Below are 222,646 nucleotides of genomic sequence, written 5' to 3'. Positions count from 1 at the left end.
CAAACTCTCGTTCCGTCTGTCTCTGTCTCTTTCTGATGGTAGAAAAATGTACTTTGACATCAACTGTAGCAGGAGCTTCCTGAAGGTCCTGTGCTGATATTTTAGGATTGTTGGAGACTTCTTTAAGCATCTTGTGGTCTGATGTTGGGCTGAACTTGCCAGGACGGGCTGACCTGGTCATGTTGGCAGTTGTTTTCAATGTTCTCCACTTGTAAATTAGCAGATCTCAGCCCGATAGAGCACCTTTGGGATGTGGTGGAACGGGAGATTCACATCATGGATGTGCAGCCGACAAATCTGCAGCAACTGTGTGATACTATCATGTCACTATAGACCAAAACCTCTGAGGAGTGTTTCCAGCACCTTGTTGAATCTATGCCACAAAGAATTAAGGCAGTTCTGAAGGCAAAAGGGGTCCAACCCAGTACTAGCAAGGTGTATCTAATAAAGTGGCTGGTGAGTGTATATGACATGTGTATATGACATATATATATATATATATATATATATATATATATATATAAAATGTTTGCTTATGTTATGTGTCTTTATCATTAGTTCATCATCAGTTTATACTAGATTGTTTTTTAAATCATCTCATATATATTTTCTATGTCAGTTACTCTTTGTTGCCACCAGAGGGGGACTCTCTCAGGAAAAGGACAATCAGTATAATGTGACATCAGATTTTGGTCGTATCTTAATTATGGGGTCACAACACCAGTCCTCCCTCTGACTGTGAGGAATCTTACAGAGCAGATCAGTGTGTGTATGAGAGTGTTGGGTAACATAACTTTAGTAACCAAACTGCAAAATATCAACATATACATCCAACAACTTTTTGGCTTGTGATGCCATGAAACAAAGCAGTGTCAACTTGTGACCCATCATTACATGTTATGCTCTATGAAGGTGACCAGTTCAACCAAAGACTACTCAGGTGATTCTATTGTAATATTTTTTAGGAATGTGGCAACTATGTGTATTTCACAGGAAAAAAAAAAGTCTCAGAGTTTATCAAGGTCGAGTCAACACCTTCCTCTTATGACCATGAGCTTCACAAATGTGTTGCAGTTGTGGTATAGCTTGCATTATAACTTTTTTTTTTAAACAGGTCAGTAAATCAAAACCCAGGCACTGTTACTTCTCTTGTGGGTAAGTCACAAAACAGCTCAGTGAGGAAACACTTGATGAAGAGGAAGGAAGATGAATCCTGAATAACAGGATATCCGGCTGTAACCTGAGGAGACCTTAGAGTCACAGTCACAACAGATGGAAACAGCTTTTATGTATAGAAATGAAAAATTTCTCAATTTAGTGCCTGCAATTTTCACTAGGGTCCAAATAGTTTGATTTTTATGCAAATAAAAATGTATGCATTCAGAATCATTTTAAAGATGTTCAATAATCTTAAAATTCACTTAAGATATCTGGAATAATAAAAAGAAATAACACAAAAACAATTAAAATCTTTATTCTTCTACAAAGAAATTACTCTCAAATAGTTTACAAATGGTGCTCAGAGGCCACCGCTCTCCTTAAGGCTAAACATAGTATTGACTTCTCAAATTCAAAGACATCGTCATTTCTGTCTCTCTCTCTCTCTCTCTCTGTGTCAGCTGGGACGCCAAAGACATGCTGCAACGTAAACAGCAGCTTCCTGTGTGCTGAGACAGCTCAGCAGTGATATGGGGCTCGTGACTAAACAAGACTACATATGTTGTAACTGGTAAATAAGAGAAGGCACATGAAGTTCTGTAAGACTCACATTGGGGTGCAGTAACGATGCATCTGGCTTGTTTCGCAGTATAGTCCATATTAACCTGTACTTACAATTGCTTGGCTATTAAAATATATATAAAATATATTTAGCAATTCACCATTGGTCGAGTATATTTTATATAAATAATTAGATTCAAGTATTGCAGGTTTAAAGCTATAAAGCATGACCCTAACTGAGTCGACTGAGAACTAGTGCACTACTTTGCCATAAATCAGACCAACTTATATACTGAGAAACATCTTAATTCTTACAGCTGCATTAATCAGTATTTTTACATAGACAGTGAATAGAATGGCCGGGTGCAATGCAAAAAGGTCGTGCTGTACTCGTGAAGCTACAGATCATCATCACCAGCTCTACAGACCATTCAACCATTTTTCCATTGTTTTGGTTTTCTGTGCAACAAACTCTGCTCTCAACCCTGTTTCCAGCCACAACGGGCAGCTGTTTTCTGACAAAAAGCTCTGATAGACTCACTGTGCACCACCTGCCTGGTGTCTAACAGCAGACAGAGTTGGCTATTATCTGGTGAACACACCGGAGCATCTTACAGCTAAAGGGTCAGATATATTTCTTAGGGGTTGGTGAAGAGAAAAACAGAGCTCAAAGGAAAGTGAATGTGGGACGTCTATTGTTAAGATTGCAAGAAACTACAACTACAAATGAATGCTAATGTTGATCTGTGACTTCTGGGTGTGTAAATAAGCAACTGCTTGCTCCACTTTTGCAAAAAAAAAAAAAACAAAAAACAAAAACAAAATTCTAGTGCAGTAATTTATCAATGTTATGTTTTCAGCTTGTTCCACTGTCTGCAAAGTGGCCACAATAATGCTACTACTCCGAATAATAATTTTAATCTTAATTAATGCAGCTTTAAATGAAATTTTAAAAAATGGTTGTCCTGGAGCTGGGCTTCAATAATCCAAAGCAAAAGGCACTACAGCTAACTTTACAATACCTCTATAAGACAAAAGCAGGAGACTGTCATATCAGTGTGGCTCATCCTAAAACAATTAATTTCTGTTATGACAGTTTAATATCTCCAGTCAAAAAGCTGAGACTCTTAAAAATTAACTGAAGCTATTAACCAACATCTGCCTAGGCACAATAAAAGTTCCTAATATTGCTTAGCTGAAATACAGAAACTCCAGTGATGGTTTAAGACGACCGATTGGTGGCCAGAAGCATCTATCAACACTGCCTGAACATTGCTGTCATTCTACCTCCGATATGCTCGGGCAGTGTAACCACACATCTGCTTCCACTGAGATGAAACATTATGCATAGTTTACTGCTTCTCTTACGCCAACTGCATCCCGTCTCTCTGAACTAAGGCATCTCTTTCACATACAACTTTAACATACAAAAAAAATACACATCATGAAGCCATGAATCAGACATAAAATTTGAAGTTTGTTGGCAGAGAAGCGAAAAATCATATTTGCTAGCAGAATTGTGGATATGTAGAGAAGACAGTTGCACATTAAAGGAAGCAAGACACTGTCTGATAGGTCTGTGCCTGGTTCCTTTAGCGCTCAGTGAAAATCCTCCCGCTGTCCACAGGTTGGCAGAAGTTCTCATGTCGTTCAGTCGTCACTTTCACTGCCTGATTCACTAAGCTGGAGGTCACTCTCTGCAACACAAGTAGATGGCAAAATAAACAGACTGGTTTTATAAAATGTATGAGTCCTTTTTTTAAAAAAATTTATTTTTTAATTTTTTTATTAATACATATAAACATTTCAACAACTTCAACAAACCCAAGAAGGGTTTATTGATTACCTCACCCACAATAATTGAAATAATGTTCTAATTGTTAATATAATAATAAGAGTTGTATTAAATTGTTCTCTACCACATCATGTCTCTCTGAACTAAGGTATCTTGATTTATTTTATTTAAACCTAAAATGGTCATGAAGAAATACTGTGACAACTTTAAAGTCTGTTGGTGTAAAGGGCAAGAACCTTCAAATCTATTGTCACATTAACCTCTGTTTAATATTTTTAAAACAAGTTTTGTAGAGTGTTTAGCTAAGAGTGAAAAGTGATAGTTGTGCTGACACTGTCAAAGTCCTGGCTCATATTTAACTTGGGAGCAACTGGCTGGCATCAACTTTATGTAAAGATAAGAAAATATGGAGAATAATGGAGAAAAGCGCTCTTATATACTCAGATGGAGGTAAGAGGGCTACTCACTGAGTGTGTTCATGAGTCCTCCACTCTCCTGGTGGCGGCTGCTGGTGTTGATAACAGGCATGCTGTGGTTGCCCGGGGCTGTTGGTGGTGGCGCAGAAGTCCGTTCATCTTCTGAGTCGCTGCTGCTGGAGCTGTCATCACTGCTGGAGGACGAGGAGCTGTTGGAGTCCGAAGAGCTGTCGCCGCTGCTCAGCTGGTCCATGATCTGCGCCTCTGCCATCAGTTCTGTACACGGTGGCATAAGCACATACAAAGATGAAGAAATGTGCCATAATTATCCTCATTTATGGAAAAGAGGACACATTAAATAAACACCAAGCAATCAAACATGAATACTGACCGAAGCTGCCTAACAATTTCATCCTGATGCTAAAACACTCAACACAAATTAAGTCAATTAATAGTCAGTACAGTTGATGACATTGTGCCTGACACCATGTTACCTCTCTCAATGTCATCCATGGGTGATGCCGGGGACGTCTTCTCTTTAGGAGGAGAACTCTTGGAACTGGCTGAGGTCTTGTTACTGCTGCTGCTGCTGCTGTTGTTGTTGTTGTTACTCCTCATCTGCTGGCTGAGGCGACTGGTCTGTTGCTCCAGGCGAGAATGGATCTTGCTGCTGCCCTCAGCCCTAGGAATAGTAGAAGTAGATGGCTTCTGTTAAAATGGTGCAAGTTTAAAACAAATTTCGGCAAAATAAAATGTGAACCATTGCATGTTTCTGTCAGCTCATGACCCTCAGCCAAGCTTAAAAACAAGCTTGCGAAACAAACTGCAAAGTTTCTTTTCTAAACATGTGAATAAAAACATGTAAACACACACTCCACACAAAACCAACAATGGTAAAATTTGTTGAAGGAATATGGAATTTAAAATAACATAGGTAGTAACATAAATTGTAAGCAGTTTTTCAACCCACCTGGTCTTCTTCACAGCTATGTTGCTGTTGAGTTTTTCCAGTCTGTACTCTCCTGTGTCATGGTTCACAATGAGGATGCACTCTTTCATGTATGGCCTCTTGGATCCCTTGAAGACTGTTACTGGAGCACTTGAACCCTGAACATTTCAAACACAGGCAGGGCTGTAGCCTTTCCTCAGAAATAATTGACCAGCCAACAAACATTAAGCCTGAAAACAGTTTTTTTTCTTAATTCTAATTTATTTTGTCATATTTGTCATTTTACTTATTACTATTATTATGCCATCCCTTCTCCATCTGCCCATCCCCTCTCCTTCTCATTTATTCGTTTGTTTATATTATTTCTTCTTTGGACTCGTGTGGCTTCACACGAGTTGAGGGAATGGCTGCCAGGGAACACTGGCTCTTTTAGGTTTGGATTTTGCTCTTGGGACAGTTGCTTGTCTGGGCACTGACCTTTGCTTGCTAATGTGTTTGAAAAATACTGTACGAGTCAATTTTTTTTATGTGACTTTGAACCTACCTGTCCCAAAAGTAGTAGAATTTAAATATATATATTTTTTTAAAAAAGGAACAAATAATATTGGAATCTGTCCATAAACATACGTGATTGATTATTCATTATTCATTCAATGTATAAAATGTCAGAAAATAGTGAAAAATGCCCATTATTATTCTAAGGTCCAAGTTAACATAATTAAATTTGTCTGACCAATAGTCAAAAACCCAAATATGTTGAGTTTATTGTCAGAGAACGCTGGGAGACTAGCAAATAATCAGATTTAAGAAACTGATGCCAGCTATCTTTTTTTTGTTGTTGTTGGCATTTTTTGCTTAGAAAAAACCTTTGTTACAATTATTCAATTATCAAAATTGTTGCCTTTGATTTTCTGTCAATTAGCTAATCATTGCAGCTCTAGAGTGCTGCTTGGTTGCCATGTAAAGTGGAGGCCAAATTTAAAAAATGGGGCATTGAGGGAGGTTAATACAGACATACCCAACATCCACACATATTTCTGGTTGAGAAAAGCCTTGGGATATCAAACACTAACCTCTAGATTGGGTAAAGTAATAGTGACTTGTTCTCCTTTGCCCACTTCAAGCTCCCCTTCACATGTTGTATCAATGGAGGCTGGTTTGAAGTCATCTGCGGGAAAAAAGCAAGACAATGAAACACAAACTATACACACACACACACACACACACACACACACATATATATATATAAACATATATGATCAATATTAACCACAGTATTGCCAAAATATTTGTAAATATACAAACACAGCGGCGGTTGGTGCCTTAGTGCTGCAATTACCTACCGGTACCACTAGATGGCGGAACTGTACAGATTGACACGATGCTAGCATTAGCTAACGTTTTGACAGCTGGGGTATCGATGTGTTGTGATAATTGAGAGTTAACTAACTTAAGAAGACAACAAAAAACACAGAGAATTGTCATCTTACTAAAAGGGGCCAACAGCAGGCGGATACAAAAGGACTGACGACGCGGCTACACAGCTGCCTTCGGATATTTAGCTAGGAAGCTAACTAGCATGCTACCATTAGCTTCTGTAAAAGCCAGACAACCAACTGATTCAAAATCCCACTTACATCGTACTGTATGGTAGGCACTTTTGGAGTGTTTCTCAAATGTCTCTCCCAGTTTCAGGACATGTTCTTGATTGTCAAAGTTGGAGTAAGCTGTCCCATTCATTCTGAGACTTTCATGAGCTTTAAACTTTCTGCTGTTCTGTTTTATCCGATAACCATGTACGGCAGAGCACTGACCACCTCATTGGTACCATGAAGTTCCGCCTCCCCTTCCTTATGATTGGTCAAACTGACTGGTTCTTTGTCTAATTGGCTCAGCGCCTGTCAATCAATATTTTGTAATGACAGGGCAGCTTCAGGGCAAATGTCACATGGTTTCTTGGTACTTTTTTTTTGTCTTTTTTTTTCATTGTTATCACCACTCATTCATTGTTTTAAATAAAATTTTATTTAAAAAAAAACATACACATATATGATCTGTGGTAAATTCACTTGACTGGACATGATTTGGAAAGGCACACACCTGTCTATATAAAGTCTCACAGCTAACAAAACCAAGAGGTGGAAAGCACTGTCTGCACGGCTCAGAAACAGGATCCTGTTTAGGCACAGATCTGTAGAAGGCTACAGAAACATTTCTGCTATATTGCCATTCTGCTATAAAGCACAGATTGATGGATGCAGTCTTTATTTATTTCATTTATTTTACAGGGATTCTTATTTGAAGTGCAACCACATCAGTCAAACCCAAAACATGAAGAAGTTTGACTTGCTCTGACTCTTCTGTCAGTGTATTAGGAGAGTCTTGTGTCTTTGTGTGTAGAAACTCAGTGTGTGCAAAATTTAATTGATTTTTTTTTTTTTTTTTTTCACAGAAACTCATGCAAAAGTCTATTCTTGACAATGTTGTTTAAATCAGCCAGTAAAACCAGGAAGAACCCTGGCAATAGGGAGAGGTAATTGTGCTGTTTGCTTTTGTTTTTAGATTTTTGTTTGAAAAATGCCAATACATGTTTTACTGTGGCATTATTTAGCTATTGCTGGATTTATACTATTCTGTCTTGTGTGTGATATTTGAGACTATGCTGTTTTGTACATTTTACCCTGTGAAACCTATTGTTAGAGTCCCTGTATATCTGACCAGATTACAATGAGCCTTAGACTAATTAATTCACATTTCTTTCTTTCTTTCTTTCTTTCTTTCTTTCTTTCTTTCTTTCTTTCTTTCTTTTATTGGTGTTTGTATTATTATTTTTCTGCCAGTCATTGAACATATTACTTTGTAAATAGACTAAACAACTAAAAGGAACAAATCAAAAATGAATATCAGTGTCAATATCAGAGCAAATATTAGTATCTAAACCCACGGGCCCCAACAATGACAAACTACCTTATACACTAAATTAGCGGCATCACTGGGCTGAGCTGTGAATCTAATTACTGAATTAGCTGGAGCAGCTCAGATACACTGTGGATCTGGCAATGAGAAACTAATGAACTGCTGCAGTAACACTTACTAAATGCAGTTTCAAGCTCCACAGGCTGCAGGGGCTCTGAGCTGCATGAGCCTTGTGGCAGTGACGTTAATCTCTTTTCCTTTCTTTAAACTGTTAATGATTCCTAAGCCTTAAATTCCTGCCCTGTCCGCACTTTACTGAGGCCATATGCTCTGCTGCCTTCAAACATTAAAGGATCAACATCTGAAACAAGTGGGATGGTGAGATTACACTAGCATATAATCACCAGTTTCACAACATGGTGCTCCTGCCTCCAGCACCACATGAGGTGATGGTGGGCATGTGCAGGTGGACAGGTATGGGAGAAAAGTGATTTGGGAGATGTTAGGAATAATCTGAAATAGAAAAGAACAACAGAGACTAATCATAGGGCTCTTAATTAGCCAGCTCTGTAACTTTTGACCTCTATCTTATAGGGTAAGAATCAGAGTAAAGTTCATCAGCTACAGAAAATTAGGAGTGTAAAGATTTATGGATGGTTAATAATTTATCAATAGACTATTCTGGGCATTATTTCTGACTTCAATTCCTTGTTTTATAATAAAATGCCAGTGCCATGTTTGAAAAATGACCAAGGTGTGTCACAAAAGGACACGAATCCTGTTTCACTGTGTATATATCCCATATGAAAAGAAACCAGCAGGGGTCTGTTTCCATGGATGGAGATAAACACTGGCTGTCCTCCTGTGATATCAGTGACTGTGGGGGTTGCCCTTGGTTTGTGGGAGGTAAGGTTTATTGTTTCCAAGCAACTATCCACAAATTCACAATCTGTTTTCACGCCACAACAGAAAGTCCCCAGGTTGTGAGCCAGGAGCAGCTCAGAGATGACAGCACCAGTGTGCAGGGGGAAAGTTGACTACGCAGCTTGAAAGGGTTGTAGCGGGCCAGTTTACACACCTATAACATTACAGACTCCAGAGTGGTCTATATATCATACTGCATAGTCTGTATTTGATTATTGTGACCTGCTTTCAGGAACGCATGTAGTTACAGGAGTTTTGTCAAGAATAAAATTGGGGCAAAAAAACAAAATTTGACATTGTCTAAGATAACTACTGTCTGTGACTTCAAGTCAATTTTAGGTAGGCGTATTCACAATTTTGTAAGTCTGACTTGAAACAGGGTGGCACAGTGGTGCGGTGGTTAGCACTGTCACCTCACAGCAAGAAGGCTCTGGGTTCAAACCAGGGGCCTGGGTTTGCATGTTCTCCCTGTGTTGTGTCCCTGTGTCGTTTCAATAGACTTCAGAGGTGGTGCTGTAGACGTGAGAGATGCACTGAAGTCAGATTTGAGTCACAAAAATGAGAACTTGAATTACTTGAGCCTTGACAGTAAAAACATTCAAGTCTCAAATTCTTACATAGTTAATTACAAAATAATAGACTAAGGAAAACCGTTGTTCAGCAACTATAATGACTCAGGATGTCATTTGATTTTGTTTTTGTCCATTTTATATTTGACCTGAAAGACTTGAAAAACAGCTGACTGTAGGGTTATTGTATTACCTTCCACTAAATCACATAGAAAATATGTGATATGGTATCAAATGTAGGTGTGAATGTGAGCATGAATGGTTATTTATATATCTGCCCTGTGATGGACTGGCGTCCTGTCGCCCAGTGTCAGCTGGGATTGGCTCCAGCCCCCTGTGTGTGGGTGTGAGTGTGGACGCAGCCAGCGTTTTTCATCTGGACCAATCAGGAGCGGAGTGAGAGCGCTGGTCCTATGGCTAGGCTATCTTCACTTGCTGTCGGAAATATCAAAATCACAATATGAAGGTCCCATGAACGACACACCAAGGGCTAAAAATGTACAGATCCCTACCGGTCACTCCCCCTCCCAACTTTACCTATCACTACAAACATACCAGTAATACCCATTCTTTATGTGCAGAAAATTAGACACCTAATGGACCTAAGCATTTTACTTTTACGAACAATAAGGTGATATTAGGCTATGCTGCAAATGCATTTAAACAAAATCCTTTATGATCTATTATCATAAAGGATGCATACAGTCAAAATATTATGTAACCTTCAGAGATGTTGCAGATATAGATATATAGATATAGATAGATAGACGTATAAGTGCATCTTGTTTGGCATTTGGTAAAACAATATTTTTTTATATGCATTACGTTTTGCTTCTATAACATCAGTCAGTCACATTGCCTTCTTTAGAAATCTTTACAGTGGCTCTGAGCCTTTTGATTTACATAACCCCATCCCTCAGTTTATTCATGTCAAGGTTTGTCACAGGAAATTTTTAACAACCTGGGTAAGACGTTTCAAATCTTGTTTTCAGGGAAAGGTGGACGCCTATTTTTTGTTTTGTTGATCAACTGCTTTGCTGATCCAAAGTAAACTAATTATTAATGAATGGCAAAACAAAGCTTTCCATCTATATTCATGTCTGTTTATTTCTCACCATTTAAACCACACCTATGCCACATCATTATCAGACTACAAGGTGAAGAACGACGGTGTGCTCCGCTTGACGAGTAGCACTTGAATGCATCACAGCTCCCAAGGAGAAACCCGCAAAAGAACGAGGTCGTGTATCCGGGATCCACCGGTAAAATCCCCGAAAACAGCATGAGGGGAGGGCGGAGGGTAAATCAGTGACCGGCCGCTGCGTGATTTCATGGCAGTGCCGTGACCGTGCAGCCCGCACGGATCCCGGTCAGTTCCTCAATCCAGACCCCTCACTGAGGGGCTGCCCGGGTTCAACCTGCGATCTTGATCTGGATCCAGAGAGGAGGGGGACTTGTTCTCTTTAACGTGATGGAGGCGCCCTGAATGTGACCCTGAGTAAGTGGCCGACCCAAGAATGAATGGCACAATTTATATTTTACTGTGAAATCAAAAGGCGGGTAACTGATGGATGCCTGGTGGATGGAGGCGCGCCGGTATTTCTGCTTCACCAATCGCTGCTGCAGTTCACCTGAAGTGTTTCTGTGGTCCTCGGCTGTGATTTGACACGGACTCTTACATGCTTTATGTTTCCCTCCCTGACTTTTCTTTCATATTTCCACAGCTTTGACGATATATTTGTATGTTGTCACTCTACAGCCTATCATAGTTTTACTTTACGTTTTTGATCCTGATGTTTGAATAACTGAAAAGAAGCTGGAAACTTGTGTGGTCTCAGTTAGACCTGCAAATATCCTTTTTAATCATTATGTAATTTATTTATAATTCCTATGTAGATTGAATCTCTGTTGAATCATTTAATCTACCAGAAAGACAGAAATGCTCATCACAACAGGCGTCTTCAAAGCTCTCATGTTGTCAGTAACTGAGGTCTACTGGTCATGGAAGATCAAATATTGCATAGCTATTTTCCACTATTATATGTTAAATAATAAAATAATGAATATTGTATAGACTAACCTCATCAACAACTGGTTTTGAAGCTCAGAAATGAACTTTCAGTCTCGTCTTTTAAGCCAACACAGACAATGAGTGCTGAGAAAAATGAAAATGTGAATATTTACAGTTCCACACTCCACCTACTGAGAAATCCTGTGATGTAACTGAAAGCTCTGAACAGCAGGAGGAGGTAGTGTAGGATTATTCTGTCAACCTCAAAGATAAATAAATAAATTCACAGTGATATGAAATGGGGAAAAGCTAATTGTCTTTGAGAATCTTTGGCCAGCAAATATTTGGTATTTTAGTCTTTATAAAGGACCTAAAATTATCCAAATCCATATTAAATTTATTTTTGATGAACTAATCAAGTAATTGACTAATGCAGGTAAGAACTGGCTTTCATAGTTTTAATTTCTGTCGTGCAAAGCTCAGGCTGCACCACAAATGATGACTCAAGACTCCCACCCTAAGGAACTGAACGTCATTACCTGAATCAAAGGAAGGAAACAGCTGCCAGGCTGAACTCCCCTCACCTCGGGGAATAGCCCCGACAGCCTGAACAATGTCCTCAGCCTCAGACAATCCTATAGACTCACATGGAGGACTATAACTGCGGCGTGTGTTGGTTTCTTAATCTTCAGCAATCGCAAACAGATGTAAGGATCTTTTGAGTGAAACCCAGCTGAGGGGATTTCTGTCGGTACATAGCATTTATACCCGAGACGGGAGAGTGTGAAATCATGCAGCATTAGAAAGATGACTGTATTTGTCTTCATTTTCTGTTCCCTCTGTGTGATGCCATTTAGTAAATGAAATAGTAAGGCAGTGCAGTTATTCCTTATTTCCCTGGGGGAGCCCCTGGAGTCTCGTGGATGCTCCTGGGAGTCCTTCAGTGCAACGTTTTGGGGATGACTGGCCTCAGAAAGCAGGTGCATCCAAGCCATGACTGGAAATGCCTCTAGGGCTGATGGGAAAGCTGGCTGGTTTCCAGACTGCAATCCGATAATGTTAATGAATAGAGTAAAACTGTGTGATTTGCAGTAGCAGCAATCTCTTTGTTTTTGTAGGGATGGAAAATACTGTATCATGGACGTCAGGTTTGCTGCACATAAATAGTTGATGAAAACTGAATTGGTTGGAGTGTTTTTTTTTTTTCTAAGACGACTGATGAGTCACGTGACTGGAAAACCATTTAAATTGTCATGGGTGCTCTCATGAAGGCACGGGACATGTTTTAAACAGAAATGATTGGCTCACTAAGACGAATCAAATTCTTGAGTCATGGATTAGTTTGCTAGGAAATACTAATTGTGAGTGTCTTTTTCCATTTTCTTCTCAATCGTGCGTGGAGGAGTTTAACCACGGCCTGTTCTTGTGTCCTGGTTTGTTTAAATGAATGTTGGAATTCAATGGATCAGGGATATTTGGACATTGCTAACATTGCTATTTGGGAATTTTAGTTTTAACCTGGATGGGCTGCATCAGCTGTTCGTAAATCCCTGACTCAGTTTGTGTGAGTAAATTCCTCTGAGCTCTGGGTTGCACTGAAAAATGCTGTCACTCTAAATGAGTCTCAAGTCCTTTTTCTTTTTCAGTGAGCGTGACAGACTAATGTTGAACTGAGTGAGAGACCCCACACTGCAGAGCCTCATAGATTCCCCTCAGCACAGTGTTGCTTTGTCGTTCCTTACCTGAGCTCTACATAGATTTAATCAGTGAGGTGATGTGATAAGAGGTCAAGCTAGTGGACCTGCAGACTCTTAAAGCTTCATGCAAGCAGCGCACACACACACACACACACACAAACACACACACACACACACACACACACACACACACACACACAGACAGCTGAACAAGAGTCAATAAGACTTGATTTAATGAGACAGGTCGATCTGTCAGGCTAAGCCAGCAGAAATGCATGGGAGGTACATTAAGGGCCTGGGGCCCTGCTAATGCTAATGTATACACTTGAGACAGGCACTGCAATGTACTGGTTTTGTTTTGGAGCAAGATCAGCTTGGCTGGACAGAGTATAATTACCTTCCATTAACTTATTGGCAGAGTTCAGGTGTTTTTTTTGAGTCCATTGACTTTCAATTACTTAGATCCTCAGTAGTAGTCATCACTGTGGCCACTAAAGGATTAATGATATATGTTATGAGCTGCTTTTTGACACAATGTACACATTTCTAGAAATTTCTATAGACATGGTGTGTAGATTTGAAAATGATTACAGTTGTATGGATTTGTTTGAATGCTTGTTCTCGTTGACATTAATAATGTAACGTCAGGATTTTAGCATATGTGCTTAGCACTTAGCACTTTCCAACAAAACGGATAATAATAATAATAATAATAATAATAATAATAATAATAATAATAGTGATAATAACAATGATGGTTTTCGTGCATTTTGTGCAGTTTCTTTACGCTGATAAATCAAAGCAAGTGTAATATATTGTGATGATCATATCTCCAAATGAGTGATTTCATGCAGTTAACATGATTAGTGTTTAACAGTGGGGCATAGGTCATTGTATTAAAGATCAATCTGATTATGCCACATGATTTTAAATACATTTGCCATTTTCTTATTTATTCAAGACTTTACCTTTATTTGGAGCTTTCAGCTGCATCTCACAGTCTTGTTGTCACTACATGTATGGAACTGTGGTCACGTAATGATAACTGTGTTAGCTGTGTCTGGAGAAAACCACTGATATTGTTTCAAACCGTGATGGTGGCGCAGTGGTTACCTCTGAGTGAATCTGAGTGTGAATGTCTGTCTGCGTCAGCCCGATGATAGAGGTCCCATGACCTTCCACAGGATAAGCAGCTATACTGTAGATAATGGATGGATGATTTCAACCATATCACCCAGCAACTTTTGTTGACTTGAGTCTTCTGATGGTGCAAATCTCATCTTGGCTTGAATCAGTTCTGTAGCAGATTTTTTTTTTATATACATGCAGGAAAATGAACGTTCTTAGAATAGGCAAAAGCAGAATAGAGTCTAGGCAGCTGTAGCCTCTTCTGTGCTGTTGACTTCAGCCACAAGACACTCAGCCTTGATGAGAGGAATGCCACCTTGATTCAAGAGCGCAGTGATTACACTTTGATAAAAAAATAAAATAAAATTAAAAAAAACCTCAGGAAAATTTCAAAAAATCTGGCCCAGATCTCTGATGTCAAGGTTGATGGTGGTGGAGATTTATACTTAGGAATTTGAGGCAAAAACAGTAAATGACGATGACAATGGGAGTGTGTTTCAGACAGCCAAACATCGTCAAAGCTCATACACTGAACCCTGCTGTCCCCTGAGAACCTCCTTTGTTCTCGTGTCCTGCCTGCAGGATAAACTGTAACTCATCCCCTCGTGTCCCGTTAGAACATCAGTCACAGCTGCATGCACAGCCACATGAAGGCAGCATGCCTGACGGTGTGTGTGTGTGTGTGTGTGTGTGTCACCCATCCTCCCCCTTTTACCAGAAAACACAATCAACAAAGGGCATTGTGGGTGGATGACAGTCTAGAGTCACTATCCCAGCCATGGACAACCACTAATTACCAGTGGAGTAATTAAGAACCAGGCAGCTGTGGCAACATTAAACTGCTTCAGAGAGGCCATCGAGAAATGCTGCTGCTGGAGGTGAAACAGTTAATTATACCCTACTGCATGTGCACGCCATCAAAATATGGCCGCACAGTCTTGGAGGCTCAGTTAATATTGTTGAAAGTGAGAGAGCTCTATCCCAGCTGGACAGTTTTGAGAGATGCGGTGCAGTTTAGGTCACAGCAGAGCTACTTACTGTATCATCACTGAGGGAGAGTGAAGGCTGGGGAGAAAAAGAAAACAGTTTTTATGAGACAGACTGGAGAGCAGGAAGGTCACTTGATAAAATGCTAATACAAGCATTTAGCATCCATGCTCTGTCAGTTTGATGAGGCTGCCTGGGCTGGCTCTGTAAATAAACACACACACACACACACACACACACACACACACACACACACATGCAGCAGCTTAAAAAACACGAGTGCTGTCAAGGACACTGATAGTGTCTCAGACTCTGATTCTAACCATCTCAACCTTGGGGGTGATATGCAGACAGAGTGAGCAGAGATGTGGTTGATATAATGAGTTTGGAATTTCATGTTTCTGTGAGAATAAATGCTCCACTCTCAGCAACCCCAGACTGTGCTTATTAGAATTAAACAATACCACTGGCGTCGAGCCTGCTTGGTTAAGTTTTGGTTCAAGGCCGTGCTCAGTGGAGGAAAGAAACTAAGAACATTTTTGGTACGTATACTTAAGCACTCCCCCTGCCTGCTACTTTATATCTCGACTGTATAGAGCTCTAGAGCTATAGTGAATAATTAGGGTTTTACAGACAAAATTTAAATTTTGTCTGTAAAACTACTAAACATTATGTTAAGTAGGTAAAATTAGCTCCTCCTTGAAATACCGCTTAGGCATTAATTAAAATAATCTAACTCTGAAGTGCGTTATGATTTAATGCATTTACCTACAAGAGATTTTGTCGCAACAGTGGCATGATCCCTCTCTGGCTTCCCACCAGTGCAATTCACGACAGTATATTTTACGTTTTATTGTATTGCACTCACAGAAAATGTGAATTTATCCCACATGACACACATTTCACGTGTTTAATCACGTGGTTCACCCTTTCATGTGATACATTCACATGTTGCAACATGTGACAAACAGCATTTCACCGGTGATGAAGCCACACACCAGCACAGATAATTCACATATAAAATAAATAATATAAAATGTCTAATTTCACATATGAAAGCATGAATTTCACAGCCTCTTTGTAATGGGATCAAACAAAACAGTGACCTTAAACATCCATAATCACAGCAAATTAATATACATACTTATAATCGAGGTCACAGGCTGTGAAAATGCTGAGAACCTGATTGAAACTCGTGTACTGTCCTGTAGAAGTTGTTTGCTGCGTCGTGTGCAGCATTTGTTTGTCCAGAACCTAATAGATTCAATCATTTACATGAGAAACGTGTCATTTGTGGTGTTTTGCTTGCTGTTCATTCTAATGTCTGTGTGAGAGATGTCTGCATGTCCTTTCTCTAATGCAGCCTTCATCCCATAATAATATTATCTGGATTAGCCTGCATAATCTATGAAGGTTTATTAGTCTGGTAGTATTATACTGTAGTACGAAACCTGCATCTGTGGTTCATAAGCAGTGATGCAGTGGTAAATAGAAAAGCCAGTTTAAAGTACAGTGTAAGCTCAAGTGTTTTACACAAATAAAACATGTAAATGTTATGGAAATGCATCATGGTTCTGTTTCATGAATGGACACCCGACCTCCTCTCCTTTCCTTCACTAACAGCCATTTGTAACCTTGCTCTCATTTTCCACACCTCTTTTCCCCTTTTCTGTCTCTACGCTACATGCTCTAATGTTCCTGTCGGTTCCACTCTGTCCAAAGTTTCATTTACCCTAGTTCTGCTCGTTGCTTCCTTCTTCTTCCCTCCTGAACAGGGAACGAGGCTCAGCTGGAGATAAGGTGAGCAGACTCCCCATTACCACCTGTGTTAAATTTAATATATTCTATTTTTTTCCACCTCGAGTGGTTTTTTAGCTACAGCTGTAGAGACCAGGATTCAGAGGCTGTCTCCTGCTTGACTGTATATTGGTCATCATAATGGTAGGAAGCCAGAGAGGGATCATGCTGCTGTTGTGTTGCTGCTGGAGATAGGTGGGGAACTGGAGGAGGTGGCTTGAAGTGAACTGCTTCACACAAGGGTTGGGTAAGAGAACAGAAATGTGTAAAGATGTTACTGTAAAACTTAACTGCTTTAACATTTCTATCTGCATTAGAGAATGTTTTTGTACAGTAAGCAGAACTGCTTCGTGGCAATAACGAATTTAGATTTTTTTTATATCAGTGTGATGAAGTACGTTGATTTGTCAGGTATTAATTCACTGGATTTGTCAAAATTCTTAAAATTAGTTCTTATGTCTTTTATAGATAGAAAGATAGACTTTATTGATCCCAAATTGGGAAATTCCTCTGTTGCAGAGGAATAAAGAATATATATAGTACATTGTAACATGAGCATTTTCTGGTTCTGTCTTTACAATTTCAAATCTGTTTTACAGCAAAAATATAAACAGCTCAAGTCATTTCAATATTAAGATTCAGTACTTTTGCACCATTTCAATGTAGTTGGTGGAATTTGCTCAGATGAACAAATTTGCTCAGATTAAGACAAGATTTAAGATTCAGGTCTCACCAGGACAGTGGTTTTATTAGAATATCGGATATATTGTATACAGCATTAAACATGTCACAGTGTGACTGGATCAGTGGAAGTTTTACCCAGCTATCACCTGATCTGGTCCTATCTCTGTCTCACCGCTCTCAGCTATGAAACTGTAACAGATTCAGACTGTAATGATTTTTTTTTTTTAATCTCCTCTGACATGAGTCACTCACCAAATCCCAGTGGCTATACCCCTGCAGTAATTAACCATTAGTTTCTGTTCCACAATATGAAAAAGCAAAAATAGCATTGTGACTGAGTGGATTTTAGCCCGTGAGCATTTCTCTTAAAGTACGCTCCACAGAGTGAGGTATTGTTCTCTCAGAGTTTCCATCCGTACAGTGAAGACACCGGCAAAATATATGTCTCTCAGAGGAGATGTGTGCTCGCGTGTGTGTTTGTGTGTGTGATGTGAAGCCAGATGCAGAATGTTAATGAGACTGAAACCTCTGTGCCGCTCTACCTGACAGCTTGATGACGGCTTCTGCTCGTGTGCTTGTGTGTGTGTTCTGCATTTGTTTGCCTGCACAACCTTCCAGTGGACTATTAGGATTCAGGTCAGAGTACATTTTTACCAGGAGGAAGGATTATCCTGACAGTGACAGGGTCGGCCTGCGTGTGTTCACTAAAGAGGTCGGTTAGTTGATCAGAAGGGTCCTGAAGGAAACTGACTGGTTCAAGAGTCTGGAGACCCAGCGCTGTATCTGCTTTGCCTTTAGCAGTTTGGTTAAAAACTGGATTAAACTGCTGGTCTGCACATCCTCCCTCCTCTTCCTGTCTCTCCCTCTGTCCCTCTCCCCCATGAAGTGCTGAAGTAGAAATAATGCTGCTCCATTACCAGAAGATGTTGTGCGGTTTTCCTTGTACAAATCAAAGGTCTAAAGATGTAAGGATGAATCATATGTAGAGTGCTGTCAAGGTCTGTCTCAAAAGCGTAATTTCAGGCTTCAAAAAACTGGACATGACTGGAAGGGTCCTCTTGATCCTCTCATAATCTGCGATCAACATTTTCTTGCAGCAGGAACCAGAGCTGTTTAAATCCAGATGAAAAGATTTTTTATTGATCGTGTCTTGTTAAAAACCAGCTGAGATCCAGCTGCTGGGATTATTCAGCACTACAACCTCGTATCCTCGACTCGACCTGACTTGACTCAGCAGCTGGTGATTGGCTGATACCAGCTGCCATACACACTCACTGCCATGACCAGTGATGCCAGGACGGACTGTAAAAAGTAGTTTAAAGTAGTAGAATACTATGAAAAAATTCATTTGGAGAGACTGTGATCGTTTGGGTTACTTTTTGTACCGTTGGGATGGTTTCCACCAGCACAAAGTCAGGATATATTCCAGGAAATTGGCAAACCCTTTTCTCATCCATGTTTTACTATTGAGATTCAGCTCGACATGCAATGAATGATAACTGATGGCTGACTAAAGCAAATGTTGTTTATGTTGAAACTGTTTTCCTATTTCAATTATTATATAGACTAATAAAATCAGTTCACATGAGCGAGAATTTTTAACATTTCATCGAAAGCATTATTTAAAAGACTTTATTTCATTTCCATTTGTATTTAGTTCTATCATATAAATGTTTCATATTTACCATTTCCTAAATGAAACGTAAAATGAAACAACAACTTAGCCTCTAGGTTCTGATTGGGCTGTTTCAGATCAGCAAAACTGGCCATGACACTTTGCTCCTTCAATGCAAAGCTGTTATCTGTAGGCTAAAATTACCATTAGGGAGTTTCAGGTCTCACCAGATTTGTTCATGTATGAGAGTCAGACAGTAGACTGAATGCTATGACACACTATGTTATTCTAAATGTGCCTGAGAATGAATTAGAGTTAGTTCATTTGAAAACAATAATCATCCTCACCAGTTCATGTCTTATCCCGGTTGCTGTCATGATACAGCATTCATGTGTCGTCAGATTTGTCTTTCTGCACTGGAAAAATGATACATCAGTAGAAGCAACACAGTTGTTACAGCAAGTCAATAAAAACATTCATAATTCCGTACATCATCAGTTTTATGTAGATAATAGCTTCATATTTTGGAAGCATAATGAAGCACAACTTGCTGTACGTCCGTGTGTGACATCATGTTAGATTGCCATGCAACCATGTGCATGTTTGACTGACTGTGGGGGGTTGTTGCTACAGTTGCTAGTGAGGGGATATGAAATACAATCTAGGAGGACCAGTTTGAGTAATAGATCCACGATTTTGAAGGGTTACACTTAAACACTGCACAGCGGTTTTTAATATTACAAGACACGATTTACAGCTCTGACACACACTCATTACGCAGCCTGCCTGGCAGAATATTTCCTACAGTTTAAACTCCTTGCTTAAAAAAAAGCTTCTTTTTTAATATCTGCACTTTTTGTATTCTTACATAAACAACAGCTTTTCCCTGAGTGTCTTCACTTCTTTCTGTGTTTAACATTAGAAGCTCCTTTTTTATGGCAGCTACTTCACTGGTGGGTGTGCCTTTCTTTTTGATCCAGAGATAGCCCAAGGTCTCCTCTAATGGCTTTCCTACGTGCCGTTATCCAAAGGGCAGCGACCTTGCGTGGCTTCCCGCTCTTTCCTTGGACCCTTGGTTATGTCAGCGTCATTGCATAATATCGCACTCTTCTGCACAACTGTGTTTGATGCAGACATGGACCTCGTCCTCATGCACAATAATTGCCTCCAACAGTTCACAGCCATCGCTTGTTACCTTCATTCTGCCCAAGCACAGTGTCATTGAGATTCAAAAAGCCTCGCCCACCGTCTGAATGTTCTGCATTATAATACGACTCAGCCAGCCCTCTCTATTGATGTGTAAATGCCACATTTTCTGCAGTACGCCCAAGCTTCCTACTATTACTATGAAGATTGCCGCGGTTGAATTTTGATGGCTAATGTTGTTTTTATTTCCGCCTCCCACGCACGAGTCTTTATCAGCTGTTGCCTCTTGGGAAAAGAGAAATAACATTGATCTCTGTGTTTCAGAGGATAATCTTCCCTTCACTGAAGATGATCCAGCCTGCATTGCTCCAAGTTTCCTTTCTGTTCTGGGTATTCAATACATTCAGTCCACTGCACCATCTGCAGATGTGTTGCACACAGACACCAATGTGTCAACCATCCTGCGTTTATTGTACCTACTGAGGTGATTAATTTAGGTTAAATATTAAGAGAGTTTTTCATTTGATAAAGAAACTTGGTCACGTTTCTGTGCCGCAGCTTGCCAATTTCCCATTTGGCTGATACTTCAGATTCAGATGCATGCTGGTGCCTCTTGGCAGGAAAATGCACCATCACGTGAAGAAGAACTGTTTAACATTTTGAAGAAAGTACCTCTTTCTCCTTCTCCTGTGGTGCTGTTTCGGGCGGGGAGCCGGTTTAGTGCATAATCGTGTCGGAAATGACGATGAAAACAACATAACCCCACATTACATCAATCCCGCTAACCAGATCTGTGGTATCATCTGGAGGAGACCAATCAAGGCAGGCTGATGAGAGATGAGAGGCATGTGGAGGGCGTACTCAGAGATCCAGCTTTGAGCGGGACAGTATGGTACACCGTAGAGACGGATAGATTGACAGGAAAATTGGATTTCAAGGCTTCCCATCAGGAGGGCCAGGCTTCATTCAGTGTGCTGTGCGGCTGCAGACGTGCTGATTATGATAGCAGGCTCCCCTCTACACATGGGGATTTAAATCAGCCAATGCAGGGCTCAGGAGGGAGCATGTGTACACACACACACACACACACATGCACCCTGAATGCTGACATATTCATTCACAGGCACATCTGAGAATACAGGTCATTGAGTTCTCTTTACGTAACATCTGACATGTAAATGCCAGTTTAATGGAGTTGTGCTCCAGCCCCCTCTTTCCTATCAGACCCACTGAGAGCGGATGGAAAATTAAATAATGAATGTGGTTAATGGGTCATGATGGTTATGTGTGGCCCTGCTTTCCATTTATTTCCCCTTTTCCAGGCAGGTCACCTGTTCCTAGCCTGGTCCAATCAATAAAGACAAACACACACACACAGACACACACACACACACACACTAGCACCAGCATGTTTGGCTGTTGCTGAGCAGAGCTGATCATCCCACTAAGCCTGCACCACACAGCTCCCAATTACAAAACACTGCAATGTTTTTGAACTGATTGAAGGACCCATGGTGGGAAGCACTGGACCTGGTACGGGTATTGGTATTTCTGTCAGCAGTGCACAAAACCAGCTGTGTTAATCACAGAGAACTAGCAGGTTTGGTGAATAACTAGTTGTTAAAATCAATTCATCAGCCATTCTGTGGTTCCAGCTTCTCAAGTGTGAAGATTTGCTGCTTTTCTCTCGTTTTAAATCACTGTAAAGTGAAGATCTTTGGGCTTCGACTGCTGTTTGGAAAAACAAAGACATCACCGCGGCATCTGGGAAAATGTAGAGAGCAAAGTGGATTTTATTGTATATGACATTTTCCAAATTAAACCACTAAATGAAAACACAATTGGTAGATTAACTGGTAACAAAAACGAACCATCAGTTGTAACGGTAGATGATAGTATTGACAGACTGTATTCCCAGGGATGTAGGTTGTACAGACACACATATACACACCCACACACATACACACACACACACACACACAGACATACACACACGACATCTGTGAATGAAGCAGCAGTTTTTGCTGAGGAATGTGGGCCACTTCCCCTGCTGCCTCCCTGTCTCTTTAGTACTTTTGGTCAAAATATGTTTGTTCACATTTTTATCCTACTGTAACAACAGATTAGAGGAGCTTATCACAAAACAACCAGAGTCCACAGCCATTCGTCTAACAGCTGTCAAGTCCTTTCACACAAAACCACAAATTTCAACCTCATATTTGTGCTCGAGGAATCACCAAAGTCATTAAGATTCATCGTCTGGGATCAATGAATGTCAGTACAGAATTTCATGACAGTCCATTTAATAGCTGCTAAGATAATTGTCTGAACGACAAACAAAGTGGTGGACGGACCGATCAACATCCCTTGAGTCATGTTGTCAGTGTGGTTATAAAACAGAATGTAAAAAGTAACAGATATTCATTAGTCATCTTAATATCAGTTAATAGAATTGATTGAGGACTTCCTCTCTTTGTCTGCAACCATCTAAACCTTGTTTAGTTCTGGTGGGTGTTTGCCATGTGTCTTTAGATATATCTTCAATGTAAGTAGTATTTTCTGTCTTCTTTCTTTCTCAGTTGGGATTTGAAGTTGATTGATATAATTTAACCAATTAGTTTTATTTGTTAGAAGAGGAATATATTGATTTAATATTATGATTTAAAGGCCAGATTGTCGTGAAGTTGTTGGGCAAATATTGTAATTCCTTTTTCCTCTGTCTAGAACCATGGCAAGCATCCCGAGAATCCACACACCGATTGAATAAACACAATTAATGGAATAAACCGCAGAGCATTTGTAACCCTTGTTTCCTGGTGGTTTGTGGCTCCAGTTGGAACCCCAAGTATCCTGGCACAGTAACATAAAAAAATGAAATAAAAACTGGAATGCAGTCAAATGTTTAAACAACCACTGGAAACTAAGGTCATATTATAATTACACCCTCTCCCATTATAAAATAAAAGGAGGCAAACTTGACAGAATTGCACTGCACTTTTTGAATTCCTCCATAAATTCCCCCTTTTACATCACATCATTGTTTTAACTCTTCTAAACATTCAGATCCTTTTAAAATTGTTTAAATTAGTCTTTCTAAAGGGGACCATGTTTTAGTTGCTGTTTGGTTGTAATTGATTTGGTGTTGATGTTGAAAAACGAAAAATTGATGTGTTTGCATGAGTCAACACCAGAGGTGATGTCGAGAAAAAGTAACTGATTAGTACAGAGTGTAGATCTCATTCCGATTTACCAAATTTACCCAGGTTTATCTTTATGTGAGACCCAGTTGATGGTTAAAATGTAGTTCAGTGTGTCAAGCCTGTGGCTCCTTTCCTGTATGTGTGTCACTGTGTTCCTTTGTGCATTGTACCCTCCATCAACCTCCACCCAGTCACCCATCACTCTATCGATTGTCAGGCATCAAAGGACTGCACTGTGCCCCACAATGCCCCTGTGGTGGCCAAGCAATGAAGCACCAGATAAACACACTGGCAAAGGGACATTTTTTTTGCAGTGCCCTGTATTAACACCCCCCCCCCCCCCCCCCGACCTCCTCGATATGCAAACATTTCCATATCGCCTGGGGGGTCAACAACAATGCATTGTTCCTCTCTAGGAAAGCTAACAGTATCAGCTATTGTGCAGCACAGAGGTGTGCACTGTGTGAACACTCTGCCTGCACACACTCTATTAGGCTTCCTCTTTGTGTGTGTGTGTGTAATAATGTGGACAAGTGACATGAGTGAAGCCTGTCTTGTCTTTACTCCCTGTTGTGTGTACTGGTTCAGGAAAACCCTCTGCTTCAGTCGGCTGCTTCGGATGCTTTCGGGCTCCCACGGTTACTTACTCATCACTAACAGCTGGCTCGCCCTCCTTCATCTCCTTGTGCGGCTCCTCCCCTGAGTCATGGAGACTGCGCTAAATTTAGCAGGCCTCAGAAAGTAATGGTGTGGCAAGTTCTTATTGAGTTTGCACCCCGCAAATGTCTCCCCCTCTCCCACTCTCTCTCTTTCTTGGTGTTACTCCCTCTCCTTCCTTCCTCAGTAAAAGGCTTGTCCGTGACTCAGAGCTAGGGCCCTATGAATTATTGAACCAATGGTGAAGCCCTCATGAATTATCTAGCTGTGTGTCGCAGAGTGGAGCAGGGCAGCTCAGTGGATACATCTCATCTCGACCCCTGGTGTCAGTACCACCCCTGTATGGGTCTGATAAGAGGAGAGGGCCAACACTAACACACACACACTTATTGTGGCTTCTTCTTTTTGGCTTCTACACAAACATGTCTGGGCTTTCACCCCAGAAATGACAAAGTGCATCATCTCTGCAAGGTAGAGCAAAGCCAGAGCACATTACTTCAAGGCAGCCTACTTTAAATAGTCTACATACAGTAGACTGACTCAACTGTGGATCCAACAGCGGTGTCACTCATGGTAACCGTTTCTGCAACTCTGTGGAGCTTTTTAGCTCCTTTCAGCTCATTGTTTTGGCTGTACAGTGCGTAAATACTGCTCTCAGCAGCACGCTGTCTGTCTGTCTGTCTGTCTGTCTGCCAGCACACACAGTTACACAGACAGATAGAAAATGGATCATTTAGCAGCTAAAAAGCCAGATATTTGAGTTGGTGAGAGGAGAGTGAATACTGGACCTACATTCATGCGGTAGACTCAAACATGACCGCGTTGGGATGATGATGATGATGTTGTTGCACTGTGTTTGCTGGATGTGTAAATAGGCAGCAGTTTGCTAATATGTTCGCTGCAACAAATCTATAAAGTGATAATGTGTTTTTCAGGCTGTTGTGGAGTTCTTCTTTCCCCAAGCAGTTAAAATAAATCTCTGACTGCAGCTTTAGTGTCATGTAAAGTGACTTCCTGGAGCCTGTGCTGGTTGCTTGGTAGCTTCATGGTGACAACAAGTCAAGAGCAGCAGCCTCCAGTCATTTTGCCACCGTGTGCAGTCGTTGTAGAATTCAAGTGAACAGCATTGATTGTTAAAGTGGATTTCAACATGGCCTGTTTGGCAATGATTACACACTGTATATCACTGTATATTCATATACGTAATAAACATTAACACACAGACGCACCTCCATCCTCTGATTAATGCAGTCCTGTGGTCGCCATATTGATTTTCTGATGTGTGATGGAGCTGTTAAGCACCGAATGAACACTTAAAGAGCCTTGGACGTTTTTAGTGTGTTTCTGTTGATGGCAGGAAATCCTTGTGATGCAGAACAGCAGGTGCTTAGTGGACACACCCCCTGCTGCGAGTGGGCTGCATTGACCGCTGTCAATGGCTTCACCAATGCCTTATATCTCTCTGTTCTCTTTCTCTGTCACTCGCTCTGGACGTCACGGTAAAATAAGCAAAGTGAAGAAAGTGGTGTTTTAGAGGGTGTGCATGTGGGGAAGACAGAAAGAGGGTGTTGGCTTCGGCGTAGTTTTGGCAATAAGGCATCTGTGGCTCTGTTTGTGCTCTGTTTCATGGACACAAACATGCCAAGAGCCGTCTGGTGCATGATGCCTGCATGCTGCCTTTCGTGGCTGTTATTCCCACAGGAAGTTGTGGTTGTGGGAATGCCCCTGTCGTCTCTATACATATGGCCAGTGAATGGCAAACGCATACACCGACACACTGTTATTAGAACACAGTGAAGCACTGGACCTGTTTCATAATTACTCAGTGTTTATGTTCAGTGTTCATGTGTGATGTTTGTCAAAACTGCCCATCCTTACGACACATGCTGCTCTGACAGAGCAGATGATCCCATTAGATTTAGAGCATCCTGTTATGTAAATAAATGTGCATATTAATGAGGAAGATTGGATTTTATTGAGATGCAGATTCATATTAAAACCACCCTGGTGGTATGTGAAGAGGAGCGCTGTATGGTGATACAGAAATATCCACTAATCCATTCTAATCCATTCATTTTCTACTAATTCAATCATTTTCATGATTCGTATTGATTGGTGTCAGTCATTTTCTTCTTCTTCTAATGAGAGTCCACTGCTGCCCTTCACAGTCAATAACACTCATATCTGCTCATGATATTAACAACTTGTCATCCACATTAAAGAACAAAATTCATGCTCTCTTTGCTCTGCACGTCAGCTTTTAGACATGACATAGTGTTTTATGATGTGACAGCACTATGGCTGAGGTTTGATTGATGGTTAGAATGAGGAATATCATAGTTTGGGTTAAAGTAAGTACTTTGTTAAGGTTAAGGGGCCTTTGTTAATAACCACTTGGTCAAATTTAGAGAACGGCTGGTGATGGTCAAAAGAAACCAACATTGATGTTGGGAAGGGGAAATGAACAGTGGTCTTCCATGTTGGGTTCAGTGTGTTGTTTGTTGCCTCATTCATCCTCCAGACCTCCTCCCTGTGGCTGGAAAACACTTCCTCCTTTGCTTCCTTCAGCCACTAGAGGTCTTTGTCGCAGACATAAGCTTGTTGTTTTTGGACGTTTTCTCAAATTACTTTTCCTTTTGAGGGTTTGTTATAACTTCACGACATGCCAACTGTAGTCATTTTAAACACAATAAACAAGCATCTGCTGGCAGTTAGCATGAAAGTTTTTTTTTTTTTTTTTTTCATCATGTCTGCTCATAATAAGAAATAAAAAACTAGTGTTGTATATCCATGGCCAGAACATAAAAAAGACAGCTGTAGAAAACACAGGGAACTGATGCTCATAAAAAGATCCATGATACAAGTGTCTTCGTCAGGTTTACAGTGTAATTACGTCGGCATATCCGCATACTTTCTCCTTCACTATTTCTACTTTATTTTGCACCAGTGTGCTACCCAGTGAATTATAAATCAGGACAGGCCTTTCTGAAAGATCCAGAGTTATGTTACATGCTTCGTTACATCCAATAGGACTCAACTACAACAGTGGTACCAATTAAAAGTAAATATTCTTCCATGAAAAACTTCTCACTGGGGCTCCCCGGAGGCTGAGGATAAGGCGGTGTCTGAGCCGTAACATCCCTACGGTCGCACTGAGTACTAGAGTGCTGTGTTGCATGTCATTCCCCAACTCCCTCTCCCAGTATTTCCTGTCATCTCTCTGCTGTTGACTTAGTAATGAAAGCACAAAATGTCCTCATCAGGAAAGAGCTGAGGTCTCTCACCGTCACTCATTCATTTAGACACAATATCACCGGGAGAGCTTTGTTGTGATGTGGACAGCTCCACTGGATCCGTTATTATTTGTTACCTTAAGGGTTTTTACTGTGAACTCCGGACTGTGGTTGGTTACTTTTATCCAGGACACTGTGTGAACTTCTGTGTGTGATCCAGGTCATCGGCTGAGAGAGCAGCTGTCATTTCACTCTGACTGAAGGGAACAAAATGAAGGAGAATTAAGGTTTAATCAAGTGTCCAAACGTGGCCAGGATGATGACAGAGCAGCAGCACCTGCCTGCACTTTGCTGTGTGTGTGTGTGTGTTTGTGTGTGGATAACAGAAAGCCCCCACAACTCAAACACAACAGCCGCTTCCCGGTTTCCATGCCAACCACAAGGGCTGTTCATGTTGGAGCATGCTCAGTTTGGCTCCCTTCCCTGTAACAATAGCCAGTGAGAGGGCTCCCACTCACATACACTCTCTCTCTCTCTCTCTCTCTCTCTCTCTCTCTCTCTCTCTCTCTCTCTCTCTCTCTCTCTCTCTGTCGCCCTCTCTCACACACACACACTCTACTCCAGCTCGCAGTGGGAGCGAGACGGAGAGGAGAGGCTGCCTGCTGCGCTGCAGAGCTCGCAACACACAGCGACCACCGAATATACGCTCGCTCAAAACAAAGGTGAGTACACAAACCTGCGAATATTCCTCTGAATTTGCTGCCGTTTCCTCTCCTGTGATGAGGAGTTTGTGGCATCGGGAGCTTTGCCTCTCTGCAGGACAGAGCTGCAGAGTGGAGGCAGTTGTTGCCGGTGGAAAAACTAGAGCTGAAGAGGAAGCATGTGCTCTGCTTTGTGAGTGACAGGACTGCATGTTTTCTCTTATATATCGTGTTTCCTTGTGTAACAGCATCATTATACTCAGATTACTCCCTGTTCCGGGTTGGGAACAACCTTTTGCATGCATGGATCTTGTCATTTCATGAATGGTGTAAACAGGTTGAATATTTATTCTGCTCAATCGCAGGTGTAGTAGTTGACAAAGCAGCGATTGCTCAATAATTCATGTAGCCTTGTATGGAGGGAAGTCAGGGGATGACAGCAGGTGTAATGTGAGGCTTTGCATAGACACAGATAGCTCTTTTAGGCTCTTTTGACAGTGCAGCTCAGTTTTACAGCCTTCTGTGCTGTTTGCTTATTCAGATCACCATGCTGTATATCAAGCATGTTAAAGCATGGTCTTTGTGAGCTGACTTGACCCTTAGATATAACTCCAAAGGTGAAAGTCTCACCGTTAAGAAAGGGAGGATGAACAGATCCAGCCACCTCTGATAATGTTACCGGATCTGATCTGCAGGTCGAGGGAATGTGAGGAGCTTCTGCTCGTGCCTGGCTGACCCTCTGAAATCCTGTGTGTCTGTATGTGTATGTGGTGTGTCTGTCTGGCTGTGTGCGGGTGTGTATCAGGGGCGGTCAGCACAAATGACATCTTCAATATTATCTTGTAGTCTCGCCTCATTTCTCTCTCAGAGGCACATTTTGAGACTCACACACACGCACACACACACACACACACACACACACAGACTACCGGCCTCCCACAAGATTAATTGTTGTGGCTGATAAATTCCTGGTTGGTCGATAGTATATTCCTCTGCAGCCGGCCGGCCCCTTGTGCTTGTGCTTGTGTGTGTTGTCGGCTGTTCACAGAGCAGCATGAATATCAACCGCCCAGGTCTGTGGTCTCATGTGTAAACTAGAGGTGCAGCCAGGGAGGGCTGATATGGTTGGGATCAATATTATGATGATATTGACAGAGTCTTGTCAATATTAATGTATATGAGTAGCAAATGAATAAAAAATCAATTAGATGTTCCATTAAGGACAAAACAAACCTATTACTCATTTATTTGTTTTTAATTTGAACAGAATTTAAAACAGGTAATACTATAAGCAGAATATAAACATTTAATGAATGGTTTATAACACACTATAAGGAGTTGTAAACAGCTATAAAGACATTTGAAACTGTTTGTCAGTGAACAGTGTTTGTCAACATTTATCACTTCTTCAATAAAGACATTTCATATTTTACTGTATTGTCGTTATCTGTTTATACAGCAACTTCCACTCATGGGCACCTCACAGGAAGAGTTATGGTTGTTGACAAATAAACAATAAAAGCTGCTTTTGAATGGTCTTGTACATCTCATAATATACAGATTGTCATGATAATATTGGCACAAACTGTTCTGTCAAAAAGACGACAAACAATAATTCTGTAATGCACCTAACGGTCATTTACCATTATTTTATATCAATAAGTTTAGTTTAGAAATGTAAGAAAATAATTTTTAAAAAAATGTTCATCCACAAATCATGAAAATCCAAGGTAATGCCTTCAAGCTTCCACAACCCAAAACTCCAAAGAATTAATTTACAATGATATTAATAAACATAACTAATCCTGGAGCTGAATGGTTAGGGGGCCCGGAGTCCCTGCTTCGACTCTCGTCCGGCTGGACTCTTTGCTGCATGTCATTCCCCTACTCTCTGTCCCATTTCCTGTCACTCTCTTCTGTCCAAAATGTGCAAAAGAAAATAACAATAATGAAAAAAATCTCTCATATGAGAAGCTGGCACCTGAGAATATTTGATATTTTTGCTGAATGACTTTGAACTCAGGGGAAGACTCACACCACAACAACCTGAAGAACACACAGCCACTGTCCCTTTACGTACTTAAAGTTAAAGTTAAAGTTTGGCTAATGTGAAGAACCTGATGAACGCTCACTCTTCCTTTTAGTCTCCTCCACCTCCTGAGAAGAAGCTCTGGCTTTTTAGCACTTCAGTGCTTTACTGTGTTCACCAGCAACTTGCTAACATTGTCTGCTTACTGTATGGTTTTGCATAGATGGTGTATAACGGGTTTATCTGAGCTTTCTTGCTGAATACAGATGTCTACGGCTGATTAAAATGAGGTAATGTCATGCACCAAAACTAAGAGCTAAAAGTGGCTGAAAGGCCTGTAGTGCTCCAGAGTTGGTTCTAACTCTCTGTGGGTTCAAGAGCGCCACCGTCAACATGCTTTAAAGCTTCATCACTTCTGTTTGAATTATCGTCTGCTTCATTTTCTCTCAGTCCTCTGTTCGATGATTTGACTATTTGTTTCAGAACCTATATAAACAGTTTCCTCCCGTCTGCTCTTTGTAGATCGACATGTGGAGGAGGACAACACACCACATTAGCACTGAAATTTCAGCAGACAGGAAAACAGACAAACAAGGGAGGAGAGGAGGGGACACATGGGGGGGGGGATAGGGACAGAGAATAGAGAGTTGTAGAGTGATGGATGGCAGACAGGGAACGAGAGTGAGAGGCACTCTTTCACCCTGTGGGAAATTGGAAAATAAATTGAGTTGACACAGGCAGGTTTGCATAGAGGCATTGATGCTGGGGAGTGGGAGGGGAGAGGTTCGGGCTCGGGGCTTAGGAGGTTCACGTGAGGCTAATCATCTCTGTACCCACCGGTTAGACGAGCAAAAAGCTTCCTGGGGTTAGTAATTAGGAATTTCCATCTGCCATTGATAAAAAGATACAGTTGAGTGTGGCTGGTGGTTTTCTTTGTGTCTGATTAAATGGCTCTTCAGTTTGTCCTTTGGAATATCTCAGTCAAAATGAGGGACGGGAAACCTGATTCCTCTAGCAACAATTGTTTGGCGTCCACTTGCAGAAACATTTCAGCTGATACTGGAGCTTCCTGTGGGAGCCTCCACTGTTTTGTGGCGGGTAGAATATAAAGTGGTACCCGGTGTGGGATGTCGAGTTTGATTTTCAGAGCTGAGAGTCTTTCGATGGCTCAGAGCAAACAGACAGCGTGTGAGTAATGTGATATGAGGGAAAGCATCTCCTCCTAATCTTCTTCTTCATGTTTTCTCTGTCATCATTTTTGTCTTCTTCTGTGGTGGCGAGAGTTTCGAGACAAACGGGTTTCTATTTGTGGTTTCAAACCTGCCACAGATGGAGATCAGAAAGATCCAAAACCTCAACACCAGCATGTGCTTGCACCACTGAGCATCAAAAACTATAAAGTGTTGAAAACCTGTCAGATTAGTTTGTTCTTTGCTTATTTTGTAGTAGTTACATTTAGACATTTTACACTTTGGCTTCTGTTGTTGAAGGAAACCACAACCCTGGCACTAAAGCAGATGCACACCATTGCTAGCCAGAGTATATTACTCTCGCTCACACTCACATACATTACAGAGTAACCTTTGTGTTGATGCTTGTTAGTCAGGTCTCTGTAAACTGTGGCGACACTCGATCGATGGCTCTCCATCTCTCCTCACTGCCAAACCCAGTGCCCACCCATCCCCTCTCCTTTCTCCCACTTTCCCCCCTCTCTCCGTCTTCCGCCATGCTGCTAATCATCACATCCCTGCAGCTCTACCCTTTCATCACCCTCATCCCTTCCTCTCCCATCCCCTGCTCTCCCTGCCCCCTTTTCCCTTCGCTGTCATCTGAAAATCTCTCCTCCCATACAGTGTAAGCCAATTACAAGCTTGTCCTTGGCTACTGGAGGAGACAGAAGAGGGTCTGCTCCTGCTTTCCTCGCCCTGCTTTTATTTCACTCCTTCCTCCTCTTTCTCTCCCTCTGTTGTTAGAAGGTGTGAGTCATACAATGACATCCAGAATGGCCTCAGCTCAGATACAGATCCTTGTAGGCGTCTTCAGGAGCCAGTCAGTCGATAACCGGGCCATGATGCATCGCTGATGGATCCTTGTTAAAGCAGACAATGAGCTGACAAGAAAGGCTTCTGGAAAACATTGACACCCCCTCAGCAAGGTCAAGGGGCAGCATTGATCCAGAGAGAGGAGGCGACTGTGAGAACAAGTGGCTGAATTTCAAAGCAGTCTGCTTTGAATTGTGGCCATTTTTATTTTATTCTTTTCATATTAAATTTGTATTTTTAAAATTTTTTTTTTTGGAAGGAGGGAGGTGTCAACTTTAAAATCAGTTTTTTTTAAGGGTAGAGTCTTATTTTGAAAAGAGGCTCCACAATTGCAAGCAGCAAGGCATCAATTAAACATTTTATTGTTTAATTCACTTATCAATTAATTACATAATTAAACCCATTAAAATCAGGATCACATGTGCTAGTGTTTCCTGACCTTTTAGGTTTGTCACCACTTCAACATTATGCAGTAATGCATCTACCTACAACCCCCACACACAGTTTATGACTTTCGAGTGAAAAGGATTTGGGAGCAGTTTCAGCCAATTGATGAATTTTCTCACTTATGATTTGAAGAGAACAACTTCTATAAAGGTTTTCTAATCTGACCTCCCTGTGACCCGGACGACGTTGTTCATCAGTGCCCTCTAGAACCATAACACATGTTATATAAAAAAGTTATTGGATTCTGTTTGAATCAAAAGTTGTGGGGCTCGTATCTCCAGCTCTGTCAGTCACATCCGATCAAACCACATCCACAATCTCCTGCTGAAATGGGTTAGTTAGAAGTTTTTTTGAGTATTAAACTCATAAAGAATGATGACTTTTTTCCAAAGAAACTTTGCCTTTTTAGTCTTGAATATTTAATGTGGAGAAGATGTGAACCAGGTTTTCATGGGCTAAAAGCTTTTTACTGGTCTTTGGTTTTGGAACCTGTCTGAGGTTTTTGCCTGAAAACCTGTGTTGGGTGAAAATGTCACAAAGAAAACCTTAAGGGACCTTTTTTTTTTTCAGCATGTGGACTCACACAGATTTCACTTATCTCTTTGAGATTTTGTGGATCTGCATGTGACTGTTCAGTTCACTCTCAAGTCAAGCTGAGGTCTCTTACTTTGAAAACAGACTCTTCAGTTTCTAGGAAGAGCGAAGCATCCATGAAACATTTTCCTCTTTTATTCAATTTTTTTGTCTGACGGGGAGGATATGTCCCGAGCAGCTGCTTGTGACCCAGCAGCTAAATAAAACAGCAGAATCTATTTCTTCTTTTCTGTAGTGCCAGGCTGGCTAAGGAGAGGGAGAAGTGCTTTGATGGGCTACATGAATGATTTTTCTCTTTCTCTCTCTGCCTCCATCGTCAGGCTCCATTTCTCTTTTCTCCGTCCACCCTCACCCTCTCTTATCTCCCTGTCTCCCTTCATTCCTGGTTGTGCGAGAGACTCATGTAGCCATCTGCCGCCCAGCAAATCCTCTCCTGCCTTATTAGCCTCCTTTTGTTTATTAACGCCACTCCTGGGACGACAATGATACCTCTATCTACCCTGTCTACCTCTTTCTCTGCTTATCCCTCTCTCCAATCACCTAAAACTTTCCCCCTCTGTCCCGTCAGGCCTTCATCACATATTCCTCTTACACTCCCTCTCTCCTCCTCGGCTGGATTCATCTCGGCACACGCTGCTTCCCTTCATTGCACCTGATATCATTTTTTCCTCTCTTCCTTTTTCTCCCAGGAGACAGATTGTAGGAATGAGGTCAGACTGTGTGTGTGTGTATGTGTGTGTGTGTGTGTGTGTGTGTGTGTGTGTGAGCATATGGATATGAATGTGAGCAGACTGTTGATGTTTTGTTGATGTAGGTGTTGCTGTTTCTGATGTCATTATGATCCCCTGCAGAAATGACAACAGGAAAACACCCTGGGGGGCGTGTGTGTGTGTGTGTGTGTGTGTGTGTGTGTGTGTGTGTGTGTGTGTGTGTGTGTGTGTGTAGGTTACACCAAACTGAAAGAGACATGAGTTCAGATAACTGAGTGCTTTAGTTCTTGCAGACCTTTTGCTGAACCTGAATACTGTCGTATTGCATCTTCATGGTGACTGTATCTGCCAGTATAGTTGTTGCTGTTGTGGGTTTTTGCTTTACACTGTGGCTTTAGCACAAACACTGGCCTCGGGTAGTAAGTAGTACGCAATTAGAGTAATTAGAGCCAGGCTAGAGCTAGTCTGGTTCTAGTCTGGCTCTAGTCTGGCTGGCTGTGTTGTGCAACCTGGTAACTGAGTGTATAAAAGCCAAAAGAAGACATCACTATACATGTACCTGCATAATTTCAAACAGGGTTAATAATAGAAAAGACAAATTCCAGTGTCCAAGGGGCAATTTGACAGTGGAAATTATATTTATATTAAATTATATTTATTATTACTATTTATTTATTATTTATTATTTCTGAGAATGCACCAAAATAGAGTAGTGAAGTAGGAGCAGTTGTTTAGGGCAGTGGTTCTCAAAGTCCCTGAATGGTGAAAACTAGAATGGTTAGCTTTCCTGCGTGTCATTCCCTCTCTCTGTCCCCACATGTTCTCTAAACTGTCCTATCAAATCAATAATGCCCCAAAAAACAACTTAATATTAAACATCCAATCACAGAGTGTAATGGGTCAGTTTAGGCTGCAGTTGGGATCCACAGTGTCATGTTGTGTCCTAGTTTGAAGGATAATTCAGATATGTGCGTCTGACTGTAGTATTTAGTCTTTCCACATGACAAATAAACAGAAAAAGATGATTTCTCAGAAATGAAGTTGAAAGGATTGAGGTTAATGAGCATAACATAAACATGCATCATCACTGAATTCTCCTGGAGACTCCTGTGTGGGTTTAATGATCTTTAAAAGGAAACAAAACAGGATTTTAGAGTGTGGATAGAAACTTCTGACTCCCTCTATTTTACAAAAAAACTACATTGATCAAAACTAAACAGGATGATGATTGAACAATTAATGTCAAAAGTGGAGGGTTAAAAAAACAGAGGGACAGTCTGTGATGTGTCTCAGTTTTGTGTTGTGGATCTGAGAGTATTTCCAAAGCTTTAAGAGACCGAGAATATGGAGGATGTTCTTTTGATTTGAAACGGTGCATCAGAGCGCTCAGCCTCAGGCGAGTGGCCTCATGCTGAAAACACTAACTTGTTATTTCTCTGTGTCAGTTAAATGCCAGCAGTGTGCCTCAGCTTTCCTCCCAGCGTTACACAAAGCTAAATGTAGAGCTTACTCATTATATCACATTCTGTCTGTATATGTCACCCTCTATTTCTCTTCCTCTGGGATGAGTCTCTCTTTCGTTCATTCATCATGCGGCACAGATGAGCGGTGATGATGATGATGATGATGATGATGATGATGGGAGCGCTTCATTTCTACTCCTCAGAGGGAGCAAGAAGTCGGAGCTTCTCCGACCTCTTATTCACCAAACATCCCGTTTGAAGATCAAGAACTTTAACCTGTCACATGAAATCGTTATCACCACAGTGCAGCGCGGATAGAGGCAGTTAAAAGAGATGTAGTCTGATCTGGTATCTGCGGTGTGTGTGTGTGTGGAGCCTGTATCTACCTGTCGCTCTAAAGGTTAGCTCTATGTAACGGTTGTTATAAATGCAGCCACCGAGCTGAGTGAGATCCATAACCCTCCACCAGTCAATAGGAGAGGCTGGCTGTGGCGTGACAGAAAGCCATTGTGCTGATTGGGTGAAAAACACACAAACATACACACTCATAGACGCAATATTGAAATTATTCCTATTTTTTATCAAGGCTTGTTTTCCTCTGCGATCACTGGGTAATTACATGGCTTGCTGCTTCATCAATTAAACATGAGCCACTGACATGCAGACTTCGATTGTGTCTAATATTGACCACAGGTCGTGTGTGTGTGTGTGTGTGTGTGTGTGTGTGTGTTTGTATGTGTGTGTGTGTGTGTGTTTGTATGTGTGTGTGCGCATCTTTCTTAACTTGACTTTCACATACATGTAACTAGACCTGAGTATCATCTCAAGTGTTAGCTCCAGTTCTAAAAAATATGACTGCAACTAGATCATTGTTATTATCCATTAATCTGCTGATTATTTTCTCGTTAATCAATGAAACGTTTGGTTTATATAGTGTCAGATTTTCTTGTAAAGCCCACAGTGACATCTAGAATTTGCCTGTTTTGTTTGCATGACAGTATGAAACCCAAAGATATTCAGTCTTCCAAGCAAGAGGAAGCAAATCCTCACAACTGAGAAGGTGAAACTAGGGAACGTCTGGTATTTTTTCTTGAAACATGACTGAAAAGATTAATCAAAATAGTTGCCGACTATTTTCCATCAGACAAGTGATCAAGTAATGTCATAAAATCATTTTATCTCTACTAAGAAGATGTTTAAACATGGTTTTCTACAGAGAAGTCATTTGTTGGGTTAGATTTTTTATTAGGCCTTACTTCTCAAATCATCATGGCCTTTGCATAAAGAGCTGCACAAGAACATTGTTTAAATGAAATACTGTATACAGTGAACACAATTATAATTTAAATGTAGAAACGTCTGATTAAGTATTAGATAAACAAGACATTTGGAGAGGACAATCAATATCTGGTGTTTAAACACAGGCACGCTGCATTGCACTGCGATAAATAAAAATGTATTCTATTTTTCCTTCTTCTTTTTCAGTGAGGCAGGTCAGGATAAAAGCATATTCTCAGTCACGATGATACTGTGGCAAAAAAGGCAAAATGCTCCTAGTTGGAAAAAGGAGGTCAAGACCAAACCTCAATAAGATCAATGAATAATACCTGAGGAAAATTTAAAATAACAACCTGATCAAGCACAATCACCCATATTTCTCAGAGGAGTATCAGACCCTCCCAGTATAACTTCAAAGCGCCAGTTTTTCCACAGCACTTTATCTTCATTACAAGGCCTCATATTACATGATAGCTCCCGTCATCATTTGCATGAATTGCCTCCTTTTGAACCGTCTCTCCTCCGCGGAGAAGACTCCCTCTTTTGTCCTCTTCAAACGTGCGCAGATCTGCTGCGCCGCTCATGGAAAACCTCATGCAAAAGAAGCAAGGTGTTTGCTCCCAGGTCATCCGCTGCCTGTATAATTCATCGGCAACATTTCTGGCTCCCAACACATGAAATATGAATGAGGCCGAGATGACCTGGAACCATAGAGGAAGAACGACACAACAGAGCAGGTTGATTTGTAGGTGCCTTTTCCTTCCACACGGTTGTTTTTAACCTTCACAGTAACTTCACAGTGCAGTGATGTAACTTCATACAGTTACTGTTGAGCAGACTTTGAGTATTTGCTGGTTTGTATCTCCTCAGAAATGTGACTACACATTAGGATGACAGTTATGAGGAGACACCTCGTTTCCGTGGCGATAGCTGATGAAGTTTAAAGGCGGCTTGTGAACTAATTTTCCGTTGCATTCAGTGTTACTCACCCAAAGGCATTGTGTTTATACTTGACATCTAACAAACATATTGAATCCTGATTCCAGGAAGTTCAGTTTTTACTTGTACATCCATGAGTCAGAGGTTTACTGTGAGATCTTACTGCGAGACAGGACTTAACAACTCTGGAAAGGCGTGGCAACAATCATCAAGTAAACCAAACTGAGCCTTTTGAGTCACTGTGCCACTGCTGACGAGGAGGATGCATTTTTTTATTCGACCAGTGCTTTTTTTTCTTGCCTGAATTCGTCCTTTAAAACTGCCTCAACAATAAGTCCACTTTATTTTTAACAGTGTGTCTCAAAATAACCAGCTCCAGATCCCTGCAGAGCCCGGCTCTCAGCTGCTGTAGTAAACCCTCTCTGCTGTACAACTCTGTTCATCTCCCCGGAGACTTGTAGTTTGTACACGTACTACACTCATTCTGTATAATTAACTGCTCTCTTCCACGCTTGCACCTTTGATGTTGCCCATGCACAGTGTCTCGCAGATCCCCACCCACTCCCTCGTCTCCCCTCCCTCTGATGAGACTGGTAGTGAAGGTGTTGCTGACAGTGCCCCCGGGTGGTGCCTCATTAACCCACATTTCAGTGGCTGATGGGAAACATTGAGATGTGGGTGGGAGGGTGTGTTTGTGTGTGTCTGTCTGTGTGTGTGTGTGTGCATGTGGGAATGTGTCTTGGAGGGAAAAAATGGAAATGTTGAACGTTGCCTTTGAAGAAACTCTTCAGCGTCTGTTTGCAGGGAGGGCAGAAACCGGAGGCTGTGTTTTTTTTTTTTTTTCATTTTACAACCTTTTCTCCTAATTCAGAATTTAAATCACCCAGGCCCCCGTGCATTCCTGTACATCAGTGGTAATTTAGGGTTGGAAGTGGCTTTTAAAAATGGTAAAGACTTGTTTCATTTAATCATGCAGATTAGGATGTCCTCATTTTTTTGTTTATTTGTTCTTATCTTAATCCAACAGGATGTCCCAGATACATTTTTCCTCTCTGCTTTAGATCTTAAAACGGCGAGTTCTCCATGTATCACACTTCTTGTCAGTGAAATGGAATTAAAGGAGTTTTGCGTTGCACTTCTACAACGTTACCATGACGATCATGATGGTCAGTTTTAAAAAGAAAAGGAACAAAATCAGAGTAGCATGCTTTCTCATTGCCTGTCAAAACCTGATGTCTACAATACCCACAATGCAACTCGTCACTTTATTTTATGTTAGTACACATTTTTCCTGGCAAATGGGACCTTGAGTCTCCCACCAGATGGCAACAGCTGGAGTGAGGAGTGAGGGGGTGGGTGGGCTCATTACAGACCTGAGTTGCCTTTTTGGTTATGGATCAGCTGTACAGGTCTGGAGTTGTTCCTGGTGATGTTGCTGTCCTGGTTCACCGCCCGAGTCAGTTTGTTTCTGTGCCTGAGTGAGAGGTTCCCACTCCAGGAAACGATGTAAAAGGTGAGGACACCTGCGTTAGCCGCAGCTCACCTGTGTTTAACTCCACAGCTTTCTAGTCTTGAGGCCCAACCCGACTATAGCCAGCTCAATGAACTCCACACAGCTCGATCTCAAGCCACAAAAGGCTTTTTTCACACATGCAGTCGTACTCCCCAAGACCCTTAAACAGACTTTGACGTGAGTTGAGTTCCCCAGGATGTTAAAGATACAGGTCGCTTGTGTCTTTACACTCATGTACTTGATTTGAATGTTTTTTGTGGTGAAAATGTTTAGTTTTATAAGACATTCAGAGCAACAGAGGAAGCCTCACACTTAACACAGTTAATTCAAAGACTACTACATATCACGTCCACCTTCAGCTGACTCTTTTTCCAGCGGAAGCATCACTGTTTCTTGATGTAAAAGCTCCTCATAACCAAATCCATGCATGTGTTCATGATGCTGGTGAATCTCCAGCCCACAAGTTTTCTGTGAAGCTGCACCATGAGCAAAAATCCTCAGCTCCCATAGCTGCCCCACCCAGTTATCTCTCTTTCCCTGCTTAGCCCTCTCCGATTTCCTCCTCATCCCTCCTCACCTCCTTAATTTGCATCCTATCTCAGGCATTTAGTAAACTAATCCCTCTAGTAGCAGTTAATGTTCAGCCTCCGCTGATCCTCCAGTGCTCTAACCTCTCCCCTCGCTTCCGTCCGTCCTCCTCCTGACAGGAGATGGAGTGGCACTTCACTTCATTAGGATTCTAGTTTCTTATTACCTGTTTGGCCCTCCCCTCCCTGTGTGTGTGCGTTTGTGTCACAGCAACAGAGACTCACAAGCCTCAGATGCAGAGTGATTCAACTGGATGAGCTGTTCCTCCTGATTCAAACTGAGACGGCAACTGGATTATTTTCATTACCAGCTGCGACAGTGGGGCTGGTGTTGTTTTCACCTTGTGAGTCTGTGTATGTGTGTGTGTGTGTGTGTGTGTGTGTGTGTGTGTGTCATCATGGTAAAATGTGGTCCTGAAGACACCTGCTTGCAACAACTACCACAGAGGTAGTTTTGAGGACAGGTGTTTATATGTTCATCTGTCTGTGGACAGATTTTGTCACTGTAATAGCATCACAACCATGATGACACACACACACACACACACACACACACACACACACACACACACACACACACACAGACTCACAAGGTGAAAACAGTCCTAGCAGGCTGGTGACTAATAAAAGCATGTGAAACTGTAACCACCACAACTATTTTTACATCATAAAGAGCTTAAACAATTCGTTCATTACAATTAATTGTGATTTATTTTCAGTTGATCAACTCAATTGCAAGTTGAAAATACTGTGTTTTGATCATAACTGTGCATGAAATATTCGTTCAGAACACGAATAATGTTACTTTTCCAGAAGAAATTCCTTCCTGCCCTGAATCTGTAATGATAATGTCGATCAGGTCTTCTTATGTAAGACGCTGCAGATAAGCGTCTGGATCAATAGCCCAACGCTGAGCTCAGATGAAGCTCTGAGGACTGGGGCTTCGAGTGGATAGACTCTCACAGGCAGAAAGATGCAAACAGCTGGATTAACAGATGACTGACACGCAGAGAGGCAGGCGAGCAGGTAAACCCACAGACAGACAGGTTATTTATGTAAAACTGCAGGAGACGTGTCAAATATTCGAGATTCATATGAGGTGTGTTTGGTTTAATCCGCACTGGGGTTGATGTTTTCTGTTATGAGGCTGTTTTTCCAGCCCCTCCCTGAAAGACTCTGATGCATCTAAATATATTTTTTGTCCAAATCTGACATGTAGGACGTCAGAGGAGAGGCCATTAGAGTTTTGGAGGATATGCTCAGCTTGAATTCATGTCAGTTATGTTTTAGATGGAGATGACTAATTTTTGCAGCAGAAGAAAAAAAAAAAAACTTCCAAACGTCTGTTAGAATGACTCAGACGTTGCTCCTTGACTGAAGAGACTGCAAAGCTTCAAAAAAGCTAAATCACTGCACAGTTTTTACAAAGCATCTAAAAATTCACTCGCTTGCTTCAGTGTGGTTTTGATCTAATGACTGTTCACTCTGTGGTTTGTCCACCTCGTCTGTGTCCTCTCTTTCCTGTCTCCCCCTGCTGAAGCCCTTTGTAACTGTAGTTGTGTTTACACACTCACACACTCACTCAATCAACTATTCCTGCAACAGCACTTCTTGACCGTCCATCAGCCCGATATGGACTAATTTACCAAAATATGTCTAGATACACCTCTTCTGTCTCCAGCCTCTGAAGCTCTGCCGCTGTCAGTGTGTTTACCTTTCTGCCAAAACTGCCATCAGTTGAAAAATACTGGACGTCCATCCAAACTGGATGTTTGGATGGAGTTTCCCTTGAACCAGGAGTGAACTGTTGTGTGTGTGGACAAGCGCGAGCATGTCACAGCATTAGCTAAATGTGATTCAAATGGAGCAGTGTGATATTTGAATACAGGCAGCGATAGTGCCAGTTTTACATTTGACATCGACTATGACTTAATGACTTGTGAGCTGTGCTGTCAGCTGTCTTCGTCTTACCCTCTCTGCTCCCTCGGCCACACTGGAAGTCATTGTTGTTGCAGGCAGCTGTTCTTGAGGCTTCGGGGGCTCATAAAAAAACAGAAAGCAGTCGGCTGTAGTTTAGTGTTCGCCGGCGTCCACAGAACCGCTGCTGTGCACGGTGAAATATCTCAGCAGCTGGTGGTGTTGGAGCCGTGTTGGAGGCCAGACTGCATGCCAGCGCACAGTGTGTGGACCGCAGCCTGCCATTTCCTGCCGCGCGCTGAGCGGCAAACGCAGCATGTCTGTGCACTCAAGCACGCGCACACACCCGCACGTCTGTAGTACGACCACGAGGCGTCCCTTTGAGTTGACATAAGACACACTGAAATAAACACATTATTGTTGCTTTTTGGTGAAACAACAGCTTTGCACCGTCTGAGTCAGTGGCACAACTGCTTTAAAATGCAGTGTAGAAACTGAGGACAACAACAAACACGTACAGATCAAACTGCTTGTAGAAGCCGTCTTCTTCGCTTCACTGCCACACAGCACCCAGCCACGACTGAGCAGGTCTATGTCACTGTTTTCCAAGAGCTCCTCGTTCTCACACTGAAGTGCAAAGCTGGTGTTTTCGGATTTAGCCACTCCAGAGACTGTTTTTAAAAAAAGGTTTGAGTCTGAAAACCACAGCTTGTCTGACCGTGCGTCCTCTCCTGTCTTGGCCTCACTGTGAGGTCTGGCAGGCCCGTCTCACTCCAGCTGTTCCCTCCAGCTGTGCTAACGTTAGCTTGCATTTCATTCTCGCAGCACAGAGCTTCAGATTCGGTCACCTGCTGAGCCACGGTTTCATGCCGCGCTGGCTTTGCAGGTGTTTAAGTGTCGTTAACCTGCTGAGGCCTTTTACAGACTGCCGACACCTCGCTTGTTTTCTGTGAGTTTTCTTATTTTGCAGTGACTTCTACAGCATGCTTGTAAAAACCTTCAGTGTTCAGTTTTCGGTGACAGCGACAGAGGGGTGCTGATTCTGTCCTCTTGAGTTTTGAAGGCTGTGTTGTGTGTGTTGATGACATATCGGACTGTGTTATATACCGTGTCTGTAATGCTTTGTCCACTCACGCATAAAGCAGAACTATTACAGTGACTACCAGAAAAACACTGCACAACACAGTGCAGTCTTATACACTTATACACACAGATTTGATGAAGTTTGAACTTTATTCACCTTGTGGCTGCAGCTTGCAAGAAACCAAGGAGCTGATACTACTGGTAGCTGAGTCCCTTGAATTATACACCTCTCCACCAGCAGTATTTAGGCTATAAACTAAAATGCTTTGGAGCAGAGTTTGGTTATCTGGTTTGGCAAATAGACGATGTATGTATTAGTTAGTGAAACTTGCCACAGCCTGTTAGTTGGGCCACATCATTTTCTTGACTTTCAGCTACAACCTGCTCTGTTTGGCTACATGATTAAATTAGAGTGGGTGGATCCTGGCGACCTGTAGCGTGATGGTGCAGGCTGCAGTGTACATGTGCGGCTAACACACTGGCAACACATTTCTTTGGTATATTCACATTTGGTATATTCTTATATTTACATGTTACTGTTCTGCAGTGACTCTTCTAATGCCTCAGTAGATCTATATCTTATAGAGTCATATGTTTTACACACAGGCTGTGGATTTAAAACTGCTAGTTGTGTTAATGTCATTGTTTATTTGTCAGAGCTCTGAGTTCTTAAATCTGATTTGTTGACTGTAAAACAACAATGGAATCACACACAGTTTGGATCAGGGAGGTCATTTTTACCGCTTTTTACAATTTCACATACATGTGTTTTCCAGCAGATTTTCAATGAATCTGCAATTTCTGCTGCATTTTTACCCCTTTTCAAAGCAAGAAATACATTTGTATAAATACATATACATATACAATACAAATACATATACAAATACATGTATGGGTAGAATGGCATAGGAATACTCTCAATTTAACACCTTTATTCTTATAATTATGCTGTTTTAGTGGTGGATATTGTATGTTTTTCACAGCCGGATCCTGTTGTTTTTAGCAGCTGCAACAACCCTGCTTTCCTGTGAGGATAAGAATGTTTGTGGATGATTCTCCTGACAGAAGGCAGAATATGTTTACTTCTTCAAAGATATCTGTTAATATGGAACCACAGTCTGATAGGAGATACATTTATGTCAATGAAATGATGACATTTTCAGGAGATAAGAGTATTGAGGTATGTGAGGCAGAGAGATTGCCAGACAGACTTACACACACACACACACACACACACACACACACACACACACACAAACACTCCCAGAACAGCTGGACCAGCCAGATGGAGGCGTGACTCTGCATGTCTGTAAGGAGCACTATAGGTGTCAAAAACCATGGAGCACATTATTATCACCTAGTCAAGTCCAAAAGATATTCAGTCTGCAGCACACACACACACACACGCACAGTAATAAGACATACCTACAGAGTCTGCTCAGAAGCACTTCTGCATAGTTTTGGAGGCTCTGAAGCGTCCATGAAGAGAGGATGAATGAAACGGGCCAGAACGGCAGGGGATTGGCTCAGTGATTTAAACGCTTGCTGGATAAAAAGGGAAAAAAATAAAATAAATAAATGGGTCACTTCAGTCAGTGCCGATAGCCAATTCCTCATTCCCTCCCTGAAAAGCCTATCAGCTTCAGTGGGATTGTCACAGCGAGGTTACTCAGAGAGAGAGGCAGAGTGTGCCAGTGTTCAAAGTCGAGCTGGAGATACAGATCCGAGCTAAATAAAATCTCTTTTAAATCAACAGATCTGGGGACAAACTAAATGTGAATGAAGTAAGTTGGATCATTTTTGCAGAGGACAGGCAGGAGCCTGATGGGGAAAAGAGGGCGGATCCACTGGAGACCCTGTCAGTCACCCAGCACTCCTGGGATGGAGGCGGGTGGCGGCGGAGGGGTTCATCTCTCAGTGACAGCCACTTGTCAAAGCTTTGGATGATGCAGCCACAGCACTCTCCATCCCAGCATCCCATGGGGGGAGGGGAGGGGAGATGGGGGTGTTAACGTCAGAAATCATGTGACCTGAGCTCTGAATGACAACATGTGGTTGCTTTTCCCATCGTGTGGTTTGAAGATGTAGAAGTGGCGGATGCAGACGAGGTGGGGATGGTTCCTTTTGTTTCTTTGTGAACTGATTATTCGTCATTCTTGCAGAGCAGTGTTTCCCTGTCTGAGCTATGGCTTTGATTTGAGCTGTTGCTGTAATGCACAGTTCAGTGTCTATTGTTTTAGGCCTGCTGGCCTACATTACATTCATGTCTGCTGTGTAAATATGCCTGGAATTTGTGTCATTTATCCCATTATGCTCTTATTCTGTGCTTTCTTGTTCTCGGAACGAATTTAAATCTACATTCTGAAATGCAGCTTGCCATTAACTTCTCATATCTTGTCTATTTTTTTTCTTCTTATTTTTTTTTATTTTGAAGAAAATATTGGAAATGTATTATAACTGTGCATATGTGATGTTACTGCTGCTGCTCTTTGTTTCTTTGTTAGATCCAGATTATTTACTATGTCTGGTGTATGTTGATAGTGGCCTTGGCAGAGGTCTGCTCTCTCTGAGTGCCCTTCTAGTTTGTTTGTGTGTTTGTCAGCAGGATTACACAAAAGTACTGAACTGATTTCTACCAAACTTGGTGGAGGGATGGGACAAGTACCAGGGAAGAATCCATTCAATTTAGGTGCAGATCTGGTGAAAGGGGTGGATCCAGGATTTTTTTTAAATCACTTTCTTTAACACTGCGAAATAGGGCAGTTTCTCAGGAAATAATGTAAGGATCTTGATGTAAAAAAATCTGACATATTTATGATCTTGAGATCTATGAGTTTGTGTAATTTGGTCCAGAGCCAGATAATATTCTGGATCTGGTAGAAGAAAATGTTTGGTCCTTCTGCATAAATGTTTCATTTTTAATTTCTTTCTCTAAATTGTGTACCAGAGAGAGCAATACATTTATTTCATATGAATTTGTTTTCAACTTAAATTAAATAATTAAATCTTATTGTTGAAACAAATGTTTAATTTTATTTTTCAATTATATACTTATGTTTTGTTGTTGTTATTATTGTTTTGGACATGTACACATTTTTAATTTTATTTGATTAAATTTGATGAATTAATAATTGATTAAATTAAAAAATGTTATTTTTTGGGCTAGTTATTTTATTGGTTAGGGACAATTTTAAACATTTTATTCAATTAAGTGTTTATTTTACGATGATGAATGTTTAATTTTTTTTTTTTTACATATAGCTTAATTTTATGTTATGTTATTATTCAGTATTATTTATTGTTTATTTGACAAGGACAAATGTTAATTTAATTTAATGTAATTTAATTTAATTTATACAGTTTAAAACTATTTTTCCTCTGTGGTCACTGAGTGGGCACATTTATTTTCTTTCTTACCCAGAACTTTTGATTAACCATAATAATTGGGTTGTTAATGGAATCTATGTTTAGAAATATAACATTCAATAATTATCCTCAGGCTGTTTTCCAGGAGCTCAACCTATGACTGATTCAACACACACACACAAACCATATACAAACTCTTGGCTTGATGCGTGTAATCTGCTGCTCTCTCCTGACAGAGAAACACTAATTATGTAATTGACTCAACATCTAATTCAATCTGTGAAAGGAGGACACGGTTTGTTTTACAGTATTACGATACATCTGCTTTCAAGCCTCAAGTCCCTGTTGCTCTCTGTCTGGAGGAGTTAAAAGCAGCAGCACTTGGCAGAGCGATCTTCTCCACCATGGTAGTTTGTTATGATGTTTCGAAAATGCAGCTCATTGATTGATATGCTTTTTCCTTCTTTTTCTCTCTTTACTTGTAGCTCAGGGCTACGTCTGTCTGGCTCGGTGGAAGCTCCAGACAGATCGCTGTACTGAGGGGAGACTGAGAAGAGGAGGCCGGGCACTTTGGGATCTGAGCCAATGACCTGTAGGAAGAGAGAAGCAGAGTAAAGGCTTGATTAAAATGGGGTAAGTTTAGAAGATGAGACAGCGCGCTGCCAGCAGCTGCAGGAACTGCTGGCTGCAACAGGAGGATTTGTTTCCAAACCTGATCCCTGCAACACGATGCTCACTGTTAGGTAACCTCTGCCCAGTCAGAGAGGAGGGGAGCTGCGCCGACAGCAAAACACAGATACTGACTCACATATAACATCAGGTACAGTCATTCTCTTTAACAACCATACAACAAAATCAAAAATCATGAATTTTTTTTTAAGGTTTTCTTGTTGCAGCGACGCTGTTATTGTGAGACTTCATCCAATGTGCTAAGAGACTGAGATCTCAGACACTACACTGAAGTTAAGGCAGAATAACAAAAGATTAAATTATTAAGATGCCTCATAATGAACAATGCAACATCTTCAAAATCACTTTGTTTTTTCTTCTCTTCCTTTTGACCTTTTGACCCCTGAAATGAATTTTTTGGGGATGTGAGTTGTAAGTAGTTTGATCAATTATTGATTTTTGTCCTTCTCCTGTTGTAGGTGTAAGTACTGACAATCTCATCTGTATTGATTACCTATTGCAAAATTTCATCATGTCGGTCCTAAAAGGAAGTACTAAGACTTAATCGGTTTAGTGTGGTACTCCTGAATGTCTCTGGACAAAACTAAAATAACCTCAGGTCTCATAAGCACTGTAGAATGAGAGCAAGGTCAATTGATAGTGTTTTAAAGTGACTGACACATAATCATCTAACTCTGAGTGGATTTTGTCTTAGGTTACTCTTTAAAGAGGCGTTGAAAAATGTAGTAATGAGCAATTTATCTGGATTATGAAGCTGTGAATCTTACACCACTGGTACCCTTTTATTTGTTGTAAAAATGTAGATATCTGAGCAAAATGTGTGGATGCCCAGAGTTTTTTTTTTCCAAAACTATGGGCATTAATCCACCAGATTTTGTAACCTGGCTACAGGGATTTGCTCCTATTCCAGCGCATTAGTGAGGCCCAACACTGATGTTGGCTGATAAGACCTGGCTCCCGGTCAGCGTTCCAGTTCATCCCACATGTGTTGAGTGGAGTTGAGGTCAGGGCCCTGTGCAGGCGAACCAAAATGTGAAAACCATGTCTTTATGGATCTGGTTTTGTGCACAGGGACATTAAAAGCACAGCATTGCCTCAGATGTTATTGTATGCTGTAGCATTCACATTTCCTGTCATTAAAACTTAAGGCCCTAGTCCAAAACCAGTAAAAGCTGGCCTAGAGTACACAAAACAAAGGCGTCCACACATATTTGCTTCTGTAATTGAAAATTTAAGGGCTCAATAATACACAAAATGACTTGTTAAGATGGAGATTTTGTCAGTGTGTTTAATAATGCGGACACTGACAGTGAATCCCATCATATAAATGATTTATTCCCTCATTTTGATGCTGCCCTCTTTACACACACAGCGATCATATTTGGAAAAACCTTCCCCTGTGCATGCTGGGAAGTGGTGGCTGATTTACTGTCCTGCTGGTAGGGATGAGTTATTCCTCGGTTAGCTCCAGTGACAGAGAGAGCAGGGAGAGCGCGGACCTCCGGTGAGCCTTTATACTGGCAGTAATTCAACCAGAGAAAGGCAGAGAGAGGCAGAGAGAGAGAGGCCTGCTGAGCAGCATGCTGCATGCTATTCAAACACACATGCTCATGCTAATTAAGCCCAAATTCCACATGTCAGCACTTTTTGTCCAATCTAAACTATGCACACACACACAAATTTGTATCTTGCAAAAAGACTAACAGGGAAACCCATAAAAGAAATGAAACTGGAAACATTTATGCAGAACAAAGAGAAAAGGCAAATTAAAAGCCATTATTTAGTCAGAAATAATAATAATACTCTGAGCAGTTTTTACCTTTCAGGGTCTTCATCAGCACATAGATAACAGAAAAAAAGGGGACAAGTGATTAGATGATAAATAAGATGATGTACTTTTGTCAAGCATCAGATATTTTTCCTCACAGTTTCTGCCCTTGTGGTCATTCCTTTTGTGTAGGATGATTGTGTAAGATAAATGTTGCAACTTAGTGAGCAGCACTGCTCTGTTGCAGTATTGGCTTTGTTGCCATGTTAGTGATGTTGCTCTCTGGATGACAATGACAGTTGTTTTGTGCAGACTTTCATCCCCAGAGGACAAATGTCACCGACCTTGGTGATCCCCTGACTTCTCATCTAGTGCCACAGGGACTCTCACGTTTGTGTTTTTTTCCAGTGAAATTCTGCCACAGTTATTGAATGGATTGTCATGCGATTTGTCATCATTCACGTCCCGCTCAGGATAAATTTCAGTAAATTTGGTGAACCCCAGATTTGTCATGAAGTGGCATCATTGGCCAAACAGGGGGAAACAAATCATTGGTTGCAAACTATTTTCAGCAGAGTCATTCACATATGGTGCTGTGGTGAGCTCACCCAGCAGCAGGACTGTGTGTGTGTGATTGACTAATAAACTACAATATGTGTGTTCATTCTAATGAAGGAACAGTGCTCCAGTGGTGCAATGGTGTATCTTATTGATGCATAGTATTTGGACAACAATGGAGCATAGTTATTGGAATCAGTTTATTGTTGGTTTTGGTCTTTTCATGAGTTTTGTGGACAGTGACAAAAGTATGAAATATCTCCAGCTTTGTCCTCGAATACTATTGTTGATGAAAATAATAAAAACAGTGTTTTTTATGATGAATTTCCACTGACAACCCGTGGGTTTCAGTCGTGGTTGCTGAAAGGATTCATTTTAGAGCGACAGATTAATGTCCTTGGGTTTTTGTTTTGGAGCACTATTCATTTAATAAACAGCCAACAAATGAGATTAGAGGGAAACCGCCTGTGCTTGTTATGATGGGGGTTACTGACTAACTGTGATCGCAGCCTTGCTTACCTCCAGCATGTGAGGAATGGAGATTCATTTATTACTGCAAAGCTGCAGAGAAGAGCGGCGGCCTGTTCGTGCTCTGGCATTAGGGAGCGTTTGAGTCTAAAGATGATTTGGGCTTTATTATTCACCTAATGCATCAGGGATGAGCCCTCTGAGTCCCTGTTTCATAATCATAGTCATAATCACAGCTGTAGCACTGATGCAGACAAAATATAAGATATGGATGATGGGCGTTTGGGTTGGGCGGCCGACATGTTATTTGTACTCATTATAGTGAGAGAGAGAGAGCTGCAGTACACCTTGTGCCGTCTTGCCAGCTCTCTCGGCTCCTGGCTAATCTACAGCTGCCGTCTGATTAGTCACAAGGAAAGAGCAGAGCTGGCCGCCAGCGGACAGCCGAGCAGTTATCTTCATTACTGTCGCCTCAGCTTTACCGCCTTCTCTTAACGTCACACTCATTTCCTCTTTCTCTGTCTCATCTTTGTCTCTTTCACCAGCTCTCTCTCTCTCTCTCTCTCTCCTTTTTTCTTCTGTCTGCACTGTCTGTCTCTGTATCTGTCTCTCAATCTCATGTTTTAATAGCCTGACAAGCAGGGCAATAATCCTTCTATTATTATTCTTGCAGCGGAAAAAGAAAAAAGAAGAGGCCTGAGGGGGAAGACAGGGAGCCATTTATATAAAATGAATGTGATTATTCTGGTGAAGGAACCAGGCTTCAGAGACAATGTCTCTGAGTCCAGAGCTGGAGCTAGCCAGTATCCCAATATGTGCTGTCGTCCTCATGGCTGAAGACCTGACAAATATCTGTCACATGGCCTCAGCCACTGTCTGAACTGTGGATTTGGAGATGCAAGATCTGAGCTGTATTATCAGGTTTAAGTTGAACACTGACCATTATAGAGTCTGCCAGAAGAAAACAACAGAAGGGGACGATAGTATCACAGTATTAGCAAAAAAATCTTCGATCTATATCCCGATATTACACCCGAAATGATCATGATGTAACTTTCAACCCATGGAATAAACCAAGTTGTGCAGTTAAACTTTGTTCAGAGCCACAGAAGAAAGTTTAAAATTCAGTGATATATCAGAGATATGTTTCCAAAGGTGCCCAACATATATCTGTGAATCTGTTTGAATTTTGTGCCTCAAATGATGCACAAATAAAGTTTCTAATTGATCAGATTGTGCAGCCACTGAAACATGATTTTCAGTGTCAGTTGGTTTATGGAGTCATGGCGTCCATCTCACTCAACATCTTTGATACAAGACTTTGATACAACAGTGTAACAATGACTACAATTAATGCAGAACTGATATTTGTGGATGATGGATTTCATGGCTCAACAAGCAGGTTTTCACAGTCCACTATTCATTTCCATACCAAACAGAAATGAATGTAAAATATGGATGGATCTCTGGATATTGGGAAAACACATGAAACTTAGTTTCCTCAGATGTAAAGAGGTTTGTAGTAAATTGGCTAAAATTTGCAAAATCTGTTGTATGGTCCTTTCAGGGTGAAATCAAGGCTTTGAGATATTTAAAAGTTAATATTACATTGTGTTATTGGTGCAAACATAATTACAGCTTGCGTTGTTTTCTTTCCACACAAAAGGACCACAATCACAGACTCAGCTGTTGTATACATAAATGTCTGTGTCATCTTCGTATGTCTGATCTTATCTTCACATATTCTGTCTTTGCCCCTGCAGGCTGCAGATCTTCGTACCTGCCGACTGTGTGTCCGTGTGCCGCTCGCCCAGCCCCCAGCCATGCCAGACGTAAAGCCTCCACCACCATGTGACTACCCCTCCACCTCCTCTGACGTAGCCTCCGCCGGCTCTCCTGCTGGCTGCACCCCTCCCCTTGACCTTGTCATAGACATGGAGCCCTGCATCGCCAACTTCCCCCTGTCCCCCGACCCATTGTCCTCCTTCCCCCGACACAGACCCAGCATTCCTCACTACCCGGGCCTCCATGGGCCTCACTTCCCTCTCATGGCCAGGTGTAACAGCAGCACCCTGCTCACTAACCTGGGACTGAGGTACTGCTCCAACAGGCAGGGCCCTCTGGAGGTGGGTCAGGGTCAGGGGATGGCCCCGGGCTCCTGCGTCCAAACAGGAAGCAACGGGAGCAGGCCTTACAGGAGCATGGAGAACCTGAACTGGAACACTGTGGCAGATTCTGGCCTGTGTGCATTCAGTGCTGCCCCCTACAGGAGTGTGGACAGTGAGTTTATTTTACACTACACATCCACTAGCCATTGGTATGACGGGCCCCCAGATGGATCTGCGGTGGGGGCCCATGGACTGCTACCCAACCCAGAGAGCCTGGCATTTTACCCTCGACATGGGCTGCCCAGGAAGGACCTATCGCTCCTACCCCAGTTGCTATTTCCAGGTGGCGTCGACGAATGGGATGCAAGGAAAGGCCTGAGGGAGAAACTTCGTCTCCAGAGTGCGAGGTCAGCAGTTGAGGCTGTGAAACCCCTCCCAGTGCGGCCTCAGGTGACCCCACACGTGGAAAGGGAGGGTGTGCGTCACATGAATTCAACAGCTGCTGGTTCCAGGTCACTGTGCACAATGCGCATCACCAGTCCCGAGGAGATCAAGCAGGAGGTCCTGAGGCGCTTACAGCTGCGGCGGCAGAACAGCAGCCCCAACCTCACTCTCCACAGTTCCCCATCCACCCCGAAAATGGTTAAAACATCATGCACAACCGACAACATTGCAGGTAACAGAAATGGATCAGATGCATCTGAGTGCCGCAGACCTCCTGTGGGACGCCTATATATCCCCACATTCGAGGAGTTTAAGAGGATGAGGCAGAGGGAGGGGGAGCAGAGCAAAGAGTCCACAGCAGGTTCTGTGGTTTCTGGAAATCCTGAGTTGCAGGATGCAGGAGGATTAGAGAGGGAGGTACCTCCCTCTGATCAGAGAGTCCCTCAGTCAGGGTCTCGTGGAGGACACACAGAGCAGAGGGCAGGTCCTGAGGAGGGAGACAAGAGCACAGCTGTAAGGACAGGCACCAGTGATGAAGGCCTGCAGACCATCACCTCAGAGAAACTCCCTTCAAATGCCGTGAACAATAATAACACTGAAGATCCCACCTCCTGCTCCACCTCCGTCTCTAGCACATACTCTCCCATCCGCACAGGCCCATCTCCACGCTCACCCCTGCAGCCCCTGGCCAGCTCAGCCCAGGAGAAAGCCCCCGCTGCAGGGGGAGATGATGGGAGCAGCAGGCGAAGGAGGAGCAGTCTGGAACCAGCTGGGTCGGTTCCTTTCCCACCCATCAGGGAGAACTGGGAACGGCCCTCCAGCTGCTGCCCAGCGTTGCTTCTGGAGGGGACGGACCTGTCCAGCTACGGAGCCAAGATTTATAAGATGAAGGATGGCCTCATTGGCTCCGCACTGGACCTCATCAAGAAAAGGTTAGTCTGGGACCAGGGCAGGAGGACAGGGTGGAGTGGGGTTTATGTGTTTATTATTGTCAGAAGTATTCAGTACTTTTTACTTGTAACTATTGCTGCTAATACTCATGCAAAGAATCTGAATACTTCTGCCACCACTGCCAAGATCAAAGTGGATTAAAGTTGTTTGAACAAAAACCAGCTCCATAGAGAAATGAAAACAGAATCTTTGTTTTCTTTACTTAGAATGAGACCTGAGTATTTTACCAATAGACATATTGTTTTTAAATCTTATTGATGGTGAAATTATATCTCATAGTACTCATGATCTGAGCCCTATAGCAGCAGAGAAGCGTATGCAAGTACACTTCCGTGTGTTTGTGTGATGCCGTGCCATAGCATTGTATTGGTGTGTGCGAGTCCATCTGTTTAAGCCTTCGTGTGTTGTTGTGTTATCGATTTATCTCAGTTATTGTGATAACAGCTGTCGGAGCTAACAGGGTTGGCTCTGCAGACACGGCTGTGGGCGGGAGGCTGGCATGAAGCATGACAGACAGGAAGACTAGCACCGTCCCCACAGACTCACTGTTTCCCTGTCTGTCCTCTCTCTGTCTGTGTCAGCTGTTGGCTAAATAAATGCAGGCTTCACTCCACTGGGGTTCATTCTGATCAAGGGCAAACAAGAGGAGGGTGTGTTTTTTTTTTTTACAGCACTGTGGTGTCATTTGGGTCCATGCTTCTATGTGATGTACATATTAGAGCCTGAATACAGAGGAGACACTTGATAAGGCCCATTGAAGAATATAAGCTCCACCCCCTGCAGGCTGCAGGCCGTGATAGATGGGAGATAGATGGTGTCTTTCCCTGCCTGTCAGGACTCTCCACTGACTGTTGTTCCTTTGTTTGCATTGCTACAAGGGATGATGGATGTCTGAAGCTCCTCTGCATGAAGCCAGCAGAAAAATAACTGCTGTGTGTGATTTTGTGTATATACAGTACACGTTCAATATGTGTGAGTGCAGAGCTGCAGTCTTTAGCTGCAGCTAAAGGGTTTTTTTTTTGTTTTTGTTTTTTTTTACAGTTTATCCATAGAATTTGTCAGACAGGGGAGGATGCTCTTAGTCATGTCTTCAAATGATTTATAACCATATCAACACTGAGACTATGAGTCTGCAGCTACACGAGCAGCTCTGTGAGGCTGTTCTTGGACACAGCCTTGAGCTAAATGCTAATGTCAGCTGCTAACATGCGCTTCACATGCTGATGCTAAGCAGATATAATATTTATCATGGTCACAAGGTTAGCATGCTAATATTTGCAAATCTGAATGACACAAAAGGATGGGAAAGCTCATAAACGGAAGTACTGGACAAAACTTTAACTTGCAGCAAATTTCATAATAATCCATCAAAAACATTTCACTAAAAACCACAAATGTGAACCTCACTGTGGCACCAAAGTCATTAGGATTCATCCTCCGGAGAACATGAATGTCTGTTCAACATTTCATGGCAATCCACCGAATAGCTGCTGAGATATTTCATTCTGGACCAAAGTGGTTGGTCAACCAGCCTAGCATGGTTAAACATTTTAACATTTTCACTTTGCAATGAAATAAAACAGGGAGAAGCAGCACATTTTCACACCAGAGAGGGTTTGAAACTGATTAATCTCTTAAACAGTTAATTGATGATCAAAATTGTTGATTAATTGTCTCCCAGTCAAATCAGCACGACTGCGGCCCTCTCACAGCCTCACAGCTCCAGCAGCTCACGTTCAACATTGTTTATCCCAAGTGGATTCATCTTTTATGTTCAAAAAGCACCCACGATGCAACACGCTGTGCGCTCCCCTTGTGATTTAAATTCAACCTAAGGCTCTGTGAATGTTAATACTAGAATATTTATTAATTAAACATGACAATATTCTGTGTGATCTCTGCACCCTGAGGTATTTGACTTCCACCAATAAGTCTCTTTGTTTAAGTGTGCCATGCAGCCAGACTTGAAGCTCTCGCTGCATTATCACAGTAATATTCATATTATTACACCTGGGAGGGTTTTAATAGACCAGAAATAGAGTGAAGCATTAAAGCTGCACCACTGAGTTAATTGTACACTGCAGTAAGGGTACACCAGTCATGTGAAGCATTTAAGGGAAGTGTGTATCCACTGTATTTACTGTGGTATTTTCTATTTGTCTCCATTAGATGCAGACACTCGAGGAGAAATATATTGAATTCAGTGGAGTGATACATGCATCAGTGAAAATGACAGACGGGCTAATTTAAGTGTCACGTTGCACCGTTTTGAGCAGTGATCTATCACATACAGTGGTCTCCTGATAAATTAAGCTGTAGGTTATTTCTTCCCATGCATCATCTGAAGGGTGACAGCTAATACTGTGAGGGAGAGGCCTTTAATGACAGTTTGTCCAAGTGAAAACCGATTGGACACTTTGGAGATGAATCCTCAAAACTGTATTAATTACATCTGTCTCCCCGCCACGCTGGCGCCTGTTTAATTTGAGCGTTTGAACACCTTTGATCTGCTGTGTCGGCTTTGTTGATTACATGTGTGGCCTAATGCAAAATAAAACAGGTTGCTAGGGTTTGCTGTAGTTTTAGTATAAAATGTGTGGGTGTGTGCTGACGTGTCACAGAGCATCAGAGGGATGCTGAGAAATTATTTTTACGAAAGAGAAAGAGCTCAGTATTTTAACTGGGTTGGGAGGGACAGAGCTCAGAATGGACAGAGTTATGTAAGAACCATTAGAATAATGAAAGCTCGGCACAGGGATATGTGAGGATTCACAACAGGCCAAAGTGAACTACATACAGTATCATAGGGGAGGTTAGAATTAGTGGTGGTGCATTAAATTTCTTAGTGGATTGACATAAATTAGTTACTTGTTTAAGTCATTTTACAAGCAAATATGCAAACATTTGCCAGTTGCAGCATCTTTGTGAGGATTTACTGATTTTCTCAGTTATACATCAGAGTAAATTTAATATCTTTTGGTATGGGACTGTTGGCTGGAAAACAAACACCTTGGTCATAGATTTTTTTCAATAATTACTGACATTTCTTACACTTACCAGTTTATCAGTTGATCAAAATAGTAGTTGGCAGATTAAGGTTAATAATGGAAGTAATATCCAGTTAGCTGTAGATTAAACAAACCAAATGCCAAACAGGGATAAAGAAAGAAAATGCAAACATGCATGTTGCCAGTCGCAACACAGTGACAGCAGCAGTTTAAGTGATGATAACAAGGTAGCGTGCTGTATGGACATGATGGGAAACATCAGAAAGAAGAGAAAAGATGAGATAATATGACACATTAGACTCCAGCATTATATTCAAGCACAGGAGCCAATATCAGTAAATGTCAAATGTATGTGTAGCTGCTGTCGTAACATTGCCATGATGAAAACCCGACCTGCTCCTGAGACGAACCATCCCCCTCTGTTAGCTGCATACACCACTTTGTTTAAAAAAAAAAAAAAAAGTCAATATTTCAGGAATGTACAGCCAAGACATTGCTGAGACTCTCTTATGGGTTTTGACCCTTGGGCCTATTAAACCTGCTCAGCCAATGAAAAACCACAAATGCCTTTAATTCTAATAAAAATGTAATAATGTCCAAAACTGCCATTACAGGTTTTTTTTTTTTTGTTTTTTTTTTTTGCAGTTATAGCAGTGATATTATATTTTGCACTCATGCCTGTTGGACCGTGAAACTCACCAGTGAAAAACAAAATCAATATACTGTATGCACTGCTGGTAGTTCCTGTTGTTAATAATGTGTGCATTATTTTAAAGCTTGACTAATCAATACGACTAGATGTAATGTGAAAAGGGTCACTCACAGTGAGGAACCCACAGGGAATTATTTACATTTTCAGCCTCTTTTCGCTCATAGTTTTGGTTTCATGGCACATTTATTGCTTTGTTCAGCCTCAGTGTTTTCAGAAGCAACAGGCAGCTCACTGTGCACCAAATACCACATTGATGAAGTTAGTGAAGAAAGAAAAGCTTTTTATGTCAGAAGTGTGGGTTTTGTAACTTGTGGTGTTCTTTTGCCCTCAAGTGGCCAAAAACTCAAAATTCAAAAGGAGGGGAGACAGAGGTAAGGGATGAAATGTAACAAAGGTCCCCAGCCAGACATACAGTAAGTCAGGCACATTATGGTTCATGGGGGGTGTCTTAACCCCTAGGCCACCAGGACGCCCCTGTTACTTAGACCTCTTGTCTCTGAAGTGTGTGTCTGTTATGTGCTCCCACAAATGCATGTATAAGTCCCCATAGGCTTGCATTTGTGGTTTGTGCGTATATTTCACTGTGGTGTAATTTGAGTGTGTGTGTGTGTCTGCTTTTGTGGGGTTTCTCAGATCACATGTTGGCTGTGTGCTGCGAGAGTGGATCCCCAGTTACCAGACAAAGGAATGAAGGAAAAGTACAATGTCTGGATGTGTTTGTGCGCTGTTGTGTGCAGGCAGTGTCCCTGTGGTCCAGGGGTTCAGGTGTTAATGTCCACTGATGTGTCTAATTACTGTCCTCCTGAAGAGGGTTTGAGGGTGGGTGGGGTGCAGGAAGAGGAGAGGCATTGATTTGGGTGTTTTTGGGGGTAGAAGGATGATGGAAGAGGCGGGGGGTGGGTGGAGAGGATAGAAGAAGACACAGCAGGAAGCAGAGAGGCGTGTGAGCTGGAGAGGGATGGCTAGGTGGAATGAATGGCAGGGGTGCTGAAGGAGAAGTGAGCTCTGGTAGAATTATAATTTCAACCCTCCTCACCCTCCTCTGACTTTCCCTCTTTCTTCATTTTACTCCCTTTCTCCCACACCCTGCTCCTCCTCCCTCCTCTTTCCCCTCTCCTCCTTCTCTGCCTCCCATCCTTCCGCTCTCCCTCTCCTTGCCTTCTCTTCTTCCCCTTGTCCTTCCCTTTCATCCCCTCCCTTCTCTCCATCCATCCACCTCTCTCTCTCTCTCTCTCTCTCTCTCTCTCTCTCTCTCTCTCTCTCCCCCTCCGTACCTCCCGTCTTCTCCTCTCTTTACCAGCTGCAGTGCAGAGATCTCCGCCGAGGCCCCCGTCAGGCTGTCAGGTGACCAGCACGGAGGCTGTGACATCACCGCCCCCTCGACCGACTGTCAGCCCTCCGCCGTTGCCATGGCAACGTCGGCAACGGCCTGCGGAGCTGAGGCTGGCGACGAGACGCCTGCAGGAGGAGGAGGAAGAGAGGAAGCAGGAGAATGCGTAAGGATTCTTTTTCATTTTCTTTCTTCTTCTCTATGTCTTAAATGTGTCGTCTGTGCGTGTGTCTTCGCTCGCCGCTTTGCGTTGTTGCTTCGTAATGTGCAGAAACACACAGATCTATTGGTATTCAAGGATGACAGGGACAAGCAAGGGGACTGCGACACACACACACACACACACACACACACATGCACATCACTCACACATACTGATGCAGAGGTATTTGTTGAGACAAGAACGAGCATGCAGCACTCTGTTTTCCAGCAACAGCTCGACGTCTGAGGGTGCAGTAAAAAAGAGGATTAAGCCCCCCTCCAGCTGCGGGCTGCTGGTAACTCAGCATTTCATTCCTGCTCTCTGCAGCTTGACACCAGCCTCAGCTGCAGCTAGCATTGTGCTCCTCTCTGTGCATCTGCAGAACAGAAGAGCCGGACTGACATGGAGTCGCATCTTGCTTGCTTGCATGCTACAAGGCTGGAGGTAGTTTAGAGAACAGATGTCGAGGTGTGTTGGATTCTTGCCGTTCTTCGTTTTTGGCTTTGAATCCACAATAGATCCTGCCTCTGCATTCCTAAAGTAAGGGCTGCTGTTGGATAATTCAGCGGAACATGAATTATTCTCCTGTTTTTTTATGACTGCTGCAAGCTGTATATCATGTTGCCTTCTGGTGGAGGGAGATGGAAACCTTCCTCCGCCTTTCAGTCATGTGTAGCTGTTAGTTGTCAGAGAATTGTCAACATTCAGGGAGGTAATCATTGCAAAGCCAATATCATCAAATACAATGGATGCGAGTGATTCCTTTAGGGTGAGGAGCTGCATGTCAAAGTGGTGACCTTTGAACTTTCAACCTCAGGTCAGCTCTCAGGGGCTTGATAGACCCTAAAAGGATTTTAAAAGCCACATGTCGAGTGTTTGTCCACGCAGACTGCAGCAGCGTGTCGGGGAATTCCTCGCTTCACCTCAAAAAAAAAAGCCAGGAGATGCTTTGAATTGTCACTTGGGGGACGTCTCTCATCTTCAAGGCTGGTTGGTTTCAAGTTGTGATGAGAGCAGATTTTTGGATGTGTGGCCTTGTTGTGTTTAGACTCTATTACAAGACTTGGCAGATGTCTAGCGCTGTATCTCGGTATGAAATTTGGATTCTTGTCAGTTCTACAAGCTGGGATCAGAGAGATAACCAAGACTTGTTATGTAATGATGTCATGACAGTGAACATGTTGACATCGTACATGAAAACTTCTCCCACAGACACAAACAGACACACGGGCTGTGATTTCTCTCTCATGATCGCTCTCCCCTTATCTCCTCAGAAGACTCTTGCCCTTTTTCATCTGTTGCTATAGAAACGTGACAGTTTGATTGACGCACGTGTCCTTCCACCTGGCAGCACACCGGTCTGGGCTGCAGGCGCTCCAGCTCGGACGCAGCCTATGAGCTGGCTGAGACGGTGAGGGCACAGCGCGAGTGCCGTCTCCGGCCCCACTACAGCGACCCCATGCCAGCCGACGCCTCCAAGCGCAAACAGCTGGAGATGAAGATCGCTGCTGCCGCCAGACTCCACGGCCACCGCCGAGACCGTGACAGAGACAGGGACAGTGGTGAGTACATGGCACGTGTGATAACTGTGTCCCTCAGACTGTTTGACATGCTTTCTGTATGTGATCCTTTAAATTTGTAATTACAGTTGGGCAACTTTGGAGAGATGACAAAACTGAAGCTGTAATATTATAAAACTAGTATTCAGTATGCACATTATCCAAGGGATGTAATTCAAGACCCCACAATCAAAGTCAAATTTGTCATTTGAAAAAAACAAAACGTTTAATCTGCATCTGGATTCACATCAGCATCAAAAACTAACATAGAGACTGACAGTTATGCTGACTGGCTGATCGGTGACTTCTACAAAATTTTACGTCATTGTAACTAAAGCATCACATGTTGATGACATGTCATCAAATTTTGCAGGATGGTATGTGCACGTGTTTATACTCACAAGTATATGTCAAGTAGACACCAAAAGGAACGTAAAAAAGAAACAAAAAACTCACCCCTAATGTTTTATGCACCAGATCTGATGAAGGAAGTGTAAGGGGAAAAAAAAAAATTCAAGATAAAAACACTTTGGCAGACAAGCCATGTGGAAGTGAGCATGGCCGGCACTGGAATAGTTGTATTGAAGCATGACCCACAGGACAGAAGAAAGATTTTGTTTCAACATCTCATGATGCAAACTGTACACCAAAAATGTTCCCAAATGGTCCCATGCTGATCACTCCATCCAGGATTGATTAGGCCAACCATCCTACTCCATCCTAACTTTCCACCACACTTCAGTAAAACCTGTTTCTTTTCTTGTTTTCATTTCTTTACTGAAGAGCACAGGTTATAACAGTCATCTTTGAGATCCAGTCACATTCCCCTGCTCCATGACGGAGCAAACTGTTACAGAGGAAATGTGGACCCAACATTCCAGTACTCTGCCTCTTTTATTTATTTTTCCCACAGTCCCCAACCTCCCCTCCACCCCCCAGCCCACCCACTCACCCAGCCTCATAATACTTAGAGCACAACTCCAACACAACATATGAATTCTCCCTGTCAGTGGGATAATTATAAGACCAACAGAGAGTTAGTCTGGTGGTAAACCCTTAGTTAGTTTAGCCACTTCCCATAGAGTTTCTCAGAACTTCCCATCACCTCATACCTGAGTTTTTACCCAGTTTTAGAAAATACATAATGTCTTTAAGCCTCTGAGATCTGGGTTTCCACTAAAGTGAAAGATGGCGTCTTCGTAAGAAAGATGTGAAGGCTGAAACATCTGTTCACCGACACCAAATATCACAATAAAGGGGCAGTTCTTCATTTTTGTTTTAAATATGTTGGACACTGTAGAACACTGACCATGAATAAAACATGACTATTAAATTAAATGAAGAAGTGTCACATCTGTCACACTTGTCACATCTGTCCTCTACCTCTGGATATATTTGAGAGAGCTGGGTTTTAGAAAATGAACTTTGTGTAGCACCTTGAACTGTATGAGCACAACTAGGGCACAAAAAGAGCTCAGTAAAATATGTTTTAAAGAGCACTACAGTGATTTAGTCTTTTATTTCCATAAAACTGTGGGACTTACAAAAGACAGAGGAACAACATAATAATCAAAATCAAAGCAGCAGAGACAGCAGAGAGATATATTTGGAGTTTTAGTCCCTAGTATGGTAGAAGCTCTAAAAACACTTGATCCTACATTTCCCATTATGCAACTCTCAAGCATCTTTTTATTAGCCTCTCCACACCTCCAGGTTGTAACGCAGGCTTTTTGTTATAAACGTGATGTTTCCAAGCCCAAGCTGAGATAACACTGTTGACGTCAAAGACTTTACACAACTGTTATCACAACCTGATTCACAACCTTGTGACACACAAACACACAGATCCAAAAACATAACTGTCTCAGCAAAGGTAGTAACTGACAGTCATTCAACTTAAAAGGGTAGGATGATGCACACTCTACATCCTGACACATGCACACCCCCACTGATGTTATAGACCCCGTCAGAGTAATAATAAAACAAGTTTGTCCAAAAACAGGCTTTGATCCCAGCTTTGTGTCAGCGGTTGTGAGTTGATGCTTCCTTCCTGTGGAAAACTACATCCAGCTCACTCTGTTCACAAATCCATGGACTTGTACAGACCTCCATGTCCTCATTACATCTCCCTCACCTCATCAGGGAAGCTGAACCACCCTAAAATTGTGAATGAACCTCTGTCTAAGGCCAACCAATCCATCCCATTTTAAAAAGATTAAGGCTTTTGAGAGCTGCATTTGTTTTGTATTAACATCTGTTATACAACTCCAGTGACACGCTTTTCTCTAAATATGTTTGGCCTTTGCACCCAGTCCTCTCCTCCCCCACAAAACACACGCACACACACATATATCGAGAGTTCCCCTGCTAATACTGTGATGTCGACAGAAGCTCTTTGTCACTGGACTCCGGCCACAGAATGTCAGTCAATATGGCATATGCTAATGGTGACCTTGTTGCTCTCTCCAGCAGATAAAAAAGGGAATTGGACGACAAATAGTTTTCTCCTCAGTACCAAAAAATGATCATCGAGTGGTTTCATATTGATGCATAATTAACATAGCACCTGTATAATGAGCCAGGTGTTTGAATGAAACATTTTAAACCTTGTCTTAGCAGCTCAGCAAACACATAACAGTCTCTCGGTTTGAACACACACACACACACACACACTAGTATTGATGATACATATTGACAACAAAGGTTAAGTCTTTTACTGGAGGGTTAGGGATCTAATTATTGGAGAAAGATGATATCTACAATAGTTCCTTCATTTTGTCGTGGCCAGTAATTACTAGTCCAGATTAAATGGGCGTTCATTAGGGAGGCTGCCATTAATGGTGTGTGTGTGTGTGTGTGTGTGTGTGTGTGTGTGTGTGTGTGTGTGTGTGTGTGTGTGTGTGTGTGTGTGTGTGTGTGTGTGTGTGTGTGTGTGTGTGTGTGTGTGTGTGTGTGTGTGTGTGTGTGTGTATATAGACTGAATCCATAAGCACTAATGAATCTGCATCTCCCCAGCTCCAGCAGCAATTCGGGGTCGCTCAGAACCCCCTGGTGAGGAGCGTCAAGCGGGTCTGGGTGTGACTCGGTCCGGGCAGCATCGCTGGAGCACCATCAGCAGTCTGAGTGCTGACAGTGGTGTGGTGGGTCTGAGTGATGAGCGGGAGGAGGAGGACAGTGAGCCTCGCCGGTACCGCAAAAGTCGGGGAGCCGAGGTTGAACGGGTGGACAGTGGCATCGGCCCAGGGCTGTCCCGCACCTGGAAGAGACCATCTGCCTCCCTCAGAGCCTGGGAGGCCCAGAGACCCTGTCCAGACTGTGGACTGAGGGATGGGGCCTCCAAAGAGCGAGGAGAGCGCATGTGTGAACGTTGCTCCAAGCTGCGCACCGAGCGCAAAGAAGCCATCCTGGAGTTTCTGAACACAGAGTCAAGCTACGGTGAGGACCTGCGGATCATCAAAGAGGAGTTCTACTGCCCCATGCAGAGCGCCGGGCTGCTGACAGCCGAGCAGCTCACTGTGGTGTTTGGTAACGTCCAGGAGCTGATAGACGTCAACGACCGCTTCACTGAACACCTGCAGGACAGCATTGACCAGGCCTTTGACCAGGTGACTCACTCTGTCACCCTCATACACACACGTCATGTTTTACACATTTTTAATGCTGTTAAGCTTTTTTTTTTTTAATACCTGCTGGTATTACATAATTCACCTTCAGGGTCAGATTTATAAAGCCATTAAATGGCGTTCTTTCTTTTGAGTGCAAACACTCACAGTACACTGCAAAGATGTACAGTCAAGCCCAAAATTATTCATACCCCTGGCAAATTTTGACTTAAAGTTACTTTTATTCAACCAGCAATTTTTTCTTGATTGGAAATGACACAGGCGTCTCCCAGAAGATTAGACGATGTAGAAGAGGCATCATTGTGGAAAAAAAAAAAAAAATTCTCAGATTTTATTTACATTTGAACAAAAAGTGGCGTGTCCAAAATTATTCATACCCTTCTCAATAATCAATAGAAAAGCCTTTATTGGCTATTACAGCAATCAAACACTTCCTATAATTGCTGACCAGCTTTTTGCATGTCTCCGCTGGTATTTTTGCCCATTCATCTTTTGCAATAAGCTCCAATTCTTTCAGTACCAGTACCAGTACTGGCTGGGCCACTGCAAAACGTTAATGTTTTTGTCCGCTAACCATTTCTTCACCACTTTTGCTGTGTGTTTTGGGTCGTTGTCGTGCTGAAATGTCCACTGGTGCCCAAGGCCAAGTTTCTCTGCAGACTGCTTGATGTTGTTGTTGAGAATCTTGATGTATTGCTCTTTTTTCATGGTGCCATTTACTGTGATTAGGTTCCCTGGTCCATTGGCTGAAAAACACCCCCAAAGCATTAGGTTCCCACCACCATGTTTGACAGTGGGGATGGTGTTCTAAGAGTTGAAGGCTTCTTTTTTTTTTTTTTTTTTTTTTTTGAAATGAAGGATAAATCATTGTGGCCAAACACTTCAATTTTTGTTTCATCTGACCATAAAACAGAAGACCAGAAGTCTTCTTCTTTATCCAGATGAGCATTTGCAAAGGCCAAGCGGGCTTTTGTGTGCCTTATCTGGAGAAGTGGCGTCCTCCTTGGTCTGCGTCCGTGGAACCCAGCAGTGTGCAGTGTCCGTTGGACTGTCTGCCTTGAGACGCTGCCACCAGCAGAGCCCAGATTCACCAGGATGGCCTTGGTGGTGATCCTTGGATTCCTTTTCACCTCTCTCACTGTCCTCCTGGCCAGCACAGGTGTCACTTTTGGCTTCCAACCATGTCCTCTGAGATTTTCTACAGTGCGGAATGTCTTGTATTTTTTTAAATAATACTTTGCACTGTAGCCACTGGAACTTGAAAACATTCAGATATGGCCTTCTAGCCCTTTCCTGACTTGTGAGCAGCCCCAATGCACAGCCGCAGGTCTTCATTGAGCTCCTTTGTCTTAGCCATGACTGCCCACAAACCAACTGCGGAGAGCTGCTGTTTTTCACCTGTTGAGCTGATTAAAACAGCTGTTCCCAATGAATCAGGGTAATTAGGATGCTTTAGAACACCTTGGACTATTTGGAATGGTATAGAACTTTGGATTTTCCCATTGACTGTGACAGTTTGCAAAGGGTATGAATAATTTTGAACATGCCACTTTTTGTGCAAATGTAAATAAAAGATGAGAAATTATTTTTTCCACAATGATGCCTCTTGTACATTGTCTTATTATCTTCTGGGAGACGCCTGTGCCATTTCCAATCAAGAAGAAAATTGCTGGTTGAATAAAAGTAACTTTAAGTCAAAATGGCAGGGGTATGAATAATTTCGGGCATATGTACATTGTACATTGAAAAAAATATGAGATTATTTTAACTTTTTCAGTTTATTTATAATGAGACTTAACCCAAGGTTTCCCCTCAGACATCCAACCCACAAGTTTACTCACAAGTTCACACACACAAACTGAATCCCAGTTAAAAAATGTTAATAGCCCATAAAAACAGAATCAAAGGTACTAGTAATGTGAAAACAAGAGAGACCAATGCAGAGAAAAAGATGGGTTTTAAGTCTAGATTTCAAACCAGGACCTGACTCAAGAATGTGCACTCCAAGTTCAGTTAGTAAAGAATCTACTGCCAGTCCAGGAACAGTTAAAAAAAACTAGTGTAGAAAGAGTGTGATGAAGGTAGCAAGGTGGGATATGTACGGTAGAGGAGGGTTGTGAAACTGCCTCATGTTTGCAATATAACACTGTGGGATTGGTGAAATATAGATCTAGTAAGGACTCAGCTGTGTTTTGGAACTAATGAGGACTACAAGGACTGCCATGGAAAGGTCACAAAAAAGTGCATTGCAATAGTCAGTTATGCATGTTATGAAACCATGTACAAGTATTTCAGCATCTTTAGTAGCTTAAATGGGGCGGATCCTGACTATTTTACATAAACAGAAAAGGCAGATTTTATAAATCTTGATATGTGGCTCAAAGATCAGAGAGTTTCAACCATTTCCAAAACAAAGCAGCTTGTTCTTCCCTGGAGTCAAGACTTTTTGATCAGACTGGAAGTTTATTCTTAACCTTGGAAACTGGTCAAAAGAACAGCTACTAAGTGGACCTTGGGGTGAAATCCATTCGTCCATTAGCCATACCACTCACTTATAGGGTCACAGAAAGACTGGAGCCAATCCCAGCTGACAATGGGCGAGGGCAGGGTACAGGATGCCAGTCTATCACAGGGCTGACATATAGAGACAAACAGCCATTCACTCTCACATTCACACCTACGGGCAATTTAGAGTCGCCAATTAACCTAACGTGCATGTCTTTGGACTGTGGGAGGAAGCCAGAGTACCCAGCGGGAACCCATGCGGGCACAGGGAGAACATGCAAACTCCTCACAGAAAGGCCCCAGGTCCCAGGTTCGAACCCAGAACCTTCTTGCCTCATAGTGAGAAGGTTCTTGCAACATGATTCGACCATTTTATCTTGTTTTGAAATACTGGCACTCATTTCTAGGTAGAATCTGCTGCTCTCACATTAAACTCTTCTCACTGCAACTCAAAATATATCCAATCCACTGCACCCTTGGCAACCCCAGCATTAACCTGTAGGCTCTGATGCTAAACTCTTATGGGTTGACTCCCCAGTCACTGCTGTGCTGAGCTTGGTTTATCCTTGTGATAGGTGATAGGTCAGAGCCAAATAAAAACTCTGCACATATTATGCATTCACATAATTCTTGGTGGCTGGTGGCTACTATTACAGTACCAGACCCTTTTGACACAATAATGGATAACAATGCTAAGACAAATCCAGTGCAAAACACAAATGAATTGAACACCGACTTGACCATTTTCTCTTTCTCTCTCTGTTTAACCTCAGGGAGACGAGGACCTGCTGACAGTGTATATAGGAGAGATCTTTCTGGAGTTCGTCAACATGCTGCCCGCTTTCCAAACCTACTGTCTGCAGCAGTCCACATCGGTCAACATGCTCAACACGCTGGAGAAGGAGAAAGAACTGCTCCGGTATACACAAAGCAAAGATTCATCTTTCTGTTGGTCTGTGTGATGGAAAAGTTAGTCTGGGAGCTTTCTCAAGTTCCTGCCATGGCTGTTCTGTGTAATCTTAATGGAAAAGACAGGGGGTTATCACTAATTCAGAAGAAGTTCTATTTTGAGATCAGAGCTGCTATGATTCATATTTTTAGACAGCACCACAGCTCACCCATGAGTCAGGCTGTCCTGTGATTCCTATTAATCAACTTTTTAAGAGATCTCCTAGGACATGCACAGACTGTAAGAATCTCTCTGTTTTCATCTTAATTTTCTGTTTCTTTTCAGAATCTTCCTGGATGTTTCCCAGAATGACAACACAGCACTGCGTCGTATGAACTTGCGGTCCTTCCTCATGGCGCCCCTGCAGCGCGTGACCAAATACCCACTTTTATTGAGCCGCATCATCAAGGTCACTCCCGAATGTCACCCCGACTATGCACGTCTCCGTGAGGCCAAGAGTCGCGTGGAGTCCCACCTGGAGCACATCAACATGAAGACCAAGCAGGAGGGCAATGGCGTCACCTGGTCCCTCCGCTCATTCCGCCGCGACAGCCGCAAGAACAGAGAGGTGATCAACATCGAGATGCGAGAGGTGTCAATGAAGACAGTGGGCTGGGCAAGAGAAAACACACGCTTTGTCATGGAGGGACCACTCCAGTTGTCCCAGCCAGCAGATGGTCAGTGGGTGAAGAAGGGCAGCAAGGCCCTCAAGTTCCAAAATGTCCAGAGTCTGCTGATGGTGAGGACACAGCGGGTGGGTGAAGCCCAAGGACAGGGCAACGACCCGGGGGCACGGGGAGATCAGGGGGAGGGTGGTGGAGAGAGCATTCGGGATGGAGTGCTGGTTCTAATCAAGGACAAAAGCAGCGGGAAGTTCACCGTGCTGAGAGAGCCCATCCGACTGGGGAACTGTGTGGTTTCGACAGATCCAGAATGCGAGGACACTTTCGAGGTGCTCGACATTCGACGGGAGTCTTTTGTTTTCCGCGCCTCGGACAAATCTCGTACCCAGCAGTGGTTCCATCAAATTAAGAGATACGCTCGAGACTTGGGCACCTGGAGGAAAAGACGCAATGCTTTGCCCAACATCATGATCAACACAAACCAGACCCGTTCCTGAGACCAACCATCCCACATTCTTTGTTATGCTGTAAATAATCTGAATCCTTCTACTGCAAAATCAGATGACAAGAAGAAACATTTCTGAGTGACACCACTGTTATAACTTGTGAGATTTCAGTAAAAAAAAAAAAAAACCTTTCTCAAAGTCTCTTGAGGGTAGGTAAGAGAAAGATAAAGCACTTTTTTCTTACAAAGCTACGAGTGCACCATACTGTCATGAAGTTATGTATTAAGATTTAATTTAAAGCCGTTACGTTAAAAAAATATCAGATTCTGGGACAACCAAAAAAATTGGGCTGTGCTTGTCAGCCTTGATTGTAAAGACTGTTTGCTCTTGGAGAAAGAGAGCTGTGTTTTCAGTAAATACAGTGTGTCTGTTGAATAGCATGACTGAACATAATGGACTCCAAAAGGAAAAACTGTAATGTCATTTTTTTTTAATAGAAGACAGATGGGGGTGTGGGGAGTGTTTGTTTTGGTATGTAGAGATGTGGTCAAGAGCATTGCTCAGTGGTTTCTGTTTGTCGTCACTGCCCTCTCCTCTCTGTACCGCCCTCTGCTGTACATTGGCGGTAGAGCAACTTTCACTGCCAGAGATGCAGTTGAGCAGAGCCTCCCTAAGAGGCTGGACAGACCTCCTGTATCACTGTGTTTAAATGAGAACTCACGTAACAGCAATAATCTCTGCCAGTTTCAAAATAAGTAGCTACTGTATATGCATTTAATTTCCCGAGATTTCCTTTGGCGTTCAGGTGTTTATCCTGCTTCAAGTGTGCGCTGTGTTTCATGTTGAGTCTCATGTGGCTGATTCAACTGAAGTCTCAAATCTGTTCATGTTTGTTGGCAGCATTAAGGCTTCCCCTTGTTGCGCTAACACTAAGGTAGTCTCATAATCTTAGTGTTATGGAAGCAGATTGTGAGACGTCTAGTCAATCTCCTTTGTGTTAACATTATACCAGGTCAGTGAAGTCAAACACTAGAATAGTGTAAAATGGTATTCTGTAATTCCCAGAGCCAAAGGACAGGTTTTTTTTTTGTTTTGTCCAACTAACAGTCCAAACCCCAAAGTTATTTAATTCACATTTACACAAGCATCATTTGAGAAACAGGAACCAGCAATTATTTTGACCATTTCAAATTAATGACTTAAACAACTGATTGATTATCAACATTGCTAACTTTGTTTCAATCAACTATCTACTTGCTAATCATTTCAGCACCTATATAAGGTTTGAAATATGCGACTGTTTCTATACAATCCCACCTTTGTCCCATGACCCTGAAAGTATGAAACAAAAATATTCTATTTTTTAACTACCATAATACATGACATTAAATCTCTGGTGGGATTATGAAAATTTTGAAAAACCCTGGTTTCTTGATGAACTTGCGTCAAAAAAAAAAAAGAAAATTAAATTGATAAAGCGAAAACATCCCAATCATCCTGTCGTAACACAGCTTCAACTGTGTTGTTATTTGACGTAGCAATGAGCTGTTGTGCCTTGATTACTGTTAAGTAAAGCTGACTGAAATATCTGCAATCTGTCACAGTAGCTTTTATGTGTGAGATACAACTAGACTGCCCTCTGCTGGCACTCTGTTGAGATCAATTCACAGGCAATATCATTATTCCTCTGACAGTTCCTGGCTGCTGGTGAAATGTGATCACCTGATCTTCTATTTTGTTTTAGTGTGTTTTTACGTCTCCTGGTTGTGTGTTTATTTATGAAGGCTTTATTTTATTTAATGCACTTTATTCTGATACAGTAATACAACACTCTCTTGTGTAGCTGCTGGTAAAATATGTTACGCGGTCTTGTTTATTCACAATTCTTCATATTAGAAGGAATCTTGTTGATAAAAGCTGTTTTCAGCATGTTGAGACAAAACAGTTGATCCAGTCATCAAACCAAAACCACTATTTAAGACCAATGCTGTTTTGTTTGCAATGAAGTAGCACTAGAAGAGGTAGCGAATCACTGTGTTTTGGAGGGCAGGGCTGCTCAACTCCACACCAAGACTCCTGTGCTGTTGGAGGACGCTGTTTCAGATGAACCATTTCAAAATGTAAAAAAAAAAAAGACTGCTGAGTTGCATACCATTATTTTCCTTTTCCTCATTTGCATTTGAAAGGCCTGATGTATTATTTCCCCAATGAATTCTATTAAAAGATTTTAAACAACCTTGCTCACATTGTGTGATATTTACATTTGCAAAATCCCATGAAGCTGGAAATGTAGCATGTAGAAATATATTTACAGTAATTTTAAGCCTCTTTAGGGCAACTGATTCAAAGACAGGAATAGGTACAGTACACGTGGAATGCACTTATTACTTCAGAAAACAAAAACACAAGATGCAAGAGTGTGAATGTGAAATATTTCTATAAAATACAATTCAGCTCCACTACAGTAAAGAAGCAAACAGAAGCTTGGATGCTGACAGTAGAAACAAACTGTCAAGGAATTTCCTTAAGTGGAAAAAACAGTAAACATAGAACATGCAGTACATGACATTCTGACTATTCTGTATTTGCTCATGGATCTCCAGAGAAAGCTTCATCACCCGACGACCAAAATATTAAAGTGGCTCAACAGACATATTCATTGGCACTGTTCTGCAAGGCTTCCTTAGTTGGAAAAAAGAAAATCACAGAGTAGCTTCGTCTTTTCTTTGGCTCTTCCTCTCCTGGAGCCTCATTTATAAAACTCCAGATGTTAATGATAAAAATTCAAACCGAGGCTTCTTAAGGAAAGTCAGAAATGACCTAAATCTGGTGACAATGTCGTAAAATGTAATCATCGGGTGTTAGTGTCCTTTGGACTCTAGATTTAATCATCTGATTGTTGCATCCTTTATAAATGAGGCTCCTGGATCTCTGTTTGGACATACCCATTTTTTGACAATAATTCAGAGTCCTAAGAAATATCACCAGGCATTGACTCATCTGGTGAACAACACAAACACATTTCACGCTTTCTTTTTTTGTTGTTTTTTCAAATAAACACAAACAACCACAGGAAATAAGATCTGCACAGTAGGAGCACTCTGGGCAAGTCTTTTTGAATGAAATGAACACCAATTTACTACAATTCAAAAAAAAAAAAAAAAACAAGTTGACTGATGCAAATTAGATGAAACAGTTGCAAAACCAACTCAGAGAAACAATAACAGCTCCATCAGATGAAGGTGAGAACACAGATTTCCAAAAACCGCAACAAACTGAACCTTCGATCTTAAGCCTCTGAGCAAGGGCGTCAAGCTCCGGCACCAACTCTGCCACCCTTCCGACAGACTGCCATCCATCTAAAGCACCTCTCATGCATACATTCACACAAACACACAGTCATACACGCACTCACACAGTCTGTCCTAGGCTGCTGGGCCTCAGGCAGATCCCTGGGTCTTGCCTTCCAGGTGGGGTAAGGTCTCCGATCTGCAGCAGCCGTGGAGAGGTTCCAGCCCGGGGTAGCTACCGCGCCCTCCTCCATCTCCCACAGCCAATCACCACCTCCCAGCTCTACTTGTCCCCGCCAGACTCAGATTCCTTGGCGAGGCCGCGGATGGACAGGTCATACACCACCTCCTCGATCTTCTTCACATCGTACTTGAGGCCGTCGTAGCGCTTCCGCAGGGGGTCATTCTTCAGGTTGAGCAGGCGGAAGCCCGAGTCCAGCTCATTGATGAAGTTGGAGATGCGTAGCGGACGGTTGTAGTCTCCCGCTGTGACGCTGTTTACCGCCAGCCGTGACTGGAGGTGCAACAGCACAAATTAAACAGCTGCTCAGCTTACACGCATAAGGTGCTTTGGCTTTTCAAGAAACCATTTTTAATGTGCATATAGACACTTGTGGCTTAAACACACTGAAAAGCACATGTCAAGCCATCAATTATCACTGACCCTGAACTAAAACTAACTTACAAGGTTGTTGAAGAGCATTTAAAAGCTTTCAGAGCATAACTGCCACTTTTCATTACCAATTCATCCGTAAGTCCAAGATCTCCTTCAATTTACGTTTTGTTCAACCAACAAAACTCAAAGACGTTCAATTTACAATCATATACAATGATTTTCAAGTCACAGTAACTGACCAATACTTACAACACTAACTGCCACCAACAAAAAGTATACTGTCACATCATACATTATACTCGGTTGCCACTTTATTAGGTACACCTAGATAAAACTAATGCAGTCTAAAACAGCAGTCCTGCAGGTTATAACCTTTGGTTTTGTTGGAGCTGTTTTAGAGAGGCCTCAAACATGATCATAAAGTTGAATCTAAAATCTAAAGCAGTTTCAACAAAAACTGAACTTGGGCTGCAATTTAAAATTATTTTCATTATCAGTTAATGTGCAGATTGTTTTCCTGATTAATCACCATTTCTATAAAATCTTGTATTCAAACTTCTCATTAATTGTCCAATAGTCCACAACTGAAAAATATTCAGTTTAATAATCAGATATGACAAAGAAAATCAAATCATCACAACTGAGAAGCTTTTGCTTGAAAGATGACTACAGTGATTAATCAATTAGCAAAATAGTTACTAATTAACTTTCTATCTCATTTTTCAATCTCAAATTGCTGCAGCTCAAAACTGAACATTTTAACCTTCGTGAAGACAGGATTTATTGCAGGACTGTTATATGAGACTGCATTATTTCTTAGTAAGTGTGCTTCATAAACTGACAACTGGGAGTATATTTACATTTATACAGCAACATGATTATTCAGGGCATCACTGGACTCTGTCATTTTCGAGGACTATGCCAGGATCTCAGAGCTGTTTACTTCACTCCACGCTGAGCTGTAGCAAGAATCTTGCAGGTTCAGATTAGTCAGTGTATTGATACCATGTTCTGATTGGTTGATTTGTAGACGTAATAGTTATGTCCTTAATTTCTGACGCTGAATTTCATTTGGTCACCAAAGTTGAAAAGTGTCATTGGTGCACAGGTCTTGCAGTGGTATGTAAGACCACCATTTTGGATTGACAACCAAATACTTCAGCATATTTCTTAAAAATGAAGAAGAGTTCGCTTTAGCAGGGGTTTTGTCCCTGAACAAACTGTAGGATAAGTGTGTAAATATGAACTGGCAGTGAAAACAAATCTTCTGGGACAATAGAAACTATCTCTCTCTTATGATTGTAAACCTTTATCTGTATTATTCTAGTCTTCGTGTATTGTATAACACCAAAGCAATAAACATAAGACTCACCAGTTCACTAGCCATGATGAGCACACCTGCCAGGTAGTCCTCTACATCCAGGTGAAAGCCCTTCTCTCGCACCACCTCAACTGGAGGGTGAAGAGAGTGAAGATTAAGGCCACATTCCTCAGTAACAGTACACACACTAACACAGGAGCTGGTACGTACTGCCAAGTATCTGAGCCACCTCCTCCCGGGTCACAAGAGTTTCACTCTCCAGGTAGACAACAAAGGCTGCTAAGAAAGCCAAGCGCTGCAGAACAAACCGCCAGTGTTCATGGAACCTAAAGTGGGATCAGAGGGATCAGAGGGAGGGAGATAAAACACTTGACTTTATGTCATCATTCTGCTTTTCAAAGAGTCCTGAGTCCATCCAAAAAACATAAAACAATAAAACAAGACAAAAACATCAATTTTTTGTACTTTCCCAAACAAAATCAAAATAACTTTAGAGTGTAGTTTAGTTATATGCTGATGATTTAAGATACGACTGGTGATACCATGACAACAACCACAGCCTAAAAGTTGAGCTGCGGCTGAACAATTACAGACATTAAGATCAAATGTTTCAACTAAAAGCATGAGTTAAAACTGTCTTCAAAATTGAATTAGGCAGAAGACAAAATACTCAAACAGATGTGACAATCTGTGAAAAGATGAGCCACAGCTATTGATGAGAAGTTGGAAATCTGAGCCGAGCTAAAAAGAAGAGTAAAGCGATGACACAAGCAGACAAGAGTTGATTTGCTCTGTAAACCGAGCACACAGAAGCATTATGTGGAAAGTGGCTCATACCTGTAATACTGCTCCACAGGAAATTTTGTTTTCAGGTCTGCAATTTGTGTCCTGACTGTGCAGAACAAATCACGTGCCTTCGCACATTTACTGGGAACTAATGGGAGACAGGAAAAAGACTCATTGTAAAGACTGCAGGGTCAAATTTGAAGGAGCAAACAACATTAAGAAAAAGTCAAAACAGTTCACACTGTGCCAAACACTCACTTTCTTTGAATCCAGACGGTTGGTGGACACTTTGGAGCACTGTCAGTATTTCTCTAGCAGTCTGCTCCAATATCTGGACCACCTTACGGATATCCTACAATAAAAAGTATACAAAGTGTTTTATACAATTATTTCTATTAAGAGAAAGACATGCCCTGACTCTCCTGACATACCTGTTAAATACAACATACAAACAATTCAACATATTTAATCAATCACTGACACCTTCCCATGAAGTCTAAATCCATGTAATTCTTTTGATTTATTCATACTGATGGAAAATTAATTTATTCTGATGAATCCCTCACGCGACAGCGGGTTTGAGTTACTGTTCCGTCACTTGGATATTTTACCTTCAAGATTTATAGTTTGAAGCTTGAAGGCTGTTTTTACATTCATCTGCTGAGGGAGGGGAGTTTCTCTGTGCTCATCTGGAGTGTAAGACGTGTGTGAGCCACGGTAAGTATGAGCATCACAACTTGAGACAAATTTATGGCCCAGTATGAAATTATATTTAATACAAGTGCGATGTGGAAACCTCAAACCACCTGCGCGCACACTCTGAACTGACTTTTCAATGAAGTTGACGCATCTTAAACTTTTGATTCCACAATTTGGATTCTACAGTTTGGGAGAAAGACTGAATCTACTTTTAAGAATTGTAACTAGTTAACCAAATCCCAAGCGGAGTATTTTTTAAAATGTGTCTACATGGATCTTAAAGCTGTGTGTTCGCGGAAGCATGTGCAGAATTGAAGCGCGTACACGCTTACTGTGGGAAATTAAATTATAATAGCTGCACATTGTCAGATAAAAGCGTTAAATTGACTTTTTTTTTTTAATGAAGCTTGGTGTTACCCATTGGACTTAACTATACGCGCAGAGAATTCAATGACTAGACAGCTGCGCGTATTAAGTTTATATTACAATTTAAGTGACACGTCTATTACTGTGTGTATTTTTATCAACCTGCATAAAATGACGTTAGACGATTATTTATCAGAGTCAATCACTGGAGGCGCTGCTGCATAATAAACGGGACCTCTGTCATTTTTTAAACAGTTTATGGGTATAAATGTTTACTGTACTGATAACATTTGGCTCAGGTTAGCAGCTAGCTAACCGCCTCAGAGAGCTAATGTTAACAGGCTGTTCATTCATACCTCTCTGACGTCCTGGTCGGCGCTCAGGAAGCCCTGGATGTAACTGAACATGTCGGTGACAGACATTTCTGCTCAGAGTCAAACTGGCAATGATGAAGATGAACCGTCTGCAGCTAATTCATAAAAAACATCAACGTGCACGAAAAACGTCCCCGCCGCTTCCACAGGCGCATGGAGATGACGTCACCGCTTCAGCGTCAAGCTGTTGTCGCTCCGTGTTTTCTGAAAATAAATAAATATGAAATTAAAAAAAAAAGAACAATAAAAACAGGGGGGAAAAAATAATGACAAAAAATAGAGATAAGAAATGAAAAATAAAAACAATGCATCCAGGCTTCCACCAGTTATGTGGTTTAATACAGGAACAGACTGTTTGCAGGACAGAAATCTTTATTCTATTCATACTGCATTACCGCATTCACCCCACTGACGGAGCCAAAGCAGCACCCGGGCTCATGTTACCTTCAAGTACTGCTAGGAAGTAGCGCTCTTAGGTGGTACAGTACCACACTTAGTAAGTGTGTATACATGAAATAGTAAATAAATCTTAATATTAATTTATCATCTCATAAATACGGACTATTAGTATTTCAAAAATATGGCTCATCATGCCATAATGTACAAATAATTCTTGATTTACAAACCAATATTTTGACTTATTATCTCATAATTATGTTTAAAATCTGTTAATTTTCATTTACCGAGAGTGATTTACTTTGATAATTTCATATGTTTAAGTTCCCTGGTGGAAATGATCCCACATACATCTCAGAGATAAAGTCAAATTCCATGTGCTGGAGGAAAAAAGGAAAAGTTGGAATACCACAAAGAGAAAATAATTCATTTCAAAAGTCCTGAATTTAAAGTCTTACTTATGTAAAAGTACATACAGTGGAGCAAAATGTGATTAAAGTATCAAAAACATAAGTAGCTACTCATTACACAGAAATCTTTAATGTCATTAATGTTTAATGTTTTATGTGAGGTGTTTTGAAAGACTGTGAAAGCTTTTACCGGTTAGTCATCTGCAGTAATGCATAGTAATAAAGCATTAGTTCTACAGTACATCAAGTCTGCATTTGTAAATATCAATAAGGCGTTTGTGGATTTATATCCAGTTGTCCTGCAGCCATTTTTCAGAAAATAAGTGGTCACCAGTTCGATAAAGAGGAGGATTTTCCACAATCTGGCAACCCAAAAGTTGTTCTTATTAATAGCCACTGACTGATCTATAAAGCTGCATTAACCATTAATAAATCAATTCATTATAATCCCTTTTTCAAATGGTGCCATATCCGAAAGGAGAAGGTATCGATAAAGGTAAACTGTAGGCTATAAAGTGGCTGAGGATGAAAAAACTTAAGGAAAGTAGAAGTTCCTCTAAATTGTAGGCTACTTAAAAACTCCCGGGTAAGTCTAAATAAAATCTAAACAAAAACACGGTGTAATTTTTCTGCTCATGTATGCTACACTTGTAGTTCTCAGATTTCCCACGGAGTCTCCCCCTCAGCGCGCAGCCACGGTCCCTCGGGCGCCTGTTGCTCCAGCTGCTCCACCAGGCGGAGTTACCAGCCGGCCGCTGCGCGCTCTCTGCTCGTTCATGTGAAGCTCCTATCTAAACGGTACCGTGTTTGTAAAGGCCCCGTTTTACTCGTTACACCAGGACTTTGAAACAATGCGGCTAGGTGCTGTTCAGTCGAGTCTTTGAGATGGAGAAGACCTCAGCAGACGATGACTGCGTGGATTCAGGAGCCGAGACTGGAGGGTGAGTGAAGCCGAACTCAGACTGAGGTGTGACAGGACATCTCCATCAGTGCTTGTCTCCGGGCTAACAGCTTCTCACAGTGTCAGACCTTTGAAATTCACATATCATATATTCTATCTTTTGATGTAATTTAAGGAAATTTTAACGAGGTAGGTAATTTAAGGTTCTTCTGGACTCAAAGGATCATTCCAAGCAGGGTATTTTTATAGCTATGTCTGAAAACATGTCTGGGGGATCTTCAATGTGTTTTCGTGTTATAATTTGCCGAATTAAAGCGAGTACACTTTAACTTCAATAAACTGAGCAACAAGAACTATACCTTGTCAGAATAAGAAGTTAGCATTAAATTGACTACTTTTTAAATGGAGTTTGGTGTCACCCACTGGACCAAACTGAGTAGAACGGGACATAACAGGCAGTTTATATATTTTGGAAAAGTGACACTATTATGCATTCCGATGAGTCTGGATAAAAAGAAGTTAGACAGCTATCATTGTCAATCATTGGATATACTTCGTCATAAGTCTATTATCAAATAGCTATCACATAAAGCAAGAAAACATTTTAGACCAAATTCATTAAACATGAGACCAAATTCATATTCTTGGATTAAACCCCTTTGCAAATAACCTATGTTTGATGAGGACATATGGGGGGAGGTGTAATCCTAATTCTTTAGTCGAAAGTTCAGTCTTAATCACCAACTCATTTGTTAATGAGAGTACCACCACATGCTGCAGTAGATGGGTCTTAATTCAAGAATGCTTTGACAATAGAGAGTTGAATGAATCATTGTGTTGTCTACTCTGTTTTCAGCCATTAAACAAAGATGTACCTCAGTTTCACCCACGGTATGTCACTGCTAGATGTGGTTTTGTTGTTGTAGAGAAGGACTTGTGTTTTTATGTTGTGTTTTAGTGAGAGACCCCACATGACCCACAACCCCTTTTAAAGACACCGACATCATCACCACTGTTTCCAAATACTCATATGTCATGCAAGAACAATTTGACCAGTTTGTTTCCTTTTGTTGTCTTAACTGTGTCTATATACCTCCTCAAGGGGTCATTGTGGAATAAAGAAAAGTCTAAATGACTCAGATCCATCAGGCTGTCTTAAATATGAGACAATAATGTAATTCTTTTAAAAATTTTAAGATTTTATACCATTGAAACCTAAAATAACAACAGGAACAGTGGTAGAAACATAACTTTATTTTTTAATCTGATATGACTTCTGTCAATATCACCCAACGTCTTAGTTCCCCAATAGAATTTTAAAAAAAAATATGTATTTTTTTTTTTATCAGTAGTCTGTGTAGATTTAGGGCTCTCCTAATTGTTATACTTATTTATCAAACACAGTGCTCACTATTGACAATAATGTGCAATATTCAGCCAAGGAGCCAATTTCCATTTACAGCGTGGTCCCTGAGAAAATGAAAGAGAAAAGCAGAGCAGTAGCATTCAGAGCACATGTGCATATCAGAAAACAAACAGCCTTATAAAACCTTACACAGAAGTTATATAAAAGATACGTCCAAACTCTCATCATAACTCCACAACAAATGACAGAACATATGTTACACAATATTACACAACTCAACACAACTTTCAGACCAGTTTCGTTTTTGTTTTACTCTCTTTATCCCGGGGCGTCAGTGCCCTTGTTGTCAGAGTCACGTGGGACCAGGCAGTTGCATTAGCTGTGAACTGGAACCAAACAACATAATGTGTGTGAGAGAGCATGTTTCATGGGAAAACCTAAAAAAAAAAAAAAAAAAAAAAAAAGACAGCAGAGGAGACCGCTGTGGGAAGCACTGGTGTGAGAGGAAAAGCGATGGCGTCCATCTGATAACCACAGAGCTGCTCTGTCCATCAGGACACACCCTCCACCTCCTCTGCCTCACTTCCTGCTCAGCTCCCACATCCACTGTTCTGCTCACCTCATATAGTCTCTGCCATCATCTCTCCTCCAATCACAGTTCTTCTCAGTGTTCTTATGATAACATTGTGCTCTGTAGTGTACAGGTATTTTTAGTGTGCTCACATTAACTCTAACCCTTACTAGCAACTGTTGTTGTTGCAAATTCATTTCTTTAAATCACAAAGAGTTGTTCCTATAATACTATGTTATCATTAATTATTGTCAAAATACAGTCAGTCAAATGTTTATTGATCAAGTAAACATTAATGGCCAACAATTTGGATGATCACTTAAATGTTTACATCAGTTATCAGTTCTTTGTCATTGTAAATGGATTATCTTGGATGCTGGGTGGACAAAACAAGTCGTTTGAAGAGGATTTGGGATCTGTGAACTTGTAATGGATGATCAATGAAATTGTGATATTTAATTTTTGTCAGTATTGGCCTGTCCTGAACACCTCTATCGAGATGACAGAGTATGTGGTTTGTTAAAATGTTTTCGGTGGTTTAGGGCTTAAAGCTGCACTATTTAATAGTTGCATGTGAACAGTGGGTCAGACCATGTGTACTGTTTGTTTTACAGCATATTTGCTGTTTGGTTCAGGCTCATCAGCCTTGTCTCCGGGAACAGCAGGTGGCTGTTTTCAGCAAACAAGCTCTGATTAACCCACTTTACATGAGCTGACCAACACCAAACAACAGACAGACAAAGTTAGAGACTAGCTGGAGAACTTTGCAGAGCATTAGCAGCTAATGAACCTGATATTTTATTTAGGAGACCAAACTGGAGCAAAAAGAGACTGAGTGTCGGACTTACATTCATCAGGTAGGCAGGAACCTGACCTGAAATGAATGCTTATGTGCTTTGTATCTGCTTGACAAATGAAGGTGATCATGTGTTAGTGTTGAGTTTATAGATTTCTTCCCCCAGCTGGCCAAAAAAAGGATTAATGCAGCATTAAGTTTACTTGACAATAAACCTCTTAGAGTGGGGCGAATGCTGCCTGTCCTGGTGGAAGTAGCATGACAGTGTTATAGTCTTACAGAGAATGGAGCAGGTTGGGTTGAATGGTGAGCCGTACAAAGACTGTGATTTCACTTTCTATCTCCTACTATCTATTAACTCATGTGGAGGTGGCAGGGCTTTATATGTTCATATGAGTCACATGTTTAGTTTCTCTCCACCTTCATCCTCCTGTTTTCTCCCTCCATCCCACCTCTCCCTTCCTGTGTCCCGACTCTAATCGAATCAGAGACACCTGAATCTGTTCAGCTCTCCATACGTCAAACAAGCCCTTTAAGACCCACTCCAGGTCACGCTGCAGTCAGACTCTGCGAGCATGACCGAGGCTGCTGCCTGTCTTCGCTTCACTTTGCGTTTATTGTCTTTGGGCGGAGATGAAGCAAGGCAGTGTGGCTAGAGCGGGAACGCCAAGTGAGATGCTAACCGGCCCTGCTGGGGGAGTCCTGCCAAACACACACACCCTAAGGGAGCCGTCAAATCAGACCCGCAACTGCACACCCCCAACTCTACTCCAAAGAGTCATAAACCTTGAAAAGGTTTTTTCCACATTCAGTCGTTTTTCTCTGTGCGTGAAGGGGCCAAGCTGATGAGTGTCAGTTTGTGTCATTTTGCTGGAACCTTCTGGACGTTTATGATCTGGTCTTTATATTTGTCTTTTCATTTGCTACCTACGCCAACATTTCCCCCTCTGCAGTACCCCATCATCTTGCTTTTTACCTTTCTCTGCTCACCTCTGCTTCCTCCCACATTCCCATCCATTCCTCTCTCTACGCTGCTAATGGCGGTTAGTTAGATTGATAACCTCCTGCTGCAGGAAACAGACTCACTCCTCTGTTTCCTGCTGTCCTGCCGCTCCAGAGGCCTTATTAGTTTAGAGACAGAGTCACAGGGAGGACGTGTGTGGAGGAGCAGTCTCCTCTGGTTGTCAGCTGACTCCTGTGGGACTAATATTCTCAGGTTGTGTAGTATACATGTGAGCTGAGGTTTCACAGACTTCTCAGGGAATTAGAACATGGAGGATGCAGGCTAGCTCCTCAATCAGGCTTATTGTATGTGGGTCTCTTGTATGTCTCAGGTACACATATTTGTGTAATTGCGCAAATTGTCAGACTTTTTTTTCCTCTCATCTATGGAGATCACATTAGTGGAAATCTAATTCTGCTTCTTTTCCAGCTTGAAGATGGGAGCTGGAGATTAGGCCTGCGTGAATGAGAATTTATGTGTGCATATGGGTGCGTGGAAGTAAGACCCTTTGCTTAAATGAAAAGATGAATGCTACTCTCATATCTGTAAGTGAAGTATGGAGCTGAAGCCAGGACACGATTAGCATAGCATAAGGATCCAAAGCAAGGGAAGCCTGGCACCTTTTGATGGTTATGTAATGTCATGACAAACAATTTCTGGAGTTACAACACATAACTCACCATAAAACCAAACTGTTGTTACATTTCTGTTAGTGTACAGATTAAGATGCTGTATATTATTTATAGCTAAATAGTGAGCTGGTATTTTCCTTTTGGCCAGAGCTGTTTCCTCTATTCTAATCTTTGTGCTAAGTAAGCTAAGATAATCGCCTCCTGACTCTTTTATAGTTGCCAGAGATGGTGGCTCAACAGCCATGTTTCCAGCGGCCTGTTAAATCTTCTGCATTTCTTATCACCAAGTGGGAGATATTGTCGCTGTCTGAAATATCCAATATTCTGACTCAGAATTACAACCTAGGGACTGATGTGAATGGTTTGTTCAACCCAGTTGTTCAGAATTATGGTCTAAATTACAGTATATGACTTGAATGCGGTATTACATGCATGGCACTGATACCAGAGCTTCTCTTCTAACACTCAAAGCAAATAAGTGTCTTTCCTAAAATGCTGAACTGTTCCTTTAAGGAAAAGCGGCAATACTGATTTAATAATCAGCTAATTATAAATTGATAACATGTATGGACTCATATCTCAAAATCAAAGTAGCCAGTATTACAGAATGGTCCATGTCAGTGTGTCACATCATTATATATATTATATTGTTGGATTGATATTACTGATGCATGCATTGTAGATGTATTGTATACCAGTATCGCAGCTGGTTACAGGGCTCATTTTAAGTACTTTAGATATTATTGGTCCGTTAATTGCATAATAATGCACCATATTTTATAAGAGGTGTATGGAAGATGTACTCTGCAAAATACATGTTTGGAAGTAAAAACAACCAAATTTCAGTCTGAAATATAGACGGATGTAGCAAAAGTAAAATGTAGCAGAAAATGTAACTACTCAAGTATAAGTACATGAAAATTGTACTTGAACACAGAACAGTGGTAGCAGTAGCAGCAGTGTTACAAACAGTACTTGAGTGAATGTCCCTGTGTCTTATCCCTTCTGGGAGAAACCACACTGAAATGTCTGAGTGCATTTCTGGTGACCTTTCCATTTGGACCTCTCCTACTATTTAGCCAGATGTCAGCACTTTATTTGAAATAGGAGTGTGTCATCCAGTAAATCATGTTGATTGCTCTTCATGCTGTAATATAAACTCCTGTCTCCTCTCTCTGTTTCTTGTCCTCTCTTTCTCTCTCCCCCTCGCTCTGTGTCCACATCACCTCTCTTGTCTCTTTTTTTGTCTCTTTTCTGTCGTCCACTGCAGGTCTGATTACAGTCCCTTGTCCTCAACCAGCAGTAAGTAAACCAATGGCAACTTGAAGTGTTGCTAACAGTGACTCAAACACACACACACACACACACACACACACACACACACACACACACACACACGCACAGTCAGGCTCAGGCCCAGGACTTTATCTCCCTAATACACACTGACAAAATAAATCCACTAACAGGGGAGGATTGTCTGTGTGTGTGTGTGTGTGTGTGTTTATTGGTCCTTAAGGCCTAAAACAGATTTTAGGGAGGATTCTTTGTATGGTAACAAACTGCTTGACTGTGTGCTTCCTCCTTAATAAATTTAAACACTTCATATTTTGCACGTTGAATTAGGAGTCAATAATTAGTCAGGTGTCAGATAAGTAATCGACAATCATTGAAGTCATTTTTCAAGCAAGAATGTAGCCACTTTCTGCTTTTCTCTGTTTTATATCATTATAAACAGAATACTTGGGTGTAAACTGTTGGTCAGACAAAACAACAACGACATTTGAAGCTGTGAACTTGATTACTGAGAAACTAGAATGGATATTTTTCTCTATTTTCTGACATTTTATAGACCAAATGATTTGTCAATTATTGCATCATATTAGATAGATATATTGAGATTTAGTAAATCATTAGCAATAATACGACAGTAGTGAAAAATTAAGGTTAAAAAAAACAAATGATAGCTTTGTAAAGGATGTAAGGATGTACATTTCACACAATTAGACCAGTACAAACTGGTACTGTTACTGTTAAAACTTCTTAGCGTGCTGTAAAAAAAATTACCAAAAAAAATATTTTGCCCAATAATTTGAATAAGTTAGAAAAAGTATTTACCCTAAGGATTTTCACATTATCATGCTTCAATACAAGCATTATACATAAACACTTATCTATCAGCCTAAATAATCAAAATTCAAATCAATTGTTTGTGAAGTTTATTTAAAATCTAATCTGTATCACTACAATTGAAATCAGCTTCTTGAACACATTTAGTTACAAAACAGCTACTTCATATTGCTTTTATATGTCCTATGTATCTGAGTGTTTGTGTAGTTTTGTGTGAATGTGTGTGTGATAGTGAAGAACTGTGTTTGCAGAGGTTGTGACCTCTCCCCGACTGGTTGCCAGGTCTCTAGCCCTTTCACAATGGGAGGATTATATCCAATATTAGCCCATTAATCTGTTCTACAGGAAGCTGCATTATCCCACCCGCACCACACCCGCAAGTCAGGAAGTATTGGACCCCACACACACACACACACACACACACACATTCACATACACACACACACCCATATTGAGAGATTCAGCAGTGTCTGGTTTGGTCTTTTCCCTCATGTTTCCTGTGTCATTGCTGTATCAGATGAGCTTCTACCCTCTATTGTCTCTGTCACTACTGGAGGCCAGGGTGGGAACAGAACGTGCACTGGCACAGATAACACAAAAGGAAAGCGAGACCACAATCAGAAAGGCACTACTGGACTACAGCTACTGTCCTGGAGGTCTTCATGGGACTTTACCCGTCCTCACCAAATTTCACTCCCTCATATTTACAGCCTAAAACCCACCCAGAGGACTGTTTTAGATGTGATTGAATTTTCGTATATGTCATTATTAGTATGCCATTATACTTGTTTCTGATTGGCTGACAGGTGTTCGTTTTCTTTGTATCTGATCAACAGTTAATCACCTGCTCTATATGAAGGCACAACATGTGTTAAAAATACCTGCCCACAAACTGACTGAAGACATGTTATGAAATTTGACCACAACTGAACTAACTGGGGTTGTGTCACACTAATTACAATTAATGAATTTCTTAAAATGACTTACTTAAAAGCAGCCTGTGTTTTCAGAAACAATATTCCAGTCACTCTGGATGATCCACCTAGTACACAGCTGATTATCTTAATAGGGAGTATTTCTTTTTAATAGAAAGTAGTTTTAGTAAAAACTGTTGTAAGGTTTGTGGCTAATCCAAAGGCATAAGGACTTTGTCTGTGAATATTAATTTTCACCCTTGTTTTAGCCCTTTATTTTGAAATATCAGGACATCTTGTCATGTATTGTGGCTTTGTAGTAACTTTTTCACCAACCTGTTGGAAGATACGTCACTTCTTAGCAAAGAGCTCCCAGCATGTCAGTTCATCTGATTATTATCTTCTTCTTGATGGATTGCGCTCCTTCTCCAGATGGGTCTCAGTGCTGAGTGGCTGGATGAGCCTCATGAATCTGCTCCTAAATGCCTTCACAGCTTTCATTAATCATTTTCTGCTGCAGCATCTGTAAAGTTTGCCCTAAAGGAAAAGATGAGACTCCAAATTACTACAGGGCAGGTTCACTTACTGTGTGTCAGGCTTCTATTGCCCGTCAGGGAGTATGTGTAGCATGAGGGATCTTGACAAAATAAACAAAAAAGTGAAAGTTTGAAAGACATGGCAGGATTCTCCCAACGACAGTGATGATCTCTGAAATCTAGTCTAATACTAGTTCTGATATTCACTATTAGACTATGATAAAGCACACAAGTACACATCCTACAGATAAAGTGAAAGCAGCAGCCTCAGTTTATTTGTCTAAAGGATGGGGTAGATGGATGCAAACTGCTGTGGTGACAGATTTTCAAAAGATGTGAAAGGAGAAAATCTGTGTCTGTGTGTCTAAGCTCTGTGTGTGGCTGCCTGTTTTTGTCCTCAGTGTGTGTATATTCATGCGTGTCTGTGCGCACTGATGTGTCCATTGCAAAGGTGCATGCAACATCAGTCGCCCTTGTCTGCTGCCTCCGCAGAAGTATATTTAGGTTCTGGTATAGAGCATACTTATGTTTTTACAGGTGGTTTTAACCCCTGACCTTTGACCTCAGCTCAGACCAGCTATAAGCCCCCTGGTGACAGACTGATATGCCTACCCACCGACGCTAGTCTGATGGATGTTACACTCCACTGTAGGTCTGTGTAGAAATTCAAATGTCAGGGTCTTGAAATGGAAGCTATAAAATATGTTTAACTTTAACAAGCACTGAAATGCCAGAGTGTTGTTGAGCACCTCTACTGCGGCAGTTGGGGGTCAAGCAGTTGATCGCTGCTTCTGAGTTTGTTTTTAGCTTGTGTGAGCTTATCTGTGCTGCTGAAAAAAAAACATGAAAAATATTCTGTGGTTTAGTGAAACTTGCTTGTATTAAGACTGAACGTCTGGCACGTTTTCACCACATTTCAACATCTAACTTGCAGTTTGCATTATGAGATCATTTCCTCCCCCTCACTTTGACACATTTTTCTAATCAGACAGATAGTATGATCTGCAATTAATGAGTAACAGTCGTTTGTAAAATGTGGCTATTTGCAATCTGCATGTAAACAGTTCCCGCTAATCACTTTTGTGAAACAGGGCGCTGGGTCTGTGTGGTGGTAAATTAGTGCCAACCATGTGCCTGACATAGATGCTGCAAAATTGTCACTACCTACAAGCTCCTTCCTCTCGAAACAAGAATTTAAAAGAATTAGGTGAAGCAGCAGCTTCATTCTGTCTTGATCCACCATGCAGACACTAAAATGACTGGTTGTGACGTAGGTGTACAGTGGAGATGAAATCTTTAACAAAGACCTTTATCTAGTTTAAGACTTTTATGTAGCTAAAAAGTTATCAATCTATCAGGTTACAAACCCCAAACATAGAAGCTGCTCATCAAGTGACATTAAGTTGAATTGAGAAGGACGGCCTTGGACAGGCAGCAGCTCGAACTGGATTTAAAATGTAGTTTAAGATTAAAGATGATCTCACTTACGTCCAGTACAGTTTTTACAGTGTTTATGTGTTGAAGGCAGTTTGGAAAATGAAACAAGTGACTCTATTCTAACATTACTACTGCAGCTCTGCCACTTCCGCAAACATACAGTATAGCAAAAAACGAGCTAAAACCTAAACGGAGTTTTGAATTTACATGTAGTCTTTAATCAGTGCAAAGGCTTGTGCAATATTTTCATTGCTCAGAGCTAAAGTTAAGAAGTGGAAATTGTAGTTGCAAGAATTTAATGCAACAGCGGTGTCGGAGGTTGAAAAATGCTAATTGTAATCTCTCTTTGCTGCTGCCTGCAGCTGGTGTGTGCAGCATCTTTGAGCTTTCAATAGAAGGTAAATAGGTTTTGATTCAAGAGGCTTCAACTCAGTCCCACCCCAAACACTTAATCATACAACCTCACTTTCTATTGGTCACAGCAGATGAGTGTCCATTCAGCTAGAATGACCTCAGACCTTGCCTCCAATGGTTTTCTGTGTGTGTGTGTGTGTGTGTGTGTGTGTGTGCGCGTGTGTTTTTCTACATATATGTAAGACAGAGGGGGTTGGCTGTCAGAGTAATGAATGTTTTTGGGCCAGACAAAGGGAATTTTAAACTGCACAGAGGTCAGACTGTAACAGAACAGACACACACACACAAATATACTAACAGAGATGTAAACAGACTTAAGAGAGACGTGCATGATTTGTCACACTTGAATACTTGAAACAGATAATGTCAATGTATTTATTACGAGCAGATGTTGAGTCAGGAAAATTTATACCATAGCCTGTATCCAGAAGAGAAAAACTTGGGTGAAAGATGAAAAGAAAACATGAGATGGATTGAGGAGATCCAACTTTTGCAGGTAATGGTGATCAAAACAAAGACTGTGAAAACATTTCCTCCCCAGAAAGAGATCAGGAAGGAAAGGAAGATTTCAAAACAGTGAATAAAAATAAATGTGCCTCAGCACACTGCACAGGTCAGCGAGTCTATTATACCACAGAGGTCAAGAGAGGACTGATAGTGGTCTAACAAAAGAATTGGGAGACACAGGTTGATGTTGTGGGGGGGGTTTATGTTTTCAGGGATCAGTCTGTCACCAGCAGATGTTCGTTCGCTGAGACAAAGACACACATATGTGTGTATGAGTCAAGCAGCAACCTCCAGAGCTGAAAAATGAAGCCAACACTGAAGAGCCAAAAACTGCAGTTACTCGAATGACCATTTGAGGCTGGCTCCTAAAGCGAGTCAGTCCCCACAGACTCCCATGTTAAAATGCCCAACTTTACAGTAGAAATAAACATGTTCACAGCCTGGTCCAAACACGGTTCTGGTCTCTACAGCTAATTTCCTCCTTCATGACAACTGTATGAATTTTTATATAATTAATCCATTTGAATTTTATTAAGGCGTAAAGTTCTGCATAATTGAGGGTGTGTCACTTTGAGCGGCAGGTGGGTGAGCATGTGCTTGCCACAAACCAGCATGCACCAAAGTCTCGACTCCACACGCGCCTCACCTCTTTGCCCATTTCTGGATTAGCTGGGAGTTAGGTGGAGTCAGGCACTGACGAAGGAGGAGGAGGAGGAGGAGCTTTAACACCACTCTCCAGAAACCTGTGGGTGATGTCACAGAGGCTGCGTCCATCTTTATGTGAAAGCCACCATATAGAGAGGTGTTGGGGGAGTTAGTACAGTCCTTGGTCCTTAGTCCAATGGTTTCAGTTCACCTCTGATCACCAGCATCCAAAAAGTGTGTTTGGAATCCATGTGTGTATCTCAGGTCACGTTAATCATTGTAGTCACTGTGCGCTCTTTTTAGTTGTAAAATAAAAGTGAAAGACTTGGCTGCCTGTGCATCCAGTAATGCCTGAGGCCCTGCTCTTGTTATTTTGGCTCAGACAGGCAGCAGATTAGCAGAAGCAGGAACACATGTGGATGCAAGTCATTCCAACTCCTCTCCTCAAAATGTGTATATGACCCACACTTGTATTTCAGCTGCTGGACCAAATGTTTACTGGTGAAAGTGTCTGAGCCTGCTAAAGTTTTACTTCCTTCCCTTAAATAATTCAAGGTTTTCTGTGCTTATGAGCAGCAATTAGAGCTGATGAATATCATGCAGATATGTCAAACACATTGTCTATCAACAGGCTGATATTATTGAAAGATGTGAAATAAAAATTGAATAACAGTTGTATATTTTGTATAAAATCATGTTGTTTCATTGACAGACATTGATAGAGAGCAGCACACATTCAATGGAGATGACTTTGCTAGAGGATGTTACTGAACAGGAGAAAAGTCTTTTCCTCAACTTGATGTTTTCTTCACTCTCAACAATCTGTCTGACTTTGGAAGCTTGTTGGAGAAAAAACGAGCAGCCAATCACAATGTTAATTGTCCACATGTGGTCTCTTCCCTTCAGCCAGGAAGCTGGCAACTAGCGTTGTTGGACTTGGTTGAAGGTAGGTTGTCATGTTGGGTGACCAAACTAATGCCAGTGTCAATTTTACATAGCATTCTAATGACAGCTGATGCTGATATTTTATTGGTTTTAAGTTGCTTTGTTTACAAGCAAAATCTAACATCTCCCAAATGGCTCACGGCAACGACACCTGACACATGAAACACCGAGTCACGAGCAAAACTCAACGTCTGCTCAACATCACTGCCAGCTAGCCTTTTAACGTCAACCTGATTTTCAATTTCAGCCAAAATTCTACGTTTTACATACTTTCTGACCTTACATTGATGTCCGGTGCCTGCTGGCTTTGTAGAGGTCACAGCCCAAACTTGTAGCTGCATTTTTGAGGAGGCACCCGTTGGTTAAAGCTACATGCATAGGCTCCGAAGCTACACTGTCAGTGTGTGTCTAACATCACGAGTCCTATCTCACACTTTATTCCTGCATGTCTTGGTGTGTAACAAAGAGTGTGGTGTACGTTACACCTTGATTGGTCTTTGCCCTTCATCAGCACAGACTTGTGTTCACTCTCAGACACTGGGGAAGATGACGCACTTGTCTGTGTGAGAAGGACAGTGCTGAGTATCCCTTTACATACTCACACTGATGCCAGCCAAGGTGCTTTCAGCACAGTCAATTAGCCAATTTAAATAGCACCTGATGGATCAAGGACCACCCGTAACGCCTCAGACACACACACACACACACACACACTCTCCCAGTGCTTTCTGCCTTGTTGAATGTGGGACATAGAGTCAGGCTGTGAGGCAGCCTGGATTAAGTGTTACCAAATGTGCGTCCTCCAAAATGAGGTTTGGAGCATGAGGCCAAGATCGCAGCTAAATCGCTGCCGTCGGCTGTTTGTTAATGGTTTAATTGAGGCACTGCTGTCTGTCAGCCTTGTTGTGGGCCTTTCATAGTAATGAGATGGTGAGTGTGAGCTCACAAGTGAATTTTTTGTTCCTCTGTAAATTGTTGCACAGTGAAACATGTATTGTTGTTTTGGCCCTGCACTACAGTGCACACGGTTTGAAATGAAACGGTGACTGAGGTAGAAATTAGGGGTTTTCACTTGGATCCTTGTATTGGAGACCTGACCTGGGACTGAACAGGACCATAGTTGTGCCAGGTTCAGTTTGTATTCAGTCTAATGAGAAGTTTCTCACAGTGTATTACAGCTGTTCTCACGTCTGTGTTTCAGTACGTCTAATACCCAGGTACATCAGTGGACTCTGATCAGGAGGTGCATCGTCATCATTACAGGGAACGAACTGTAGCCCTCTTTATACATAGTCCCTTACTTTTAAGGGACCAAAAGTACTTGGTGTCTCAGCATTTTCACTTCACAGTCATTTTATTTCAGCTCGAATGTGCTGCAGTAAAGAGAGAAAAAAACACTCAGACTAATATGTCACTGTTCACATACTTATGGAGATTACTGTATGTTATATTTGAGTGAAGTCGACTTGAATAGGATCACAGCATCATCACCTCTTAAGCTTTTTGTCTGTCGATTAAACCAGACTGCCATGTCCCAGGTCTGTCTGGACGGTGAAGATCACATGACATACATGAACTTGGACCCGCTCCTGTTGACTGGCTCCTCACTAAGTCCCTGCTTCTAATCTTTTCCCAACAACAGTCTGCTGTAACTCATCTAATCTATCTAATCCTTAAGTTTAAAACAAACAGCAGTTTTAAGCCAGGAATAGTGGCTCCACATCATAGTCTGATTGCTTTTATCTCCTGTGAAACTTCAGGGTTGGCGGCGTTCACATACAGACCCCTTTGTATATTTTGCTCTGGGAAAGGAAGTCGGCAATTCCCTTTATTTTCGGGTCCTGCTAATGCTGCACTTAAAGAGTGAGATCAAGCAAAAAATACCAAGCCACGTCATTTTGTGTCTTCAAGACGACGGAGTCAACAAGCTAGTTCACTTTCATTGTGTCGCCATATGCAGTGTGATTTAAGACTTTAATTATGAGCAGAAATGCAGACTTGCAGTTTTCCTCATATGTGTCGAACTAAGGAGTGAGATGCAGCTGACAAGCACAGACCCCAGCAGCTCTCATCTGACAAGAAACCAATATATCAGTCATCACCTCACTGTCTCCGTCTCTGACACAGAAATGCCTCAAGGACTGTTCTGATTGCCGCTAAATACAAACTAAACCTGTGTTAATTAGTCCGTTGCTCAGCACTCTCAGACTTTCCTACGTTGTCTGTGACACACAGCTCAATTCTTAGTGGTTCCTACTGAATGTAAATCTATAAAAATGGCTCACAAATACATAGTTTAATTTAGCATTGTTATTTTTTAAATGTCTTTAAGTTCTTGGAACAGCTGGGCAGTAGTTTTTACCAAACAGTAAACAGTGCATTTGTTGGTGACTGTTTTCAGCCACGGATTGATACATATTTGGTGCTCTGGTGAGTATCTGCAGCATAAGGAACTGTCCGCTGCTCATTAGGACGATGACTGCAATAGCCTTAAGTTAAAGGGGTCTCCCTCTGCCCATTAGTCTGTTCACATGCATGTTTGCAAATCGTGCTGGTTTTGCTTGGATATGATCTCAAATAAGCTTTGAAACGCAGCTAGAAAATGAGAGACAGATGAAGAGAGATTCACAATAGAGTGGGCATTACTGAAAAAAATACAGACAAACCCTTCAGCAGCACGTAGGTCTCAAACTGATTTCATAAGCTGCTGACTGGTTACCTCACTTACTGATGGCCCCCTTAAATAAAAAATTAGTATATTGTTGTTGGGGGAATGGCAAAGGATGATGAGGAAATATGTAGCACAGACTGCATCAATTTCAAGGTAATTAGGGCAGAAATGGTTTAAACACAGCATGTACACTCGTGTAATTATTGTTTTCTCTCATAGACCAAATCTGGTCTGTAGCACACTACTGCAACTACTACTTCTACTACTAATGCTACAAATACTACTTCTACTTCTGAGTAGGAACACAGCATTTTTGGTTCTGGTCTTTTCATGAATTTTTCTGACGATAAGAACATAAACGTGTCCCTCACATAGTTGAATTACATGGGAGACTGGGAGAAAAACAACAGAATCTGAATCAGAGTAACACGTCTGTGTGTTTAACTCTTTGAAATAATAAGCAGTAAGGGTTTTACTGAACTTACAGAACTTTATATTACAGTCAAGACTTTACATTTTCATTTCCTTGGCACCACTCAAACTGACGTATGAGTGTTTGTCTTTTTTTCTCTTTCTTTTTACCAGACGACAAAAAAGGGGCCCCCATCTTGAATTTCCTCCTTCAGTTGTTTTGACTTAGACTATGGGCCAAGCTAGCTAAAGCAGTGACTGCAGTGCTTATACACACACCCACACACAAAACACACTCTGAGGCCCTAGTAGAGTTTTTGCTGCTAATCACTCTCATATGTGCAGGGGCCACTGGAAGGCGTGTTGTTTTATCTCACGTCATCATCTGTGCGTATGGCTGCGAGCATGTGTTGCCGGTTAACACTTAAACACAGAGCGAAGGTAAAAGCCTCTGAGAATTAGAAAGGACAGGACGGTCTATAAAGGAGCAAATAGATTTTGTGTGTGCTGAGGGTGGCTGTGTGCATGCATGAATGTGTATGCAGTCAGTCATATGAGAACTTCAGCATCAGCTTGAAGACTCGAGTGGATTAAGAGCTTAGAGACACACTCCTCCAGAGATTTACACACAAACCCCCTTCATTCCCTTCACAGGATTGGGGTGACTTAATCTCTCATTTATTCTTCTTGGTGCCAGCTCCCCATTAACCCTTATTGCTAAAGGAAAGCCGCAGACTGAATGTACAGGGTACTGAGTTGTATCCAAGAAATACAAATCAGTACCTTGTGCATCTGGCTGCTGAGTGAATCTTCTGTTGTATTTGTGACAGACGCAGCTGTGAATCTTCTGAATTTAGATTATTAAACTTATCTCAACAAGAGATAAGTCAAGTCACCTACAAACAAATTCATTTTCCCAAAAGGTCTGCTTCTTCATCAAAGTGGATGGAAAGAATGACAAACAAGAAAGCTAGGGTTTGGAGAAGGCAGTATTAAATAAAGAAAAAGGTTATCTATCGTGACAGGTTACTTTGCACCCTATTTATATCAATAAGCCCAGGCTGAGTAACAGAAACGATACAGTAGAGTTCAACAGCGCCACAAACTGCAGCCTCCAAAATGATCATGAAGTTAAATCAACGAAAAGTTTGTATTTCTATATATATTATTATTATAACCGTCATGAGGGTTGGATTTTTTGCAGGACTGTTATAATAGACTGCTTTTCTGTTAGGTAGGTGTTCCTAATAAACTGAGGTTATTTTAAAAAGAATCCAATTAATAGAACCAAGATATAACCCAAAAATACAGAAAAAATATTCGAATAGATTAAACAAAGTGGAATACAATACAAATTGCCATATACTCATGTTAGGACTTTTATCTCCCCTACATCCTCTGAAAAAAACTCATGTCAGCTTTTGCTTTTTTACATCTTAGCTTTAGTTGCTAAACCTCACATACTGATGATCTTAATGAGCGCTCTGTTGAGTGACAGGGAGTGATAAGGACAGGGACAGCTCAGACACAGCAGTAAGTGCATGGTACAGCACAGTAATTACAGCACAAACAGCCTATTAAGTTATATAATTATCATTCACGTTTTTGCAGAAAAAATAATTTCATTGTGACCTGGTAGGACATGTTCCCATGGACTTTGATTGGCCCATGCAGTGCATTAAAATGACAAAGGATGTTGGCTTGCTCAGTTACCCTGATATTGTTTTGCTGCTGTGCTCTGCAATAATATTCCTGCTCCGCAATCATAGTGGTTAGTGGATTAAAATGAGTGAGGGAGCTGTACTGTGTACTGCACAGTTAGAACACAAAATGATTTGTGTAGTTTATGTATTGGCATGGGTGCCTCTAAATGTCCGTGATAGAAGGAGGGTTTGAGTATCTAATTGGATCCCAGTCTTCCCTGTGTTTCAAACAGTAGTTTGGGTCTAGATGTCAGATGCCAAAGAGATAGATAATGATTCTAGTGCGATCAGGCAGAAGTAAAGTGTGTGGTCCTCACTGTGTGTGGCAGCCTGTCCGTGGACTCGATCCAGACCCAAACTTAGATTGTTATTTAATCCCTGTGTCATTTTAGCTCCTGATATCCTGAGAACTTTGGATAGATACAGAGACATGAGATAAAGAAGTAGTGCTGGGGAGAGGTGGGGAAAGAAAAACGATAGAGACAAAACAGGTGAACACATGGAAAAAATAGACAAATAAAAACAATGGAAAAGAAAGGTAAGAGCCTGGAAGTGAGACGTTTGGATAGGAAGGAGAGTTTAGATGAAAGATGTTTTGAATCAAAGCAAGAGTAACTCATTATATTTGCCGCTCTGTTTGCTTTATTGTTTATCATCAGTTCCAATGTGGCAGAACGTAGATAAAGGTCTGTGTTTTCGGCTCATTTGCAGTTCTGACTCCTGAACAGCTGAGAGCTGTGTGTTGTTAAAGTTAGCACAGAGAAATCAAGCTGTGTATCTGACAGTACAATGTGCTGTACAGTAAATACCCTTAAAGATCCCTATCATCCCTGTGTTTGCCGTCTTGATGCCACCCACATGTCAGGGAGACAGACATTGATTCTAATGGGATCAGGCAGTCGTTAATGAACACGGTGCGCTCACTGTGTGTGAGAGAGTGTGTGTGTGTGTGTGTCTGTGTGTGTGTCTGGGGCAAGTCGTCTGTGCCCTGGCATACAGCTTAAACCTGCAGTGGATCTTTCCTGATGCTGCTGTCTTAATCCGATTAGACAAACTCAGCCACACAAGGACACTTTGTGTTCGGGTTTGATGGCGTTTGATCAAATCAGAATCCAGTGTCAAATCACCTTATCCAGTCTGTTTACAGAAAGTTTAGTTTCTAACAATTTTAAGTAACAGAAGTTGTAAAAGTCAATGACTGACATTCAAGTAGGGATATTGTCCATTACAAATGAGTCATGAACACAGACTGTGGAAATAATTATAATTTCAAATTTTAGGTAGTGCCACTGCCTGAATTCCTGTAGTTTCAAAGCTCTCAGCTCACTTCCCATCGTCCTCGGCAGAGTAAGACTGGCAGCGAATCTGACCATCAGAGTGCTTCCTGATCCACTCATCCTGATTCTACATACTGTAATTTTGATATTTTGGTCTATTCTGTACACGTGACAGCTATTGCATGTCTGTCTGCCTAGAAAGAGGGATTTCTCCTCTGTTGCTCTTCATGAGGTTTCTTCTGTTGTTTTCCCCTTTAAAGTGCTTGTTAGGGGGACTTTCCTTATGCAAATCGAGGGTCTGTTTATTCAAATGTTTGCAGTTGTTTTCATTTATACTACGAAAGCCACAAGTACAAACACTGCAGACTCTTAATGGTCTCAACTGCAGCCTGAAAATGTTGCCATACTGATTTACTTTAAAAATAGAGAATATAAAATCAGGGTGAAGACATAATCTGTGATGTTGCCATCAGTCCAACCTGTTCAGACATTCAAGGACACTGAGAACATCCTTATCCAAAAGTGTTTATACTTCAGCCTCATTTAAACTAAATTGAAGAATGAAACGCAACTTAATGCACAAACATTTCTATAGATGATCTAATTTTTGTTTTACACCAAGTTTATACATATAACAGTATTATACAAACTTAAGAAATGGTCATAAATTGAAAACAGTTTTACATTTTCCTGACACTTTGCTTTTGTTAAAACTTTGTTGAAAATATTTTAAATGAATCGACCTTAAGTCCTGTCTTGTGTATGATTCTGGATCCTGAGCTGACTCTGCTGTTACTCCTCGAATGGCCACCTTTTAGCAATGTTTCACTGTAACCTAATCTTAACATTTAGTAAATGTCGCCTCTCTGGTCAAGTAGAAACTGTCCTTTTGCAAAGGCCAGCAGGACTCAGGAGACAGAACCTGTCCCTGTTAGGCCTCTCTGTTTCATGGAGGGATTCTGGCAACACTCAAACAGTCTGCTGTGCCAGGGACAAGAAGTCTGTGTGTCCTTTCCCAAAACTGCCTCAAAGCACAAACGAAATGGGACAAATCCCCTGAGTAATCAGATAAAGACTGTAGGAAAAGTGCTCACAAAAGAAAGAATGAGAAAACATGGCGATGAGAGGAGATACTGTTTGAGTGTGCTCATATAACTGCAAGAACGAAAACACTGGCTAAATATGACTGCAGTTTGGGAACATGTCGGTGGTAGTTCTCCAGCACCTGCGCCAGGGTGCTGAGCTTTTCTAGGTCGGGGGTTCAGGAGGTGGCTACACCTGAATGCATCACTCCTGCTGTGGTCTGGAACATTCCTCCAGGCTTCAGTAATGACCTCCTAATGGCACTAATGATCCTCCACAGAGGAGCCCTGCTCCACATGGGTCTGCTGCAGATGAGGGAGGAGGGAGCATGTGAGAGGGAGAGAGGTAAACATGGAGTTAGTTGTGGTGAAATGGAGAAGGATAGGAGTGAGAGATCTGTGGGAAGAGGGAAGGAGGGAAGGAAAGGATGAGAGAACTTGAACAAAGAGGTAAACAAAATAAAGAGACAGTGGGATAGAGAACATATTGGGGAAAAGGGATTAAATTCATTATGGATGAATCTGTGACATATGGTTTACATCTAGTGTCAACTTTGAGTGTCACTGCAAAAAAAGGAAGGATGTGGAGGTTGTGGTGGTGCATGCATGAATAGAACATCTGTGTCATGCATGCAATTTATGTTTGATCTTCATTATGGTCTCTAACCTTCACCATTATAGTTACCTAACCTCAACCATCCCTGAACCATAGTTTCTTTGCCATAACCAGGACATCTTCTCCTAACTACTTAACTAGTTGCCATTCCCATATACTTAAGAAATCCATCAAAAATATTGGTATTAAATGTCAAACTACATTGTAATTGAACCTAATTTAAAGTTTTGTTTACAGGAGACAATGTTTGGGGGGGGGGGGCATCACAAAGAGGGATTTTATAAGAACCATATGAGCCTATTGTCTGACCATAAACATTTCTTTGTTTGCCTGTGTGATTTCTAGGTCAAAAAGATTGATTTGTCTTCTCTTACCCATGTTTCCCCCACCCCATTTCTCTTCTTGCCCTTTCCTCCCACTCTCTTCTTGTTGATGATGTTGTATGTGGAGGTGAGTTATCCATGGGCGAGCTCCAGGATCCCTTCCTTGTCAGTGTCCATCTCATCGCTGACCCCGGCCAGGGCAAGTTCCTGCAGCATGCTGCCGATGCTGTGCTGGCGTGGGTTCACCCTGAGCTGCAGCTCTTCAGAGTCTCAGAGCGGGCGTCAGTCTCCCAGCGGCCCTGGCCCAAGCACCACCAAAACGGCGGCTCGACAGAAGCCTGCCAGCCAGCCTTAGCGGTCATTGTCTTCCTCCAGGAGGCATATGGTGGTGATGAGCAGATCCTGATGCTGCACCGTGCTCTGCAGAGGCCACCGTGGCGATACCACCACACGGAAAAAGTCAGCAATGGCCGGCGGATGCTACCGCTGACACCATGCAGTCAGGACTTCTTCACTCTGTCTCCTGGAACACCGCTCTGGGCTGTGCGACAGGTGCATTATGGGAAAGAAATAGTGAGATTTACTGTTTATTGCAGACATGAAAATTATGTCGACATGGTGCGACTGTACAAGCTGCTGCTTCAGCGGAGGGTAGCACAGAAGAAGGAGGACTTTTGCTTCTTTGTAGTGTACTCCAACCTAGATATGGAGATCCAGTTGTCATTTAAGAGGCTCCCGCGAGGTCAGAGTCCAGTGGTGCTGGATTCAGCAGTGATGGAGGTGAGGGTACGGGATGTTGGGACGCTGGTGCCCCTGCTGCCACAACCCTGCAGCCCAATCAGTGAGGTCCGTTGGCAGACGGAGGACTACGATGGAAATAAAATCCTCCTGCAGGTGAGAGGGCTTTCTGTTGGCGCCAGGTTTTACCTGTGGCCAAAAAAATCCTGGGTGTACAGAAATTATGTCTTATATATTTGCAATTAGTTATCAGTATATCCCAAGAACTACTTAGCTGATTTCAATTAAAGTCGAAAAAAATGTACCAACTAAAAAACAAGAGATTTGTTTTTGGTGCCATGTGGCCTTTTAAAAAGACTTTTTTGGCTCATATCTTCTGAAACATAAATAGGAGAATTAAAATGATTTTTTTTCCACAGTTTGCCTAAAATCAAGACTAACCTTTCATTATCTATCGTTTTCTACTATTGAAATCAGTTTTATCTCCAAAAGTCTAAAACTCATACAGCAGAATAAGAAGCATCGAGTCTCCTTAATCAATCCATCATCCAGACTGATGAAAGTCTGCATGAATATACTGTAACTCCTTCATGAGGATTACACAACAATGTAGGCGTAGAAATGCATGAAGGAATACACACACACACACACACACACACACACACACACACACACACACACACACACACACACACACACACACACACACACACACACACACAGGTTTGGAGGGTATCAGTTTCAGAGGGGATATGTGTCCAGGCAGTGGGAGGTAAGTAGTTTTGAAAGTTCAATCCGATTAACCTGCAGTCCATTACTGGGATTGGAACAGCACTGAGGGAAACAATAAACTAATCTGTCATGACAATGGACCATATGCATGATGCTGAACTGCCACCTGGCCTGAAGTCATGTGCTCCTCGACACTGTAGCACTCTGCATTACACCCTGTCCTAAGTGACACAGTGAAGTGGTTAGGAGGCAGAGGAGCATGTGATCAGCCTTCAGCATCTGTAACAGCTTATAAATATGTGTTTTACCATGAAGTTACAATATATGAAGGGCTGCTGTTTCTCGAAGTATTTTTACCCTCTGTAGTTACAAAGTTTTCTTTTAAGGATATCCTAACATAAGAACACTAGATAATATAATAACACTATATGTTTATCTTATGACCATCATTTTTGGCATAACTGTGACAGTCTTGTATCAGTTTGGTGTGACAGATGGATTTAAATCCAGCGAAAGTTAGGAATTTCACTTTTTTTGACAAAAGATAAAGATAGGTACTGTGAAAGATATTTCACATCTAAAAGATCATTGTCAGTGCTCTCTCTGGACAAACTATCAACTACCACTACTCCAAACATATCTTTGGCATTGACGCACTGCAGTTTCTTGATACGTGTCATACAAAATATCTGCCAGTGTCAAATAATATCAGTTCAGCCAATTTATTGTTCAGGCTCAAAATACTGCAATACCCATGAGTTTCAGTCTGCTGTGGACAAGCAGCCAGTCACAGGCATAAATCCAAGCTGTACCACATTCAGAGCACTTACAGAACACAAACTAACTGATCCAGAATCTGATCTGAAAGGGAACTGATTTAAACCACTGACTGTTTTGTCAACTTGTAATTTGTAGGCCCAACTTGCCATTATCGTTGCACAACACAGAATTTTTAGCACCATGATTGGATGTTTCTTTCTTGAAATGCACCTTGGGAGTCAGACTTCACTTCTGTCCCTCAGTTTTCATGTCTACAGACTTGTACATTTGACTTTCTTTAAAGATTTTTTTTTTGGGGGGCATTTTTTGCCTTTATTGATAGGACAGGAAAGGGGCAGAGAGAGAGGGGGAATGACACGCAGGCAAGAGTCAGGCTGGTCGGGAGTCGAACTGGCTCTCGCCTGCTAAGAGCATCCACTCATGTGGTACGCACCCTAACCACTCCACCATCAGGCCGACTTGACTTTTTAATCAAATAACCAATATTTTCTCACACAGCTGCTCAACCTGCTCAACGATGAGTCAACTAGTTTCATATCCACCCAAGCCTAGGAAAGTGCCCCATCTGTCAGTCACCTAACATTATTTATACAGAAAATAAATGAGACTTTTATTTCCAGAACGCTGCATGCCTAGAATAACTCCTCCAACTTCATTATCCTATTGTGTTTAGGGTCAGAGGGATAGGAACAAAAAGACAATACAATTTTCTGATAGCTTGTTACTGTTCTAGCCTATTATAGAATCTAGGGCAGCAACTCTGCCAATTATCTTCTTGGATTTATCTCAACATCAAAAAATATTGAATAATGCCCAATGTAAATTCGTAGACCCCAAGGTGATGTCTTCAAATGTCATGTTTTGTTTGACCAACAGCCCAAAAGTCAAAGATATTCAGGTAACTATCGTATATGACAAACAGCATCAGAAAAACATTAAATTTTTGTTGAAAAATGTCTGAAGCAATGCACTGATTATTCAAATAGTTGCAGATAGAGCTGCAACGATTAGTCGATCAGTCACTCAACAGAAGATTAATCAACTATTATCAACTACATCAAAAGATTTCAAGATTCTCTTGCTGCAGCCCTTTAAATGTGAATATTTTCTTTATTCTTGATTTTTATAGTGAACATCTCAAACATTAACTGGTTAAAGCTCCTCACATGAAATGATTTACTGCTGTTATGATTGTATTAATCTTTGGGTTCTGGGCAGTTGGACATTTGGAAATTGTGATTATATTGCATTTTTTACTAATCAATTAATTAAGACCATAACTGACATCTTATTCAATGATGAAAATAGTTAAGCCCTAGTTGCAGATTAATATTCTGTTGACCTATTAACCAAATAATCAGCTAATCGTTTCAGCTGTAATAGGATCATAGCTTTGGAAACCGCCACCAACCAGCAACAACCAAACTGCTGGGCAGATGGAGAACTGTTTATTAACTGAAATCACTCATTTTCTTGCCCCTGCAGTATTGCACAGTTGAGGATTAATGTTCAGTTGTGCTGTTTTTGGCTTGCTGAGGTCAGATCTCCGCCTGACCTGCCTTATTCCAAGATAACTAAAGCTTACAAGAGTAAGGGTCTAATCATCGGCATGTCAACAACCTCATTACCCAGCACCCCCTGCTGCGGCTCCTCACCATCATTGTAGCATGTTGTCCTCACGGAAAACTGGACAGGTCCTGTCATGTCGTATTAGCAGACAGAGGTAGTCGCTTTCATCCGAACATGCACAGAAACAGTTTTAGTAAATAACAAATGTGCAGTGGACCTGCAGCGTAACAGCGTACGCACTAACGTGTTCTGCTGTGGCCTCCCTCTAGTGCGATTAAGTTTTAAATCATAGCCTCAGCAGTAGACAGCAACACTCACAGCTGTCCTCTTTCCTGTATGGGAGAGATAAGTATGCAGCCGTACAACGGCTTCTTGGTTCAGAGCAAAGAAAAACCAAAGAAGAAGAAAGACAAAGTGAAGAAGAGAGTGAGAGAAAGATAAACAGGAGGAAGTGGACTGTAGAGGAGAGAGAGAACAGAAACACAGGGGAAAGGTGGTTTAGAAAAGAACAGAGACATTGAGCAGGGAGAGGAAAACACTGGGGCTTTGTTACACATACACACACACACACACACACACACACACACACACACACACACACACACACACACACACCCCTACCTTCCCTGTTGGTGGATTTATGTTGTCAGTGCTTTTGCTGTCAAGTACTTCCTCAGTATTTCGTAACTACTAGCTAGTTTCAAACTACACCTGGCAGCGACTGAGTGAAAATATTTAGTAACAACTAATCTCTACGAGTTAGCTTGTGTGGTGTTTGAAACAGGTTTTGAAATACAGTCTGGACCATCAGTATTTGGACAGTTACATATTTTTTAGCTTTTCATGCTGTTTGCTTCGGTACATTCACACTGAAATACATTTTTTAAAGACTTGTAGGACTCAATTGCAAGAAGAAAGGTGTGCTTTTATCCCTCATTGAAGCTCTCACATTACCCTCATACATACTCCACTACAACCTCAATAACAATAGTAACCTCTCAAACAAACACACACAGGGGAGCAATACTCACCTACCCACCATTTGTGGAAGCAGCAGATAGTGAGAGAGCTGGTCTGATTGTCAGCATCCACTCAGCGAGACACTCACATAAACAGGTGTCGTCCCCTTAACGAGCCATTAGCTTAACGAACTGCACTCTGGTCAATGTTTTCACTGTTTTCTGCTTTTCTGCTGACCTTTACTGTAGTGCCACCATGAGGTTGATTTTTTGATTTCAAGATCTCTGCTACATTTGGATGGATTACCATGAACTGATTCATGTAATCAATTAATCATATAGCCTATAAAATGTCAGAAAATGGCGAAACCAGCAAATGTTATTTGTTTGTTATGTATGTTATTTCTGTATTAATTTCTCAATAATGAGTTTAGGATAATATACTTGAAGTTATATGCACTATACAGGTATTTGTATTCAAGCCATCATGATCAGCAGAAACACAGACATCAGTTGTTTCCTGTATTTGACATAAGTCTGACAGGAGGATATGGTAAATCACAGTTCAACTCTCGTTCTCAGGGCATTTTAAGTTTTGCTTCCATGATATTTATTGTTGTTGAATCTGAACATATGGAAATCTGCAAACTCCCCTTCATCCCCATGCACTTGGAAATAATTGTCTTGAGGCTGCCGTATGGAAAGTTATTGCTTCTGCTGGTATTGTTTGGTTGGAAAGCCGGCTGACAGAGCAGACTTTAGAACAGAAACATGGAGAAACTATCAGTGTCTCGAGGAGGAGGGGCCTGTGCACATCAACTTACAGAGAAGGAAAACATAGACGAGAAACTGCACTGACAGGGCAATGAAATGAATACTACTACAGCTGCCTTACATGTTAAAAACAAGAACATTTTCACATTTATGTCAGAATGGAGGATTGTTGCTTGATACTTTGACTTTGTGGATGATGACACTGTAGCTCTGTGGTGTACACTTTGGAGATACTTTGGTCCATAAATGAAGGTGTGATACACATGGGGCTCCTCTGGACAATAATGACTTCTCCAGCTGCTAGCGTGATTCATAAAGTGGCCAGGCTGGGAACAGGGGGCATGCAGGGGCCTTTGTACACCCCGGGGTTCCCCTGTACTCCTTCCTCTATTGCTCTGCTGGCTGTATGTAGCGTGAGGAGTGCTTGGTTGCATGAGAGTCCACAGAGGGAGGTTAATGGCCTTGAATATGCACCTCTTTCCTTTGTATCCCCTGTGACCTCATATTTCATTACATCTACACAACATACAACAAGATGGGAGAGTGCCATTTCAACAGGTCAACAATGAACCTTCAAGCTCAAGCAAAGTATGAAGAAATGTGCTAGTATCAAACAAAAATGGGGAGATACCCGAAATCTGAACTGAAAATTAGCAAGAAGTAATGAAACTTCAGAAATTCAAGATAAAGGTTCTTGAAACTGGACAAATCTGTGGGAGACTGGGGACACTGAATACAAGTATTCAAGAATTAGTGTATGTTCAAAGCCCCCAGTGCTATTGCAGCTGCCCTGAGTTGTAGCCAGAAGGTTGTCAGTGCCTTTCTATGTGTAGCAACCATAGAACCTGCTGGTGGAGGCTCAGCAATGAAGGAGGCTGTTAGGCTGAAACAAGGTCTTCTCAGTCCTGGTTGGCCCATGGGGCTCCTGAAGCAGTAGTATTTGAAGGCCAGACAGTCTGCAGCTGTGGATGAGGACAGATGGCCTCAAAAAGGTTCTGGCAAATTGTCAAACAACTCAAGAGGGAAAGGCAGTGCTTAGTAAGGGTTATCGGCATATGGTGGAAGGAACATTTTGAAGAACGTCTGAAACCAAGTGACAACCCCTCTTTGTGGGAAGGCTTGGGAAATCCTGGGTACATCTCAATTCCCTGATTTGATCAGTCCTTGCTTGACCAGGAAATTGTTCCGGTGTTCCATCTCAAAGGGCATCCCAGAGCTTGCAGTTTTTCTCTTAGGGTTTTTTAAGGAGCCGTGAGCAAGGATACAAGAGACTTTATCAGTGGCAGTTGTTGCCTGAGATGACAATTCAGAGGAGAGGACATCTTATTTCTCTAAAAATACATTTGTCCGTTTTCTTTCTCCTTGCATCTTTTACTTGCATCTCTCCTGGCATCTTCAGTGGGAGGGCCAAGTTGTAAGGAAAAGACAAAGGTGAGGGAAACGTTAATGCAAGGTGACTGATGTAATTTAAAAAAATTGGAGGCTCTAGATATCTTTGGACTGTCATGGCAGATTATTTGAGTATTGTTTGCGTTTGTTAAGATTATATTACAGTGTTTTTGTGTTTGGTTTTTCTTTGTGCATATATGTAGTTGCATGCATGTAAGAGTGCTCCAGTTCTTGAAGCAAAGCCATCTAGTGTTCTCTTCAAGGATGTGTGGGATGAATATAATAATACACTGCTCAGACTTGTTCTTTTCAGCTCTAACATCATTCCACCTCTCAGTCTCCACCCACAAATCAATTTTCTCAGATTCGGTCAGGCTCTAAGCTCTTGCTAAAAATAGTTTGAATGTCCTACTAAAAAAACCATCAAGACCAGTTGACTTGAAACAAGGTTAATAGTGTATTTCAAATGGTGCTTCACATATTTTTTGTATCTCTTGTAAGATCAAATTAGATTTAATCAACCTAAAATGAGATATTCTGACCTCTCTGGTAAAACTGTCTCATATCAGTCAAGTTAAATTCACATTCTACAGTACATATGCTCATTAGTTTCCTTTTCTTTCCTGGTCAGGTTCAAAGTGCACACTTCAAACACAGACAAGATCCCTGCCGCATATCATCCACTGTCACCGAACCAGCCTCGGCTCCATCCACCTTCACCCGCAGCGCCTCCTCTTACAGGAACCGTCGTTATCATCACAGAGTGACATCCCATCCCAAAGTCCACCCGACTTCTCACATCTCCCTACCTCTGACCTGTGAGGACGCTGATGAGCAGGAGCAGTGGCCAGACCGGCACCATCCGGACAGCTGGAGGACCCAGTGGAGGGGCCACCGGTCCAGCTCCCTCTTCTCTCTACCCAACTTTGGCTCAGCCAGCTCTCGCTCCACCTGCTCCTCTCCTGGACCTTCCCCGAGCCCCAATCACAGGAGTCACTCCCTTAACAGGAGCTCCTCCCTTATCCCGCCCTTCCGGCTCAACGTGGATGCTCTGATTGGGGCAGAGGAGACAGACGTGGACACAGGGAACAAAGTAAAACCAGTCAGCAGTGTAGACCTCACGGTGGTGTCTGCGTACGTCCAATCCGGCCTGCCACAGACTTGTCGGCCATTATCAGCGCCACCCGAAGACATCGGACCCTCCCTCTCTGCAGGCACCCCAGAGAACACCTACAAAGCAGCCACCCTGGGCCGAATTCCAAACAGCTTCTCCACCAACAGCACGTCTACTACCTTTTTGGGGTCATGTCCCCAAAGCACCAGTGTGACCACAAGTGCTGCTCCATCCCTGAGCGATGTGTCAATAAACCAGTCTGACAGCTGCAGCTTTGTTAGTGCACCGATTGAAGAGGCAGACAAGGCAGAAGAAGAAGACCAAGAATTCTACATCTGATCGACTCACGCTTACCAGTAATGACAGTCTGAAGGACTGAGACAGCCAAAACAGCTGTACTCTGCCCTCTGATGTTTGATAGTAAAACTACAGGCCAGTGACAGTATGAACTGGAGCGCAGCACAAACTGTATTTAATGTTATGGTGTATTTGTGAATGTTGCTTTTTTGCATGTAGATTTAAGCTTTGTTAATGTCAGGTCATATAAGTAAATGAAGTTACACATTTAAAGGACCAATCACATAACTGTGTACAGATACACTATTCAATAAAATTATTTCCCTTTCAAGTGTGCTACACACCACTTCTTTAAGGGAACTTACCAACTTCGACTGTTTTTTTTAATTTACCTGTAGGTGTTTAAATAACAGTTTTGGTTTGAGCATGAATGTGATCATATTATACACTTAACATACAGGATAATATCCACACAGAGTAAAAAGTCTGTGGTACCTCCAGACATGCTAGTGAAAGCAGGTTAGTGCTTGTAAGCCATAGCATCTGATTTAGTGAGAATTACAACAAACTGACTGATAGGCACTTATATATTTCATACTAAATTCATCCTGGTTGGTAGTAATTGACGTAGTATATTGAAGTATATTGAAAAAATAAACTGAGGGTTCAGTCAGCTGATACCTGATAAGAGATGACCTGAGGCGCTGGAACTTGAAGTTGACTTGTAGCAGAGTCTGTCACTTCATGGATTATCTGTATCTTAAGAACTGTTGTGCCTTGTGCACCAGCTAAGTGGGGAACAATGAGGGCCTCCACCAAAACCATGTTGTTGCCACCTATTAGCTTGGAGTGTAGATTGCTTTGTTGGCCATTTGGGAGCAGCTGACAGACACACAGCCTGCAACAACTGAATTCTTTCACATTTAGCAGGCACATCTTATTCACTTGGAGTCATATTTGAGTCAATCTGATGAATGTAAATCCAACATTCACTCTCCTGTTAGCTTCAGTGTGGTCTCCACCAGTTCCTGAGAAAAATATCTGACCCTTTAGCTAAATCTTCCACTCTCTTCACTAGCTGTAGCTAACTTAGTCTGTCTGCTGTCTGGTGGTGGACAGGTAGTGTACAGTAGGTTTATCTGAGCCTTTTCACTGAAAACAGCTGGTTGATGAGAACAGTGAGACTGAACCATACAATCAGTTTACCATAAATGAGCTGAAAACTGCATAGAGCTGCATGGATGATAATTTTCTGACATTATTTTTTCCCTTTGAATGACACTTTCACCATTAATATCAAAATATCACATCAGCAGCTGAAATTTGAAGAAGATACCGAAAGTCAGGCCAAGGTAGTTAGTACTAAATACGGTAAATGTTGCCCAGTTTGATAATGACAACAAAAAAGCAGGATCCAACAAATGTGCTTATTTTCACTTTTATTTATGCCAAAATGTTCCTTTCCTTGGCAAATTTAAGAGACAGGAAGGGTAGTTATATCTTAAATGGTCCAACACCTTAATTAACAAATAAGAGGAAACTGAAGAGGGACTCACTTTGGTCTACTCATGATCATATGTAAGTGTAATGATCAGAACAAGTTCTTACTCCATGCCTGTTTCACCTAAATGTGAATATGAAAAGTTTCAGGGGCTTACAGAGTGAAGCATGTTCAATACTTTTGTAAAACAGGTGAACTCAATTTATTTATCGGGCACATTTAAAAACAACAAATGTTCAATGCTCAAAGTGGTTTTACAGGGCAGTTAAAAGTATAATCAGGAGAAGAAGAAGAAGAAAACATTAAAATAAATTAGTCTTAGCAAATATAAAAAGCACATGCACAGAAATCTACAGAGTAATAAAGACAATATAAATTATTATATAATCATAACATTTAAAAAATAGAAATCTGGTAGTGGGTTTTACAAATTTTTGGCCACCAGAGACTATAAATCCTTTAATGATGCAATGCTGCCCTCTTGTGTTGAACTTTAAGGGCCTAGATTTAACTTGAACATAGGATTACCATCCACAGATTTTTATCAACATGAAAGAGCTGTATGTTGATTTTGAACTAATGTCTAAAGGAATAAATGTAGTTAATCCATCCTGAAGTGTTTCAGGGCTTGGTGGTACGGCAGCGCTGAGTGCCAGAGCTGTTATTTTACTGAGGTCTGTGAGGCTCCTCTGTGTCTGGGGAAATGTTCAGCGGCCTCTTGTTTCACCTCAGCCTGTGAGACCTGCCTCTCTCCTCAGTTTGAGCACTTAAACAGGTGTGAGTCTGTCTGTGTGGCCTGTACATGGTCTGAAGAGGGAAATCCAATAATAGTGCTCACTGGTTGTCATGGAGAAGTCTCCTTGCAGCCCTGCAGAGGTGATGTCATCATCGACCAATCAACACAGAGAGCTGTATAATGTCTTGCCTCCACAGTGCAGAGGTTACACATGAAGAGGTCTGGAAAAGAAATCAGTCTGCATGTTGAGGTCCTGAGATCCTTGACAGTTTAGACATCAGTCTGAATTAAATTTATGCCCTTAATTTTACAGTTTGCACATGAAAGTGAGCCAGATCCTTGCATAAAGCATTTTTCAAAAGTAACACAAACTGATCAGCTCTGGGTCTTGAGGGTATTTTAGTGCTTATTATAATTGAATTGAAGCTCTACCAGTCATAATAATCACCTCATGTCATCTAAAGTGTTTACACAGCTATAACGTACACAAACCACAGATTTCTTTTTCTATTTTTTAAAAGAATTTGTAGAGCCACATTTGCAACACTATCTCACACAGTTATGTATTATACGTACCTGTAGGTATTCAGACTTGTTTGACACAATAAGGCCAGTGAGTGCAATTAGCACTTACAGCAGTTATCTTGTACCTCTAGGGCTACTTCTGCAGCTACTACACCAGCTGGGGTAGTATGTGGGAAGATTTTGGGGTTAGCTCAGGTAATTGCAGTATATTCCATAGTTGTGTTCAGGAGGAAAACACACAAATACAGTAGGATTATAAACTGGTGTGAGGCTGATGTTTATTTACTGTCACAGTAACCAATAAACTATTAGCTACTATTGGCCAACTGCATAAGATAGCAACCTGTGTCATTTTAACACTTCAACCCAAATTGTTCTGACAGGGAGTGTAGGAAAACAATTAAGTAATCTAGCAGAACATTTTAAAACTGTTATAGAAAAAACAGTTAAAAGGTCTGGCTTCTTTCAATCTGAGGAAGAACAAAAGAAGCCCAGCCTAAATACTGACATCAATTTCAGGACCACTGTATCTTACATGAAAGCACACATGCAGACATAATGTACATCTACCACATGAACTTATCTACTGAAGGATGAAGGGGTCCTCAGCTCCCAGGGTGGGGATATATTGGACAAAAATAGAAATAATAAAACATAAAAATATGATATTTATTAAAGAATAGGGTAGGCATAATGCAAAGAAACCCATAGAAGAATGCAAACAGAATACGAGCAGCGATGTAGTCATTCATGAAAGCATTTTATTCATTAAAGAGCACGAGATATAGAGATACCTGTTTACCTTCTTAGTAAACTTCCAAATACCAAAAAAAAAACTAATTTATTTTGAATAGATGAACTATAACCATGTGTCAAGTTAATGATGAGTGTGTTTATTAATATGATAATTCCTATAAATAAACTAATAAATAAAATGTAACAACTATAACTGTTTGGATGTCTAATTGTGTCATTTAATTCATTCATTCAATTCAAATTAATCAATAATGGAGAATTTTATTGTTAATGTGATTGCATCCACATTATCTGAGAAGTGAAGAAGAGAAGATGTGAGACTTCGTTCTGAACTTGAAACACACTTGTTAGAATTTAAATTCCAGCTGTTTTTATAGTTAAAATGACACATACTCTTTGAACCCTGAGTCAGCTAACACTCTGGTGCTATTCCTTGGACGTGTGTAATGACGTTTCCCAAGTGACCCCCCCCCCCTTTGACTTGGATGATTGCCAGTCCTCATTGACTTTAACTGTGCCTTGAAAACAAAGACAGCTTTTCACTTCAGTACCAAAGGGCAGCAGATGGTGCTATAGTGCAACAGAAACAGGTTGAAAAGGTTTCTTCAACTCCAACAGCCTCACAAACCAAAACCTCCACACTTTGACTGACTTACAGTTTACAGGACCAGCGTGACCTTAGACCGTGTCCTTGCTGTTTCATTTTTCTGTGCTTCAGAAGAGAACATGTGAGACATTTCTCAAACATTTATTTCTCCCCATGGTTTTAAACGCCTTCATCATCTGCTATGTTGTCCCTCCCCTTCATCTCTTTGTGCTCAAAATAACAACATTTTTCCCACGGTTCTCCAGAGCCACCTTCATGTTCCTGCGAGGTGAAGCCTACGTGGGACACATCCCCTCACGTCGCCCCTCTCTCAGTGCCAGCACTAGTGGCTCTAATCCGCCGTGGCGTACCTGGCAGATCACTCTGGCGACACTGGCGTTGTTGCAGCCTGGCCCGGCCCCGCACAACAGCATCCCCTCTAATCCCTCCCAAAGGCCCAGGAGCCTGAAGGGAAGTAGGGCACTGGAGGTGAAGCAGAATGAGTCAGTCAGTCACAGCGAACTGTGCTCAATGCATCTCTGCTCAAAACGCAACTCAACATTTCTACAGCTTTCACTCACACAGGCTGCCTCAGCACAGTGTGGTTCTACTGCAATATTTTCCACTTTGACAGCAGACTGCTTCTGTTGTTCCTCTCTTGTTTGATTTTTTTATCTATTATTTGATCTTTCACTTCTTGTCCTTGTTCTGTTGTTTTGCTCTTCTTCTGTAGTTGTAGTCCTTCTTCTTCCTCTGTTGTTCTTGTTCTTCTCCTGCTATTGTTTGTTCTCCATTCTTTTTTTCTGTTACATAACTATTCCTTTATCAGGTCCTTTCCTCTTGCTCAGCTGAAACTTAAAACACAAGAAATGAAACCATAAGTGGGATTGTGGTGCAGTTTCTACCCTGTGAACTCCTCCTCCTTCTTCTCCATTCTTTATAATTTTTCCCTGCAAGGGCAAAGGTCATGGGCTGGAGAGGGGACTGGGGTGAGAGGTCTGAATGGAGAGCCTGGGGACAGTCTCCACCACTCAGGGATTAAGTTGCTGCCGTGTGGAGAAAGGCGGAGGCGTCGCAGAGTCACACAGACACTCATCAATGAACATATCTGGTGATGGAAGGAGAAATTCTCATGGAGTAACAATAATAAGCTGCTGGAAACACAGACTGACGTGCACGTGCACATGTTAAGTCACTCTTAAAGGCATTTCCAGCCTGCATCACTGCGTAACACCTAAACATGCTTGAGATTAGAGAGCTAGTTAATAATGAAGCACTAATATGGAGTACTAACAAAGGTGCAACACTGACAACATATTGAGGATGCCATCTAAAACACAGACATCAGGAAGAACATTTCAACAGGTTGGCTTCTGGACCAGAGATTGCAAAAATGGTGTCAACACAAAAATGTGGTTTATTAAAAATTAATAATAATGGATTATTTAAGGAGTCTTTTCCCAGAATGTTTTAAGTCTGGTCAACAGAAAATGAACAACAACAACAACTGTTTAAGTAATTTATCATTTTTCTAGCCTCTCAGATGTGAACATTTGCTGTTTTTCTCATCCTAAATCAAATTTTTGTGTTTTTTATAAATTCTGCTTTAGACAAAATTAGCAATTCAAAGACATTTTAGAGACTTAATGATGCATAAATTAATTCAAAAACAAAAGTGTTAGTTTCAGCCTGAGTTTTAAGAACATTCAAAAATAATAATGGTGATATAACCATCTGTTACCTTTACATAACCTACTGGTAATATTCAGGGATAATAGCAATTTGATCATTTATTGCAGGGTTGGTGATCAGACCCCCAGCTCGTCTTGTCCACATGTCCAAGAGTCCTTGAGCAGACACTGAACCACAAATTGCTCTTGATGATCAGGAACCATGGAAAACATCAAGACGTTTCATTCATAACCACAAATGTCAACCTCATGGCGGCACTAAAGCAAGACCAAAGGAATTATGACATGCCTACATTGTCTGGGGACCATGGATTTTGTGCCAGATCATGATATCTTACAGACTTAGTGAAAACTCTGACCTGTTGATTCCGCAAGGATTCATCCTCTGTTGACCATGAATATCTGTACAAAATGTAATGCCAAAGCATCCAATAGCTGTCCAGATATTTTAGACTGCACCAAAGGGTTGGACTTGCTGACTGCCAGACTGACATCACCTTCCCTAGAGCCGTGGCTGTAGCATGGCTAACAACTTATCAGTCCTTTTCATTGAATGGTCTCAGCTTTATAAACACAACTTTGACAGGAAAAGGTTCAAATGCTGTGTCATTTTAATTATCAGCATTCTCAAAGAGTTTCACCTTAACTTGCCATTGGCTTATAAAGACTTGAGACTTGACTCGGACCCCTAAAGGGCAGAGCAGCTCTGTCCTGTAGTAGAGCAGTAGTGGCTGTAGCCTGGTACAAACTGGTTGGCATGCCAGGTCACTACTTCAGCTTGACCTGGCTGTAACCAGGTGGCAGCTGACCAAACTATGGGGTAAACTGGCGGCTCAAAGAGCAGTGAGGGTGACTATGTTGTTAATATTAGCATGTTGTAATGAAACAGTGCCAAGCACACATAATTACCTACACACATAAGTGAAGAACTGAGGCCTCCTCAGCACTGCTCCACCCTCCATCCTGACCCCTCAGAGCAGCGGCAACTTGCTTTACAGTCGGTCCAGGGATCAGAAACACAGAGCACAAATCATTATTTCTGCTTCACAAATATGAACCTCTAACATAATGTTCCTCCAAAGGCCTCACAACCGCCAAGATTAAAGCTGTTGTTTACGGTGGCATCTTTTCAAACAATTGTCTTTGGTCAGTTACTGTGACATCTCATCTCCTCCATCAAAGTCCTTAAAATTCCAAATTCCTGCGTCCAGAGTCGGGGCGTTGGGTTTTAAAGAATGTGGCGATTACATTTAATGAAGCCAAGCCATGGCTCCACTAATTAGTCAAGTCCAGTAATGGCCGGAATCCCCTGTTAGACAAAGCAGCCAAATACCTGATAGCTACCAATCATGTTCTCTCCTTCATGGGAAAAAATGCCCACAATTTATTTTGCTGCCTGTCATGTCCCCAATTAGGAGGGACAGTTGAGGGGAGATCACTCCACAGCAGATTGATTTTAGGTGAAATAGAGGGCATACTATCATTCACTATGGCCAATTCTTCATGTTTTTTTGTCTTTGCATTCATTCAGATGAGTGCATGTTGTGCCGTAATAAGTATCTGTTAAAGTAAGAGTGTTAGCAGGATATACAGTATAAGTGTGTATGATCTGTGTTGCAGGACTAGTAAATGATTTACTCTGCTCCCTCTAACTGCAAAGTCTCAACATTAAAATGATGGATCTTGAGGCAGACTCAATAAAGCTTTATCTGTGTAGCTCTTTAAAATTTAATGACATTCAAAAACCTAATCCCTTTCAACGGATTAAAGAGACATCTTGCAGTTTTATCTTTTATACCAAGGGAGAAAATTGAAGATTGGTATTGCTGCTGTCACTTGTCTCCAAGGTCATTCACCATGTGTATTATGACAGGAATCACATCTGAACAGACAGGGGGACTGGGATGATGACCAGATTGTACTTTCCACTATTAATTGCTCTGGTTGTGCCACTGAAATGTGCATTTTATTTTATTTTTGTATTTTTGAATCTATCTTTTTTCCTTTTTTCTGGGTTTTGTAAATGACTAGAACTGTTCACAGAGGCGATATCATTCTGTCCATCAGTCCACCGCTCTCAACTGGACAGTAGTAGTTACCGGATGGATCACAATCAAATGTTGTAGGTCCAAGTCAAATCTCAAGTCTTTATAAGCAAATGGCAAATCAAGATGAATCTTTTAGAATTGAAATGACACATGATAGCTGAGACCATTCAATGAAAAGGACTGAAATATGTGGTAAACTATTGGATGCTTTGCTATGAAATTTTACACAGATGTTCATGGTCCCCAGATGATGAATCCTGATGACTTGGGACTCTGATTTTTCCTCTGGTGGCATCGACAGGTCAGAGTCAAATTCATGGTCCCCAGTTAATGTAGATGTATTCTAATGGATTTTGGTACAAATATACATGTCCCCTTCAGGATGAATTTACTCTGATGATCCCTTAACCTTTCACCCAGCACCGTCATCTGGTCAAATTTTCAATCCAATCTAGTCCAGTACTTTGGTTTATGATTAAAAACCATTAGCTTCAGCTGCACTTTGTCTAGTGCTAATTAGCAAATGTTAGCATGCTTACACCCTACATTAAGATAGTGAACATGGTAAAAATCAAAACATCAGCATGTTAGCATGTTGCCATGCTAGTGTTAGCATTTAGCTCAAAGCACTGGTATGCCTGAGTATAGAGCCTCTGGCGTGGCTGTAGAGTTTTGTTTCTAAATGAACAAATCGCAAAAAGCATTTTATCTTTATCTTGATTTGAACAGATGTGGTCATCCACCTATCAGATTTTTTTGACTATTTATATACACAAACATTTCTTTAGCCCTATCTAAAATGGAATATAGTTTATCTAAATGAACTTATGAACTGTACACAGAACTGATAAAATGTTTCCTGATGACTGAGATGCTGTTATTCATCACATCATGTCCATGATGAGTGAGTCCACATTCCACAGAGTGAAACCAATTAGAAACGCTGACGCAGCAGTGTGATGCTCAGAGCAGAAATGTCTTTTGATCAACACAACAAAAGGCTAAATGACTTGTATAACACAATGGATGTCTTAGTCTGTGTCTGTCTGTGTGTGTGTGTGTGTGTGTGAACATTTTGGGGGGTGGGGGGGGTGGGGGGGGGGGGGGGGGGGGGGGTTACCACATCTTAAAAGGACTTTATACAAAATACAGCCTAAGTCAAAAAATAAGAAAATAAATCAATTAAAAGTAATATTAGATATTACAAAGACTTTTTTAATACACTGGACAAAAATATAAATGCCACTATTTTGTTTTGCTCCCATTTTTCATTTGTTGAAATAAAAGACTTTGTCTAAGCACAGAAATCTGAGTCATAAATGTGTTTAAATCTGTGTTAGTGAGCACTTCTCCATCCATCCACCTGACAGGTGTGCCATAACAAGATGCTGATTACACAGCATGATTGTTGTACAGGTGTGCCCTGGGCTGGTCGCAATAAAAGGCCACTCTAAAATGAGATTTGTGCTCATGAACGCATTTTTAAACCTATTTGTGAACAAAATCTAAGAAACGTAAACCCTCTGCGTGAATAAAAAAAGTCCTTTATTTCAACTAATGGAAAATGGAAGCAAAAAAAAAAAAAAGTTGCATTTATATTTGTGTTAAGTATTTATTTGTATGTTCATGTGCAATACATTTTGCATTTAGTCAACATATTAAGTTCTACATGGCTATACTGATCCCCTAGGGGAGCATGGGGCAAGACACTGTTTGCAGGCCTTCACCTAACTTCTGCCTTGTGGTAATTATGTAGGAATATATAATATATAATATATATAATATATATTATTATTATTATAATATACTGATACTTCCCAGTCTATAAGACAGGTGGACCAGCCAGTCTGACTGGCTGGCTAACTTTTGCTGACTGATTATTACTGATAAACCCATCACTCTTCATTCATGTTTTAACTAAGGTGACTTATTAGAAAGTGTAACCATCCTACCAATAAAACAATTAATATTGGTTGCAAAGCCTGTAAAGGGTGCATTATCAGAAAATGGTTTTCTTCTAGAAACTCCATCTACCTACACCTTTACTAACCAATGCAGGGATATCATGTTAGTTTAACCTGTGCAGAAACCCAAGAGTAACAATGATGCGCTGGAGGTCAAGTGTGGGACTATTTGACAAATGTAAAAAAAACTGAAGTGAGTTTGAGGGGTGCTAAATGTGGCCAGGCTAGCTGTATCTGTTTCCAGTCTTCATGCTAAGCTAAAGTTGAAAAACACAGCTCACTCTTGGCAAAGGGGATAAGTGCATTTCTCAAAATGCCTGCCATGAATCAGATGCTTCAGGGTGTCCTGATTTGTCCTCATTCGTTAAGTCCTAAATTTGACATCTGATGTCCATGGTCATTTTAAATTTTGTTACTCTTATATTCTGTTTTGTTTTTGTTCAGTTTTTCCTGACATTAATGTGTTTCTATGGTTTATTAATAGTTCCCAACAAGTATACTAAAAATGCTGTGTGCGTGCGGTGCTCCGTGCGTGTGTGTGGGAGTTTTTTTCCTTCCCTCTGCCTGGTTTGGGATTTGCTGGTCGGTGACATGCCTCCCTCCGCCTGGCTCTTATAGCGCTGGGACGGCAGGAGTCCCGGACGAGTGGTACGGACATCGCCGACGGAGACCGGCGGAGCGTTCCCCTTTAAACACGGTCTTATGACTGCAGGCTGCTTCAGTGAGAGACGACCGGAGGACCGGACCAGAGACTGACAGCCCGGGACAAGCAGAGGACACGTCTCCCCCTCAGAGGAGGCTGAATGGTTGCTGCCAGTCTGCGAGAACAAGTGGAGTTTGACGGATACTACCTCACCTGTCTGCAGGTACGAGCCGCGGCCCAGGCTGCGGCATCACAGCTGATATTAATGCTGTTTTTGTATTCATACCCAGACTTGTGCGAACCCTGTAGTACTAAGAATATATTCATCATTTTATCCAGTAATGGAACAAGCACTCACCCTTTAGCTAAGTGAAATTAGCAATACAACAACTTGAAAGCACAAAAACAAATTCAAGTGCACATTGAAAAGATCTGCAGTTAATTCTCTTTGCAGAAAATAGCGGATACAGCCATCCCACTGCATTGCCGTTTAGATATGATGTAGTATAAGTTTCATATAGCATGAAGTGTATATGCTCAATAAAGTACTTAAGTACAGTGTGTTGTTACATATGATATACCTAAAGACTAATAATGATGCAGGCACCTTGACATTATCCCTCACAAAATGACCCTAGAGTACTTCATGTTATTTGCAACTTCACTGATTATACTGTGATTATTCTGCCAGTTGTGGTGTAGTTGCATCTCAGCAAACATATCACACCCAAACACCATTAATCATCAATAATAATCTTATATTGTTCTGTGATGAACAGGCGGCTGTTACAGTGTTTCCCTCTCTATGTTTATTAACGTGTTTAATATTAATGTCCAATATTGATAGGTTGTTACAATATGGCAAATGGATGCAAAATGGAATAATCTAATCAATGTTCAGTGTTATGGGGTCTTTCAGTGTTATGCATGTCATCAGACGAAACAGTTAACACAAGCAAATCAAGAATTTCAACGACCAATTTTTGCTGCAACACAAAACATGATACAAATCACTGACAGTCAATCGTTGTCCACTGGTTGACCTCACTGACCTAGATTATACGTTTTCTTTCTTTTTGATTTTACAGGATTTTGTTTCCTGACCGTCGCTTGCTCCCTGAGGACAGCTCCCCTCCTGCAGCTCTGAGGAAATGTGTCGCCTGCCAGTGGCTTCACTCTTCATTTGCTTCTGGTTGGTGGAGAGAAGCCACTGCAACAGCAGCCTTCAGGACAGCATGGGAGAGCTGCACACCAGGTTCGCCGTCAGCCTCTATCAGACGCTCACCGAGACAGAGAACAACTCCAACCTGATTGTGTCTCCAGTGAGCGTCTCCTTGTCTCTGGGGCTGCTGCAGCTTGGTGCCAGGGGCAACACGCTGGCTCAGCTGGAGGGAACACTGGGATACAACGTGAACGGTAGGATTCGTCTCCATTTCTACATAATTGGGGACGAATGGGGAAAGCTTTTGTTCAGGTTGCATTAGCTGCTCCTCATGCTGTGAGTGTGGGGTTGGAGAGGTTGGGGAGGCTGAGGTGGCCCTCAGTGCTGTTGGTACCAGGTGGTGTGGAGCGGTGCTGCTGCTGCTATTGGCCCTACAGAGCACAGTGGTGTCTGGAGCCATAATACCTGCCTCCACACCACCTCTAATCTCATTAACCACTCCTGCAGCTCGGCCCCAGGGTCGAGAGGTCAGCGTGTTTAATTACAAACAAAATGTGAGTTGCAGCTGCTGTTTCTTTTACTTCCATGATGTGACCTCACATGTCAGTCAGGGATGGAAATGTTTAACACTGGGCTCTGGTTTAGGAGGTAACTTGCTACATAATTTCAAGCTCCAAAAGAAAGTTTGACATCAATTTTAAACAAACCAGAACTAAAAAAATTAACGAACAATTATGTTGGACTGCAACTATTATTTTCATAAGTCTCTTTTGTCTATAAAATGTCAGAAAATAGTGAACATGCCAAGGACAATTTCTCAGAGCTCAAGTTGACGTCTTCACATTACTTGTATTGTCCAACATCTGATCATCAATTTATCGTTTTAGTTCATGTATGTGCAAGTTCGTAAAACATCCTGAGGGACAATCTGTTGTTATTAAGCACTGCCACGCAGGAAAGACGCCACCTGTTGGTAGAAAGCACACTGTGTGGTGACCGCTCTTAGGAAATAATCGAGCTATTGACAATGACCAATTATTAATGAATTATACAAGAGATGGCATACATATAAAAAGAAACATTGTGCGGAGGCTGACGTAAACGTTTGCACAAAGATCGAATAAAACCAACAAAACAGCAACAATACACAGGATTATTCTTAACCATGAAAAAATTATATTAGCACAAGAGAAATTATTACTCAAGACAGCTCTGTTTCCTGACCTACACCGCTGAGCATGGTATGTTACATGTTACACATAGAGAAAATAGTTGATAGATATATAGAGATTCAGTAGATAAAAAAATAATTTATAAGTAAGTTAGGATACAGAAAACAAAAAAGATAACATGTCTACCTCCTACTCAAAATCAGACAAGAGCCCACAATAACAGCAATAAGAAAAAAACATGATCAAGCATGACAGGGGACCAACTTACAACAGACTGCTTCTACCCACTCATAAAAACTGCCGTGGACTCTATCAAATGTTGTAGTCAAGTCTGTGTTTGACTTGAGTTTGGATCATTTCATCCGTAAACGTCTATCAGATGAGAGGTCAGCAGACAGAGAGAGCGAGCTGAGCGAAGCTCAAACGAAGTCAAATAAGCATTTGTTTGCACACAGTCCTGTGGGGATACGGAATGAATTCAGTTAAACAGTTGCCGAAACAAGCGAGGGGTTGCTGAGTTGAATATTTTGAAGTTATGGTTATTTTGTCGTGGGGATTTCACAAGACATTTTTTCACAGTGATTGAACACAGTGTGAATTATAGTTCAACATCGGTGCTGATGATCAGATGTTAAAGCAGAGCAAACTGTTTATAGATACTGATAAAACATAAAGGGTTCACAGTCTTTCAGTCTGTCTCCAGATCCATGGAGGGAAAACCATGGCTGTGCATACAGTTTGTCTTATAAAGCTAAGAAAGTTTGCAGTTTTTATAATCCTCCTACTGCTCATAACGCACCATCACATCTGACCTGTCCTCTGTTTTCCTGTCTTGCAGATGCCCAGGTACAAGACTTCCTGTTGCATTCACAGGGCGACATGAGCAACGCCAGCCAGGGGATGTGGCTGCAGCAGACCTGCACATTATTCATCCAGAGTGGTGTCCAGCTCCTGACTGAGTTTACACAACATGCAGTAGCCTGGGCCAACACCAGCGTGGTCCGAGCCAACTTCAGCCAACCCACCCACTCTCGCAGCCAGCCGGAGAGATCGGGGCACGACCATGGTAATCAAGTCAGCTTTACACACCAGTTAGAGCTCCACCAATCAGTTTCTTTACACTGAGAATGAATGAAGCTTGCGTAATATGAGAGCAAACCCACAGAGAATCACCATCAGCTCTGCAGCTCTTTTTAGCCTCTTTTAGCTCCTTGTTTTGGGTTCCCAGCACATTAACTGCGTGGTTCAGGCTCTGCACTCCCATAAACCTGGTTTCCAGCAGCAGCAGACAGTTGCACACTACCCGCCCACCACCAAACTGCAGGGAGACGGAGTTAATGACTAGCTGCTGAAGGAAGTGGAATATTTGGCAACAAAGAGACAAGATATTTTGCTCTGGAGTTGCTGAAGATCAAGCCAGAGCTAAAAATGAGACTTAAATGGGATGATAATGTGGCTCTGTTTCTGCTGGTTGTTTCCTGACGCGTCAGCCATTAAAACTTTTGACAGAGTTATTAGAGTTATTATGGCTGGCATGTTGATATAGAGAGATAATGTGTCAGGGCTGTGTTTTAGATTGTTGTGGGATTCCTCTGCCCCTTAGTGACCAAAAAGAAGAAAAAAATCAATTAATGCAGCTTGAACTTTTTACTGTTAACTTTTAACTCCTTTTTATATCCAGAAAAAAAGTAAGATTAAAGGAGAGTCCAAAAAACATGATTATTTGTAGAGGAAATGTGTTTTTTGCTTCTTATCCTGTGTCATGATATTGATTTGTCTAAAGAAACTTTACAGTCAGTGCTTACCTGTATCACTAATACTTTCAGATACTTCTTCTGTTCATTGCATCAGACCACTGCAGACTGCTGACTTCTAAAAGATGAGACAAGCCCTTTACATTAAACTTTTACCTTCCCTCGTTACCTCCCAGATGACACGTGGCCCCTCCAGGCAGGAAGCAGCAGTGGGGAGCTGTCGGGCTCAGGCGAGGCCCAGGCAGAGGCCCTGTGGTGGGGCCACCGGCTGCAGATGGCCCTGGTCAACACGGTGGCCTTCAGGGGGGTCTGGCAGAAACAGTTCCTCTTCACCAACACCCAGAACCTGCCCTTCACCCTCTCTGATGGGACTGCCATCAAGGTGCCCATGATGTATCAGGCTACAGAGGTTGGCTTTGGTAAGAGACACCTTTCATCCGTTCCTGTTTCTCCTGTGTTAATAATTTAACATTAACACAACTGTTAAACTCATCTTACTGGAAAGTGAATGTTCAGTCCACAGAAGAAATGTGGGATCCTCAGTATGCTACTGTCTGTTTTGTCTTTTAACTTTTCTCATCGCGTTAAATAAATGAAAAATAATGAGTGAATCTGTGGAAAGAGTTATAAGTATGCAACTTATAACTCTTTCCACAGATTCACTGAACTCGTTGCCCTCCTTGCAGGTCAGTTCAGGACAGCATCAGACCAGCGTTACACCGTGTTGGAGCTGCCGTACCTGGGCCGCTCTCTGAGCCTGCAGGTGGTCCTGCCCAGCGAGAGGAAGACACCGCTGTCCTCCCTCGACTCCCAGCTCACTGCTCGCCAGCTGGCGTCCTGGGACACTGGCCTGCGCAGAACCAAGATGGACATTTTCCTACCCAGGTGAAGATCATGCACTTGATTGAAATATTGGGTTAGATGACTCAGACTGAATGGAGATGACATACAAACTCATTTTGTTTGGTATTTACAGGTTCAGAATGCAGAACAAGTTCAACCTGAGGTCAGTGCTTCCTGCCATGGGCATCAGTGATGCCTTTAACCCAACAGCCGCTGATTTCACTGGAATATCAGGTGAATACATCAGTTTAGTAGAAAATTCATTCAAAAGATGTATTCTTAAAGTCAGAGGAGCACAGATTTTGCAGATTGCAGCTGATAGTTTGTTTCTTCCTGCAGTGGAGGAGGGTCTCTATGTGTCTGATGCCTTCCATGAAGTGAGGATGGAAGTCACAGAAGATGGGACAAAGGCAGCTGCTGCCACAGGTGAAAACAGTCTTGTATATTAATGACACAGAACAGGACTGAGAGGTGATGATATGAGGGTGCTATAAAGGAATTTCTTCTCCTCGCAGCTATGGTGCTACTCAAACGATCCCGTGCTCCTGTTTTCAAGGCGGACCGGCCCTTCTTATTTCTGCTACGACAGGTTAACACAGGTACTTACTTTACACTATTGATACCTACTGTTCAGAGTCCAGGCTGCAGGGAGTCAAGCTTAAATCATCATCCCAGATGTTCTGCATGTTTTAGCTTAGCATGTAGTTTACATGATTTTGCAGGTCATGCTGTAGTGTTTTACATTTTTAAACTCTATCAAGCAGCCGGAGGTTTGATATGAAAATCTGTTGACACTCGACACTTGCATGACTTGTGTAAGCCCTTACAGTGAACATGAGGTCTGCTTTAATTTCTGTTAGCCATTGTTGTTTGGAGGTAATGTAGTGCGGACTGCACCTACAACATTTAAAACATGTTTAATGATACTATCTATTTTTCCATATGAAAAACAAAAGAAAACCAACAACTATCTAAGTATCCCAGTCTGACTTGTCTTATTCCTCTGAGCCATAGAGCATATCAGCAAGCCGTGCAGGAGTGACATATTCCTTCATTACTGTGACACATTTGTACATTTAAAAGCCCCTGTGTGTATGGGATTTGAATGTTTCTGATTTTGCAACCTCTAGTGGTGGTGTAAAAATACACAGCCACAGAGGAATTAGCTGAATGCAACACAGGATAACTGAACAAAAACTTTTCACTTCAGTAGAATTAAAAAGAATGAGAGACCCTCTGCATATTCAAGCTTGGAGGAGCTTATTTTTGTTGTGTTCTCCATTTCAGGATCCGTCTTATTCATGGGCCGAGTGATGAACCCCGCTGACCAAGCACCCTAAAATTCTTATACCCAAACAAACACACACACTTATACCCTGACCCCTATTTCACTACCGGTATTTATTTGTGGACCAACAAGAGGGTCCACGGACACTTCAGGAAGAGGGACAATATTTTTGTACATATCTGTAAATAAAATTTTAATACACGTTTTTACATTTTGGGTGTTTTGATCCTTTCTTCCATTATCTTCCTCTTTTCTGCCTGATACTCTGTTACAAAAATTACCAACAAAAACACAGAGTCACATCTTTACAGAACACTTTATTTACATGGCCCTTCACAGTGTAAAATAGAAACTTTATTCATGGAAATACTTACAAAAAGGCCATTTTCCACTGAACATTCTCTTTAAATAGTACTCTAGGGTTATTTACATCTTTACAGTGTATTCAAAATACTCTTTTGGTAGCGGCCTCTTCACAAACAAAGACAAGTATGGCAGATTTTGGTCCCTGTCCAAGGAGGGAGGGAACGGAAGAGGGCTGCCCTCTGAATCAGAAATCAACTCTTGACCTCTAGACCTTGATTCAGATTATTTGTGTATATTTGAGAAAATTGAACAGGCCCAAACAAAAATATGAGGATTGTTGGAACAAAAAAAAACTTCTGCAACAAAGGTAGTTTTTCTTTAAATTACATTAAATAAATATTCTCAAATCTACACAAGTGCATTCACGGTTAAGTGACAAGAAGTTGGTTTGAGATTCATGGCGAGGAGAGAGGGAGTTCAGGGGGGGCGGGTTATGTTATTTGGCAGCGACCAGCACATTGGGACAAGCTGGCATACGAGACCTTGGTTCATCAGCACTCCAGGGGACAACAGTTTGTGTTGCATATCAGCTGTTTCAGGCTAAAACAAAAATTAAAATAGGGTTGGGGGATAAAAGTAGCGCCAATGTTATTGCTGATCATGATGCATTAGTGTCAGTTCCTGAGCTTTTTGTCCCTGTATTTCAACATTTGTTACCAATGATGTTGCATCATTCATAATGATTTTACTTTATACTGTGTTGCCCTCTCTGAGAACCTGCACTGCGTAAGACACCGACTTTTTAGGTTTAACATTTCTATGTAATGAAAGCTGTGGATAATTTTTCACCAGAGGGGAACAAAAATGTTTCATTCTTAAGTTACTACTCAGTAATATTAATTGTCTGGTAGCTAAACCACAAATTGACAAATTCAAGATTTGAAATGAAGCACAGTTTGACAAATTCAAAGCAGCGGAGTGCTTCAGTTACGGAGTGTAGATAGTAAAATTCAACAGTCACACAACAACAGATTCATCCTCCCACAAACAAACACCAAAAACGACCCAACATGAAAACGAACGTGAACAAATGAAAAGGCATGGTGAGCAAAGTGTTTCATGAGTGTCTCTGCTGGATCCTGTCTGACCCTGAGTTGGCTGAAAATGTACACACAACCTGAACCCTGCCTACACAGAGAAAAACGTGGCTGAACATCACATCCAGACGCAGGCTGCCATGTGTTTCTCTCCAGAAATGTCCTGCACTCCCTCGTTTACTCCCCTTACCCCCCACTTTGAGAGACTATTTACTCTCAGTCGTCACTTAAAAATAAGACAATCAAATCAGGGGAGGAGAATAATCAAGAGGAACACCTGAGGACGGGTTCACAGATCAGAAAACAACCGTGCCCACATGTTCTACAGGTCAAAAATCTCATTGCATAGGGAAACACTTCACCTGCAGCAATAAAATGCTTCCCCACTCCCCCTTTTTCATATCTGAAAAATGCACTGGCATCATCCAGGGTCAACACTGCTTTTCAGTTTATACTGTGTGTAAACCAACACGGCCATCACTAATGTTGATTAAATGAAGAGAGTCCACTCAAGAGGTGATAGGTGGAGAGCTGGATGCTGCCTTGTCGTCTCCGCAAAGGGACCAGGTACAGGAGGATTGAGGGGGCTGGGTGGGGGGGTGGGTGGGGGTGGGGGGTTAGAAGGATGTGGAGGGTTGTTGGGTTCATCATCAGTAAGTTCAGTTTGGGAATGAGCCGGTCTCAGAGCGTCTCCACGTGGTTCATGTTATTGGATCTGTTGTGGATCTCCTCGAGGAAGTTTTCCAGCTGCTCGATGAGAACACGTTTCTTGAACCTTTGCAGAGAACAAACAGAACACAAATGTTATGGTTCATATTTTAAAAAAACTTCTAAGACTTCAAAAGTCATCAATACTTCATTTTAGATGCTTTTATAATTATATTTTCTTATGTAAGGAACAAAATGCTGAGGATACAGCCATAGGATACAGAACTGCTGAGTGACATGAAACAGAGATGACAGCAGCAGAGGTTGAACTCCTCTGCTGCTGTGTGGGTGTCAGTGGGTCCACTGTCTCCTGGATCTCTATCTGTCTGATAGGCCCCCGTTTGTTCGGCTAGGGAGCTCCCTGTCTGATGTGATGGTTAGTAACACAGCAGTGCCACAGGGGACTGTCCTGTCTGCACTTCTGTTCACACTGTATGCATCAGATTTCAAGTGTAACTCTGAATCGCACCACCTGCAGATGTTCTGATGACTCTGCAGTGGTGGGGTCTAGTAGAGATGGGCACGATCGGAGTAGCTAACACTGAGGAGTGGGGCAGCAGGCATCATCTGCTCCTGTATGTGGACAAAACTGAGGAGATGGTGTTTGACTTCAGGAGGAGGAGAACTGTGACCAGACCCATCATCATGATGGGTGAGAAGGTTGGAGAGCATTACAAGTACCTGGGTGTCTGCCTGAACAGGAGACTGGACGACCAACACTGACACTGTGTACAAGAAGGCTATGAGCAGACTCTACTTTATCTGGAAGCTCAGAGCTTTCAGTGTATGCAGCAACATGCCGGAGATCTACCGGTCTGTGCTAGACAGTGCACTCCACTGTGCTGTGGAGAGTGTGGTGGGGGAGCAGCATCTGGGCCAGATATGCCAGCACGATCAATAAACTCATTTGCAAGGCTGGGACCATCACGGGTCAAAACCTGGAGACGTTTCATATCTTTACTGAAGCGCTTTTTGCACAGTTCTTACTGCATTTCAACCTTTTTTTAAACTGCACACTGTCCTGCTGTGTCTGATGTATCAGCATCTGGCTTTGCAACTCTGCAGGTGTGGTTTTAAATTAGAATTCTGTTAACCTCTGCTAACCTCTGCTGTAGCGTGACAATTTCCCTCACAGGATCGATGAAGTCAGTCAGTCAGTCAGTCTAGTTACCTGGCTGCCTCTTTGATGATGTTTTGGAGGAAGATGAGCCGGGTCTCCAGAGTGCCCTGGATCTGCTTCAGGAGGAGGAAGATCTTCTCATAGTCTGAAACACAAGGAAATGAATGAGGATTAATTGCTTGATTTTTGCTGTGTTTCTATAACAGCTGAAGTCCTTGGTCCAATTCTCTATTCAAACATAGAACATTAATGACTGATAACATACAATAATGTCATTTCTTCTCAGAGAATGTCTGATTATCAAGGTGACTTATTGCAACTAATCATCATTTTCTATTATAGATTCTCACCTTGATTAAATTAGATAAGACTTTGATCAGTGACAAAGTAGTAAAACCTGTGATGTGAAGCTTCGATAGACCAAGGTGACGTCCTGAAATGATTTGTTTTGTTGGGGCTAACAGGCCAAAACCCAGAGATATATTAAAATGAATTAACCACAGAATATTTTAGCATTTCTGCTTATTAATTACTTAATTAATATATTCTTTAAATTATTCTAATTGAGTTTCTCCCTGTTGACGGAAGCCCAGCTGATATTAGTTTGTCACAGATAAAAGGATATTAGTGTATATGTCATCTGATAATTAACAAGAAGATTTGTTGAGAAATTATACATTTTTTTTTGTGGACTTTCTCTCAACTCACACAACTGCTCTGTTCTGAACACTGAGCTTTCATCTTTGTCAGTTTCTCTCCTTAAAGGATGTTTATTCATAATTAATATGTTTGCCATGCACAATATCCAACATTAGTTACCAGATATAGAAAACTAAAAGATGAAAAACAGGAATCCAGCATCAGCTTGCTGTGTTTGTAATGCACAGTTTTTGAGAAAAACAACTTTGTTTCAGGTCAAAACAGAGCTTGTTTGCCGGGGAAGAGGCTACACTTATGTTGTTTCTTCTGACAAAAAAGGGAGACAACACTTCAGAGGGTGGCCCTTTTTCTTTGTTCCTTTTTTTGACCTGAGAAACACAGTGTGAATAAATTACAACATTAAACAGTGGCACCTTGTTTTGATATGAAATTCAATACAACAGTCCCAGAAAAAACATCAGAGTTTAGAATTTCTCTTGAAAGCAGCAATGATTCAAATCAGTAGTAATTTTTGAGTTTCGGGTGTTACTGTAATTACATGTGAGAAAGGCTGCATATTAAAGCTCAATACTTTTTGTACTGACTGAAATGTCTGTGGTATCAAATGTCATCTGAAGTCATCTTTACTTATTCTGTGCTCAGATCAGCATAAATCTTATATGGGAACTTTATCTTCTTTTGTTAAATTAGAAATACATTCAAAACAAAAAAGTATTGTTTGAGTTTCTATCAATACCCAGCTCTACATATAAGTTGTTCCTTTTTATTTTGTCCGCCCCCCAGGGAACAGGGATGTTTATTCTACTTACGCCTGCCAGGTTTCCTGATCTCCTTGGTGATGAGTGCCCTAAGCTCGTTATTGACCTTCATTGTCTCGTTGTGAATGTGCTTCTTCAGAGCTGCGGGTGACAGGTAGCGAGGCGGCTGGTCCTCCACCAACACCACCTCCATGCCTTCCTCGCTGCCTGTCAGCAGCTCGCCCATCCGGGGTTGCCCATTCTCCTCTTCCTCCCGGTGCCGGAGGTCCTGGGGATCTGTGGCTGTGTGGTTCTCCTGGTGGTTGGCGGGCCCTGAGGGGGGATCAGCCTCCGAGTCCGAGCTACTGTCTGAGCCATAGTGGTTCTCAGTCAGGTGGTTGATGATCATGTCTGGTTCGGGTGCTCCGTCATTCATGTCCATGTCTATGAGAGGAGAGATTTAAGAGATGGTGCCATGTGTTCATTCTGTTTGTTTGTTCTGTGATACTCTCATCCACATGAGGCCTTAACCCTGTGTGTGATCTCGCAGAACATCTCACACCAGTGTTACTAGTTTCTACACAACTTCCTGCGGGGTTCATGAGGAGTACTACTCAGCCTAAGGAAACTGTTGTAAAATGGTTTTGGAGAAGCTTTGTCGAGTTTGAGAATAATTTGAATTTGGGGAGCACACAGTTATAACACTAAGACAGCATTACGAATCTGGAGTGGAGAGTTTGAAAGACATGGGCATTTATTGGGCAGACTGCCTAATGCTGTGTTTGTATCATGTAGGATGGAAGTTAAAAATGGGAAAGATTCACATGTTGTTAGTTCAGATCATTGAACAACTTTGTGACTGCAGAGCTGGATGTGTGAAGGTCAAAAACAGTGTGTTGACAATGTAGGATCATATTCACTAAATCTGGATTCAGTTATATTGAATCACACACAAACTAGTAATTATGGTAAGTCAGATATGACATGACCGCCACATAACAGAAAGGTATTATTAAGTTGCATTATGGGAAGTTTAGGATCCAGTGTTTCTTGGAGCTTGATCGAATTTTAGAGACCAGAAGTCAGGAAATCTCTGGTTCTGCTGCTTCAATTACTAATCCTCTCTTTTTTAAACTTTCCCCCAACTTCATGGAAGAGCAGCATAAAACTGCTAGAGAACTCCAGAAGGCAGCCTGGAGTTTCTCACCAATAGTAGAAAAAAAAACAAAACATGTTTTACGAGAGCTCCCCCAGTTTGTTTGCTTCATGCACAGGAATGAGCACGCAAGTGACAAAATCCACAGTCCTGCCAACAGTTTCACATTAGATGAAGACTATAACCATGTTTAGCTGCTAGCAAACAACACAGGTTAAAAAAATCTGTTTTACAATTATTTTTTGAGGAAGGAAATGCATTCAACGTGTTTGTTAGACCTCAAGGATACATACATTTAGGGCTGCACAATTAACTGAAATATAATCAAAATAGCAAATATGGCCAAGTACAAAATCCAAATCACAGAAGCTGCTATTTTTTTGGATAAAGGTCCAATGTGTCACAACATTGTTGTGCATTGTAAGCACCATAAATGTTGCTACAGAGATGTGCCGGCCTACAAATCATATTCTCTAGACATAAGGGAAAATGCTTGTTTGGTACAAGCCCCAACAAAAATTGCATCATCATCATTTTAAATTTTTTTTGAAAATGACATGCAAAAATGATCATTCCAACTGAAATCATATCACAGTATCTGCCAAAATAATCGCAATATGATTTTTTACACATATCGTGCAGCCCTTCATATGTTTTGGTCAGAACTGAAGCTACACTCAAGCTCTTAAAGCTACACTGAGACAGAAACATTTGTTTCACAATGTAGCAACTGTTTCCAAGAATGATCACTTTAGCTGGAAATATAACATGTGTCGTAGTCTCAATCCAAATCTCACCGGCTGTGGGTCGAGGGCTGGCAGGGGGTGTTACTGGAGGGGTGTAAGCTCTGCCCAGACGCAGCAGAGGCGACATGCAGCGGCGTCTCTTGGGACCTCCGCCCTGCATGTTGTTGTTGTCTCCTGGTCTCTTGCCTTTGTTCTGAGGACCGGTCACAAACTCATCCGCCTCGTCGATCATCATGCCCTGAGAGAAAAGTGAGGAAGACAAAGTACAATGATTAATTTACATGTTTCTTCATGTGTTAGTTTCATGGGTAGGGTGTGGTTGGTATGAGTCAGTGGGATTAACCTTCTTGTCCAGTTTGAAAGGGTTGCCGAATGTGTGCAGGCGTTTGGGCTGTTCAGGGTCTGCGTCTCGAAGAGGCTGAGGAGCAGCTTTGAGGAAGTCCTGGTAGTTGCCCATCTGGGCGATCGGCACGCTGTGGAGCTGGTCTGGACAGGAGACAGGGAAAATTCACCAACATGGAGGGAGAGCTCTACACTTTCTGAAGGATACTTCTTCAGCAGCTGGAAACCTTCAATCAGTGGTTGACGTTCTCACCCCTACATCATTTCTAACAGGATGTAAAGAGCACACTTTGACCAAATAAGTGAGAGAGCTAGACAGTGACTTACCTGAGTCCTGCCCTCTGAGAGTACAGACGCCGGTGTTGAGCAGGTTTCTCCTCATTCGACTCAGCTGGTCCAGCAGGTGGCTGCGAGGGATGTCGTAGGGATTCCTAAAGCTCTGAGGTTTCAGGCCCTGAAAAAGACACAAGACAGACGGGACTGTGAAGTGAGTGACGAGAGTTTGAATTCTGCCTCCCTTCAAGACAGTGGGTCATTTTCTGCTGAAATACTGGCTGTAACAGAGTGGATACAGCCTGAAAGAGACAACCATCTTTCAGACTACATAAAACATCTCAATAAACACCTCAGGAGGATTGATGGATGGAAAGCCAGGAAGGAGAGTCTAAGCGGAACGTGAATGAGAAACAACAAGATTTGAACAAGGGACTACTATTAAGCTAGAAATCAAAATTACAGCTCAGTAAACATCAGTAAAAGACAACGTTGATGTGTGTGATCATGACTAAGTAACTCTTGCTTATTAGATAAAAAAATAAAATAAAATCTGACCTTGTTGAGCAGTGCCAGATGAAAGCCTTGAAACTCTTTGGGGTTGAGCTCCAGGGGCAGAGTCGGGGCGTCTCCTGTGAGACTCTGCAGCTGCTGGATGAAGTCCCTGCGCTGGGCCAGAGATATACCTCCACCCCGCCAACGCACCTTGATGCCGGCCTCTGGTGATGGCTTTTTACCGATCAAGGCGATCAGCCTGTCGTACTCGATTTTTGACTGGAAATATGAACAAATTAGATGTTGTGAGAAGTAATGCAGTGGAAGGCTTTTTGTCATATTCAGTGTCTTACTTGATGTATGACACAATAAAAACACAGTCACACTTTCCTTAAATCCTTTCCTTATAAGGAGTACAGAAAACTAAAGAAACACACTTTAATATAACTGTAACCAGATATTAGTGTTTATTAATGTATTTGTCAATAACTATTACTCCTATAGTTGGCACCTGTAAGTGGGGGCTGGAGTGTAAACAGAAAATGAATGACAATAGAGTAAAACACAGTTGTGATAATATAAAATATGTCTTATGTATAATTGACAAATACTGTTTATTAATAAACACTTTAAAATGTCCTAATAGCTGCTTACACTTAGATTACAGTGTCTTATGAACAATTTATCAAATATTTATATACTGTTTATCACTGCTTAAGAGCCCCCTCTTAAGTGACGGTGAAGTGTTACTGATAAAAAACTAATAACATATACACTATTGTTGGGTCTTTCAATAGAGGTGTCACTACAATAATAAAGTTTCTTTACCAGGAACTTTTTCCAATTATCAAAACAAGAGAAACATGTTAAATACATTCATGTTTCATTTTGTGTTAATTCAAGAGTTGTACAAAAACAAAATAAAAGAATCAAATTGACAACCTTACAATATAAACCACGACACATGTGATCAAAGAGGAAAACAAGACTAAAAATCTTTTGGTATTTGACAGACTACAAACACAACTTGGTGTGTACTTGTTTTCAATATACAGTAAGAACAGATCTTCTGTACATGCCCAAACATGAAAAGACACAACAGCCCAACAACAAACCTGCTGACTGAGCTTCTTCAGGTAGGAGACCACGCTGTAGCTCAGGCCGTACTCCATGTTGTCGGCCAGCAGGTTTGGCGCTCCCATGATTCTCAGAGCTTTCCTCAAAGACTGTGGAAGGAACGCAACAATGAGACCAGTTTTAAGGTGTTAATCAAAGGAAACAAAACTTAAAGAGCTGAATAGTAACGCCGAGTCCACTCACCCCGATATAATATGGAGGCATGGTCTTCAGGTAGTTCTCAAAGGACTGCCGCCATTTGATGGTCGGCTTGAACTTGTGCACTTTGATTAAGTCGTCTGCAAAAAGCAAGCAAAAAAACAAATAAAGGTTTAATGACAAATGTTCTGAAATACATGGACACACTAAGAGAAATGATACCACGGGTCCACATACAGAGAGACAGACTGAAGATGAAGGAGAAATAGATCCATCAGTCTTACCCAGAAGTGGCAGAAGTACGGGGTAGTTGTAGGGCATCACAAACAAGTTGACACAGTTGAGAGCTGTGCTGGCCTTTAAGTAGCCAAAGGGTTGGCCCAGGTCGCTGTACTTGGCACTGTTACACACAAACACCTGGAAGACAGGTAGAAAAATCAGCGTCACCCCAAAAACAAGCTGCAGAAATGTAGGTTCAAATGTTTTTGTTAGCTGGTCCCATGAGCTGCTGTTCAGACTGCAGCTCAGGCTGAGATATCACCGTCTACACTGATGATCAATGTCATTACCGGTGGATAACTTGGACACCTTATCACAAAAAATAAAAACTATCCCCGCACTTTAAATGCTCCCTCCTGTCAGCTGATGTTTTCACCTCAACTAACTTCTATCAGGCAAAATGGCTGAGTAGAACAAAGCCTGTGCTCACTGCGAATCTCTTACTGTAATAATAATGGGGAAGTGTTAACGGTCTTATATGTAAAAAGAGTCTGCATGTATGGAGGGCAGACTAAAGACTGTAATGTGCATTACAGACCAGAAAACAAATGAAAAATGTGGGGAGAATATTTTCAGTCTAATATTTACCACGAGTGGGGCAAAAACGTTGAAAGGTCTGAAGGTGGCAGCAGAGGAAAGAGCCTGATATCTAATGGAAAGAGTTTACCCTCCATGCAGTGACAGTGTTTGGACATATCAGACTCAAGGTGCCAGACTCAGATCTATACTGAAACGTTTTATTACCCTTGGCTGCACTTTGTTCATCTAAGATGGACTAAATCTCGGCTGTGCTTTGAGCTGAACGCTTGTCTACATTGTGCCAACACCCTCACATTAACACACCTTCAGGTAGGATGTTAACATGCTCAAGTTTAGTGTGTGAGCATCCTGACATGTTTATATGTAACACACTAATGCTAGCATGTTAGCATGACAACTTACATGCAGCTAGCCTAGCAACATTTGGCATGTTAGCATGCTAACACTTAGCATTCATCTCAAAGTCAAGGTGAATGCTGAAGGAAATTTGATCAATAGTTCTTCAGATGCCTCAAGTCACTAAGATCTTTCCTCTGGGTCATGATTGTCTGTGCACAATTTTATGATAATTCAGTCACTCATTGTACAGAGTGTTCACTCTGGATCAAAGTCTAATTTGATGTGACTTCATTTTATTGGAATTGTTTTTTATCTATCTTGCATCAACAAACATTGGCATCCATAAAAATATAGAAACCTCATGTGAGAGTATCTGAAGTCTGAAGTAACTCAATCACAACTGCAAACACGTTTACAAAGGTGGGACATGTTAACAGGAAATGTCAAATTACAGTGTTTAGTTTTAAATAAGAAGGCCCAGATTAAAGGGCATCAGCCAAAATGCTTTGAAGGGAGTAGGTTAAAGAGAGCAGCCTCAAACAACATTACAGAAGAAGGAGCAATATGTCCAGGCTGGATCCTGCTAAGCGGATTGCAAACTAACAGGACCCACATTTGAAGCAGTGTTTGAAAACCTGAAATCTGTGACTTCCCTCATATTTTCTTCAAAGCACAGCAAAAAATCCAACACTGCATCCATCATGTCACTATTAATATCTATGTATGTAACTGTTAATTCATCAGTGAACCACCAGGCAACTGGAATGAAAATAATGTTACACTGTGCTTTACCTCATTCCATTTTAATTCCCGGACACTGAGGAAAATTTAGTAATTAGAAACATAATGGATTTCAGCTTTGTGTGTGTGATGGTGCTGTACCTGCCAGCAGGTGTGCGGGGACTTCCTCTCTAAAATGTACTGTGTGAGGGGTGAAGGCTCCAGCTCATATTTGTCGAAGGGCACCTTGTCTATCACCATGGGCTCAGCGTCCAGACAGGAGAAACGAACGTGGGGGTGGGCTGAGCGGGGGGGCTGGTTGGGGCACAGGGGAAAGGGAGATACCGTTATAGTGCATGTTAAGTTTCTGCCAATCACAATATACTGCCATTTTCAATATACTTTATATAAAACAGATGCTTGCTTTGATAGAACTTGAGATTCATTTTTTGCGTTACAACATTTGTTTTGGTATTTCATTCAGTGATTAATGTCCTCAATTAAATACTTTACTCTAATCCTTAAATACTATACTTTAAATACTTTATTTTGAAATAGGTTTTCATAGAAGTTTGGACTCCTTAGATTCTTAGATTAGCTTAGTTCCTGATTTGGTTCTCTCCTTATGATGTAAAAAGGAAATTAAAAAGCAGAACAACTTAACTGTACAGTCTTTGGAAATAATGTATCAGTCTTTAATCTTTACACATGATAATGTGGAACATGTGGATAAAACATGTGCTGCCACCTGTCCATTCATATGTTGCACCTTCACCTGCTATATTGTGTCATATAATTGAATTTTGTAATTCTGTTTATGGCCCTCATTATTTCCCTCTTAACTCTGTCACTTTTTTATGCTGAGTGCCCATGTAAACACACAAACATACCATGTATGCCTCTTTTTCAGTATTGCATGATAATTAAGTATGGACACAAAATTTAGCTCCATTCTTTGTAAATTTAAAAAAGAATAAAAATAATATTTTCTAAATTTCTCCAGGATTATTCTGCTGTTGTTCTGGGTAATGAGAAACGGTGTCAGTTAAATGTCCAAGATATGGATGCAAAGCCTTACAAGGTAAAGGTGCATGGTCAAACCATACAAATATTCTACTTTCTTACCAGCGTGGGGGAGTTCTGGTCCGGCCAGAAGGCCTCAGGGATGGGCCAGTGACCAATGGGAACACCGGTTTTAGGGTTGGGTCGTACATAGATCAGTTTGTGACAGCAATGCCAAGGCTGTGGACCCGACTTCACCGCCTCAGCTGGAGCGTCTGTACAGGAACAGACAGGGGAGGATTACTTTTCAGGTAAAACAGCCAAACAACAGCTCAGACAAGAGGGTGTTTGTGAGATGTGACAAAAACAAAATGGTTTTGATAAACTGAAACAGTGCGTAGGCACTAAGAATACGAAGGTGGAGGTTTCAACAGTGACATCCACCAGCTGTTTATGAACAACAGCAAAGAGAAGCTCAAAGAGGATTAAAAAGAAACAGTGAGTGGGAGACAGCAAAAAGCTTCTCCACTAATCACACAGATGCAGTGCAGCAGTTGTCAACATGGTCTTTAAGAAATAAAGTCAGGAATAAATTTCATTAAGACAAACAGAGGCGTCTCTTACCCTCTAGTGGAGGAGGGTCAGGGCCCGTCTTCTCAAAGTTTATCACCACTCCACTCTGAATTTTCTGCACCAGAGACTCCAGACACTGATTCAACATGCGCTGAGAGAACACGCTGTAGGAACGTCCTGCAACACACAGTCACACATGCATATAAGTATAAAGTATAAATATGAATAAGTTCAACACAGTGTTGCAGGGTTGGACTTCAATAGTTTTTTTTATTGAACGTGAATTAAGTATTGTGTTCACTAGCCAAATCTGGCTCCTTTCAAATCTGTTTTTGTTTAGTGTTCATCAGTTTTAAAGCTGCATTAATTTGAGACAAATTTGCTAATGAGTGTTAATCTAATATTCATTCTCTTTTTAGCTCTGCCAACACCTGAGAGAAATATCTGGCTCATTAGCTGCTAAATGTTCCACTTTCTTCTCCTGCTAGTCTCCATCTCATGTCTGTCTGCTGTCTGATGCTGGGCAGGTACTGCTCAGTGGATTTATCACAGCTTGTTTGCTGTCACAGCAGTAGAGTTAAGAATGAGTCACTGTGCTTTATGAGCCATAAAAACAGAATAATGAGCTAAAAGAGGCTGAAAGGCTCCACATCGCTGAAGGGAACTACAGAGATGGGTGATAATTCTAATTTTTTTTTTTTTTTTTAATCACAATGAGCAACCCCTTTCATGTGACATGTAGCCAGTGCAATTACATGTAACCTGTACTGATTGCTATTCAGGTGAATGATCAGGCACTGATTTCTACTATCCCAAGATTGATCTTTTCAGTAGGGCTGCAAAATATGCAAAAAAAAAAAAATTCATAAAGCAATTATTTTGGCAGATATTGAAATTATGATATTAGTAATATTTCAATTAATTGTTCAGCCCTAATTAAAAGTTATGTGTAGACTGTGGTTAATTGTCATAAAATGTTGCAAGAAGGGCTGCGCAATGAGAAAAATGTCTCCATTGTGGAGACCGAGTCATGACAGTGTGCACAAGAAGAGTAGAATATATGATAACTAGTTTTACTTATGGACTCAAAAGAGACACTTTGGCCCACATTTATTTTCCAGTTTTCATTTATTAATCCTATTATTTTGATTATTGCATGATGCTTTTCTTGTGAGAGAAGAAAAAGGATCCGTGACTCAAAGCTTAACGAATCCAGGTGCTTTACCAACTTCAAACCAGATTCTAAATGGTGCCAGCTGTCGAAGTCAAACGTGTCCAAACAAGTACGAATGCACCACTCATCCTGACAATACTGCTGGATGAAAGCACATGATACTATTTAAATGTAGAGTGCTCTTAGTTTCATTTAAAACTCGGCAGCGTCTGACTATACTGTACGTAAGGTGCAGTTTCAAGCTCTCTCTACTTAACAGCGTGCTTATCTCTATGGGGTTGTATCAGTCTTTACACAGTAGATGCAAAAAAGGTACATTTGCATGAGATGTAGCTCTAGAGCCATGAATCTGCTTAGGTTTATTCATCACAGCATCAGTCACACGACAGTAAAGGTCACACGAATGTAGACCATGAATCAGACTCTGTCTTATAAAGCTACAACTGATTAGTCTAATTCTGCCTTCTGGTAATTTGCTGCCTCCAACTTCACCTCTAGTGACCTTGTTATGCACCCATTCACTCACTCATTTCAAAAGGCCGTGGCTTTGTGTCAGGTCTGCCATCAGCAGTAATGGACAGGCAGCATGTACTGTAGACCGTCGGTGACAATGGAGCTGTGTCATGTTCTGCATTCAGCACCACTGACTGCTACACAGGCTTTGGTGTGCTCTGTTCAATGTGCGTTAATCTTAACCTGCCATCAGCATCATTCTAGTCTGTTCCTCCTGCCAGCTGCTTCCACAACCAGGCAGCATGAGGACTGAAGACAGGAAGGATAAAAGTCTACTTCTATTAGTGGATTTTCTTTAGAACTGGTAGGTAGGCAGCCAGAGTTTTTTTTTTTTTTTGCAGCCAGGGGGATTACAGATCAAAATCATTGGCCTCAAAGTATGTAATGGGCCTGTGAGTGGGACAGAGCAGTTCCAATCCTGGACCAGGTGGGAAAATCTGGTCTTTCTAACCTTAGTCAATATTTACTGCTGAAGTGCACTTGAGCAAAGCGCTTAACCCCTCCACAACAGCTCCAGCAGAGTTTCCACGTGGTTAAAACAAGACTATGCTGTGCTTGTACTGGGTTGTTCAGCTCCCTTTAGCAAACTTGTAAACACAAGTCACTCTGAATGTTGAGCAAGACAAGAGCTCCGGGCTGTCCCTCGCTGATTTTAAAACAGAATAGTTGTCGGGGCGATCTTTATCTCTATCATCAAGTTTTTTTTCCTTAAAAAAAAAAAAAAAAAGACTCATTCTCCCTTGTTTGTGTATTGACAGAGATGATTCATCAGCTGTGCTACAGAATGCATTTAACAAATAGCTATTTTGATCTCGTGTTATAAATACTTTGAGCTTGTCCCAGCATGTTCCACAGGGGCTCTGTTGTAGAAATTAGGCCCGTGTCACTCCCAAGAGGAATACCACTATGATGTTTTTCCAAAATAAGATTATAATGGCATCTACACTCTGTTGGCAGGTTATTAGATAGACCTAGTTAAATTAAGTCAGTTTTATACAACAGTCCTGCAACAAGTCCTCCTTTAATGTTCAGTTTTTAATTGAAACTGTTTCAGATGTGTTGAATAAATACTATGATCATTTTGGAAGATGTAGTTTGTGGTGCTGTTGAACTGTACTGCATTGAACAGAGAGGTGTTTCTGTTATTTACCTCACCCTCATTGATATAAATCCGGAAGACAAAACAAACAAAACAAAAACAGCAACATTTGTCCGTATAACACAGCTTGAAAAAGAAGCTAAGAATGACTATGTAGTTTCTACCTTTATGTCTCTTGTATGTTACAAGTGCATCTACTTTATTAATAAATTATAAACACTGCATGGACTCTGAATCTAAATATGTAGTGAATTGTTTTTCTCAATTATTGTAGTATTATTTATAGTATTATTGGCTGGGTAGCAGTAACGGTGCCAGTCGTATAAATGCAAAGGTTACACTATCAAGTTACACCATTGGTCAGCTGAAAGCTGCGTGACTGAGTCATGAAGTCACACCATTGGTCATTCTGATAAGTGCTGGAGTTTCTCCATTGGTTGTTGATCCTTCAAAAGGATTTGGTGCCAACAGGTAGAGTTGACAACTTTGCACCTTTAACAGACTTTTCAGTCCCTTTAGACACTTTTTCTTTTTTCAAAAAGCACCCAGTTACAAGTCCAGTGACTTTTAACAAACTTTTTTCAAACTCCATTCACCCTGTTTATAATGTGAAATGTCTGAAGTACAAAATCTAACCCTGACCTGGATGTTTTCTCAGATCTGACAGAGCTACAGAAGACATTATACATCCATTTTCACAGGCTGAGCGAAAACTCATAAGTTCAGTGACTTGAAGATTCAATTGGTGAAGTGCCCCTTCAATCGATACACCGAACAAAAACACATATTTAACCAAACACCAGCAGTCTGCCTACCTCCAGTGACCTCACACATGGGAGTGATGGGAGAATCATCAGGCGGGACGCCTCCGAGGGGTTCGGGCTCCACCGAAGCATTGCCGGGGATCCGCAGCACCAGAGCGAAGAGACGCTGGTCCCAGCGGAAGGGCTCCTTGGTCAACTCACTACCCGGCAGCGGGGTGGTCAGAGGCAGATGGAGCTGGGCAGTGGAGGAGGAGACAATGGCAGTGTTAATGGCAGAAAAAGGTAGTTTTCTCTTTAGTGGCAAAGCTTGTTTTAGATTGATGGGGCAATTTTGAAAATTGATGAGCAATATTTTTATGGAAATTTTGATGAAGTACTTTAATTTATCATGTTTTTAATTGACTGCAAAATTCTGTTATTTCCATTTGGTAATCTTTTACATCAACCATTTTCATTTCAGCATGCAGACGGTTTGCTATATGCAAATCATATTGCTATTACCATATAAAATTTCATGAGCAACAACAACAAACAGTTCAAAGACATGTAAGCAGGCTCCCACAGCAAACTGAAAATGTCAGCGCCCTTCCTGTCATAGTACGAGGCTCCACAATTTTGTTTCTAGACATTTTCTTTTCAGACATTTCTTAGGCAGGCCAGACTCTTAAATAACTCTCAGAAGAGCTGCAATTTAAGTCAACTGTCCCCATCAAACGTCACCTGTGCCCAGTCTGACCAGGCACAGCCTGGAATTATCACAGGAGCCATAAATTAGACTGAGGCTGCGGAATTGAGGATTTAATTGCATGTGTCTGACTTGAGTTTTACTTCCAAAGCAACAATACTGACTACATGGCTTAATGGAGTTCTCTCCACCTCAACACGGAAGAGTGTCACAAATATTCAACATGGATGCTAGAGGATGCGAGAGGAGATGACAAATTACAGAGTGAAGAGTAGAAATAAATAAATAATCTGAGGTAGAGTGAGTTACTGAGTCACTGAGAGGACAGCTTTAATCTGACTCGCAGACCACAGAGGCATCAACGTGGTTGCAGTCTTTCAAAGGCAAAATTACATGATCACGACTGACCTTTGTAGATGTACCATTGTATCAATTGTTCAGGTAATTTATCAAGCAAAAGTTGCTGATTGACTGTCTATATAATAACTGCTGAATTGAATATATTTAGGTTTTACTGTACAAAAAATCAATTTGAAAACATCACACTGGGCTCTGGGAAACTACAATTAGCCTTTTTACAATATGCAATTGTTTGGGTTCATCTGGAAAAAAAATGCCAAGAATTCACTGGTTGTGGCTTCTTAAATGTGAATATGTGCTGTTTTTTGGCTTCTGTGAGGGAAATTTGAAGATTTTTGCATTTTTGACTGTTGGTCACATAAACCAAGACACAACAATGTATCAACTTGGGCTTTGAGACATTGCAAGAGGCAGTTTAACTATTTTTCTGACACTTTACAGAGCAATCGATTAATTAATCAAGAAAACAAGTGAGTTGCAGCCCAAATCCTGTTGTGACTCAAAAGCTAAAACTGGCCAATATATAATTAATTTCAGGCAGAGATAACTAACTAAGTGGTATCTTACAGTATGGAGGTAAGATATGACGCTGTTGCTTCATAGTCAGTGATTCTGATTTCAACATTAATGGAAGTGGCTCTGTGAATCAAACTTTAGTCTCAGTGACACAGTAGGAAAGGGTTTGGTGCTTGTGTTAAAGTGAACAATGTGGGATCAGACAGGCTCTTTGAGTTGTCACCCAATCAAGCAGGAAACACTCCTGATTGGCTGGGACCCCTCGTCTCTGTGGAGATGTTGGCTGACCTCATCTTGGACTCCGCCGCTGCTTGTCAACTTGTTGCCGTCGCTGATGGCGATTATGATGGCGGGTTCGAGGAAAAAGGGATTCCTTCCCTGCAAAGAGAAAAAAAAATACATGAAGATAAAAGCAGAGCGTCAAATTAAAGAGTTAAGTCCATTTATAGAAGCCAAGAGCAAAATTCACACTGGAATTTAGCACCTGTATATTTATGGCACTTAAACATCTGAGGCACAAATGAGCACATTTAACCTATCATTACACAGATAACTTACACAGGGGATCTATTTTAAGTGAGTGGGTGTGTGAAAGAGAGAACCTTAACTCTAGGGGCTAATAAATAGAAACAGGAAAAGTACCATCTTTAATGCCAGTGTCAGTGTTTATCTGCAGTATACGTTCACTCTATCCTCCAAGATGGCAGAGTACATTACCTGAGGATCTATATGAAACCTCCTTTCCACTAGACCCCACAATATTTCACGACATCAGCACACTCCACACTGATAAAATCAAACTGGAGCAGCACTGCATTTATCACTATACATCAGCCCTGTGGCATCTCCAGAGGCACAGAAAAATGTGGCGAGTTAACCTCAACACAGCCCGACGAGCCCTGTCAGCAAACGGTCAGCGCGCTGGCCCTCACCGACTCACCAAGTCATATGGACTTCATAAAGGCCATCCAGTTCTGACAGCGGTGCAATTATTAATGGATCTAGACCCGCTCAGTTTGAACTCTACCTGTAGGCTGCGGTTTCCACTGAATGATAGATTTGTCCAGTAACACAAACAGCCCAGTGTAAACAGGGCAGGATACTACATAGGTCCGTGGTGCTGTAGGTATCCATGACAACCTGGATTTTTTTTTTCATGGCTCCCAAAAATCCCTTTATGATATCAGGCACTTTCTTAGCATGCTAATGAGCAGGAGATGAGGCTAACTTGCCAGACGAGTGATGATTTCATCCATGTCACATCAGCTCACTCAGCCTTTACTGCTGCTATGCATGTGAGTGCATAACAGGGTTCAAAAAAACAGCCATGAAAATGAGATTTTGGGTCATTGCATCCGTCCACACTGACAATACAGAATCAGCCAGCTCTCTTCCTGTCATCTTGTCCACTACAGTGTCATGTGTAGAGCCGAAACAATTAGTCAGTTAGCAAATAAGTCAGTGTGCAGAAAAATTATCACAAACTACTTTGATAAATGATTGATATCTTATGTTTTAAGCAAAAACGCCAAACGTTTGCTGGTTTTAACTACTAAATGTGGAAATATGCTTATTTATCTTGCTTGATATTAAACTGAAGAACTTTAAATTTTGGGTTATTCAACAGACAAATCAAGCTATTAATTTGACATCACCTTGGGCTTCAGGAAACCGGAATTGGGCTTTTTTTTTTCATAATTTTCTGCCATGTTTCAAACCATATAATTAATTGATTCATTATACTATGATCAAATCATTAATCAATAAAGAAATTAAGAGTAAAGAAATCATTAACTGCAGCCTGAACTTGTCAATACAGTCAGCTATAGCCAAGTCCATCTGATGCAGCAGCATCTCTGGTCTGCTATCACAATGGCAGACTGATGGAGATCCATTAGAGCTTTGTTTACCACCCCCGCTGACATGTGAACTGATGGCCAAACATGACCGGTCAAATCATTTCCTCTCCCTCATCCTTTCTTGTCCTCCTTCATTCCTCTCTTAATGAAACCGTGATCACTGTTAGGATTCCTGTCTTCCTCCATACACGTCTTCCATCTCCCAAGGGAGAGTCATCTCAGATGCCTGGCAACCTGGAGGGCTCTTTGTTACTGTAGAGAGAAGCACTCCAGGGCAATATTAACTCCCCCATAGGCTTACTCCTCTTTGTGTTCTCCCTCTCTAGCTCTCCACCCACTGAACATCTTGCACCTTCAGCACTTAGGAACGTGACAGTGAAAAATCTAAGTTGACTTTTCTTTATGAATTAAAATGAAAGGGACAAGGGGACGATACTGAGTTATTATACAGGACACTTCAAATACGATGCCAGCGAAACTCGAGGTACTGCATCGCTTATGTTTGGCTTTGATTTACGGCTGCTGAAGCAAACTGAGATTGAAAAACATATGACAGAAAGTGTTTGCAGTCATCACAGCGCTGATGAAACCTTTGTCAGTTTTGACTCCTCAAAGAAAAGAACTGCACCTTAAAAAAAGGTTCAGTCCGACAGCTTCGCCTCTCGTAAACTTGAACATGACAGAGTTCAGAGGAGATTAAGTTCATCACGAACATCATCTGCACACCAAGGGCCGCTCTAATAAACTTAATATCAATTTTAGTGTAAACGTGGCTCTTGCTCTCAAACACTTGACCACACTGTCTGTTCATAAACTAAATTATTTTTATGCAGAAGCGCATTTGCTCCACTCCCCTTAAAAAATCCTTCCTGGCAAACCAGTTAGGCGTCACTTAACGGAAACAAAAAAAGTAAAATACAACAACAGCTCACAGGAGGTGTGGTGCACTAATGCTGTGCTAAAACAATTAGTCAATTAATCAATTCTTCAATAGAGTGACAATTATTCTCAAAAATATTATCTCATTTATCAAGCAAAAATGTCAAACATTAATTAGATCCAGTTTACCAAATGTGAGGATTTACTGCTTTATTCCTCTGTTTAGATCATAAAGTAAACATCTTTGGGTTTTGGACTGATGGCTGGACAAAAGACGACATTTCCTATTCTCTTTGAACATTTCACGATTAATCAGTTTTTAAAAAATAAAGCCAGACTAATCAATAATTAAAACAATTGTGAGCCGCAGCCATTTAACAATGGTCACTATAACACTTCTTTTGTGATATATATATATACACACACTAGTAATTACAGTATGATTATGACGTCAGACTGAAACTGTGGACAGGGGGGAGTGTGCCCTCTATTCTGACATTGATCTTCTGCCAGTTGTGAGAAGGCAGAGGAGAGAGAGAACTGCTTATTAAACTATAATCATTGTCAAATCAACCTGTCATTAGAGGTCAGTAGTAACCAGTGCAGGACACAGTAACCTTGACCTCTGCATGTTCTGTTTGTGTTTAAAGACATGTGTGCGTCAAATGTCATATCTGCCAGCCCAACAGCAGAGTTGATATTTGACATTGAAACTCACCAAGAGTGTCTGACATGCATTATGTATGCTGCATGTATGCATTATCCTGGATGGTTACTAAGGAAATGCTAGTTAAACATTCATTATTGCTCCCATCCTCCTGACTTACCTCCACACTGGGAAAGAGACATCCAGATTCTGTATCAGTGTGCAGACTCTCCTAGCAGTCAAACTGGGTATGGACTAGACTTTTACACTTACATTAATAATGACTCTTCTCTTTCCCTGGCAGAAAACTGCATCTCATGTTCAAACACTGGCACAGAGGACAAGAAAATCTTACAGGATGATGCGTTACATTTCCTGCAAGCCCTTTTCTGTCGTTTTTTCTTCTTTTTAATGAGACTAAATCAAGATTGGTCATTTTGTGTCACACTACACAGTAAGTAGCATGACGAAAGAAGACTGTCGTGAACAGCACTCAAACTGCACAATCTCACCATTTCTATCTATTGTGAAGACACAGGATTGTATCCACAATAGCTTCACTTTCAACAACTACCTCCCTAAACTGGAAATTCGACCACAGAGACTAAACTGGTGATGTCATTAGGCGGCACTTCTTGGAATTGGACCAGCAACACTGAATTAGTTACAGACTTTGTGGGCTCAAGGAATATTTGTTGAAGGCTTCCAGCTGTGAATCAGGCCCACTCTGCTGTGCAGCTGGAGGTGAGACTTGTTTCAAATTCACAAATTAAAACCGAGTTGTGCAATAGAAGGAAAATAACCTCAGAATAGTCCAGTTTAAAGCACATAATAACCCAATATTCATGACCTTGTGAATATCATATTTAAATAATTCAATGACTTTAAGCTGGAAGGAAAAATAAACCAGTCCCACTTTAAACTGTCCAAATCTCAGCACAAGTAAAACAGTAAAATGTGTAAAAAGAAAAAAAAGCTTGAGAATATGCTTATCAAAGCACAGACGGCCTTAAATTGTCATATAAACACTTTAAATTGCCTCTAGCAAGCTAGAAACTACATTAGGTGACAGTTTATTGGATCCATCTGGTTTAAAATAATAATCTAATTCAACAGTCATGAAATAAATCCCACCTTCATAAAGGTTTTAATCCTCAGTTTGTGTTTAAACTAACATGGGGAAGTGCTGAGTCAACTTCATGGTCATTTTGAAAGTTGTACTGATGAGGAGGTGTTTTAAATACCTTGTCCACCATATTTATGATAATGACGTAAGATTAATCACGTCTCTGTATAACGCAATACGACCTTCAAAACTGACCATAAAGTTGAAACATTTCCCAAAAACCATTTCAACTAAACTTATTATTACAACCCTAATAAAAAAGTAGGATTTAAAGCAGATATGTTGCATTAGAGTGCATTAGTTTTAGCTGGGTGTACCTGATAAAATATCATCTCAAGTGCGATCAATCTGTAAAGACCTCATTAACTGTTTATGCCACTAAGGCTGCAAGAAATTCTCATTTTAAAATTTAAATATATCATACAGTTCTGGGCCTTGGTATTTCAAAGCTAATATACGGCTTAAATCTCTAAAACAGCTAAAAATATTAGCATCCGAGACTTTAAAGAGCACAAACGAACGAGACACCAGCTCAATGGTGAAATCAACAACGGTTACTGACAATAAGTTGTTCCTTTTTTTTGTACTTGTTGCTGTTATGTTTGTGTCTTGAGCACGTGACTGAAAGTGTGTGGGGTCACAGTTTGCAGGTGGTTGATGCTTGTAAGACTGGGGATAGGGGAAGGGGGTGGGTGAAGGGGGTCTGTGGAGAGGGGCATACAGCACCTTGTCATAACACTGTCTAAACCTGATCTCCTCTCTGTCCTCTTCAGTGCTACATACCTGTCCATAGTTGTCTATCCCAGTCACTAATCTATTGAGATTGAGTAAATCAAAAGCGGTCCTCAAGGACTGGCCAATAGTTGTGAGTCCAGTTGCTTGGAGGTTCCTCAGCTCTGTCATGAATGTGGCATGGCTCTCTTTCCATCCAGCCTTGAAAACAAAACAAAAACAAAACAGCTGGTTAATAACATGCAGGAAGCTAGACAGCAACCCCACTGTTGTGAACATCAGACAACTTCTACATAAGTCAGGGGTTAACTTCAGTGTTTTTATTGTGAGTCTGGACTGATAAACACTTGTAAACATAGGTCGCTTCCTCTCTCTTTGCCCCAGCCAACAACTTGACAGCACAGCAGCCAAGACCTTGATCTGCTTCTAGCAGGCCAATGCCGCCGGGCCGGGGTCATAACTTACAGAGCAGCAAAGTCGCCATGTGCGCCGTGACAATTTAGTCTAAACAATTAAAGTAGGCTAGTCTGTCACCCGCCTCCCCTCATCCTCCTCCTCCCCCACCCCCCTCCCGAAAAGATATCACCTCGCTGTATAAATAACACCCAGAGTTCCTTGCTGCTCACATTGAAACAAAATGTCGGCCATGTTTTAAAAGGGGTATGAAAGCTCCTCCTGAAGATTTTCTCTACACAATTGATGTAGTGATCACAACGTGGTGGAGCGATGGAAGGACAGTCAATCTGCGCAATGTAAAGCTGGACATGACCCGAAAACAAACTCTACCTTTATCCCGAAGGGAACGTCTTCAAAATTTACCAACATATACCGGTCCCCTCGGCTCGCCGGATCTCTCCCTCTGAGCTGTGGAAATAGTAGAGAATTATTTACGGTTACCGAGAGATCAGGTTTGACAGGCGAGCTTTGCAACAGCACAACGATGATCTGGGATCTCCCAGCATTAATGTGTCCCGTGGTTACAGTACCTTCATAAAAGTCTCAACAGCGCCTTTTGCTATGTCCAGATAGGTAGTGCCCAGATGGGTGCGCTGGTTCATTGAAGCGGACGTGTCTATCAGAAAAAGTAAAACGGGCATTGTGATGGTAATGACACGTTCTGCATGGACTTGGTGTCAGTACAACCGGTCAAAACGCAAAAAAATCTTTTGTTCTCCTGCCGCCTGTATCACCTCTCAGCTAGCTAGCTAGCTGGCTAACTGTCTGTCTCACACATTCTTTCAAAAAAGTGTAAGAATAGTGAGTGTAGAAGCCCTTTCCGGGCAAACTAAACTAAAAAACTCAAACCCTGGGGGCAGGTTATTGATTCACGAGGGATTTTGATAATTTTTACAATATTTTGCAAATATTCCTAAGTTTCATAGTAACAAAGTTCCCCCTCACAGAGAGTCCCTGCTTCTCCCTACACTGAATGCGCTGTCTCTTGTCCACCGCTTTTAACCTAAGCTCCGCTCCTGGCCCCGCCCCCCAAGCGGTGTTTCACCGTCACATGTGCGATCGCTCGCTTCTCATTGGCTGCCTGAAACCGCTCATTACCATATCCAAATAAGGCCAGAGCTGAGCGTCTAATGCGCATGCTTGCCAGCCCGAGAGGCAGGAATGCAAGGAAAATATTCTGTACATGCGTTTTGTGTTAAAGAATACAACATATATGGCGACGCACGCCTTTTTGGAGCATTACCGCAGTTGTTTGAGTGCATATCATTTAGGAACGGACCAGTGTCCGCTGTGAGAGCTGATTACATAATCAACATTTACTTCATCCTCAGAACGGGCGTGGGCTACTGTGAGACAACCCTTGAAGACTATAGAGAGAAAACTGAAGGCAAAGACAGACAATATCAACAACAAGAAAAAAAAACAAAAAAACAAAAAACAGTGAAACATTAACTAAGCGGTACTCTCAGGGCACAGAGAAACTATTCGCTGGCACTAGGGCACTTGGTTTTTTCATGAGATGACCAAATAAAGCCAGCCATCCCGGCCAGGATCGGAGGGAAAACAGGTTTAGCTGAACAGTCGCTGCAAGGGACTGACATGCGCGCACGCACTCACACACCCTGCAGCCTGAAGATGGCTTTACTCTGCCTTCCTCTCCCCCGTGTGAGGTGAAGCAAAGAGATGGAAACCATCACTCTAACAAGAGATTTAATAAGTGGCATTTTATTAAAGTAGTGGGCAGACTTCTGATGTTGATTCCTGCACAAACATAATCTGTAATTATATGAGATAAATATGTTTCAACTGTTTCACTACACACTTCAGAATGATTTCAATCGATCTCCAACAGGCTTCACAACACCCTGACCGATTTGAGTCCAGTCTTAATGCCACAGGACACTCGGCCAGACGTGCACGATTGTGCAATAAAATTTACATAATGTCGCTCCTTGGAAAATATCATCACTTCCGCAAAAATAAGAGGAAACCATCCGGCGGCTAGTGATCGAAAAGAGGAGGAAGGTCTATTGCCTCTTGTTTGACAAGAGTTCTCTGGAGAAAGACACACACAACAGTTCTTTTTCCGGTGTGTCACTAACACGTTTTTCAGAATAAAATCACTCGTGGACGGTGAATTGGCTCTAGAGGGTAAAACAGTGCACCAGCTGTATGGGCATTTATTGTCAGAGTGAACCATATGTTATGCTTTGAGAGTCAGTAGGGGAAAGTACAGTAGCCAAATAGCCCAAATTTTTAGTCTGACACTATGGATTATTTTCAATGTCAAATGAATCCGTCCATTATCTTCTTGATTAATTGTTTTGTACATAAAATGTGAAAATAGTGAAAAATGCCTGTAAGAATTTCCAACAACTCAATCTTTGAGATGTCTTGTTCTGTCTGAGCAACACTCCAAAGCCCAAAGATTGTGTTTGGTAGCCTACCATGTACAAATGCATAAAATATTCACATTTGAGAGCCTTTGACTTGCAAATATTTGGCAATTTTGCTTTAAACTGACTAGCTACAATGATTAGGCTACACCATTCTAGAAATAGTCTCTGGTCATTTTTCTATTCAATCAACTAATTGAATAATCAAATATTTTACTTAAGGTACTAAAAGATTGTGTATTGTGCTACTCTGACAGTATATTGGAAAAAAAGTCTTTTTACTCTACTTCAATTATTTCACAGATTAAGATTTTTCATACAAAACAAATGCATATCTTATTTGATGTATGAGGTTATAGATTATAGGTTAAAGCAGTCAACACTCCACCTTGAACAGCTACAGCAAAATGCTGCTTACGTGTTAAAGTAACATCAGCAATTCACTAACAATAATCAGTGATATAATAACGAGAACATAACCCCTGGAATGAGCTGTTTTACATCATGCACTTTATTCACTGATACAGCAAGTATTTTTGCCAATAATATGCAACTTGTGGACGGAATAAAAAAAATCTAAGTTTGAAATTTAAACCTAAATGAATGACTTTTACATGTAATGGGGTAGTTTTTGCATTGTGGCATTACTTTTACATATTAGAGAAAACATTTACATTACAACTACAAGATATGTATAATATAATATAATCCTATAATTTCTTTTCTATAATTTTGTATTTTTTATGTTTTCATTTTTCTCTTGTTGAATTTAGAAAAGATATAGATTTTCTAAATTGTCATCCTTTATTATGTTTCATTTTTTTAAATAGTTGTTTAACTTTCTTTATTACTAGGGTCTGCTTTTGTTGCTCCAAAACGTTTCACCTTAAAAGACCTCAAATTGACATTATACTTTTTCTTACCTTACAACTTTTAGACCTTTATTCTGAAGTCCAGAGAAAATGGGACAGGAAATGATTGTTCTCGTGTTTCACGACTTTTTGTAAACAACCTACAAGACATACTTGAAGTGGTTTCATGTGTCAAAATGTTGTGCTTTTGTTGGTGATAATACACAACACCTAATCACATACATAGATTAAATGTATAAACTATTTGTTATAAAATAATCCTTTGCTTGGTTCAAAAACGTTAACAAATCATGATTACAGGATTGTCAATTGGGTTTTATTATGAAAGTCATAACGGGAAATGTGTTGCCTTGTTGCCACAGAGACTTGATTACTAGCTCTGGTGCCTTTGTGAATAATTATGAAGTTACCAAAACTAATCTTCAGACTTCAGGTTGTGTGACTTCAATATAAAAGCACCTAACTTAAAGGCTGCATATGCCATATTCATTCTATGACTTACTCTATGACTAATACATGAGTTTGGCTGTCTCAAAATTCAATACTTGAAGAAGTAAAAATGTAGAGAGGGCAGATGGCGATGAGTTGTTTTCATTCCAGACAATTGTTTGTATAGAGTGTGATCAGAGAATACCTTAGATTGGTAATGACATTGCTTTCGGTTTAGATTTAGTAAAGCTGTGGGTAAACTGTATTGGTTTTTCATTTTCTAAATCTTAGTAATATATTGCATCTAACTTAATAAGTCATCAGGTCAACAGTCCTTAATAAAGGGTAATGATACTATCTTTTTAATATACCACCAATGTAATCACAAATATTTATAGATTTATTGATAAATGGAATGTTTCTCACTTAGATTTTTCTGCAATTATAAATGTTAACAAATCTTTTGCACTGCATCCCATCAAGTCTGTGACTGTAAATGCTAATACATTGTTAATAAATGGACTTTTACCCGGATGGCCTGCAGCCCATTTCTCAATAGGGCAAGTGGTTTTCCTGATTTAAAGAGCTGGCTAAACAGACAGCAAGTCGAAGAGGAGGAGGATTTCTATGGGCATAAATGTGTGTCACTACAAACAGAATATAAATAATTCATATTTGCATTTGAATTGCTCAACTTGGATAATTGCATTAAAAATCTGAATTTTAATCACATAATTTGAATTTGTATTAACTTGAGTAATTGCATTAAAAAACTGGATCTGAATTGCATAATTTTGCATAGTGTACCTGCAACTGCATGTAATATGAAATTGAATCCATATGCTCTGAAACTTATTTGATTCTCACAGAAAATTCAACTCTCTATAACATGCCTCCACATTCAGTCCTCACAATTCAATTTCAGTTCTCATAAATCAAAGTTCTCATTAAAGCCATTAAATATAAACTCTTTATAAAGGCTGTAGAAAGCGGTATCCTCATGATGATGTAAATAACTAAATATATATATATATATATATATAAACCAGAGTCTTATTAGAATCCTTATTTGAACCTGCTCAGTAGAATGATAACGACCATCTTTTGTTGTTTGTACTAATCTGAAAATGAAGTATCTCTTTGATGTTTCTATTTATATCTTGCCATTGACATTTTTTTTTTTTTTTTTTTACAAATGTGAACCTGACTCATTTCGTGGGATCGCCAGTGACTTACAGCCGGAACAAGGACGAACAGAGCCTGACATCGTCGCCCGCCTCTCACCGTGCGTCATTGGTGGGTTCATGTGTCCGTCGACATTTGCTCTTAAAGAAATCAATGGACGGTCAGGAAATCACCGCGGACCCGCCCATCACCGTCGACACTGTGCAGCTCTGTCAATAGCGGAGAGGTTTGAAGAATGGAAAGCATGTTTGCAGCTGTGGAGACTGTTGCAGCAGCTTTGCAAAGCAGCGACGTGGATGGCTGAGCTTCAGAGCCTCAATGGTTTGTTTCCAACGATGGATAACAATAAATAACCACAATAACAGGGACCCATTTGAAGGTGGGTAAGTGTATTTATTTTGCAAAAATTTTGTTTTGCAATATGACAGTAATCGTGATTTTTTTTTTTTTTTTTAAGTAGATGACTTACAAAATTCACCGTCCATGTTTTACTTTGTGAAAAGTTGCTCACCTTTGGGTAAGTTTGGACTATAATATCACACTGTTTTATGTGTGTGTGTATGTGCAAAATTATTGTAAAATGTAAAACTACTGGAGATCTCTGTTCAAATGTGGAGTTATGAATTAGGAGAGAGCGTGTCCCCTCACTCACATCTCTTTCAGCTGTGATTTGCTTTGATTTGTTCGGGGTAGACATGACAGAAAAGTAACAGTCAGAGCTTCACACCTCCTCCACTTTCAACTTGCTTTCAATGAACATAGTAGTATTGAATGTCTCTTGTATTGAATTTTATTTTTTTCACAGAGAGGACTCACAGCTGCCAGAGCCCAAGGAACCACATGCAGCATTTCTCCGGCAGCCACCACCTCTGTCTCTGGCAAAAGCCATGAGCACAGATTTGCTGCAGATTTACAGGGAGGACTCTAAATCCCACATGCATTTACAGTCATGTGATATGTGAAATGTAATCTCAAAAGAAAAAAAAAAAAAATCAGAAAAAGGCTCTATCAGATTCACACAGCACACTCTGGTAAAACTGTGCAGAGAACAGTGAAACAACAAGATGGCTCCTGGACAAACACCACTTATGAAGTTCAATGAAGACACTGGTGCAGTTGATCAATCAGACCAGCTCATTCAGTATTACTCTGCACAGCACAAATGAGCTCGTACAGAAAACTGTTTTATAATTATCTGGACATTGCCACCACCAATAGCTACACTTCTTCACAAGGAACTCTGTCTGGCTAATTAAACAAAACCCTGGACACAGCACTTTCATGGAGGACCTGAGCTCTGTGGCAGGCCTCTCCGTGCAGCTGCTGCCCAGGCACCTGGAGGTCATCTTCCTGTGCCTATCATTGATGTCCATGCAGCAAGCCCAGCTCAAGAGCCAACACAGGTCGCAGGAAGTGTTAAACATGTCAAAGGCCAAGGCCAGCAAGAAGACACGTCATAGAAATACAGGGAGTGTAATGTTGCCCTCTGCCTGCAGCTGGACAGAAACTGTTTTGCATCATGGCATGGTGTTTTTTTTTTTAAATGTTTTTTATATATAGTAAATGGTTGGTTTGAAAAAACAACTTTTGTAATGCTCATTTCATTTGCACACACCCCGTGAAGCTTGATATGTGGTTTGAAGTCATTATGCACTCCCAATTTATCTTTTTTCCTCGAACATTTCATTGAAACAGAGTAACACACAACACTTCCACTTAAAAACCAGTGTCACAAAATTTCATTTTAGATGTTTGTTGTACATTTATTTAACATTTTATTCATAAATGTCATTACTTTTGTGAACCTAAACCCATTTCAAGCACCAAAACAATTCGTCCACGTGAGTAAAGGTGAGTTTTCACAAGAGATTTGAAGAATTTCAAAACTTGGACTTCTACTTTTCAGCTTTAGGGCCAAGTTATTTCTTCTAGGACTAACGGGTGCCTCATAGAGAGCTGAGATTTTTCTTCAAATTTTGATATAAAGCACATGATGCAAGTACCTTTAAAAGGTGAATTTAAGAATATATGTAGCTTTGCAGATAATACCCAGTGGTCTGAGGGGATTAATTGCGGCTTACAGACCTTTATATCACCACTTTATAAAGGATACCCTGTTAGAAAGAGGAGCTATATTATCATTTATGTCATGTGGTGTACTAATCTGCATATAAACTACCTCTTTAATAATCCCATTTATTTTAGTTTATAAACCTCTTATTAAAGGCACATTGTTTGAAAGAGGTAACAGAATTTGCTGTTTTTGTTAATGTCAGTTTAATATTCTGATTTCGTTATACTTTATTTTATTGTTACTATCTGATATATACTTCATTACAGATTACCCCAAAACCTCGTTCGTTATGCCGAAAATTGTGAAGTTGACTAAATAAAAGTTTGTTTTAAAAAGGCGAGTTTCAGAGACGCCGCTTTTATTTTGAAGAAATAGCAGCAGAAGTCTAACCGGAGGTCTTATTTTGTTGAGAGGAAATGCCCGGTGTCGGTGGGAGTGTGTTCAGCGTTGTCAGCTGACTGACAGCGTCTCCGGCAGCCGTCACAACACCGTGTGTGCCGCTTGCTCGTCAGCTTAGCTTAGCGGGTCCTAGCCGAAGCTCCGCCGTCGGACCGGGTGGGTTATGTTTCCCGGAGCCAGAGCCGTACACGGAGGTTTGCGCACCACCGACCCATGGCGGCCGAAATCCAGCCCCAACCGCAGGCTCGGAAGCCATGTCTGCTGAGCAAAATCGAGGCTTTCCAGGAGGTTGTGAGCACGGCGGTCATCATTCCCAAAGAGGACGGTGTTATCAGCGTGTCTGAGGACAGGTAACATCCAGATATATTGTCAATTTACAGCCGTCACCTGCCTTCCTCTGTCCCCAGTGATACCAGCTCTCCAAGCGGCCACTGACGGAGCCAAGTCCCGTCTGGATTAACTCAGAAGCGTTATCCAACATTTCTATAAAAGTGTCAGCTGACAGTCATCCGAGCACCTCACACGTTAGTTAACGACCGTATTAAATTTTTTTATATTTTCTCAAACGTTGACCAAGCAAGTTAACGTCAATAAAAACGTAGTTTATCAGGTCAAACTGCGGGTTGTGGTTATTTTTAATAGTAGCTAACGTGAGTAAGCTAGCTACCGAAAAGGAACCCATTCAGAAAAAATGTGTTTGACATGTCATTGCACTAAGACTCAGAGTTTCTCTACCTTGGTGTCACCAGTTAGGCAGTAAGCCTTTTTTCTCCTCTCATTCTCCTACTTTTCCACCTGCCTGGGGCTCTGTGTGTGTGTGTGTGTGTGTGTGTGTGTGTGTGTGTGTGTGTGTGTGTGTGTGTGTGTGTGTGTGTGTGTGTGTGTGTCCTTTGGTTGCCAAGAGTGTCACTCAGAGGTACTTGACATCTGCAAGTGCTTGGGGTGTGTGAGTGTCAAACTGTTCTCTGTATGTTCAAAGGTTGTATGTCCTGTAATGCCTGTTTAACCTCAGGTATCTTATATTTGTTTACTGTTTACTATATGTATGCTCTGTAATCAAGCTAGAGTATATGATCCATAGCCCTGCACCAGCACTACCTATCACAGTCCTGCACGGATATGTGGGGAAAGGAGGCTGTAAAGCAGTGGTGACCAAACTTTTCATGCCGGGGCCACATGGAGAAAAAAGTAGTCCTGTAGTCCCGGCTAAAGAGTTATGCTGTCCATTTGATTAATTGATGAGTGATGATGGGGATTGGACTGAGGAGTTGCTGTCAGTCATCCTGGACCTCAGTCTGCTCTTGTTCAGTCTTGTGAGAACAAATGTTGGCTCACAGATGTTTGTAGGGACAAGTAAGCTGAATAGGGCTGCATCTAACCATTATTTTCATTATTGATTAAACTGATCAAAATATTTGGTTTGCAGTTTTATAAAACAGAAAATCTTTCCTCAGTACAGCAGGAACAAGCAAATTTTAGCTTTTAACCTATTCAACCTATTAATTCCAATGATTAATCATTTATTAAAATAGTGGCTGATTAATTTTCTGTTCATTGACTAATCACTTTAGCTCTAAAACTGAGCTTTTGTATGGGGACATATTGACTTTATCTAACTTTTCATGGTGGGAGCTGCTGGTGGCATCTTTGGAGAATATCATCACTTTGCATTTCAATAACCTCCAGATGCAAATCCTCCTGTACCTATTTCCCTATTTTTACAGACATATCGGCATGTAGATTCTTCACACAGACGGTGGAAGTGTGCAGCTTTGCTGTCACTGATTTGCCTCTCAAAAAGTTAAAGCTTCACAACATGTGTGCATACATTTGCAACATGCAGCCCATCTCTTCCTTACATGCTTTAATTGCATTTCAATGCACTCAGGAGGCCAGTGAGAACAACTAACCACTCAGGGTTCCTCAGTTCAAATAGGCTGTGACTTTGTCTTTCAAAAAAAGGTCTATTTCAGATCTCAGGGAATAGAACTGCTCTAGAGGTGGTAAATAAGACCTCTGTGATTGTTGAGGAGTTAAGGTTTATTGTTTTTCTTCCAGTAGTTATGATTTCATTAGCATTTACATCACTAATATTATTGTGGAGGTGAAAATGAATTCCACTTTTCCTCAGTTAATTTTAGTGTGGACCTTGTTACAACCCCAAGCTGGTGTGGGAGTCTAACGTGAACCCAGAGAAAGAGATGTCAGATGTGTTTATCATTTTGCCAAGTTGGTGTTGATTAAAGTAAACCTTTCAAAGAGAAGCTATAGCCTGCTCATTACCCATAACCCAGAGTGACTGGAGAATAGTACACATGAAGAGTTTAGCATTACGCCTCAGATACAGTGAGTGCTGTCAATAATGCAGAGGCTGAACCGTTACTGTTTCACTCCACAGGGCGATTCGAGTATGGCTGAAGAGAGACAGCGGTCAGTACTGGCCCAGTGTCCACCACACAATGTCATGTAAGTATTCTTGCTTACTCTTTGTGTGTGATCTCAGAGCAGACACACTGTATCGAAATAAGCCATGAATATGTTTGAGTCTGTCACTGTCGTCAGCGAAGTGGTCCAGATAACATGTACTTCTTGGAACAGGCCTCTTGTTCAATCCTGTTTGTGTCCACGTTTCCTCTCTGTCAGTGTCTTTCTTCATCGTGAGCAACATAATGAATCACACAATGAATCCACTTCTCAGAATGACATGGAAGTGTGGAGTTTTCATATTAGACTTAGTGCCTGAGCCCCTGCAGGATCATTCACTGGGCTCTGATAAGTGCTGCAGTGCTGCACGTCTGTGACACTGTTTGTCCTTGTTTCCCTCCAGTTGTGCAACTGAAGGAAATCCTACGCTACCATCAGCAAGATCTGTAGCTTACAATAGCAGTGGCAGAGGCTGCATGCAGTCTTTTAAAGTTTACTGATAGAAGAACTGAGATAAGTGCGGGCAAAAGAAACCAGTACCACCACTTTCAGGAATTACAGTTATAGCAATTAAAATGTATTTTCAGTTTGTATCTTGATCTAGAATTTGTCAAAATATGGAGAAAATGATTTTGACCTAGTTCTTCACTTAGAGATTTTTGTCATTACAAGGGTCATCACTAGTTTTTTTTAATGTTTTTGTGCTTTTTGGAAGATTTTCACATGAGGTCAAATTGCAGGGACTTTGGTCCCACGTTTATTATGCTTTTTTTTTCCCCTTTAAAACTCAGCCAGCACATCCAGGAAATTGCACCACATTGCAGCACATTATCCAAAATAGTTCAACGGTCAACATAAATGTCAGTTTATCTACAAGTTATCTACAGTACATTCATTTTGAGGGTATTTTCACAACATTAAATCAGCTAAACAGGGCTCCAGCTGAAAGGACATTGTTTAGAGATTTATACAATCTCATAAAAAACCAAATCTGTTGCTACTTTTTGTACAAGTGGAAGCTGTTTATTATACATTATTGGTATTTACTGTATGTTAACTGATCAAACACTGCTGCTGTGTTGTTTCTGTATGATGATGACACAGTGGGCTTGTTGTTTTTGAGACAAACATGCTTCATCATAGACAAATCTAGATTCTGATATTTATGACCTGAGGCTCCTGACGGTTGGCATTTTTGCTGCTATTCATATATATCAATATATCAATGTATCAATGTGAGTTATGGAGAGTTAGTTGTGGTGCAGTGGTTAGCGCTGTCACCTCACAGCAGGAGGTTTGAACGCGGCTCCTGGCTGTCTGTGTGAAGTTTTGCATGTTCTCCCCGTGTCTGCGTGGCTTCCCTCTGGGTGCTCCGGCTTCCTCCCACAGTCCAAAGACATGCACATTAGGTTGATTGGTGACTCTAAATTGCCTGTAGGTGTGAATGTGAGCACAAATGGTTGTTTGTCTCTATATGTCAGCCCTGTGATAGACTGTCGTCCTATCCAGGATGTACCCCGCCCTCGCCCAATGTCGGCTGGGATTAGCAGCTGCTCCCTCACGACTATTCAAGAATAAGCAGTATAGCTAATGGATGGATGAGAAATTGTTCAATTCAACCAGCTGAGCAAAGAAAACACAGAGATTGTAAAGTAAAACTACCCTGAGGCCAAACAAAGCAAAGTGCTATTTTGTGTTCTGAGTAATTAGCCCTGAAGGGTGGACAGAGTAATAAAAGCACCTGTATGTGACCATTGTGAGGCTGTGAATGTGTAAGTGTTGTTGAGACTGTTTCAGAGAGACGGAAATTCAACACATTGAAAATGAGTCCTTCCTGCACAGCAACACCACAGACAAGTTAAATAGCTTGTGGACATCATTTAACAATGTTCCTGGTGTAAAGTAGATTGTATCAGACAGGAAAGGCGCATTGAGCTCACAGAGCTCATGATCACGTGCACTATTAGGATCTACACTGATAAATCTGGCTGATCTTATCAGCTGATTTTAGTGTACAGGCTACACTAAACTCAGGCAGATTAGATTGTACTGTTTCCATCATTTAGTTTTTCCACAATAGAGCACTGGCAGGTTCTTGTAATGCTCAGTGGATATCTTGGTCACTAAACTAAAGAAAATTTGTTTATTTCATGTTTTTTATTTTTCTGGTTGCAATAAAAAATGAATTTTATCAGATATATATCGTTATCTGTTTTTTTTTTAACTCTCAAATATTGCTCTTGGTATCTGCCTCAAATCTTCAGTATCATCAGGATCTAATCAGTCTCTCACCAGCTTTTCTACAGCTTTGAGTCGCATCAAAAAAAAACCAAGTCAAACAACTGTCCTCAAGGTCAAGAGTGAACTTTTAATGATCTGGTGTAACTGTATATTATTTGTTGTTGGTAGTTTCAAAATTCATATGACTACTGTCTTTCAAAAACATGTTCAATTCAATTCAATTCAATTCAATTTTATTTGTAGCAGTTTAGTCTGGTACATACAGGTAGAGTGTTCACTGTTTTTGTTTTTGTGTCTCCAGCGTCGTGCTCCTGTATGTCCTTTAACCCAGAAACCAGGAGGCTGTCGGTGGGGATGGACACTGGAAGCATCTGTGTAAGTGAAACCAGCAGCCTGCTCCCCTCCGGACACAGCCCTCTGGCCTTTTTGTCTTTTCCTCACTCAGCTGAGGAACTGTTTGCTGCTCTTGCTGTTTCGGGATACATGTCATCGCAGTCGGTTGTATTTTTGTCAGTATTTTTGACAGGAAGCTCTTGTGATAATTGTTACCTGCCTTTTGACACATAAAATGGGATGCAGCTCTTACTGTGTGTATTTCGGTGAAAATGTTGGCTGCTCTTCAGTGCAACAGGAATGTTTCTGGTGAGTGTGTTTATTCAGTTGGAATGAGAGTTTTGTCAGGTCACTGTGACCTGCTGGAGAGTCTGAATCTTTGGAAGCTCTGTAGAGGTGGTCTGGATACTTTTTTAGAAAGGACTGAATTGTTGTTTACTTAGTCTTTAGGGAGATATTACATGAATTTAATCCAATTTTTAATCCTAATACAGTTGAGGATGATGGAAATGTTATTTTACAAACCAAGGTATTGGACAAATTAGACTTAAGGTCTCATGAGGGCGCTAGATTTAAAGTTAAGTGATCACCGATGAATCAATCTGAACCAAAGTGGTGGACTAATCTACCAATAGAACAATATCCCAAGAGCCTCAGCACAGCTGGTAAAAATTCCAATCAATTCCCAAAATGAAGACGTTTTTTAAGAAACTCTTAAAACTGCACCCTTGATAAAGTTTCATTCTGCTGTAGTCGTGGGAGGATGTCGTCATTTGGTCCGTCTGTCCATCTAGCAATTTGTCCAAGGTGCAGTGGCATTTACTGCAGGTATTCATGTTTCCCCAGAGGATGATCCCTAAAGCTTTTGGTGAGCCCCTGACCTTTCTCATACCAGCAAAAACAAGTAAAAATTTCCTCTTGACCAACACTGTGGTTCTTGACAACGAATCTCTCTGCCAGATTGCCATGAAATCTGCTGTGAATATTCAAGTTCCCCAGAGGAGGGATCATCATTTATCACCACCATTTCCTGTCTGCATCCAAGATATATCATAATCTAGTGGGCAGATTTCCTTAAAGTCTACTCAGCGCATTCATGGTCCCCAGAGGCTGAATCCTTTCCATTTTGGACATGTCATATGCTTCCCATAGAGCTTCCTTCAAGCAAAAATGTTAAATTTGCACATATGAAAATACCTCCAAGAACATTCTTGCTTCCCAGAGGGTGAACACTGAATTGAATGACTGAGCATTTCCTCTAGGTCCACCCTCTTTACTCTCAAAGCTCTAAACCCAGCAAAAATAATGTTGTTGTTGTAATGAGCATTTCAGCCGCCATGACTCCAGTGGCCACTTTAGACTGGGTCTGGTCTGGTTTGTTTTAAGTAGTTTATTCTATGACAGACCACATGGTGCTGAACAGGTCAGTCTATTCTAAGAGACAGCATTTACTACTGTACAGTTGTTGTTTGATAATTTCACGTTGGTAGTCATTTGTTTTGGAACAAGTTGGTCCAAACACACAGTCCGACAGTAAGATATCAGAATGTTTTTAAAGATTTTCATCTCAGAACAACCTACAAACTTCAGCTTCCTACAAGTGCTTTATCATGGGTTGTGGCCTCAGAGGAAATAACACAGTCAGACTAAGAGCTGTTCTGTTTTTTTTTTTTGTTTTTTTTCCACTTCAGTCATTTGCATTTACATTTTTAGACTGTTTGTAATGTAAACAGTGTACATGTAAAAAGTAATGCTTGATGGAGCTTTAAAGAATAAAATTTTGAATTTTAACAAATCTTCTTTGAAGGTTAGTGTGAGTCACTGACCTCAGTCAGTGTGGACATTTATCTCCGCTTCCTGTCTTTCAGGAGTTCATCCTGTCAGAAGACTACAACAAGATGACCCCAGCACGTACCTACCAGGGTAAGAGAGGAAGTGTGTGTGTGTGTGTGTGTGTGTGTGTGTGTGTGTGTGTGTGTGAGTGTGAGTGTGAGTGTGAGAATCAGTTAATATGCCATGTGTGAAACAGAGCCAAAAAGATACCATTGTTAGTTTGTTTGGAAACTTAGTCTTTCAAGTCCTGAAGAGTGGTAATTTTTTCAAATATTAGTCCTTGATTTTTCTCCTTTTTCTAATGTAGTCACATTACTAAATCAGACGTCTTGATGTAAAAGCTAAAGGCAGACTTCCTATGCTTACCTCCACATTAAACCTGGAGTTCTTAAACTTACCTTTTGGTAAAAGAGCTGGAAAAATATAGAGCACATCTAAGGTAAAAGGAATAATATGAAGGAACAATACTGCTTTGACACTAGCTAGGCTGTTGAGATTTAGTTAAGAAAGATTTATTCAGAAAGCATAATGACATATAAAGTATTTGATGGACTGACTTTTGACAGGTTGGAAAAGAAGAGCTGATGCTGCTCAACAGGAAAAGAAATCCTTCTCAACCAAATCCTGTCTTGTTCTTGGGTTCACTGTCAGTGCAGCAGGAGAGGCCTCTGTCTTTTGTGTCTAAAACTCGACCAGTTTAAGTGAAGTTTAACTTGCATATATGCACACATGAGTAACTCATGAGTAAAATGCATTAAACTTAAGTTAATGTTATAAATATTGTCACTTCAATTTCCCAAATTATGTTAATTGATAAAATGAAATCATTTTACATGGGGGACATTTTTTGCCTGAGACTGTGATTATCTTATAGAATAATTTAAGATGCCATGATAAAAAAGTTAAGGTACCCTGTTTCAACAAATAATAATCTGTCTTATGCCCAAATTGAAAAAACATAAAACCTGGATTTGCTCCTGTCTGTATCGCATATACTTCATAGTTGGACTTAAAAAGGCTAAATTTTAAAAGACAAAATTTAACTGTCTGCTACCTGCAGATGTCTGTAATGTAGTAATGGTATCCATTGCTTTGTATTTTAATGTGTAACATCAACTGTATCTTTAAAATGTGTGCCTGACCTGTTCTTTGACTTCAGTCAGGCACATCTTATTTCTAAGAGCCCTCAACTTTATTTCTCAGTTTCAGTAATTCTCTGAAATCCCTTAGACCATATTATTTATTATTCTGCAGTGTATTATTACCCATGCAGTTTCAGGACAGCTCATGGCTCATAAAGTCTGCTCGGCTCTGTGTATTTAAGGCTTTGAAAACTGCAGCCAGAGGATTGTTTGCTCTCTGGCAGTGTTCATAATTCATTTCTTTCTTTTGAGTATAACTCACTCAGAAATAACTGGACCAGAGCATCACTGATCGATCTCTACCCGTCTCCTCGACAACCTCAGCTACATCAGATGATTTATTTTCTGTGTGAATGCACATAGGAAGAATAGATTCTTTGAATGCAGAGCGATATTCATAGTTGACCTTTCATCTGATCTGATGTGTAGATACATATCCTTCTGTCATGTGTGGCTGTGTGCACTGTGAAATAAAGATAGCAAACTATCACTGTACCAGTGTCAGATCTTTCCTCAGAGAAGGCGGTGATGCTGGACTATCGCTCTCCACTGTAACACAGTCTGTCTGCTTCCAAAACAGAGTGTTAAATTGAATGCGTAATCTTTGCAATTTCAGGCCACAAAAATACATTTCAAAATTGTTGCCATCATCCGGCCCAGGATTTCTGCACAGACTCCTGCACTCCTGTTATAGAAGTGATAGTGAAAATTAATCTCAAGTGATGTGTTTGTGTGTGTTTTTGTGCATGTGCAGCCCATCAGGGCAGAGTGACAGTGGTGCTGTTTGTGTTGGAGATGGAGTGGCTTCTGAGCACCGGCCAGGACAAAAACTTCACCTGGCACTGCTCAGAGAGCGGGCAGCAGCTGGGGACGTATCGCACTGCTGCTTGGGTTTCAGGACTACAGTATCCTTTAATGCCCTCACTCCACACTCCACTCCTGGTCTGTTTGTTGTCTTGGTTTGCAGGCTGCTTGGCCCTTAAAGGGTACTCGATGAACCCGACAGATAAACTTGCTGCTAAATTGAGTGGAGTGGATGTAACCAAGTGGGATGTGACAAGCCATCTTTGGTGCCTCGGACTCTCGAAATCTCTGCCTTTTATTTTGACAACACAGCCTATTTTAAGGCCACAGCAACATAAAACAGGGCAATTGGGATTAGCTTCCAGTTAGTTTGTATTGCTCGGAAGGGCTAACAATAGGCATCAGTCATGCTGTTGTCAAGGAAACGGGCTGAGTAGGTTTCTGTAATGGCCAGATGAAAGGCTGTGAGTGCTCAGCAGCAACACTGATCCATACCAATGAGCCTGACATTAGGTCATCAGTCTGCTGGTATCCTGCTAGCCTCAACATGCTAACCTGCCTGGCTTACATGGCAAGAGATTCAGTGAGAGATACGGAGCAGTTATTAGTTTTGTTTGCAGCTATTTAACATGTGATAATGATTTTGTTTAATGAGCAGCCACATTGGACCCGAACCCAATAAGAGTGCTGTTGTCAGTGGAAAAATTGCAGAAGTAAGGTTGAGTGAAATGGAAACTAAACACGCTCAGATGGTTATTCAGATAACAAAGTATATGAGCTGTGAAGTATAAAATAGTCTTTCAAAACCAAAGTGCTTTTAGGATCACTGTCACTGTAGTGGCAGAGCCTTCTGTCTTTTCTATGTAGAAATTCGGGCCACCTGGGCAAAGGTCAAGTTTTACATTTCGTCTTTGCACAACAATAATCCATGCAGGGGTGAAAGGAAACATGTTGTTCTTGATGATATTATATCAGTGGAACAATGTTCAACTTCTTCCACTTTGTTACTCTATTCCAATTTATTGTTAATGGTCGATAAGGGTTCAGTCCACCAAATCTAAGCTTATGGGGGACACACATTGTATATATTTCAGTATTCAGGTTTTCATAGAGAATCAAAATTCAAAAGCTAATTTTCCAGTAATTAAATCTATATTGTTTTTTTAAGGCTGTGTTTTTAGATTGGTTAGAATAATTAGGTTATGTCTTGTGCAGTCATTATTTTGCTCTTCACAATGTGGACAGCGTTGTCGTGATTTTGGTTTGTAGTGACTTAACCAGGTCAGAAAAGGACTCTGACTGAATGTCCAGTGAGAGGGCGAAGAGTCATCCACTGACACACTGCTGCTTCACTGGAGCTACAAATGGCTTTGACTCAAATCTTACATTTCATAGTCTTCAGTTGAAATTGCAGAGGGAGTTTGCTTGTTTCTTTAAAATAGATCCAAATCAGAAATAATACATCGATACTTTTTCAGCAGGACACGGATTCTTCTTGTTTGACCTTAATGTCAACCCAGGTTCGATGTGGAGACCAGACATGCATTTGTCGGGGACCAGTCTGGTCAGGTGACCATCCTGAAGCTGGAGCAGGACAACTGCAGCCTGGTCACCACCTTCAAGGGACACACTGGTACACTACACACACAGTCATCCATTAATAGTCAGCCATAGCAATCAGTTTATATCATTATAACTGAATATCAATAATATGAGTTTTTTTAGAACATTTTTTAGACTAAACACTCAAATTATTAATCAATTAAATATTCAGCAGATTGATCCATAATGAAAATATATATTAGTTGCAGCCCTAGTACACACACTGAAGATATGAATTCTTGCAGTCAAACTACACAGGCTGCAGCTCTGTTGAATAAAACTGGCATCCATTTTATTTTTTGTACAATATTTGTTCAGATTTTGTCTGTACAAATATTGGTCACCTAAATTGCCTTGCAGCTACATTTCAGATAATTCCTGCTTCCTGCTCTGCTTTCATACACTCACAACTCGTACAAATATTAGTTTATGAAAATCATCAAGCGTCTTTTCCATCTGGGTTGCCAATATTACAGAGTAGTTGTAACTGAATGCAAAACATAGAAATTTACATTTTTTAATATTTTTGGTAATTATGCTCTACCCATAAAACTCTCTTATTAAACCATGTCAGAAGTGGCTTTAAAAAATAAGAAAAGAATATAAAAAAATAACCTCACCAGTGGAACAATTACAGCTTTTTACAGAAATATATCAGCTGGGAAAAGGCATTGTTGGGAGAGAATTCAATCTTTCTGCCTAAATGATTTTCTCAGTAGAAGTAGTTGTCTTAGGAAGAAGAACCTCAGTAGCTTTATTAAATTCATAGTAGTTGATGCTAGTTCACTTCTGTCAACCTTTCATTATCCTCAGGCAGGTTGCAGAGTTATTGAGCCAGTTAAGAAGTGTTTTTTAAAAGCTCTAAGTCCTTAATGGTCTTTATGTTGAAGAAGATCTTCTGTGGCTGTCACTGGAATCTACTTCAACAAAGGAGGCAGTGAAAAATGACTTTCACAGGGCACTGAATAGGAATTAAAGTCTTTAGATACAAGCCTGATGGTTGGAGCTAAAGGATAAAGAGACTTAGCTGAGTTCAGGGTCGCTCGATCTCAAATGTAGTGAAAGGACTTTTGTAACATTCAGTTCATTCACTTGCTGTCATTAATATATCAGAAAAGCAGCGTAAAGATGTGACATGTAAACAGATTTCCACATGTATAATAACAGAATCACCTTCGTGTGGGGGGGTGTAACTTTGTACTTATGTGTTTCACTCACTTTTCTCCTGTGTGTGTGTGTGTGTGTGTGTGTGTGTGTGTGTGTGTGTGTGTGTGTGTGTGTGTGTGTGTGTGTGTGTGGCCCAGGTAATGTGACGGCGTTGTGTTGGGACCCGGTCCAGAGGGTGCTGTTCTCTGGCAGCTCAGACCACTCCATCATCATGTGGGACATCGGAGGGCGCAAAGGCACCGCCATCGAACTGCAAGGACACAAGTAAGGAACTCTTGAATATTGCTCTTACAATAGCAATTATTCATCTGACTGAACATCACTGATGTAATTATATAATTCTGTGCTTCTCTGTTTTGTGCTGATAGATAGCTGTTCTCTTTTTGTTTTCATTACTGAGCTATTTATACTGTTCCATTACGGTATACTATTTAAATGTTTTATTGTTGTGAGCGGTTAATTAATGTTTTGTTTTTTTCATTGCACTCATGAAAGGTCCATTACAGAAAGACACAAACAATAGAAGAACAGAGTTTTCTGTTCTGAAGTCTTAATTACTGATCATTGTGAGTGTGATGGACTGTTAAGCTGGTTCACTTCCTGTATGTTGGATTTTCATGATTTCAGTCATGCAGGTGGTATTAATGAAAATCGAGGACTTGATCTTTTGAAGACAAACAAAATGCATTTATTATCTCCCTTTGTTATCTATATTATCTTTATTATCTCAGTGTCTATATTTAACCTTTACGCTAAACTGACATTCAATTTCGAGCTGACACGATAAGTCCATTAGCTGACATGATTAGTCAATCAATTGATCAACTGAAAAGTAATTGGCAGCTATACTGATATCTTTAGTAACTTATGATGATCATTTTTCACTGGTTTCTGACATTTAATAGATCAAGTGATTCATTGATTGATTCAGAAAATATTCTGTAGATGAATTAATAATGAAAATAACTAAGTTAGATTGCAGCTTCAATTCAATTCAGATTCATGCATTGAAATGGGTGTTCATTCAGACATGAGATCGACATATAATTTTGATGCCAGATTTATGTGTGTGTGTGTGTGTGTGTGTGTGTGTGTGTGTGTGTGTGTGTGTGTGTGTGTGTGTGTGTGTGTGTGTGTGTGTGTGTGTGTGTGCGCTTGCGCTTGCGCATGTGCATGTGCTCCCTACAGTGACAAGGTTCAGGGCTTGTGCTACGCCTCACACACTCGTCAGCTCATCTCCTGCAGCTCAGACGGAGGCATCGTCATCTGGAACATGGATGTTACACGACAAGAGGTGAAAGAGTGTAATGCCAACCCAACACACAAATACAAACACTCATTTATACTCAACATCTGAGCTGTGACACACTGAGAAGAAAATATGGAAAAAATACAGAGATGTGTCCTGCGTGTTGTGTATTTTCACTGTGATACAGATCTTTGTGGAGGGTAACCTGCTGATATTCTCTCCAGAAAACTTTGAACAATCACCAGATTAGCCCAGATCAGCATGATGCTCTTTGATATTCTCTCTTACAAACACACTCATGCAGTCTTATTTCAGCCTGGTATCGTCTCCTCTCCCTCTGTGCTCTGCCAGTCTCCACACAGTTAGTTAGGACTTGATTGCTTCTTTATTTACCCAGAGTCACTTTCAGTGTGTCCCTGTGTCGGTCTGTTGTGCCTCAGTCTCTGTTATTTGGCCCAAAATTCTCATCTCAGTTTTATTTTCTGACTCGTTGGTTTGGTTTAGGCTGACATCCCTGGAGGCGAGTTTTAAAATAAAATCAGTGCCTTGCTGTTGTTCCCCAAACGATCACTCCTAGTTGTTAAACTAAACTCTGTCCTGTGTAGCTGCTCACTCAGGGACGGTTGTTAACTGGCAAATCCCATAAAGCTGTGGGATCTGATTCAGAGTCATTTAATTCCTCGTGGGGATTTGGGTTAGCGGGTGGTTGGATCCTTTGATTGTTTGCTCAAGTATGAGTAAGATTATTCTAATGGCGGCACTACAACAACCAAGTAAAGGGCAACACACAGCAGCATCGTCTTGATATTAACTCGCCAGGATACCTGGTGTCCTGTTTCCCAGCATCCACATTTGTTACTCTCTAGAAAAACAGTATTTTTATCGCAGTTGTTTTCTTGCTCAGCATGTCACAGCTACTGCACCTCGACCATTTCATCTGCCTGTCATGCTCAGTGTGTGCTGTGTTGTAAGTAGCAATGCAGAAAGATTCAAAATTGTAATTTAGTAAATAATAACAATTTCATCATTAAAAGGGATATATTTGTAAACCCATGCTATATCTACTCCTCCCACTAACAGAAATGTTCATACCTATGCTACAGCCTGGTGAAAATGATCCGTTTGAAATGAAAACGTGGGAAATATGCTGGTCTGTTTTCTCTGTCAGAGTGAAATGATTTGTCTGCAAACATTGAGGTTGCCAGGTTTGGGGCTGTTCTGCTATAGTACAGTTTTGGTTTTGTTTCTGTACAAGCACGAGACTCTGGGGAGTCCAGGGCAGATGAATAAACTATTTTTTGTCAAGAAAAAGAGCCACACCCTCCCTTTTTTATTCTAATAATAAGAAGCCATATTTCCCAAAAAGGGGAACGTACTCCTTCAATCACTGTTTTTCCATAAAAGTTATGAAGCTAATTAAAAGCTTGACATCTGTTGTAATTTCTATAAAAATTGCTGCACACATGTCCAGGTCTAAACATTTTGGCAGATTTAAATTGTGTAGTTTTTCTCTATAATTGCTATTAAATAATTGGGAAAATGTAAAAACAGGAAACATATATAATTTATAAATTTGCGTTTGCACAGACCCCAGAGTGGCTGGACAGTGACTCCTGTCAGAAGTGTGAGCAGCCTTTCTTCTGGAATTTCAAACAGATGTGGGACAGTAAGAAGATCGGCCTCCGACAGGTATTACACACACCTACTGCTCATCTTCTTTTATTCATTTCACATCCATATTAAAAATTCTTACTTAAACAGCATCAGGCTGAAGCAGATCCACTGATCCATAGCTCCACCACACTCTGAATTCATTCCAAACAAACATACACAACTCTTCAATTCTGCCACACTAATGACTAACAAACATCCTGTGGCTGTTTTATTGCCTCATTCGCAGGAAGAGCTTGATGTTGCTGTCACTCATTTCATGTGTGTGTGTGTGTGTGTGTGTGGTATCCACAGCTCATGGATATAATTCTTTGACTGCACAGCAATTTTCAGGAACATTTTGCAGCAAGAACCAAACATAACTGTGTGTAATTGTTTGTGTTTCTGGAGATGACTTCCATGTTTCTGTTTCACAAACAAAAAGTTTGTCATTGCGCAAGAAAAGGTCCCAGTTCTATTCAGGACAAACAGAGTAGCACTGGAAGCAGTAAACAGCTGATCATGTAGAGCTTCTACAGTCATTCTGTGAAAATGGAGGAGGTTTTGTTTCTATATGGAAACAGACTGAAGCAAACATGATTATAAAAACAGCAATATTATATAATAAAAAGCAATATTAGAAGTGGGGTGTTATGTGGCACAGGTGTGGCCTCTCTAGTCACATGACCTGGACCTCTGTCAGACTCTGTCAATCTGATAACTTTAGACTTGACTTGACTTGGACTTGAAATGACTTGTTGCCCTGTCCAAAGATTAGAACCTACGCTCTAAAAAGTAGAGCAGTGAAATGACCCTACATCTTTCTGACAGTGGATCAGTCTGACAGCAACAAATCACATACATGGACTTGAACCTGACTCGGAGACTCCACAGCTGACTTTCAAAACAAGGGGACCCCCCACTCCCCACCTCTGGTTGTTCAGCTTCTCCTTAAGCTTTAACTCTCCTGCCGCTGGTAAGAAATGATAGTGTTGCTAATTAAAGCTAACATGTTTAAGTCCTCTTATGTTCCTCAGCACCACTGTAGGAAGTGTGGCCAAGCAGTGTGTGGCAAATGTTCGTCCAAACGCTCCACCATCCCCCTCATGGGCTTCGAGTTCGAGGTGCGTGTGTGTGACAGCTGCCACGAGTCCATCACTGACGAGGAGTGAGTAACAATCAGCCTCTGTTGCCGTCATGTACTGAGCCTTTGTGCTGCCAGCTTCCTCAGCGCTCACACAGTGAAGTAACCGGCGTTACCCTTTGTGTCTTCCAGTCGAGCGCCCACAGCCACCTTCCACGACAGCAAGCACAGCATTGTTTACATGCACTACGAGCCCACCACTGGAAATCTGCTCACCTCTGGCACCGACAAGGTTATCAAGGTCTGGATGGGAACAAACAGTATCTGTTGTATTCCTGAGTCTCAGATAAGAGAAGCAAGCACACACAGTAACACTAAGTGGGTTCACTCCTGAGTTTTTAACTTACCCTGTTACCCAGGAGGATAGATTTTTTTGTTCACTTAAATTGTTGTTTTTTTGTCACTTACTTAGCATGAGTAAGGCTGACCCCCCTGTTCCAACTCAAATGTGCTTTGTGTGTGTATCCTGTTGTGTTTAAATACCTGTCAGGTCAGGTAGAATACTACCGGCTCTTTTGGGCCCCTGAACCTTAAGCATGATATCTCAAAAACTTCATAAATTTGACTGAAATTTGGTGGAAAGCTAACGGTAAATCACTATGAGTCACTGTGTGTAGTCAGTGTTGTTAGAACAGCCAGTTTTCTGCTCTGTTGGGTAACCTTTTATGTAACTAGGCAGGTAAAAAAAATGTTTCAGGCGGATTGAGATAATTTTGACTATTTTTTTGTACCATTTTCAACAAAATAATTTAGGCTACATTCCAATATATCAACCCTCCTCTGCCTGACTAGTAAGTTTTAGATTTGCTAATTTCAGGAGGCTCGGCTTGAGACACAATGACTGATCATTACAGCTTAGTGCAGCTAGGTCATAGCTTTGATAAAAGACTTGTAAAAAATTACATCTGTTGTTATGATCTAAAGGACTTTACAGGATGACTTTGCAAAAAACCTTTTCATGGATGAAAATTGGCGTTGGTTAGACTCTGTGGACAAAAACACAATTCCAGTGGGATGATAATGTTTCTTTGTGTCTGGTTGCTGTGTAAATAGGTAGTCGTTTGCTAATATGTCAGCAACAACATCTTGTTAAAATTTTATCTCATAAATTGCTAATGCAGCTCTGTTATGGCCACACCAAGACATCTGCCATGTGCAGCAACACATAAGTAGGATGCCATACCCGAAGTTCAATTAACAAATGATTATTTTATTTGCGAACAAAAACTGAATTTAACCAAAACCAAAATAAGTCTGGATGCTGGCTATAAAGAACAAAAGAATGGAAGAAGTCGCAATGGCCCGTAGGACCTAGAGCATTCCCCCCTAAACTATCCCAAAATAAAATACTAAGTAAACTAACAAACAAAAGCTGAAAGCAAGACCACCAGACCTCCATCCTCAAGCCAGCAGAAGAGCTGCTTCAGTGTGTGACAGAGAGCGCTCCCTCTTCTCCAGTCTGTCTGAAGTAGAAGAGCCAGCACTTAGTGCAGATCAGGAGCACTGAGGAGAGGGAGAAGAACAGATGGGGGAGCACATAACAAGCTCTAATATTTTCTGTTCCTAAAATGTTTCAAAATAATAATTTATTAATAATTAAAGACAGCCTGTATGAATGAATACCAACTGTTCACTGCATATTATATATCATATAGTCCTCCAGGTTGATTGTTTTCTAATATAATGTATTTAGTAATGTGTCCCTGCCTTATAACTGTTGTTTAATGTTGTTTTGCAAAGCATAAAAACAATAGATGATTATCAATTTTTAAAAATGAAAATGGTTAAAGTTAAAGTCACTTTGAGTCTGATCACATACATCTTCCACACTACATTTGAAATGTATGTCTAATTTTCACACGTATATCATGAAGGTTTAATTTCTCATCTGTCTGAACTTTAGACAGTGTAGAAATGTCTCTTTAACAGCCAGCTCACGAGCGTCGTCTCTGTTTGAACAACAAACTGATCATGCCTTATGTTTATCTGCAGCTATGGGATATGACTCCTGTGGTGTCCTGAGGTCTGTGGACGACCGGCAGTCAGCAAGGACCTCTGTTCACCAAACTGTGAGGCTTAAACAGCAGCAGCTGCACTTGGAGAGAAGCATTTCCAACAATATCGATGTCATCTGGATAATATTTAACAGTTATTCAACAACAGGCAGTGGCTGTTGCACGTTCACAGTGAGGACACTGCAGGCCAGTGAAGCCTGGGAACAGGACAGGCCTCGGTTGACACAAGGTTGTGGGTGTTTGTGAGAGTGCTGGTGGGTGGGTATCTCTCTGTGTGTATGTGTGTGTGTGTGTGTTTGTACTGTATGTGATTGTGTGGGATGGGATGAGGCATTTGACTGTGTAAGCAATTGACACACCTTATTTACTTAATTTCCATGCATTCCTTGCCACATTTTATACTGGAAACTCACAAAACAGTCAACTCAGAAGAGTCTTCACTGTGGTCTGTGAGCGCCCTCAAACCAAACTTGACAGTTTTTTAGATGTGAACCACCTCATGAAACTGGAATTTAAGCTACTCACAGATTTCAACTCATGTTTATCAGGCTGACGATTCTCCACAAGAGGGAGCTGTTTAATCATTGTCAAACAGATGTACACTTGCCAACCTGCACCACCTACAGGAAAGCAAAGTGACAGCAACAGTAGTTAAGACTTGAAGATGTGGACATGTTGATGTGTCCTCTGCAGGCAAAGTCATGGCTGCTAGAAGGTTTACCTTCACTTTTCTTAGCATGTATTTGTTTTTTTAGGTTTTACATTTGACTTTTTCTCCACCTGTTGACTTAATAACAGGCAAAATCTAACATCAAAATGTCACATCGATCTCCAGTGGATATTAAATGCTCAAACTTAAAAAGATCTAAAACACCAAATGTTAAAGGGATAGTGTGGGGTTTTAATATGGGGTTGTGTGAGGTAGTCATGCATAGACAGTGTGTTACCTGCTGTAGATTCAGATCAGTGCACTGCCCGTTCAGAGAAGCACCAGCACAGAAGCTGAGTGATGAGCTGCTGTGCATGGGGTCAGCAGAAAAAACATGTTTTATACACTTTTAAAAGACTTCCACCAAATCAAATCCAATATCCGCTTCATGTAGAATATTTTCAGCACTTTATCTTCTTGTCAAAACAAAGTGAAGTTTAGGTCTTTCTGATTCACTCAGCTAACCTCAGTGCACACCTTAGGTGTGCTTGTGCGTAGGAATATGGTAGGTAAGGGGTTGACAACAATGTAGTGCTGTTTTGACAGAAAGATAAATAAATATTCTGAATGAAGCATACATTTCAACGGACACTGGGTTGTTTCTGGGGGCGTCTAAAACATGTTTTTTCTGCTGACCCCTTCCATGACAGCTCATCACTCAGCTTCTCTGCCAGTGCTCTGCTGCTTCTCTAAACTGGCAGCGCACTGATCTGAATCTACTGCAGGTAACACATTGACAATGCGTGACTACCTCACACAACCCCATATCAAATAACCCGTACTATCACTCGGAGATGTGAAGTTGAATGAATCAAGAAAAATTTCCCTGTCTGATCAACTATAAACCGTCTATAACATCAAACCCTTTCAGGCACTAAACCACCAACTGCACCGCCAGTCATCATATTGATGTTCAGACCTATGAGTAGTCAGTAGTTATTATTACAGGGGTACTCGGTACTCATGGGTTGGATCACACCCATCTTTAAACTCAGTCTTCATTTTGTTCTGAACTACACACCTGTACATATATGACACACCTGTGTGTGTGTGTGTGTGTGTGTGTGTATATATGTATATATATATATATATATATATATATATAAAAACTCAGACCAGACCACTTTCCCATTTGGTTAGGACCCCCCTCTTGTCATCTGCAAAGTTACTAGCAGAGCAGTGATGTAGGATAGAGGACGTGGAGCGACACTGCAGTTGTAACTCATTGCCTGCAGGTGACACTATGATCACCATTCCTTGCTTGCAGATGGTGCTAATGAGCATATCTATAGTCTTACTTGCTGGTAGCTGGCACAGTTTGGACTGAATCTGCATGTGTGAAACTGCTGGAGCAGCGGCTCTGCAGGTGCTTCACATTACTCACACTGTGTGTCTGTGTTCTCATGTTCAGGAGTTAAAGAAATCCTAAGCTTTCTGAATACACCTAATCCCATGTCAGTCACGTCTTTGTGGGTGAAACAGTATTTTCAATATTTGACAGAGCTCCCTGAATGAACAAATAAGCCCTTGACTTGAGTCTCTCTTTAGGCTGCTGAACCTCACATCAGCCACTGTATTTTTATTTCTACAGTGGGTCAGGGTTAAGTTTAAGTGAATGAGTGGCCACTCGAACAAATGACCTCTCCACGGAGAGTTACAGATAAACTGGATTTCAAAGAAACCTTAACTCCTAAAAGTTGGTTCATGAGTAAAAACTCATGCTCTGCAACCAAACACACATAACTTCATTTTTACGCCTACGGGCCGGCAAGAGCCAGAGCTGGAGGTGTGTTGTACGTCCCATTCTTGTGGTATCTCAGTAATGCCTCAATGGAACTTCTTCAAATTTGGCACAAACGTTCACCTCGACTCAAGAGTTAACTGATTAGATTTTGGTGGTCAAAGGTTAAGGTCCCGGTGACCTCACAAAATACAGTTTTGGCCATGTGAACATAATATCTCCGGAACACCTTGAGAGAATTTCTTCAAACTTCATACAAGTATTCACTTGGACTCAACTGATTAGATTTTGGTGGTCAAAGTCAGTGTGACCTCACAAAACACTTTACACAAGACTTCACACAGCAATTACAACAAAATTTCACACAAATGGTCAATATTTGAAATGCCTCTGGATAAACAGTAATCTGAAATATAATGAAAAATGTAATGTGAGTGGTGGAGGCAACCACAAGGCGGTATACAGCATGTGAGACTTAAATTTGCTGAATTGAGATTTGTTGTAGCTGTACGAATCATGGCATCTTTGGTTTGAATTTTTTTGAAATTTTCATAAAGCTCTGAGATCATGTTAGAACAGGCAGATGTACAACATATCTGTAATACTGTTCTCAATTTATAGACAATTTAAGCGGGAGATCAGAGGGTAGGTTGTTATAATGGACACTAATAGGGTTGCAGTCTGTTGTCATATTAATGTAAATACACACAGTGTAAACTGAAGAGTACGCCTGTCAGGTTTTGTCATCTGTAAATTACCAGTCAACCTGCTTGCTGATCTTTGACTGTCCTGCCATCAGTGGCGCTGCTTTGAGATTATTTATTATTCCAAGTGTGGTCTAAATATTTCTGACATGGAAACACACATATCATCAAACTAATCAGAGGCAGCACATAAATACTGTACATGTACCAGGACTGAGAAGAATCTCATGAACATCGTTTGCTTTGATTTTGTTCTCATTGTAACTTTTTTTTTTTGTCACAATACTGTAAACTGACTTTCATGTCAATGCACTGGAATCAAGAAGCAAGAATATGCCACAAACCGCTGCTGTGAAGAGGAAACATGACTTTTTTTTTTTTACAATGATCACATTTGTGCTTTAATGATCAGATAGTAACTAAGGTGATTTAATCTGTTTCAACCCCCACTGAATACTTTCCAAAGATGTTTGATGATTAGATTTAATATAAGATCACCTTCAATATTTTCTCCAACAGTACAGAAATGAAAAATTGGGCTTAGGCTGGACTGTTTTTGACTGTGGACTGGACTGTTTTTGAGTTAGACTGCACTTCATAGCTACTCATAAAGGTACATTTACAGCAGCTGTTAACTTGTGTACTGATACTTTGAAGGACCATACCAGTGTTTTTCTAAGGTCTCAGCTACTTTACTACAAATTGTGCATATCTAACTTTCTCGCTGATCAGTTCCTAATGCATGGTGTAATGATTTCAGTTTCTAGGATGCATTTTTCCAACGTTTCCTAGAAGCTGTTGGTTTCCAGCTGTCAGTCTCTACTGGAATTCATGATTCATGTAAAACTGGCTGCCTCAAGGGGTAGTAAAAAAAAACAAAAACAAAAAAAACACCTCAAAACTAAATCACAATAGCTTGTTTTTACAAAAGAGATACATGGATACGTGGGCAAAATGTACAAAATCGCTGGTGTAGTCCTTTAAATGAAAACCCCAGACTGCACAGGAGATACAAAATTATTAGATAAACAGTATCTAAACTTTTGTTGCAGTGAACATGAACTTATCTGAGGCCAGTTGTGACCGTTAATGTAACCATGTGTGTATAAATAATATATTAAAAGAGCAGGTATTCACCTACTTGACCAGATTTGAGTAAATGTGGTGTTTGTTGGATCACAGTGTTGCTGCTGGTCGAGCAGGTACCAAACTATTGTTCTGGGACACTTTCTCTTTTCTCCTTTTAACATGTACACAATTTCCTCTGCAGTTTCCGCCGACTGTTTATTGCTGCTGCTGCATGTTGGGCAACTCCTTCAGGCTCTTGGCTTTCACAGACAGTGGTTTTGCAGTTAATACTGGTGGTGTAAACGTATCTACTTTTTCTTTATTTACTGATATGCTTGTGGCTCTTATCACTGTACGTTCACAGTTTGAAAACATACTTTGTCTCAAAGCTAGTGACTATGAAAGTAGGGAAATTTAACCCATTTACATCTTCCTCTTGTGAGTGCAGTCTCCATTTACAGTCAGTAAACATTTTTGAATTCAGACAAACTGTTATAAACCAATATCCAAATACACTTTAGTTCCCAAACAAAGCACACTTTGTCTTTTGATTTAACAGCCAACAACTAATAATTATTTTAGCAATTAATACATCAATGAATTAAGATCTCTCAATCAACTGTCAAAATTATTGACACATGTTCATCTCATGTACAACAATCATCTTCTCAAATTTGTTTGGTCCAAAATCCTAAAGGTATTCGTTTGATGTTTTTACTTGAGAAATTACAGAAATGATTAATTGTTTGTCAAAGTTTTTATTTTTGCTATTATACTAAATTGTCTTCAGGATGAAAACGTGTGAATCCTGAGAATTTTTGTGAAATGTAAAAATGAGGAAACGTTTTCAATATGTGTTTACAGATAAATTGCCTGTGAAAGGTCTAGTCATTCGTGGGCTTAAAACTGAGACCTGAACCCAAACCTCAGCCCAGCCCCGCCCCGCCCAGCCCAGCCCAGCCCAGCCCCGCCCCTCTGATATCAGACAAAATGGCCTAAAAAGAGCTTGTGAAAGGAGTCAGACATTTATCACAAAAATTTAGTGAAATTAAATAATATGCTTTACAGATATAAATTTATACATTTGTATTTCGTGTTAAACATACATTAAAGCATCCCAGACCTATACTTTGCACTCCTTAGACTTTATATTGCAGCATTTCATATTAAGTGTATATAAAAAAAGCAAATTTTCTTCATCCTTTAACCTATTAGAGAAAAGCCTCAACATCTGTATATGATTCTCCTTTGCTGAAAACAACCTCAACCACACTTGGAGGAGCCTGTTCCTTGAGGTATCATCGGAAAAGTAAAAAATGTATCTTGATACAATTAGAAAAGACATGATTATGTAAACATCAATAACATTGGTGAGGAGTGCTTGGTTTTAAAAGGTTTGATATAAAGATATTAAGGTTTGAACTTGAGGGCAAACTCCTCCAGCACAGCCAGAAGCTTCTCCTCCTCCTGTGGTGTGGACCTGGAGGAGGCCAAAGGCAGGTGTGTCGCCACCGCTTTGCGATCTGGAAGAAATCATATGGAAATATGAGACAACACTAAAGACCCTGTACCACAAATACGTGTTAGATACAATGCTAACATTCTGCGAAACAATGATTTAAATGTAAGTGTTACGGTATCATAGAAACAAGACATAGTCCTTGATTACTGAATCATAATTATATCACAATCGCTGTCCTCCCTTTACAAGAAGCCTGTTTATGGCTCAGTGATGTGGTGCAACATGTTTCATCTGCCTCTGACACGCCCAAAGACAGAAATTAAAGTCTCTAACAGAACATATTCTTACAAATATAACTGTCTCCAGGGCTCTGTGTAATTAAGTACATTTACTCAACTACTGTATTTAAATAATAATATGCACTACTTGAGTATTTCTATTTCGTGCCACTTTCGTGCTACTTTTTAACTTAAAATTAAGATTTTACACACAAAACGTATAACCAGCTCATGAATATGACGCATTGTTATAGAATAAACAAACTAACAGGATATAAATTTGTCAACAGAACAATAACAAAAGAAGCTAACAGCACTGTAATGAATCAGAATTAATGATCTAATTATGTGCTATATACCAGCGTAACGCTTGGTCACAGCAGATACGTTGGCTCGTCACAGCCTGAAGATCACAGGTGTGTTTAATTAGCTCGCTGTGTAAGCTCACTGGGGCACCGGACGGTCGGAGCCGTCGTTCATGTCATTAATTACACCTGAGCTTTTCCTGCTTGGACAATTTCAAATGTTTGCTGTGAAAACTCTATTGGGCACTTAGTACTTTTACTTGTACTAGTATTACAAAAGTACTATTTTCAGTGCAGGACCTTTACTTGTAATGGAGTATTTTTTCAGACACTTAATGTAAAAGCTGCATTGATTCTGCTGACCACCGGGGGACAACTGAACAAGCTGGTAACACAGCATTTATATGAATTTACACATCCAGCAGATCTGAAGCAACATTATCATTAATTTGGAGTTATGGAGTGTTTGTGTCCACTTGATGAATGTAAGTCCAATATTCCCTCTCCTTTTACCTCCACCTCCTCCTAAGAAAAGTATCTGGCTGCTAAGGGGTAGGCAGGTGGGAGTGGGTTTATTAGAGCTTGTTTTCTGAAAACTGCTGCTGCTGGAAACAGGACTGATGAGACTGGCCCATACAGTGAATAGGTTAAATGCTCTATGGAGCTGCAGAGTTGATGATAATTCTCTGTGGGTTTGCTCTGAAGTCACACTTCAACATCCACTTCTGTTGTTAAGATGGAGATGGGCGGAGCTGAATAGCTGGGTTTATGAATGCGATTTGTTTCTGACCCTGGAAGAAGAGTCCACTGGGCTGCTTTACGGCAGCTGGAGACACAGCGAGCCACACCGTGGTGTCGGCACCCATGGCCTCCGTCCTCAGCTTGGACTGCATCTTAGCGTGGAAGGACGGCATGGACGACTGCACGGCTACAGAGAGAAAAACAAGACTGCAAATCAGAAAAGCAGCATTTTCTATCACATGTGCAAGTTGTTCACAGGGTATAATTCAAAACCTTTAATGTGAAGTGAACACAAAGAGCTTGGTCTTAGTGCTCAGTCCTTATTACCGTCTACAACAAAGTACGCAGCAGTGATTTTGTTTTACTATCAGCGTCACCGGGGGCCGTTGCTCTTTTATTTTCTAGTATGTTGTTTTGTTTTTTTTTTTTGTTTTTTTTTTAATTCATTATAATTATGTCTACTCAGCTGTGACAAGATATTGCTTAGTTTAACTGGTACTACACCTACCAACAGAAAAAAGTCCAAATGTAAACTGTCCACAGTGTAGTCTCGACTGAAAAAATTGCTGTTAAATTTTTAAACATAATCTTTTAATACAAAATTCTTTTACCCTCTGTTGTATTGAGGTGAAAACTGAAATCTCAAAACCTAGACAGATAAAACCAAGATTACATCCATCTGTCTCCTCAGTCTGCTTTCATTCGCAATAGTCCTTTCTTTTGTTTACCTGGTGTGTCTGCCCAGCCAGGGTGCATGGAGGAGAAGTGGATCTCTTTGTGTTGAGAAGCCCATCTCTCCGTCAGAATCACCTGCTGTCTCTGGCACAGTGAAAACACAGAAACACTTCAACAAGGATGGATACATGCCACAATCACTTCTGTTCAGCTCTCTGGCACACAGTTGTTGTAAATCAGTCAAAGTCTTACTTTGTTCTGAGCGTAGGCCATGGTGCCATCAAACGTCCCCTTCTCAAACTGGAGGTTGTCCATGTTCAGCTTCTGAGTGAGCATGCCGCCTGACGACACCGTGACCTGCGAGGAGATGGGAGCAGGTATTGATTTTTACTTTTAATAATGCACAGTTTGAGTCTGCCTCTACACCTGACAGTAATTTGTTTGTGAGGCATAATTTTTGACATGAAGAGCATTTTCTTCAGTTTAAATTTAACCAACCACTCTGGGGTCTTCAGCCTTCTTCAGTGCAGGTATCAGCGCTGTGGTCAGGATGTATGTACCTGGAAATACAGGTAGGCACAGAGGACAGTTCAGTAACATTTACCTGCTCTATCTGCTATAGCTGAGAATCCAGTAATCTTTAATCTTATTTGCTTATTATTTAATCTTATACTGCCTGATGATTTTAAGTATTATTCCATTCAATTTATACCTTATTTAGACAAAGTCCTTTTGCACTGCTTTTCTTTAGACAACATTTACAGAGAATTTCTTTATCTAACCCAACAAGCAGTGGTGGAGGAGGTATTCAGACCCTTTATTTAAGTAAAAGTAATTATACTGCACTCAGAAATTACTCTATTACAAGTAAAAGGTCCCCATTCAAAATTCTACTTGAGTAATAATGTATTACATTATTACCTGGTACATGTACAAAACTACTCATTTTGCAGAATGGCACAGTAGGAGTCATTATTATCATTTTTAGGACTGAAGGAATGCCCCTCTTAGATTAACTGAAAGAAAAGTTACAAATTCTTTTGTGTTACTGGTGACTCACATATGTTCCAGCATGTGTAGCTTTGGACAACTCAACATAAACAGATCTGCATAACAGATCTGCAGGGCATTAGATCCTTAATTATGCATCATATCTTATAGGTTGAGTTTTATATGTACAATCAAAGAAACTATTAAAATGGAGTATTATAGTATAGTAGTGTAATAATATTCCCTCTGAATGTAGTGGAATAGAACTATCACGTAGTATAACTTGGAAATAATGGAAGTAAAAGAATCTACAAAAGTGTAGTTAAGTATACCGCTTTTGTAAATGCACTTGGTTATTTTCCACCACTATAGACAAGGAATGTTTTTGTAAAAGAAAAGGTGTTCACAGTCAGCAGAGTAAGTTATTGTCCATAATTGATTATTGGTATCAAACTGACTGATAGCAATGTGTCTGCAGCACGGAGCACTGGAAATTGTCAAATACCTAAAATCAGCACCAAATGTTACATGAGACAAATCAAAATCAAAATCTGACACAATCTTATTTACATAAAGTTCTTGTTTTAACATTTACATTTTTAGCTTCCTTTGCCAAAAGAACAAGTTAGGGTTAGAGTTAAAATTAGGAGTTTTGAAGAAAAACATGTTTATATAAGCTGTCTAAAAAATTTATTGTTATGGAATCTATAATTAATATACTGACACATACTGCATTGGAACTAGTATTAAGAAATACTTCTCATTACCAAGTGTATTTGTGGCAAAGTTCTTCTCCAAACCCTCCTCAGTTAACTCTCTCTGGTTGACCATGCAGCCTGCATTGTTGATCTGGCGAACATGACAGGTGATTAAAATTATCATTCAAGAAACCAGTGTGTGTATTTCAGATGATCCAGCAAAGACCTCCAGACACCCACCAGCACATGTACACTGTTGCTTTGTGAGAAGTTCTGGGCAAACTCCCACACTTGTCTCGCACTGGACATGTCGACAATGTGGATGTGAACATTCTGGAAATAAAAAGGAAACTGTTAAACCTCTGTCCTTACAGACTGAAATTGAACTTTATATTCAAAAGAAAATAATATAAAAGATGGATTTTTCCATATGTGATATATAGACATATGGTGTAATGTGAATCTAGTGATCATTCTACTAAACATTAGAAAATAGTGAAAAAAAGACAACACAAAAGACAACACAAGCTCCCAGTGCACATCCCAATGTGATGTGCACAAGCAGCCTCTTTTTTTCCAACCAACAGTCCAAAAGCCATAAATATTGAATTTACAATGACATAAACAGAGAAAAGCAGCAGATCTTCACATTTGACAAGCAAGGAAAAAACAATAGCTGACATTTTTGCTTGATAAACAGTTACTTGATTATTTTTATAAATTCAGAATTTTCTGCCAGTCCACTAATTGCTCAATAATTTCACCATAAAAAATCATTACCACAGTAATTTCTCCTCTTTAGATAATGATGCTAATAATACCACTACATTATTACATTTAAAACCTACATGAAAGATTTGTTGCCTTGCTTCCTTTGCATTTTATCTGATATTTATTTGATGTTCTGACTTGTGTTTAATGTTTTTTTCACTCATGAGACTGCACTGTCATGTCAATGATTCGTTACATTAGATCAATGAGGAGGTGAATCCATAAGTGAACAAGAGCAAATAATAGCCTCCATTCTGTTAGTTAAACAACATTTAACTCTGTGACCACATCTCCTGCAGAAGGAGATGAAACACAACAAAGACAAGTGTCCCTTAAAGCTGAAAAATAAACGCACATGCATCAGTGTTTCCAGCAGGCCCACAGTGCTCTCTGCTGGACAAACCATGCAACAAGTCATACACATGCTCGGTGCTGCCATTTCTGTCCGCATAGCTGCATCAGTTGGGCTCCACTGCTAACAATGTTCCTTTAAAATATGTTCATAGTTACGCATTAATAACTTGGTAATTTACAGAAATATTAATCAAAAGCATGTGATATTTGTTGGTTCTAGCTACAACAATAATGTTTTGTTGAATCCTCAGTTATAGGATGAGTATTGTGCATTATATAAAGTGTTTAATAATATATATATTATTCCTTAAAACACAAGCAGCGCTAAAGTTTAACAGGGTTTGGTTTGTTGACAATCTAATGTCTGTTTGTAAAATAAAAATACAACATATTAGATTTTGTCAGGGGATTTATTTAGTAGGATTTATTTCTATGATTGTCCCTAGTTGGGCAATACGATGACATACTCCACTGTATACCATGAGATGACTGCTCTCCTTTTATATCTCACTGTAAACATTAAGCAGTGTGTTACTGCAGGGAGTCCTCAGTCAGTTAAATTTATTCATAAAGCCTGCAATCACATATGGGTCTCAGAGGGCTTTCCAATCAGTACACCACACGACACCCTTTGACTCTCAATTTAAATAAGATAAAAACAAAAAATCCCTTTAAACAGCAGTAAAACTGGTGAAACCTCAGGAGCAATAATCCCTCCTCTTGGACATGCAACATATTTCTCACCTGATTTTTACTCCGTTCCACAATTTCATCTTTGGCTGCTTCTGCTCGGCCCTTGTTTCGACACACCATGTGAACGATTCCCCCTGCACACGCGAAACAAAAACACACGAGTGGACAAGCCAAACATAACTTCCACCACCTTAAAGATTGAACCTCTGCATGTAGTTATTTTCAGAAATGGGCCGATGTACTGATCAGGTTTCAATCAATGAAACTTTACTTGAAAACTGCAGTTAGTGCAGTTCAAAGTGTTTTATAGGTGAATGACATGACATTAACAGAAAAAAACTATGGTATGAATTAAATATAGAAATACAAAAATAAAATATTAAATAAAATGGGTAAAAGACAATCATCATACAATAGCCATAAAACAGAATCACTGCTCTTTAAGGTTTTGTCGGAGATATCATTTGGAGGTAGTCGGGGTCAGATTGTGACCACATCTCTGAAAAGGTGTTAATGCAATCTGTGATGCAATCCATATGAGCATATTCATAAGAAAATATAACTCTTCCTGCTCGTTTAAGCAAACTCAGCAACAGCTACAAGCAGAGGTAGTAGCTAGAAAATCTCCCCTACAAAAAACAAACAAAAAAAAAATCCATCCATGGCACTGCTTTCCTAACAACTAATAATGGCATCTGATCACAATACAAACCTAATCAAGATAACAGGGTTGCTTATTAACACCAGGTGTCAATGCAAAGGCCTGGGGAACAAATGCCATTATCCAGACACAGATTACAGTTAAATCAGGTATAGTCTAAATGGAGCCCTGAACAGCTCGAGCTATAACAGCTGGAGTCCGACTTTCAATTCAATTCAATTCAATTCAATTTTATTTGTATAGCGCCAAATCATAATATACATTATCTCAAGGCACTTTACAGGGTAAGGTCAAGACCTTACTTTGTTACAGAGAAAAACCCAACAGTTCCCACAACGAGCAAGCGCTTGGCGACAGGGGGGAGGAAAAACTCCCTTTTAACAGGAAGAAACCTCCAACAGAACCGGGCTCAGGGTGGGCGGCCGTCTGCCTCGACCGGTTGGGTTTAGGAGAAGATAGAAAGAGGGGGAGGGGGAGGAGAGGGGAGAGAAGAGAGAGAGAAGAGGGGAGAGAAGAGAGAGAGAGTGTCCTGCACTTCAGTAGAACTAAAATGTTAACTGACCTCTGTTGAACACTCACCTCTATTGGCGATTTCCTGTGCTGTGGCTTTTCCTATCCCACTGTTGGCACCTGTTATCATGAAGGACCTCCCACTCAGGTTAACATCCAGGTCTGCTGGGGCAAAATGCTTTGCTGCAGCTTCATAGCCACTCCTGTCAGGAGCAAAGAGCAGCACAGTGAGTGCAGCACAAACACACACCAGCACCAATATTCGTGCATGTTCTGATGTGACACTGGGGCAGAGGCGTCTCCTTTTCTTTCCTGCAGATATTCAAACTCTGCTCTGTTTTCTGTCAGTTTGGTTTTTTTTTTAGCAACAATGATGAGTCGATTAATCAATATTACCACAAATTACTTTGTTTTGAGAAGCAGTTTCCTCCTAATCACTTTTAACAAACTGCATCAGTGAGGATGCAGCTCATTTTAAAATGTGTTAAAGGAAATATGGATATAGATAGTACTAGGAATACTAGACAATTAGTTCACAGTCAAAAACAAAACAGCCAGTAATTCTCCTGTAAAGTAATCATATAAGTCAACAAACAAGCAAAAACGTTTGGAAAACCAGTAAAAGTATCTATTATTATTTCTTATTTTTTCCAGGGCTTCCCAGCACTGTATAACATGAATTCCTAATGATATAATTAATTAATGGACTCAGATAAGCCTCATGCAATGAATCGACAGATTAACTAGTGGAAAATAAGCAATTTTCATCAAATTTTCAAACTTTTGAAATTGGAGACTTTTTTCTATTAGAGAAAACTGAGCTCAGTGATTTGTAAAACTTGTTTTCGACTAGTTGCACCCTTCGATATCCCATACAGCACTGCGTTAACTGCACAACCGTAGTAGCTGATGATATCACTGACAAAGCAACATATGACTTCAGCACTGAGAGGGCAGTCTGAGGGCAGTCCTCAGGGGTAACACAACATGAGAAGGATCAGGTCAATGTTACGCAAACCATAAATACCACAAGACGTTTGACTACTTCACTGACATCTCGGTAGAAACGACACACGCTCCGCTTACTTTGTATATTCCTGCAGTCCTTTCACAAACCACACGGCATTCCTGTAAATCGACATTTTCGACTCTCGGTCGTCTGCAAGAGGTGCTCTGCTGAAGACGACAGGGTGGACACAGTTTCATAAGAATGACTGGAGGTGGTTATGTAGTAATGTGGGCGGAGAGTCACATGTACGACCGCCGGAAGTAAATGATAAACAACTTCACAGCGCCCCTGGTGGGTTTATACGTTTATTACTGTCCCCACATGAAATAAGCAGACAGCCGGCGACCCTGTTAGGTCAACGTGTGAGAAATGAAGCATTTCTGAAAGATACACGACAGTCAGTGCGAGACCGTAAAACTGTAAATACTTGAAGGACTGACTCCGCCCCACCCAGCACAGTTGTCAGGATGGCCGAGTGGTCTAAGGCGCCAGACTCAAGGTTGAACCTTCCTGAGAACCGGGACTTCTGGTCTCCGAATGGAGGCGTGGGTTCGAATCCCACTTCTGACAATACCTTTTAGCACCTGTGGTATGTCCGTTGTTTTGGGAGAAATGGTATCACGTTGCACCATCGACTCGTCCAAACCAACCCACCTACGTATTATTTACGTCGACACAATGTGTGTAATCACCAAGTTGTTGGATATTTCAGCACTGAAGGACAATATCAGCACAGGTGCTCCATTCTGTGGCGCTGAATTAAGGACCCGAGTAGTGGCTCAATTAGTTCAAGTGCACAAGGGCGATAAAAGCGAGGTCTGACGATGACGATAAAACGATAATAGCGATCTGATAATGTCGGGGGGCAGATCTGTCTCAACTACAGATGCATTAGCGACCTCTGCTGATGAAAGATGGGGACTCAAAAGCTTACAGCACCTGGTATTCCCAGGCGGTCTCCCATCCAAGTACTAACCAGGCCCGACCCTGCTTAGCTTCCGAGATCGGACGAGATCGGGCGTGTTCAGGGTGGTGTGGCCGTAAGCGACAGCAGCCTGTGCACATAGGCTCTTTATAGACGCTAAAACAAAACAGCAAACTATTTCCTGAGTTGTTTTGGTGACCACATGACTTTCCTTCCTGTTCCCCTGACACGACGATGGCGGTGACACGATTTAGAAATACCATGAACAGACCAAATCCAGCCACACAGTCAGTCTGACAGAGGCTCCGGCTCTCGGCCTGTCAGCTTACCTGTCTCCATATGTCCAGTGTTCAGCGCAAAAGTTGTGTCGCTTTGTTAAACTAAGTCTTCTCTGGTAGTGTCACATTATGTGACACGATACGCCATAACGCACCAAAGCTGATGAGGCATTATTAAAGCTATTTATTTCCCTGAAGATCAGCACAAAACTCCGTATCTGCAGACATCCCTGAGCAGCAGTCAAACAGCCTTCTAGCGGGAGGCTGAGCACAGTTGTCAGGATGGCCGAGCGGTCTAAGGCGCCAGACTCAAGGTGACAAACCTTCCTGAGAACCGGGACTTCTGGTCTCCGAATGGAGGCGTGGGTTCGAATCCCACTTCTGACAATACCTTTTCCTCTGTACGATAAACAAGACGTGAAGCCCTGAGAGTCTCCTACCGTCTCACACATACTATGTTTTCTTGGGACATTGAATTAAAGTCTAAGATTACACTTTATAATGAAGTCAAATTTATAAAGTCTTTAAAAGCTGCGACTAACTACTTTTTGATGGTTAATAAATCATTTACAAACACTTCACAGATTTGTTACATGCTATCAATAACTTATGGGTTGCCAGGTTGTGGAAAGACATCCACCAGCATGACACTTTACTGTAGATTTATTAGGGTGTCCCCCCAACAAAAAAGGATACACACATACACATACTGCTCTTATTTATTCTTAAATTTCTGCATAGACATAACATTTCATGTCTTACACAAATAAACATGGGGCGTGAACAACCATTTGTTATATGTATGTTAGTAAATCAGTGTACTCTTTTGATTCATTGCGTATTAAGTAGCATGACACTGTACTGTCTGTTTTTTGTGGTCCAGATGCCCTGAAGCCCCTTTTGAGAAGGCAAGTATTCAGTCCATCGGATTAGTCTCCCAAATAGCATATTAAGCAACTAAGAAAAGATAACTTTGTCATGTTGGAGGAGGACTTTCCACAACCTGGCAACCCAAAAGTTGTACTTATCAATTTATTGTACCTGCTCTATAAAAGTAAATAATTTGACCAATAATATATAAATTAATTACAACTTATATGCCAATGTTTTACACTGATGTTCCTAATCAATCTGAAATAGTAGACACATTTTTATTTTAATACCTTTGTATATAATAAATTAAAACATTTGCATAATAACTAACCAGGCATAATGTGAGAACAGCCTACAAGTATGATGATTATGAAAATAACTATAGCCTAAATATGTTCATGTGTGACATAAATATATGTTTGCCTAACATAAATGTAATATATAAAATATATAAATATGATACAGAATACAGTAAAATAAGAGAACTGTGGCCTGAAAGAGAATGACAATTTATGTTTGTCACTTGTGTATTATCATTATTTTAGATTGTCTTTATGTATGTATACATACATTACTCACAAACTCAATAAAACTTCACATGTACAGCAAAGACATTTGGACACAGAGCTGAGCTGGTTAAAAATCGTGGACAACAATTCATTGCTTTTTGCCTCTTAAATGATGTGTGTGTATTCTTGGTTTTGTTTAATTATTTTATTTATATTTTGTTTCTTTGGTTTTATTGCAGTATTTTCAGATTTGAAAAGACTATATTGAGTTTTTTTTTTTTTTTTACTTGTAAAGCATTGTAAATGTTTCTCTTAAATAAATAGTCCTTGAATATGTTTGATTCATCTGAACTTTGGACAACAAAAGTCTGATCTCGGAAGTTAAGCCTGGTTAGTACCTGGATGAGTGACCACCTGGGAATACCAGGTGCTGTAAGCTTTTTATCCCCATCTTTATTCAGCAGAGGGCACAGCTGCATCTGTAATTGAAAACCCATTTATCTTACAGTCTGTATCTCTGTGTCATGTTTTGATGTTTTATGTAGGTTGACGAAAATGTCATTGTGGGTTCCCTCTCAAAGTATACACATTTCACCTGAAAACAGGCGCTTCTCAGTGAGCTGTTTTAATGCATTTTGGGTAACAGTGGACTAACTGATAACACCAAATAGCCCAACATGCTTTATCAGACTATACATAGACAGAGAATTCTTGTTAGATGGATCAATTCATTTTTGCTTTTGTCTGTTTGGATTTGAATATAAAAGAATTTCAGATGATTGATTTCCATATTCAAAATCAGTGGCGTCTCAGCAAGTATAGAGAGCTTGAGTATATCAGACAGTTTGGCTCACCACCACCCGTCCGTGAACACGCCTGATCTCTAATCTAGAGAGGAATGTCTCCCTCTCTTAAAAAACAAAGAATGGTTTCCAGGATATTGTATATGATTTGAAAAAGGTTCTCCTGCAAAATCAACATGATACATTTCTGAAATACTACAAAGATGTATCATTGCAAGACATTTCTGGCAGTGGGCTGTATTTAGCAGTGTGAACTATGTGCTTTGCATTGTACCACTGTTTTATTTGAGGCGTTTATTTATTACGTGGTGTGAGGATGCCCCTGTAAAGTGTACAGTGCTGCTAATTTAGCTTTTCTTTTTTTTTTTTTTTAATGTTAGGTGTTTGTATGGAGCCATCTGCATCTCCAGTGGTCTGAGTGTTGGTGAGCCAAAGACAATTTTCCACTCTAGTGGACATTAAAGATTTATTCTATTCTATTCTTAAAAAAAAAAAAAGACAGAACAGCGCCCTCTGCTGATGAAAGGTGGATTAAAAAGATAACTTCCCACTGTATGACACTAAGTGCGGCATCTGTAAATGATGTGAGCCTCCAGATAGTCCCCTCCCTTTCAGCCAATCAAATACTAGCATGCCTAAATCCTCCTCTGGGACGAATTATTTTATATGTCTAATCCAAAGCTGCCGATCCCTTGGTCAGAATATCTTTATCAACCACACTCTTCCACATTTTATCATTTCATCTGTTGCCAGTGTGTGTGATCCACAAACACTCTGTGTTTCTCAACAAATCTCAACAAATCTGAATGAGGACAGAAACTGCGGCAGAAGGTCAGTGAGCCAGTTGTAGGATCACGACCGAGCTTCACGTGCACGTCGACGTGAAAGCGCACCTGTGCAGCCTCTGCACCTAATTAACCGGATATAATGGCGCAGCTGTGCAGCGCCTCCAGCTTGTCAGGCCGCAGCTTTGTGTCGTCTGGCGGCAGGGAGAAGGTGAGCGGGCCGGAGCGCTGCCATGGCGTCCGCACTGATGGCCTGGGTTTGGATCGGTTTTACTCTAGCCCGGCTCAACAGCGCAGGGAGCCACGGGTACGCACACGGACGTCTGGCCGACCAGGGCGACCTATACGACGGCAACGAGCAGCCGCTTGAGGCGGCGCGGGAGGACTGGACCGACCGAAGTTTCCCAGCGCCGGTTTGGTATTTCCTCAAAGGTGAAACCTGCTGCTCACGTCTTTGTTTTTGGTTAACCGAAAAAAAAACAGGCATTTAAACAGTTTTCATCGGCCAGCCTACAAAAGAGCTGTGTTTTCAGCCCCATATCCCTCCAGTCGTAAAAGGCTGGAAGGCTGGGAGCAAACTCCAAATCAATGTTTATCCTACTTTCTTAATCATGTGCTATTTATTTTGGCCTATATAGTATCAAAACTTCAGACCACATCAATGTAATGTAATTTTCTAAATTGGCCATTTGTCCTTTTTTTTAAAAAAAATAATTTCTGAATCTGAAGAATGTACAGGTCTTGTTACGCCTCAATGCAAATTTTTAAAACTTTTTTTTTGTAACATTACACAGTTTAAACTTGCCCCCTTTCCATTTAGTGTTTGAGCAAGGACTCTATTGTTGACTGTTAAAGCATTGCCATGTCACAATGTCAGTGCATCATTCAATATGACCTTTTGTTGAGTTACAAGCTATTTATATTCAGTTGTTTTGACCTGATAACAATTAGTGCAGATAACTTATTTTTTAAAAACCATTTTTATTTCCCTTTTTAGCTTAATCTCTGGCATTATCACATCTCCCCATGTCCCCAAATACCTTGCCTGACTTTCAAAACCAATTCATGGTTTAATGAACATCCATTTGGCAGGTGGATCATTTTAGTCAAGATGGCTCCCTGCACAAAAACCACCTATGGTAATTTGTCATTTTGTATGGATTAAACCAGTGGTTCCCAACCTAGGGTCCGCGCCCCCCACTGGAGGGGGAGGGGGAGATATCCAAATGGATAATCAAGACTGCATATACCCACTAAAAAAATAAAATGATTTTTGCAAGATCGCAATCGACCACTGTAGGATCAGCTGACTGACGCGTTTTGGATCTAAACGGCGTACCTGGCGGACACGTTCACTCTCTGCAATGAGACGAGCAAGCGGACGCAGCGGCCTGAATCAAAGGTCATGCTGTGCAAAGACGCTCTGGACGCTTTTGTAGGCGAACTAGAATACAGAGCTGGAAAAATGTCAAAATCAGATTTACAGCATTTTCCACTGCTGCTGAAGCAGTGTGCTGGCACTGTGCGTGTGTGTGTGTGTTCTGTTAAGTTTAATGTTGAACTCTCTTGAAAAGAGACACAGTTTAATGTCCTTGCAATTATTATTATTTCTGTTTGCATTTTATACACCTGGTGATAAACAAAGGGAAAGAAAATTATATTCATCCATAGGTGCTGATGTATCATACTTTTTGTAAGGAGGAAGGCCTAATGTTAAGCTTATGTTTGAAGTTTAAATGTTTAGCTCTTGAAAATAGATATTTAATGTCTTTGCAGTTATTTTTTTATGTGGATTTGATACACCTGGTGACATAAAAGGAGGAATGAGAAACATTCATTTATATACATGGTAAACCAAAGAGGAGAAGGAAAAAAGCCTACAGTTCTTTATTTTTGCAAATAAAGATTTGTAATGAATTACTTTCTTTTGGTGCATGTGTGGGTAAGGGTGGGGGGGGGGCTGGCCTGTCTTGTATGCAAGCAAGGGGGCCTCCAAGGAAAAAAGGTTGGGAACCACTGGATTAAACAAGAGATATAACCTGTTAATTAGTGAACTTTGGATGTGCCAGTAGCCAGATTTTTGTTACCTCAGGACACAGCCAGACTGGTTGTTTTGCAGTCTTTGTGCTAAGCTAACTGTCTTCTGGCACTTGGCTCCATAGCTATTATATAGACATTCTCTTATCTAACTCTTTGCAAGAAAGCAAATAAGCTCATTTGCCAAAATGGCCAACTTTCCCATTTAACCATGGGCATAATTTGCTTTTTAAATTGGTTTTCTCATCCAAGGGAGAGAAAAAGGTCCAGAGACTTCAGATTTCAACCAGCCCCAATATCGCTGCAGTAAGGGAATACTCTTCCTGCGCTTTTCACTCATCAGATACACAAATCTGCGTATGGAAGGTATGTTTGATTCAAGCACCTGCAGTATGTGTTTGCCTTTAGAAAATGGAGTGAGTGCTCTTGTCAGAAGCCTAATGTTACTCCAATCTTTTCCACAGATGGGGCACGTTTGTTGTCGCTGCCAGACAGGTGTCACAGTTCGATTCACACTTACAGGTGGTGGTTGCTGGTAAAGCTTCCCAATACTGGCTGCCGGGTAAAATGTTTAATTCTTTGTCCAAACCATTGAGTACTAATTCTCAAACTCTATTTAACCATGTTATTCCTAGCCCATGATACCTTGCATTATTATTGGTGTCACTTATCTGTTAGTCGCTTCTCTGAACCGTCCTCTAGAATTAGCGCTATGCTATTAGGTGCCTTCCCTTTTCTTGTAAATTTTTTTTTAAGTAATGATGTGGGAACAGTGAAAACTTAAAGAATAGGCTGCTAATATTCTGTATTTTTTTTTTTTTTTTTTTTTTTAAAGTTAAGAAATATCATAAAATGACCAAGACCAACAATTAATGGATTTTTCCTGTCAGGCCCTCTATAGTATTTGTCAAGCCTTTTTTGAATTTTAACTTTGTGAACCATTTTAAAAGATTTACATATGCAACAAGCTGCATGTTTGAATCTTTGTACTGCTTTGGAATTAAATGCAGTCATGACTTGTTTTTTGTTTGATACCTCTTACAATTAATGACAATTTTGTCTATCCCCAGGCTGGAGATGGAATTGGTTTCCACCCATTGAAGCTGCATTATTTTGACCGTCTACTGAAGGAGAACATGACGGGCGTGGCTCTCTGTGATGATCCAATTACAGCACCACAAGCAGTTCCACCATTGGTGACTTGTAGAGCAGCACATGTTACTGTGTCACTGCCTCGTGAAACAAAACTGAGGAAGGTGAAGGACCTCGGTAAGGACATGCTTGTTAGGAGCATGGTGATTGTGATGAATCAACTCTTAAACAAACACACAGCCTCCATACATTATTGTCTTACATGGTTATCATACCTAAAATGGTAGTGTTGCTTATACCCACCTGATGAATCTGAGTACAATAGCCACTCTTTCAACTCTAGTTTTTTTTTCTCTGACAAACTGTTGAGGAAAAATATATGGCTGAGGTGTTTGGCTTCCATTGGTAACTAGTCTCTTTTTATTGTCTGCCAATTGGCACTGGAAAGTAAAAGTCTTGGTTTGAGCTGGTATTGTACAGAAAAGTTTTTTTTTTTTTTTTTTTTTTTTTTTTGGTGCAATGGGTGGTTAGGAGATTGAGTTTGGATTTTTTTTTTTTTTTAATTTTTATTTATTTTTTGCTTCATGTGTATCTGAGCGTTTGCATAACACAGGGGACTTAAAAGAGGGGCACTTGGGGGTGCTAAGCCCTAAGAACATACATTAGCCTGTCAAACCCTAATCAAGACAACCAATATCACACTGAGTTCAGTAAAGCAAGTAGGTGAGGCTCTGATGTAATGCATATATTTTTTTTTTTTTTAATTGATCAGAGACAGCTTTAAATTGCTTGAACCATAATTATAAATTAAGCTTCTAAATGTTTGACGTGAGCACACACCTGCAAAGTAAATCTAAGATTTGATTTTAATTTTCTGTTTCGGCAGATTTTTTCACGAGGGAAGGATACTCAGTGAGACAACGAAAGACCCCTAGTACATTATTTGTGGATATATCAAAATTACCAGAGAGAGTAAGTAAAGTGCAAAACATTAAAAAAATAATATACAATAATGCAATAATTTAATGTGAAAACTAATATTAAGACTGTTCACAGGATTCTGGCTTTGAACTGGTTTATGTTGATGCTACTGGGAGACTCTGTGCAATGCTGGCAGCTTGTTATCCTCTGTTGCAAAAAAAAGTTGGGAGGCATCATGTTAGGAGAGCTCTAGATGAACCAGATTTATTCAACCTGTGGGGCTTTGATGAGGTTCCTGTTGAACCATTTGATCCAGAAACGACGCTGACGACACAGACTACAGCCAGCTCAGCAACAGATACAGACATAGTTATAATAGAGGAAAATTTTGCAGACTTCTATGATTTTTGGGGATTTGAAGAAATTCCTGAAGGGTCATACACTGGAACAGATGTAGAAATTCCAGGATCTACTGCTTCTACAACCTCAGCCTTCACTACTACTCCAGCCACGACCACAACTAGCGCATCTGCACTGGCCACACTAGAAACCCCAGACACAATGACTGCCACTACCACTGTAACTGCTATGACAACTACCACCACCACTACGGCTGCCGTGATTATCACCTCTGCTGCTCCGGCCACAATGACCACCAATGCTGCACCGGCCACAGTGACCACTTCCACTGTCGCTCCTGCCATAACGACCACCACAACCACCACCGCTCCTGCCATAACGACAACGACGATGACCACCACTGCCGCTCCTGCCATAACGACCGCCACTACCACCACTGCTTCTCCTGCTATAACCACCACTACAGCTCCATCTGCCGCGACAACCACCACCACAACTGCATCTGCTGTGACGACCACCACTACAGCTGCACCTGCCACGACGACCACCACCACAACTGCATCTGCTGTGACGACCACCACTACAGCTGCACCTGCCACGACGACCACCTCCACCACTACAGCTGCGCCTGCCACGACGACCACCTCCACCACTACAGCTGCGCCTGCCACGACGACCACCTCCACCACTACAGCTGCGCCTGCTACAACAACGACCACCACCACCACAGCTGCGCCTGCTACAACAACGATCACCACCACCACAGCTGCGCCTGCTACAACAACCACTACCACCACTACAGCTGCGCCTGCCACGACGACAACGACCTCCACCACTACAGTTGCGCCTGCCACGACGACGACGACCACCTCCACCACTACAGCTGCGCCTGCCACGACGACGACCACCACCTCCACCACTACAGCTGCGCCTGCCACGACGACGACGACCACCTCCACCACTACAGCTGCGCCTGCCACGACGACGACGACCACCTCCACCACTACAGCTGCGCCTGCCACGACGACGACCACCTCCACCACTACAGCTGCGCCTGCCACGACGACGACGACCACCTCCACCACTACAGCTGCGCCTGCCACGACGACGACCACCTCCACCACTACAGCTGCGCCTGCCACGACGACGACCACCTCCACCACTACAGCTGCGCCTGCCACGACGACGACCACCTCCACCACTACAGCTGCGCCTGCTACAACGACCGCCTCCACTACAGCTGCGCCTGCTACAACGACCGCCTCCACTACAGCTGCGCCTGCCACGACGACGACGACCTCCACCACTACAGTTGCGCCTGCCACGACGACGACGACCTCCACCACTACAGTTGCGCCTGCCACGACGACGACGACCACCTCCACCACTACAGCTGCGCCTGCCACGACGACGACGACCTCCACCACTACAGTTGCGCCTGCCACGACGACGACGACCACCTCCACCACTACAGCTGCGCCTGCCACGACGACGACCACCACCTCCACCACTACAGCTGCGCCTGCCACGACGACGACGACCACCTCCACCACTACAGCTGCGCCTGCCACGACGACGACGACCACCTCCACCACTACAGCTGCGCCTGCCACGACGACGACGACCACCTCCACCACTACAGCTGCGCCTGCCACGACGACGACGACCACCTCCACCACTACAGCTGCGCCTGCCACGACGACGACGACCACCTCCACCACTACAGCTGCGCCTGCCACGACGACGACGACCACCTCCACCACTACAGCTGCGCCTGCCACGACGACGACGACCACCTCCACCACTACAGCTGCGCCTGCCACGACGACGACGACCACCTCCACCACTACAGCTGCGCCTGCCACGACGACGACGACCACCTCCACCACTACAGCTGCGCCTGCCACGACGACGACCACCTCCACCACTACAGCTGCGCCTGCCACGACGACGACCACCTCCACCACTACAGCTGCGCCTGCTACGACGACCGCCTCCACTACAGCTGCGCCTGCCACAACGACGACGACCACCTCCACCACTACAGCTGCGCCTGCCACGACCACGACCACCTCCACCACTACAGCTGCGCCTACCACGACCACCTCCACCACTACAGCTGTGCCTGCCACGACGACGACAACCACCTCCACCACTACAGCTGCGCCTGCTACGACGACCACCCCAAGTGCCCCAACAACATACTCCACAACAGCCACAGCACAGGTCACCACCACGTCTTCTGCTGCACTTACCTCAACATCACCACCCCCGACTAGCAGTGTCTCCACTACTGCTGTTATGAGTCCCACAGCCACAACTGAAAATCCTGCCTCAACCACAACAGGCCCTGGCACTGCTGCTTCCTCCACCACATCAGGTGCCTCCTCCACTACAAGTGCAGGCTCGACGACAACTAGTGATGTCTCCTCCACCACATCAAGTGTCTCCTCTACTACGACATAGAGGAAGATTGACAGTGTGCAGATGAAGATTGGAACGTGAAAAACTGTGTACTAATAACTTGAGAAAATACTGATAGGAATCATTGAATGCATAATAAAGTATGTTTCATTTAAGTAAAATTTCTGTTTCTGTATTTCTATACATCTACATATATTTGTCTACATTTCTATTTTTCAGTGTCTTCCTTTCAACATTTCCATATATGTACATTTTCAAACTTTATATTTTTGGGCCTATTCTCAGTAACATTAGCATGATCCCTATTTTAAAAACCTCAGAATTGCTCTGAATATTGGTTTGAAATACATCTATGCATATTTCTTGATCTATTTTTTTACATACAAAAACATGATTGTCTTTAATTGCAAAGCAATATACTTTCAATGTTGAATAAACATTTAGGCAGATAAATTTGTAAATTTTTAATTTACTGTGTAGGTTTCTGCTACATGTTTTTATTTATTTTATTGGTGAAATAGTGACCAAAAATTGACAAACCTTTAAGACATAGTAGACAGATGTTGACATGAGACATTGGTGATTTAGTGTGACAAAGAAACGGAAGGGGAAAAAAAAATGTATGGGGTGACATAAAAGACAAGTGCTAACATATGTACTAGCAATAATATCAGGTTGCTATAGTGATGTTAGTACTGGAGTGGAGATGAGGCTACATTATGTGTTGGTTGTGGGTGTGTGTGTGTGTGTGTGTGTGTGTGGCGAGGGGTTGGGCCAACTGGACCCCTACACAGGTTAGACAACGAGATCCTCTGTCCGGGCCCCTGGCAATGCGCGTAGGGGCCCTTTCGGGACAGCGCGGATGGGTCACTACAGGACTGACCTCCACCCCAACCTTCTTTCTCATTATATATTTGTTTGGTTTTTGTTAATTTACTTACTTACTGCTACATGTAGTTATAGTAAAATTGTACATAAACTTGTAAGAGATACATTTTATGGCAGTGCTGTATTAAAACTCTTCTTGGCACTTTATGTAATTCCAGTTCACTTGTAGCAACACACCAGAGAAAGGTACCACTAGTCTTAGAGTTTAATTCCTCAGTATTTTTCCTGCAAACCAACTTGTGATATAGCAATTTATTAATTAAAATATTGTACTTCTGTATTTCAGCATTATCTTATTTGATTATCAATGGCTCATTTTGTACCCTTCACAGCATCTGGTATTCCCACGCAGTCTCCCATCCAAGTACTAACCTGGCCCGACCCGACTTTGCTTCTGAGGTCGGGAGTGTTTAGGATGGTATGACTATATGCGACAATGTCTGATGGGTTCTTTATGGATGCTAAAACACCATTAGCTGTTTACAAAACTTGAATAACAATTCATGATTTCTCTTATTGTCAACAATGCCCATGAAATAATCAAAACCATCAATGAATTGACATACATACACTCATTATCAAACAGCAGCAGGGTAACTTCCCAGCGTCTAATGCTGCAAGTGACACAAAATAAAAGAAGCCACACCTTTAACTGAGTGACAAGCTCCTTCAGTGTAAGAACACACTAATTTATTTTGAGCCAGCTTACTCACTAGAGGGCCCAATGTGTATTAAACAGAGAGTTCGTCCCACCTCATGAATGTGATTATTACAAACAAGACTGGGTAAAAACCAAGTTACTCAAATAAAAAAAAAAAAAAAATTCTCATCGTCTTCCATACATCGAACTTCTTTTTTTAGCCAACGGAATTGTCCCCTTCAGGCCATTACAAAGAATGAAGATTTAAGGCACATCCTCGTTGGATTCACTTTTCAGCCCTTTGCACTTTCAGCCTAGCTATTTATAAGTAAACTAGTTTTATGTTTTAACACTAATAATTTATGGCATTTTGCAAATAAAATGTATTAAAAGATAATTACATTAAAAACATGGTGTCATAGGATACACGTGTTCCTCTGGTAAGCCAGCGAGTTCGTCAGTAATTAGACCAGTACTGGAAAGTAACTAAGTAAATTTACTCAAGTACTGTACTTTTGTACAATTTTGAGGTGCTTCATTATTTCAATTTCCTCTAGGGATTCATAAAGTATTTCATCTATCTACCTATAGTATTTTACTTTGGTATTTCCATTTGATGCTACTTTATCCTTCCACTCTACTGCATTTCATATGTAAATACTGTACTTTCCACTCCACTACATTTGATACTTATAGTTACTTTTCACGTAAAGATTTCACACAGTGGATAATGTAACACGCTTTTTAAATACAACACACTGTTGAAGATTAAACCAGTGGTTTCCACCCTTTTAGGCTTCTGACATCTTACAAACAGCAGAGTACAGTTAGGTTACATTTCAGATATCTGAGTTGTTAACAGCTCTACCAAATAATCATTTTCCCCTCTCAACCTCTCATATGGTCTGGTCATTTCAATAAATATTCAAATGAACAAATATTTTACCAAAAATCAAAGATTAGAGAAAAAGTCCAGGCACTGAAAACAGATTTGTGTATCACAACTTTGTTTTTTTATTGTTTCCTCTCACATCCTGTGACATCCTAATCATCCTGTGACCCCACAGATTTATCTGGTGACTGAATACTTCCATTTTTGAATTCGACAATCTCATTACTAACAAATCAACAGTAAAACAGGCTGTACCACACACAATATCATGTTGTACATTCATTTTAAAATGCAATTCATGTAATGTAGGTTTCCATAGTTAATGTGTAAAAATAGCTTGTTTTTTATTGATTTACTTTTTTTCTGTCTACAGCAAGGAAGATCCGTGTTTGTGTCTGTTGTTTTTTGTTTTCTTCAGTGCCTGAGGAAACAATTAAAAAGTATGACCCTTTTTGCCAGGGCATTCTCCCCTGTGCAAATAAGATCTGCAGCCACTGCAGTAAGGAGCAGCCGGTGAAGCCATGCCTCAACAAGACACTAAAAATGGCAATGGCAACCCAACCCAATGGCAAGGTGTCTTCCTTCTTGGCTCTCAGGGTCAATCCAGGGAGTTCTGTGTAGAGGACTATATAGTGAGCTCATCAGTAAAATTGAAAAACACTATCAGACACTACATGGGCAATTTTCTCTGCATTGTTTTTCAGTCTTTCACTGTGAGCACAATGCATGATGGTATATATTGCTTGGTAAGTGACCATAGGTTGAACAATGAATGATGCATTGTGGGACATAATTCTCACTTCAGACAGCACTACTAAATGGGTGAACTCACTATATAGGCTAGTGGACTTTATGATTTCGAGATTGATAGTGACCATGAGAAGTAGGAGCAGAACAGAGGAAATAAGTATAGACTGCAAAATAGAAGTGTTTCACAGATTTAATAGCGGCCCCTGTTCAGTCAAATGATACCGTGAGTGGAGCAGATGTATGAATCACAACACTGTCCGCAACCACGCTCCACGGCGCAGCTGTGCAGCTTTCTGATTAACCGACTTAATGGCGCAGCTGTGCAGCTTTCTGATTAACCGACTTAATGGCGCAGCTGTGCAGCCTTCACGGTTTCTCAGTCCGCATCTTCGGTCTCTCCTGGCGGCAGAGACAAGCCGACCGGACCGGAGCGCTGCCATGGCGTCCGCACTGATGGCCTGGGTTTGGATCGGTTTTACTCTAGCCCGGCTCAACACCGCAGGGAGCCAACGGTACGCACACGGACGTCTGGCCGACCAGGGCGACCTTTCCCACGGTCACAAGCAGCCGCTTGAGGCGGCTCTAGAACAACGAAGTTTCCCAGCACCGGCTTGGAATTTCCTCAAAGGTGAAACCTCTGACCATCATTATCATTTAAAAAACCTTTTCCATTGAAAAACCCTCTGTTATTTGAAATCATGGTTTCAGCAGTCAGAACTCAGAAGTTTTCAATACCAGGAAACAAATTACTGTACAATTAAATAACTATGCAAATAAAACTAGGTAAAATATTTCTAGTCAACATAAATTTTGTATTTATATATATTCCACAAAATAAATTTTTCAAAACTCTGTTTTTATTACATAAAACCATTTTCCCCATCCCTTTTATTTGGCAATGTTTAATTCACAAGGCTACTGCCAAAACACAGAAGCAGACATTTGTATAATGTTGCATAAACTCCCACAATGGTCTTTAAAATCATCCAGAAATGAAAAATGGTCCTTATGAACAGTCATGATTCTCCTTTTCTTCAACAACATTGTAGCCACATGACTTGCTGTGTAGGAATTTAAAACTGTAAGTTAATTTTCAAGCAAAGGTGCCAAAGGTTTTATGGTTTCATCTTTTACATGTGAGACTTTGCTGCTTTACTTTATCTTACATGATAGTAAATTGAATATCTTTGGTTTTTGGCCTGTTGACAGATACCACCCCGGCTCTGGGAAACTATAATTGTGGTATTTTCACTGTTTTCTTATGTCTTTTTATAAGCCAAAACAATAAATCAAAAAATGTACAGTCAGATTCATTGATAATGAAAATAATCATAAGTTGCAGCCCTAAAGGGTAACCACAGTGGGACCCTGTTTACATGTGGAATTAACATACAATCTGTATCTGGATATCTAGTCTGGATAAGGAAAATGCATACTGATGCAAAGTATTTAGAACTGTAAAGCCTGTATATTAGCCCCAGTCTTGGCAGATTTCCTCTGGCTTTATTTACAAGAGTTTTCATCTTTTCTAGTTTCACAGGCATCAGATTTCAAACAGCCACAGTATCGCTGCAGTAATGGTGCACTTTCCCTGCGCTTTTCACTCATTAGATTTTCTAATCTGCGTCTGGAAGGTACGTTTGATTCGTCCACCTGCAGTATGTTTTTGCCTTTTTAAAAAATGGAGTATCAACTGTTGTCAGAAACCAAATTTTTCTCCATCTCTTTACCACAGATGGGTTACAGTTGTTGTCACTGCCTGAAAGGTGTCACAATTCGATTCAAATTTACAGATGGTGGTTGCTGGTGAGGCTTCCCTATACTGGCTGCCACACAGCAATGAAGGTAAAGGTATTTCTTTGACTAAACTAACTGGTACTGTGGATAACTGAAGGGTTTCTGTGTCTTAGGTCAGTACAGATGGTTTTTGCTTGGCAAATATGCTCGCTGTGAGGCTACACTGCTTTGCTCGTGTTCAAGGGAAATATCAATGTGCTTGCTGCTTCACACAGGTTAGGTAAATTCAGTGTTGCCTTGGATCGAGATTCTGTTAATATCTTAATAAATGTCCATCTGAAGTGTACTGTCTGAGCTACATTGCAGGTAACATGGGCTTTGCTAGCGTTGGAAATGGGAAATGCATCCTAACTTCACATAGTAACCAATCCTAACTTCACACTGTTAGTAATGTGAAGTGAACAAATGTACCCTTGGACAAAATTCTGACAATGTCATAAATTTAAGATGACCATCTGACATTATGAATGCTGCTACGACCTATGTCTATTAACCACCCAATTGCAGAGCAGCACGGGGTGCTTAGCTCCATTGTTTACCACTGTAGTGCTGCAGATGGATGATGCACAGTTGTCTCTCCAGAATCCCTGTTGCTGCTTGTATTTTTTTTTTTTCTCCTTTTTTGAGGCCTCCATCATAGAAGGGAGACTTTTCTGCCATATCTTACCATTTACATTTCATTACAGCTGCTGTCACAATTTTTTTGGCCACTTGGAGGCAAGAACAACTTGTGAACACAGAACTGACATAAATATGGCAAACTTGTCAACAGTTGCTTATTTACATGTCCAACAGTTATGGAGCAACATATCATTCATTTGGAGTTGTGTTTGTCTCCATTTGACAAATCGAAGTCCAATATTCACTCTGTTTTTGTTTTGTTTTTGGTCACCATCAAAGGATATACTTAAGGGAAATATTTGGCTCTTTACCTGCTAATTGCTCTACTATGTTAACCAGCTAGTTGCTAATTGTGTCTGTGTGGTATTTGGTGCTGAGCGGGTGTTTTGTTAGTCCTGTAGATTCGGATGATAATTCTATGTTGGTTCATCTCTATGAGTGACATCTTTCACGCTGACAAAATGTTTTCACATTGTGATTTGATTGTTTTTATAAAATGTTGATTATTACAGCTTTAATATGTATCTGACTCATCCAGGACATACAATTATAATTACAATGCTTCTTTTGATGTCTCCCACAATTAATTTTCTTTATCCCCAGACTGGAGATGGAAGTGGATATAGCCTGAAACTGCATTATTTTGACCATCTGCTGCAGGAGAATATGACAGGCATGGCCGTCTGTGAGACTCCAGGAATGTCATCACAAGCAGCATCACCGCTTGTCACTTGTAGATCAACGCATGTCACTGTGAAGCTGCCAAGTGGATCAAAACTAAGGAACATGAAAGAGCTGGGTAAGGACTAGGTAGCTGGGAACAAATACACTTGTAATGTCATAAACAATAACATTAACACTGAAGTAAACAGTTTTTGGCCCATGTGGGCAGAATAATTAGTAAACATTTTACGAACTGAAAGAAATCAAATAAGTATATTTCCCAAAATGTAGAACCATTTCTTATAATATCTTTACCATTCCTAGATTATTTTACCAGATATCTATGAACTGCTATTGTTAAATTAATGTAAAACTGAATATTCATAGTGAAGTAAACGTGTAGTTTATTTTTATAGACAATTTATTTGAAAATTGAAATAACTGATGTCTTTGCAAGGGGGGTACCTGCAATTCTTTGTTATTGATTAGCTGAGTTGGATAAACTGTAACGGTTGTTTGAAATAATATACTTGTGATGAAATGAAGTGAATGTTAAACGAACGAACGAGCTGTTGTGTTGTAGCTCAGCTCAGCTGATGTTATGTTAATGGTCTGCTATAATCATGGAATCCAGTGAAGCATGTGTGGAAAATTGATGTCAGGCTTCTGATTTTTGCAAACACTTGGAGAGAAAATCTTAGACATCCAAATCTTCACTTTTTGCAGGTTTTTTCAGTGATAATGAAAGATACTCTGTGAGACAACAGAAGACCTCTGAATCTCTGTTTGTGGAGATATCAAAGTTACCAGACATGGTAAGTTAGGGAATAAAATAAACAAACATATTGTTAACATAAATTATGAATGTTATGTGAAAATTAAAACTAAAAATGTTCACAGGATTCTGGCTTTGAACTGGTTTATGTTGACTCTACTGGGAAGCTGTGCACGACGCTGGTGGCTTGTTCCAATATGTTGCCAAAGAGAGTTGGGAGGCATCATGTTAGAAGAGCTCTAGAGGAACCGGATTTATTTGACCTGTGGGACTTTGAAGATGTTCCTGTTGAACCATTCGATCCGGAAACAACTCGGACGACAACACTGGCTACCTCAACAACTGATTTGGAAACAGCACAGGCGTCAGTCAGCTCAGCGACTGATACGGTTGAGGAGAGTGATTATGACTCTGCATTTTATGACTTGTGGGGACTTGAAGAAATTCCTGAAGAGCCATACACGGGAGTAGACATAGAAATCCCAGTACCTACGGCTTCCACTACAAGTACGACTGTTTCATCGACGACTACTGCTGCTTCGACTCCCAATACATCTACTGCTACAACTGCAGCTCTCACAACGACGACGACAACCACCACCACGGGTATTCCTGCCACAACCACCACTGCTATGATACCTCTCACCACAGATGTCACTACCACCACAACAACCGCCATGGCTCCCTCTGCTACAACAATGACCACCACGACCGCCACTGTTAGCGTAACCACTGACACCATAGCAGCGCCTGCCACGACAGCAACCACTGCCACAACAGCTGCCCCTGCCACGACTGTCACAACAACATCCCCCGCCATGACAACCACCACTGCCACAACAGCTGTCCCTGCCACGACTGTCACAACAACAGCTCCCGCCATGACAACGACCACTGCCACAACAGCTGTCCCTGCCACGACTGTCACAACAACAGCCCCCGCCATGACAACGACCACTGCCACAACAGCTGCCCCTGCCACGACTGTCACTACAACAGTCCCCACCATGACAACTACCACTGCCACAACTGTCACAACAACATCCCCAGCCATGACAACCACTACTGCCACAACAGCTGCCCCTGCCACGACTGTCACTACAACATCCCCCGCCATGACAACCACCACTGCCACAACAGCTGCCCCTGCCACGACTGTCACTACAACAGTCCCCACCATGACAACGACCACTGCCACAACTGTCACAACAACATCCCCCGCCATGACAACCACTACTGCCACAACAGCTGCCCCTGCCACGACTGTCACAACAACAGTCCCCATCATGACAACCACTACTGCCACAACAGCTGCCCCTGCCACGACTGTCACAACAACATCCCCTGCCATGACAACCACCACTGCCACAACAGCTGCCCCTGCCACGACTGTCACTACAACATCCCCCGCCATGACAACGACCACTGCCACAACAGCTGCTCCTGCCACGTCTGCCACAACATCCCCCGCCATGACAACCACTACTGCCACAACAGCTGCCCCTGCCACGACTGTCACTACAACATCCCCCGCCATGACAACAACCACTGCCACAACAGCTGCCCCTGCCACGACTATCACAACATCCCCCGCCATGACAACCACTACTGCCACAACAGCTGCCCCTGCCACGACTGTCACTACAACATCCCCCGCCATGACAACCACCACTGCCACAACAGCTGCCCCTGCCACGACTGTCACTACAACAGTCCCCACCATGACAACGACCACTGCCACAACTGTCACAACAACATCCCCCGCCATGACAACCACTACTGCCACAACAGCTGCCCCTGCCACGACTGTCACAACAACAGTCCCCATCATGACAACCACTACTGCCACAACAGCTGCCCCTGCCACGACTGTCACAACAACATCCCCTGCCATGACAACCACCACTGCCACAACAGCTGCCCCTGCCACGACTGTCACTACAACATCCCCCGCCATGACAACGACCACTGCCACAACAGCTGCTCCTGCCACGTCTGCCACAACATCCCCCGCCATGACAACCACTACTGCCACAACAGCTGCCCCAGCCACGACTGTCACTACAACATCCCCCGCCATGACAACAACCACTGCCACAACAGCTGCCCCTGCCACGACTATCACAACAGCCCCCGCCATGACAACGACCACTGCCGCAACAGCTGCCCCTGCCACGACAGTCACTACAACAGCCCCCGCCATGACAACGACCACTGCCGCAACAGCTGCCCCTGCCACGACCGTCACTACAACAGCCCCCGCCATGACAACGACCACTGCCGCAACAGTTGCCACTGCCACGACTATCACAACAACAGCCCCCGCCATGACAACGACCACTGCCGCAACAGTTGCCACTGCCACGACTATCACAACAACAGCCCCCGCCATGACAACGACCGCCGTCAGTCAGACATCAGTCACCACGGCTGCCCCCTCCAGTACCCCCTCTTCCATAATAATTAGCGTTGCCTCGACCACGAGCCCGAGTTCAGTATCAACTACACGCCTATCCACCACAACTACCAGCACCATCCCCACAACACTGACTAGCTCGACAACCACAAATGCTGGCTCCACCACAAGTGGTGCCTCAACAACAGTGGGTGCCTCCTCCACCACGACGGGAACCTCCTCCACTACAAGTGCTGCCTCAACAACACTGGGCTCCTCCACAACGTCGGGCGCCTCCTCCACCACAACAGTAACCTTCTCCACTGCAAGTGCTGTCTCAACAACAGTGGGCGCCTCCTCCACCACACCGGGAACCTCCTCCACTACACGTGTTGCCTCAACAACAGTGGGTGCCTCCTCCACCATGACAGGAATCTCCACTACAAGTACTGCCTCCACAACATCAGGCTCCTCCTCCACCACAACGGGCACCTCCTCCAGTACAAGTGCTGCCTCAACAACAGTGGGCACCTCCTCCACCACGACTTGCACCTTCTCCACCACAAGTGCTGCCTCAACAACAGTGGGCACCTCCTCCACCACGTTGGATGCCTCCTCCACCACGACGGGAACCTCCTCCACTACACGTGCTGCCTCAACAACAGTGGGCACCTCCTTCACAACATCGGGTGACTCCTCCACCACGATGGGCATCTCCTCCACTTCAAGTGCTGCCTCAACAACAGTGGGTGCCTCCTCCACCACGACTGGCATCTTCTCCACCACGACAGGCACCTCCTCCACGACAAGTGCTGCCTCCACATCAGTGGGCACCTCTTCCACCATGTTGGGTGCCTCCTCCACCACAACAGGAACCTCCTCCACTACACGTGCTGCCTCAACAACAGTGGGCACCTCCTCCACCACGTTGGATGCCTCCTCCACCACGACGGGAACCTCCTCCACTACACGTGCTGCCTCAACAACAGTGGGCACCTCCTTCACAACATCGGGTGACTCCTCCACCACGATGGGCATCTCCTCCACTTCAAGTGCTGCCTCAACAACAGTGGGTGCCTCCTCCACCACGACTGGCATCTTCTCCACTACACGTGCTGCCTCAACAACAGTGGGCTCCTCCTCCACCTTGATGGGCATCTCCTCCACTACAAGTGCTGCCTCAACAACAGTGGGTGCCTCCTCCACCACGATGGGAACCTCCTCCACGACAAGTGCTGCCTCAACAACAGTGGGTGTCTCCTCCACAACGACTGGCACCTCCTCCACTACAAGTGCTGCCTCAACAACAGTGGGTGCTTCCTCCACAACGACTGGCACCTCCTCCACTACAAGTGCTGCATCAACAACAGTGGGTGCCTTCTCCACCACTTTGGATGCCTCCTCCACCACAACGAGCACCTACTCCACTACAAGTGCTGCCTCAACAACAGTGGGTGTCTCCTCCACCACGACTGGCACCTCCTCCACTACAAGTGCTGCCTCGACAACAGTGGGTGTCTCCTCCACCACTACTGGCACCTCGTCCACTACAAGTGCTGCCTCAACAACAGTGGGTGCCTCCTCCACCACAATGGGAACTTCCTCCACTACAAGTGCTGCATCAACAATAGTGGGTGCCTCCTCCACCACGTCGGGTGTCTCTTCCACCACAACGGGCACCTCCTCCACTACAAGTGCTACCTCAACAACAGTGGGCACCTCCTCCACCACGACTGGAACCTCCTCCACTACAAGTGCTGCCTCAACAACAGTGGGTGCCTCCTCCACCACGTTGGGCACCTCCTCCACCACGACTGGAACCTCCTCCACTACAAGTGCTCCCTCAACAACAGTGGGTGCCTCCTCCACCACAACGGGCACCTCCTCCACTACAAGTGCTGCCTCAACAACAGTGGGTTCCTCCTCCACCACGACTGGCATCTTCTCCACTACACGTGCTGCCTCAACAACAGTGGGCTCCTCCTCCACCTTGATGGGCATCTCCTCCACTACAAGTGCTGCCTCAACAACAGTGGGTGCCTCCTCCACCACGATGGGAACCTCCTCCACGACAAGTGCTGCCTCAACAACAGTGGGTGTCTCCTCCACAACGACTGGCACCTCCTCCACTACAAGTGCTCCCTCAACAACAGTGGGTGCCTCCTCCACCACAACGGGCACCTCCTCCACTACAAGTGCTGCCTCAACAACAGTGGGTTCCTCCTCCACCACGACTGGCATCTTCTCCACTACACGTGCTGCCTCAACAACAGTGGGCTCCTCCTCCACCTTGATGGGCATCTCCTCCACTACAAGTGCTGCCTCAACAACAGTGGGTGCCTCCTCCACCACGATGGGAACCTCCTCCACGACAAGTGCTGCCTCAACAACAGTGGGTGTCTCCTCCACAACGACTGGCACCTCCTCCACTACAAGTGCTGCATCAACAACAGTGGGTGCCTTCTCCACCACTTTGGATGCCTCCTCCACCACAACGAGCACCTACTCCACTACAAGTGCTGCCTCAACAACAGTGGGTGTCTCCTCCACCACGACTGGCACCTCCTCCACTACAAGTGCTGCCTCGACAACAGTGGGTGTCTCCTCCACCACTACTGGCACCTCGTCCACTACAAGTGCTACCTCAACAACAGTGGGTGCCTCCTCCACCACAATGGGAACTTCCTCCACTACAAGTGCTGCATCAACAATAGTGGGTGCCTCCTCCACCACGTCGGGTGTCTCTTCCACCACAACGGGCACCTCCTCCACTACAAGTGCTACCTCAACAACAGTGGGCACCTCCTCCACCACGACTGGAACCTCCTCCACTACAAGTGCTGCCTCAACAACAGTGGGTGCCTCCTCCACCACGTTGGGCACCTCCTCCACCACGACTGGAACCTCCTCCACTACAAGTGCTCCCTCAACAACAGTGGGTGCCTCCTCCACCACAACGGGCACCTCCTCCACTACAAGTGCTGCCTCAACAACAGTGGGTTCCTCCTCCACCACGTCGGGTGTCTCCTCCACCACAACGGGCACCTCCTCCACTACAAGTGCTACCTCAACAACAGTGGGCACCTCCTCCACCACGACTGGAACCTCCTCCACTACAAGTGCTGCCTCAACAACAGTGGGTGCCTCCTCCACCACGTTGGGCACCTCCTCCACCACGACTGGAACCTCCTCCACTACAAGTGCTACCTCAACAACAGTGGGTGCCGCCTCCACCACATCAGTTGTCTCCTCCACTTCAAGTGCGAGCCCGACAACAACTAGTGGTGTCTCCTCCACCACATGAAGTGCCTCCTCTACTAAGACATAGAGGAAGATTGACAATCTGCAGCTGAAGATAAATTTTAAAATTGCGTACTAATCAGTAAGTTTAGAAAATACTGATAGAAATTTTGAATGCATAATAAAGTAAATATTTAACTTAATCAAATGTCTCTTTCGGTATTTCTATACATCTACATATATTTATGTCAATATTTCTATTTCTGATTTTTCAGTGTCTTTATTTTAGCATTTCCGTATGTCTACATTTCACTCTTTGATTTTATATTCTGGGGCCTATCCTCATTAATATTATTATGAGGCCTATAACTGTTATGAATATTGGGTTGAAATGCACAGGGGCCAACTGGGCAGTGCAGCACAGCAATGAAAGCTTTAAGAAATAAAGTTACAGCAGCAGGGTGAATTAAATGGTTCCCTGAGTCTGACTGACTTGAAGGTCTGCACAATTCATCACACAAACCTGAATAATCTGTACTGTATAAAGATATTTGAGTATTACTATGTGTTAATGTGTCTGTGTTTATAGTGTCTGTATTCATAGGGACAGACACAGATGGAAATTATGGAATTCTTTTTACATTTATTGACATGATTTTCATTTCTTAAGGGTGGATAGATATAGATTTGGGGGTGGAGGGTAAGGACCTTCACCTACCCCCAAAGGTGGGTAAAGGTGTAAGAGGGTGGGGGGAGTTGGGACGAGAGTTGAGAGAGAGGAAGGATGGGAGAAGGGATTTGGGCAGGTGGAGGGGTAATGGGGTAAAGGAGGGGGGCGGAATGTTGGGTGAGAGAGAGGGTTTGGTGTTAGGGGTTACATGGAAAAGGGAGTTACCCCTCTCTTCTCTTCCTTTCTTTCTCCCTTTCCTTCTCTCTCTTCTTCTCCTTCATTTCCTCCTTCTCTCTCTTCTCTCTTTCTATTTTCTTTCTTCTCCTGCTCTTTCTTCTTTTTCAGCCTCTTCTTTTCTGCCTCCTTCTTTGCTCTCTTTGTCTCCTTTTTTATACTTGCCTTATCTTTGTCTGACTTCAAGGAAGAAGATAGAGACAGCCCATGTTTCAGTATTTTCTTTTTCAAAGGCTAAATCTTTAACAAATGTACAATCCAAGAAGTTATAATTCAAATCAAAATGACTGGCTGATGTGGCGTACCTGAAGGTCAACATTCTGCAGGATCAGGTGCTGGATGTCCTCCATCCCTCTGCCCTTGTTGATCCAGTCCTCTTGCTTGGTGAGCCACTCGTCTGTTATTCTGTTCTGTTACTGCAGTTCCTCCTCCTTTCCTGCCTGCTCATATCTGAGCTTCTCCTCCAGGGCCCTGATGTCTTCCTGCCACAAGGTCTCTTCCTGCTGGAACCATCAGCACCTCCATGGTTTTGAGTTTGGCGAGGTACTCCAGATTTTTATCTGCCAGTGGCATTGTTTCAGCTCTGGCAATGGTGATCACCTTATCTTGTTCTTGAGTGATGTGCCTCACCCTGTTGTTGCAGCTCTCCTGTGGAGCTTTGAGCTCAGTGACTGCCTTCTCTTCCCTGACAGTCAGTCGGCTCTCCCACACTGCAGTGAACTGGACGATGCTTTTGTCAAGGAAAGCTCCATCTCCTTGACTCTGTCACGCTCTGCCCTCCATTGGTCTTTAATGTTCCCTCAAGAAGCGGACTACCTCCTCCTTTCTGTCCATCTCCTTGCACTCTGCAGCCAGCTTTTTCTTTCTGGCTCTTTCAGGCTCTACAGTCTTCACCAGGCTGCCCAAGTCATTTCTGGCCATGATCAGGATTAAAATCAAAACTCCTTCTCATTTGGCAGCATCTTTTTTCCTACCTTCCAGCTGATGTCCTTCCTGGTTACCTGCTCTTTCAGAGCAGCATTTTGTGCAGCTAGCTCTTTGTTTGGCATGCAGCATTTTACTAGGAGGACATCCCCCTTGTTGGGCAGCATCCTCAGGCTGCACTTGTCCAGGTGACTGAAAGACACCAATACAGTACATGCAACAGGTAAAAACACAGTCCTATTCTAACTTTGGAAATACATGAAAAGACAGGAAGTCTTTCATCTTTCTACTTATTCTCACAGCTGAATGAATTTTGGCCATTTATGTACACCTGCTTTTAAAGACACTGTAAAAGTACTTTTCATTCAGTGGCTGTATCAATAATAAATTGCATTATTATCATGAAACCAGATGAATTTTTCACCCATCAGCACATTTTATCTCCCCTTTAAAAGTTTGCAAAACATTGAGTGTAATCAGAGGAATGCCCCTGATGTGTGTGGAACTTTTAAAAAGTGTGAGACTGAAATAACCTATGGCATCTGCTATGCATGCCACAATAAAATAGCCCGTGGGGAAAGATCAAATACACACACAGAATTCACCTGTTAAACCAGAAAACACCTGTTAAACTAGAAAAAAAAACAAACGAACATATTGTGAAATTATAAATGTTATGCGAAAACTAAAAGTAAAAATATTCACAGGATTCTGGCTTTGAACTGGTTTATGTTGATTACTGGGAAGGTGTACATGACACTGGTGGCTTGTTCCACTATGTTGCCAAAAAAAGTTGGGACCACGGCTGCCACTTTTACGTGTTTTCTCCACCATGATGGGCACCTCCTCCACTACAAGTGCTGGCTCAAGAAAAATGGGTGCCTCCTCCACCACGTCGGGTGCCTCCTCCACCATGTTGGGCACCTCCTCCACTACAAGTGCGGCCTTCACAATAGTGGGCGTGTCCTCCACTATGTCAGGAGCCTTCTCCACTACAAGTGCTGCTACAACAACAGTGGGCGCCTCCTTCACCACATCGGGTGTTTCCTCCACCATCAGACACCTCCTACACTACAAATGATGGCTCAACAACAACGGGCACCTCCTCCACTACAAGTGTTACCTCAACAACAGTGGGTGCCTCCTCCACCACAACAGCCACATCTTCCACTTCAAGTGCTGCGTCAACAACAGTGGGTGCCTCCTCCACTACATCGGGTACCTTCTCCACCATGATGGGCAACTCCTCCGCTACAAGTGCTGTCTCATTAACAGCTGGCACCTCATCCACTACAAGTGCTGCCTTGACAAATGTGGGCGAGTACTCCACCACGTCAGTAGCCTCGTCCTCTACAAGTGCTGCCACAACAACAGTGAGTTCCTCCACCACGATGGGCATCTCCTCCACTACAAGTGTTATCTCTACATTAGCGGGTGCCTCCTTAACCATGATGAGCAACACCTTCACTACAAGTGTTGAATCATCAGTCGTAGGCACCTCCTCCACCACCTCTGTTGTTTCCTCCATGATGATGGGCACCTCCTCCACTACAGCTACTTACTCAATAACAGTGGGTTCTTCCTCTCCTCTTCCTCAATCATGAGCGCTGGCTCAACATCAACCCCAAGTTCCTTAACTACACATGCTAACAACACACAGCAAGTGCCAGTTCAATGAGAACTGCAAGTTCCTCCACCACAAGCTCCGGCTCAACGACGACACCAAATACATCCACCACAATCCAGTTTGTATCCACCATGAGCACCAGCTCAACAACAATCACAAGTGCTTCCACCACAAGCGCCACCTAAACTTTCGAACTTTTCCCTAAAAATAAACAAACCATTCCAAGTTAGTTTCTTTTGTTTCTTTGTTAATAAATTTCTCTCTTTGACATGGCATGGCATGACATGTTGGTTATACTCAAAATTTCAACTTTGTAGAATTGGTCAGGCTAAAAAAGGCTAAACAATACTGCCACAGAGAGGTTTTTTTTCATAAATGAATCTGGGACAAAATTAATCGTAAGTAATGCAACCAATGTACAAGTTTGACTGTAGTTTTAAAAATTGCCAGCTCAACGTTGTCACATTTAATATTCAATTCGGTTACATTTTGCATGTAAACCTGACCTTAACCTACTTGTAATAATAAATTGAAACTTGGCTAAATCCAGTCAGGGTGTCACCAAATTGCCAATCCTTGAATACAACACTCGAGGTAACCCACTGGGCCTTCTGATGAAGTTGCAGTTTTACAGAGTGGGGCGCTCAGTACCTAGAATCAGTGAAACCGAGGCTTTAGGGGCCTGCCAGAGGATAGTAGGCTTTTCAGACATGCACAAAGTAAGCAAGCACTACATGGCAGTCCAATATAAGCACACTGAAGGATAATGTTTGAATGTAACTATAGTCAAATACATAATACAGTGACTACACCTGTTCCTAAAGGGAAGACAGTTAACTGGAGCTAACAAGTGGCTATAGGCACACGCTGGAATTATTATATCACATGACTGCAGAACAGAACAGAAATTTTCATGTAATTTCCAATGCACCCATTTTGGTTATTTGGGAAAAAATGGTTGCAGTATTTTTTTTCTCTACATCACACTTAAAGAAACTGGGGACAGCCTTGGAACCTTAGACAACCAAGGCAAAATAGCTAAAAATGTTGGACTGATATGTGAAGAGTTGTTTAATTTTGATGTATTTGTGTCAAGAGTTTAAAGAAGGAAAAGATATAGAAAGATATAAAGAGTTATTGATGTGCCATAATGCCCAGTTACTACTAGATTTTTACTTTTCATCACTAAGTGATTAACAACCTATGAATTAAAGAGTTAATTAATTGGCACCTAAGTAGTTAATATGTTAAAACAAAGCAGTTGAAATACAGCAAGATGTTTTAAGCAGAATGAAATGAGCTTATGGGACCAGCTTAAAATATTTGTCTTCTGAAAAAATTCAACTGTTACAAGAACATTTACTGTGGAAAATTCAGTCAAGAGTGTAACAATACAAAAACAAAATGGCATAAAGCTTAGTTTGGGTTTACAGTAGCTACATTTTTCAGAATTAAATTAAGTGTTTATTTTTGTGAAATGTCTATTAGACCAGTGGTTCAAGTCATCCCTTCAAGGAAAATGTCTGTGATTCTTTGAGCCAGCCAACCCTCAATATAACATATGTGCACAAAAGCTTAAGTTATATTAAAATTAACTTAAATCAAAATTTAATCACTCAGAATAAAAGCCAACAGGTGATCCTCAGATTTATGGATGATAAATATTTAACTTAAAACAAATAATACATTAAAAGGTGCCAATATATTAATGTATTTTTTAACTTTCTTCAAAATTAGCTAATGTTTAAGGTGCATCAGGATAAACAACAAAAACCCCAAAAGGTAGCACGCATTTTAATGACATAAGCCTGCTATTGTGCACACATGATGTGAGAAGAGAGAACTCAACCCCCAGGTCTGACTTCACTGACAGGTGGTTTGTTGTTGTTTTCATTTCTACCAAGGAGGACATAGCCAGACCACACATATACTGTATGATGTTAGGTGCAATACCACAGTGATTGTGTTTATCGAGTAGGATTCAGTCTGACTTTAGTTTTGTTGGTGGGCTCAGAGTCAGCGTTGAAGGGTGAAATGTATCAGTATTTCATTAAGCCCTGCTTACTGTGTCATATCTTTCCATTGCTTGCTCTGATGGTCACTGTATTTCCGACTACTGAGCTCCTGAATAACTCCCAAGCTGGAAAGTCTATTGTGTTACTATGACTACTAACAATTTTCAGTTGCAATGTCATTGCCTGCGGCACTGACTGCATATGAAACAGTTAATAAAACAGTGATTTTGATTTGGTACCTTTTGAAAATGTAACATAAAACAATGTTCAAGTAAATGTTGCCATTTTTTGAAATGAGAAGAAAAATTAAAAAATGCAAGATTCACAAAGATAAGATACATTTTTCAGCACCCTAGGGTTGTCCTCAACCACATTAGACTAATCTAAGAGCAAAATTAAAAGCAGCCTTAGACTACAGAACAGTCTAGAATATTTTTGTGAAATCGGCATCACAAGACATCTCCAGTTCAACTCTGAGCAGGTTCCAACAACTCAGATGAAATATGGTATTTTAAAACTGTTGACATTTAAGTTATATATGTATAACCTACATAATCAAATTACTACATACTAACATATGGCACACCTGGTGTCATGTAAAGAGCAGGAGTAGTGAACACATTGCATAGTGAGGGATAGGGTTAATAGGGTCCCAGCCGCTATTTTTTGCCCTGAGACCCTCAGCAGGTTAATCCAGCCATGGCTGCTGTGATTAAAAACTGTACTTGAGAAACTGTATAATTCATTGTGCAGACTTTCTCTCTTTTTCCATTGTCTGACTATTCCAGAGTCCCTTTTTTGCTTTACCCTGTAACTTAGTAAGCTTCTGCTCTCAGAGTCACAACCAAACCACAATATAACCACGCATTAAATGCTTGCTCAAGCACAGAATGAATTAATATATTTCACCAATTTGTCTTATAAAGTATTGGTTGCCTCATTTTCTGACCAGATCACATTATTTGTTCTTTTCCCATGAGTTGTGCTCTTTGAAGGGGGCATTCCCCACTGCCCTCAAGCCCTCTCCAGCAGGCCAACAGAGCTAGACAAACAAGACCTGGGGTCCAGTCAATTTGTCTGGACAAATGTGGGGATTTGGGGCCACAGCAAGCTATGCAGGGATGAGTACTAATTGTTTGTGTGCCAAGCAACTCCCCTCAATCCCCTGGTCTCTCAAGCCACTCTATTCACCCTGGCCTTTGTCTTGTAAGTAACTTGAACCTGACACATCAGACCAGAGAAGGTGGTATTCAGGTTATTTTTCCCCCTCATTTACAATTACATTATGTCATTTGAAGGATCAGTTCATTGTCCAAGCATACAATGTAATTAAATATGATTTTTTTCCCAAATGTATGGTTTTGTCACCCTTACTCGTTGTTTCTCATGTTCTCATGTTGTTTCCATGCTCAGCCGTGAAGGGGGTCAGGGTAGGAGGTTGGATGGGGAGCAGATGGACTGGGGGGGGGGTGTGGTCCCCTCATACCTCAACCCCCTGGTCAACAATAAGCTGGGGCGACACTACATTAGTACAAGTGGCTGAGACAATCTGAGAAAGTGGCTGGAGCCAGGCGTCACCTCAGGCCCCTCTCCTCCACCGATCCAGTCAGGCCCCTCTGGGCTCTCTTGGCATGCTGATCAGAGGATTAGACCTTGGAGGCAGCGTTGAGTCAAGAGCACACTGGAGAAAGAGAAAGGCATGCAGGGAAAATGAAGTACATGCCAGTTTCACATGCACTCACACCCACACAAGAAGACGAGCAGGCATGCATCATGGGGACCACACACTTGCCTGCACCAGTGACAGCTTGTCAGTAGAGGGTACTACAGTGCCACCATACAGTGTTTGCACAGAGGAATATGAAAAATAACAACTATAAAAATGATTCTGTTACTTACTATATTTGTTTCTTTAAATTGGGGAAAACGTGTACGAAATTTCACTTCTCTTCATCTTTATTGTGCCTTTAAGGGAACATATAACCCATATAAACCTCAACACCATCGCAAACAATCGGGAGACTTGAGGAGAGAAGTGAGAAACTGTTGACAACACAAGAGCAGAAGAACAGGAATTTCTGTATATGTTGCTTTTAGCTTTAGGAGGTGAATAAGGGCCTTGACCGATCAAATGTGGTCTGTTCAATAAATCTGGCTTTACATGGGCTTCATGCAAGAACCACAACAGACAGGTTCTTAAGTGGCACCTTCAAGTGATTTATAAGAACATTTACTGATCATTTCCTCTTAACTATGAATGAAATTCATGAGTGATCCAGACCAGAGAGTTTATTTTTCTCCACAGAAAAGTGCTTGTTTGTGTGTTGTGTTGTGTGTTACAGCCTGGCTGGGGTTTTTTCCCTAGTGTTTCCTTGTTTCCGTCATCTGTCTCCTCCCCCGTGTTCTTGTGTTTCCTCACAGCAGGGACGTGGTGCAGCACTGGCAGCCTGACCCACCTGCAGCCCATCATTCATCAAGCCAGTTTAAAACCCCCAGTTCATCACCCACTCTCTGCCAGATTGTTCTGCTTGCTTAGTGGTAAACACTTCAGGCCTTACCAGTCCCTTGTGTTTTTTGAACTTGGATAATTGCTTTGTGTTTTCTAAAGTGCTCATCAGTGTTTTCTCCTCACTCCAGAGTTTCCTGCTCCAGTGCTTCTACCTGCTCCTGCTGTGAGGCCTGTCCTGCTCCCGCAACCCCGACTCTCCCTGAGTCTCCACACTCCACGGCCATTCCCTGCCACACCACTCAGAGCTGCAGAGTTCTGACAACAAACCTTCCTGTTTCCTTGATCTGCTTGTCTGAGTCTGAATCTGCTCTGGGGTCCAATCCAGGCAAAAGTACAAGCCCTAACAATAAGAGTGGTAAACTACCATAAACTGAATAACCGTGGTGCTGTTTATTATACTTTATTGATGTGAATATTTTGGCAGGACTTTATACCATTGAGTAGTTGCCTAGGGAACATCCTCATGTATTTTATTCTTCATCCAGCTCTGTAACTGAACACTGCAAATCTAATTTTTGGACTTTTGTGCTTTATCAAGACATTTTTTGGCATCTAACTTCATGTCAAACTCCTCCTTCTTTCCTTCTTTTATGACTTTCATGACTGCATGACTTCAACCTCCTGTTGGTTAAAGTCTGACTCATCACAACACACAAAATAAGCAAACCTCACAGAAAAACGTATAAGAGGTCTAGATGTAAAGGTTTCTTATTTTGTATCCTTTACTCACTCTCTTTTTCTTACTTACTCCTAAAATTACAACTGCGAATAAGATTCTTGGTCACAGTATTAAATTAGCTCATTTCAGTCTTTTGAAGTGGCAGCAGTCATTTTAAACTGCACACAGATATGTCTCTTCCAACCCTTTGTCCCTGGCCTCTCTACTGGAAGTGAAAACATTGTTGGCACAGTATAGTGTGTAGCTGGTTTCCAAAATGTTTTCCTCCCTGTACATCCACCCACCGTTCAGGCCTCATTATGACATTAGCACTATTTGCTAGAGTGGCAGAAACGCAGTTCAGGTGGTAGATAAAACAGAAGCAAGCAAGGAGGTAGTTGGCCCAGGTTTAACTGGTCCAGAACCCTATAGTGAATAGCTCTGGTCCAACAGTCCAGGACTCTTTGGTGAGGATTTTACTGTCCATGGATCCCGTTTCTCCAGAACGCTGGAATGAAGCTTTTATTAAAAGCGTTTTAAAGTAGTGCACACTTGGTTACACATCATCATCGATGTAACACATGGCCCCTATCTCCGGCCTTAACTCAATTCGGACCTCAACTAAATTCACATTTTAAACAGCCCTTTGAAGAGGTGAGGACCAGAGAAAATGTCCTCACTTTGTATCAAGTATCAAGTATCTAAACAGGTCCTTACCCTTTAAGAACTGATCTTTTTACCTTTGCAAAACTTCCTCATTGTCAGGCTAAAACTGAAATCGGTCCTTACAATCACAAGAACACACATGTACAAGAGAGTATAGTCTATTCACAAAATCATCTGCCAAACATTCTCACTCGCCTGAAATCTCCTCCCTTTCAAATGTCCCCTTTCTTAGTTTCTCAATTTCTGTCTTCCCACTGATTTTTGAATTTTAGTTCAATCTGCGCAGAAAATAATTTTTGTAGCTACATGTGTGCTGCTACCCAAAATTACCTTTCCAAATCTCATCCTTTTCCAATCCAGTCCTCACTCAAATTAGTCCTCACAAGTACAAGAGCACACACAAAGTTATTTTCTGAAGTGTCCTCACTATATTTTACATTTCCTTGCAATGTCCTCAATTTCTAAAAATGTCCTTTCACTTTTCCAACCTTGCCCTAACTCTCAAGATAGGCATTGTCCTCACAAGTATACACACATACAAACAAACTCATCTTCAAAAATGTCCTCATTATGCCCTCACTGTCTAAAAAAAACTATTCTCAAATAAAAGTTCCCATGTTCAGAAACTGTCCTCACTCTAAAAATATCCTTACTCTCAGGTTGAAACTTTACTACTTTTACTTTCTAAAATGTTATTGATGTGAAATGTAATTTCCTCACTTGCAAAAATGTCCATACTTTCTAAAACTTGTCCTCACTTGCCAAATTTCTTCACTTACCATAAATTTCCTCCCTTTCCAAAACATCCTCACTCTCATTTTAAAACAACTGGTCCTCAGAATGATAGAATAAAAGGAATGGCCACACAAAAACATCAACACAAGTTCCTACAGATTTTTAACAGGGTCATTAGAAATGCCCCCTCCCACAAATTGCTGCCCATTCAAGCCTCCTGTGTTTTGTGTGCTTGGTTCTGCCCACCGATCAGGAGGCAGGTGGTCAGCAGAGCTCAAACTGCTCTGGCTTAATGTGAAGCCAAGAACTAATGTCCTCTTCCTGATTATACCGCAGCACTGACCCTTCCTCTGATCATACTCACCACTGAAACACATGGTTATGGGAAGGCCTTCTATGCAAGTAAAAAGGGAATCAGCAGAACAATAACTTGGAATTGTGCTGTTGTCATCTGCGTACGCCATGAGGTGTGCCCATGTCCACACTAATGTGGATACACTTTGAACTGACACTGTCAGCCTAAAACAACTTACTGTATGACTTCTCATATTTTACCCTGATGGAGACTTAGTTGGTTTCCTTTATTAAAAGCTTTGTAACTCCAGACCTCATCCCTGCTGTTGCTGCTAATTTTGTATGTCAGATATAACAGATACACAATACAGGTGTTCTCACTGACATTAGCCTTTATCTACTGCAGGAACGTCGCATCCTGTAACCTGCGCTCTCCATAACCTAAAGATTTAAAACCTGAGCCTCTGTTGCTCAGGTTTCCATTGTATTTTACGAACTAATATATTTCGGATGTAGGTTATTGTGTAACAAAGGCAGCAGCAAGACTGTGTCATTGTTATGTGCTGTTTAGTAAGTTAGTGAAGGGAGCAAGTGTAGGACAATGAAAGATGTGTTTATGATATTGTTATTGATTTTCATTCATATTGACATGAATATGAAACACATACACAGAAGAAGTTGACTGATGAGACAAAATGGCATTACCATCGAATCACTGTGTATGTTTTGTAATCCTTTATTTTTCTGTGATTGTGTTGAATCTTTTGCAGTCTTTGGCTGTATGCATTATCCCTACTTCTGGCAGATGTTGAGAAATCTTCTGGTCCAATGCTTCGAACTCGTTTCTCCTCTCACCGAACACAAAAGAGAGCTTTGGCATCTAGGTTTGTTCAGTGCCTGCTCTCTACCGTTCATCTCTCTGGAAGTTTTGTTTTCCCTGCTCCTCACAGAAGAACGGTGGTTATGTTGTTTGTTGGCTGTAGTGGTCATCCTTATCCTCCTTGAGACATGTGCCCATTTACATGAATCTAATGGCAAAGTTTGTCTCAGGTCTGCCTCAACACCTGCGTCACTTTTTATGCCAACTGCATGGAGGAACAAATGAATATCCAGTAAAACACTCAACATACATCGTGTGAGCAAACAGGAAATAAATGAGTTTACTACCAACTCCTGTCATGCAATGCCTGTGCATCTCGGATTGATATAAAACAGGCAACAGTTTTTTTTGTCAGATATTGTTAAATCATGACACGGCTGCAAGAGCTTATCAGTGGATTCACTGTGAGGAGCGGGGATGAGCGTCCCTCGCGCTCAACAATTCAAAAGGAAAACAGCAGTGGAAACAAAAGCAGAACATGTGACATTGTCTGCATGTTAAACTATATTTTGTTGAGTTCCTGCAGTGCAAAATGAGCTTTATATGAATAGTTAATTAAAATAGTGACTTGATGAATGGTCTCTATCTACGTGTGGCCAGTAAGCTCCTTGGAAAAATGATCTGAGAAAGCCAAATGTGGACAGACCCACATTTTGACAATCATTTTCAAGTTTATACCCAGTGCTGTGGATGAGACCAAAGACATGTAGAAGGTGGTCGGGTGATTGTGTGGCACTGTGTGTGTCTGTTTGCAGATCCCACGTGCGTGTGCTCCAGCTTTTGGGAGTCGCAGGTTGGGCATGCACGACACAATATGGGCTTTAATTCAGACCAACAGCCTCTCTGTCAAAAAGGAGGGGACGGAGCAATTAGCCCTGCGGAGGAGAGAGAAAGAAAGAGGGAAGAACGAAGGGAATTGTGAATTTGACACATTAAATAGTGGCCGTCATTAGCATGTGGCTGTGTAGAGTTGGGGTTTATTCACTGGATCCTTGAATGCATATTGGTTCACGACCACGACCATACCCCCACCTCTTCTCTTCTCAGTCTGTCCATCATCCCCACAGCCACCTTTCACTAGTAATCACCCTATTTGGCCTCCTTTTTTATTCAGTTTCTACGGCTTTTCTGTCGCCTTCATCTTTTTATGCCGTCATGCTGACTGGAAGAGGGTCCCTGGAATCCCTAAATCAAAACAAATTAAGCTGGATAATTAGATGTAGGAACAATGGAAATGTCAGATACTCGTTGGTAAACTCAACACCAATAACAGCATGAGCTTATCTTTCCAGTTTTAGAAATATACATACGATACCTTGTTTATTCGAATGAAAAACTGTGGATGTTACCCAGCAGTTCCTGTAGGGTTCCAGTGGACACATTAAAAACTCATTTTGACTTGAATCAGTCTTTCATTTAGCTGAAGACCTGACACAGCTTCTGTTTGAACTGACTTTCACTCAGCTTGTTGTCTCTGCTATATGAGCCTGGAAAAGAGCAAAGTAGCAGGCCCAGTGTGGTGCCTTTTCCTCCATTGTGCTGAGATCACCTCATGCCAGCTTTCTCCTGTCACATTAGTGCACATCAACACACTGAGCAACACAGATCCCACACAGAAAAGAAGTCTGTCCTCAGGGTTTCACACACTTTACTCCGTACAGACCAAATTGGGGCTTTTGGTGTTTTTTGGTCATTTTGAAGGTAATTGTCGTTTAAAAAATCATCATTAATTAGATTCAAGGCTGAATACAGAGGGCTGTTAGAAAACTGAATTAACAAGCGTTGGCATTTTCATCTTGATTTTTGAAGCGACGCTGACTCAGCCATTTTATATATAGTTTGTCTACATGCTGCCCAAATATGTATTTGACATAGCTGTAGCCTTCTTAATGTGTGACTATCTCCAAGAAATTATATTTATACACAACTAATTTGTAACAGCAAATGCATTTTGTTGAAAACATGATTGCAACCAGATTACATTTTCTGTCAATCTAAAATGTTTTGTTGCAAAGTTATTCAAACTGAATGCATCAGTAAAATTTTCACAGACAACATATTTGTTTTCTTCCAAAATATCCAATCTTTCAGTACAACATCCACTTGTATTGACTACAGCATTACTACACACTGTATGGTTACGTTCAGGCACTCAAAGCACTTTATTAAGGTTATTGAAAGAGCATGATCTGGTATAATAAAGAAAAAGAGTTAGATCATATACCAGTAGTATTATATCATAATTATATTTCATTTAAAAGTTAAAAGGCTCAGTAACTTCACATACATACATGTGGGTGTAGTAGTTTTTATACAAACAGGAGGAAATAGTGAGTTTGTTGTGACAGGTTGATACAAATTTGGTGATTTAGTGAAGTTTTCTGCAGCAGATCAGTGTGTTTGGGATTCAGTCAAAATAAACTAGTGTGTGAATTCATGGTTATTAGGGAACTGTCACACAGTTCAACAGTTTAACCCACTGATGTGTTTTGAATAGTTTTTGTACAACAGTGGAGCTCTGTGGCACAGAGGAATGCCACATATAAGGCTTTGGATACACTCAAAATACTTGTGGTATCAGTTCATTGCTGGTTTTAGAATTTTATGGCATGTGTATGGCATAAGAAAAATATAGAAAATTGCCAGCCATATCCCTTAAAGCGATCAGAAACAAAGTCTATTCCCCTCTTTTTACTTTTTACTCTTTATCCTCTCCTATGTAATGGAAATCCCTCTCTTCCAGTGTGGCCCCCAGTCCACTTTTTTCAACTTGGCCTCCCACTCTCTCTCTCTCTCTCTCTCTCTCTCCTCTCCCTCTCCTCAGCGCCTGTTAGGGCAGAGCGGCTCGAGCTGTCAGAGCAGCAACAATCCCAGTCCATTAGTATGGTAATGAGGCTGCAGGCCGACAGGTGGCCCGCTAGACAGCTCAATTAAACTGCTCATTAAAGAGGAAAGTTAACGAAGCTGCAGCCTGGTGCCAGTACGGCTTTAACACACAATGTGATGTCACAGGCAACAAATTGCTGGTGAGTAGGGGAGTGTGTCAGTCTGCGTGTGTACAAGTGTGTCTGTGTGTGTCTGTGTGTGTCTGTGTGTGTGTGTGTGTGTGTGTGTGCACCCGTTTCTCTGTCTGACTCCCTGTGTGCACATGTATGAATGTGTGTGAGTGCATCCTGACATCCTGAGTGTGTCTGTGTGTGTGGCCAGAGATTGAAATAACAGGTCAGAGAAAGTTAGATGGACGTTACTAATAAGGCAGAGACGCAGCTCAGTGATCAAAAAAGATGAGAGACAGGGAGGAGATGGGATGGCGAAAAAAAAGAGTCACTCAAATTTGGCCTTTAACTGTCCCATCAGGCTGCCAGAGGCCGAGTTCTCTGCATCATTAACTGGACAAGAACATAGTAACCCCCTAATTATCATAAAAACAAGCAAAAGTACACAGACACACAAGGTACTGTATACATTATTTAAATATTCTACATGCCCCAGATAAGTTAAAATTTGTTAGTTAGTTTAAATTTGATACTCCCATGACCCTGACTAAAGCAGGTAGTTTAAACAAGTCATTATCCTGTGCTTTGCATTGCAGAGGGCCTGTCCTGCTGGTTGAGCTTGATGACCTCAATATATGTTGACAAATCAAGATACGTTATCACACTAATGCAAATCCAAAGCTGCTAACTTAAAGACTGTGTTTTCAGCCATTGTTTAAAATGCATGCTAACTTATTTCAGCATTACCCAAGATGACCAGATTTGTTAATTGGTAGGAATAGTAAAAGCATTTTATGTAAATGTGATATATTTGCGCTGAGCAAATGAGAGAAATCCAACAAAATGAAAATCTAGTATTCCTGGTAGTCGTGTGTATTTTTTCTGTAGTTGCATTCTTATAAGTTCATTTGTATTATTAACTATGTAAAACTGATGACAGGTCATTCAAACTGATCCTCAGTAGAAACCACTGTGTATTTGTGTGTCAAACATTATATTTTAGTATTTTCTGTCAAATTTGTAAACTTTATTGATGATGTGCAAATAGTTTAT

At 41.5% G+C, this 222,646-nt stretch overlaps 10 protein-coding genes and 3 non-coding genes across 20 annotated transcripts; 8 read left to right on the top strand and 5 right to left on the bottom strand.

Annotated features, from left to right (window-relative positions):
• Positions 1–2,203: 2,203 nt before the first annotated feature.
• eaf2 (ELL associated factor 2) lies at positions 2,204–6,713 on the bottom strand. The gene is made up of 6 exons (XM_071480719.1): positions 6,517–6,713; positions 5,953–6,047; positions 4,901–5,037; positions 4,425–4,612; positions 3,982–4,206; positions 2,204–3,416 (listed from the first exon to the last, which is right to left on the bottom strand). The coding sequence occupies exons 1-6, from the start codon at positions 6,617–6,619 to the stop codon at positions 3,370–3,372; spliced, it is 795 nt and encodes a 264-aa protein (XP_071336820.1). The 5' UTR covers positions 6,620–6,713; the 3' UTR covers positions 2,204–3,369.
• Positions 6,714–10,508: 3,795 nt separating this feature from the next.
• On the top strand, positions 10,509–70,241 carry arhgef49 (Rho guanine nucleotide exchange factor 49). 2 transcript variants are annotated; one of them, XM_071480681.1, is made up of 8 exons: positions 10,509–10,786; positions 46,598–46,745; positions 51,360–53,080; positions 58,120–58,315; positions 59,703–59,913; positions 62,926–63,515; positions 66,812–66,957; positions 67,273–70,241. In XM_071480681.1, exons 3-8 carry the CDS (start codon positions 51,420–51,422, stop codon positions 68,105–68,107), a joined length of 3,639 nt encoding a protein of 1,212 aa, XP_071336782.1. In that variant the 5' UTR covers positions 10,509–10,786; positions 46,598–46,745; positions 51,360–51,419; the 3' UTR covers positions 68,108–70,241. The 2 variants fall into 2 exon arrangements, with proteins under 2 accessions (XP_071336782.1, XP_071336792.1); XM_071480691.1 differs by lacking the exon at positions 10,509–10,786 and adding an exon at positions 28,068–28,165.
• On the bottom strand, positions 69,895–75,678 carry tsn (translin). Its single transcript, XM_071480705.1, has 6 exons — positions 75,491–75,678; positions 74,328–74,421; positions 74,121–74,217; positions 73,494–73,609; positions 73,335–73,414; positions 69,895–71,860 (listed from the first exon to the last, which is right to left on the bottom strand). Exons 1-6 carry the CDS (start codon positions 75,554–75,556, stop codon positions 71,630–71,632), a joined length of 684 nt encoding a protein of 227 aa, XP_071336806.1. The 5' UTR covers positions 75,557–75,678; the 3' UTR covers positions 69,895–71,629.
• Positions 75,679–76,480: 802 nt separating this feature from the next.
• On the top strand, positions 76,481–105,911 carry LOC139622922 (protein FAM124A). 4 transcript variants are annotated; one of them, XM_071480659.1, is made up of 5 exons: positions 76,486–77,255; positions 78,072–78,106; positions 82,854–82,885; positions 97,319–98,085; positions 104,764–105,911. In XM_071480659.1, exons 4-5 carry the CDS (start codon positions 97,330–97,332, stop codon positions 105,583–105,585), a joined length of 1,578 nt encoding a protein of 525 aa, XP_071336760.1. In that variant the 5' UTR covers positions 76,486–77,255; positions 78,072–78,106; positions 82,854–82,885; positions 97,319–97,329; the 3' UTR covers positions 105,586–105,911. The 4 variants fall into 4 exon arrangements, with proteins under 4 accessions (XP_071336742.1, XP_071336750.1, XP_071336760.1 ...); XM_071480668.1 differs by having other exon boundaries at positions 97,310–98,085; XM_071480641.1 differs by lacking the exon at positions 78,072–78,106 and having other exon boundaries at positions 76,481–77,255; positions 97,310–98,085.
• A 9,635-nt stretch (positions 105,912–115,546) lies between these two features.
• serpine3 (serpin peptidase inhibitor, clade E (nexin, plasminogen activator inhibitor type 1), member 3) lies at positions 115,547–122,435 on the top strand. The gene is made up of 9 exons (XM_071480632.1): positions 115,547–116,216; positions 117,082–117,409; positions 119,166–119,393; positions 120,258–120,500; positions 120,768–120,966; positions 121,058–121,158; positions 121,264–121,350; positions 121,440–121,523; positions 122,212–122,435. Exons 2-9 carry the CDS (start codon positions 117,145–117,147, stop codon positions 122,262–122,264), a joined length of 1,260 nt encoding a protein of 419 aa, XP_071336733.1. The 5' UTR covers positions 115,547–116,216; positions 117,082–117,144; the 3' UTR covers positions 122,265–122,435.
• Positions 122,436–122,509: 74 nt separating this feature from the next.
• On the bottom strand, positions 122,510–146,374 carry ints6 (integrator complex subunit 6). Its single transcript, XM_071480620.1, has 18 exons — positions 145,920–146,374; positions 145,720–145,797; positions 144,985–145,134; positions 139,980–140,069; positions 138,182–138,365; positions 134,632–134,757; positions 134,131–134,282; positions 133,168–133,320; positions 131,412–131,544; positions 131,173–131,267; positions 130,968–131,078; positions 129,916–130,131; positions 129,412–129,538; positions 129,086–129,228; positions 128,794–128,980; positions 126,913–127,284; positions 125,495–125,588; positions 122,510–124,390 (listed from the first exon to the last, which is right to left on the bottom strand). Exons 1-18 carry the CDS (start codon positions 146,028–146,030, stop codon positions 124,297–124,299), a joined length of 2,616 nt encoding a protein of 871 aa, XP_071336721.1. The 5' UTR covers positions 146,031–146,374; the 3' UTR covers positions 122,510–124,296.
• Positions 146,375–152,766: 6,392 nt separating this feature from the next.
• On the top strand, positions 152,767–174,393 carry wdfy2 (WD repeat and FYVE domain containing 2). 2 transcript variants are annotated; one of them, XR_011691388.1, is made up of 13 exons: positions 152,767–153,094; positions 155,143–155,210; positions 157,711–157,784; positions 159,611–159,665; positions 161,472–161,622; positions 163,042–163,154; positions 164,428–164,554; positions 165,479–165,584; positions 167,127–167,228; positions 168,227–168,357; positions 168,466–168,574; positions 170,326–172,292; positions 172,325–174,393. XR_011691388.1 is itself a non-coding variant. In XM_071480594.1 (12 exons), the coding sequence occupies exons 1-12, from the start codon at positions 152,958–152,960 to the stop codon at positions 170,353–170,355; spliced, it is 1,203 nt and encodes a 400-aa protein (XP_071336695.1). In that variant the 5' UTR covers positions 152,767–152,957; the 3' UTR covers positions 170,356–174,393. The 2 variants fall into 2 exon arrangements, 1 of the variants encoding a protein (XP_071336695.1); XM_071480594.1 differs by having other exon boundaries at positions 170,326–174,393.
• A 1,186-nt stretch (positions 174,394–175,579) lies between these two features.
• Positions 175,580–183,954, bottom strand: dhrs12 (dehydrogenase/reductase (SDR family) member 12). The gene is made up of 10 exons (XM_071480606.1): positions 183,795–183,954; positions 182,778–182,911; positions 181,589–181,671; positions 179,960–180,052; positions 179,789–179,870; positions 178,530–178,591; positions 178,284–178,388; positions 178,085–178,175; positions 177,406–177,543; positions 175,580–176,093 (listed from the first exon to the last, which is right to left on the bottom strand). Exons 1-10 carry the CDS (start codon positions 183,848–183,850, stop codon positions 175,981–175,983), a joined length of 957 nt encoding a protein of 318 aa, XP_071336707.1. The 5' UTR covers positions 183,851–183,954; the 3' UTR covers positions 175,580–175,980.
• Positions 183,955–184,178: 224 nt separating this feature from the next.
• trnal-caa (transfer RNA leucine (anticodon CAA)) lies at positions 184,179–184,287 on the top strand. The gene is made up of 2 exons: positions 184,179–184,216; positions 184,242–184,287. It is a non-coding gene; the product is annotated as a tRNA-Leu (tRNA).
• A 357-nt stretch (positions 184,288–184,644) lies between these two features.
• LOC139625554 (5S ribosomal RNA) lies at positions 184,645–184,763 on the bottom strand. Its single transcript, XR_011691920.1, has one exon. It is a non-coding gene; the product is annotated as a 5S ribosomal RNA (ribosomal RNA).
• Positions 184,764–185,196: 433 nt separating this feature from the next.
• Positions 185,197–185,307, top strand: trnal-caa (transfer RNA leucine (anticodon CAA)). The gene is made up of 2 exons: positions 185,197–185,234; positions 185,262–185,307. It is a non-coding gene; the product is annotated as a tRNA-Leu (tRNA).
• Positions 185,308–188,019: 2,712 nt separating this feature from the next.
• LOC139618219 (ice-structuring glycoprotein-like) lies at positions 188,020–194,766 on the top strand. Its single transcript, XM_071474015.1, has 6 exons — positions 188,020–188,322; positions 190,180–190,293; positions 190,392–190,489; positions 190,998–191,196; positions 191,906–191,991; positions 192,076–194,766. The coding sequence occupies exons 1-6, from the start codon at positions 188,124–188,126 to the stop codon at positions 194,764–194,766; spliced, it is 3,387 nt and encodes a 1,128-aa protein (XP_071330116.1). The 5' UTR covers positions 188,020–188,123.
• Positions 194,767–198,299: 3,533 nt separating this feature from the next.
• Positions 198,300–207,731, top strand: LOC139622878 (mucin-2-like). Of its 3 annotated transcripts, XM_071480560.1 has the most exons (7): positions 198,300–198,522; positions 199,104–199,136; positions 199,427–199,528; positions 199,630–199,739; positions 200,916–201,111; positions 201,702–201,790; positions 201,876–207,731. In XM_071480560.1, the coding sequence occupies exons 1-7, from the start codon at positions 198,333–198,335 to the stop codon at positions 207,447–207,449; spliced, it is 6,294 nt and encodes a 2,097-aa protein (XP_071336661.1). In that variant the 5' UTR covers positions 198,300–198,332; the 3' UTR covers positions 207,450–207,731. The 3 variants fall into 3 exon arrangements, with proteins under 3 accessions (XP_071336661.1, XP_071336671.1, XP_071336680.1); XM_071480570.1 differs by lacking the exon at positions 199,104–199,136 and having other exon boundaries at positions 201,876–207,730; XM_071480579.1 differs by lacking the exons at positions 198,300–198,522; positions 199,104–199,136 and having other exon boundaries at positions 199,430–199,528; positions 199,688–199,739; positions 201,876–207,730.
• The last annotated feature ends 14,915 nt before the right edge of the window (positions 207,732–222,646 follow it).

This window comes from Trachinotus anak, unplaced genomic scaffold, assembly GCF_046630095.1.
Source record: "Trachinotus anak isolate AG129_WGS33_773 ecotype Australia unplaced genomic scaffold, CSIRO_AGI_Tana_v1 ptg000001l, whole genome shotgun sequence".
NCBI classification, from domain to species: domain Eukaryota; kingdom Metazoa; phylum Chordata; class Actinopteri; order Carangiformes; family Carangidae; genus Trachinotus; species Trachinotus anak.
Note: the sequence above shows the minus strand (reverse complement) of the source record. Positions and strands in the feature narration are given on the sequence as shown.

Coding starts and splice junctions, on each gene's coding strand:
- eaf2 (XM_071480719.1), bottom strand. CDS start 6,619: ATGAATGGGACAGCTTACTCCAACTTTGACAATCAAGAACATGTCCTG. Junction 6,048..6,516: donor TGCCTACCATACAGTACGAT/GTAAGTGGGATT, acceptor TTTTTCCCGCAG/ATGACTTCAAACCAGCCTCC. Junction 5,038..5,952: donor TTACTTTACCCAATCTAGAG/GTTAGTGTTTGA, acceptor TGAAATGTTCAG/GGTTCAAGTGCTCCAGTAAC.
- LOC139622878 (XM_071480560.1), top strand. CDS start 198,333: ATGGCGTCCGCACTGATGGCCTGGGTTTGGATCGGTTTTACTCTAGCC. Junction 199,137..199,426: donor TCTGGGAAACTATAATTGTG/GTATTTTCACTG, acceptor CATCTTTTCTAG/TTTCACAGGCATCAGATTTC. Junction 199,740..200,915: donor GCTGCCACACAGCAATGAAG/GTAAAGGTATTT, acceptor CTTTATCCCCAG/ACTGGAGATGGAAGTGGATA.
- ints6 (XM_071480620.1), bottom strand. CDS start 146,030: ATGCCCGTTTTACTTTTTCTGATAGACACGTCCGCTTCAATGAACCAG. Junction 145,135..145,719: donor ACGTTCCCTTCGGGATAAAG/GTAGAGTTTGTT, acceptor TTTGTTTTCAAG/GCTGGATGGAAAGAGAGCCA. Junction 131,079..131,172: donor TGCCTCCATATTATATCGGG/GTGAGTGGACTC, acceptor TTCCTTCCACAG/TCTTTGAGGAAAGCTCTGAG.
- tsn (XM_071480705.1), bottom strand. CDS start 75,556: ATGTCTGTCACCGACATGTTCAGTTACATCCAGGGCTTCCTGAGCGCC. Junction 74,218..74,327: donor ACCGTCTGGATTCAAAGAAA/GTGAGTGTTTGG, acceptor GTCTCCCATTAG/TTCCCAGTAAATGTGCGAAG. Junction 73,415..73,493: donor GGTGGCTCAGATACTTGGCA/GTACGTACCAGC, acceptor TTCACCCTCCAG/TTGAGGTGGTGCGAGAGAAG.
- serpine3 (XM_071480632.1), top strand. CDS start 117,145: ATGTGTCGCCTGCCAGTGGCTTCACTCTTCATTTGCTTCTGGTTGGTG. Junction 117,410..119,165: donor ACTGGGATACAACGTGAACG/GTAGGATTCGTC, acceptor CCTGTCTTGCAG/ATGCCCAGGTACAAGACTTC. Junction 121,524..122,211: donor GCTACGACAGGTTAACACAG/GTACTTACTTTA, acceptor TCTCCATTTCAG/GATCCGTCTTATTCATGGGC.
- wdfy2 (XM_071480594.1), top strand. CDS start 152,958: ATGGCGGCCGAAATCCAGCCCCAACCGCAGGCTCGGAAGCCATGTCTG. Junction 153,095..155,142: donor ATCAGCGTGTCTGAGGACAG/GTAACATCCAGA, acceptor TTCACTCCACAG/GGCGATTCGAGTATGGCTGA. Junction 168,575..170,325: donor GCACCGACAAGGTTATCAAG/GTCTGGATGGGA, acceptor GTTTATCTGCAG/CTATGGGATATGACTCCTGT.
- LOC139618219 (XM_071474015.1), top strand. CDS start 188,124: ATGGCGTCCGCACTGATGGCCTGGGTTTGGATCGGTTTTACTCTAGCC. Junction 190,294..190,391: donor CACAAATCTGCGTATGGAAG/GTATGTTTGATT, acceptor TCTTTTCCACAG/ATGGGGCACGTTTGTTGTCG. Junction 190,490..190,997: donor TTCCCAATACTGGCTGCCGG/GTAAAATGTTTA, acceptor GTCTATCCCCAG/GCTGGAGATGGAATTGGTTT.
- arhgef49 (XM_071480681.1), top strand. CDS start 51,420: ATGCCAGACGTAAAGCCTCCACCACCATGTGACTACCCCTCCACCTCC. Junction 53,081..58,119: donor CTGGACCTCATCAAGAAAAG/GTTAGTCTGGGA, acceptor TCTCTTTACCAG/CTGCAGTGCAGAGATCTCCG. Junction 58,316..59,702: donor GAGAGGAAGCAGGAGAATGC/GTAAGGATTCTT, acceptor TCCACCTGGCAG/CACACCGGTCTGGGCTGCAG.
- LOC139622922 (XM_071480641.1), top strand. CDS start 77,200: ATGGAGAAGACCTCAGCAGACGATGACTGCGTGGATTCAGGAGCCGAG. Junction 77,256..82,853: donor TCAGGAGCCGAGACTGGAGG/GTGAGTGAAGCC, acceptor CGTCCACTGCAG/GTCTGATTACAGTCCCTTGT. Junction 98,086..104,763: donor GAAATAAAATCCTCCTGCAG/GTGAGAGGGCTT, acceptor TTTCCTGGTCAG/GTTCAAAGTGCACACTTCAA.
- dhrs12 (XM_071480606.1), bottom strand. CDS start 183,850: ATGTCGATTTACAGGAATGCCGTGTGGTTTGTGAAAGGACTGCAGGAA. Junction 178,592..179,788: donor CTTTGCCACAAATACACTTG/GTAATGAGAAGT, acceptor CTGTATTTCCAG/GTACATACATCCTGACCACA. Junction 177,544..178,084: donor TGGCTGGGCAGACACACCAG/GTAAACAAAAGA, acceptor TTCTCTCTGTAG/CCGTGCAGTCGTCCATGCCG.